Source organism: Schistocerca gregaria, chromosome 5, assembly GCF_023897955.1.
Source record: "Schistocerca gregaria isolate iqSchGreg1 chromosome 5, iqSchGreg1.2, whole genome shotgun sequence".
Lineage (NCBI taxonomy): Eukaryota > Metazoa > Arthropoda > Insecta > Orthoptera > Acrididae > Schistocerca > Schistocerca gregaria.
The window spans coordinates 47442099-47730456 of NC_064924.1; the positions used below are offsets into that span (position 1 = coordinate 47442099).

The window sequence follows — 288358 nt, forward strand, 5'->3', positions numbered from 1 at the left end:
ATCTTCAAATCATCTCGAAGAAATTGTTCAACTTCAAGCGCCTTGAACGTGCAGCCGCGCTGTATTTGCCGATCGGCCTAAGGCACTGCAGTAATGGACTGTGCGGCTGGTCCCAGCAGAGGTTCGAGTCCTCCCTCGGGCATGGGTGTGTGTGTTTGTCCTTAGGATAATTTAGGTTAAGTAGTGTGTAAGCTAAAGGGACTGATGACCTTAGCAGTTAAGTCCCATAAGATTTCACACACATTTGAACATTTGAACGTGCATATTCAGTCGAACAACTGAATTTTCGATAGGAATTGGTCATTTACTTCAAAAGACATTCACCTACGCGAAGGATGCTGAAGCACATAAACAAGTTGAAAGCATGTGTTACAGTGATGGTGTAAGAAACTCCATCCACACTGCTTTGCAGACCCTCCAAACCTGCATAAGTCACACAGTCACAATCCAGATGCTCGCACATTAGTGAAACTAAGCATAGGAAGACTATTGTTATTTTCTCTATCGTTATTTTAACCACATCAGGCGTGATTATATCATTAATGGCAACTTTGTCTGTGTTGATGCATTAACTACATTTCACACACTAGAATGTTATTCACACACCCAGCAGACACTGTCTTTAACGATTTGCAGCTGTGGGCATCTTGAAATGGATTCACATATAGTGAATACAGTTTAGCGTCAGCTACTTAGGACCAATGACAATTTGTGCTAGACTAGAACTCGAACCCAGATTTTCCACTTGTCATGAGTGGTCACTTGAACCAGTCAGCTATCCGAGCATGCTCCCAGTGCTAGTCCAAACCTCCAGTCACAATCCAAACGCTCAAAAGCTCATGAAATTTAGCCTGAAGACTATTGTTATTTTTGTATTGTCATTTTAATCCTGCCACTCGTAATCATGTCATTAATGGCGACAGTATCTGTGTTGATGCAGTAATTGCGTTTATTACAGTACACATGCATGCCTGTCTGAAGGACATCGTATTGTAACAAATGCAACTACTGCATCAACACAGATACTGTCGCCATTAATGATATAACCACGCGTGACCTGGCTAAAATGACTATATGAAAAATAATAAGACTGTTCCTATGCTTAGTTTCACGTATGTGAATCATTTGGATTGTGACTTTGTGACATGCAGAGGTTTGAACCAGCACTGGGAGAGTGATCGGATAGCCAAAGTGGTTAATGTGACTGATCATGACAAACAGGATATCCCAGTTCGACGCCAGGACCAGCACAAATTTTCATTTGTAATTAGTAGCTGATGCTTATACGTGTTCACCTTATGTGAATTCATTTCATGGGTTCCACAGCTGCAAATCGTCAAAGACAGTGTCCATTCCTTCCGACAAGCATGCATGCCCAGTCTGCCTTTGGCAGTGAAGCTTCATTTTAGTCCTGTTTATATCCCTGTTGTGATAGCTCGTGGGCATGTTTTTGAGTTTTATACTTGTCTTCATGCAACTTCCTTCCTTAAATGCACCATGACAATTTCACAACTAAAATCGACACAGAAATTCAGTTTTAAGACCGTGTATGCATGACAAAAAGTGTTGGAAGTTGAACAATTTGTATGAGATGACGTTCAGTTTGCTTATCATGAGCTGGTAGGGATTCAGAATTTCATCGTGAACAATGTGGTCTATGTGAAACTCGTGGACTACGCAGCTTATGAAAGGATCCTCAATAAGACGATGACATTTGGATGGAAGTGGAAGATGTGGGTCTTGGCCAGAGGTCGATCTGTGTGTCTGAGCTGCCATTTGAGGTGCAAGCAGATGATGATAGCATGGTTGTGACCCTGTGGAACTGTGATAAGGCATACGGGAGAAACGTGAGTACACTGTAAGGTGTATACAATTCTATACAGGGTGCACCAGATGCACATAGACCTTACTAAACATATCCTGTCCTACTTGAACAAAGGTGCCATGTCATCGTAATGAATAACAGACAGCTGAAGATGTGCACAGGTTGTAGGCAAAAGGGACATCAGACCAAGCTGTATGCAATGTTGTATCATGCAACTTCTGTCAGGGGAGGACACAATATTGTCTTATGTGATGGTGCTTGCATTGACGTACATGTGGGCATTTGGTCTCTACCGACTGATCATCGACTGTCGACAAAAGTATTTCCTCCATTGGACCCTGACTAGCCCTCGACACAGCGGAAGTGCACTAAGGATGGACTGTCCACGCTGCACAAGAACCTGCCCCAGCACCAGCCTTGCAATGTGATGGGATAACAGTCCCAGACGAGAAGTTGGCCACCATAGACTTGGTGGCGAGGACCAACGCTTTTGTCCCCCAATGCCAACGACCCCCAGTAGTTGTCAGGTAAAAATGCTCTTGTCTGAAAACAAATGCCAGTGAATACTGGTGAGGACCTGTTGTTGAGAGTGGAGCCCTCTTCGGTTCTCCCACTTCCGCCTCTCCTAACGTTCGCCAACAACACAGCCTCCCTGTGCCAGGCCTAAAGGATTGGCACTATCAGTCTCAGCACTAATAGTTCAAGGATCAAGCTGCGTATATTTCAGGACATGGTGCAGGTAGATCTCGGCATCGCAATCCTGCAGGACGTGCACCTCAACCAGTTTCTATTTATCAATACGACTTTCTCCAGGCGCTGTGCATGGACAGTTGCAGCGATATTGCTCTCCTCATGAAAGAAGGTGTTGCGATGGATGGTGTGACCTACCTCCTATTACCACGAGGACTTGCTCTCATATATTGGTGCATCAGGATCGTGAATGTGTTTGCCTCCTCTGGTATGGACAAGAGGAGAGAGGCTGCTCGCAGTTTCATGTAGAGGAGATCGCGCGCTTACTCGAAGGATACTGTGATCATATCATCCTAAGCTGTGACTTGTGTCCTGTCACCAAAGGAAAAAAATGCCGCATTTTAGCACATGCTGGGAACGGCAATGGCTGATGCAAGACCTTTGGGTCATCAAGACATAATGGAGTAGTCATGGCGCCAGACAGGAGTACACATACGTTACTTGACATCTGGCGAGTCGACTTGACCAGGTCTACGTCTCCCAGGGACTTACAGCAGATGCACTTGATGCTGAGATATGGCCGAAACCCTTACCAATTATGAGATATAGCCTAGAGCCTTACCAATCATGATGCCTACCTCTGCAACATCTCCCTCTCAAGACAGAGGTTGTTGTGGTTTCGGAGCTTGCGGAATATGAATGCTGTACTCCTTGAGAATCTAGCGTCAACAAAAAACAGTGGAACGTGGAGCAACCGTGAGCGATGGCACCCAATGTTTCCTTCTGTGGTCCGGTGGTGGCTCAATGAGAAAAACCTACCTTGCGACGTGCTGTGATGCAGTATGGTCGAGAGGCAAAGTGGTAGCAATGGCACACCATAGAATACAATTTTATACTGCTACAGGAGATATACATCTAGCCATAATTGCCAGGATGTCAGGCTGAGGTCTGGCGACTGCAAACAAAGATCACTACAGTTACACAACCCTGTCTCGAGGGCGCACTTGTTCGCATGTGTAGTCACTGCTGGACCAGGGGTGAACTGCTGGGCATCCATCACATTATCTGTGAACGACGCAGATGTCGAAGAGCATAGATCCGCATGCAGGAAGGCCGGCGCCTGACGGGTCAAAAGTACGGAGTGTATCAAAAACAACCATCTGATTTAAAATAAAATCATAACTATTCTGTTATTTGAGATATGTGCGTGAACATCATACTGTTGGAAAGAGCAAACTCTGGAGTTTTAAATAGTTCCCGCTAGGTAACAGCAGTGAACACACACTTCACTTCTAGTAAAAATGGTGTAAAGACAACAGAAAGTGTTTTGTGTTATATACTACTGGCCATTAAAATTGCTACACCAAGAAGAAATGCAGATGATAAACGGGTATTCGTTGGACAAATATATTATACTAGAACTGACATGTGATGACATTTTCACGCAATTTGAGTGTTTAGATACTGAGAAATCAGTACCCAGAACAACCAGTTCTGCGGGTAATAACGGCCTTGATACGCCTGGGCATTGATTCAAACAAAGCTTGGATGGTGTGTACAGGTACAGGTGCCCATGCAGCTTCAACACAATACCACAGTTCATCAAGAGTAGTGACTGGCGTATTGCGACGAGCCAGTTGCTCGGCCACCATTGACCAGACGTTTTCAATTGGTGAGAGATCTGGAGAATGTGCTGGCTAGGGCAGCAGTCGAACATTTTCTGTATCCAGAAAGGCCCGTACAGGACCTGCAACAGGCGGTCGTGGATTATCCTGGTGAAATGTAGGGTTCCGCAGGGATCAAATAAAGGGTAGAGCCACGGGTCATAACACAACTGAATATAACGTCCACTGTTCAAAGTGCCGTCATTGCTAACAAGAGGTGACCCCGTACCATCCTTCCAGTGTGTGTTCCCCGCGATGTCGCCAAACACGGATTCGACTATCATGATGCTGTAAACTGAACCTGGATTCATCCGAAAAAATGACGTTTTGCCATTCGTGCACCCAGGTTCGTCGTTGAGTACACCATCGCAGTCGCTCCTGTCTGTGATGCAGCTTCAAGGGTAACCGCAATCATGATCTCCGAGCTGATAGTCCATACTCCTGCAAACGTCGTCGAACTGTTCGTGCAGATGGTTGTTGTCTTGCTAACGTCCCCATCTGTTGACTCAGGGATCGAAACTTGGCTGCACGATCCGTTACAGCCATGCGGATAAGATGCCTGTCATCTCGACCGCTAGTGATACGAGGCCGCTGGGATCCAGCACGGCGTTCCGTATTACCCTCCTGAACCCACCGATTCCATATCCTGCTAACAGTCATTGGATCTCGACCAACGCGAGTAGCTGTTCGCGATACGATAAACCGCAATCGCGATAGGCTACAATCCGACCTTTCTCAAAGCCGGAAACGTGATGGTACGTATTTCTCCTCCTTACACGAGTCATCACAACAACGTTTCACCAGGCAACGCAGATCAACTGCTGTTTGTGTATGAGAAATCGGTTGGAAACGTTCCTCATGTCAGAACGTTGTAGCTGTCGCCACAGGCGCCAACCTTGTGTGAATGCTCTGAAAAGCTAATCATTTGCGTATCACAGCATCTTCTCCCTGTCGGTTAAATTTCGCGTCTGTAGCACGTCGTCTTCGTGGTAAAGCAATTTTAATGGCCAGTAGTGTACATTTTGCGCAGTGCGGGTCACTAGTAACAGCTCAGCTTGACTTTTGTGCTAGGTATGGTGCCGAACTTCCTACAGGAAGAGCATTAGACGATGCCATGAAAGATTACGAGAAATCCTGTCCCTGAGTGTCTGACACAGGCGTCTAACACATCCGCCACAGTTTCATAAGGACTCCACAGAAATCTGTTCGCCATGCAGCTCGACAGCTCAGCATACCCGTTATGTCCGTCTGGCGTATGTTGCATCGACGTTTACATACAAAATGAAGCTACTACAAGCTCTTTGTGAAGGTGGCCAATAATAACGTGTGGAGTACTGTAATTTCGTTCTTGGCAAGGAGCAGGATGACAGTTTTCTTCCTCGCTTAGTGTTTAGTGATGAGGCAATGTTCAATTTAAATGAAAAAGTGAACTGTCATAATGTGAGAATATGGGGCACGGAACAACCACATGGGTTTGTACAGCATGAGAGGGGCTCTCCAAAATTTAACGTGTTTTGTAGAGTTTCACAGGAAAAGATGTATGGTCCATTTTTCTTTGCTGAGAACATTGTTACAGGAAGCACATATCTCGAGATGCTTGATAACTTTTTTATCCCACGGTTGGAGACTGATTCGAACGACTTAATATAGCAACAGTATGGGACACCGCCAGACTGGCTTCTGGAAGTTCAGGAATATTTAAATCAAAGAATTACTGAACGAGGGTTCGGTCGCTCTGGACCAAATGATTCAGCCTTACATTACTGGCCTCCAAGGTTACTGGACGTGACTGTGTGGTTATTTCTTGTGGGGGTTTATAGAAGACTCTGTTTATGGACCCCCATTACCAACAACAGTGAATGAACTGAGACATCGAGTAACTGCAGCTGCGGAAGCGGTAACTCAAGACATTCTCGCTGCAGTGTGGGAACAATTTGAATACCGCATTGACACATGCCGTTCATCTCAAGGGGTTGTATTGAACACCTACGAAAAGGGATGAAAAAAATTTTGAGTTTCCCGTTCATTAAAAAACAAAGTTCATTTTATATGTTTGTAAGTCTAACACTCTGCGTGGTGTCTTTCTGTTGTAAGTCGTGTCTCCCTACAACTTTCGCGCAACGACGCTCTGAGCGTGTTTTTTTAGGGAATTGACTAGTGTGAACCTGGGACCTGTTGTAGGTAAGGAGATGCCAAACCACACATGACATGTAGAGTTCAGAAGAGTTCAGTGAGACTAGCGATGATATAATCAAATACTCAATGATTTCAGCGTCAGCTCCACTGCATTCCCTGTAGAAGAATCTTACTAACTAAATTTAGCGGAAGGGGTTCAAGACTTTCCTATTTTTAGTTAGCTGGTAAAATAACGTCGAAAAAGCACTTAAGTTTATCATTGGAATTTTTATTCTACTCACAAAACATTGTTTATAAATTGTACTATTGATAAAGGGAAATATTTTAATACAGGATGATAAAAACCAACTGCGTTCAACAAAAATGTGAACGAATATTCCCTGAATTGGTTTCCAAGTTCTATAATGGATCTAAGGATGACCTATGCCATATCACATCTATAATCTAGGTTTTAGTTAAGTTTCATAAAAGAGAAAACTATCAAAAATGGTCTACAGTGACTCTTAATTATTTTTAATCACTTATTTAACTTGTCGTAAATTACAGTGGCTGATGTGGCTTCTCAATAATTATATAACAGAAAAATCATCGCGTTCCCGATTTTAACTTCAAGTAGAAAATGTGAATACCACGAAGTTTAATTGACGATCGACACTAGTATTATGTAAAAAGGGGGTGTAACAGATGAGACTTCTGCAGTTCTGAGTGAAGCCTTATCCGCTCTTATGCAGTATCGCGTGCGTTCATTATCTTGTCGGTGGTCAGGCAGAGTCAGGGGCTGCTGGCAGTGCAGCTCCACACACCTCACCGTCTCGGTAGCAACTCTCCCGAACTTATCCTTAGGCCACTACTGTTTACCGAAATTGGTTTAAGAAAAAGGTATCTGGCTGTGTTTCCAACTGACCAATCAGCGTCTCAATGTTAACCTTAAGCTCTGCCTACAAAAATTCTGTCCATCCAATGAGAAACGTTGTACTTCTCGTGGTGGGGCAATGTTTTTAATGTTTGCTAAGTAACAGAGACGCGTATAGCCTCACGCTAAAACTTGCAGCTGGTATGGCCCTTTTAGTGTTATTATAAGATCTATACTTTTATTCTGGAGGGCTCTATCTTTTAACAGATGGGCTGGGGGATGGACCACCCGGCAGTTGGCCGGCGATGTGGGTGTCCCATTGTCCCGCTCTTATTGTAGGGCCTTCTAGCCTACACGGCTCTGCTCTCGGCTTCTGTTCTCGTTTCTCGCCTAGGAACTGCGTCTGTTTCACGGTGGGAAGGTATGACATACATTTAGACATTCTTGTGTTAATCTGTGGTATTCCATTTGCTCACTCACTGATCATATTACTTTGGTTAATTTAATGTCAGGATTTATTCGGAGCTATGTGATATATTGCCGGATTTGCTATCATGTCCGGGTTTTCATCTAAGGTGTTGGATTTGCCTGACACCTGACATAAGTTTCAAAAATATAGACGTGCCAAATCAGATGATTCTTTTTGATACACGTTGCATATCGCCAACGACTACTTACAAACATTTGTCTACTGAAGCATCCACATCAAATACGCAAAGAAATTAGGATCGCCAGCCAAAACATACACGATGTATGTGGATTCCAGTATCTAGTGAACAAATTATAACAGAATTAACAAAGTGATGGAACCTGTACACTTCGTTCAAACGAAATTTCCTCAACTAATAAATGGTCAGAACTGGAGGATGAGACATCCCCTGAAATGGAGTGGAAACGGATGGAATAGACGAAATGATAAAGGATGGTGGGAACCTCAGTATCGATAAGATGATCAGAGCAATAACTGGAGACGTGACGACCGACCAGATAACTGGAAATTGGAAATTTGTCGTAAGGTCGTATGGGACCAAACTGCTGAGGTCATCGGTCCCTAAGCTTACGCACTATTTAATCTAACTTACACTAAGGATAACACAAACATCCATGCCCGAAGGAGAACCCGAACTTCCGACGGAGGAAGCCGCGCGGACTGTGACAAGGCACCAAGGACCGCGCGGTTACCACGCGCGGCAGCCCAGATAACTGGGAATGAAATGATAGGCAAGAGGGAAGAACAGAAATTGTCGACAGTTGCATCCCACGACTGTCTGGGACATCTCCAGAAACATCTGTTTTGTTGCCCTAGGCAATAGCCCTGGTCGATGTCCGACATCTGATGTTTACTGCTCTACTTACTAGCTCCATCACCGAATCTGTAGTGAAGGGTTGGAAATACACTTAGCATGATGCAGCTACGAAATCATTTCATTTCTTACCAGTGCTTCGAATTTGTTGAGTAAGTGACTTACTTTTCGACAAATAAGCTTCCATATTTTGCTTGGAAGCCAGTGGTCCATTCATCAAACATCGTAGTAGTCCAATATAATTAAATAAACTCTATCTTCTAATGCAGATTGTAGTGCTAAATTTTGCCATGCTTCTTTAGCAGTCTTTGCTCCACGAAGTTTTGGATGTGCAAATGAATTTGCAGTTAAACATAATGCTACTTATACCTTCTTCGGATTTTCATTAGTGCCAGCAATTGTTTCCCATAGTACCTCATGTTTTAGGTACCAGTACCACACATTTCAAAAGTAAATTTCCAATCTTTGTAGTTAGCCATACAAGTCAACTTTTCAAAATCAAACAATGGCTGTCCATCCAAAGTTATCTTAAATACGTCCAGTAGGTCTACCAAATCACGCAAATAAATCTTCAGTTTATGCTAACAAAAATACGATATCAACATGTAGAACACGCGAGAAATACGATAGGGCCTAACCCACGACTAAAAATGATATTTGCAACAGTTGACGTCACGCAGATACTTGCGACCTTCATTTATCACTTTCTGAGCAGAAGGTAATTTATCGACGTGGAAATTTCTCTAATCCCTTACTGGACCTACAACCTACTGGATAATGACTCCAGTTAGTCCACTGAGAGATTAAAGTATAAAACTGACTTAGTAATGAATGCAGTTTAAGTACCGTAGGTACAGCATATTGTCAGGACCACAGATTATTGTAACTGTTCATTCAGAAGTATCTACAAAACAGATCAAAGATGAAACACAACAAACTACAACTACACATGGTGTCAGCAAAGAAAAATGGAATGGTTCCTACCAGTGGAGGATACAGTAGAACGTCAAGGAGGGGGCGCTAAAGATATCTTGAACTACCTTACTTTTGCCATAATAAAAAATAAAGTCACATGCGAAGCTTAAAGAAGTTTTATTGAAACTGATTATATACATGTTCAAGACAATGGCATCTTTAAAATCACCAAATAAGCAGCAACCAGTCGCAAAATCATGTTTTCTTTATTTACTTTTGCAAATCGATTTCAACTGATTAACAACCATCATCGGTGCTTTCAACGAATATGCGCCCTCAGTAGTAACACTATCTTAAGCAGAGGCCAAACATAAAATCAAATGACCTCTGCTTGAGACAGTGTTACTACTCAGGGCACATATTCGTTGAAAGCACCGATGATTGCTGTTAATCAGTTGAAATCGATTTGCAAAAGTCAATAAAGAAAACATGATTTTGGGAATGGTTGCTGCTTATTTGGTAATTTTATGGTTTACGGTCGTTGCACAACTTGGGAACCACATGGAGCCCACCATTCAGAATGCCATCTTTGTTGTTGTTGTTGTTGTTGTTGTTGTGGTCTTCAGTCCTGAGGCTGGTTTGATGCAGCTCTCCATACTACTGTATCCTGTGCAAGCTTCATCTCCCAGTACATACTGCAACCTACATCCTTCTAAATCTGCTAAATGTATTCATCTCATGGTCTCCCTATTCGATTTTTACCCTCCGCACTGCCCTCCAATACAAAATTGGTGATCCCTTGATGCCTCAGAACATGTCCTACCAACCGATCCCTTCTTCTAGTCAAGTTGTACCCTTCTCCCCAATTCTATTCAATACCTCCTCATTAGTTATGTGATCTACCAATCTAATCTTCAGCATTTTTCTGTAGCACTACATTTCGAAAGCTTCTATTCTCTTCATGTCCAAACTATTTATCGTCCATGTTTCACTTCCATACATGACTACACTCCATACAAATACTTCCAGAAACGACTTCCTGACTCTTAAATCTATACTCGATGTTAACAAATTTCTCTTCTTCAGAAACTGTTTCCTTGCCATTGCCAGTCTACATTTCATATCCTCTCTACTTCTATCACCATCAGTTATTTTGCTCCCCAAAAAGCTAAACTCCTTTACTACTTTAAGTGTCTTATATCCTAATCTAATAGTTTTTATTTCTTCTCCAAGGATTTTAATACCTACTCCTTTACTGCTTACTCTTCGTACAGATTGAATAACACTGGGGAGAGGCTACAACCCTGTCTCACTCCCTTCCCAACCACTGCTTCCCTTTCGTGCCCCTCGACCCTTATGACTGCCATCTGGTTTCTGTACAAATTGTAAATCGCATTTCGCTCCCTGTATTTTACCGCTACCACCTTCAGAATTTGAAAGAAAGTATTCCAGTCAACATTACCAAAACCTTTCTCTTAATCTACAAATGCTAGAAACGTAGGTTTGCCTTTCCTTAATCTATTTTCTAAGATAAGTCATAGGGTCAGTATTGCCTCACATGTTCCAATATTTCTACGGAACCAAACTGATCTTCCCCGAGGTCGGCTTCTACCAGTTTATCCATTTGCGTTACTATGTTGCAGCTGTGTGTTCGGTAATTTTCACATCTGTCAACGCCTGCTTTCTTTGGGATTGGAATTATTACATTCTTCTTGAAGTTTGAGGGTATTTTGCCTGTCTCATACATCTTGCTCACCAGATGGTAGAGTTTTGTCAGGACTGACTCTCCCAAGGCCGTCATTAGTTCCAATGGAATGTCGTCTACTTCCGGGGCCTTGTTTCGACTCAGGTCTTTCAGTGATCTGTCAAACTCTTCACACAGTATCATATCTCTCATTTCACCTTCATCTACATCCTCTTCCATTTCCATAATATTGTCCTAAAGTACATCGCCCTTGTATAGATCCTCTATATACTCCTTCCACCTTTCTGCTTTCCCCTTTTTGCTTAGAACTGGGTTTCCATCTGAGCTCTTGATATTCATACAAGTGGCTCTCTTTTCTCAAAATGTCTCTTTAATTTTCCTGTAGGCAGTATCTATCTTACCCCTAGTGAGATAAGCCTCTACATCCTTACATTTGTCCTCTAGCCATCCCTGCTTAGCCATTTTGCATTTCCTGTCGATCTCATTTTTGAGACGCTTGTATTCCTTTTTGCCTGCTTCATTTATTGCATTTTTATATTTTCTCCTTTCATCAATTAAATTCAATATTTCTTCTGTTACCCAAGGATTTCTACTAGCCCTCGTCTTTTTATTTACATGATCCTTTGCTGCCTTCACTACTTCATCCCTCAAAGCTATCCATTCTTCTTCTACTGTATTTCTTTCCCCCATTCCTGTCAACTGTTCCCTTATGCTCTCCCTGAAACACACTACAACCTCTGGTTCTTTCAGTTTATCCAGGTTCCATCTCCTTAAATTCCCTCCTTTTTGCAGTTTCTTCACTTTTAATCTACAGGTCATAACCAACAGATTGTGGTCAGAGTCCACATCTGCCCCTGGAAATGCCTTACAATTTAAAATCTGGTTCCTAAATCTCTGTCTTACCATAACTTAATCTAGCTGAGACCTTCTAGTATCTCCAGGCTTCTTCCATGATTCTTGAACCAAGTGTTAGCTATGATTAAGTTATGCTCTGTGCAAAATTCTACCAGGCGGGTTCCTCTTTCATTTCTTAGCCCCAATCCATATTCACCTACTACGTTTCCTTCTCTCCCTTTTCCTACTATCGATTTCCAGTCACCCATGACTATTAAATTTTCGTATTCCTTCACTATCTGAATAATTTCTTTTATATCATCATACATTTTATCCATTTCTTCGTCATCTGCAGAGCTAGTTGGCATATAAACTTGTACTACTGTAGTAGGTGTGGGCTTCGTGTCTATCTTGGTCACAATAATGCGTTCACAATGCTGTTTGTACTAGCTTACCCGCATTCCTATTTTTTATTCATTATTGAACCTACTCCTGCATTACCCCTATTTGATTTTGTATTTATAACCCTGTATTTACCTGACCAAAAGTCTTGTTCCTCCTGCCACCGAACTTCACTAATTCCCACTATATCTACTTTAACATATCCATTTCCCTTTTTAAATTTTCTAACCTATCTGACATTCCATTCTTCGATCCGTAAAACCCCAGTTTTATTTCTCCTGACGACGACGTCCTCTTGAGTAGTCTCCACCCGGAAATCCAAATGGGGGACTATTTTACCTCCGGAATATTTTACCCGATAGAACGCCATCGTCATTTAACCATACAGTAAAGCTGCATGCCCTCGGGAAAAATTACGGCTGTAGTTTCCCCTTGCTTTCAGCCGTTCGCAGTACCAGCACAGCAAGGCCATTTTGGTTAGTGTTGCAAGGCCAGATCAGTCAAATCATCCAGACTGTTGCCCCTGCAACTACTGAAAAGGCTGCTGCCCCTATTCAGGAACCACACGTTTGTCTGGCATCTCAACAGATACGCCTCCGTTGTGGTTGCACCTACGGTACGGCCATCTGTATCGCTGAGGCACGCAAGCCTCCTCACCAACGGCAAGGTCCATGGTTCATGGGGGGAGGAATGCCATCTTATGTTATAATGATATGATCTTATGATAATAATGCCATCTTATGATATAAAAAAGTTGCAATTGGTGTTCTCTTCCTTAAATGATGAATTTTATGCGCCTATTCTTCCTGGCAAATTGGTTAATTACATCGTCAATAGGACAATCAATTTCAAGAGAGTGTTCAACAGAGCTAAGCCATTAAATCGATCCTCCTTTATTGTCCACCTCAGCTATGTCTTTTTACGCCGCAGTGCTGAAAAACTTCTTTCCACTGTAGGAACAGATGCAGGTAGACAAGCAAATATTTTGTACAGCGTGTGCAAAGCAGGATATTCAGATCTAGGACAAACAGACAATGCTTGCATAACAGAATCACAATCATTAACAGCGTTTATGCTCGTTTGCTGGTGTTGAAGAATCTCTCCCATTAGCCTCTTTTTAATCGCAAAGAGTGATTCTTCTTCAGAGAACGGTAGTTCAGTTAAGCACTGATTCAATTTATGTGCCAGACTGGATATGTTATGCTCATAATGTCACTCAGTGTGAACAGAGTGATAATAGACTCGCAATTAGAGAGAGTTTGAAGGAGAATATTAGTTTTGGCAGATGTTGTTCTAACCCACCAACACTGTATTTTTTTAACAACTTTACAAAACTGTTCCGAGATCAGCTACGAATAAAATAATAGCATAATGTCGCTCAACCCATCTCGTTTGACAATGAGACTACAGCGCATGTTCTAGGTGACTCTTCAATGTTACGAACTGCTTCCTAGACACTGTAAAGAACGATACTACTTCTTAAAGAATATCAAATGAGTTTCTCACACTTGTAACTTTGCAACTGAGAGAGACAGAAGGGATGAGCTGATGACTTCGACACAGTGGTACTTGCATAGTGATAGCTTTCTTTTTTATTGATTGATTTTTTATTGTAGCCACAGCTCCTTTCAATTCTGACTTATTAACTGTCCCCTAAGTAGGAGACAGAAAATCTCCTGCCCCAAAGTACCGTTATCCAAGATGGCGGCTGTGACGTCAGCTGATGATGCACGTACTGTTATCCAAGATGGAGGTTTTTGGCGGGAAGATAGGTCAATTGGGCTACCTCCACTAGCCTAGCCCCCTCCCCACCCACCAGAAAATATTGGGAGGTTCAGATTCCGTCGGGACAATGCAACACACCACAGCTACCTCCATTAACCTAACAAAATGGCGGGAAAAAGGGCGCTTGGACTACCTCCATTAACCTACGTCACCGAAGTACTACATCTTCCTAGGAATAGGTGGAAAAAAAACTCCGCCTGTGCTGAATGTAAGTCTTTATTTCACATGCAGTCTTTATTTGAACAAATAGAGGCAGTACCACCATCAAGTGTGTTTGCCATAGGGTCTGGAGTACAACTGACTTAGTACACAGTACCACTACCAAAGGGCACTGTCATCCCTTCTGAGACGTAACCCAAGATGGCAGTCTCGGGTGGGGGAAAATGGCAGGAAAAGGACTCTGCCTGTGTTTGATGTATGTCTTTATTTAAACAATTTGAGGCAGTATCTCCATCCAGTATGTCCACCATGTCCACCATGAGGTCTGGAGCCCAACTGAACTAGTACACAGTACTGCCACCAGAGGGCACTGTTGTCCCTGCGAGAAAGACAGGAAAATGACAGCCTGTGCTGGGCAGCTGGAGAGAGGAAGGAGTGTACTTTATTTTCGAGCAATTTATTTGGTGGCGGATTTCACATAGTTTGTTTATTACACTGGCATAAAACACACACTATGACATGCTTGGGGTCACGCCACACAGCCTACAGACCTGCAAACTACTCGTAAATTACCGAAATAATGCATATCGAACGCAAGCAACTCCTAAACTACTTAAATAATGCACTACACAGCAAATAGATATGAAAACTACCCGTAAATAATGCAGTACACTGATGTGCAAACACGAAATCTACTCGTAAATTGTCAAAATAATGCAGTACGCAGCATACAGGCCTGCAAACTACTTGTAAATCACCTAAATAATGCGGTACACTGATGTGCAGACCTGAAAACTACTCGTAAATCACAGAAACAATGCATATATAATGTTGTGGCAACATGCTCACAACGCTTAAACAGCCGTAAATAATGTAGTGCACAAACACTCATTGCACATAAAAACACTTTCGAACTATCGTCAACATATCAGAGGCTCCAAGGGCACCATGGGCGCGCACGTGCAGGTGCCGTGAGCCACTGCCAGATGCAAGCCAGCACAAGCCATCAGTCTCACGCCGCTGCCGCCTACAGCAAGCAGGTGAAAGTCGTATATATTTTTGGGTTCTTCAAATATTATACTGATGACACAGAACTCCAAGGCGCGCTCACACCGGTACCATACACGAAACGTCTCTGGATATTTGTGTTTACCATTGCTAACGTGACACCTGTGGACACTGATGTCACATATCACGCACGCTACAGAAATCTCTTCCACAATAGCACAGGCTGCATTCTCCCTTGCGATCCTAACAGGACATACAAGCTGCGTCTAACCATGCACAAGTGCTTACCTCCCCAGCGAGGTTGACGCATCTCTGCAAAAAGTCCGCGTAGACACTCACCATCTAAATGCTACTCAACTGTACACTGATGTCACACGGCTATCAAAAATATCAGCCAAGTCGTCTTTTGGACATTGTATACTGTTCCAGAAATAGTTAACGGTCGCTTTTGTAGCAGCTTTTATGATGTCTCAGTTTGTCTTCATGGAAATTCTTTTCCTAACACAACCTGTCTACGAAAATAGTGCAGAATAACGCCGAATGCATTCCTCCTGATGGTCCTAACGTGGCACCCCGACCATCACGTGTTACTCTTCCTGGAAATCGTTAAGTCGTGCTTTCAACAAACATCTCTGAAACGCAAACGTTCTCACCGCTTTGCAGAGGCTCCTACATCCCGGCACAAAGGATGTCTTGTGAAATGAATGGAGCATTATGATTGGTTCTTATTGCATTTACATGCCAAATTACTGATGTTCTGTTGTTTCTTTCTGTTGTGGTTGGCAGGAGAGCCAACCGTGTTCCTAAAGGAGGCCGAAATGCACGCGTCTCAGCTCACGCAGGCTGGCGTGAGGTCTGGAACATGACAAGGGAATTAGAATTGAGAAAAACAGACGTAGCTCGTGGAATACTTAACTTTAATCCATTAATGGAGAACGTCGCTCTTTATGGTACATGATTCACAATATCAATAGTACGGATACTGGCGCCTTGCTAGGTCGTAGCAAATAACGTAGCTGAAGGCTATGCTACCTACCGTCTCGGCAAATGAGAGCGTAGAAGTCAGTGAACCATCGCTAGCAAAGTCGGCTGTACAACTGGGGCGAGTGCTAGGAAGTCTCTCTAAACCTGCCGTGTGGCGGCGCTCGGTCTGCAATCACTGATAGTGACGACAAGCGGGTCCGACGTATACTACCGGACCGCGGCCGATTTAAAGGCTACCACCTAGCAAGTGTGGTGTCTGGCGGCGACACCACACTTTCTGCAGACGAGACTTTCAGTAGCAAAAAACTATTTTGCACAGATCGCCATATTGCACCGACAATTGGACCTTGCAAAGTGGCCTACAGATCGTCAAATACGGAAAGACTCTTACTCAATTACACTGCTCTGCCACTAAGGACAGGAACTTGAATATTAGAGCGTGATAAGGTCACAATTTTTACTAGTAATTTTGGCAAACTTCGTTAGTGTTTCAGTAACAAGTTTCTTGGCGATAAAGGATTTCTTTCCTCCAAACATTTTATTATTCACGAAAATTGAGCAGTTAATGCAAAGAAGTTCCTTTCTAACTTGTGAGAACACCAGCCATGGATACTGTTTGAAGTGATTATCGTGCACTTGTCTGCATCCAGCACGTCTCCTCTTGTGCTAAAAGTAGGAAAGGTATAACTTTTTCAGGTTTCCTTGGAGCTGTGAGAAGCTTGTGTTTTATATCATCACTAATATTTCCCAACGCTAATATATTCAAATGATTGCCAATATCCGTGGAATTAAAGGAATCAGTCGATGAACCTTGTTGTGGAAGTTACGATGAAGTGCTGGGCTCTGCCTGTACATCTCGTGATGTTTTTGCAGGTGAATGATGACCGGTATCTACAGATGTTTCTACTTTTCTTTTTCTTATTACATAACGATCCATTTTATTATACTGTTACGACGTAGGAATTAGATACCAATTGTTCTCGAATAAACACTTTATTCACACTGAAAAATGCAATACTAGTATACTTAGCACTAAAACACACAAGGGCACACTCTGCGCATTTATAATATAACTAAGCATAACATTGACTGAAGTCTGTGGTAATAGCCGATAATCGCAGTTGTTCACTTTTTATCACTTCCAAGTTATCGCGACGATTGTAGCTTTGAAACTGGCTACCTATCAACGACTCTGCTTCCCGTATAGATGTGGCTCGGTTGTTTCGAGAACATTCGCTGCCAGAATGTTCGTTTCCAGACTTTTATGGAGTGTGAACAAATACCTACTTTGAAAGCGACAAGCCAATATGTACCTTACGACGTATAAGTGCGAGTTTCCAATGATGATGTCCTTCAGCAGTTAATGTGTGTGTGTAACTTTTATTGTCGATTCCGTTCCTTTATGGTGCATTTGATGGAGCGCCTATATAGTAACAATTTTTAGGTACCTCCTCGAAAGTCACTATTACCCGAGATACACGCATCAATAGTTTCCCAGGCATGGGAAACAATTGTTACGTTATTATTACGAGTCTCGTAACAATATTTTTACTGTGAAATCACTATGAATTACTATTCTTAATAGTTCACAATCAACTGATCTCTCTCACTCTTGACTATCTTCGCACCTGCACTTGCTACAATTAGAACTTTTTACTTATTCATTCTTCAGTCTTAATATTTCTGCTTCTAAATATAAACTAGCTTCCTATTTGGCGAATAGTCCGTATTTATATGGCTACGCATCGAAGGTTCTCTGTACAAGAAAACAGCAGAATATTGGCGATTTTACTCGAACAAATGCCAGACAGAATGACGTAACGAGATCACTAGACTTTTCTCGTAGCTATGTGTTAGCTGTCTATGTGCCAGGCAGAAACGTATAAAATATGACGACGCAGAGACGCGTGTTTTATAGGAAAGTACAACTACTCGATTCAGTCGAGTCGACTGACGAAAGAAACGAACGAATAGCGTGCGGGCTGACTGGACGGGGTGACAATGCGGGTGGCCACACAAGGAGGAATATACCAATAGTGGCTACCATATTTAGTTATCTTATATCTCCGTGGTAGTATGATAGTCATAATTAGCAGTACACTTGATACATCTCGCTAGATTTTAGCAGTATTTTCTGTGTGTGCTATCAAGCACGGGGTCCCACAGGGTTCGGTCTTAGGTCCTTTACTGTTCTTGATATACATTAATGACTTACCATTCCACATTGATGAAGATGCAAAGTTAGTTCTTTTTGCTGATGATACAAGTATAGTAATAACATCCAAAAACCAAGAACTAAGTGATGTAATTGTAAATGATGTTTTTCTTAAAATTATTAAGTGGTTCTCAGCAAACGGACTCTCTTTAAATTTTGATAAAACACAGTATATACAGTTCCGTACAGTAAATGGCACAACTCCAGTAATAAATATAGAATTTGAACAGAAGTCTGTAGCTAAGGTAGAATTTTCAAAATTTTTAGGTGTGTCCATTGATGAGAGGTTAAACTGGAAGCAACACATTGATGGTCTGCTGAAACGTCTGAGTTCAGCTACGTATGCTATTAGGGTTATTGCAAATTTTGGTGATAAGAATCTCAGTAAATTAGCTTACTATGCCTACTTTCATTCACTGCTTTCGTATGGCATCATATTCTGGGGTAATTCATCGTTGAGTAGAAAAGTATTCATTGCACAAAAACGTGTAATCAGAATAATTGCTGGAGCCCACCCACGGTCATCCTGCAGACATCTATTTAAGGATCTAGGGATCCTCACAGTATATATATTCCCTTATGAAATTTGTTGATAATAATCCAACCCAATTCAAAAGTAATAGCAGTGTGCATACCTATAACACCAGGAGAAAGGATGATCTTCACTATGCAGGGTTAAATCTGACTTTGGCACAGAAAGGGGTAAATTATGCTGCCACAAAAGTCTTTGGGCACCTACCAAACAGCATCAAAAGCCTGACAGATAGCCAACTAACATTTAAAAATAAATTAAAAGAATTTCTAGATGACAACTCCTTCTACTCATTGGCTGAATTTTTAGATATAAAGTAAGTAAAAAAAAAAAAAAAAAAAAAAAAAAAAAAAAAAAAAAAAAAAAAAAAACTTAATCATTAGTGTCATGCAATATTTTGTGTAATGTAATTTCTTGTACAGACATCTTTTATTAACCTGACACGTTCCACATCATTACGAAGTGTCGTATTCATGATCTATGGAACAAGTATTAATCTAATCTAATCTAATCTAATCTAATCATGTCTCGTTGGAAGAGGCTTCACCATGATGTGGAAGCTCAATAACTTATTCAGTTCACAGGCTTTGTCTCATCTGTTCTCAGCACAGATCTTTCGTATTGCTCCAGCTTCTCAGCTTGACTACCCTTCGCCAAATCTGTCATAAGGTAACCATTTCTTCAACACATGGACATGGAAACCCCTGCAGGAGTATTCTGACTACTGAAAACTTTTTTTTCCTGCTATGTCTTGGCAGGTACTGAGACAATGTATTTGCGTACCAGGAACTCGATGGCCTTTTAACTGTACGGGTTCTTTCTATGTTATTTCTAGGAGAGTGTTATTGTCCAGATAATTGGCACTGAGCTCAAATGATGCGCAATCCTGGAGAGAGCTCCTTGTCAGGCTCTCTCTAGCCCTGCATTGAATGTGCAGAGGAGGAGCAATGTCCTTCAATCATTTGTCACATACACCCCATTGTCTGTGTGGACAAGAGCAAGCATCTTCATATTATACTGGTGTGCATGTCAGAATATTTAGCATAGATTTACATGTTATTTCAGCTATAGTGAAGGTACTAAGCCTTTGTAGTGACCACTGTGGTGGTATAAAGTAAACATGAGACATATTACGTTGAAAAGTGAAAGCAATAATTTTCATATCATACAATTTTTTCTAAGGACCAGAAGCAAAAAGAAAGAGGGATTCAGTGTGACACTCATCCCAATATTTCCTGTTAGCAAGATAGACAAACGGTCTATATTAGGAAACTTAACCTAAAATGTACCTCAGCTGTATTTGCATGGCTATGGTAGTTATATGTGGTATTTTTTTCAGTAATTTCAGTACCAGTAGCAAGGAGAAGAATAACTTCACCTGTACATATGATTTTATTTTATATTGCCGGCTTTTGACTTACAAATATGGATAAGGAATATCTTTCTGTGAAAAGGATTGGGACTTGATTATGGACACAATTGAAAATAAAATAGTGACGTTTCTGACATTAGTCAGAGTGGAGATGAGGGTGACAGTGTACCATTTATCGAAAGGCAAGTTCCACAAATAGTGAAAAGTTTTTGAGCAGATAAATTGGGCGTGACAAAGCCATTCGAAAACGCTGCAGTGAACTTCCTATAGAAGAGAATGTTTGTGTGGATGAAGGAATAATTCCTTTCACTGACAAGTTTTCTGCAAAGCAGTATGTCAAGGGGAAACCAAGTCCATGGGGAATTCAAGTCTTTATGTTGTGTGGAAGTTCTGAAATCTCAAGGCATCAATACAGCAGGCACTGTCTGTCAAAACAGATTTGGAAAGAACTTGCCTTTTTCAGATGATAAAATAATAATGAAACAAACCAGACGTTACTGTGAAGAAATCACTAGCGTTGATGACATTACCATGTGTAAGTGGTTAGACAACAGGTCAGTTGTATTGTGATCAAACTTTGTTGGTAAAGGCTCAGTGGATAATGTTGAGTGTTGGGACAAAAAGCACCATAAATATGTGAAAGTAGAAATACCTGAAATAGTGAGAAGATATAATCATGCAATGAGTGGTGTGGATCTATTTGATCAGTTGATAAGCTACTACAGAGTTATCATCATATCTCGAAAATGGCATTTGCATTTGATTTTTGATGCTGTTTACCTTGCCATCATGCAAAGTTGGTTGGAATACAGATGAGATGCTGGCAATCGGTCTATCCCAGAGAAGAAGCAAATGGAACTTCTTTCCTTTCATATCAGGGTAGCAGATGGATTGATACTGTGCCAGAAGAAAGTGACTGAAAAGAAGAGGGGGTGTCCGTCTGATGAAGGACTGGCTTCAGACATGAGAGTCATACTAAGAAAAAGGGGAGAATTATGACCAGCTACAGAGATACAGTTTGCATGATGTAGGAACTCCAAGTCGGTGCAAATTTCCAAAATGTACAGGGCGTTCTAGAATTCAGTGCAGAAAATGTAAAGTACATTTGTGTCTCCAAAAGGACAGAAATTGTTTTTTTTTTGCAGTTTCATACTAAACCTTAAAATCAGTGTGTTGACCACTGTTGTTTAAATAAAGTATGTAATTTGGAATTATTTTTATTGTTTCTTCCATTTTAAAGTGAAATAAAGAGTGGCATACTTGATCCATACTGTTAACCTCCTTAATGTATGACATGAAGCTCGTGACCTGATGAACATAATTGTGTACATTAAATATCTAGAAGACTGGAGATCATATGAAATTTTTTCTTAGAAAAATGTTGTCAGGAGACTCACCTGAATGTAAAAATCATATTAGATATTTTTTTTTTTTTTACAAGTGAATAAAAAATCAAGTCTGAAAGGGTTAAACCAGTGGACCAGAAATTGCAAAATGAGTTTGTTGCTCAGTCAGCTCAGTAAACAGAACTACCAAGAGTCCCATCACTTCAATTGGTGTCACACCTGTTCTTGCCTATGCTGCACACCAGTATTGACATTTTAACTGAATTTCTGCAGCACAAATCCGTATGTCTTCTCTTCCTTGTGAAAGAGACCATTTTACAGAAAGTATAACCTTGTAAGTTAACCTTACTCACAGTTTAAGTCAGCAAGCCTAGGAGATAACTGCCTGCCACAGTCAACAAGCAGTGCTAACCCCAAACTTAAAGTGAGAGTCTCTGAGTACCACATGTAGCCTTTCCTTTGTCTCCTAAGTTACTTCATCCAAAGCTCCATGCTTATTCTGCAAGTCACTACCAAGTCCGAGGCATAGTTATGCGATGTTATACCAATATTATTAAACTTACAATTCCACTTTCAACCATCTGGCTTTTGTCTGTTCAAACTAATGGTTTCTAAACTGACTGAACATGGTAGTAACCAGAAAAGTCATGATACTTTTCACACTTAGATGGTACTGTTGTGTATTAACATCCAACATGTTTCAATCAAAATTTCTGTGTACAGCAGTGAGGAGTTTATTACACCCTCTATTTAGAATTGCCACAAGTGGTGTTCCATGCAGGCTATGCACCTTGCTAAGCATGTTCCATCTACTACAAACGATGATATCTATGGCTAATTTAGAGTAAAATGGTAGCACAGACATAAAAATAAATTAGCACGTATTGACAGTGAATACACACTCCTTTTTTCCAAATAGAATGTATTAAAAATGGTCCAAAAGAAAATGTTCTCTCATGCAGTGCATTGTAAATGAAATGCAAAGAAATAAACAGAACTGTACAAACTGTAAGTATCCTCTGAAAAATTTCTGTGTTGTCATGAAGTTGTCCATAAACTGCAATCCCGAGATAATAGTAATTCTTATCAAATCATTGAATATTTTGCTTTATTTGATCCCTTAATGAATTAACATGGGACAGCTTTGTAGAATTAAAACTGAGGATACAAGGCAGGTGCATTATGTTGGAAATATTACTTGACACCAGTTGATTTAATTCATAGCCAACACTATTACAAATAAAATTATTTCTGAAACTTCCTGGCATATTAAAACTGTATGCTGGACCAGGACTCCAACTTTGGATCTTTTATTTCTGTAACTCAAAGACTGAAAAAAATATTTGACCAATGCTGGTTACATGCTTAGCATCAGTTATAAGAGCAAATGACTATTAGAATTATATTTGTTGATATTGTTAAATCTATAAAATAATTAATTCTTTATTTATCAGCAAGGGGCATGGTTGTTTTGCTATCCTTGACTTATTTCCCAAGACACTACCTACTGCTATTTGTCAGTATAGTTTTGTTAATTATCTATTGATGATATGTACACTAAGTGACGTCTCCTAGTTGTATATATATGTGAAGGCTCCCTAATATTTGCACATTAAAGCAGTTTTCACTTCACAAAAAATATAAAACAAATTAGAAATGTCTTCTATGATGCTCTTAAAAATAATATTAAATGCAAAATATTGGCAAAATGAATTACTATTACGAAAATCAGTAGTGAGCCTTTCAAATGGCACACACTTGCTGATGATGTCACAGTAGATAGGGTATAATCATTATTATACTATGGGCTGTATAAAGACAAATCATCTCTCTGGAATCAATTATTGTTGTTGGTTTAACATTTACTGTTGCACATGGAGCTATGGAGCTTCTGGTATCTAAATCAATCCATGTGGTTGCATTTTGTTTCCTCCTCCCCTTCTGGGAGTATTATACAATACTCTTTGGAGAGATTTATCCTTCTGTCCTCATTAGTGGCCATTTCCTAAAATAAACTAAGAAAACCAACTACTACAATCATATCATCAATGAAATTTATATCAAATTACTAGTTTCAGCACATTACCGTACTTGTACCATCTTCAACTCCGTACTTGCACCACTTCAGCTCCGCTATAAACCAAGGAGTGCTTTCATTCCTTGGGCCATGTATCACAGAAACCATATAGTACTAGTTGCCATGGACTGCATACATCAGAAGTGTATACTCACCACAGTGAAGGTATTGGGCAAATGATCAAAACTTTTTGTCACTAATTATTCTGAGCCTCTGATAGTCTTACTCTCTAGTGTTGTAGATATAGATATCACTGTTCTTGTCAAATTGTGACGATGAATTTCATTAGCGAATATATGTATTGTGATGGTGCAGTTAAAATGCTCAATACCTTGAAGAGGAACTTATGTGGCAAAGATGGATGAACATAATGTATTATTCTTACTCCTCACTTTTGTGCAATCAGTACTGTCTAAGTGATGAGTAACTCCAAAAAATTAATTCATAAGACCATACTGAGTGGAAGTATGCAAAATATGTCATGAGGCTGATTTGTTTGCGTCCCAGAATAGCAATTGCATGAAGAGCGAAGGTAGCTGGACTTAACTGTTTGAGAAGCTTAGTAATATGCTTCTTTTAGTTCAAGTTTTCATCAGTATGTACACCCAAAAATTTGGAGCACTCTGTCCAGTTTACTGACTCCTGTTCATATGTTACATCAGTTTTTAGTATGACTATTTATTTTACAGGATTGCAAGGGGTGTGTTTTCTCAAATTTTACAGAGAGCCCGTTTTCGAAGAAGTACTTCAGAATTCTTCGCACATAATCATTGACAGTTTCTTGTATTGGTTTCTCTCTAATGGAATTTATTATAACACTAGTATCATCTGCAAAAAGTACCAATTCTGCTTGTTGAATGTTTTATATTGATATCGTTCAGCTACATAAAAATTGAAGTCTGTGGGTTCACTTTGTAATTTCTCCCCAGACACTAAAATTTTCTATATGTCCAGCATTGTTTGAATTTTTCAGCTAAACATTTTGCATTCTGATTCATATCAGTTATGTGTAAAGCCATCAATTCCATAAAATTTAAGATTTATAATCATATAGCAAAAACTACACGATCTAATTCTTTGGAAAGATCACGAAAAATAGCAACTGGTAACTTATTATTTAAAGCTTGTAATATTTGGTGGGAAAATGTGTAAATATCATTGTCAATTGAGTAACTCTTCCATAATCCAAAGTGTGATATGCTAAGTAAATTGTTCTCACTTAAATGTGAGCCTACTCTAGAGTACTTTACTTTTTTGTACATTTTGGTAAAAAATATCACTAAGGCAAATGGATGAAAATTATGAGTCTTTCTTGTCACCTTTCTTACAATGAGCCTTAACAACTGTGTATTGTAACCTGTCTGGAAAAATTCCCTGTGAGAAATAAGGACACTATTTATTAAGTTAGAACAACTTCTCAGAATTCTCTCTGAAGTTCCACCAACACAACATGAGCCTTTGTTTTTTTTACAATTATTATAACTCTATTAATTTCAGCGTAGGATGCTGATGCTACTTCTAGTTGTTTAAAGTTTTGTAGAATACATTTTTAATATATTCTCTTGATACTTCAACTGAACCACTTAATTCTAATTTTGATACTACATTTAGAAAACAATTGTTGAAAGTACTTACAACTTCTGAACTAACAGCCAAAACACTATCATTTAGTTTAATTGTTATGGTATCACATTCACAGATTAGCTGATCAGTCGCCCATTTGACAATAGGCCATAAAGTTTTAATCTTATTACCTGCTTTATTGATTTCTGCCAGGACACGCATACTTCTGAGCATTTTACGATTTTCCTTAAAATATAACACAATTTTTTTGTTGTATGCAAGTAATGCGAAATCTTGACTTGGAAAAAAATTCTAGGTGGTGTGATTAATGGCATTTTGCTGTAAATGTAGAAAAATATGAGTAAATTCAAATGAGTAGGAAAGGCAGTTCTGTAACATTCGAACACAACATCATTAGGGTGTAGCTTAACCAGTCACTTGGATTAAATATCTAAGTCTAACAAAGCAAAGTGATATGAAATGAAATGAGCACATCAGACTGGTAAGTAGGGAAGTAAAATGCTTGACTCCATTGTATTGGGAGAATTTTGGGAAAGAGTAGCTCATCCAGAAAAAAGACAGTGTATAGAATGCTAGTGTAACCCATTCTTCAGCACTGTTTTTCGACAAGTGTTTTTCACTCACTCTATTTGTGAGTGGAACATGAGAGAAAATGACTAGTACTGGTCTAGAGTACCCTCTGCCATGCACCATATGGTGGTTTGCAGTTGAATGCAATTTCTGAGTAACCTTAGGAAACCTGCTTTCAAATATTGACTCATATATACTAGGGAATAAATTTAATTTGATGTTAGCATCTCTTTCTATACATACTTCATCCCATATCACAAAGAATACATCCTGTTCTCATTAATGTGCCTCACTGCTTTGCATGAATCTGCCACATGAGTGTAAGGTGTAGTGTTTATTTATGTTAATTGTGCATCATGATCAGATAGTGCATTAACAACTGGGTACACATTAACTGTTTCAACTTGAACACTGTCTACAAAAATTTTATTTATATGGGTCTTTTTATCTTGCTGCACACTGAGTTGGAAAATTAACCTTTGAAATCAGATTGAATAACTCAAATAATGATGCCAGTTAATTTTTCCTGTCTGTATATCTTCAGTAAACTACATCAGAATCTCCACAGTTTTAAGTGTTTCTTCTTGTCTGACAGGTAGCTCAACAATCCATCTATATTTCTCATGAATATTGAAGTATCCTAGAAGGGATCTGTAAACTATTACAATTACAAGAGAAGCATTCTGCAATAACTACTCATAAGCACGTCTCTAGGTACTGATCAACATACAAACTGTTACTGTCAATATTTTTGACTAGCATCCAACTTTTACATATGTTGCATTTCCTCCTTTTTCCATATTCATTCCATACAAAAATGATGCTAATTTACAATTCCTTATATTTTACTTTTCTACATGATTTTCAGACAGGCAGACATCATTCAATTAGGATTTTCCACATCTTCTAGGCATAAAAGAAGATCATCTATCTTGTTTTTCAGCCCACTAGTGTTCTGATGAAGCAAACTAATTTCACTTTTCTGGAAACTGTTACATACAGTATGGCCCTCCTTTGTTCTAACTTCTTTCAAGAAAGTCAGTCTGTAACCTGACTCTGATATAAAAGATGAGTCCTCTGATTCCATTAACCACAGGGAATCCCCATCTACCAATTGCAGTAACAGCTACAGCGCCAATATGAGGCTATTGCAGTCTGAAGCAGTTCACTCAGCTTTTTGTTAAAATGGCTTACAGACTAACGTCTGGACATGGCACATCCACAAAACCCAACGACTGTGCACTTTTTCTGCGCCTATTTCCTCCAGATCACCTTAAATACTCTTTAAGTTGCTAGCCAGGTTATTTCCAGCTCTTCCTACCATAAGTACCTGATCCTCTCCATCAAAATCTTTGCACAAGCTCCTACGTTCTCTGTCATCTGGCTACAGTTAGCACTAGGTTTCATGAGGCTTGTGAACTAGTACTCTATTCCTAGCTATTCCTGTAGCATTTCAGCAACATTGATCCCATGATTGCTTCCTAGCAGCAGGAGTCTTTCCTTTATACTTCACTTTTCTACTGACATAGTCCTCAAGTTGTTTCACGAGTCTTCTGCACTCCACTCTGCTCAAAATTTGGTTGAGGCTCTTCCCTATTTCGAGTAACAACTTGAATTGATTGCTAACCAGGAAATGAAATGCGATTCCTGAGGTTTTCTCCTTTTGTTTATTACATATATCTTTTTCCCAGGTCTTTCTTTCCATCTTCAAATTATCAAGTTCAGATTAGGTCATTTCTAATTCTGCCTAGTGGGCACAAATCTTTTTTTCCCATTCCACAATTCTCATCTCTCATGTAGATAGTCCCCTACTCCATGGAAGAGCCTCATCTGACACTTCAATGGCTTCCCCACTACAGTCATCCCAGTGAAACAGCAACCTACAGTTCTGACGAGCATCTCCCATACTAATTAACCTATGGCAACACTCACAATGTCTCATATGACACTACTTTTATCGAAAACCTGTAAAGCACTAACACACAATTAAACAGTAAAATTTAGTTAAAACTTAACCTTACAATGCACTGCGCAGCTAACTTCAAGATGTCAGACTAAAATGAAAACACATGAAGGGGGGACCAGAGAAGGCAAAAGGATTACACATGTGTACTGGCAGAGTAGACGGTGTGTGTAGGGCTGGCATGGGTGCAGGTAAGGAAATAGGCAGGTGGAGGACAGGGACTAGTGAAGTTTGAGGTCAGGGGTTATTGGAACGAAGGATTGTTGTAAGAAGAGTTGCCACACATGCAATTCAGAAAAGCTGATGTTGGTGGGAAGAAACAATATGACACACTGACATTGTGCACATCATGTTGAGGTGCATGCTCAGCAACTAGATGGTCCACCTCTGTCTTGGCAACAGTTTGGTCGTGGCTCATATCTTTGCAAAAGACATAGATGCAAGACCTATCCGATACATCTTCCAACTACCACTTACTCCAGTTGTCACAGACATCTCCTACCCAATGAAAAACAAGGGCAACTGTGAAAGCAGCCATGAGATCTACAAACTTAGTGCAATTACTGTGCAGCTTTCTAAGAGGACATGACCACTAGAAGGCTATCAGTTCACTTGAATGGCCACTGCCAATTTGTGGCCAAGAGACGGTTAAGACTACCCAGTTGCTGAGGATGCCGCCTAATGAAATGTGTCTGACTTTGGCGATTGCTTCACACCTTGTGCTGTTGGAATTCTTCCCAACAACATCACCTTTTCTAAATTGTGTAGGTGGGATCTTTCCCTGCAACAATCCTTCATTCCCACAGTCCCCGGGTCTCAATCTTCGCCAGTCCCTGTCCTCCACTGACCTACCTTTCATTGCTCCCATATTAGCTATGCAAACACCTTCTATTCCACATGCACACCTTCATAGTCCTGTCCTATTACCTACTTCTCTCTTCTGCTCTTGTCCATCCACCTGATGCTGCACATAGCAACCCAGCCTACTACACTGTCCCATCATGTCCCTGGGTGCTCTCATAGGCAACACTATAGTCCAATCCACGAATGATGGCAGTTTGCGCATGTTGAGGCACAGGCGGGGATGGTGTTGTTGATGATTCCAAGGAACAGTTGCTATACGCGCATGCGCGTGCTTTCCACTCGAAGGAAGCATATATCCTGGAAATTATGCCCCTCACTTGCTTATGCAGAATTTACACTAACAACCACCATCAGTGGTAACAATATGCAAAAGATTAAATAGAAATTCACTGAACAACTCACTACAATCACATTTAATGCTCACATTAGCTATGGCATTCAGAGCGGAGCACTCAGACCACTACTGAACACTCACTGGCTGTTGGAGTGTGCCTGACGTAGGTGTGAAGAACATGACTCCAACTATAGCGTCTTCCCCTTCCCCTACTCTACGATCCCTTCCCTATCCTCCCCACCCCACCCAAATGCCTCTTCTGTATCCCACCCAACTGAAGATTGCTGTACCCCATCAACTGTTGGGCATTAGTGGTCGGAGATGGCATCGACCATGTGTGTGCTAGTTGTAAATGTATGTGTGTTTTGTTTTGCCTACATCCGATGAAGGACTTAGTCCAATAGCTAAATGTGCCTGCCTACCACCCAACACCTTTATGTGGTAAATAGCACTGTAACCTTTCCACAACATTACTATCACTCCTGGATTTTCCATTATTTCATTTGTATGAAATTGTTTTATCATGCAGATATAGAAGAATCCATGAAACAAACACCATTGTAATAAGACAAAAAAATTGGAATTCATGTTTTGATTTGTACATAATAAAAGTAATATATTTTACATCAATTATATAAAGTAGTGCTTCTGTAATAAACACTTGAATCCATTTCACATAACTCCTCCAGACATGATAATATAAAATGTACAATTCATTTAAATCTGGACTAAGTGAGCTATGATTTAATCTACTCTTAAACAAGAAGTCATGGTTAAGATTTAGAAAAACCACCACATAATAAGCAAACAATTAATACCAAAAGTATATAAAAAATTGACTATGCTTATACAAGTTTAAGTCTATCACAGCCTGCATATTATGAAACACATGTTTATAAATTCTGGCCCACGTTTGTTTCATCATCAGAAGAAGCCTGTTCAAAGACTGGGCTGCAACAAAGAAGTAATATACATCAGTCTGTTCATAAAAGTTACATGTATGATTAATTTTGGCAGTGCTCGACAACTCATTCCTCTAAAAGTTCAGGTCTTTAATGTCATTACCTGGAGATTATTGTTCCACTATGTGAGTGAAGTGCCAGATAGTTCTCTTTAGTTTTAACTTTATGTTTTTAACACAAAACTGTAAATTTCATTTTGCGTGTTGGCTTTTGTCTCAGACCTTTGGCGGACATTTATTTACTGACTTTTCTGTTGCTTCACCAGCATGAGTGGCTGACATTGTCAAAAGGTCACCTCCATGCTGATGGCAGATTGGAGTCAAGCCCACAGCCAGAAATTGTGTGTTCCTGTTGTGCCAACGTCTGAAGCCCTTTCGTTGGTCATTACTGTTGTGGTTCTGCACTTGTTTGTTACAACAGTCATTTACTGCAGCACAGGAATCCAAGGTCAACTTACCTTGGGATTTCTTCTTTATTATTACAACTATTGTCGTGTTTATGAATTTCAAGTGCTTCCCTGGAAAAAAAAAGTGTAGCAGCTCTCCTCCACAGTGAAAAAAAAACAAAAAAAACTGTGCATTGGTTCATGAATTTTATTTCATGGTCAGAGTGCTTACTTCACCATGGCCAATTTCTCCACCTGCAGTACTGTTTATATTCAATGACCCTGGTGTTAACAAATCATCTGGTTATTACAACACAGACTACTCCACATGTCCATGATATACTGTACCAATATACTCCCTGACACTGCAAGTGGCTGTCTTTTGTCCTATACGCTTCTGACATAGTCTCCAATCTTCTTTGTCAGTTTAAAAACAGACTTTACTATATGTTTATGCAACATATGACCAATTCTGTCTGTCAACTTAAGAGACAGATGGCCATATCTGATATTTCATCTCTCAATATGTCACTTTGCTGAGTGCTAACTTTCATATAATAATATGAGTGGTGGAGTACGCATAGTTCCACACAGCACAATCCAAGATGTCCTTGAAAATCATTAACATGGGGTAAAAAGGGGAGTGCCACAGCAGCAATGACCTGGGAAAGGCCCTCAGACACTTACGTGACAGGTAATTTAAATTACACCTTGACTCAAGTCCACCATTTATGCTGGCAAAACATCAGAAAAATCTGTATATATTTTGAGATGAAAGCCAACAGGCAAATCATCAATAATTGACCACAAAGTTTCTACAATTTTATTCACGTCACTGTTGGGAACAAATAATGGTTCTCCACTCTTTAATAGCAAAAAGTTCTATTAATAAAATTTAATATTTGCAATCCATTCAACTACCAGAGTCTGTCAAGCATTCAAAGACTTTGGAGGAAGAATTTAGAATCAAATACACATTGTATAAAAAAGACTGGTAGATAGCACACGTCTTTCTCAGATGAATCACCTGAATTTTTACATAAAAATCACAGAGTTTTGTAAAATCATAGAGATTTCATAAAATCGTCATGAACAAGAACATTCAGAAATAAACAGGGTGAACATTAATAAAACTGATAAACTGCAGGGATGGATTCCTAGCTGAAAATGGTAGGAAAAATGTCCTATGAACACGGCTCCAGAAATGGACGGTGTGCATGTAGTGACAACAAATCAGAACACAGTACAGAGATGTATCACACCCACGTCACGGCAGATGCTCAAAGTGGCCTCCGTGGCATGCTGTGTCAAGCAGGATACACATGATCATCATACTTTGGCCCACCATGTTGGTGGGCTGCTTGCCTGGAGCTTGTACTAAGGTTCTTCTCAATATCCTGTACAAGCTGGTCCTCCAGTTCTGGTGTAAGCACAGTCTGCCACCTCCCTACATGTCCATCTGTCTGAAAGGACCTATGGTCACACAAATGTCCAAAAAGGGCTTGAAATGTTATGTGATGTGGTTGGTGTCTTTGAGGGTACTTGTAGACATGTTGCCTCTCTACCGTTTCCATCTGTTTGGTCGTAGACGAACACCATCACGGCTTATTCCCGGTATGAAAACCGGACCATTCTGCTGCTTACAGAATGTTGTGCCAATTACAAAGCCTGCAACATGCAAAGAACACATAGCACATGGTCAGAGGAACCCTCATTCATCAGCCCCATGTACCCTGGCAATGATGCATTTCCGGACTTGTGTTCATAAGAGCTTTTTTCCTTCATTGCCAGTGAGGAATCCATACCTGCAGTTTGTCGGTTTTATTAATGTTCACCCTGTACGTTAAACAAGAGAAGTCAAAAATGTTCCTGTATGTCATATTAACAATTGAGAAGTGGGAAAATATTTCTGCATTTCATATTAATAATTGACTGTTTTTAAGTACTTTCATTATGTTGGTATATTCTACTGGCAACCCACCAGTATTTCTGAGTACGTTAAAGTGACAGCGTCTGGACCAACAGGAGGCCCACCGACTCCAGTTTGAATTCACCCAGCGGATTAACTATGAGGGATGGTGTGTTGCCCATCCTGCATGTAGTTTTTAGGTAGTTTTCCACATCTATCTAGGTAAAAACTGGGCTGATATCCTTGTCCTCCCTCAGTTACACACTACGAAAACATTTCAAACATGTTCTCACACCTGAACATGAGATTACTCCAGATGCAGGCATGTGGGGTAAAGAAATTATCGTCCCAGGGGGATGCTGTGGTGTCAGCAAGGGCATGCGTCCAACTAACACTAACAATGTTAAAACTGATCTAACATGCAGACCACAGACACACAGCACATGATAAAGAATGTATTTTGTTGGAGTTTATAAAGCCTATAAATGAACATTGCATTACTGCTTCCTCGGGTATTTTCACACTGTTTGCTAAGATGAAACTAACATCAAAAATTGAATTTATGTTTTCCATTTATTTCATCAGACCAGATAAAGACCTTGTGCCTCCCTCTTCTAACAGAACAGGAGTTACAGCATCAAACTTTCACAAAATACTGTACTGACAATAATTATATTTAACAATATGAATAACACAGACGGAAATGGGAAGTGTAACACCCAGAAACACCAGTCACACTTCGTGGATATGGTCACAACAAAATGGGTATTCACGTATTAAATATTTATTCCATTCAGAACTGATGACCACCATCAACATCAGTGTTAGGTGTGATCCCAGAAGGGCACAAATGCACTCTTGTATTCATTGTGATGTGGAAGCAAACCACCTCAAAATGTCACCTTGAGAAATTTCTTACAATTCCAGAAACATAATCTGTAAGGTTCATTAAGATTGACTGGAGGCTGGTGTGAAAGTATACACCTACTTATCACAAGACATGCACCACGAGTGACAAACAAAGGAACCAGTCAGGCAAGTCAAGCATCTGAACATTCTTCAATATCTTTGTAGCATGAAATGCAATGTGGGGTCATGCATTGTCCTGTTAAAATAATGCATTTGGTACCCTGGTCATGAAGGGTATGAAAACAGTGTTTACTATTGTTGTTATGAGTACATACTTGCAGGCATACAGCCTCCCTTCATAAATTATGAAGTCACAGCTGTTGCCACATGAAATTGCTCTCCACACTATGTTTCCAGGAGTGGGAGAGATAAGGCCATTGAGAATTGCTGCTTTCTGTGACCTTTCAACACATCATCTATGGACAAGTTGGCATCGATAAAAGCAAGACTCATCACAAAACACCACTCGAAGTGCCAGTTGACTGGCTCTAGACTATTCAAGAGTCTGTTGTTTGTCGTATAATGTCATCTGTAAATGATTAATGGAAGCTCAATCTAGCTTCCAGTCATAGTTCATGGTGACACTACACTGTTTTCCTTGTTCCAAAGCTATTACACTATAACAATTGTCGGCAGTATGATTATGCCAAGGCCCCCCTACCACCCGTGTACATGACTTGATTTTTTCAAAGTCCAAAAGATGGAGATAAGCTACGCATACACATCCTCTGGGCACACTGCATTGTGATTTCAACCTGGAAAGTTCCAATAAAGTTGGACACGACCAATAGCAATCTTTTACTCACAGCATTCTCTGTATACTGACTCATACGCTACAGTGGTAGGGTTAAAATGTTTGACAAACTGATAGAGACCTGGCCAATGATACCTGTTTCTGACACTATTAAAGGTCTTTGCAAGTCGCATATGACCCAATGTTGGGAGTTTTGAAAAAAATACTTTATTATGGATGGCCATAAATGACCTGGGATGATGAGCAACCATTAGGTTTAATTCCTTCTATACAATTCTTATGTGACAGCTTCTTCCTTCTCTGAGGCCCTATGTCTTCAATGATACTTTATCTCCCTTCATTCAGCTGCCATGTTTGTCAGTAATGATTGATATACCACCAGGACTGTAACAACCCTCCAATCGATTCCACAAAAGGCAGACTTTATCTTTGTGTCTGAGTTCATTTTTGAACACTGTAGTAATGTATTCCCACAGACAGTGCCCATCTTTCCAACTGTTCTGATTCATCCTTCAGGATTATCAGTCAGCATAATGAATGGTGGTCATTACAACAGTGAATTGTTTGCCATGTAAATGAGATCAGAGCTTGCTGATTGCCTAAACAACTGCCAAGGCACTTTTTCCTAAGCCACAGCGATTCTCATCAGATTTTGGGAGTACAGTACTCTGTAGGCATAAGCAATTGTTGTGCCCTCCTGGATTCACACTAGAACTATTTTTATTCCACTACCACTCACAACAGTGTGCATTTCTGTATCATCATTACCCATCATCAAAAAATGTCAGGGCTGTTGAAGAAGTCGGCACCTGGGTAAGTATATGGGAAGATTACGCCTTGCCCCAAGGTTATCTGGCATCTTCCTGCAGCAGTTCTTCCAGTGGTTGTGCCTTGCAACCGAAAGCCTTTATGAAGCATCTGCAGTAGGAGCACATTTCGAGGGAGCCTTTCAAGTAACAAATGTGCTGAGGTGTAAATGTGCTGAGGTGTTGGGAAATTTGCTATTTTTTTTTCTTTTTCTTTTTCTGGATCAGGATGGAATCCGTTTTTGTTAACTAACTGCTCTAAGATTTTGTTTCAGGTGAAGACCTATGTCTTGGATAAACTTCAACATAATTGAAAAGCAGTTTACATGCTCTTCAAATATCTCTAAGAAAATAACAATGCATCCAGATAGCAAAGGCAGGTAGTTTATTTAATCTTTCAAAGCAGGTTGTCTTTCATACATTCTTAGGTGGCTAGAGCTTTGCACAACCAAATGATGTAACTTTGAACTCATAGAGATCATCAGATGTTATGAAAGCAATGTTTTCCTGGTTAGCCTCATTAAAATCGGTCTGCCTACAGGCTGCGAGCATATTCATAGTGGAGAAACATATTGTTCCCTACCGACAATCTAAGTTGCCACGAATTAATGGCAGTGGGGTACATCCTCTCTGGTGACACTGTTCTGCCACCAGTAATTGATGAAGAAACACCACTTGCCACTGTTTCTCATCATGAGAAAAACATAGGAGAACCAATGACTCCCTGACTGGTGAATGGTGTTATGTTGCAGTCTTCTCTACTTCCTTCTGAATTAGCAGTCATTCAACTGGATCTCCAATGTTGATAACATGTTTCACAATGCGTTGTCTGATCTGTCTTGAATGCTACCAAAAACTGGCACAAAACAGCCAACACTTATTGACATTGTTTATTGGATAAGCTGTGGGATACTGGTGAGTGGACAATAGATTCCTCCAGTGGGTGAGGTGGTAAGGGTAGTGTAATATGAATCACTATTTATGCCACTGGGTTGACCTTCCTGGACTGATTTAGCTCTGCCTACAGCTATTACTCTGAAGGATGAGTTGCAACAATTCATAAAAACTGGTGATCCCAAGCTTTCTCTGTCCACTTGTAATGGTTATTATAATCTCTGGCATATACACTGATGGAAAAAAAATCACAACACCAAAAAATAATTAATTTAGCGTAATGAAATTTTGGGAATACATTTGTCTAGATAACAAAGGTAAGTCCTTAACATAGCAAGGACACAGGTTAATGTAGGTGCAAGGTAAGGCATTGCAAATGTGAAATGCTGGTGTATTAGTAACTGGTGTGCCCACCAGAATGTTGAGCACAAGCATGCAAAAATGCATGCATTGCATTGTACAGGTGTCAGATGTCAGTGTGTGGGATGGAGTTCCTTCCTGTTTGCACTTGGTCAGTAAATACAGACACTTAATAGTGGTTGTGGATGATGCTGGATTTGTCATCTGATGACGTCCCATACGCAGGGCCACTGACAGCCAGGACCGGGCCTGAGGCAAGATGTGTGACTGGACCTGATTTCCAAATGTTGCAATCCAATTTTAATGTTATTTTAAAGAACATTTGACAGGATTTAAACATAGCACAATTCAGGGAATATAGGAGATATATCAAAATTGCTCATTGGGGTGAAATATGGAATATAATTTCTTATTAAACACTAAACAAATTTTCACAACTACCAACATGTTCTAAAAAGATACGCATGAAAATGCCATTTTTCAGGTGGTCATACCTCAATTTCCATTCATCACAGAGATATGGGATCAAGTGCTTTGGATAAGCCTTGACCTGGCAATAATTTGTATACCTAATGGAAGAACAGGTATATTATAGCTATCCTTCAGTAGAAGGTCAAAATTTAAACACTACACACTTTCTCCACGCCAGCAAATTAAGCAAATCAGTTGGTTATTTTGCATTAGGTGTGGTCTAGGGTGGGCCTTGATTTTATAAAAGCATCATTTGTTCACCAGTAATTCCTGAGAAAAGCCTGATCTTTGGGTATGACAAATACCAATTGTGGGGATAGCAACTTCTATAATTTCTACTGATGGCAGATTGTAGAAAACTATACCATTTCTTCTTAACATGTCATTCCTGGGGAATCTTGAAACTTGCTTTGAAATCATTATCAGTCACTGATGAACAGAGGTTCAGTTTTGGGTTCGGGATGGGCGGGATGTCGTGGGAGGGGGGGATACACTAGATCGCGTGTTGGTCACAAGAATCTAAGTAACTAACCATAGCAAGAGGCTCAAATTTTTACTGTACATTCTTAATTCTTAGGAAGTTCAACCATAGAGATGATGTGACTTACCAAACGAAAGTGCTGGCAGGTTGAGGGAGAGGGTAAGGAGTCATTCCAATCCCGGGAGTGGAAAGACTTACCTTAGGGGGAAAGGAGGGCAGGTATACACTCGCGTACACACACATATCCATCTGCACATACACAGACACAAGCAGACATTTGTAAAGGCAAAGAGTTTGGGCAGAGATGTCAGTCGAGGCGGAAGTACAAAGGCAAAGATGTTGTTGAATGACAGGTGAGGTATGAGCATCGGCAACTTGAAATTAGCGGAGGTTGAGGCCTGGCAGGTAATGAGAAGAAAGGATATACTGAAGGGCAAGTTCCCATCTCCTGAGTTCTGACAGGTTGGTGTTAGTGGGGAGTATCCAGATAACCTGGACGGTGTAACACTGTGCCAAGATGTGCTGGCCGTTCACCAAGGCATGTTTAGCCACAGGGTGATCCTCATTACCAACAAACACTGTCTGCCTGTGTCCATTCGTGCAAATGGACAGTTTGTTGCTGATTATTCCCACATAGAGAGCTTCACAGTGTAGGCAGGTCAGTTGGTAAATTACGTGATTTACGTGGGTGCTTTCACACGTTGCTCTGCCTTTGATCATGTTACAGGACTGGAGTAGGTGGTGGTGGGAGGGTGCATGGGACAGGTTTTACACCGGGGGCAGTTACAAGGGTAGGAACCAGAGGGTAGGGAAAGTGGTTAGGGGAATTCATAGGGATGAACTAAGAGGTTACGAAGGTTAGGTGGATGGCGGAAAGACACTCTTGGTGGAGTGGGGAGGATTTCATGAAGGATGGATCTTATTTCAGGGCAGGATTTGAGTTAGTTGTATACCTGCTGGAGAGCCACATTCAGAGTCTGATCCAGTCATGGAAAGTATCCTGTCACAAGTGGGCACTTTTGGGGTTCTTCTGTGGGTTATATGCTTCTGTACCAGGTCGGGAGGGTAGTTGCGGGATGTGAAAGCTGTTTTTAGTTTGTTGGTGTAATGGTTCAGGGATTCCGGACTGGAGCAGATTCGTTTGCCACGAAGGCCTAGGCTGTAGGGAAGGGACCGTTTGATATGGAATGGGTGGCAGCTGTCATAATGGAGGTACTGTTGCTTGTTGGTGGGTTTGATGTGTGATGTGTGAAGCTGGCCATTGGACAGATGGAGGTCAACGTCAAGGAAAGTGGCATGGCATTTGGAGTAGGACCAGGTGAATCTGATGGAACCAAAGGTGTTGAGGTTGGAGAGGAAATTCTGAAGTTCTTTATCACTGTGAGTCCAGATCATGAAGACGTCATCAATAAATCTGTACCAAACTTTGGGTTGGCAGGCCTGGGTAACCAAGAAGGCTTCCTCTAAGCGACCCATAAATAGGTTGGCGTACGAGGGGGCCATCCTGGTACCCATGGCTGTTCCCTTTAATTGTTGGTATGTCTGGCCTTCAAAAGTGAAGAAGTTGTGGGTCAGGATGAAGCTGGCTAAGGTAATGAGGAAAGAGGTTTTAGGTTGGGTGGCAGGTGATCGGTGTGAAAGGAAGTGCGCCATCGCAGTGAGACCCTGGACGTGCGGAATATTTGTGTATAAGGAACTGGCATCAATGGTTACAAGGATGGTTTCCGGGGGTAACAGTTTGGGTAAGGATGCCAGGCGTTCGAGAAAGTGGTTGGTGTCTTTGATGAAGGATGGGAGACTGCATGTAATGGGTTGAAGGTGTTGATCTACATAGGCAGAGATACATTCTGTGTGGGCTTGGTAACCAGCTACAATGGGCAATAGCGTGGCCGGGATGATTGGGTTTGTAAATTTTAGGAAGAAGGTAGAAGGTAGGGGTATGGGGTGTCGGTGGGGTCAGGAGGTTGATGGAGTCAGGTGAAAGGTTTTGTAGGGGGCCTAAGGTTCTGAGGATTCCTTGAAGCTCCACCTGGACATCAGGAATGGGATTACCTTGGCAAACTTTGTATGTAGTGTTGTCTGAAAGCTGACGCAGTCCCTCAGCCACATACTCCCGACGATCAAGTACCACGGTCGTGGAACCCTTGTCCGCCGGAAGAATGACGATTCATCGATCAGCCTTCAGATCACGGATAGCCTGGGCTTCAGGAGTGGTGATGTTGTGAGTAGAATTAAGGTTTTTTTTAAGAAGGATTGAGAGGCAAGGCTGGAAGTCAGAAATTCCAGGCAGGGTTCAATTTGGATAGTGTATTGGGGAGATGGATCATTAGGAGTAGGATTAGGATCATTTTTCTTCGTGGCAAAGTGATATTTCCAGTAGAGAGTAAGAGTGTAGGACAGTAAATCTTTGACGAGGGCTGTTTGGTTGAATCTGGGAGTGGGGCTGAAGGTGAGGCCTTTCGAAAGGACAGAGGTTTTGGATTGGGAGAGAGGTTTGGAGGAAAGGTTACCTACTGAATTAGGGTGATGTGATTCCAGATTGTGTTGATTGGAATTTTGAGGTTTTGGAGGGAGTGGAGCTGGAAGTGGGAGATTGAGTAGATGGGAGAGACTGGGTTTGTGTGCAATGAGAGGAGGTTGAAGTTTGCTGGAAAGGTTTTGAAGGGTAAGTGAGTTGCCTTTCCGGAGGTGGGAAACCAGGAGATTGGATAGTTTTTTTGAGGTGGAGGGTGGCATGCTGATCTAATCTGCGATTGGCCTGTAGGAGGATGCTCTGAACAGCTGGTGTGGATGTGGGAGAGAAAAGATTGAGGACTTTTATTAAGGATAGGAGTTGACGGGTGTGTTCATTGGCTGAGTTGATGTGTAGGTGAAGCATTAGGTGGGTGAGGGCAATGGATTGTTCAGTTTGGAACTGGTATAGGGACTGATGGAAAGAAGGGTTGCACCCAGAGATGGGAGCTTTAAGTGTGAGGCCTTTGGGGGTAATGCCAAATGTCAGACAAGCCTGAGAAAATAAAATATGGGACCGTAATCTGGCTACGCCGAAGGCATGTTTGCGGAGGGAATGTAAATAAAACTTAATGGGGTCGTTGTAGGGGTGTTGTGAGGGTGATATGGTATTAGAAGGTGGGAAGTGTAACATGAGGCTGAAAATATATATATATATATATATATATATATATATATATATATATATATATATATATATATATATATATATATATATATTAAAAACAAAGATTCCAAGACTTACCAAGCTGGAAAGCGCCGGTAGATAGGCACAATGAATAAAACACACACACAGAATTTCGAGCTTTCGCAACCGGCAGCTGCTTCGTCAGGAAAGAGGGAAGGAAAAGGAAAGATGAAAGGATGTGGGTTTTAAGGGAGAGGGTAAGGAGACATTCCAATCCCGGGAGCGGAAAGACTTACCTTAGGGGAAAAAAGGATAGGTATATACTCGCGCACGCGCACGCCCACGACCGCGCGCGGCGCGCACACACACACACACACACACACACACACACACACACACACACACACACACACACAGCTGTGTATGTATGTATGGATGTGTGTGTGTGCGTGTGTGTGTGTGTGTGTGTGTGTGTGTGTGCGCGAGTATATACCTATTCTTTTTTCCCCCTAAGGTAAGTCTTTCCGCTCCCGGGATTGGAATGATTCCTTACCCTCTCCCTTAAAACCCACATCCTTTCATCTTTCCTTTTCCTTCCCTCTTTCCTGACGAAGCAGCCGCCGGTTGCGAAAGCTCGAAATTCGGTGTGTGTGTTTGTGTGTTTTATTCATTGTGCCTATCTACCGGTGCTTTCCCGCTTGGTAAGTCTTGGAATCTTTGTTATATATATATATATATATATATATATATATATATATGATGTAAATAAAATAGAAAGAAACTTCCACATGGGAAAAATATATTAAAAACAAAGATTCCAAGACTTACCAAGCGGGAAAGCGCCGGCAGACAGGCACATGAACAAAACACACAAACACACACACAGAATTACGAGCTTTCGCAACTGGCAGTTGCTTCGTCAGGAAAGAGGGAAGGAGAGGGAAAAATGAAAGGATGTGGGTTTTAAGGGAGAGGGTAAGGAGTCATTCCAATCCCGGGAGCGGAAAGACTTCCCTTAGGGGAAAAAAAGGAGAAAAAAAGGACAGGTGTACACTCGCACACACACACATATCCATCCGCACATACACAGACACAAGCAGACATATTTAAAGGCAAAGAGTAAGGGCAGAGATGTCAGTCGAGGTGGAAGTACAGAGGCAAAGAAGTTGTTGAAAGACAGGTGCGGTATGAGCGGCGGCAACTTGAAATTAGCGGAGGTTGAGGCCTGGCGGATATCGAGAAGAGAGGATATACTGAAGGGCGAGTTCCCATCTCCGGAGTTCGGATAGGTTGGTGTTGGTGGGAAGTATCCAGATAACTCGGACGGTGTAACACTGTGCCAAGATGTGCTGGCCGTGCATCAAGGCATGTTTAGCCACAGGGTGATCCTCATTACCAACAAACACTGTCTGCCTGTGTCCATTCATGTGAATGGACAGTTTGTTGCTGGTCATTCCCACATAGAAAGCGTCACAGTGCAAGCAGGTCAGTTGGTAAATCACATGGGTGCTTTCACACGTGGCTCTCCCTTTGATCGTGTACACCTTCCGGGTTACAGGACTGGAGTAGGTGGTGGTGGGAGGGTGCATAGGACAGGTTTTACACCGGGGGCGGTTGCAAGGGTAGGAGCCAGAGGGTAGGGAAGTAGTGTTGAAAGTGGAAAAATATTTTTGGTTATGGTTTGGAAGTGGGTTACGTATTATTGAGTATAAATAGGCGGGACAAAATTGTATAGTAGATTACGGTAAAAAGGAGAAGGTGAATTCAAAGTGAAACTACTGGCAAAAACAGAAAGAGAAAATAAGATGACAGAAAAGATTTCGTAATGCAGCAGTGACAATAACAAGTGTAATTGTTGGGTTCAAATTAATCATATGAATATAATAGAGGGAAACATTCCACGTGGGAAAAATATGTCTAAAAACAAAGATGATGTGACTTACCAAACAGAAGCGCTGGCAGGTCGATAGACACACAAACAAACACCAACATACACACAAAATTCAAGCTTTTGCAACCAATGGTTGCTTCTTCAGGAAAGAGGGAAGGAGAGGGAAAGACGAAAGGATGTGGGTTTTAAGGGAGAGGGTAAGGAGTCATTCCAATCCCGGGAGCGGAAAGACTTACCTTAAGGGGAAAAAAGGGCAGGTATACACAAGCACACGCACATGCGCACACACACACACACACACACACACACACACACACACACACACACACACACACACACACATATCCATCCGCACATACACAGTCACAAGCAGAAATTTGTAAAGGCAAAGAGTTTGGGCAGAGATGTCAGTCGAGGCGGAAGTACAAAGGCAAAGATGTTGTTGAAAGACAGGTGAGGTATGAGCGGTGGCAACTTGAAATTAGGGGAGGTTGAGGCCTGGCGGATAATGAGAAGAGAGGATATACTGAAGGGCAAGTTCCCATCTCCGGAGTTCTGACAGGTTGGTGTTAGTGGGAAGTATCCAGATAACCCGGGCGGTGTAACACTGTGCCAAGATGTGCTGGCCGTGCACCAAGGCATGTTTGGCCACAGGGTGATCCTCATTACCAACAAACACTGTCTGCCTGTGTCCATGCAGTTGTGTAGGCAGGTCAGTTGGTAAATCACGTGGGTGCTTTCACACGTGGCTTCATGAAATCCTCCCCACTCCACCAAGAGTGTCTTTCCGCCGTCTACCTAACCTTCAAACCTCTTGGTTCATCCCTATGAAATCCCCAAACCACCTTCCCTACCCTCTGGCTCCTACCATTGTAACCGCCCCCAGTGCAAAACCTGTCCCATGCACCCTCCCACCACCACCTACTCCAGTACTGTAACCCAGAAGGTGCACACGATCAAAGGCAGAGCAACGTGTGAAAGCACCCACGTGATTTACCAGCTAACCTGCCTACACTGTGAAGCTCTCTATGTGGGAATGACCAGCAACAAACTGTCCATTCGCATGAATGGACACAGGCAGACAGTGTTTGTTGGTAATGAGGATCACCCTGTGGCTAAACATGCCTTGGTGCACGGCCAGCACATCTTGGCACAGTGTTACACCGTCTGGGTTATCTGGATACTTCTCACTAACACCAACCTATCCGAACTCCAGAGATGGGAACTTGCCCTTCAATATATTCTCTCTTCCCGTTATCCACCAGCCCTCAATCTCGGCTAATTTCAATTTGCCGCCACTCATACCTCACCTGTCATTCATCATCATCATCATCATCATCATCATCATCTTTGCCTCTGCACTTCCACCTCGACTGACATCTCTGCCCAAACTCTTCGCCTTTAAATATGTCTGCTTGTGTCTGTATAAGTGTGGATGGATGTTGTGTGTGTGTGTGTGTGTGTGTGTGTGTGTGTGTGTGTGTGTGTGTGTGTGTATACCGGTTCTTTTTTCTCCCTAAAGTAAGTCTTTCCGCTCCTGCGATTGGAATAACTCCTTACCCTCTCCCCTTAAAACCCATGTCCTTTCATCTTTCCCTCTCCTTCTATCTTTCCTGACGAAGCAACTGTGAGTTGTGAAAGCTCGAAATTTTGTGTGTGTGTTTTTTTTATTGTACCTATCTACCAGCACTTTCCCACGGATGGGGGATCACCCTAGGGAACATGTGGGCTACAAATGGGCAAGTTAATAGAGATAAGTGGCTTTGACAAAGGGCATATTATTATTATTATTATTATTATTATTATTCTTTCTTTTCTCAGACCTTATGTCTGGTCAAAAATGGAAAGTGATGCAGACCTTGATCAAGCGTGACTTCCTTTTAACTGTATGGTATATGTTACATTGCATTTAGGAACTTTCGGGTAATTGAACATGTAACAATAATTACAGATTTCTGTAGTTGTATATATAAGTTTGGATGCAGCTGTATTGCGTTGATGTACTGGTGGATATTGTGTGGTATGACTCCTATAGTTGATAATATAATTGGTATAATGTCAACTTTATCCTGATGCCACATTCCTTGACTTCCTCAGCCAGTTGGATGTATTTTTCAATTTTTTCTCTTGTTTTCTTCTGTGTATTTGTTGTATTGGGTATGGATATTTCTATTAGTTGTGTCAATTTCTTCTTTTTATTGGTGAGTATGATGTCAGGTTTGTTATGTGGTGGTGTTTTATCTATTATAATGGTTCAGTTCCAGTATAATTTGTATTCATCATTCTCCAGTACACTTTGTGGTGCATACTTGTATGTGGGAACGTGTTGTTTTATAAGTTTATGATGTAAGGCAAGCTGTTGATGTATTATTTTTGCTACATTGTCATGTATTCTGGGGTAGTCTGTATTTGCTAGTATTGTACATCTGCTTGTGATGTGATCTACTGTTTCTATTTGTTGTTTGCAAAGTCTGCATTTATCTGTTGTGGTATTGGTATCTTTAACAATATGCTTGCTGTAATATCTGGTGTTTATTGTTTGATCCTGTATTGCAATCATGAATCCTTCCATCTCACTGTATATATTGCCCTTTCTTAGCCATGTGTTGGACGCGTCTTGATGAGTGTGTGGCTGTGTTAGATGATATGGGTGCTTGCCATGTAGTGTTTTCTTTTTCCAATTTACTTTCTTTGTATCTGTTGATGTTACGTGATCTAAAGGGTTGTAGAAGTGGTTATGAAATTGCAGTGGTGTAGCCGATGTATTTATATGAGTGATTGCTTTGTGTATTTTGCTAGTTTCTGCTCGTTCTAGAAAGAATTTTCTTAAATTGTCTACCTGTCCATAATGTAGTATATTAGAAACAAAGATTCCAAGACATACCAAGTGGGAAAGCGCCGGTAGACAGGCACAATAAAATAACACACAAACACACACACAAAATTTCTAGCTTTCGCAACCAACGGTTGCTTCTTCAGGAAAGAGGGAAGGAGAGGGAAAGACGAAAGGATGTGGGTTTTAAGGGAGAGGGTAAGGAGTCATTCCAATCTCGGGAGCGGAAAGACTTACCTTAGGGGGGAAAAAAAGGGTAGGTATATACTCGCGTGCGTGCGCGTGCACACACACACACATACATATCATAATGTAGGTTTTTTATGTCGATAAATCCCCTTCCTCCTTCCTTTCTACTTAATGTGAACCTTTCTGTTGCTGAATGTATGTGATGTATTCTATATTTGTGGCATTGTGATCATGTAAGTGTATTGAGTGCTTCTAGGTCTGTTACTCCATTTCACTACTCCAAATGAGTAGGTCAATATTGGTATAGCATACATATTTATAGCTTTTATCTTGTTTCTTGCTGTCAATTCTGTTTTCAGTATTTTTGTTAGTATTTGTCTATATTTTTCTTTTAGTTCTTCTTTAATATTTGTATTATCTATTCCTATTTTTTGTCTGTATCCTAGATATTTATAGGCATCTGTTTTTTCCATCGCTTCTATGCAGTCGCTGTTGTTATCCAATACATAATCTTCTTGTTTAGTGTGTTTTCCCTTGACTATGCTATTTTTCTTACATTTATCTGTTCCAAAGACCATATTTATATCATTGCTGAATACTTCTGTTATCTTTAGTAATTGGTTGAGTTGTTGATTTGCTGCTGCCAGTAGTTTTAGATCATCCATGTATAGCAAATGTGTGATTTTGTGTTGGTATGATCCAGTAATATTGTATCCATTATTATTATTATTATTATTATTATTATTATTATTGTTATTATTATGTAGGGCCTGTGAACAAGAATTTCAAAAATGGTGAAGATAGTCGAATGTTCATGTACTATTGTCATGAACATCTATGGAAAGAGGTAGAAGGGCAGTGGTGCTCAATGATTGATGTCCATGACTCTTCACAGAATGTGGGGTTCAGAGGCTTGTCTGCTCTGTGAAGTAGGATAGATGGTGATATGTGGCATCTCTACTGAAAGAACATAATGCTGGTGCATACACAAGTGTTTTAGAGCACACCTTCCATTGTACATTGTTGATCACAGAGCTACACAGTAGACCACCCCTACTTGTTCACATGTTGACCCAACAACATCAACAATTATAACTGGAGTGGGCAGGGGACCATCGAGAATCATCTGTTGATCCATGAAAACATATCATCTTTTCAGGTGAATCTTATTTTTGGTACACTGTGTCAATGGTCGTCTCCATAAATGGCATCAAGGTGAACGGCAACTCAAAATGTGCCGCGTCCGATGGACACAGGCTGGTGAAGCAGTATTATGCCTTGGGAGCAGCACTTACATGGGACCCGTCGTAGTCACCGAAGACACACTGACAGCTGCAAACCACCTGCACCCCTTCATTGTTAATGTCGTCTCCAACTTTGATGTCATATATCAGTGATATAATTCCCATGTCTTGGAGCCAGAACTGTGCTACAGTGGTTTGAGAATCATTATAGTGAACTCATATCAATGTCTTGTACACAAATCAGCAGCTTGTTATTTACACAAATTACATGACCTATCCGTAGACATAATGCCACATACCTTCACTAACCTACTAATAATCTCTCATATTTAATTCCAAACACAGAAAAACAAGTTACTAAGTGGGTAGCCATAATGTTTTGGCTCATCAGTATATGTGTCAAGGTATATAAATGTGTTTAAGTATACACATAAGCTTTCAAAACTTTTCTGACTTACTGACCATCTTGAAGACATTCTAACAGAAAAGTGGAGAACCAGCTGCCCAATCCTCATTCTGTCTTCCTCACAACAAATTTTGGCATGCAAACATATCTGCACTTTTTGTGCTGACAGAGAGTAGTAGACAGATAGTGATGGCATAAGGCAGAGGAGACAGTGACTGAGGGAGAGACAAAGTGTCAGTGAAAGAGAGAGAATCCGGTGAAGACAATTGCTGTGGGAGCCAAAGAGAAAGGAGATATTGATGGTCACTGAGAGAGAATGGCATTAAAATAATGGGGGAGGGTTGGGGGACTGGAGGGGGAGAGGGATAAAGAGAGAGGGATAGGGAGGGGGAGAGGGATAAAGAGAGAGGGATAGGGAGGGGGAGGGAGGGAGGGTGGAGGAGGCAGGGGGAGGGGGAGGGGGGGAGTGGGGAGTGAGGGAGAGCGAGAGAGAGAGAGAGAGAGAGAGAGAGAGAGAGAGAGAGAGAGAGAGAGAGAGAGAGAGAGATGCATGCACATAGAGACAATGGGAGGAAAAGAGAGAGGAGAAACTGGAAATTAAAATGAAGGATGAGTAGTGGAAAAATTAAGTTGTGACCTCCCCACAAGGAAGGACAAAAGAAGATAGTGTAAATGAGGGGTGGGGGCCAGTGGTTGTGGGACATACTATACTGTAAATCAGTGGAAGAAAAACAAGGCAGTGAAAGTGAGAGACAGACAGTGGTAGTGAGAGGGAGATGTTGAGTATGATGGTTTCACTACACAGAGAGACTAGATAAAAGAATGTATAATGCACTATGTTAAAACAGCACAAATATGTTCAAATGCCAAAATTTTTGGTGAGGAAGGTGGAATGAGGTTTCAGGCAACTGGTTTCTCACTATTCTGTCAGGGGCTTTTCAAGAGGAACATATTCACCTTTTCTGACAGGAGCATTTGTCCGCTGGTTATACTACGGTAACATATGTTGCACAAGACATTGCCATTGCAATTCAAGTGAATTAACAGTTGCAATAAGTTAAATCAGAGGACGTGGTAGTATACAGACCTGTATCACTGAGCCACTACTATCAGTACTAACTTCAGTTGCAAGTTGTACACAGTGTAATGCTATATTACAGAATGTGTGAACATTTGAGGAAGTTATACAGATTTGTCACTGCATTGTATTTTGAAAGCTGTGCCCACAAAGCAAAAGTGCAAAGTGTTCCAACATAGAGCAGAAAGTTTATGTACAGGAGTATCAGAGTGTTCCTAATTTTCTGATGATGCAGAGGACAGAAATGCACAGATTACTGGTACTTATCAGTAGTACAGTGTTTGCAAATGCTTAATTTCTATACAAAAGCCAGAGCTCACCACTCAGGTCTTAGATGCTTTTCTTTCAGTTGTAATTCTTACCATGGAAGCAACTACTGGGGTTAACTTCTTGTTATAAGTTACAGTATATCTTCTGAGAAATTTATTTACTTAGTTGCAGGTATTATAATATGTAACATTGTTTCCTACAAAAGCATGGTAAGACAGGCTCCTTAGTTACAGAACTGACACTGAAAGTTCAATTTCCTGCCTCCAATTCATTATTTTTTTCCGAGCACATTTTCTGCACTCACATGTCTTGCTTTCCATCCACATTTTCAATCAGAATTAGACTGTGGCAACTGCAAATTTCAGTAACATTTATAAATACATTTTTAATTTTATTTGTATTTAATTATAATAATTTCACAGAAAGAAAATAATTAGTAGTGCACATGTGTGTGCTCTTGCTAAGATCAAGCACTCATTTTGCAATGAAATCTTTCCAGCACTTTTTATTATAATATTTAACATTTCTTCATCCCAGTATAAGTTCAAAACGATGCATAACTGGGTATTGTTTTATTGAGAAAAATGTTTAATTTCATGCCTTCTATTATTTCAGAAAAAGTAATGACAAAGACTTATCAGGAGCCCAAGAGCATCACAAATAGGGTACTGGACAATAGCTCAACCATGACGTACAATGCAAGGTAGAAAGCTGATACGACTGATTAAACTTACATGTTCAGCTTCAGATAATACTCAACAATGAATTACTGTAAAATACAGGTATGCTCCATTTATTTTTATTTTTAAATTGCTTTATTTTATTTTCACTCCACTTTAAAACAAAAGACTAAGTATATGTGCCAGTAACAATGCGATATGAGTGTTCTGATCTGACTCATTCCCTGGTGCGCCCACAAACTTCAGTAAACAGACATCAGCATATTCACACGTAAATCCCAATTAGTAAAGCAATGGGTAGCACAGTAGAACCAACTTGACAATAACTCTGTCAATGGCACTTTGCAAGACTTGCTCAGGAAATGTATGAATCACAGCATCAGAGTCTAGTTGCCTTGCCTATTATATTCAGTTGCCTAGGTCCCCAAACCAGTGAGACATCAATGATGCATAGTTGATCTGAGACAACTTTACAGTCACTGGAAGAGTGTAAAATTTGCACAAAGCTGTGGAAACAAGCTTAAAATTTTAAGCTTGTGTCTCTTGTTCAAGGGTTCCAATGGTTCCAAAGTAATGCATTCTAAGTTGAAGAATGAGTTGTTTTCAAATATTTAATATCATCCTCAAAATCTGTTATGACATCATTACAATATTACTTGATAAATAATGGGTATAACTCAGTAATGTGTTCACTGGTCATCTTTGAGTATTTCCATAATACCCAAATGTTTCCTCTAAAATCTGAAGTGTTTGATATGGGATTTTTGAGTTAGACACTAGAGTGCCAATAATGGCATAAAATAGACTTATCTTGACTACATTTCCTGAATTCACACCTGTCACTTCATTACTGGTTTTATCATGAAATGATTTCCCCTTTTTAAGGTGCGCCTCCTGAAATTCAGGACTGATATTAATTACACTGGCAACACATTTCAATCAGGGAGAATGGTGTTCCAATATTCATGAAGATATGTTAATTCATTTAATAAGCTGTCAGAGTGTTCTACCTCAACATCAATGGTAGTGCTTCGAGCTTGTAGTAACTGCTTCTGTAGTCAATTGGCACAAACAGCTTTAGCTGAACTGATGCCATGATTAAACACTTGAATGATCACACATACTCCAAAACACCCTGTACCACAGAACATGTTACAGCTGAAAAAATTTAAGTTACTAAGAGTCTGAACAACTTTATCAAAGTAAGCTGCTGTTGATATTGCAGCACCAGCCTGAGCACTGCAGCAGGTATCAGACATGGAGTATAAATAACTATTAATACACTGTTTACTACCATTGTGGACTGATACTGAACAAGTTGAAAAGAAGTTGAAGCATTCTGAAAAAAGTATCTGCTTCACAACAGCTCTCAGTTGCATAAACTCCGCATAAAACCATGACAAGCACATACAGAAACTTTTGCAACAGGATTTCACTGAAGAAATGTGTCTGAGCTCCTTTGTAATATCACTCAATCTAAGAGTGGGCATGTGATCTCTCCCAGGCCTTCACCCTACCCACATTTTAACTCCTCCTCACTCTTCCTTGTGCTGTCTGACTTTGTGTTCACCCTTTTACCATCTGTGTTTCTCTTTCCTTGTGCTTTTAGGCTGGAGATTTTAGTGTGTGGCGGAGTGGCTGGCTCATCCTTTCTAATCCTTGCGATCAGCCAGACCAGGCTATCTGCTATAATGTTTTACCACCTCCTACCACTTTTCCCTTTTCGGTTAATTTTTTTCAATTTTCTTCTTCTGTGTGGTTACACAGTTCATTTTACACCTTTTCTTCATTTCCCCAATTTCAAGTGATAGGATTCATTTTCTTCCATGACCTGACAATCCAGCAGTTTAGTCTCTCTACTCCCCAAACCAACAAACCAATCCTTCGTAAGATTCTTTAATTTTACTTTCATTATCATAACCTTGTCTGCAGCACTCACTGATAAGAACTGAGTGTTTCACAAGTGTTGATCGAATTAAATGTGCCTTCGCAATTCTCATTTTCTGATTACAATCTATGAATTCCAAACACTGTACATTTATTTCATATTCATCAATTTCTTTCTTGAAGTAAATACAATGCACGATGCATCAATGCACGATGAATGCTGTCTGCTCAATACGATTTGAATCAGGAGTTGCATTAACAATAACATTTCTCTTTCTCTCTCTGTTCTAAGATGGCACCTATGACACGATGGGCACAACTAAAACTAAATTTGTTCTAAGCTTCGCTTGACACATAAAGCACTTTTAACCACTTCCCACATTCTTGTGAGGCTCTGACATTGCTAATGTGCTTTACAAGAAATGGATCATAGTAACTTACGATTTAATATTCAAGGAAATTTCATTGTTTGGAGTGCCAATTTTCTGAACTGAATCTCTGAAGGCCAAGCCCCTTTGACCAAGAAATAATATCACATCAAGTAACATGAGAGTTCCCACATAAGTTGGCTGTTCTATGGACAACAGAAAGGAGGACATTACCTCTTCACATCAAGAGTACCAGCACGTCCTCTGTACCTCTTTCATGTTAATTCATTTCTTCACTTTTATTATTCTTCCAGGACCGCTATATACATATAGAAATATTTTATTGTGTGTTCACTGATCAAAGCAAAATATTTTTGTATACTTCTTTTCCGTGTAAAATTACCTTTTGATGGAATAATAAGTGCCTTATCTTTGATGCTATTGACAAACTTACCAAATTATAACATTTCACAGCTGTTGCTCTGCACATTTCTTGAGAAAATTTTTTTGGCAGGATTTTCAAGAATAAAGTGGATTTTCGACTCCATACAAAGTGGTTTTAGTGCACAATATCTAAAGAAAATATTGTGCAGTCACGGTTAAACACAAAATAGAATTGTACAAGATAGTTATAGTGCATGCTATCTAAGGAAAATGTAATGCATTCAAGATTACACACAAACAGCATTATACGCAACTGACCTATATGAATCATAATACTGAACTGTAAAGAGAAAGCTAGATTGGTTTTGCTGGTGCTGGAGTAATGTTCTTTTATTTATTGTATAATGCAAAGTTTATTTTACAATAGCAGTCTGCTATTTGCCAAATTTGCATGCTGGGTGATACGAGATGTTGAAAGACTTGGGCCCTTCTCCCCCTCGTTGCGTCTGCCTATTTGTGCTCAATTGGAGATAGATCTAGGAATCAAGCAGGCTAAGGCAATGTGTCGACACTGCGACACATGTTGGGTTACGACTACAGTATGTGGGCGAGCACTGTTCTGTTGGAAAACACCCTCTGGAATGCTGCTCATGAATGGCAGCACAACAGTTTAAATCACTAGACTGACACACAAATTTTTAGTTAGGATGATGAGAGTGCTCCTGTGGTCATACGAAATTGCACCCCACACCATAACTCCAGGTATAGCTCCAGTGTGTCTAGCATGCAGACAGGTTGGTTGCAGGCTCTCAACTGGCTTCCTTCTGATCAATGCACAGCTATCACTGGCATGCTGCAGTTGCAGTATGATGCACCATTGTCAAATGTCCCTCTTGGTAATGCCACGTGGCCATTGGGAAGCCAGTCTTCTTGAGACTGTACATTCTTGTGATCACTGCTGCCAGCAATGATTATTGGCTACGTATCAGCAAAGTCTTTCTGCCATATTGCACAAGGCACATCCAGCTTCTCATAGCCTTGTTAAACGTCAGTGATGTGTTGATAATGTTGTCTTTGCCACCTTAAGGGTATTCTTGGCTAACACCAACTCACCATTCACCATGTCGAATTTCAATGATAATTAATGCTGACAACTGTTACAGCACGTTTTCAAAGCAAACCTGATTTACATCCTCATATTGCTGCTACTAGCACCACTTTTATGCAACTGGCACGAAATATGAACAGACATCATCTTTCAGATTTAGAAACATGCCCACCAACTTTCATTGAAGTTGCACAACACATTCTTGGCAATGCAATTTTTTTTTTTTTTTTTTTTTTTTTTTTTTTTTTTTTTTTTTTTTTTTTTCAGTGTAGATTTAGTTTGTAAGGATGAGTATCTTCTTGTACTGAACTACAGCTTCACTTTTTAACCAAGAATCAAGACTGTTCACTAAAAGTCATCTCATCTCATCTCAATGATATTTGTGAGACAAATGTGTATTCAATGGCAGCCATCATCAAGTGCTATTGTTGCAGCTTGAACTTACTATACTAACTTCATCAATCTAAAATTTCAATCTCCCACAGTCAATGACTCTTTGTGATGCTTGCAAGAAGTCCCACTCAAAAGTAACACTATGGCTACTTTCCGGTAAAATGACAAATCTGAAGGACTTCATTCTTTTGCTGATAGATATTCTCATAAAATAGGTTGTCACCAGCTGGATACATTTTCTGTTTGCAACTATCTGCACAATAATATTTGAATCTCTGAACCTAATCTTCTTAAGCTGACAACAATAAGTATCTGTTATCACAGAAAGCATGCCCCAGAATCACTGGTGCTGGGATTGGTTGGTGATGCCATCAGTTTGATTTTCCAATATCTCAACATTTCACCAGCTGTCATCCTTTGAAGATTTTCATTTGCTGTGGCCTGACCTCCGTAGGGAATGGCTATCTCATTTTGTTTTCCTGAGTAAGTAGATTGAATGGAGAATGGCTAAGGCACATTGAGGCTGATGGGCTGATAGCTATCCGCATCAAGCAGGTTTTTACCGGTTTTGAGCACCGGAAAGATGGTGCTCTCCCGCCATTGCGAGGGAAAGATGCCATCGCACCAGAGCCGGTTGAAGATGACGAGAAGATGTCTCTTGTAGTCTGATGAGAGCTGTTTAATCATCTGGCTGTGGATGCGATAATGCCCAGGAGCTGTGTTAGGGCAATGTGCAAGGGCACTGAGGAGCTCCCACTCTGTTAATGGAACGTTATAGGATTCATTTCAGCATGTAGTGAATGAGAGGACGTTCCTTTCCAGCTGCTGTTTGAGTGTGCGAAAGGCTGGGGGGTAATTCCTCGATGCAGAGGCTCGAGCAAAGTGCTCAGCAATTGTGTTTGCCACTTATGGTAACACTGGGGACAGCTGTTGGGACCTGGTACCTGAAAAGACGTTTGAACTTTGTCCAGACTTGGGAAGGTGATGAGTGGCACCCAATGGTGGAGACATCTCTCTCCCAACACTCCTCCTTCCATTGTTTGATAAGGTAGCGAACACAGGCATGGAACCTTTTAAAGGCTATGAGGTGCTCCAGGGAAGGGTGCCACTTATGCTGCTGTAGAGCTCGCTGATGCTCCTTAATTGCTTCAATGACTTCCGGCAACCCAAGGGATTGCCTTATGCCTTGGGCACCCTAAAGAGTGAGGGATCACATTTTCTGCTACAGGAACATCTGCGCTACTTTCCTGCTCAACCATCACATCAATGTTAACTTGTGGGGGAGATTCAGTGGTGATAGCAGAGGTGAAAGTTCCCCAACCTGCCTTGTTCAAAACCCATCTGGGCAGGCATCTGTCTCGGCGAGTAAGCATGGTACCACCCCACAAAGGGTTATGGGCATTAAAATCTCCCTGTAGTAGGATAGGTTTAGGGAGTTGAACAATCAGTGCAGCTAATACATTCAGGGGTACTGCAGCATCTGGAGGAAGATATACATTGCAGACAGGTATTTCCTGTGTCGTCCTTATTCTGACAGCCACAGCTTCAAGAGGGGTTTGAAGGGGGACAAGTTCACTACAGACTGAGTTTAGGACATAAACGCAAACTCCACCTGACACTCGATTATAGTCACTACGATCCCTGTAATATCCCTTATAGCCATGGGGGGCAGAGGTCTGCATTGCTGGGAACCAGGTTTCCTGGAGGGCAATGCAGATAGCAGGTGTAAAGCTTAACAGTAGCCGTAGCTCAGCTAGGCGGTGGGAAAAACTGCCGCAATTCCACTTGAGGATGACACCATGAGACTGGGAAGGCATGGAACATTCAATGAGGCAGTTTATGCCTCAGAGTTACCTGCTGCCACTGATTTATTGCCTGAGCAATCTCTATCCATCGTGTCTGAGGGTCTGGCGGGTCTAGATCCTCAGCGGACCTCAAAATCTCCACCCCCATCCTCAGCCACAGAGCTTGTAGGTAGCAGTTGTGTGGGTGCCACCACAATTTCCTTGGTCTTAGGGGTTTTCTTTGTGGATCTCTCTCACTGCTCCTTGGGTTTCCCTGGCTGGGAGGACTTCACTCGCTCAGTCTCCAGGACTGAGGATGAGCGTGAAGCCCCACGACCAGCTGCTTTTGGGCTGTTCAGCCATTGGCGGGTGTCGTCTTTCCCCCCTTGGGGGGGAGGGGGGGGTGTTGCTAATGAAGTAGGTGGTGCAGGAGCAACAGGGAGGGACATGCCCCCACCATCAGGAGGGCAGGTGTAGCCTACCAGCTCTGAGAGGTGACCTCGGTTGGCAGAACTGATACTGCCAGAACTATTGTAGCGGTGGCACAAGACGATGTCATATGCACAGGATACAGGCATTCAAATTTTCTCCTAGCTTCCTTTCTTTCTGGAGAATCCTGCACTCAGGCGAGCAAGGCGAATAGTGCTCTCTGCAGTTGACACAGATGGGAGGCAGGGCACATGGAGTACTGGTATGTGATGTGATGTGGATCTGCAGTCTTGGCATGTGATGCTGGAAGTACAGAGGGAAGACATATGGCCCAACTTCCAGCACTTGAAGCACCACATTGGGGGAGGGATATAGGGCTTTATATCACGTCGGTAGACCATCAGCTTGACCTTCTCAAGCAATGTATCACCCCCAAAGGCCAAGATGACGGCACCGGATGCAACCTGATTATCCTTCGGACCCCGGTGGACATGCCAGGCGAAATCTACACCTCGCCGCTCTAAATTGTTGCGCAGCTCATTGTCGGACTGCAAAAGAAGGTATCTGTGAAATATGATACGCTAGACCACATTTAAGCTCTTATGGGGCGTGATGATTACAGAAACATTCCCCAGCTTGTCACAAGTGAGTAACTCCCATGACTGGGCAGAGGATGCTGTTTTTATCAAGACTGACCCAGATCTCATCTTGGACAAGCCCTCCACCTCCCCGAACATGTCCTCTACATGCTCAACAAAAAACTGAGCTTCATCATCATGAAAGATCCCTCATCAGCTCTCAAACATACAAGGTACCGAGGTGAATAAGATCCGCTGCCATCCTAAGCCTGACGTTCCTCCCACGGTGTGGATAGGGTGGGGAACGATTTGGGGTCATACTTCTGTGCACTGAATTGAGCTCGTGATCGCTTAGAGACTGCTGGTGTTTCACCACCAGCAAGAGATAATTGACTACGCTTCATTGCGTGTCATCCACCTTGATGCCACCAACTCCGACCAGGAGCCCTCCCCATGGGCACCACCCAGCCACAGCAAAGGTCACCAGCAGGATGGCCATTGCCAGGAGTCCCGATGCCCCAGGGAGTTGGCTACCCCTTGGAATATGTGGGGAGTTAACAGTGCAGGCATCAGCAGAGCAATCCCTGTGTGGTCAGGGAGCTACAACCAATGGCGTACATGGCGGCCCCAGCACAACGGACTGGCTACCATGCTGGATATCAGGTGCAAAGAAGTCCATGGTCATCGTCGACATAGAAATCGACAGTGCATAGTGCACAGTGGAAAACGCACCCAGGAAGGTGTAGTCGCCCAAGAGATGGAGAATGGGCAGGACTGCAATGCGATGACGAGAAAGCGGGCTAACAATCTCAATGCACTATTGACATGATGCACCTTGTAAGGCGCCCTACCCCAGTTGGCTCGCTCTTTGGGAAAATTTTGAAGAATGGAGGCCAAACCCTGTAGGGGACCATCACATAAAGGCCGAAATGTGTGAAACTCCTTTTAGTTGCCTCGTACGACAGGCAGGAATGCCTCAGGCCTATTCTAACCACTGGACCCGCATGGGGGCATGGCTCATTGAACAGACACACACACAGCTATAGGTGCGTAGCTCTGATGATGGCCAGATGTAGAATTTCAGGACACATTTTATGACCTTCCTGTGTGGGAAAGATCTCCTCTGCATATATTGAGATACGACTCCACAAAAAATGATTGTGTGAAACCCAGCTTACTCTGTATTTCCACAAGACCTATAAGTCAGCAGATACCGACACCCATGTTGAAGTGGCATTTCAGAAGGCATCTGATACAGTTCCACACATTCACCTAATGAACAAAATACAAATATCCTGCCAGCTTTGTGATTAGATTGAAGATTTCTTAGAAAGCAGAACACAACATGTCATTTTTAATGGGGAGAGATCTTCAGGAGTAAAAGTAATGTTAGGCGTACTCCAGGGGAGTATAATAAGAGAGACTGTGTACAGAGAAGTCGCAACAGTAGAAATGCAGGAAGACGTTCAGAAGGTTGATATTTGATGTGGGGATTGGCAGATGACCCTCAATATGAACAAACATAACATATTGCATATAAATAGGTGGGAAGATCCATTATTGTAAGGCTACATAATTGACAAACAATTTCTGGAAGCAGTTACATTTATTAAATATTTGGGAATCTGCATACAAAGTGATTTAAAGGAAATAACAACATAAAGCAAAACCACAGTTAATGCAGGTGCTAGAATGAGATTCATTGGAAGAATCATCAGGAAGTGCACTCCATCCAGCACTAAACATCCTCAATTGACCAATATTTTCAATATTACTAGTCAGTCTGGGACTCTAATCAGATAGGATTGGTGGAAAAATAGAGAAGATCCAAAGGCAAACAGCATGTTTCATCACAGCTTTACTCAGTAGGTATAAAAGTGTCACAGGGGTGCTCAATGAACTCCAGTGGCAGGTGCTACAAGAGAAGAGTTATGCATCATGGTGTGCTTTACTGTTATAATTCCAAGACCATTATTGCTTCCTCCTGCATACATCTCAAGACAATCCTTCTTCCTGCACACCATTTGCAACTGTGCAGGAAAATGAGAAAGTGACAGTGGAACTCAAAGTGTCTTTCACCACCCTCTATAAGATGCTTGCAAAGTATATATGTAGATGAAAGCTCCACATCATAAACCATGGACATTCGCAAATTAGGATGATTTGTGTACCTCAATAATACATATAGCAAAACCATTGGTGCAACCACAAGGGTACCTGTGGAGAAGCCAGTCTAACTTCTGGTTCCGGAAGATGAACAGCAGCTTTTACAGTAGTTACACAGGCAAAAGTCCGGATGACTGGCTCATCTGGAATTGTAACATTAGCTAACATGGCATTGACATGCTGCTACTGCAAATGGCTGAAAACAAGTGGGAAATGACAGCTGTTATTTTTCCCAAGGGCATGCACTACTGTATGATTAAATGATGATGGCATCCTATTGTGGAAAATAGTCCAGAGGTGAAGTAGCTGGGAAGGAACAACTCTACAGGATGTCATCACACAAAAAAACAAAACTATCATTTTAAGGATCAGAGCGTGGGATGTTAGCTCTTTTAATCATGCAAGTAGGCTAGATAAATTAAATAGGGAAATTGATAAGTTGAGGTTATATATGGCGGCAACACATGAAGTCAGAAAAGAACAGGGTGAGTACAGGGTTACAAATACAATATCAAATATGTGTAATGAAGGAGTGGGTCTAATTATAAACAAGAAAATAGGAATGGGAGTAAACTTCTATGAACCATTTAGTGAATGCATTATCATAGCCAAGACAGACACAAAGCGCATACCCACCACGACAGTATTAGCTTATAAGCCAACTAGCTCCACAGATGATGAAGAAATTGAAAGAATATATTTTTACATAAAAGAATTTTTTCAGATAGTTAAAGAAGACGAAAATTTAAATGTGGTGCGAAACTTAACTCAATAATTGAAAAGGAAGAGAAGGAAAAATAACAGAGAACACTGACTGAAAGAAAGAAATGAAAGAGGAAGCTGCCTGCTAGAATTTTCTACACAGGATAATTTAATCATCATTAATACTTTAAGTATCAGAAAAAAGGTTGTGTATGTGGAGGAGACCTAAAGACAAAAGGAGAGTTCAAATAGATTATATAATGGTAAGCCAGAGATTTACAAACTGGATTTTAAACTGCATAACATTTCCAGTGACAGATAGAGGACTCTGACTACAGTGTAGTGACTATGAACTGCAAATTAAAACCGAATAAATCGGTAAAAGTTAGGAAATTAAGTAGATGAGACCTGAATAAATTAAAAGAACCATGTGTTGTTGAAAGATTCAGAGGAAGGATTAGGCAATGATTGACTGAAATAAAGGTAAGGAACACAACAGAGGGTGAATGGGTAGCCTTGATATACGAAATAGTGAATGCAGCAGGGGATCAAATAGGCAAAACGACAAAGCCACGTAAAAATACTTGGATAATGCATGAGATATCAAACATAACTGATGAAAAGAGAAAATACAAGAATGTGGAAAATGAAGCACGCAAAAGAGAATACAGGCACCTAAAACTGAGAATGACAGGGAGTGCAAAATGGCAAAGGAGGAATGGCTACAGAATAAATACATGAATATACGAGGGTTGGATCTTTGATAGTGGCAACTATTTATTTTCAGCTCGTACGATATAGATATGTACAGTTTTAGGTTGTGTTCAAAAAATGAACAGCATAGTGACAGAAGTGATGACATTTTCTGCATGACCTGACCATCATTTTGCAGGACAGTGCTCAAGCACGTACAGTGCAAGCTGTTACTGATTTGTTTGAGTTATGAGGCTGCTAAGTGCTATACTTCCTACTGCACTCCCCTTACTTAAGCCCTCGTGAGTTCAACTCGATGTCTAAACTGAAGGAAACACTTCACAGCATTCGCTTCAGAACTGCTACAAATTTGTTGAGCAATAGACCGCGCCACTCAAACTGTGAACACAACTGGAACTGCTGAGAGTATCCTATGACTTCCACATCACTGGCAATGGGCTATACACAATGGTGGTGACTACTTTGATTGTCAGTAAAACTTTGAAACACGTATCTATTTTGTACGAGCTGTAAATAAACAGAAGCCATTATTAAAGTTCCAACCCGCGTAGCAGCATGCATAACTAGGCAAGAGACAGGAAAATTAAAGAGACTTATGCAGAAATGAGAAGCAGCAGTTTGAATGACAAAGAAAGAAGATGAAAGATAGATGGAATACACAGAAGCATTTGATATAGCACTGAAAAACTTGAGTGGAAACAAGGCCCCTGGAATAGACAGCCATGAAAAAACTGTTCCACCTTGTGTGCAAGTTAAGGCAAAAGATCCTCATAGTTCAAGAAGAATGTAATAATTTCAATTCCAAAGAAGGCAGGTGCTAGGTGTGAATACTACCTGACTACCAGTTTAATAAATCATACTTGCAAAACATTCACATGAATTATTTACAGAAGAAAGAAAAATCTGACAGAAACTAGACTCAGGGAAGATCAATTTGGGTTCTGGAGAAATGTAGCGACACGCAAGGCAATACTAATCCTACAACTTATCTTAGAAGATAGGTTAAAGAAACATAGGCCAGCATTTATAGCATTTGTAGATTTAGAGAAAGCTTTTGACCATGTTGACTTAAATGTCCTCTTTGAAATTCTGAAGGTAGCAGGCATAAAACAAAGGGAGCGAAAAGTTATCTCCAAATTGGGCAGAAACCAGATTGTAGTTCTCTTCATTTATAGATGATGAGCAGTGCAAACAAGAATAGAATAGCAACTTTTGAGATGTGGTCCTACAGAAGAATGTGAGGTGGGTAGACTGAGTAACTAATAAGGAGTTACTCAACTGAATTGGGGAAAAACTAAATTTATGGCACAACTTGACTAAACGAAGGGATAGGACACATCCAGGAGAAAGAACAAATCATCAGTTTTGTAATGGACACAAATTTGGGGATAAAAATTGTGGATGGAGACCAAGGAATGAACACAGTAAGCAGTTTCAAATGGATTTCGGTTGCAGTAACTGTTCAGAGATGATGAGGCTTACACATAAAGAGAGGTGCATCAAATCAGTCTGTGGACTGAAGACAATGGCGATGAGGGCAAGAACAACAACAACAACAACAACAACAACAACAACAACAAATTACTACTACTACTTTTTTTGGGGGGGGGGGGGGGGGGGGACTAGGGCATTATTCTTGTTCGAGATTCTTGTCACAACAACTATCATTGTTGGAACTACAGTTTCCTGAATCATCAAAATATTTCCTATTGCTTTTAATGTTTTTACACCTTTTATTTCAATGTCAACAAGATTTGAATGAATGTCCAAGAAATTAAAAGCAAATCATGCATATCTAGGCCTTGATTTCGACTGCGTACCACATGATTCACATTTCACCTTTGAAAGATTGAGAATATTGAATGAGTTCTACACTGCTGTGACATCCAGGAACCTGCACAGATGCACTTAGAAGGCATGGGTGAAGGAAATTCAATGAATATTAATCCAGTTTGAAAGCCACTCCTACTCTGGGTTAAAGGAGTGTTTTTCCTATCCAAACTACCACTATTTCTGTTCATAGCTTCATACTGAAATAATAAAATATTTTGGAATGATGTTAAAACCATTTCAATGAACACCCAATTTCTTGTTCTTTACACACAAGCAACATCCGTTTTTGTGTCTTAATCACACTTACTGTACAGCCACACTTAGTCACTTTACACAATTCAATTTCTATTGCTATTCGATTCTTTGTAGTCACCTTTAAATTCAAATGCTTTTGCCAATCACCAAATTAAACCCATTCTTCAAATTATGCAATTTTATATGCAATATCATGCACCACTCACCCTGCAATCCACTTGGCATGGTGACTAAAGCTACACTGATATATGTGCCAAAGATTGGTAGGTGCCAAACTGCACCCTGTAGTGTGGGGCTTCCCCACATCACTTATGTCACTTTACCAGAGCAAAGATGAGTAAGAGTGGATTCAACCTGTCAGGTACAGAATTGATATCTGCATGCGTATGAGCTTTCTCCTCCACTGTTAACACATACCAATACTGTAGGTAACTATTGTTGTTTATGGATATTAAACGGGTTACAAATTCATGTGTGTCGTAAATGTGGACAGTTGCGCTGGAGAAATTATCAAGGAAATGGAAGTTTATTTGATGAACTATGACTAGGGAGTGTCTTGTTATCTGTATACTGATGCACTCTCAGCCAGGGATGTGTGCCAGCCGTGCTAGACTTGCACAGTGTGTTCGAGCTCTGTTAACACTACACATTTCTCCAGCTGCCTGATGGCCAACAGTGGTGTCAATTGTCAACAGCTGCTTTCTTAAATGTTTGTAGATTGTCTTCATCAGATAAACTTTAAACAGCACATTCATTTTTTGTATTTTGCAAAACATTTCACAGCAGGTATCAACAAGTCTGATGAGATCTATCTCTCATTAGACTAAGAAAACACAAATAGTTTAAAACTACAGAATAATTACTTATTAATGCAGTTTTTAAGAGCTACTTCACTCTGCTAGTTAACTCTTGAGTTATTTCACATCCTGCAGGTTTTACTTCAGGATGGGAACTACAGAATACTACAGATGTATGAATGAATAGCAGGGTGTGTTTACTTTTGCAGGACATAGCATAAAATTCTGAAAGAGTAGCAATGTGTGTGTGTGTGTGTGTGTGTGTGTGTGTGTGTGTGTGTGTGTGTGTGTTTGAATGCACATGTGTGTGCGTGCATGACAGAGGGTGTGAATCTGTCCTGCTTGTAGATGATACAAGAATAAGAATAAAAAATAACACCAAACTTCCTAGTGAAAGGGCAGCTAATGAAATCTCTGCAGCATAGTGTGCACCGATTTGAAACTTCCTGGCAGATTAAAACTGTGTACCAGTTGATGACTTGAAGATGGGGCCTACGGCATTCACAGGCAAGTGCTCCACCTATTGAGCATCCATGCACAACTCATGATCTGACGAGGTACTGGTGGTAGTAAAGTGGTGAGGACAGGTTGAGTCTCATGCTTGGACGGCTCAGTCCGTAGAGCACCTGACTGCAAAAAGCAAGGTCCTAGGTTTGATTCCTCATCCGGCACACAGTTTTAATATCCCAGGAAGTTAAATATCAACAAATGGTTAAAGTCAATGGATTATCATTAAATGTCAACAAGACTCTGTACATACAAGTCAGAAATTCTCATAGTCATAAGCTATAAAAATAGAATTTTCAAACAATGAAGTACAAGAAGTAGAAAGGGATGCATTTTTGGGACTGTAGATAGATCACAGTCTCAACTGGATAAACACATACTAGGATTAATGAAGCATGTTAGTTCAGCTACATTTGCAGTTCACATGATACTGCCATAGGTGATCTAAAAATGAAGAATCTTCTTTATTCTCAATATTTCCTTTGATTAATGAGTTAGACAATCATTTTTTGGGGAGAACTATACTTACAGGGATAGATTTTGAGCATACAGAAGCATGTTAAATCAATTATATTTTATCTTTGTTCTACAGCAACGTCTAGATCTGTCATTCAACTCATGGAAATAATAGATTGCGAATGCATGTGTGGTGTGTTAAGTAGTCAATATGCACATGAAAATACTGTTGAGCTTCTGGATGATATCTTCCTCCACAGCTCACCGGCATAGAATTAACATAAATACACACTCATACCTATTGTTGCCCTAAGTAACTACTTTGTGCTGACTGTAGCTTGACTGGGAGGAGAGGTTGACTAGTTGGAGTACAAAGTTTGCTCTGCTGCAGTCAGTGGGGCACGGACAAGGAGATCAGATGGTTTAGCCCAGCAGGACTGCAGGATATGTTGTAAAAACAAACCTCATCTATGTAGGTCAGAGAAGTTGGTTTTTGGATGGGAGGGATACATATAGCACAGGTTGTGAAGCAGCCACTGATATCAAGCATACTGTACTCAACATGTTCCACTTCTGGGTTGTCAACTCTGTTCTGGGCCACAGTTTGGTAGTAGCCACTCTCATCTGATGAAGGACTTTATCTGAAAGCTAATGTTCCAACAATCTACTTTTAAATGAGTCTGTCTATCACTCAATGTCTCCTCTATGTGGTGAATGATTGTCACTCAAACTGATATTGTTATTCCATTCCAGATTTCCCATTGACTTAAACATGCTATTGACTATAAGGAGCAATACAAACCTCTTACGCATTGGTAGAATCATTGCAGACCTTCCCATTGTGTCTCCCACCATTTTCATGGAAATTCGCCATAGTTCTTGAGCCAAATCGTAATCTTGAGCAGCTTCACTGGGTTCACACCGACAACAGTTGTTAAAGTACATTCCTGAGACTGAATCTAGATCTGGAGCTGTTGCACAGTACACAGTTGTTGCTGCTGCTTGTTGCTGTATTCAAAATTAAACAAATAATGAATTAATTTCTCTGTAATTTAGTGTGTTGTCTTAAATTATTTCGAGACAGCAAAAATGCAAATTACCTGAAGCTGTCGCTCTGATCTAACTGCAATGTCACTTAAGGTTCCAGAACTATTACTTCCTTCCTCAGTGGGGAAAGAGGGACAGACTGTGAAAAGTTGGAAAGGAGGGCAGGTCACTCAGATCCCGGGATGAGAGGGAGGCACTTGTGGACAGGTAGGCATTCACTACCCAAAGATAAGTTGTGACCAACCCAGGGCCACTTCAGGAACATTTTCTCACACAACTGACTTATCATTTAGTGCCACCCTTTTCCCTTGTACAATTTCACATACTCCAGTTTTAGGTACGATCTGTGATACAAACTGTACACAAATCTTGTACTTGGGTGCCCCTCTCAGCACGTTGACCCAAGTGACTGCTACTAATTATGGTATGTCCTACATAGAAATAACACAGTTATGGTGACTTATGTCCCTCTCAGCTTGGTGCCCCAAGTGGCAGTTTACATAGCTTGGGCCTTAAACCATCCCTGGGCCAACCATTCTGTCTCATTATGATTTTACTGTTTTCTCAGTTTCTTTTCCTTACATTTTCATACATAATACAGCCATAAACAAACAGCTTTCCATATCACTATATATATATGTTTGTTGCGTCTCTATCAACATACCAATGATTTTGTTTGGTAAGTTACATCATCTTTATATATCTGAAAACAAAGATGATGTAGCTTACCAAACAAAAGTGTTGGTATGTTGATAGACACACAAACAAACTCAAACACACACACAAAATTCAAGCTTTTGCAACCCACAGTTGCTTCATCAGGAAAGAGGGAAGGAGAGGGAAAGATGAAAGGATGTGGGTTTTAAGGGGAGGGGGTAAGGAGTCATTCCAAACCCGGGAGCGGAAAGACTTACCTTAGGGGGGAAAAAGGACAGGTATACACTTGCGCGCACAGACACACACACACACACACACACACACACACACACACACACACGCACATGCATCCGCACCTATACACACACACAGGCAGACATTTGTAAAGGCAAAGAGGTTGGGCAGAGATGTCAGTCGAGGCGGAAGTACAGAGGTAAAGATGTTGTTGAATGACAAGTGATGTACAAGGGGTGGCAACTTGAAATTAGCGGAGGCTGAGGCCTGGTGGGTAACGGGAAGAGAGAATATATTGAAGGGCAAGTTCCCATCTCCAGAGTTCTGATAGGTTGGTGTCAGTGGGAAGTATCCAGATAACCCGGACAGTGTAACACTGTGCCAAGATGTGCTGACCATGCATCAAGGCATGTTTAGCCACAGGGTGATCCTCATTACCAACAAACACAGTCTGCCTGTGTCCGTTCATGCAAATGGACAGTTTGTTGCTGGTCATGCCCACATAGAAGGCTTCACAGTGCAGGCACGTCAGTTGGTAAATCACGTGGGTGCTTTCACACGTGGCTTCATGAAATCCTCCCCACTCCACCAAGAGTGTCTTTCCACCGTCCACCTAACCTTCGTAACCTCTTGGTTAACCTCCGGGTTACAGGACTGGAGTAGGTGGTGGTGGGAGAGTGCATGGGTTAGGTTTTGCACCGGGGGTTGTTACAAGGGTAGGAGCCAGAGGGTATGGAAGGTGGTTTGGGGATTTCATAAGGATGAATGATTTGAGTAATACTCACCAATGATTTTGTAAATGGTCTGACTAAGGTAAACAGAAGTCGATAAAACCACCAGTTTCGAGGTAAATCTGAGCTCACTAAGTTTCCAGGATGCAAAGAATTCACACATACTCCCTTATCTAAGCATCTGCGGGCCAGTTCATTGGCAAACAGAATGTTACAGAGTTTTGAATGATTATAAGCCATCAAAGACCAATAATGACTCCCTGAACTGGGAGATAATTTACTTTGTGAAATATTGTTGAGACACAAATCCGAAGACCTGCAAAAGAAACTTCATATCAGTTTCTGTCTTAAAGTGGATTAAGACAAATGAGTACTTTACACAATGAAAAATTCATGCAACTGGACATAGCCAAAACTACAAAGCTTTAAAATAATGGAATGAGGAGATGAAACTAACTAAAGATGGTACTTATCACACAAAAATAAAAATATGTTGTACTTCATTTTTAATCACTAGATAGACATTTTGTGACCATTACATATACATAAAATAATTCTCTGGGAAAATGCACCATCAGCACGTTAGGTTTTTGGAAATACTGTTACTGCTACTGGTAACTTGGAGAAATTAGAACTTCACAGACCATAAATCATTCCATTAAAAATAATGAGTTTTGTCCGCAGCTTTTAACACTCTGTGCTGTTGCAATGACCACCTTTTGAACAGCATGGGGAAACTGCAAAGAATGAAACAAGGTCACAGCAACAACAAAAGAACCAACGCATGACTCAGTCCTGAACAGAATTTTATCAGAAAAATGTTTCACACATCACATTATTCAGTAACCTTTCTAATCATATAAAATAAAAAATATAGTTTTCTTTAAAGTTGTTTCTCAGTGACAACAGCTTTTAGTCACTTAAAACATTTCTTCAGCTCTGAACCTTAGCATCTGAAATTTTTGCTATATATGCTCTTTCTGGCCATTGCTCTCTCTTAACAAAATGTTAAAATGACATATCAGATATACTTATGTCTGACTATTTCAATAGAATGTCAGAGTATGTAGTGTTTCGGGATATTTGTAAACATACCAACACACCACTGGGAAGACATCGACAAGAGACGCTTTTGAGTAAGTTGAATAAGGATAAATGTAGTGGGAAAGAGAAACTGTGTTTTCCTTTCTTATATGCAGTGAATGTAGAGCAGTGATGGAGCCGGCGAGAGGGGGATCAGTAAAATTGGTATTTGCAACCCCTGGTCGACTGGGACTCATTTGGGCCATGGTGCAGCAAGTGCCTGAATACGGGAGCCATGGAGTAAATGATGCACCAACAAGGGCATAATGAACATTTGAGCAGCAGTAGTTTTTTATCTGTGTTTTGTTTGCTCTCTCAGGTCATAAAGTATGCATGTACAAATGTATTTGATTGGATTCAAGAAGGTGGTATTACCGTGGCAATTGTTTGTCGTGTTGTTAAAAGAAATAATGAAAATGTTGGGAAAAATATACCCCTGTTTGTGGGAAGTGTAGCTATTTATTTAGTAGTGCAGTAGAGAGAACTTGTGGAAGCAGTCCATGAATCTTCACTGCAGCTGGTTCGACTGCGAGGTGGCACGGAAGGATTCGGACCACCAAACAACTGCTTTGAGAAGAGAAGATAAAGGTAATATTACTTTCATCTGGTGGTGTATTAAGGTCGGCAAAATATTGCCTAGTTATATCGGCAGGGGATGTAACTTCCCGCTAGTGCTGGTATAAGACCCACCACAAACCCTACAAAATATACATCAGCAGAAGAAGAGAGAAAAATACACCCCAAATAGGATGGTGCAAAATGGGAATGACATATTGTTGAATAGTTAACATACCTGCAGTTGGCAAGAACTGAATGGATATGGCAATGAAAAATACAGGAATACCTTCTGTTAGTGAAGACATACAACCATCATAGTGGAATATTATATACGAATAAGGGTACAGTACAGCGTTTCTCAACATGGGGGTAATTACTCCCTATGGGATAAAATGAAATTTTCTGAGGGGTAGAAACAGAGGGGTTCAATTATGTTTCGCTCAAGAACTTTGATTATTTTTAAATTATCTGTACTATTATCAAAAATGGCTCAGAGCACTATGGGACTTAACATCTGAGGTCATCAGTCTCCTAGAACTTAGAACTACTTAAACCTCACTAACCTAAGGACATCACACACATCCATGCCCAAGGCACAATTCGAACCTGCAACAACAGCAGCAGCAGCAGCAGCAGCAGCAGCAGCAGCAGCAGCGCGGTTCCGAACTGAAGTGCCCAGAACTGCTCGGCCACCACGGCCGGCTGTACTATTATCACTATTTCATAAGTGTGTAATACTGATTACATAAGTTGCCAATAATTAACTTTTTTTCCAAAACCTAATGTAATATATGACACAATGTATTGAAGGTTGCAGCTTGTGAAACAGATGTATGAATACCTGGTTCCTCATATAGTCCATACAGGACAGACATACTTTACAGTACTTTGCACCGTGCATCTATGACAGTAAAATTAGAATATATACATCTCACAAGTTTACACATCTTAACAAAATTATCTTCTCCGAGTTGTAGGTAGTTCCCACAGTGGACCAGAAATTGCTTCATTATGCACTTTGCAACAGATTCACAAACTAATGGACAGCATAACACAAGAGTAACTATGTAATTGTTACTGTACTGTTGTAGAGCATACCTATTATTATTATTATTATTATTATTATTATTATTATTATTATTACTATCATCATCATCAGCAGCAGCAGCAGCAGCAGCAGCAGCAGCAGCAAATTCTTTCAATAAATGGAAGACATTACGCAAATAAATCTGTCAACTTTTCTTTAGGTTCTTGTTCTTCCAACACAATTTCATTCTTTCCGAGAAGGCTTGTTTACATTCTACTGACCACTTTGGTCTGTACTGCTTTTGTTGTGTGTATCTAAAATGCCAGTTGGTGTCATATTTGCATTTTTGAGGTTCTTTCAAATTTCGTTCAGCCAAGTTGTTGCATTTTTAAGTGATGGTACCTAGTGTATTATCCTTTTTGTCAATAACTTTTCTGGTAGCTGTTGGGATGTCCAAAGAGTTTCATTTGCATTTTTTAAATATCAATTTTGATGTTTGAAAATTTTTCTGTTAATTCGACTGATTGTAGCCTGTAACCATCTTGGGTATGTCACGCTCCTAACATTTTCCCAATGATCTTTTTCTCTCCTTTTTTGACTTCTTCATGTTCAAGTTTTCTATTAAGCGTCAGTGATTCGCTTGTATAGAGAACTGTGGGTTTCATAACTGTCTTGTAGTGCCGAATGTCTTGAGATGGATATTTTGATGCAGACGTTTTAGATTAACTCTAATCTTTCTCCTTTTTGGAGGTGATTTTGCTTTGAGATTTATTCAAGGCCTGTCAGTTTCATGAATTCTCTGAGGTATTTAGAGTACACGACCCTGTTGACTTTAAGAATTCAGTTTTCCTGAATGTGATTTGAAATCTCATTTTTTCTGCCAAGTATCTCTAGATGATACACGGCAAGCGCTTCGTTCTCTGTAATTATTGCCAAGTTGTCTACAAATATGTGGTATAGTATGTAGAGGTTGTGTCTGGAGGAAGTCCAGTAGAATTGGCTTCCAAAACCCATATTTGAGTTCTTTCTTCCATTCTTCAATAACCTTGTCTAGGACATTGCTGAACAGAACAGGAGAGAGTTTATCTCCTTGTCTCGCACCTGTACAAATGTCAAAGGTTTATGACATCTCCTTCATAAATTTTACTTTGGATTTTGTGTCATTCAGTGTTTATTTTATGAGACCTTGTGTTTTAGTATCTAGTCCCCCACGTTCTAAAATTTGGAATAGTGAGGCCCTGGCTATCAAGCAGAATACATTTTTGTAATGTACATATGTGTATACTAGAGGTTTTTGTCCAAGAGCTCGTATTTTGAGTATGGTTGTGTGATTAAAAATTTGTTCTGGGCATGATCTCTGTCGTCTGGATCCAGCTTGATATTCTGCTAATATGGGCTCTAATCACTGTATGCTCCATTGAAGAGACAAGCTAATACAATTTTGTACGTGATTGGTAAGAGGAGAGATCACTCTATAGTTGCTTATATAAGATTCGTTGCCTTTTTTTGTTGTTGTAGTGGATGGATTAGAACAATCTTCCAGTCAAGAGGGATTTTTTTCCCATTTGCCAAATGTTTCAGATTATTTGAATTAGTCTGCACCTAGCTTTTTCAAGAGTTCAGCTACAATTCCACCACCCCGTGATGCTCTGTTGTTTTCTAGTTTCTTGACTTGTAAACAACTACTTCTTGTGTTAGTGGTGACGAACTTTCCATTAGGACTCCTGGCTGTATTTTCAGGAACCTCTCTTTGGGTTTTAGGCAATTTAAAATCTGTGAAAAATATATGGTTAGTTCTTGGCAACTTTATTTTTTTGTCAAGGTTAATTTACCATCTCGTTTTTGAAAGGAAAGACAAAAGTCTTGTCGAAGTTGTGTGTTGTAACTTTTTAAGTTGTCTTTCGTTGACTACAGATGGTCTTTGACATATTTCTGTTTATTTTGTCTTAAAATCTTGGATGTTTGTTTGTGAACTCTGAGGAATTTCTTCTGTATTTCTTCTGCATTTGCAATTTTGAAATGTCTTTTTCTTTCTTCTAAAGGGTTCTCACATTTTTGATCCCACCAAGGATATTTTGGTTTTTTGTGAAGAGGAATCAGATCTTTTGCTGTTTTTATGATTTCAGTTGCAAATTTCTCCCAGTCTTCTGCAAGTTGTTCTTTCCATTTTTCTTTTATTTTAGAGCCTTAGTGGAACAAATTTTGGGATCACCAGTGTTTTCATGTTGAATTTTCTTTTAGATGTGAATTTAATTTTGATTTTGGTTAAATAATGGTCCGAATTGATGTTTTTACCTCTGCATACTTGCACGTCATGGATTTCTTTTTGATAGTCACACCATATAGCCACATGATCAATCTAAAATTCTTGTAAATGATGGATGGGTGATCGCCATGTCTTTTGCTTTTTTTTTTTGGGCTTTTTGCGAAGTGAAGTTGACATAATTTTTAGGCTATTTTGTTGGCATTTCTCACCGAGCCATGTGCCATTCTTACTGGTGAACTTGAGTTGAGGATAGTCTCCCACTGTTCTCTAAAATTTGCGCTCCCTGTCAATTTTGGCGTTAAAATCACCGAGTAGATTTTCGCACCCTCTTTTGGAATTTTGGCCAACTCTGTTTCAAGTTCTTCCCAGAATCTTTCTGGTTTTTTGAGTCCTCTTTTATTGTTACCATTTGCTGGTACATGCACGTGAATAAAGATGTAGTTTTTGTTTGTGTGTTTGATTCTTAAGGTCATAAGTCACTTATTAATGGGTTTCACTTCCTTAACTGAATCCATAACTTTTTTTGTCTATAATGAAGGCAATGCCAAACAGTGCAGGTCCTTTGCAAATTTTCCTGTTTGTTCCACTTTTTAAGATTCTGTAATAATGGTAGTCAATCTTTTCTCAATCTTTGAAGTTTGTTTCTTGAAGGGCAAGAATTTGGATTTTCTGTTTTGTGAGTTCTGTAGCGAGAATGTGTAGTTTTCCTGCTCAAATGAGTGAATTTAGGAACTGCAAATCTAAGTACATGTTTTTTGTGGAAGTTTACGAGAACACACCAGCTTGCTCTGTCATGTAAGTCTAAGCTCCCCAGAATCCAAATGCTTGGTTGCCACTTTGGAGTGTGTGGTTTGCCCACCTGGCGTAATTCTGTCTTCACTTGTATGGGTCATGTTTGCTTGTCATGAATTTTCTACCTTCTGGTAGTGGTGTAGAACCACAGATTGTGAGTTCCTGGAGCATGTTTACATCCATACCTCCTGGTGAACAGACACTGATTATACTGCTCTGAATGACAAGCAGCATGGACTTTGGTTATCGTTTTGGTCTGTGGGTAGTATTTGATTTCCGACCTACCCTGCATATCTGCCAAATATTTCCCTATCCTCTTCCTGGGGACACGCCAGATGGGGCTGATAAACCCCACCCTGGACCCATTATTATTATTATTATTATTATTAGTTACAGTGATTAGACACAAAGCATTAGCATCTTTAAGTCTTCAGTTTCTGTCAGTTTAGGAGTAAGAGGTCCAGCAGTCAAATCATTATAAGTATGGTGCGCACAATTTAATTGGTTGATTTTAAATTAGGGTGCATGGTGTGGGTGAAGCTAGGGAGAGAAGAGATGCATAGGAAGCACATTTTGTAACAAGTGTCTATTCATGTCTACCCTCAACGTGGATCGTTGGCTTTCTTTTCTGCGACCGAATTGTAGGTAGCAATCCCGATGTGTTGATCATAGCTAAGCAGTATCAACTGTTTGTTGACAAGGTGGTGAGGTTTAGCTAATATGTGGTTTGACTCAAGAGTAATGCTCTCAGAAAGCTTGGGAACTACTGTCCCCTATTTCTGTCAGCATGTGTTGACTCACAAAGGTAGAGGTGTGACACTTGCCACTGGTGAAAAAAATTCTGTTACGTGGGGTGTGTTTCATGAGGCATAGTGCACTACTGTTGATGTATGTAACTTAGTAGTCCACTGACTCTATACTCAATAGTTTTGTCGAGTTCACTAATATTCCCTGTGGGTCATTAATATGATGTATTGCAACGAAATGGAATGATTTGATTTACAAATTATTTAATACAATTTGTATTTAAGCGTGGCTGAATTTATATTATTTATAGAACTACTTCCTGGCCATATCCCTTGTCTTCATGGGGCCAGCATGTTATTCTGGATTTGGCATTGTTAGTGGCAGAGAATGGCTACACATTCCCCTCCAGCAGTCAACCCCCCCCCCCCCCCCCCCCCCAAAAAAAAAAAAAAAAAAAAGGAGATGAAATTCGTGTCTCCCATCTGTCTTCATCTAGTATTATCCCATGTGAAAGTGCAACAATGTTTTTCAATTTGAAATGTTTGCAAATTGCTTAACAGAGGTGGGATACAGGTACCAGCCTGATGTTCATCTAGTCAGATGTGGGGAAACTCTCATAAAATCACATCTAGGCTCACAGGCAGACTGGCCCTCATTAATCCATGGGACAGATTCTATCTCAGGTTGTGCCTCTCTGAATACCACAAGGAGTATGGTAATGCCTACAGCTAACTGTCTGTGTCTATATGTATTTATAGAACAGTAACAAATACTTAATTTAATAACACCTGTAAGCAAGCTCATGAGACAAATATTAGTTAGCACCTTAAAAAGGAATTGGTAATTTTGGAGCACTGTAGATGGCTTAGAACTGGTGCCTGAAAGTGATGAGACCCTACACTGCTAATGTATGTCATGACACTGAAGTGGCATGCACGTGACAGTTGGCTGCATGGAACCAGTGCTACAAGAAGTGATAATGTGGGGACGTGACATAATTACAGAAATGAGCTACCATGTATAGATGTGCCCATGACTATACAGTAAATAAAGTCACCTGATTTAGTAGTGCACCAATTTCTTCTTCTTTCATATCCGGATGCACCAATTATATCTTCCCTTCCCAGTAATTAGCAACGTAGTTTGCTTTGTCATTGACTTTCAAAATATCATCTTTAGTGCATGTTATAGACATATCTGGGCAAATCAGTAGGTGGTCCAAGCCCTGTATTGCTCCACATTCACACCTATCGCTATCACTGTAATCTCATTTAAATCAGTTTGATTTGCACCCAGTTACTCCAGTACGCAGCCGGTTTAATGACCTCCAAGTTGTAAAAGGTAGTTGAAATCCTGCAGATCCCTCCTCAAGTAGTTCCATTGTGGAGTGTGGCACCATTTCTTCCCAAAGAGATAGCCACCTTGCGGTGGGCTTGGTGGCGAGCTCTTCAGTAGTTTCAATGAAACTCCTGCGGGATTTCAGCCGGACATGTTGTTTTCGGTGCATATGCATCGGGTGTCGAGGATCATTCATTTGTTTTGATCTTTCGATCTCGGCTGCTACTTGTCTGCAGATAGTGGGTGGTGCTATGCCTATGATGGGATATGCCTATGATGGGATAAATGATGTCTGTGGTAGTCGGTTTGAGGCATCCTGTGGCAATACGTTTACGGCGACGTCAACTTGCTTAGTGTGAGCAGAGTTCCTCCAAACTGGCGCCGCAAATTCCGCTGCTGAGATACTCAGCACCAGACCTGTGGTGCACAAAACATGTGGTTGAGCTCCCCACAATGAACCTGTTAGCTTCCGCAGTATGTTGTTCCCGGCACAGACCTTTTTTTTAGTGTTGTGACAGTGCTGCTTAAAAGTAAGTGCTCTGTCCAATGTTACTCCCAGGTATTTTGGGCTGTTTGTATGTTTCAGCTCTTCCCCTTGCCACATGACTCAGAGTTTCCGTTTGGCTTGTTTGTTCCTAAGATGGAAGGCGGATATTTGAGATTTACTAGGGTTTGGTTTGAGATTATTGCCGTCGTAATAGGTAGCAAGTTCTGTTAAGGCTCCTGTGAGATTCTCCTCCACTTGTTCAAAGGTTTTATCCTGTGTGGCCACTGCTGCATCATCAGCATATATGAATATTCGTGTCTGGTGGCTGACGGGAAGATCATTGGTATAGATGTTAAATAATATTGGAGCCAAGACACTACCCTGTTTTTAGATTGTAAGGTTACATAGTAGCATCTGTTCTGTAGCATGCATTTCACGAACATAGAAAGGGTGTAGTCCTTAGTGACATTATACACTTTCTGGGTAAGCAACTTATGGTTAACTGTGTCATATGCAGGACTGAGATCCAGGAATGTGACCCCAGTTACTTCTCCTCTCTGATAGCTGTCTTCGATGTACTGTGTGAGATTAAGGATTTGGCCACAGCATGATTTTCCTGGTCGAAATCCAGCTTGTTTGTTAATGAGGGCTTTGTTCACATAATCAGCTATGCGTTTGAGGATCATTCGCTCCAGCACTTTAAATAAATGACAAAGCAGTGAGACAGGCCAAAATTTTTTAGCTTCAGTTGGGTGTTTCCCTGATTTTAGTAACGCAATAACCCGAGCTGTCCTCCACATTTTAGGAATTTGCATTGTTGTAATATAGTTATTCATTAGCTCTAGGATCCATGCTTGTACTCCCGGTCCAAAATGTTTAATTTGCTCAGATCTCAGATCATCGAGGCCAGCGGCCTTATTGTTTTTCAAATCATTGATGGCATCTTGTAGCTCCTGAATGAAGAACGGGCGAGCTAGGAAGCTAATCTCCTCGTTCAGTTTTCTTTTAATTTTGCCATTCCTGATCTTCCTTTTAGTTTTTCTGTTCATGAGTAGTTGGTGAGCTATCTGATCAGGTGTAATTTCACTGTAATTTGGTTGTGGTTATGTTGGGTCGTTGTTGAGACTTTTGACCAGTTTCCATGCCTTCCTGCTGCTGTGTCCATCTCTTGTAGGAGGTTACACCACTTTTCCTTTCTCGCTTCGGAGATACCAGACATCAGTACTTCACCTGCCTGGATAGTTTCCTCTGAGAAGGGGTCCTTATTGTACAGTTCTTCATAATTTTTCAGAGCTTCCTTGCTTCTACCATTGAGTCCAGCGATATACTGGGTGCAGCACCCTCTAGGTATGCACTGTCGAGAGATTTTCTTGACAAGGTCTATAAAAGTTTCATATAATTGTATCTCTGGTTTAATTTCCAAGATCTCCTTATCAAGGTCCTCTGTGAAAAGTTCCCAATGAGCTTTTTTGAAATTGAAGCATCACTTGAAGGGCATTACATCTGATTTGATTACTGCAGTAATGCAGCAAGTTATTGTTCTGTGTTGCAATCTTGGAATTGGGTCCTCGATTTGCTTTACAGTTTGCAGCGATACCTTTTCAGAGACAAAGATGTTATCTGGATTATATCCTCGTTTCCATCTTTCGCTGTTAAATGATGCAGGCAACTTTGGGTCATGTATCAATTTCAGTTTAGCCTGGTCTGCCCAGATCTCCAGCATTTCGCCATCGTCATTTGTCTCTTTATAACCCCATGCGAGACCATGACAGTTAAAATCTCCTAGTACAACTTTAATGTTTTTTGAATGGAAATTTCCAGGCTCCGTAAATTTGAACCTCGCACTGGGTGGTTTGTACAAGGATGATACAGTACATGAATGTAGCTCAATAGTTAAAATTTCTATATTTTCTTCACAGGTCAGAGCACAGGAGCATATGTCTAAGTTCGGTTTCACAAATATAGCACTACCGTACCTTTCGTGTGGTCTCTCAAGAACTAATTTCATGCCCTGTATTTTTGGTCTATGGCTAGTTGGTGCCCTGTGTGTTTCTTGTAACACTAAAACATCACAGTTGTTTCGTTTGCTCATGTCAGATAATAAAATTTCTTTATTTACAGATAAGCCTTCAATATAGCAGGAAGTTGTCACTAGTGATGGTCTTGATAAACACCTTTTTTGAGTCTCTTCGGAGAGTTGTTTTGTCATCTTTGGTTTTGGTGCTCCGGTGTTTGCAGGATTAGCCAACTAGGTCGTTTCCAGGGGACGCCCGATTGCTTGTTGTTCGAGTGATGAACGCAATTTTCGTGGAGGCTCCTGCACCAATGTTGGCAGTTGATTCTGTCTACAAGGAATGGAGTACCACTTGCAGCCATGTAATACAGTGTAAGAATAGTGGTAGTACAGAGATCCTAACTGACATAGGGACTGGAGACAAGTGTCATGTCTTCTCAATGACATTTTTCTTTGTTCCTGTCAGTGAGTAAGGTTCCACCTTGAAAAGTTTCTGCACACACATTGTGAAGGGAACACAAGAGGTGTTACTCAGAGTGGCACATAGAGCTGCATGTCTTCAATTCAGAGGTGAATAAATCCTATTCCATTCTAATATATTCTAAATTTGAAAGCAAACAAGAGAATGATTCTTCTGGAAAATTACTGTTCAATAGAAGAATAATTATTTATAAACTTTCCTCAATAGTGGCCTCATTCAGGCATGGAAGATTGTCCACAAGTTTCTTCAACATGAAAACTGAACAGCAGCTAATTGGAGGAGTGTAGTGTGGCACGACAAATCGCAATAATATTGCCTCTTTTCAAATTATGCAAAGTGTCAAGTGCACCAGTGGTCAATAAGCTATTTAACTCGCGGTGTGTGGAGTGTATAATGCATACAAGAGGAATAGTATGTGATACTTTGGGGATGTTTTTCATACCACAAATTGAGCTCACTGGTTCAGGTTACAGCGAACATCAACCGGGATGTTTTCTTTGACAGCCCCAGTGACTAAGAGTTGCCCTTTATTTTACAGCTTCATGATAAGTATACTGTGTGTACTTCCTCTCCTAAGATTACAAGAGCTGCGTTCAATGGCTGCACAGAAATGGTCTCAGTTTCATGAACACTTGAGCACTCTATCACACCTCGACTGGGTTGATAAATCACCTGATGTTAATCCCACAGAAAGTGCCTGGAAGCATTTAGAATGATGGGTGAAAGATAGCAGCCAAAATTCCTCCAATATGGCACCTGTACTGGATCTAACTATCAGAGGATGGCTTCAGCCAGAAATAGCATACCTAAAGAAACTTGTAAACACTCTTCCTTGCCTAAACAAGGCCACTATCAAGCACAGTAGCTCTCTAGAATAATCTTCCTCGGTTTGCTTTCAAACTTAGAATAAAATACAACAGAATAGGATTTATTCACATTTGAACATGTTTGAATGTAATTGGTGCCATGAAGTGGATTTGATCCAGAAACTGTGTCAATATAGTGTGCTTGAACAGGTCTTATTAAATAAAGTTAGTATGAAAACTTAAAAAATTGTAATTCTACACTACATTTGTATGCCACAACAACTAATTATTCATATCACATTAAATGATGATTCATGCTGTTACAGCCTATTGTTAAATGCCACTCATCATTAAAATTCCAGGTCAACTACGAGGGTCATTCCACAATCAAAGTCTCCTATTTTCATTAACGGAAACTATAGGACATACATAAATCACAACAGCACAGCTAAGTAGAGCAGCATTTCAGTTACAGGCTGTCATTTTTTTCACAGTCACCATCATTTGTTATGAACTTTTGCCAATGATGAGCCTGAGCCTGTACTTAAAAAATCATCAGAACCAGCTGATGCTAACCAATTCCTTAAAGCTTTGACAACAGCATCTGAGTCTTGAAAACTGTCGCCATCTAGTCCGTCTTTCAGAGGCCCAAAGGGATGGAAGTCTGAAAGCCCTAAATTGGGACTGTATAGTAGATGTGGTAAGACAGTCCTGCCAAATTTTGCAATGAGTTGTGTGGCAGGAAGACTGGTGCAGGGCCCGGCTTATTGTGTTGCAGGTGAAAGTTAGTCTTTTTCTCTGGCCTTACCCTGGAAATTCAGACTTTCAGCTTGGTCAGGGTTGTCTTTTAGCATGCTGAATTAACAGTTCTCCAGGCTCCAGGACATCTGAAACAACCACACCCTGGCTATCCCGAAGACTGTGCACATCATTTTGCCTGCAGACAAGTGTCTTGAATCTCTTCTTTGATGGAGAATTCACATGTTGCAATTCCATGGACTGTCTTCTCTGGTCATTATCCACTGATCGGCACAGATGAGTTGATCAAGATGAAATTCATTGTAAGGGATGAAAACTGTGCAGGGTCAACTGGGCTACAGCTAGTCATGCACATCCTATTCACCACCTTGAAAATGCTGTACCTATTGCCTCACATTGGTCATGTCTACTGTATCATCTCCATACACCTTTAACAAGTGTTGATGGATTTCAATTGGCACAACTCTTCAACAGTGAGGAATTAAATCACACATCGCTGTTTTATACGTGTGTCCATATCAGACTCCATTTTGGAATACTCCTCTGCTGATGCCAACTACTGCAGAATAATGGAACCACCTACAAATGAAAGGGGAGTGTTCAAGCATTAGCACTACACCAACAACATATAACGCAAACATCCTGAGTGACCACAAAAAAATAGGAGGCATTACCTTCATAATGACCTTCATATTACACTCCTGGAAATGGAAAAAAGAACACATTGACACCGGTGTGTCAGACCCACCATACTTGCTCCGGACACTGCGAGAGGGCTGTACAAGCAATGATCACACGCACGGCACAGCGGACACACCAGGAACCGCGGTGTTGGCCGTCGAATGGCGCTAGCTGCGCAGCATTTGTGCACCGCCGCCGTCAGTGTCAGCCAGTTTGCCGTGGCATACGGAGCTCCATCGCAGTCTTTAACACTGGTAGCATGCCGCGTCAGCGTGGATGTGAACCGTATGTGCAGTTGACGGACTTTGAGCGAGGGTGTATAGTGGGCATGTGGGAGGCCAGGTGGACGTACCGCCGAATTGCTCAACATGTGGGGCGTGAGGTCTCCACAGTACATCGATGTTGTCGCCAGTGGTCGGCGGAAGGTGCACGTGCCCGTCGACCTGGGACCGGACCTCAGCGACGCACGGATGCACGCCAAGACCATAGGATCCTAGGCAGTGCCGTAGGGGACCGCACCGCCACTTCCCAGCAAATTAGGGACACTGTTGCTCCTGGGGTATCGGCAAGGACCATTCGCAACCATCTCCATGAAGCTGGGCTACGGTCCTGCACACCATTAGGCCGTCTTCCGTTCATGCCCCATCGTGCAGCCCGCCTCCAGTGGTGTTGCGACAGGTGTGAATGGAAGGACGAATGGAGACGTGTCGTCTTCAGCGATGAGAGTCGCTTCTGCCTTGGTGCCAATGATGGTCGTATGCGTGTTTGGCGCCGTGCAGGTGAGCGCCACAATCAGGACTGCATACGACTGAGGCACACAGGGCCAACACCCGGCATCATGGTGTGGGGAGCGATCTCCTACACTGGCCGTACACCTCTGGTGACCGTCGAGGGGACACTGAATAGTGCACGGTACATCCAAAGCGTCATCGAACCCATCGTTATACCATTCCTAGACCGGCAAGGGAACTTGCTGTTCCAACAGGACAATGCACGTCCGCATGTATGCCGTGCCACCCAATGTGCTCTAGAAGGTGTAAGTCAACTACCCTGGCCAGCAAGATCTCTGGATCTGTCCCCCATCGAGCATGTTTGGGACTGGATGAAGCGTCGTCTCACGTGGTCTGCACGTCCAGCACGAACGCTGGTCCAACTGAGGCGCCAGGTGGAAATGGCATGGCAAGCTGTTCCACAGGACTACATCCAGCATCTCTACGATCGTCTCCATGGGCGAATAGCAGCCTGCATTGCTGCGAAAGGTGGATATACACTGTACTAGTGCCGACATTGTGCATGCTCTGTTGCCTGTGTCTATGTGCCTGTGGTTCTGTCAGTGTGATCATGTGATGTATCTGACCCCAGGAATGTTTTAATAAAGTTTCCCCTTCCTGGGACAATGAATTCACGGTGTTCTTATTTCAATTTCCAGGCGTGTATATGGTCCTTTAATACTAAAACTGAAAAAAGTGCCTTGCTTTAAAACCATTTTGCTCCTCTTGTTTTGAATTCACTCACAGACACTGAAAAGGTTCTTCTAAATAGTTTGTTAAAGAAGGCAGAGTCAACTACTGTGAACTTTTGCCAACTTAACATGTAACACATCAATCATATGTGTATTCTGCATGTTGTACTGATGTCTGTAGAGTACTTCCGGAGCACTTCATTAACGTTATAAGAAACTGTGTCAGAAACTGTATGCATACCTCTTCTCCATAACACTGTCACATATGGTAACCACTACTTCATTTGCTTAACCTGTTACCTACAAATAGAAAAAAACTGCCATATTTTGTGAAAGGTCATTCATATCAGGAAAAAAATCTTTTTAAGTAAATTGGAATATTACAGTGTAACAGGAAATGCTGCAAAATGATTCAAATCCTGTATCTCTGACAGAAAACAAAGAGTGTCAATAGGAAAGATATGTGTATTAAGCTATCAGGCACCACCCAGCTTGAAACACGTGGTGTCCCCAAAGGTTCCATTTTAGGACACTTACTTTTTCTTGTGTATATCTATGACCTTTCATCAGTAACATTACCAGATGCTAAGTTTGCTTTATTTGCAGATGATACAAATGTTCCAATAAACAGTAAACCAAGTATAGCCTTAAAAAGGTCGGCTAATGAAATTTTCATGAACATTAATAAATGGTTCCTAGCCAATTCTCTGACATTAAACTTTGAAAAACGTACTACATGCAGTTCAGAACCTGTAAAAGGTTTCCTGACAGTATACACCTAAAATATGACAACAAGCAGATATAAGAAGCTGACAATGTTACATTTTTGGGATTACAGCTTGATAGTAAATTTAACTGGGAGAAGCATACCACAGAACTGCTGAAGTGCCTAAACAAATCTCTGTTTTCTATGTGAATGTTGTCAGACATAGGTTATATAAAAATAAGAAAACTATCATAGTATAATTATTTTCATTCCATACTGCCAGATGGGATTATTTTCTGGGGTAACTGATAAAGCCAAGCTAAAGTTGTCTGAAACCAATAGAAATTATTTCTGATGTGAACTCAAGAGTATCCTCCAGAGGGCTGTTTAAGGAACTGGGGATATTAACTACTGATTCCCAACATATTTATTCCTTAATGAAATTTGCCATTAAAAATGTATCTTTTTCTTCAAACCAACAGTTCAGTTCATGGAATAAATACTAGAAATAAGAATAACTTTCACAAATATTTAAAGTAACTTATTTGGTTCAGAAAGATGTTGACTATTCAGCAATACACATTATCAATAACATGTTAGCAGCCATAAAAAGTTTAACTAATAATAAAGTTCAGTTTGAGAATAGTCAGACCTGACTTGTGTGCAAGTTGTTAACAATATTCAGGGCTGCAACAAGTTTCCCCAAGTGAAATTCCCTGATCTTTCCTTGATTTCCAGACAATTTTTAGCATTCTACCCTGACAAATTTTGAGATCTCAAGGGTAAGCAAAGACCTAAATTGACAAAAAGAGTAGGGTCTTCTGTATTTCTAAACATGTGAGCAAAAATCTTAAGTACTAACATCAACATCTTTTGTAATGAACTGTTTTTAGATGGAGAAAGCAAGCCAAATGGTATACAGGTTTTGTTAAGACCACTGATGTTATTTTATTTCAAATAAGGGAAACACATTTGGTGAAAAAAACACACATTTTGTTGGAGTCAGAAGAAGATTTAAAATACTTTTACTGCTTTCACAAATAACCTCAAAAAAAAGTAGGTGCCTCAAAAGAAATGTCTAAGGTGGGGAAGAGTTGTGTAAACCAACAATATAGGTGACCACTAATAAAATGTAGGTTCTACTATGTATGAGGGTTGTCCATAAAATGAGGTTCCCATGGCGCTACATTCCTGAAAAGTGCTATTACAGTGGATCCCACAATTCTGTAATGTACCTTGGTTCCCCCCACTCCAAATCCCCTCCCTAGCCAGCTGCATGTGGAGCTCAGTTTTGGCTTGGCAGCTGTACGTGATGGATCTCCCCCTCGCTTCACCTACCAGGTGTGAGCTGCGCTCAGTGATTCGTTTCCTGTCTGCAATAAAACATTGCCCCAGCACAAATCAATTGCCAGCTATGTGAAATCTGGAGACAAGTGTATGAGCATACAACACATGTGCAAATAGTGCAGAAAGTTCAAGAACGGGGATACTGACGTCCACGATGAGGAGCATCTCATTTCGGACAACCATCTGTTTCTGACAAAACAATTGCAAAAGTGGAGGCAGCGGAGCTCTCAGATCGAAGAGTGATGGTTTGTGAGCTCTCCGAAATGATCCCTGATGTCAGCAAAACCTCCATTGACAAGATTTTGATGGAACACCTAGGGTATGCTAAGGTTTGCACGAGGTGGGTGCCAAGAATGTTGACCGAAGGCCACAAACAGCAATGTGTTGAAGCGGCCCAAGAACTTCTTCAAGATCATGGAACTCATGGCGAGGGATACCCTGACTCCATCATCACTAGAGATGAGACTTGGGTGCACTACCGCACACTCAAAACCAAAGAACAATCCAAACAAAGAAAGCAACCAGAGTCGCCGAGACTACAAAAATTCAAACAAATGCAAAGTGTCGGCAAAGTGAGGGCAACAGTGTTTTGGGACAGGAAGGGGGTATTGTTGTGCGAGTTCTTGCCCACTGGTACAACAATCAACGCTGCCGGGTACTGCAACACACTGCAAAAATTGCGTCGCGCAAGAGGAGGGGTATGCTGTCTGAGGGGGGTGCATTTGCATCAGGATACCGCTCGACCACACACCGCTAAAGCCACCAATCAGCTCATCACAGAATTTGGATGGGGTATTGTCAAACACCCGCCCTTCAGCCCAGACTTAGCCCCAAGTGACTACCATCTCTTCCCTGACATGAAGAAACACCTGTGTGGATCGCATTTCGGTGACAGAGAAGAGCTGGAAGAAGTGGTTCTAAGGTATCTATGCAGCTTGGTGGCAGATTTTTTTGACTTGGGCATTGAAAAGCTCATACACTGCATGCAAAAATGTATTGACCTCAGTGGCGACTATGTAGAAAAATAGGTTAAAGTCTGAACTTTCGAAAAACGTACGCATTCATGAAATAAACATGTTTTACACTGTGAAAAAAAAAATTGGGCTTATTTTACGGACACCCCTCGTACGTCATTCTTGGTTATTATTAGAGGTCTGCGCGGATGCGGATATCTGTGGTATTTGTTACATGGCGGATAAAATTGCAACCGGCACGGATATCTGGGAGTCATCTGCGGATAATGAGCGAGGCATCTGACCAGTACGTATGTTGCAATGTTAGTTGAAAACTTCAAGTCTGTTGACATTCTTGGAATCTTGCAGGGCCCGGGTAGAGCAGGTGTCTGTTGTCATCAGCCCTGGCTACGACCGACGTAGCTGTACCCAAGAGACCTACGCGTAATCCGTTTGTGTGGCCTGTGAAGTGCTCTCTGGGTGGAAAAGCAGCCCACTGTCTACCAGACAGGTGCCCGTTGCAATTTTCCGCTGCCTTCAGTTAGCACTTTGTAGTGACCGAGTGACAACGTGCATCTCAGCAAATATCAGTGAGAGTTCTTTCTTAAAATTAACACCATATCTATGGATACAATTTCGTGTAAAATGGTGATTTTACATTAGTGAAGGAAAACAAACTGAAATCGCGAATTTGGAAAAAATCAGATACGTATTTGATGGCAACAAAAAGATAAAAGATATAGTGGCTTGTTTTGTATGTAAAAAAGTATATTCCTACACTGGACACAAAAGTGGAACTTCAAAGTTGCTAAAACATTCATGTGAGGCTGGACAAAGTAGCATAAATATGTATTTAAATACCAAGAGAGACGTGAAAGTTCCTGAAGTTCCGCCAAATTTGAAGACAATCGTGACAGAAAAACTTATCAATATTGTCAGCAAAGACATTTTACCATTCGAAGTTGCGTGTGGATCTGGGTTTCTCAAGACGGCACAGCTTCTTATTGATGTGGGGGCCAAGTATGGTGCAGTGAGTGCTAAGGAACTGCTACCTCATCCAATCACCATATCCAGAACTTTGAAGGAAACGGCCAATCGTCTGCACGAAACTGTCTCCACAGAAGTGAAGAATATATTCAGAGATATAGGTGGAGCACTAACTGTCGATTTATGGACTGATTCGTACTGTAAAATAAACTATATGGGAGTGACTGCACATTACATTAATTATGAAGAAGTGAAACTTTAGGATCAAGTGTTGTGCACCAGAAATTTTGAGAGTGAGATTAAAAAAAAAAAAAGAGGAGAAAACATTAAACTTGAATTAACTAAGATACTACGGTCATTCGATTTATTCAGTGCTGTGAATAACATCGTGTTCATTACGGATAGAGGTCCAAATATTGTGGCAGCACTTCACCAATACAAGAGGCTCTCGTGCTCAGCACACATTCTTAATACTGTGCTGGAGCACACACGACTTGAGGAGATGCAAATGATCAGAAGAGTGACGTGCAGCGACTAAAATTCCTGTCGAGCTATCGCAACTTACTTTAAAAGATCTGGTCTTCAGAATCGCCTTCAGAAGTCATTGAAAGCAGATATAGACACACACTGGAACAGTAAATTGGATATGTTTGAGTCTATTAATTCACAATGGTCTGAAGTTCTGTCAATTTTGTCAGAGAAAAATCAAGATAATTTGATTGATTCCATAGACAAGAGGATGTTGGACGATATAACAACCTTTCTGACACAATTTAAAATAGCCTCTTGTGATCTCGAAGCCTCCAAAACCCCTAATGCTTTATTTACGTGTGTTGTGGAAGTTAAAACTTCTCTCCTTCCTTGGAAAAAAAAAAAAGGATGGTGACAGCCCATTTCTGATAGATTTAAAGAGTACAGCCAGATCTATTTTAATCAGCAAATGGGACATAACAATAACCCATAAACTTGCAACGTTTTTTAATCCAAAATATAAAACCCTAAAATTTCTTAGCAGTGCCAAAAAAGATGAAGTTGTAAAGGAAGCGAAAAATTATGTTGCGAGAAATTGTCCACAGTTAAAAGATAAGGAGGAAACAACATCTGGAATTCCTGCAAAAAAAATAGAATTCCGTCGTACTTTTTAATGAATTTGAAGATTCCTCAGAAGATGAATCGACGAGAGATTTTGACTTTGCGGCAGATGAAATTCTCAGATATACGAACGATAAAGTCCAATTTTCGGAAGGCATCGAACTGATAGCTTGGTGGCATGGACGTAAAAACGTCTATCCACGTCTTTCCAAACTCGCATACTTCATGCACTGCATTCCAGCATCCAGCTGAGAGAAGCTTCTCTACTGTGGGACAAATAATGCAGGACCGACACACGTCTTTGAAGCCACAGACGATTGATGACATCATGTTCCTGAATAGTAAACTTCCAAAGTAAAAAGGTACTTGTACAGCTTCTCTTAGTTCACTGTATTTTTTGGGCTTATCTGAATTAGTTACAATTTTTTTTCATCTGATTCTTTCTTTTACAGAATTTGAATCAGAAGCAAGCAGATAATAAAAATATTTAATCCCAACAAGAACATTTAAGTAGCATTACATAAAAGAAGGAAATATTTAACAAGCAAATTTGTTTTGTTGTAATTTTCATATTAAAGAGCTCAATTTTAAGTTTTTACTCTTTGCAACAAGAACATTCAACAGCTAAGACGCCAATATTATTAAACTAGGTAATGACGATCTCATAAGTGCCTACCTAAATATTAGCGTGCACTACTGTAACATTTGTAGCCGCCGAGCATTGTCGCTCTTTGTGAACAGTGAAACAGCTTGGCCGGAGCGGTGGCATGGCTGGCCTTGTAATTAATTACAAGTGTGACTTCAAACTATGGCTCACGACCACCAACAAGCTGTGACTGTGATAGCCCGTGAAAGATTATTCTGATCACATTGAAAACTTACAAAATATTCAAATCATCCAAAATAATAATGTTTTTTTTTTAATTTACGAGACAATTAGTAAAGATAAGAGCTGAAATTTATAACAAAGTTGAACATTTTAACTGTAATTCGCTATTGCTTAACAGGGAAAAGTGCCTAACATTTGAAGTTATAGGACAGTGGTTTTTATATAGACATCTTGAAATCGTTTACAGATCCATTAAAATCGGGAAAAAAATTAACTGCAAAATCAACTGCAAATTTTGTCTTAGTAATTTAGACCAATATTGAGGATGTTTTAAAGTGTGAAAAACTTTGTTTAGTTCAGAATGAAACAGACATTTCATTTATCGCTAGGTCTCAATTCGATAAATCAGCCAAAAAGTGAGGTTCGAGATTTCAATCGTATTTTTACTGATTTTGTTGTCACTCTTCGGAAGAAGAGTTATTTCTTCCATACAATAAGAATAACAGAATACGGAAGCAGAGCACATACTCAGATGTGCCCAACCAGTGATGAAGCATGATGTCTTAGTAAACAAACAATTTCATGCTACAGAGACAAATCGAGATTTTTCCAGTGTTTTTTTCAAATTTCCGTGACACGTTTGAAATTCCCTGATTTCCAGAACCTGTGGCATCCCTGATATCAAATAATGTGAATATTATCTACAATCTGACTTCCGTACAAATTTTGCGCAGTAATGTAATCATTGTAAATAAGTGCTGTGAAACATTTTTTTAAATTTTATTCTTTTATTTGATGATGTGTAGCTACAATAACCAAAGAATTATCAAATACACCACAGTGTATTGAACATGTAATTACTAGTTTTATATCCTTTTGAATGTAAATGTGCTCAAGATTTTCCTTGACTGATTCCTCATCACAAGGGAAATTTCATTTGGCTTCTGTGGAAGGTACATTAACATACCTGTTATATTTTGTAAATATTTATTGTGTATTCTTGTTTTATGACATGTTTCACACCCCAGAGGATCTCCCCACTATGGACCAATTGGAATGAAATGTACGTCTAATCTACTTCAATTCAAGAAAGGTAATCCTACAGCAGCCTCACTACTGGAATCAAATTTGACCCTTATTTGTTGATGCCTGAGGATAACCTTCTGCTTCCTGCATTCTTGATAATAATGGAATCATTTATGATTACTTCCCTAATTTCATTATGTACTGACTCATGCAACGTGTACCATACCATTTAGACCTGTTAATGCCTTACACACAAAAGATTAAACTATCTTTCCTTTCAATGCTACTTTCCCGAATCCCAGTCTGACAACAAATTGCATGTATTGTGATTGTGAACTTCTATTTACAGAAAATCTTCTCAAAGATCTTCAAAAACTTCAGTAGTAAGACAACCATCATGTAATTTTCCCTATTATCTCTTGTTCTCTTTTAATAATATGGTTTTTCTAATTAACGTTTTAATATGTTTGGAAACTGACTGTATCTGAAAGACACATTGCGCAGATGGCTGGGTGCACTAAGTCATAGTCTATTTGATATTTCTTTGTGGCTATGAAAGTCATTTCCCATCAGTGATTTAATAATGGAGTCACAATCTTGATTGTTTCCTGCTATTTCTCATGATCTAAACTGCATCTGCAGGCTGCTGTTTGGAACCTCATTTCTGCATAAATGTCTCCTAACACTAGCATGAAATCTCTAGAGTATCTTAATCATTTAAATTTGCCTCTGAAGTAGCATGCTCAAGATAATGTGATCAGACGAGAATTCTCGATTCTGTGAAACATTGAGCCTACTGTAGACTCAATGTATGCATGCAGTCAATGTATGAGCAGCAGGAAGACAGAAGAACAGAATAGAAGGATGGAGTTGAAATATATGATATGACTACGTGATTATGAAGAAATTTGAAGGAAGAAAAAAAGAGACAGGATGAGAATTCAAATAACTGGACATGAAAAACAGGATTGGAACATATTACAAACCCCTCCAATGGATAATTTGCAGCAACTTACCTGTGGGATTCTGAAGACACAACAACAATCCTAGATGATGAATGCAGCGATGACAGAAGCAGCAGTGTGAGATAAAAGTGACTCAAGTGGTTTACTTGGAACAATGTTTCATATCCATCCCCCGTCAATGAGAATGGTAACCCAAAAATCGCTGCATTAAGAATGAGATAGTCCAATGACCTGCGAATACAGTAACAGATTAGTATCAAGTAGCACATGCAATCATTTCAAAACAATAGAAAAATACCAAAATCTGAAAACATAGGACAATGGCAACACCAAGAATGGTCAAATATTTCATTTTATACTGCAAACACACTAGGTAATAAACTGCAGATAAACTCTGTTTGTTAATGACATTATGAATAACTTCTTTCAGTGTGTGCCAATTATAACTCATTGGGTGGTATGAGCTAAGACAGGAGATACACCCTGTGCTTAACAATGCCTGCCATCAATGACACCCTTCTGCTATTTCTCATGATCTGAACTGCATCTGCAGGCTGCTGTTTGGAATCTCATTTCCAAACTATGTTGTCAACTTTACCCTTTGGCATCTGGCAACTCAGAAGTATACATCTTCAACAGCAGCATTCATCTGCAAATTCAGTTCATTGATCATTGATCATTCAATATGGTCAGATTTGGAGATAAGCGATATGCTGTGTTAAAACTGTGGATGCAGAAAAACCCCTAACAGTCAAGATTGCAAATGTAGTTTTATCAGTTACTACTTTTGGCTTATCTACAAGCTATCTTTAGATCTGTAATATGCAAAATAATTGGCTAAGGTTCTGTCTTCCAATTTCGTCTTTTCACATACAACACACATTACATTGTATATGCAGATCTGAGGCTACAAGCTTCGCAACTTTTCAGTTTCTTGTATAAACCAACATCAGATGACTAACTGTCAGTCAATATCACTGTACTGTATTACTCTCTTAACTTTATGAGAAGGAAAGTTGCTACTCACCCGGAGATACTGAGTCCCAGATAGGCAGAACGAAAAGATTTTTACGCTTAAAGCTTACAGCCAATGGCCTTTGTCAACAATACACACACACACACACACACACACACACACACACACACACACACACACACCTGAAACCACACTGTGAGCAGCAGTACCAGTGCATGATGGGAGCAGCGACTGGGTGGGGGAAAGTAAGAGGCTAGGGCAGGGAGGGAGAGGGAGAGTATGGTGGAGTGGTGGACAGTGAAGTGCTGAAGGTTAGGTGGTGGCCAGGGGAGAGGTGGGCAGGGAGGGGGGGGGGGGAAGTAGCGGAAAAGGAGAGAAAGAAAGAGAAATAAATAAATAACAAAATAAAATAAGTACAAAATTAAAAAAAAGACTGGGTGTGGTGGCAGAATGGGAGCAGGGAAGGGGCTGGATGGGTGAGGACACCGACTAACGAAGTTTGAGGCCAGGAGGGCTACGCGAACGTAGGATGTATTGCAGGAAAAATTCTCACCTGTGCAATTCAGAAAAGCTGGTGTTGGTGGGAAGGGTCCATATGCCACATGCTGTGAAGCAGTCATTGAAATGAAGGATATCATGTTTGACAGTGTGTTCAGCAACAGGGTGGTCCACTTGTTTCTTGGTCACAGTTTGTCGGTGGCCACTCATGGGGACAGACAGCTTGTTGGTTGTCATGCTAATGTAGAATGCAGCATAGTGGTTGCAGCTTAGCTTTTAGACCACATGACTGGTTTCACAGGTAGCCCTGCCTTTGACAGGATAGGTGATGATAATGACCGGACCGGAGTAGGTGGTGGTGGGAGGATGTAAGGTACAGGTCTTGCATCCAGGTATATTACAATGGTATGTGCCATGAGGTAAGGGATTGGGAGCAGGAGTTGTGTAAGAATGGACGAGTACATTGTGTAGGTTCAGTGGATGGCGGAATACCACTGTGGGAGGGGTGGGAAGATAGTGGGCAGGAAATTTCCCATTTCAGGGCACGACTAGAGGTAACTGAAACTCTGGCAGAGAATGTAATTCAGTTGCTCCAGTCCTGAGTGGTACTGAGTTATGTGGCGGGATGGTGGGGCTTTAGAAGGTGGTGGGAGACTGGGAGGATAAGGTACAGGAGATTTGTTCTTGTACAAGGTTGGGAGGATAATTATGGTTAGTGAAGGATTCAGTGAGACCCTCAGCATATTTTGAGATGGACTGCTCATCACTGCAGATGTGCAACCATGGGTGGCTTGGCTGTATGGAAGGGACTTCTTGGTATGGAATGGGTGGCAGCTGTTGAAGTGGGTCTATTGCTGGTGGTTAGTAGGTTTGATATGGATGGAGGTCAACATCTAGGAAGATGGCTTGTTGGTTTGAGTAGGGCCAGGTGAAGCAAACTGGGGAGAAGTTGCTGAGGTTCTGGAGGAATGTGGATAGGGCATCCTCACCTTCAATCCAGATAGTAAAGATGTTATCAATGAATCTGAACCAGGTATGGGGTTTAGGATTCTGGGGGTTTAGGATTCTGGGTGTTTAGGAAGGCTTCCTCTAGAGGGACCATGAATAGGTTAGTATAAGATGGTGCCATGCAGGTGCCCATAGCTGTACCCAAGATTTGTTTGTACGTAGTGCCTTCAGTGGAGAAGTAACTGTGGGTGAGGACATACTTTGTCATGGCGACTAGGAAGGGGGTTTGATATCCGTCAGGCATTGGGAAAGGTAGTGTTCAGTAGTGGTGGTGGTTTTGGGGAAGGAGACCAGACTCATCGGTCTCATTGGATTAGGGAAGGACGGGGAAGGAAATAGGCCGTGTCCTTTGAAAGTAACCATCCCAGCATTTGCCTGGAGCGATTTAGGGAAATCACGAAAACCTAAATCAGAATGGCCGGACGCGGGATTGAACCGTCGTCCTCCCGAATGCGAGTCCCGTGTCTAACCACTGTGCCACCTCGCTCGGTGTGTTCAGTAGTGGTAAGGCCATGGGCATTAGGAGTGTTAGTGTGGTGGCATAAATAGTGATGAGCAGTGCACTGTGTGGTAAAGGGACAGGAACTGTGGAGAGTCCGTGGAGGAAATGGTTGGTATCTTTTATATGGGAGGGTAGTGTCCGGGTAATAGCTTGTAGGTCTATGAGAGCAGAGATTCTGTCAGTGGGGCCACAGTAACCGGCCACAATGGGGAATCCTGGGTGGTTAGGTTTATGGACATTAGGAAGCATATAGAAGGTAGGAATGCAGGGAGTGATAGGGGTGAGTAGAGAGAGGGACTCCGGGACAGGTTCTGAAATGTGCCTAAGGATTTGAGTAGTGACTGGAGGTCCTAATGGATAACTGGAATGGGGTTACTGTAGCAAGGTTCGTCGGTGGAAGTATCTGACAGCTGGCTGAGTCCTTCCGCTAGGCAACCCTTGCAGTTTAGAACAATATTGGTGAAGACTTTATCCACAGGTAGGCTTATAATGTTGGGATCAGTTTTTAGATGGCGGACTGCAGTTCTTTCTGCAGATGTAAGGTTAGTCTACATGTTGAGGGATTTGGGGAATGATGATAAGGCAAGGTTTGAGGTTAAGAAACTCTGGAAAGCTAACAGGGGGTGGTTTGGGAGTAGTGGGGGTCGATCACAGTTGGATGGAAGGGTGAACTGCGTTAGACAATGTTCAATATTGGTCTTTGGTTGAGTCTAATTGGTAGGGTTGGTGGCAAAAAAGTGTTTCCACTGCAGGGATTGGGAGAAGGAAAAAAGGTCTTTAACAAGTCCTGCGTCACTGAATTTGGAAGTGGGGCAAAGGTGAGTACAGTCACTAACATCACCTATGTCATAGGAGGTAGGGCTACCTGTAAAACTAGTCATGTGGTCTACAAGCTAAGCTGAAACCACTATGCTGCATTCTATGTAGGAATGACAACCAACAAGCTGTCTGTCCGCATGAATGGCCACCGACAAACTGCGACCAAGAAACAAGTGGACCACCCTGTTGCTGAACACGCTGCCAAACATGATATCCTTCATTTCAATGACTGCTTCACAGCCTGTGCCATATGGGTCCTTCCCACCGACACCAACATTTCTGAAAGGTGCACGTGGGAACTTTCCCTGCAATACATCCCACATTCCTGTAACCCTCCTGGCCTCAACCTTTGTTAGTCACTGTCCTCGCCCATCTAGTCCCTTCCCTGCTCCCATCCCAGTACTAAACAGCCGTAATTCCACCACCACACCCAGTCATTTTACATTTTTTACTTTATTTTGTGATATCTTTTTATTTATTTCTCTCCTTTTCCACTACCTCCCCCCCCCCCTCCCCACCTCTCCTCTGCCTGCCACCCTACCTGCAGCACTTCACTGTTCGCCATCCCCACCATACTATCCCTCTCCCTCCCTGCCCCAGCCTCCTCCTTTCCCCCACCCAGTTACCACTCCCATCATGCAAGGTGCTGCTGGTCACAGTGTGGTTTCAGTTGCCTGAGACTGTAGGCGTTCGTGTGAGTTGCATTTGCTTGAGTGTGTGTGTGCGTATGTGTGTCTATTCTTGTCAAAGGCCATTGGCCAAAAGCTTTAAGTGTGAAATTCTCTCTCTCTCTCTCTCTCTCTCTCTCTCTCTCTCTCTCTCTCTCTCTCTCTTTGTGCCTATCTGAAACTCAGCAGCTCCACTATATGGTAAGTAGTAACTTTCCTTCTCATAATATTGTTACATTCCACCCTGGATTTTCCACTGTTTGATTTCTTAACTTTCTCCTATTTACAAAAACTGATATTATTGTTTCGATAAAATGTTTTATGTACATACACTTTTATCACTTTATATCTGAAAACTAAAATGTACCCAACCAATGTGGACTGTTAATGAAAGTAATAGTATTGGCTTACTGATTGTTATCATTCAGCCTACTTCCAGACACTAATATAATTGACAAATACCTGTTCTTTGAATACTGATGTCAAAATTATGGCACAGTGCCAAACACTTTATTGGCAACAGTTACCTATCATGTTGCTTGATAGTCTCTTGGGCATGTAGCTGGGTTCAGTGATCACTGTAGAATGAATTTTTGATGGTGTAATGTGGCGTCGTCAACACGTTACTCCTGCTGACTGACATTCTGAACCAGTAAGTGCGATATACAGAGAGGAGAAAAATTGTGTCACGAAATTTTAACCCTGGATAGCTGGTGCCAGTACGAAGTAAAATTATTAATGTTTTGTAGGTCAACAACGCACAATTTTTAAACTACTGAAACTTGGCACCATGCGCTCCGACTGGCAGCGGGATTGCCCTGTTGCCAAATGCTCTGGACAGTGCATGACCATTAATGATTTGCCTGCCGGAGATTGCGACGTACCCAAGCCTTCTGCTTTGGGAGCCAATTGCCGGGGTCCCCGACACATCCATTGTAGTTTCATGGTAAGACGTACCAGGAACAAACCCATTAACAGCTGTTAGTTCACGTACCAAAAGTCTTTTACAAATTATGTCAGCCTTGAAATGGGCCTTTTTTGTAGCTAGGACATTGTTTACTTAAAGCAGGTGCTCGAACTGGCACTCTCTGAACCCCCCTCCCCCCCCCCCTCACACACACACACACACACACACACACACACACACACACACAGACAGACAGACAGAGAGAGAGAGAGAGAGAGAGAGAGAGAGAGAGAGAGAGAGAGAGAGACAGAGAGAGAGAGAGAGAGAGAGAGAAGTCTAGTGGCGTGATGTCAGGTGATTGCGGAGGCCATGTCCTACGAGCACCTCTGCCAATTACCTGGCTGTCAAAGAGATCATTTAAATATCTGCGCACAGCACAACAGTTGTGTGTGGGTGCTTCATTGTGCTACAACCACATGCATAGCTGTAGGTCCAGGGAAACATCTTCGAGCAGGCTGGGTAGAGTTTCTTGCAAAAACTGAAGGTAATTTGCCCTGGTAAGTCAAGGAGGTAGACAGACCAGTCCACTCAATGGTCACCCACAAGGCCTGCCCAAATGTTACGCGAAAATTGTTCCCGGTGTCCATGGACATACGTAACGTGAGGATTTACCCTTGTCCAGTAATGAAAATTTTGAGTGTTTTAAAGGCGATCCTAATGGAAGGTGCACTCGTCGGTAAACAACACAGTGGCGAGGAAGTCAGGATCTTGCGCAACACATTGCTGAAACCATCGGCAAAATCATAGCCTGTGTTCATAGTCCGCCACAGGATTTAGGTCTTGGACAGGGTATAAACTAAATGGATGCTCACTGTCATCTCTCAAAACCTCCCAGATTAACCGGTGAGTGACCCCCATGTCGTGTCCAACCGCTCGAGTACTCGTCATAGGTGCTCCCTCAAAGCACTTGAGAACAGTCTCTTCAAATGCAGCATCCCGTCATGTCTGAGGTCTTCCAGTATCACCATGATACCGCTAACGAGCCTGTTTCACCAAGTTACTGCTGAATTGCTGTAAATGTTTGTGGGCGTGGGAGGCATCTTGCTGGGTACCATTCCTCTTACAACGGTCCGGCTTCATGTGCATTATTGCCAGCTAATTCATAAACAAAAACCATATCTCATTGTTTTTCAAACAAATACTCTGCAGCCATACTTACTGTATTACTAAATCGCAGGTGACGTGTGTGTGCTTCAAAGGGAAGCTTACGTATGAATGCCTCCGACATGAGGTGAAGACAAATAGAAAGACCTATTTGACACGTGCGTGTATCACGTTGGGACAGTGATGGGGCAAGGGGCGTTTGTATGTGTGAACCGACAACCATAGTGCTGCCTGTCAACTGACAAACAGCAACAGGGCAATCCCACGGCCAAACAGAGTGCGTGGCACCAAGTTTCCATAGTTAAAAAATAGTGCATTGTCAACCTACACAACATTATTAAGTTTGGTTCCTGCTGGCATGAGCTATCCAGGGTTAAAATTTCATGACAATTTTTCTCCACCCTGTATGTACTGGTCATCTCCCCCAACATTGACCGTATGCACAGACTGCACGGTGTATTGGCCGTGGTGGTGGGGGTAGCTCACACTCTGGAATCAAGTGGCAGTCCTCAGTCTATGCTCTACCTTTGCTTGGTCAGTGTTCTGTCGTGCTCAGTGTTTCGTTTCCACTGCATTTGCAGAATTTTCAGTGCTGGAGCCCACATTTGATGAAGTTGATCCACGTCCTTTTTGATGAGGTTCTCATGTAGCTGGATTTTGATAGCTTCCTTGTATACACTATCTCAATAGTAGGATGTGTATTGCGGTATTTTTGTATCTTTGTATTTCATTTTGTGGTTAATTTCAAGGCAATGTAAAGCAAATGATGATTTTGTGGGCTGCTGGAAGCTGGTGTGCTATTTGTGTGGGTTTTCTGCTGATAGATGCTATCTGGTTTTCTGCGTAACAGAACATCCAAGAAGGGCAGCAGCCTGTACTAAAATGTTATCACACACACACAAATGAAAAAAATCTCGTACATTGAAAATGTACAGTAAAAAGGAAAATGCAAAGGAACAAAGTAAAAGAATATAGCTGATAGTGATCTTCAACAGATTCATCTCTTCATCAGCTAAAATAGAGGGCAGGTCCCCATTGAAAGTTGCTTAGGTCCTCTCATCATAATACAAAATGCACTCATTTATAATGTGACATACGGTGATCTGCACACCACAGTCATCAGAGACTGGGGGATTCACTCACTGGAATAGGAATGCATGTGTTATAGGACAGTGCCCAATGCAGAGACAGGTCAGGGCTACTTCAACCTGCAGACTGACCAGCATGAGGTACACCATACCATGTCTTCACCAACTGCAGCTTATTGTAACTCACTGCAGCCACTCCACCCTCTACAGTTGCATGGATCTCTGACACAACAGTGAAACCTGCAGGGGACTGTGTTATGTCACTCTGCTGCAGAGTGAAAATCTCATTCTGGAAACGTACTCCTGGCTGTGGCTAAGACATGTCTCCACAATATCCTTTTTCCAGGGCTGCTAGTTCTGCAAGGTTTGCGGAAGAGTTTCTGTGCAGTTTGGATGATAGGAGACGAGGTGCTGGCAGACTTGAATCTGTGAGGACAGGCTGTGAGTCATGCTTAGGTAGCTCAGGCAGTGGAGAACTTGTCCGCAAAAGCAAAGGTCCCGTTCTCGAGTCTCAGTCCAACACAGGGTTTTAATCTGTCAGGAAGTTTCACGTTATGTTATGTTTCCTGGAGGCTTTCTTGGTGGCTCAGTCTATTTCTGCATTTCCCCATTTCCCACATCCCCTTGTACTCAGCAGAATGATACCCGCTTCCTTCACCACTGCTGTGCGGGGGTAGCCATGCAGTTTGAGGCGCCTTGCAACGGTTCATGTGAAATGGGATGGGTCATTAGTGAAAAATTTCATAAGCGAGTATATATACCTGAAGCTACTGTGAATATCCCTAGTTCCTTAAATAAATGTCAGCAAGATGATCTTGGCTGGGCTCCATCTATTATTCTGATTACATGAACTGATGAATTGCACCAAAAAATGATGCCACACAAAAGCAGTGAATGAAAATAGGAATAGTAAGCTAATTTACTTCTAAGTTTATCGCCAACATTTGCAATAACCTTAATAGCACAAATAGCTGTACTCAAACATGTCAGCAGATCATCAATGTGTTTCTTCTACTTTAATCTCTCATTTGGAATATTCTGCCTTAGCTACAAACTTCTGCTGAGGCTCTATATCTATTAATGATGTTGTGTCTTTACTGTACAGAACTGTATATATTGTGTTTTACTAAAATTTAATGAGAGTTCATTTGCAGAAAAACACATAATAATTTTCTGAAAGATGTTATTTACAGTTTCCTCAGCTAATTCTTGTGTGTTGGGTATTAATATACTTGTATCATCAGCAAAAATAACAAGCTTCGCATCTTTGTGAATACAGCATGGCAAGCCATTAATATATATTAAGAACAATAACCCAAGAATGAGCCATGTGCAACTCCATTCTTGATGTCTCCCCAGTTTGAGGAATTTGCTGAGTTTTGTACATTACGTGAACTGTTTATTTCAACCTCCTGTACTCTTCCAGTTAAATATGAATTGAACCATTTGCACAATGTCTCACTCATACCACAATACTTATGCTTGTCTAGAAGAATCCTGTGATTTACACAATCAAAAGCCTTTGAGGAATCACAGAAAATCCCAATTGGTGATGTTTGGTTATTCAGAGCATTTAATATTTGATCAGAAGTAGTATATATGGTATTTACTGTTTAAAAGCCTTTTGTGAAAAACAAATTAGCATTTTGTTAAAATTTATTTTCACAAATATGTGAAGCTCCTCTTGAATACATTACTTTTTCAAGAATTCTGGACAAAGCTGTCAGAAGTGAGATTGGGTGGCAGTTGTTGGTATCAGACCATCCCCCCCTTTTTAAACAATGGTTTAACAATAGCATGTTTCAAACTTCCAGGAAAACTGCCCTGTTTCATTGACTACTACATATGTGGCTGAGAATCCTATTTATCTGTTTGGAATAAGATTTTAGTTCTTTGTTGGAGCTGTCATTAATTCCATGTAAGCTTTTACTTGTGATGAGTTTATTGTTTCCAAACTTCAGAAGGAGAGGCGGGTAGAATTTCAGTTTTACCCAATTGCATAGGTATTGCCTCTCCCGTATACTGCTTTGCGTTTTCTAATGAACATTGGTTCCTATTTTCTCCACAACATTTAAAAAATGATTATAAAAATATTTTCAACCTCTGACTTTTTGTTAGTAAACTTTTCATTCAGTCTGATGGTAACACAGTCTTACTGGTTTCCCTTTCAACAATATTCCAAATTGTTTTAATTTTTTGTCACAGTTGCTAATCTCAGTCAGAATCCACATACTTCAGGCCTTTTTAATAACTTTCCTTAATACAGTACAGTAGTTTTTATAATATTTGACTGTTTCTGGACCGTTTCTCTTTCTCGCTATTAGATACATTTATCTTTTCTATTTACAAGATATTTTTATCCCTTTAGTAAGCCATGGTTTTTGACATGGCCTTGTAGAAGGGACTAGCTTCTTGGAAGGGGGAGAATGTGTAAGAATTTTCCTTAAGAACAGTTGATTTCCTTGAAAAGTTTCCAGTACTTGTCAAGAGCTAAGAAGCTGTAGAGACCAATTACAGTTGGCCCAAAGTTTCAGCATGTGTTGCTGAGCTATCATTGCTCCTACAATATGATTGCTGACAAAGGGAAATTTTTCAGGTGGACCTTGTTCATGATTCTTAACCAAAAGGGGTGCGTAGAAGGGTCATGTGGTGCCCGAGATGCAGTCACGCCATGGAGCAGAGCCGGTGGCTTCCCTCTCTTGTTTGGACCAGATAGTACATACCTTTTCCCCTCTTGTATGCCTCTTCTGGACTGTCTGCCAGAATGGCTACCTTCCTGGGCAGGGGATTAACCCCCAACGTCACATGCAGCACTAGTCATAGTGCCGGTTGAATAAACCATAATGGGTAGATCTGAGCGAAAATGCTATACTTATTTTAAGCAACTGGAAGCCCACAACAGCCTCCATTCTAGTCTTCCTGACAAACACCACCATGCACAATCTGGTGGCAAAATAGTGACTGAACTCGCCTCTCATCCAGAACAGTGGTCACTTTGAAGTTAGATGCCGCCAGTAACTCATCCTAGCTTGTTCGAGTGCCAAGCACAACTTCTAATGTGGCCTTTAGCTGCTTCCAGCTTATGCCAGCCAGAGCGCTGTGCATCCTCACTGCACCACAGAGTACGCAGTGCAGCATGCATGTTGTAAACATGTGAGAGGGAAGCATCTTGGCTGAGATGCAATGCGTCCAACTGAGCAGCATTGTCGGTATCCACAACTGCTACCCATAACTGGGTGGCTCCTGCCTGATACACTGACAATGCTGTCATGCTGGCTGATGCCAGATCGCGTTCACTGTTCCTGTTTTTGCCATTCCTATTGTCACCATGAAGGTTCAAGATGTCGACACCAGGTTCGTCGCACCTCACCAATGCTGCTGCTCCCATGTTCCTTGACCTCAGAGGCTGCCTCTATTGACACCACCATCTTTACTGCTGCCTCTGTCTGTAAGTGCCTCTGTCATGTGTCCTTACTTTTCTTCACCACCTGCACTGAGCTTTTGCTGTGGGAACATGTCACTGCTAAATCTAGTATAGGTTACTGATGAGGTCACCCTTTTGTAACATTGTTGGTCTACAGAAATCTTGGACTTAATATTGTAACCATGTCTCACAAAACGAGAACAAAAAGTGAAGTGCAAAGCTCATCTGAGAGTGCAGTTAAGCCCTGCTGAAGCTTTCCAAAGGCAACTAGAGACACTGTTAGCAAAAAACTGTAGATTAGATAGAGTTACATACCTAGTGATGGAGCAGAGAGAAACAAAACAGGAATCAACACTGCATGCCCCACATTTAACTAGTACTCTTCCGGCAGTTGCTTTTATCCCCTCTTTCACGGGAAAAACCTGATGAAAACATCCACTTATTTTTGCAGGATATCTACAACATGTGTCGTCGCCGTGATTGGAAAGATGACTGCTTACTGTTTGTAACAAAAATTAAATTAGTGGGAGATGCTCACATATATATGGAGTTTGTTGGCACACTCCGAAATACAAGGAGACTTGAAGTATTAGCAAAAGGATTGGCAGAGAGATTCTCTGATAAACGTGGGACCAGTTGCTACCACGATAGGTTGTCCACTTTGAGGCATAAGTTAGGGGAAGAACTCGAAGTGTTTGTAGACTGCATTCGTATACTATCCTGCAAAATCTACATTCTTAGCACTGACATGATCCGAAAAGAGGTGTTACAAGAGGAAGATGGAAAAAGGGCTATAGATGCATTTGTACGTGGAATTGATCCACACATGGGTGTTCATGTCAAGGTGGCCTCCTCCACTTCTCTAGATGAAGCAGTGCGAGTAGCCTTTCTGTGGGAAGACACATACTGGTTCATTTCCACCCCAGTGTGAAATAATGAACCAAAGTGCTGTGTATTTACACAAGTGGCAAAATGCTGCTGATGTGGTCAATCTAGCCACATCACCGACCTGTGTCAGGAATTGCCCATATTGCCAACAGATAGGACACCTTTGGATGCATTATCAGTGGCCACAAAACTGACAAAGTCACAGCATGGTGTCCCATCCAGCAACAGAGGAAACCAAGGGAACAGAAGATGTAATCACAGCAGCAACTGAGTGTCATGCACAGCAAAACCCACAGTAACATCAGATAAGCCGCACCAGAATATGAATGGTTCCAGTAAAAAGCAACAGTGGAATAGCTAGGCATCTACTGCCCAGCAAAGGCAGAAGGTCAATAAAAAGATAACACTACCTTCCCACTGGCAAAACAACAAATTAAAATCCTACATGAAGAATGCAACAACACAACCATCTGTTGGGCCAACTGGTCCACAAAACAGCAAAATCCACATTTTCTCAGATGCAGGCAATCCACCATGTCCCCACCCACTATGCAAGCAGAAACTGCCAGTTGACAAGCAGGATGAGATCATTAGTACTAGTGAAGAAACATTCCAGGGAAACAGGATTTTGGAAGAACAGGAAATCATACAGATTATAGTGTAAAATGAGATTTTCACAAAAAGAAGGGTAAAAGGAAATGCAATTAGGTCTAATTAAGAGGATCCTATGGATCTGAACAAAACAGCAGAGTGGACAGTTGGGAAAAAACACAATGAAAGCCATTGTCATGACCCTGACATGCTTCTTATAATGCGTTGTGGTTATGTGTACCTGGGTCAGTGGACTGCTCTGAATTGCCATTTTGCATAGAAGCAGTTCTTTATGCATGGCCCTTCACACTGCTGCCCGAGAAAGAGTTTATGGCAAAACAAGTGCTGTATCATTTGAGAGATATAGAGGCAAGCGTGTGTGCTGTGACTTGCCCCAGATCACTGTTACTAGCAATACAGAGGCAAGCAAGAGTGCTGGGACTTACCCCAGTTCACTGCTACTGGTCACCATAACACATCTGTACATAGCACACTAGTATTGCACCATAATTCAAGAATGAAATTAAAAATTAAAGTTGCTTTTCCAAACTTTGTCAACATATGCTTCAAGGTATTAACGTTTGAACTGCCAAATCTCAGACTGACATTATCTTTCCCTAAATATATTGTTTGAGTGGTGATAAATAATAAAGCTAGGAAACCAAAAATTGGCCATAATGTGCAGATGTATGTCAAAATTAACTGGTACAAGTCTCAATGTGATTAAAGCAATATTTTGGTCAGAATCCACATTCTTAAGAAAAATTGAAGGTGCTAAATATTAGACTTAAAAATATGAAAATTTGTTTGAAGATTCATTTCAACATAAAAATAGTAACTATGTGACCCCATTAAGCTACCTCTAATAGTTTTGGAGTAATTTACTGAAATTTAAATTTGCAGCAAAAATATCCTTATTTGTAGTGGATTAAGTATCTGTTATATTAGTGCTAGAAAGTTTTGATTACAGCACGTGATAACTAGCTTCAGGACCTGGATGTAAATACTAACAAGGTAAATCTTTTTCTGTGACTATAGCCATCTTAACTGCATTCACACAAAAATTAGGAAGATTCTAGATTAATACACAATAGTGTTTTAAAATATTATGTGTCTGAGAAAGCGGCCATTTAGATGCTGCAACTTGGGTATAGAGTGGATGACGGCAGGTGTTTCCGTCAGCCGCCTGCTGCACCCTTATATAAATATGGCCCGAGAGGAAAGACTTCACTTCACTTCACTTCGCACCTAGCTACTGTACGGTCCACATTGGTCAAACATTGGAGTATGCAATTCCTTGAATGATGTCACAGCCAGTTCATAACTAAAGTCATATTTTCGGTACAAATAGGAAGTGAAATCGCGAGGACAGTGCACCATCCTGAATTACTTAGATTTTGTGGAAGTAACTGTTAGTGTGCCACCCGTAATGTTAACAAATCTGCGTGGTGACAGTTATTTTCCACTTTTGTGATGAGCAATTATTTTGATTATCAGAAGTTAGAGCGAAAGACCATTTAATGGGAGTTTACTGCAGAGATCGCCTCTGAACTGCTCATAGTGCCGTTTAGGATAGAGAGATTTATTATTAATATTAACATAATAAATATTATGATGATGTGTGTGTGAAAATTTACCAAATATATCTATCAATTAGAACTCAAAATCTTCATTTATAATTAGAGCCCTGATCCTGCTGAGTAAATAGAGAGTAGAAACATTTATTTCAGTGGGCTCGACAAGAATGTGGACTTGCAAACTGGAAACTATGGTCAATACGTTCTCCATCGCTTTCTGGCTGACCACAGAAATAGTTTCCAGGCTCTTGTAAAAAGACGACACTGCCGCCCCACAAGTTGTTCACATTCCCTAGTCATATGGCTTATTTGGCTTTCATGAACCACTGCCAATTGCTGTAGCATCATTTTTTCAGTTCCTCCCTTTGCTACCTCCTGTGTACATGTTTTGCCGCCTGTTGCTCTGCACTGCTGCACAGGCCATGATTCTCATTTGAGTTCACTTATTGTGATTCATGCTTATACTATATCATTATTTCCTACTATACTTGTGGTTGAAATAAGGATTATCTCCACTACAGAGGTGGAGTGAGCAGGGTATCCTCCTCTCCCTTACCTTAAATATTGTTTTGCATTGCCACAAGTTACCACAACCTGCATGTTGGCTGTGTCCAGTATTATTTACAGTATTCTATGCTGTGCTGTTGACTAATGACAGACTGTCCTCGGACAATGAAGTCCATAGAATCTAACACTGAACCATTACCACCTGGAAACACCTCACTGTGTGAAGCTTTTGAGAATGAACACCTGTGAAATGAAATTTTGCCACACTCTGAGTATTCAGGAAGTCATTCTTAGACTCCCTAAGACACTTGCACCCAATTCTAATTACTACATTACACAGTCAATAAGAATCACATAACGATTTTATCCATCTGTCAGACACACTTACTTAAGGAACATATTACTATAATCAACGTTTTTATGATTGCTACAGAGATCTTTGTCATACATGGTTACAGCAGTTATATGTTATCCTTCAATTCTACTGTTATGGCCAAGAGAGTTTAACTGTTTTCTTGAATTACTGTTAGTGCACTTCCACATATTCTACTGGCACTCTATCCAAGTGGCTTAATTCAAATTGTTCTTCCCTTAGGAATTAAACTGATTAAAGTGTGATTGTTCTTGAACTGCCAGCGGTGTAGGTTCCTGACCACCCTTTACACGTTTTTATGTAGTAAGACATGCTAAACTTTGCAAAGATGAACATGAAAGTGAAATTAGTAGACATGGGAAGTGCAGACTGAGTACATATCTTTGCTTCAGCAACAAACACCTGCTTAATGCCAAAACTTCTGGACAGTTAAAGCCACTTAGAAAGCAGTAATTAGTGAAAGCAACTGGAAACATTTGTCAAGCTTTTGTGATTTTGTAATTGTTTATGAAATGGCTATTAATTTCATCCAACTAGATGACTGTAAAGTTGACACTTCACAGCTATTCATTGCTAGCTGTTCACGCACATGAGAGGCTATTTTGGAGAGGCGAAGTTTACTGCTTCCCCTTACCTCACTCTTGTCCCTCAAGTGCTCGGCCGTTTGGACATTGCTGAGACCTCTCTGAACTCTCTTCTCCCCCCTCACATGACTACTACCACTGGTACTTCACTTACGCCAATGAATGTGTACCCCCTTCCCTTCCGACCCTCACCAGCCACTCTATGCGACAGCTGCTGTGACATCAGGCCATCACAGCCGACCTTGTGAGACACTGCACTATCCAGAGCAACTAGCCGATAGTGTGTTTAACCAAAAGGAGTACACCAACATCTCAAGTAGACCTCTCGCTCTCAAAAATCACCTCCTCAATTGGTAGATTCATTAATGTAATAAAGTTACACTTAATTGGCTTTCACAATGAAGTCTGTTGATATCCTAGATGCCTCTACTATGGGTACTAACAAAATCAAGTGTAAGGTAGTGTGTTGACCACTAAGCCACGATTGACATATGCACAGCCCATTGACATGCTGAAAGATAGAGCCGACAGACCTCTGACTGGAATGACAGATTGTGGAACAATTCAGTTCGCACTTGTGTGGTGCTGTCATGTCAGAATTCCTTCCAGAAATTTAGACAATGAATATTGCTCTCTTGTACACATTTTCCTTAAGAATTACCACAAATATTGATGTCCTGTCCATTAAGATTTACCAAACATATATCCTGGAAGCTTATCACAAGTATTATTAATTGATTTCAAATTGTAGCTGTGACCACAGTCTGTGTGCTATTACGTATTAGACATCATGGTTATGAAAGCAACCTTCGAGACATTGCTACTTTCATTACACACTCCTTTCTATAATATGCAAGCAATTCATACGAGACCACCATCGACATAACAGATACACAGATCAGCTATGAGTTGTGACAATGCGAGATCCCCATTTTACCTTCTGACATGCACCAGGCTTACTAATTCACTGATTTACATTATATGCAGTTACCATCACAGAACAGTTAATTTTCTAACTACAATGCAGCTCTTACTCTATGGAATCAATTGCGAAAACAAATTTTCGGCAGGTAAGTAGATCCAGTATGAAACCAGTGACACAGATAAGCACCAAAAAAGGCACAACTGAACCAGTCCACGACATCATCAACAGCTGCCATAATTCATGCCAATAGATACACCATTATTAATCCACAACACCTGATACACTTATTGGCTGATATGTAGGTTATGCCAAGTGATAGGCAGAGACACGATTCAATAGTAATAAAAAATCCCATTCTCAATGCATTAAGACCATATTTGCCTTAAAATCCTATGCCACGATGTGACAGGAAGCTGCAGTCTTGGACGAGACTGCACCTTGTTCCTCATGTGCATCAGAATACACTTTATCAGCAAGTGTGCTACAGGCCGCGCTACCTGTTGCACTGCTTGGCTGTTACATTTATGATGTGCTGAAAACAACTGACTGGGATAAAACTCTGTTCATTAAATCCATATCAGAATTAGCCCAGAAAGTACAGATTCCCTTAATGAATGACTGCAAGAATTCATCCTGAAGCTTATCGCTGACTATAGGGACATTGCAAATTATGTCACCCTATGTCTTGTCCCAAAAGCATATCAAACAATAGCTTCAATTTTGGACACAGGCAGGTGCAAGCTCACTCCCATATGGGACTTTCATGAAACAACCTCTGCTTCCACTATATCTGACTCCAATCACTTTCATTATTTGTTGATGTTTGAATTACAAATGATTGATTGATACTTATATTATTTTACTACAGTACCCATTTTGAAGCTAATCTTCAGTTACCCATTTAGTTTGATGAATATTTACACGTGTGCTATGATTATTTGTGCAATTAGATCATTTAAATTGTCCATACTTGAGCCTCAATGAAGTTCCAAGCTACTGCATGAATTTATACTGAACCATCAACACGTTCCCCTAGCTACGGAGCTGTTCTCCATTACCATATTTGCACAATGACCTATCTGTTCATCGTGTTCCCGAAGTGTACTCAGTTTCTGTTGCTAATGATTTGCTGTTGTTTACAGATTTGCCAGGATGTTTCCTCACTATGTTGTTTGCCTCAAATAGCTATGCAGCATTCACTCATTTCTTCTGTTACTTGGAAACGTATGACTGTTCTCTGTGCTCCACTGAAACAAATCCTGCAAGTATCATCTGAGCACTGGTCTATTTGCTTGCAGGAAGACATCTCCTGAGTCATTTGGATTCAGGTGTTTTTGAACATGTATTTCAAGATGTTCTGCTTAAAAGGTTATTACCAGTTCTGACTTTGTCAGTGTTCTTAAAAATTATTGACCATTCATACCCTTCAGCAACGTAGTGGTCTGTGTTTGCAATTGGTCCTCTGACTTTACATTTTGGGCATTAATTTACACAATTTATCACTAGACAGTCTCAAGTCTTTACCAGTGGCTAAATTGGAGTTTTTATGCAATGACCATGAATGATATGGTTTCACCCAACCAACTGCTCACATTGCATGAGAACTATGAAAGAGATGTATGTCAATGCCCAGACATGGCCTCCACCTTTGTACAGCCACATATTTCAGACATAAAACTCAGCAATGTGCATACTATGCAAGATTATCAAACTGCCAGCTTGTTTATTGTGAGATTGAGAACATTGAGTGTTGAGAACCCAAACTGTTTAAGGTTGGTGTCATGTGATGCTACACATCTGTGTATCTACTTCCTGCATTGCCAATACCTCATTCATCTAATGAAATCACGGTGGGTGTATTATATTATAACAACCACTGGTACAATACCTCTGTACCTTCAGCATTCCGCTCCAGCAAGTAATTTAGCTGTCAATTTCCAGCCCTTATAGTAACTTTCAGTATCTCATTCTGTGTCACGCAGACAACTTATGTAAGGTGCTACATGTGGATTGTCTTGAGATTCTATGGATTAGAAGTGGAGTTACACGTTTACATCTTTACTTAAAATTAAAAAAAAAAAAGACAATTTATGTAAACCATAATGCTGAATATCCTTAAATCTACCCATATTTTTGAAACACTGTTTCAATTGCTTCTCCACGTTTTCCTTTCACTAGAGATTGATGCGCGGTGGCTTCCTGCCTCTTATTGGTCAAACGTCCTGCCTCTTATTGGTCAAACGCCTTTACCTTCTAAAGAGATTGGTAAGCAGTTCTGTGAACCACTGGAAGATGTGACTATAAGAACCTCAGCCAGTACACCTAGATTGTACATATAATTGAGGCATGGACCCTCCCTCAGATTAGTACATAGCTACAAGTAAAAAGCGTTGAATCTTTCTGGAAGATATGTATCACAGCACCTTTATTAATATATTAAGGTTGAACTGTCTTGTGAATTTTATCAATAATAAGAGTATGTTAGTATAATTTAATATCTAACTGCTTGTTCTATGGACACTCTTTATAAAATGTTGGTAACTGATTGAGCCCTGCATGGATTTTTCACTTTTGCATAACACTTTCTGTAAATATTTTTCGCTATAGAAGGAACCAGTATGTAGATTTTTGGGATATAAAATTGATTAAATGCTTATACAGAACCTAATGGAATGAAGAGGTAATTTTATTTCTACATCTACATCTACATCAATACTCCACAAGCCACCTGATGGTGTGTGGCGGAGGGTACCCTGAGTACCTCTATCGGTTCTCCCTTCTATTCCAGTCTCGTATTGTTCGTGGAAAGAAGGATTGTTGGTATGCTTCTGCGTGGGCTCTAATCTCTCCGATTTCATCCTCATGGTCTCTTCGCGAGATAAACGTAGGAGGGAGCAATATACTGCTTGACTCTTCGGTGAAGGTATGTTCTCGTAACTTTAACAAATGCCCGTACTGAGCTACTGAGTGTCTCTCCTGCAGAGTCTTCCACTGGAGTTTATCTATCATCTCTGTAATGCTTTCGCGATTACTAAAGCATCCTATAACAAAGCGCACTGCTGTCCATTGGATCTTCTCTATCTCTTCTATCAACCCTATCTGGTACGGATCACACACTGCTGAGCAGTACTCAAGCAGTGGGCGAACAAGCGTACTGTAACCTACTTCCTTTGTTTTCGGATTGCATTTCCTTAGGATTCTTCCAACGAATCTCAGTCTGGCATCTGCTTTACCGATGATCAACTTCATATGATCATTCCATTTTAAATCACTCCTAATGCGTACTCCCAGATAATTTATGGAATTAACTGCTTCCAGTTGCTGACCTGCTATTTTGTAGCTAAATGATAAGGGATCTACCTTTCTATGTATTCGCAGCACATTACACTTGTCTACATTGAGATTCAATTGCCATTCCCTGCACCATGCGCCAATTCACTGCAGATCCTCCTTTAATGTTTAATTGTACACAATGGCATAGATACTTGTAATTTGGGTAATTTATTTCTGCTTCTAAATAATTTATAGAAAGAATTTTAATATTTAAGAGAGAACCATACTTACTTCGTAGGCAATGCTGCTGTCTCAAGAGTGGAGAAAACTAAGCAGAAAATATCTGTAGTCACTCACTAGAATTTTAGAATAGAGGCCTTCAGCCTCAGCTGTTAGCATTATGGAATGCAAACATTCCTCTGAACACAAGAGACTGGACAAATACAAGAACTATCACTTTATTATTGATTATTACTATGCACACAACTTTGTTCATTTTGCTCTAAGAGTACTTCCACTGAGCCCTCCTCTAAGACACACCGGACGGGATATTACAGTACTGAGGACCTTGCACAGGGTGGCACTTCTGCGCCCTGCAGCTACTCGCAGAGGCCTACTGCTTCCTGCAAGCCACCACAGCTACGCCGCCTTTGTTTTGCCCGTAGCATTCCGCCGTCACCACTACATGCCCTATCTCTTCGCACCAACCATGTCACTCCTCTCTGCGCAAAGCAAGACATGGTGATGCCATGATGTGACGAATATATTTTGATCCTTGACACAAGGGACTTAAACCAAGATCAGAAAAATGAACATTTTAACTCAATGTAAACTTGTTGATCTACACATTGTAAAGCTTTATCAATTCTTCACTTATTTTTTATAATAACAATTGTTATCAAATTTAACCATGTGTAAATCACCCTAGTTATTGACAAATTCACAAGACAAGTAAACTGCCCCTCCCTTCACCCTTTGTTCATAAGGCTTCTCAGCATGCCTGTCCAAGGAAGTCCTAATGTTCCATCGCTCTTAGTACACAGTCCTATCATTATAAACTTACTCCTGCAGAAGGAGAATGAGTGTAGAGGAGACCACCTGCTTGCATGGAGTAGAAAGCATAACTTTAAAAAAAAAATTATAGAGAACAGTTTATTTCCTTGAAAGGTCTCCAGTACTTGTCGAGAGCCAAGCAGCTGTAGAAACTGGTCGCAGCTGTTCCACAATTTTAGCATGTGTTGCTGAGCTATCATTGCTCCCACAGTAGGACTGCTGAAGAAGGGATGCCTTAAGGTGGACCTTGTTCATGATTCTTGGCCAATAGGGGTGCATAGTAGAAGGGTTACATGATGCCTGAGACGTGGTCATGCCACGGAGCAGAGCCGGCGGCTTTCCTCTCTTGCTTGGTAACCCTTGACTAGCCAGCATGTACCTTTTCCACTCTCCTATGCCTATTCTGGATTCTCAGTCAGAATGACTACCCTTGTGAGCAGGGGGTTGAGCCCTCAGCGCAATATGCACCCCTAGTTGCAGTCTTGATTGAATAAACCGTAATGTGTAGATCTGAGCTAAACTACCTGTACCTATTTCAACCACGTGGAGCCCACAACAACAATTTTTTTTAGTTTCTATATTTTTCTTGCTATGGCGAATGTTAACATATATGTCAACTCCTCCTCTTCCCATATTGTCTCTGCTTATATGTGCTGAAAGATTACATCCACTTACATTTATATTTTTCATATCTATGGCAATATGACGTTCCGATGGGCACAGTACATCCACTGCTTTCTCTGCTTCTAAATCTTATAAACAAACAAGAATACTCACACTTGTTTCATGAACTAAGCTGTATTTTAAATTAGCATCAGGTTCCCAGTACACCTCATCCCAGTGTACCTGCTGCAATCGTTAAATCATTAATTGAACGCACCATTTTGGAGGACTGTTTTGCATTACTGTTTGGAGCTACGTCATATATTGTAACCAGCTGTGCATCATGATCTACTGTTTTTTAATACCCTAATATTCTGATGCAATACACTAACATAATTTCTCACTGAATTTTTATAAGAATCTTGTGACATTTTAACATCTACGATGCCTGCCTGTCGAAGCTTCTCATTATGCTTGATACCTTTCAATGTTGTATCACTGATGACTGATCTTGCCCTAAAAAAAGAGATACTCTCATGAGTTTCAATGTCACCCCCCCCCCCCCCCCCCCAGCATAAATAGCAGAGCTCAGCGCGTACTCGCCAGAACTACTACAGTGGCACTCACCTGAAGATGGCCAGAAGACTCTGCGCCGAAATATCGCGGCAGGAAGTTACTGATATCGCGGCAGTTCTCCCGTCTTTAACGGATCCCACCAGGTTGACTGTTTATCTACCATTTGTTGGGAATATTTCTTCACAGATAGGCAGAATATTGAGAAAGTATCAAATGAGAGTCATCTTTCGCCCTCCTTCCAAAATTTCATCACTGGTGGGATCCGTTAAAGATGATCTGGGCCTGCGTAAACCAGGTGTTTACAAAATTCCATGTGAATGTGGCAAATCGTATATAGGGCAAACAACACGAACTGTGCAGGAACGCATTGTGGAACACCAACGGCATACTCGCCTTCTCCAACCCACCAAGTCCACAATCGCCGAACATTGTATTTCCACAGACCATTCCATGAATTACAACACAAAAATTTTGGCCCATACATCAAACTTTTGGAGCTCGATTATCAATGAATCTGTGTAAATAAGATTGTCTGACAACGAGACTCTCATCAATTGAGATAGTGGTTATCAGCTGAACTCTGCTTGGAATCCTGTTATAGAGAAACTTCGTAGTCGACGTAGTTATCTGCATAAAGATGAACATCGACCTGACACCGATACGCCAGGCTTTCACACTGGACGGCGCGAGGCGCAGCGCACGCAGCCGTTATGAACACGCACGCTGAGTCACACATGCGCAATGTCACCTCAGAAGACTATAAATAGTGGAGCTCAGCGCGTACTCGCCAGTACTACTACAGTGGCACTCACCCGAAGATGGCCAGAAGACTCTGCGCCGAAATATCATGGCAGGAAGTTACTGATATCTGGAGTTCTCCCGTGTTTTTATAGAACAATCAGTATGCCGGGAAACCTTTAAACACCACATCAAGCAACTCTACGGGGAGGAAGTGATGGAATGTATTTGAAGATTCGACAAGTTACATGAAAGAAGAGCGAGGCTGCTGAGCCTGTTGATATTCGTATTAAGTTGCAGAGACAAGGGCATTATTCCAATATTTGCCAAAATTGTGTACTTCATAAATACCACTGCTGCAAACAACATCAAACGTAAAGCAAGCATGGCTTTGGTGAGAGAAAGGATTCGTTTTACTCGGCGTGAATTGGATTCTGTATCAAAGGACATGTTCCACATTCATTTGGAATTGGCAGCAAGACTATCTTCTCTGTCGTGGGACTGGGTGGATGGTGTGACATGGGCTAAAGCAAACTGGAGCCATTATATAGCTGTGATGAGGCAAACTGCCAAGATTGAGAGACTTTCTTAACAGATGCAGCAGGAAGTTCCAACTCGACAATCTGTTGTTAATTTGACAGAGAAAGCTTTAGATGACGCGACTGTGTCTGTGCTAGCAAAAGGACTGAATTTTGCTCCTACACCTGTTGCACCGCCGCTAGCGGATTTCACCAGTGCCATCGAAGAAGCTGTACGCTGTTTTGATACAGATGAAGCAGAGGAAGTTTGTCGAGAGTCTTGCCGTATTGACCAGGGGTGCACCAATGAAGAATAACATCTTGCCCATGGAGAGGATAGCCCTCCGTAACTTACAAGCGGAGGTGGATACTGTAGTCTTAAAATCTGACAAAGGAAATGCTACTGTCCTCATACCAAGGGACGAATATATTAATATCAATGTTTTATTATGTGATTCAACATATTGCAAAATTGATAAGGATCCCACGACCCCAGTAGTGCAAAAAACAGCAGAACTTTTATCAAATAGTTCTCTACCCAAGGTGGTCATCAAGAGACTGAAACCAAACAGTTCAGTTCCACCTAGGCTATATGGATTACCCAAGATCCACAAGGAAAATGTGCCATTACGTCCAATTGTGAGTAACATTGGAGCAGCCACCTACGACCTAGCAAAATTCTTGGCATCTTTGCTCAAACCAATGATAGGCAAGTGTGCACATCACATAAAGAATTCTGGTGATTTTATCAGTCGACTTCAGTCACTACAAGTGCAAAGTAGTGATTTATTGGTCAGTTTTGATGTGGTTTCACCGTTCACAAAGGTGCCTCTGGTGGACTCACTACACTTCATTGGCAATATGTTTGGTGCAGACATTACATCTACATCTACATGACTACTCTGCAATTCACATTTAAGTGCTTGGCAGAGGGTTCATCGAACCACAATCATACTATCTCTCTACTATTCCACTCCCGAACAGCGAGCGGGAAAAACGAACACCTAAACCTTTCTGTTCGAGCTCTGATTTCTCTTATTTTATTTTGATGATCATTCCTACCTATGTAGGTTGGGCTCAACAAAATATTTTCGCATTCGGAAGAGAAAGTTGGTGACTGAAATTTCGTAAAAAGGTCTCGCCGCGACGAAAAACGTCTATGCTGTAATGACTTCCATCCCAACTCGTGTATCATATCTGCCACACTCTCTCCCCTATAACGCGATAATACAAAACGAGCTGCCCTTCTTTGCACCCTCTCGATGTCCTCCGTCAATCCCACCTGGTAAGGATCCCACACCGCGCATCAATATTCTAACAGAGGACGAACGAGTGTAGTGTAAGCTGTCTCTTTAGTGGACTTGTTGCATCTTCTAAGTGTCCTGCCAATGAAACGCAACCTTTGGCTCGCCTTCCCGACAATATTATCTATGTGGTCCTTCCAACTGAAGTTGTTTGTAATTTTAACACCGAGGTACTTAGTTGAATTGACAGCCTTGAGAATTGTACTATTTATCGAGTAATCGAATTCCAACAGATTTCTTTTGGAACTCATGTGGATCATCTCACACTTTTCGTTATTTAGCGTCAACTGCCACCTGACATACCATACAGCAATCTTTTCTAAATCGCTTTGCAGCTGATACTGGTCTTCGGATGACCTTACTAGACGGTAAATTACAGCATCATCTGCGAACAACCTAAGAGAACTGCTCAGATTGTCACCCAGGTCATTTATATAGATCAGGAACAGTAGAGGTCCCAGGACGCTTCCCTGGGGAACACCTGATATCACTTCAGTTTTACTCGATGATTTGCCGTCTATTACTACGAACTGCGACCTTCCTGACAGGAAATCACGAATCCAGTCGCACAACTGAGACGATACCCCATAGCTCCGCAGCTTGATTAGAAGTCGCTTGTGAGGAACGTTGTTTAAGCCCACTCTCTCCTCTACATATTTTATATTTAACAACGAATTTTACGAACAATCTGATGGTGTCGCCATGGGGAGTCCTTTGTCTTCCCTGGTAGCCAATCTTTTTATGGAGGATTTTGAGGAGAGAGCACTCGACTCTGCCACTTTTAAACCGACAGTATTTTGGCGGTATGTTGACGACACTTTTATAGTGTGGCCTCATGGTCTGGACCGTCTCCAAGAATTTTTACGTCACATGAACTCCATATAAGGAAACAAAGTTTACCATGGAGATAGAGAGAGATGGTTGTCTGCCATTTTTAGACGTCTTAGTGCGATGTAAGAGTGACGGCACACTTGGTCACTCAGTGTACAGAAAGCCCACTCATACAGACCTGTATCTACAAGATACTAGTTGCCACCATCCAGCACAAGCAATGGGCGTTCTCAAAACCTTGGTCCACCGTGCCCATACTATCTCTGACGGCGACAGTCTTCAAGCGAACTGGAACTCCTGCAAAAAGTATTTTTGAAGAATAGCTTTTCACCTAAGCAAGTGAACAGAGTGATGAAGACCTACAAACGACCGACCAAGGAAGAGAAAGAGGCTTTCAGGTTGACTGTTTATCTACCATTTATTGGGAATATTTCTTCACAGATAGGCAGAATATTGAGAAAGTATCAAGTGAGAGTTATCTTTCACCCTTCTTCCAAGATTTCATCACTGGTGGGATCCTGCGTAAACCAGGTGTTTACAAAATTCCATGTGAATGCGGCAAATCATATATAGGGCAAACAACAAGAACTGTGCAGGAATGCATTGTGGAACACCAACGGCATACTCGCCTTCTCCAACCCACCAAGTCCGCAATTGCCGAACATTGTATTTCCACAGACCATTCCATGAATTACAACGACACAAAAACTTTAGCCCATACATCAAACTTTTTGATCTCGATTAGCAATGAATCTGTGGAAATAAGATTGTCTGACAACGAGACTCATCAATCGAGATAGCGGTAATCAGCTGAACTCTGCTTAGAATTCTGTTATAGAGAAACTTCATAGTCGATGTAGTTATCTGCATAAAGATGAACATCGACCTGACACCGATATGCCAGGCTTTCACACTGGACGGCGCGAGGCACAGCGCACGAAGCCATTATGAACCTGCACGCTGAGCAGCGCATGCGCAATGTCACCTCAGAAGGCTATAAATAGCGGAGCTCAGCGCGTACTCGCCAGTACTACTACAGTGGCACTCACCTGAAGATGGCCAGAAGACTCTGCGCCGAAATATCGTGGCAGGAAGTTACTGATATCCGGCAGTTCTCCCGTGTTTTTATATGGAACAACACATCCCTCTATTCCACCAACAAACCCATGGTCTTTTTACTTCTCTCCTTTTCCACCACTGCCTCCTCCCCCCCCTGCCTACCATCTACTCTTCTGACTGCCCTAGCTGCTCTACCCTCTCCCAACCTCGTTCCAGTATGCTTGCACAAGTAGAACTTTGCTGTCCTCCACCCCAACCTTGCATTCTTCCCTCTCCCCGCCTCAGCCTCCTCCTTACCCCCACCACTCAGTTTGCATCTCCAATCATGTGCTGCTGCTTGCTGTCCGACCTTGGCAGCCAGAGATTGTGGTCGCGCGCGCACTGCGAAGAGCATTTTATTCCTTTATGATGCTCTCAAAGACTCTGAAGATTTGTGCACATAGTATGCGGAACATAATTGAATATGTGTGTGTGTGTGTGTGTGTGTGTGTGTGTGTGTGTGTGTGTGTGTGTTTGTGTGTTTGTGTGTGTGTGTTTGTGTGTTGGTGTGTTGTCTAATTCTGATGGAGGCCTATTTGGACAAAAGCTTTGCTCGCCTTTCTGCGACTCAGCAGCATCTCCGCTATACGGTGAGAGCAATTATCCTTTTCTTGTATTCTAACTAATATTGTCATTTTTTAAAGTTATTAATAAACAGAAACTTGATTTTCTGGAACTTTGTAACCATGTGTGGGGGCACGAGCGCATCTGGTTTTGTTTTTGTGTTTCGTGCAATGGCGAAAATTTTCGTAGTTTAATATAAAGTAAAAACTACATATTGTGAGTATATTTGAACAGTTTGAAACAATGCATAAATTTAATGAAAGATAAAATTCTTATTGTTGATTTTTTTCTTTCTGTGATGACTGCACATACGTTAATCTGTGAGATCAGCTGGCAGCAAACAGCTACATGAGGACAGTCAGTAACAACTTCCAAAACTAACTGCTCGATGAGATAGGTATTGTAACAGCAATGATAGATACATTTTGAGCAATGCAGAGCTATAGAAAACACAATATACTTTCTGCACAACTTCACTTTTTTAAGCAGTTACTATACTAATACAATGAAACAAGTAAATATGGTGTGGGTTTTTTCTTGGAGGCTATCATAAACTGCTACTGCAGAATACTGCTCTTGAGATTGCTTTTCTGAAGCAGTGTGCTTTCCACAAATGCAAATCTTCCTATTAGATGCAGATATTGAGAGCATTACAAAAAAACTATTACCACCATATTCACCCTTACTGCAAATACATGGAATGGCATTTCGAGGGTGTTGTCAGCTCCTTGTGCTCTATGTTATGAGCTCCACAGCAGTGTTCAATTTGTTGCAGACTACTTGACCCACCTTCTGGTACATGTGTAAATTCTGCCAACTTATGGAAGATTTTGGATTCAGTTTTTTTGTACATATATATAGCAGAAACTTTACCATTACAAGCAGTCAGCTGTTTAAACTCCTAGATACAATGAGCTTTCGAAAGACGTCGCTGCGAAGGATTACAACTCAATTGACACAATTTGAAAGCATAGCATTTTATTCCTTTATGATGCTCTCAAAGACTCTGAAGATCTGTGCACATAGTATATGGAACAGAATTGAATGTGAGCTGCAAGTTAAGATGCCACATCAGTGGTAGTGACTTACGTATTGGCTTAAATAACTATCATGAGGAGGGGGTTGCTACTAATCTCGAAACTAAAATGATTTAGATGAAGATGGACAACGCTGATGGTTGCTTTAATAGGCCACCTGCTTCAAGTGTTACAGTAACAGAATACTTCACTATAACTTAAAATTTCCCTTTATGATTTCAACTTATTAGCTACAGAGCAGAAGGTTCACAAGGAACAGGCAGCAGGGGAATAGGCATTTGTGAACCAGTTTCATGCTACAGGTACCAACTTGCTGAAGCAGCGAGACATTTCTTATGGCCAAATTTGAATCATAGCTTTCAGTCTCTAGGTACTAAAAATGATTAAACATAAAAGTATAGAATTAAACTTACTGGTATATGTGTCTAAAATTGACGACAAACATCTTCACACTTGCCAGTGAACAAAGATCTAACTCAATGAAATTACATCGAGCATTTGGTCTTTCAGCTTGAATTTTTGCTATAGCTGCCTCAGCCCTCGACTGACTGCGACAAGCAAATACTACGATGCATCCATGGAATGCTAATGATCTTGCTGTTTCATAGCCTACAAAAACAAAAAGTGCAGATTAGTATTTAAATACATGCCATAGACACTAATACAGTGTGCCTCAAACCTTTTGGATGAAATTTAAATGGGTGACAGTGGATGAAAAAATTGATTTTATTGAGACAGGGAACCAACAGCTGGAAATGCATACTTGTTGTGTTATGGACATACATAGCATACACCGCATGACAACAACATAGCTCATAATAATTGTTCAATGTGATGACTGCCAGTCTCAAAGCATGCATGCCAACGGTGTATGAAGTTCTGCCGCACTCTTTCAATGATCACTGGTGTCTGTTGGGCCACAAGACACAAAGCTTGGACTCTAGCAGCAGGTCTTCATCCACTTCTAAGGAGTTTTCACACACCAATGTTTGACGTAACCCCAGACAAGAAAGTCCAGAGATGTGACATCCAGCAATCGTGCAGCCCATGGAACATGACATCTCCTTACAAACCAACGATGAGAGTATGTATTGCTCAGGTACTCATTGAAAATAACATCGAAGTGAACTGGTGCACCTTTGTCTTGAAACCATATAATTATGTGGACAGTAAGGGGTACAATATCCAAGACCTGTGGCAGCACATCTCGCAGGAACACCCGGTAACATGGACTAGTGAAACAGGGAAGCTGCAAATAAGATCCTATTAGGTGATCTGGGACAATACCCACCTATATTTCCTCACTCCAGAAATGGCTGCTGTTACTGTTAAAAACACAATCAATGGTGAATGAAGCCTTCTCTGTAAACAATACAAACTGTACGAAGTTATGCTCTACAGCACTGTGGTGGATAAACCATTGACAGAAGTGAATGCAGGGCTCACTGTCTGTTGACCCCAGTGCTTGCACATGTTCTACGATAGGGATGCAATAGTTGTTCCACCAGTACTCTACACACTTACTTCCAAGTGTGCATTTCATGGGCACACATATGGGTGCTTGTTGCTGGATGGTTGGCCACACAATCCAACACTGTGTTCTCAAAGTCTGGTGTCTGGACATGTCTTCGGTGGAAATCTTGGACAACTCTCTGACCTGTGAATGATCCCATCTCTTGTAAGTTGGTATCCATGGAGATAGACTTGTTCCAATTAGTACCCCTGTTGGGAAAACATTCTCTGCACATTTGTGCTGATTTACAGACACCACATCCTGCCTCACTGTTGTGTACATAGTTCTGCGTAGTCAGCATGTACACAACTTTCCCACTAGAGCACGCCCCGCTAAGCACAACAGTGGAGGCGCAGCGCTGGTCTGTCTCCGCACTATGAGATGGCGTTGCCTTAGAGATGGACCAAATTCTGCTTCCGCCGATCCATGTATTAATATGTAACACAGCCAATGAGATTGCTGCTAACGTAGAACCTTTTCTCCTCGCGGATCACACTCGCGCAGTGATACACGAACGTGCGAGGTATTGTAACGAGTGGACAGACCTCGGATTAGTCCGTCTGCATTTGTCTGCACCTGTCTGTACCAGTCTATAGTCAAGTTTCAATCTGCGCCGAATAAGATTATCATATTCCTGTACATAGCCATGAAGAGAAATGTATAGACACTTTGTCAAGTATCAGAGATATGTGAGAATAAGATTAACGTACCAAGACCAAAGGAACTTCAGATTGTCAATTGTAAACAGCATCCAGAATTAAGTTACGTAATGTCTATGCTTTTTATTATTTTAATAAATGTGTGTGAAAATTAATCAAGTTCTGTTTGAAGCTGGTCATCGTCAATCTGCTACTCTAAGCGTGCAAGTGACATTTCTATTGTCTGACCTAATGGCAGAAGATAAACACGCCACGATAAGACCACGAGACATATTGCTGACGTCTACTTCGTTAGAGCGACAAGTCAAATAATCTGATGGTGTGTGTACGGAACGTCTTACAGTATGCACACCACACTCACTGTACATTAAATGCATATCTGCCAACTTCATAATGAGTAACGTTCCATCTTCAACTGTATGCAGTAACACAACTCACTATAGTCACGTCACAAACTGTCTGATGCAATGGGCAACTGAAACCAGGGATACTTGTGTGCATGTGGCCAGGTTAATGCACTGATGTGATGCTTATGGTCATTACATGACACATGGTATTAGCTAAGTTGTATACAGTATGTTTATGATGCACACTGTTTATCACCAACTGCCTGCTCCAGTGTTCAACAGTCACCTGGGGCCTTCGCGAGATTGTGGGAGAACGGTATGTGCTGTTGCAATACATGCACCAACTCGTGGTTGTCTCTTTGAACGATTACTATGAGCTACACGGTTATTATGCGGTGTATATCCATAACACAATAAATACAAATTTTTGACCATTCGTTCCCAATCTCAATATAATCAGTTGTGACCCATAGAAACCTGTTTCAGTTTGACTCAAAAGGTTCAGGACACTCTGTATTTTACTCTTGTCAGCACTGTTTTGTTACACTGTGACAAGTTAAACAGGGTGCTAGATTATAAACTGACTGAGACAACTGATTTTCATAGGCTGTAACAACTGATCCACCTACCAGAGCAGATTGAGTGGAAAAAAAAGAAAAAGAAAGGCTATTGGTCCGGCACCTTGCAGAAGTATATCAACTTAAGGATGCTCTCCTGTAATGCTGCAGCACTACTTCTCCCTCATAGCCTATATTGCCTGTTTATTATCTGAAAACACAATGTTTTCAGAAGGATCTTGCACTCATATGAGGGTGGCTTGAAAAGTTCTTGGAATCATCATGAGAGGTCAGTGGTAGCGTGAGTTGTTCACATGATATTCATTGGACTGTTACCTGTAAACACATGCCACGTCAGTGTTCTTGGAAGAGAGCTGTGGCGGTGATGTGGTTCTATTGTTGTTTTCATGTAGTGATTTGCAAAGATGGAAAAAAAATTGAGATTCGAACAGTGACTGAATACTTTGTAAAGAAAGGTATGAAAGCAAAGGACATTCGTGCTGATTTCCAGAATACACTGGGGGACTTTGCTCCTTCATATTCAACTGTTGCCAAGTGGACAAATGAATTTAAATTTGGTCGCCTGCATATAGTATTGCACCACATTTAACATAAAAGTAAAAATTAAGATTTGTGTGTAAAACTTTGTTAAAGTATAGTTCTATGTAATAATGTTTCAGGTAACAAATCTTAATGTTATAAAATTAGTAGTTTACGTAAAATTCACGTTTTGAAAGAAAAATAGGAGGCGCTAAATAATGACGCTAGGAAGCCAAAATTTGGTGAGAAGGTGCAGTAAGAAGTCATTAATGAGTGGTGCTGGTTTCCAAAACCATAAAACTAAAATTGACTCCAGAATCCGCGTTTTTCGGAAAAATCAGAGGCGCGAAATAATAGAGCTACAATATTGAAAATTGGTAGGATGCTTCAGTTCACCCTAATAATAATAATGGAAATACCACAATCAGTTACCTCTTCTAGTTTTTTAGTAATTTAGTAAAAACTACTTTTGTGAGTAAAATGTACATAAGCATTATAGATTAAGTACTTTAAATTTTAATGATAAAACAAATTCTTTAAGACCAATGATCAGATAGGACAATTAACAAAGCTACACCAAGTTTTAGTCTTGTAGCATAATTAACAGCTGATACAAGTCTTGATAAAGCTATAGTTCAGAGGTAACAATCTACCGTTAGTTCCATTGTAAAAATTCTAGAGAGTAAAGTTTTAATTTTAGCGGGCTGAGATTTTCTACGTGCTTCTGTACTGCTCAGATGTATGTATACAAAAATTGAGAAGTTTGTAAAGCTATTATTAAATGTGATATTTAAGATTACGTGCCTGAGATAGCGATCATTTGGAGGCTGCAGGCATCTGCATAGGAACGGAAAGAACAGATGCTCTCTTGGCGGTACGCGCCGGAGCTATATAAAAAGAGCGGCAGAGGCAGTAGGAAGCTCACTCCGCATTAGACCAACGCCTAGTCCACGCGAGCTTAACGTCCGATCGCGCCCCGCCTCGGGTGACGTCATAGCGGGCTGTGACATGCGCGTACTTAGCAATGTAAACGGACATTGAAAATCGCGAGGACTGTACACCGTCCTGGATCGTTTAGACTTCGGTAACAAACTGTTATTGTGCCGTCCGTGTGAAGTATAATTCCGCGTGGCAAGTGGTGACTAACTCCACTTTTAAGGCGAGCATTAATCTTTTTTTTTAACATTATTGCGAACTATTAATAGAGCATCGTTAGTTAGAGTAATGAACTATTCGGGACGAACTTGCTGTAGAAGTCGCCTCTGAACTATTAAACGATTGGCTGAATTAACAATATTTAATGTCTTTAGCATTTTCAGAAGCTTCGAGTAATTTGTGTGAGCCTTTAAGATAATAAAATCTTGTTTGGAACTTTAAATTTTATTGAAGCAGCCCTAATCTCGTGAAGAACTATGGATATTTTTCCTTTAGCTGGGCTGTACAGGAATGTGGCCGTGCAGACTGGGAACTAAGGTCAGTAAGTTTCCCTTCGCTTTCTGACTGGCCACCAAATTAGTTGCCAGGCTCGCGTGATTTAAGGTGGCAATGTTCAACTTTCATTCAACATTAAACAACGACTTCTTCGCCGTCCCGCATATGTTGCATCGGCAATAGTCTGTTACGTGAAATGAACATTCAAACAACTCATTCGACAACTTCTTCGCCGCCCCACATATGGTGCTTATCGGCCGGGAAAACTGAATTAAAAGCAAATAAAAGTGCTCGATGTGTGAAAGCGATTGGTATAAATTAACGAACTCGGTAGGCAATAACAGGACACTGAATTGAACTAGTGTGGGAACAGTGTTACCAGTAAAGGCGGGTGTAGTGTATAAACAATAAGTGTCTACCGCTGTACGTTGGTTAGTGACGATGGTGAGGAAGGCGACGATGCTGGATCGCGGCTGCCGACGGCGCTGAGACTAAAGGAAGACGGTGCGTCATCGCGGAGCTGCGCTGATCTGCGAGACAGCTGCCGGCTGCGCCGAGCGGTCAACGGTGCCTTGCTGCCCCCCCCTGGAGCTATTGCAGTAGGCGATTCCTGTGGCGGTACTCGACGCTACAGCTGCTGCTGCTGCCTTCAATACGTCGCGACGCGTCGCATCACGATTGCTGGTACACCGCGACGACAACATTCGTCGAAATCAAGCATTTAAGTTAAGTCAAAGACTTTTAAAATATTTATTAACTGCTGCTAACAAACTAAAAGATATGGAAAGTAGTGTACATTTCAGAAGGGAACCGGTCTCTGACCAAGAATCCTCAGGATCAGGAATTGAGTTTAATGAGGATGGTTCCATTAATCCCTCAAATATTGAACTAGAACGTAATTTGTCACCAGTAAATTATGACTTTAATTTAAATGAGAGTGCAGGGATGCAATCAATAAGTGAAATAGAAGTCAAAAGGGAGCCAGTAGAGTTGCTAACTTTGTCAGGTAGTGAAACTGAGCTCAATATATCTCCAGCTCAGTCAAGTCAAGAGATACAAAGTATCAAGGTAGAAGCTCCGGATTGGATGCAAATACTGTTTGCCAAACTCGAATCAAACCAAAATAAAATTGAGGCTAAAATTGAAAATAGTAATAAAGAACTAAAAGAAGAACTGCAATCAAAATGGAATAGTTTGAATTATAAGATAGATGCTATTCATCATGACATTCAAGTAAAAGTAGGGCAACAGTTAACTAAAATGCATAGTACTTTCAAATGTGAAATAGATCAAATTCAAAAAAATTATCAAGAGGCAGATGAACTTTTGGAAGAGAGGTTGTCCGAAAGATTGAGCAACGAGTCCAAACTTTGCTCTGACAAAGTTAAAGAGGTACAAATTAAAGTAGATACTTGTCAGAAAAACATTGAGAAAGTAAAAGAAACCTGTACCGAAATTCGTGGTGCAGTGGAACAAAGATGTTCTGCCAGGATAGAAGCAGTAGAGTCACAAGTAGAGGAATTAAATACTAACATTGCTAACCTAGAAAATAGAGTAACCTCTGTTAATTCTAGTCATTCTACTGTACAGCATGTGACTTCAGTTGACGCCGCTTTTATAGGGTGTCGACAGTTTTTGCGCTTTGATCCTGATAAGTACATTCACCCTCTTGAATTTTGGAATGACTTTGAGGATGTTCTCCCCAACACTTGGTCAGAAAGAGAAAAAATTTCATTTATAAGAAGTCATTTGTCAGGTGATGCTGTGCGATGGTCAGCGGATGTAATGATCAAATGTAAAACTTTATCTGAATTTAAGTCTGCATTTCTCAACGAATACTGGTCACATAACAAACAAAATGATGTGTTAAGGGAATTCTGGAGTGGTAAGAAGTTTTTCCCAGGGCGTGAATCAGTAAAGGATTTCACTAGGAAGTGGGTGTCAAGACTGTCACATTTGACAGAAAAGATGAAGCCAGATATGATCATTATGGGTTTAGAAGGTAAGCTGCCGTGGTACTGGCAGAAGAGGATCATTTCCGCCCCTAGAGATAATATAGACAAATTTATTGAGTATCTGGAAAGAGTGGAAAGAGTAGCTGCTGCTGAGGAGCAGGTGCAGCAGAATAACAAATCTTCTAGCAATCACGTACAAAATAATGGAAACGTGAACGTTAGAAATATGGAAGTTAGGCACACCAAAACAAACTATCGAAACCAAAGCCGTGGCAGAGGAAGAGGGGGTAGATACTCACCACGCTTTCGTAACAACTACTATGACGAAAGTGGAGAAGTAAATACTATGCCATTAAGACAAGAAGGGAGTCATGATGCTACTATATCTAGTGGTGTCACAGATGAACACAACAGGCCGCGTGTGGGAAACTAAATCCCGTCTATGAGGAAACTGGCGCTCACCAGGCGGTAACAGTAACACAGCCAGTAACGGAAACACAGACAATCAGCCAACATACACAGACAGACAACATGGATGACGAAATAAATACAGATAATACCAGTGATGTGTTAAGCCACTCTCACAAAATAGTGGATAGTATTTTGGATACACTAGAAAAATGGGTCAAGGAAGAACAGGAACTCAAGGTAGATAATGGGGAAGAGATAGATAATGGGTTTGAGTCTGATGGGAATAATGATGAAGTAAAAGCTTACATCTTCGATGAAAATGGCAATCTAAAAGCTGAAGTAGAAGTAGCAGAAGTAGAATCAGTACTGCAAAACTTTAGAGAGGAGGAAATGATGAATGAAGGGGGTAGAAATAGTAACGAGGTGAAAGAATCTAGTAGCTGTGTAAACGTGCCACAAATGGTTGAAGGTGACGACATTCTTATGAACAGCAATATTGCGCAGGGACGCAGTTGCTCAGAGGTAGAGGATAGTTTGGCTGATGTGCAGCAAACAAAAGTAGAAAAAGTCGTCAGATGCTTCGATTTAAAGTTAGTGGACAGATTAGAGAAAGCAGCTAAGATTATAGAGCATGATGAGCCCCAGGATGTAAATGTAAATGTAATTGCAACTGATCAGAATTACTTTAGCTGGAAGAACATAGAACGAGATTTATTAGACGAGGTGTGTGAGCAACCTGTTCAAGGTAAAATAACTCACCCTGTTATCAAAGTAAACATATCAGGAGTCACTGTGCGTTGTCTGCTTGACAGTGGCAGTGAAGCAAGTGCTTTATCACAAACATTTTTTGACACCATACCCAATAAAGAGAAGTTAACAGTTATGAAAGTAAGTGGCTTAAAGATTATAGGTGCTACTGGAAAAGTCTCTAGACCAGTTCAACACGAAGCTTTGATACCCATTGGTATAAATGACGTAGTAATAGATCATCCTTGTTTGATTGTGCTAGGCTTAAGTGTTGATATGTTGATTGGTACTGATTTCTTATCAAAGTACCAGGGAAAGATCAATTTTGATCAGAACAACTTAATTTTAACTTTACCTGACTCTAAAGTGATAAGAGAGTCTTTTATAGGAAGTCATATAGGCGGTAGTAATGAAACTTGGGAACTGACTATTAGAGTAATAAAGAATAAAGGATACTTGCAGGAAAATTTGGTTTTCAGTGAGAATGAGGAAAGTGCTAAGGTTGAAGAGAGACACATCCTAAAGGAAATAGAGGAAAAGGTACAATCAACAAAGCAAATTGCTGACGAACAAAGATCAGAGTTAAAGAGTGTGTTAACTAAGCATAGTAATGTATTCTCAAACGCACCTGGTGAAGTTAAAGGTTATGAATGCCATTTGAATATCAAGCCTGGGAAGGTATTTTTTAAGAAGCCTTATCCAATACATGTTGCAAGGAAACAAGCAGTGCGAAATGAAATTAAACGTATGTTGGCATGGGGTGTCATAGAGCAAGCAATTAGTGAATACAATAGTCCTCTTGTTGTAGTGCCTAAGCGTGATGGAAGTGTTAGATTAGTATTGGATGCACGCTGGTTAAATGAAATTGTCATCAGAGAAAGTGATCGTCCTCAAAATATGGATGAGTTAATTCAAAAGTTCCGAGGGGTTAAGTACTTTACTTCCATGGACATAACATGTGGTTACTGGAATTTACCGCTGGCTAAGGAATCACGTAAGTATACAGCATTTTTGTATGAAGGAGTATGCTACCAGTATAAAGTAGTTCCGTTCGGATTGAATATTTCAGTGTGTGCCTTTGTAAGAGTTATGGCTCATGTATTAGGACAGGAATTATTAGATCAAGTAACCATTTACATAGACGATATTCTGTTGGCAACTCCCACATGGGAAGAACATATCAGTCTGTTGGACAGGGTACTAGAAGCTCTTGAAAATGGAGGTATGAAATTAAAGTTAGAAAAGACTGAATGTGTAAAGGACAGAATAAAATTCCTGGGCCATGAAATTAGCAGAGAGGGTATATTACCTGATCCATCCAAATTATCATGTATTGAAAAGTTTGAAGCGCCCCGAAATAAAAAGCAACTCAGGTCAATGTTCGGTTTGTTTGGATTCTACCGACGTTTTGTTAAAGATCATTTATTTAATGATCCATGTTTACTCAACCTGCTAAAAAAGAATACCCCATGGGTTTGGACTCCAGAATGCCAGTCTGCTTTTGAGGGATTAAAAGATTGTTTGATTAATAGTCCGCTCTTGCACCATCCCGATTTTACAAGACCCTTTTGCATGTCAGTGGATGCAAGTGGTTATGGGATTGCTGTAGAATTGTTTCAGCTAGAAACAGAAGGCGACCAGGAGGTTCATAAAACTATTGCTTTTGCAAGTCGTTCATTACAATCTGCTGAGCGAAATTATGCTATCTCAGAATTAGAGGCACTAGCCATAGTATTTGGTATGCAGAAGTTTGAGCACTATTTGTTAGGACAGAAGGTAATTATCTATAGTGATCACAAAGCACTTACATTTTTGAAGACTTGTAAACTAAGGCATCCAAGGTTGACAAGATGGGCCATGTACCTTCAGCAGTTTGATCTTGAAATTAATTATATACAGGGAAAGAGCAATTTGGTAGCAGATGGGCTATCAAGAAGTGCTGAATTATGGAATGAATCAGAACTTCCTTTGGCAGAAAGGAATGAGGTAAGTATGTTGACAGTACATGAGCTCAGAGAGGAGAGTGCCTTAAAGAAAGTATTTAAGAATTTAAGACGAGAACAGAATGAGGATGATCAATTGAAGCTAGTTAAAAGCTATTTAGGGGACCCTAATTATCCAAAGGTAGCACAATATTACTGTCTACACAAAGGAATTTTGTTCCGTAGGAGGAAGGTAACTTTAGCAGAATGGAAAGTGTGTTTTCCTTCACAGCACGTAGATCTGCTAATAGATTATGTACATCTAAGGTATGGTCATTATGGTACAAAAAAGTGCATTGCTAAACTAAATGAGAAAGTCATCTTTGATAACATGCATCGTAGAGTTGCAGAAAGGTTAGCATCGTGTGTTATTTGTCAAAAGGTAAGAGCAGTAAATAAAATAGTGCAAGGGGATATGCATCACGTAGACCCAAGTGAACCCTTAGAGTTATGTGCAGTTGATCTTTTTGGACCTCTCCCGACATCTAAAGGAGGATGTACGCATGTTTTTGTGGTGATTGATGGGTTTAGTAAATATGTTAAACTGTATCCGATTAAGAGAGCCAATGCCAAAACACTTCTAGATAAATTGGAGAAAGATTATTTTGTGAAAATTGGCAAGCCAAAGAACCTATTGTCAGATAATGGTCCTCAATTTGTATCAGAAAAATTTAAGTTGTGTCTTGAAAGGAGCGGAACTCGGCATATAAGGATTTCAGCATACTTTCCGCAAGGAAATATGAGTGAAAGGGTTATGCGAGAACTGAATAGACTATGTAGAACCTACTGTGCTAGGAAGCATTCAACATGGGCTGATCATATTAAGTATTTTGAAGAGATAATTAATAATCTGAAACACGATGCCACAGGTTTTGCTCCATGTGAGCTGATGTTCAATCAGGAACCACATAATATCATTCCGAGTATGATTGACTTTCCAGTTCTAAGTCAGAGTACATTGGATGAGAAGAAAGCACAGGCCAGGGCAAATATACGCAAAAGAGCTTTAGATAGGAAAAAGAGGCATGATGCAAGGGCTTCCCCCACTAGTTTTAAAATTGGTGAGCTAGTGCTGGTCAAAACAAAAGAAAAATCAAAGAAAATTTCTGCAGAAACTAAAAAGTTTATGCATGTATATCATGGACCATTTAGAATAGTAAGTAAACCTCATGCAAATGCCTATCGTTTGGAATATCCAAAGAGTAAGAGAGAACTAGGTCTAAGAAATATTGTGGATCTAAAGGAATTTAAAATTAACAGTAATTAATTACTGTAGGGAGTCTGCCACTCTTTGGCGGATACACAGTTTGGCGTACCGTGCAGTCCCAGCTGGGTGAAACTTTATTTCCTTTTCAAGTTTCATTCCCTTCTTCTGGTCTATCATAACAGGTAAGAATCACATATGTCTTCATGTTGTATATATGCTATTAGGTTTTAAGTATTCTTAGTAAGGATCTACCTAGTGAATGGCAAAACAAAAGTCTGAGTACCAATAAGAGGCAAACATGGCTAAAATAAATAAATTAAAATATTTCATGTAATTGTAAAGGGTTAGAAACTACAACTAAGAGAGACACTTTGCAGTATACGAAGTACGGTATGAATATGAATAATCCATGAGATTATGCAGAAGGTAGTATGTTGCTAGAAATAAGGTTGTCTGAAGGAAAACAGCGTAAGAAGGTAATGCTCATAGAGGCAAGCAATGGCGTTTTAGAATTAAATAAATGGAGATGTGTGGAAGTGGTGTGAGGATCGCACCAAATATATAGAAACAGGACGTCAATAGGCTGACAAAAGGAAAAGGGAGAAAGAAGTGGAGAAATGAAGTATTTTGAATCTGGAAGAAAAGGGAGAAAATGAATAAGGTGAAGAAGTGAAGTAAGTAAATTGAAGTAAATGATGTAGGATTAAAGAATAATTCCCTCACGTCTCGTGAAATGGTGAGAAACGCTAAATCTTGCTTGAGGCAAATAAATAGTTAAACAGACAACAGAAACACACAAATATTGGAAAATGCAGAAATTTGGAATCGGTATACTGAAAATAACTAATTTCTTTAGTAATTCATACAATAAAGCAAAGTGCTGGTCAGCAAATGACTTCTTTGATGAACTAATCCATACGATAATTAAGCCAGAATACATTAAAACTAAAAGGTTACTCAATTTTCTAAGTTGAAGCAAGATCTTAATATATTAATTTGCTAAAAGAATTTTCACTATTTAGGAACCTAAAAGATTATTTATGAAAGAAGAAAGTAGGAGCTATTGTATCAGATACGACTTAGTGCTAAATGTCTTTCTGACAACTTCACAATTAGTAAAATAGTGCCAGAATATAAACTATAAAATGTACTTTGTCCTACCTTAGATATAAGTTGAAAACAGAAACTTAGATTGTATTGTCTGTTTCTCAGGGACATGCAGGCTGCATGAATGACTGACAACAAGCGGTAGGGAGATTGGAAGTAGAGACGCAAACCACAGTGAATACAATTTCCTCCCACAATTTTGTCAATCAGTGAAATTAAATGAGTGTTACAATAGGACACCCACCACAGTGCCGAGTATTATAGTAAAAGAAAAATGTGAGTGCGTTGCAGTGATAAAAGTCGTGTGTATTTTCTTTTTCAGGAAGAGACTGATTTTAAAGAAAAAAAATAACTATTTTGTAACCATTGAAAAATTTATATTTCCATGTAAATGTATGTAAATAATTTGTGAATGTCTTCTGTACTAGGTTTTCTATGTGTATATGAGTATGGTTATTTTGTGTATGTAGTAATAAGGAATTTCCTAAGAAGAAGCAACTTAAGTTGAAAGAGGTATACTAAAGTAATCCATCGCTTGTTTGTTCTTTTAGAAATTTAATTTTGTTCAAAAATAGATTTTCACGAAAATTAAAAAGGGGGTGATGAAGCAAAGCAAGCGCTGTATCATGTATAAGATACAGAGGCGAGCGAGTGCACGGGACTTACTCTAGTTCACTGCTAGTAGCGTCACGTCATCGTAACGCGCCTGCATATAGTATTGCACCACATTTAACATAAAAGTAAAAATTAAGATTTGTGTGTAAAACTTTGTTAAAGTATAGTTCTATGTAATAATGTTTCAGGTAACAAATCTTAATGTTATAAAATTAGTAGTTTACGTAAAATTCACGTTTTGAAAGAAAAATAGGAGGCGCTAAATAATGACGCTAGGAAGCCAAAATTTGGTGAGAAGGTGCAGTAAGAAGTCATTAATGAGTGGTGCTGGTTTCCAAAACCATAAAACTAAAATTGACTCCAGAATCCGCGTTTTTCGGAAAAATCAGAGGCGCGAAATAATAGAGCTACAATATTGAAAATTGGTAGGATGCTTCAGTTCACCCTAATAATAATAATGGAAATACCACAATCAGTTGCCTCTTCTAGTTTTTTAGTAATTTAGTAAAAACTACTTTTGTGAGTAAAATGTACATAAGCATTATAGATTAAGTACTTTAAATTTTAATGATAAAACAAATTCTTTAAGACCAATGATCAGATAGGACAATTAACAAAGCTACACCAAGTTTTAGTCTTGTAGCATAATTAACAGCTGATACAAGTCTTGATAAAGCTATAGTTCAGAGGTAACAATCTACCGTTAGTTCCATTGTAAAATTTCTAGAGAGTAAAGTTTTAATTTTAGCGGGCTGAGATTTTCTACGTGCTTCTGTACTGCTCAGATGTATGTATACAAAAATTGAGAAGTTTGTAAAGCTATTATTAAATGTGATATTTAAGATTACGTGCCTGAGATAGCGATCATTTGGAGGCTGCAGGCATCTGCATAGGAACGGAAAGAACAGATGCTCTCTTGGCGGTACGCGCCGGAGCTATATAAAAAGAGCGGCAGAGGCAGTAGGAAGCTCACTCCGCATTAGACCAACGCCTAGTCCACGCGAGCTTAACGTCCGATCGCGCCCCGCCTCGGGTGACGTCATAGCGGGCTGTGACATGCGCGTACTTAGCAATGTAAACGGACATTGAAAATCGCGAGGACTGTACACCGTCCTGGATCGTTTAGACTTCGGTAACAAACTGTTATTGTGCCGTCCGTGTGAAGTATAATTCCGCGTGGCAAGTGGTGACTAACTCCACTTTTAAGGCGAGCATTAATCTTTTTTTTTAACATTATTGCGAACTATTAATAGAGCATCGTTAGTTAGAGTAATGAACTATTCGGGAGGAACTTGCTGTAGAAGTCGCCTCTGAACTATTAAACGATTGGCTGAATTAACAATATTTAATGTCTTTAGCATTTTCAGAAGTTTCGAGTAATTTGTGTGAGCCTTTAAGATAATAAAATCTTGTTTGGAACTTTAAATTTTATTGAAGCAGCCCTAATCTCGTGAAGAACTATGGATATTTTTCCTTTAGCTGGGCTGTACAGGAATGTGGCCGTGCAGACTGGGAACTAAGGTCAGTAAGTTTCCCTTCGCTTTCTGACTGGCCACCAAATTAGTTGCCAGGCTCGCGTGATTTAAGGTGGCAATGTTCAACTTTCATTCAACATTAAACAACGACTTCTTCGCCGTCCCGCATATGTTGCATCGGCAATAGTCTGTTAAGGGAAATGAACATTCAAACAACTCATTCGACAACTTCTTCGCCGCCCCACAAGTGGTCTGCCAAGATGTGTCACTACTCCAGAAATCATTGCTGAAGTGCACAAAATGGTCATGGAGGATCGCCGATTGAAAGTGCATGAAATTGCTCACACTTGCCAGGTGTCATCTGAAAGGATATATCACATTTTAACTGAAGAATTAGAAATGAAAAAATTATCTGCATGATGGGTGCCACAACTCTTGACACACACACACACACACACACACACACACACACACACACACACACACACACACACACACACACACACGTGCCATTGCCATGGCAAAATTACACGAACTAAGGTATGAATTGTTGCCACACCTGCCTTGTTCACCTGCTATGGCTTCATCAGACTTCCATCTGTTCCCAAAACCGAAAATTTTTCTTGGTGGCTGAAGATTCACTTCAAACAAAGAACTGATAGCCGGAGTTTACAACTATTTTGCAGGCTCTCATTTCAAAGATGGGATCAAGACACTGGAACATCATTGGACCAACTGCATTAACTTACAAGGAGAAAACATTTAAAAATAATAAAAAGTTTCAGTGATGTAACTACTTTTTTTCTATTTGGTTCTGAGAACTTTTCAAACCACCCTCATACTTCTTAGCTTCTCCAAGTCCAGCCTTTCCTGTTAGTTATGTATTTTGTTCACTCAAAAGAAATGTGGGGGCTAACTTTTTCTGCCTGTTCCTCCAGCATGTTTATCTATTCTACGGTAGCCTCTCTCTCTTTCTTGACAGGGTCATTAGGTCACTGTTGAATGCAAGACAGTTTATTCTAACACTGTTTTCTGAACCTTCAGTTTTAACTTTGTTCAGTAACCCTTCCCCAGCTAATTCCTTTTCCCTTCTTGGACAACGTTCCCTAAAACACAACTGAATAGAACTGGAGAGAGTCCATCACTCTGTCAGACACCAGTTTTAATTAAATTAGTTCTCACATGAAAATTTACTTTTAAAAATATCTGTGTCAAAGCTTAAGACATCAAACAGTACTTCCCAATCATTCAAATCACAGGCTTTTTGGTTGTCAACAAAGACACTACCTGATCCTTCGATATCTAATTTTCCAATACTCTTTTCAAACTACAGATATGCTCAAAGCAGGATCTGCCTTTCCTGGCTCCAGCTTGATCAAGATTACTGAACACAGCACGCAAGTCATACTTCTGCCGGAAGAATGTTTGTGAGCAGCATTCTGGTGGTGGTGGTGGTGGTGGTTAGTGTTTAACGTCTCATCGACAACGAGGTCATTAGAGACGGAGTGCAAGCTCGGGTTAGGGAAGGATTGGGAAGGAAATCAGCCGTGCCCTTTCAAAGGAACCATCCCGGCATTTGCCTGAAACAATTTAGGGAAATCACGGAAAACCTAAATCAGGATGGCCGGAGACGGGATTGAACCTTCGTCCTCCCGAATGCGAGTCCAGTGTGCTAACCACTGCGCCACCTTGCTCGGTAGCAGCATTTTGGATTTGTTCTGTAACATCACCTTTAATGTCATGACCTAAGCACAATTCAGCAACCTGAAGGTGTTCAAAAAATTAAACCATCATAACACAATATATGTGTAATCATACAGCTGAGGTAGTTTCTGTTAATCATTAACAGCTTGATAGTCATCTATTTAATGATCTAGTGTTTCCACCAGCGTCACCTGCAGTTCTTTGGATAATACCTTGTAAGTTTGGGGTACAACAGAAATGTCATGGTAATTGTAGTTGTCAGTTTGCTTCAACATAGTCAAACAATGTTAGCTAAATAAAATGTTTCTTAGCTTTCTCAAGTTCACAGTTTACTTGTTTTGTGTTTTTTCTCTCTCATCTGTTACTTCTACATCAAGCCATATTTTCATAATTCCTTAGAATTGACTTTTCTTACCTCACAGCATGTGAAGAGCCCTTTCTCATCATCACGGATAACTGCCTAACATTTTGGGCCTAAAAATATAGTCTTCCATTGCCAGGACAGGAACATTTCATCTTACTAACAGGCTGACCACATGTACAGTGAATTTTGAGCACATAGTACCAGAAACTGATATGAAATGAGTTGATCTGAAATTCTGTGTTTGTGTGGCAGTTGACCTGGTGCCGTAAGAATTATTACTTTTCTGTTTGGTCAATGATATGGTGGCAGTGAACTCAAACAGAACTGATTTTTGCACACGCACAATTTTTTAAATAGACTGGGAGATGGATGGTAGCCAGTCTGCAAAAGAGTGAAAACTAGGTTCCCTAGTAATGGATTGCCATAAGCATTCTACATATCACAGTGTCTGTATTAGGTATTATACTGTTCATGTATATGACATGCCCAAGTGTAGACATAATATTCACAAGACTGGTAATAAAGCTTGGTACACACTGTTAGACATAAAAAAAAAAGCTAGCATTTAGAGTTTCCATCATTTGTTGAAAGAGAGGGAAGTGATGCAACAGTACCAAAAATAGATACTAAACAGAAAAATTCAGGATCTCAGATAACTAGGCAATAGGGCAGAATGAGCAGACGATGCAAGTACCTTGCCTTCACTTCAAATAATTATCTTAACAGTTACAATCTCAAATGGTTTCCCACGTCTCATCAGCCAGTCTCACTATGACTTAATTCCCTTGAAAAGCATGGAGATCATCTGTTGTCACTAAATATTTCCACATTGTAACTACAATGAAGTCCAAACCTGAACACAAGGTCATCACTGAAGTACAACACTTAACACTGAAAGCACGTTTATTACTGTAGTTTGTTCATGGCAGGACCCCAGCATAGTTGGCCATTCCATTTCTGCACATCTGCATCCTGTGGGTTGTCAGCTCTTGGCCTGCAGGAATTCCTTCTTCAAAGACTGATGTGCCTTGCTAGCACATCACTTGTTTGGATTTGGTGCCGATAATGTATATTCTGTTAACAGGCATAATGCCTGCAGACATTACCAGGAACGATTATCATCACTCGTAGGCAGCGCCTGCAGCAACAACACAGGTGCTGCTGCTGCAAACTAGCTTCCATCTGTGGGTCAAACGATTATCAAGGACCTGCTGCTATTACTACACTGCAGTGTATTGAAGCCTTGGTCCAACCACCAGCAGCAGCTGTAGTCACAGCCATGCTTCAGGCCACTTGTGTTGATCACCAATGGCCTCCCATATATTGGGACTCAAGCGAATCTGCAGCACACAGCATCACTCCACTGTGCCAGCCAGCTGCCATCTTTCTGGGGACTTGGCGCTACTGTGTAGTTGTCCTATGGCAATTACCGTATTTACTCAAAACTAAGCCGCACTCAAATCTAAGCCGCACCAGAAAAATGAGACATGAAATCAAGGAAAAAAAAAAAATCCCAAATCTAAGCCGAACCTGAAATTTGAGAGCCAAAATTCAAGGGGAGAGAAAAGTTTTAGGCCACTCCTGCAAATCGAAACAAAGTTGGTCCATTGTAATATGAGATACAATTTAGGTCGAATGAATGACGATACAGCTACAGGAGTTTAGTTTGAGTCGTAAGCTTACCAGTTAAGCTTTACCAGGTAGCCACTGCTATGCGTCAGGCGCCCTGTCCATATTTATATAGGTACCCTTCCTTTTTCACGTGCTTCGTCTGGTTTGAATTGATTGCTTATTTTCTTTGACGTGATAAGTGCCATTGTCTTTGTTATGGGTGTTTACGTCACTCTAGGCTGAAAATACATTATTGTACTGTGCCATGCATCGTTTGTCACATTCTGATAATGAGTGTTTACGACCTGCCCACTCACGGCATGGCTTGCTTTTGTGCACCCTGCCGCCGCTTTTAATTAAAAAAGAGAGAGAGAGAGAGAGAGAGAGAGAGAGAGAGAGTCATCTTAGATTTAAAAATCTAGTCAGTTGCCGTGCTTCATTTCTGACGGTATCACTATTGAGCATAAGAATAATACAAATATAGACATGACATGACATGTATATTCTTCCGCATTTGCTGTTGTCTCACTCTAGTTTCATAGTTTATTAGGCAGACAGGATTTAAATGAGACAGCAGCAAACATGAAAGAATACATGGCAAAATGTTTATATTTGTATTACTCTTGTGGTGAAGAGAATACTGCATGTGATTCACAATTCATAAAATTTCCTGCTAGCAACCATCTCTTCCGACAGCTAGGAAAAAATTCAGAACGTAGAGTTGGGCATATTGACAAACATCCCAAACAATCTTTCCAGTCGGATTTTCATGCTACATTCGAAGATGAACAATATGGAATTTGTATTTACTTCGTTGGGTAATGTATGAAAATGCAGTGGTCGAAACTCGGGGCGGAGAAAAAAGCTCGTCTTCCATCTTTTTTTTTTAAATTTATTTACTGAGGCAGAGGTTTTGGTGCCAGTATTTATCTTTGTGCCTGAAAGCATGTCTGTGTAGCGGTACATATATTCGGCGGCAGAAGTGACTTGTGGCGGCACCTATCAATATTTTTCAGAGCTTCCGCTTACTTTGCACTCGAATCTAAGCCATAGGCGGTTATTTGGATTACAAATACCTAAAAAAAAAAAAATGTGGCTTAAATTCGAGTAAATACGGTACTGCACACGATTCTTTGGACTGCGAGTTACTTATGTCTCACCTAGGGCAATCATTTCTGTTATGTCTGCCTTATGAGAGATTTTACTTTTCTGTGATGATGCTTCAATAACTGCATACTGTCAGACTATTGGCGAATCCTCCTCCTTTGTTGTACTGTTCACTATCATCATATTGGGCTGCATCAGAGATTTGGATACGCTATGCTATTTGGATTTCCCTGTTGTATTCTGTGCCATCTTATGCTTGGCTTAGTATACAAGTTAACTGTTCAGCCTTCTTTTGTATTGTGTGCTGCACTACAATTAATGATGAGGATTAGTGGTTTTGCATTGTTTTCTGCAGTCCGATTTAGTGCTTCTCAGAGTCACCTATCTTTCTGCATTTATGTGCTCTATCACTCAGACTGTGACAATTTTTGTGCAGTTTTCAGAACTGTGAACTTTTCTTGTGTACCTATAACTGTGAATTCTTTGACAGGTCAGTACCTGGACTGTGAACTTTTCTGTGATCTGTAGACCTTGGTCCTCTGTGCTTTGAACAGCAAATAGTGCTTGTTATTTCTTCCTTTCAGTCACCATGGACAAACCATCTTTGGCAGCCACTCTGCAGCAGCTGATGAAGGGGAAGTCAGCTCTTGGCTGGGGAACTAATTCCAAAACAGGCAGCCAATCCTTTGGCAAGGCCCACTGCCATTCTTCTGTTTGAGCAGCTTAGTGTTCTGGCTGTTGCCCCTTCCCCATTATGAATGCCACAACTTCTGATGCTTCAGGTTCACAAAGACACTTTGCAGCCAGGGTCTGCCATCCTTGATCAGCTTTTGTGGTCTCTGTCATTAACAAGAGCTGTCACAAAAAAGTTCTTCTTCACATCTGGCCGGGCACTTTGGCTTATTGTCTTCTTCCGTCCCTTAATCCTGGAGTCCACGTTTTTTCCTCTCATACACTAAATTTCGGGAACAGCTCGTGGCTCATTATGCTGCCCCCACTGTCTCTCATGCTTCTGCATCCCCTTCCTCTTCCAATGCATCTTCTCTGTCCTCTCTGGGCTCCCAAGCACCTTTGTTACAGGCTCCATTGCCTGTTGCCACTGGCTCTTTCACGGCCGGCTCTGCTACTACCCAGGTGTCATGTCAGACTCCTGGGGAGTTGCCTTTCCCCCCCCCCCCCCCCTCTTTCCCTGGCACCTCTGGCGAGTTTTGATGAGCCCTGCACTGCCAACATGGCCCTCTGTCCAGTCAACATGCATGGCCTCCAGCACCGCTGCCCCAACACAGCCTGTCCTTCCGTACATGTTTTCCTTCTTCTGACTTCCATTTCTCCTTCTGTTCTGACCTTGTTTTTGGATTCTTGCTTCCTTGTCCCCTTTATTCCCTCTGTACCCACATGCCTCCACAATCCAAAGTGCACATCCACATGCCTCAAAACACTGTCGGAACATGCCACAGCCAAATGCGCCCTTCGTCATTTTCTCTTCCTGCTTCTCGCAGTTTATGTTTTCTACACCTTTCTGCGTGTCTCTTGACCTGTTCCTCATCCTGCTTCCATACCTGATTTTCTGTGCTTCCTTATACATTGCACAATCTTCATCTTCCTCCACCACCTCTCCTGCCACACACCCCCATGGTGGTCACTGCCGATTCCACGAGGACAGCCCCTGTTGTGACTGGCTCTCCTGTTGTTGCTGGTCCAGACAATGCTGGCTCTGTCACTGCTGAAGCCAGCCCTGTAACCAATGACGTAGCCTCTCTCATTACTGACCCATTTGTGGTCAGCCTGGTCCTTCCTGCCACCACTGCAGTCAGACCTGTAGCCCATCTCAAAGTCCCATCAGGCCCTGATGTGTACTCCTGCGTGAAATTCCACATTTACCATGATACAGTCCCAAGCACACGTGCAAATGGTGTTTTCCTCATGCTCCCACACTATGCCTCATATTCGGCTTTTCTTATTCTGCATGTGGTGCTGTCCCCACAATCCCACAATCGCCCGGTTCTTCTGCCACAGCTGCCCTTGTACTGCCTGTAACCTAGCTGGTAAGGCAGAGAGGGAAGGTGTGCAGTATATGCAGGGTTGGGCCCCTGCTTAGTTGGCCATTCTGTTTCCAGTACGAGGCCTATGTCGTGCAGGCTGCCTGCTCTTGACCTATTACTACTCTTCCTCCTTTGGACACTGTTATGTTCCTCAACATTACATTGTGTGTTTGGATTTGGTGCTAATTCCAAATATTCTCTTTACAGGCCTAATGCTTGCAGGTACCACCGGGAACCACCATTATCGCCCACAGGCAGTGCGCGCAGCAACAACAGAGGCTAGTTTGTATTCACAGGAGATGTGGTCATCAAGAGCCCATGGATAGTCCTTAACTGGAGTGTACTTAGGCCACAGTGCAACTACCAGCAGCAGGCCACTTGCGTCATTTGGCTACGGCATCCAATTTGTTGGAGCTCAACTAAATCTGCAATACTCCGCATTACTCTGCCATGCCACTCAGCAGTTACCAGCCTACTTCCGGGGACTTAAGTGTTACTGTGTAGTTTTGTTACAGTGATAACTGAACCGAAGTTTCTTAGGACTTAAGGTATGTTTACGCCTGGTCAAGGATGATCATTTCTGTTATGACTGTCTGTACAATAACTGTATACTGTCTGATAATTCTCATTCTTTCTTTGTGCTCTTCATTGTCATCACATTGGGCCACGCCCTATGTTTGGATAAACTATGCTGTTTGGACTTCCCTGTTATTGTATTCTGTATCATCTTATGTTTAGCTTAATAAGCAAGTTAACTGTTCAACTGTTCAACCTTCCTTTATGTTGTGTTCTACAATAATGATGAACACCAGCATACATCCCGAACAGGACTGACTTCCTGGACGGACAGTGCAGCTATTTGTAAAACACTGAATATTTCAGACTGCTGGTATTCATAAAAACATCTATAATTCCAGAAAACAGTAACATTATGAACACAAAATATTTCAAGAACCTTCCAGAAATGATAAATACTAAATTAAAAATAATGGCTCATGGTCAGTTTTGAACTGGCAACATGTAGCAGAGCAGCCAGTGACATTAATCACTACATCACACTACTGCACCACAGCTCACAGCAGACCCTTCGATGAAAGTTAGCATACTCTTCTTCACTCAGTGTTAGAAGAGCACGTCAAACGAAAAATATAAATTTCCAGTAAAAAAAAGTGAAGATGGCATCAGCACCCTGTAAGTTTGCAATCATATTCTAGATAGTGTGCTCAATGTTTGTTAGGTGGCAGTGTTATCAAGCTGTGTAAACAGCAGCACAAGAACAGTAGGAATTTGCTTCAGGTGTAACAACATTGATTCCTCATTTATAATTTATAAAATGATTTTAAATGAGAATCACAGTATCTGTTATTCTTCCCACATCCAACATTGGCAACCCATTCCCTTACTGCACAGATCATATCCTTGTTACAGCTCTCTTTCTGATACTGGTTTTGTGCACCCTTCTCTACTGTGGTGGACTTTGGTTCATTGGTAGGATGCTGGGAAAATGTAATTAATTTACAAAGAAGATTGCTTGTAAAAAGCTGAATGGAAAACGAAAACTGTATGTCATCTCTCATTTAGAGACATCTCAATGGCATGAAGCACTCTAGATGCTGCAACCAGAGCCTTTAAATATCATTCCATGGATTTGAAGAAAGCTTTGATATGTTTCTAGGATATGTTTCTTCTCATGATTTGCATGCTATCAATAAGGCATCAATAGAGACTGCTGTGGGGCTTGGGCAAGCTGGTTTCTGACCAACCATCTTCCGGACACGCAAGATGAGAAGTCAGAGAAACATGTACACCAGAGAACAGTGGCACTAGCCATTATCTGAACGAGGATTGCAATTCTTCATCACGTGAGGCCCAGTGTTATTTCACTGACGTGTGTTACATCTGTTCAATACGACAGTCAATAGTGCTGACTGCCGGTCATAGTCACAATGGTAGTGCCAACACTCAGCACAGTAATAGTGGCTATCACGTGCTCATTTCTTTACGAGATGCTTTTGGTCCTGAACAATGCAAGTGGATGCAATGGCATGTATAGCACCAGTCTAGTTCCTATACAAAAGCACCAAACCATCAATGCAGATTGGTTCACTTTTTTGAAGTGGTCCAGCTTTGAGCCAACACTGGACAAATCTGCACATTTCACTGCAACCATGGAGGCATGATGATAATCCTCCCCGGGTGCCAAATTGTGAAGTACAGCAGACAATCATCACAGCCATCATAGTACAACAAATCTATTTCCTAAAGACCTATCTTTCTTGCCAGTTGAAACTTGCTCAGTCTAGTATTGCATCCTTTGACACTGCCTAGGCACCCAGGCACTTGCTATCACATTCCTACTCTGGTGGTTCTTCATAAACCAGACTCAGTGTTACTAATGTTTCTGATACACAGGAGAGAGAACTGCCTTGATATATATGTATATTATTTTCTTGCAGTCTTCATTAGTCACAAATGGTACAACATTCCATATAACCTTCAAGTTTGAATTTGTTTACGCCATTATTTCTGAATTTTATAATCTGCACAAATGTTGGGGAACATCTTACTGAAGTTCCATTTTTGTGATAATTTTCCTTGGAGATACTTACCTAAGAGTATTTCATCAATTTGTGTCTGCAGTTTTGTAGAATTATAATCACTTCACCTAGCTGCCAAGAAATGCAAATCAGTTTTCTGCAGAACTGTAAGACATCCTTTCAAATGCATTGCAAACAAAGATGATCTTCATACATTAGAGACAGCACCTGGGTCTCATTTATGCACTGGCATAGCCAGTGCTTTAGTGAGACTCTGGTGCCATCTCAGAAAAAGTTAACATTTTAACAAACCGAGTCATTCACAAAAATGGATTCAACTTCATTATTATTGTGTCGGAATCAGTAGAAAACACTGCCACTTTACACTTCTTTATAGGTCTGATGATGTCACTGTCACTCAAATCATATTCCGAACAATAAAAACATTCATTCACACTGTCATCCGGATCTTCAGTTCTCACTAGAAATCATTGTCAAAAATAACTGAATGTACTTCAGAATCATTAATTTCCATTTGTTTTCTGAATAGGGCAATTTCTAAAAGCAGAAGGAACTTCAAGATGGAAATAATAAATAATTGAAATTTCAAAGGATAACAACAATTCTTAATAAGCAAAAATTACATGAACACAATCAAGTCTGATACACTGACTGATGTATATACACTTAAATAAACAAAGTATTTAAAAGTATATCAGTGCAGATGGCATCTCCAGGCAGTGTGCAGAAAACACAAGTTGTCTACAGATCCATAAATAATGCACGGTGTGTGAAACACACACAAATCAACACATATTGTAAAATTACAGAAAGTAGCGTTCAGGAGCAAAAATTCTAGTACAGTGGAGACTTGATTATCCGGACCTCAGTTGCACGGATTCACGATTATTCAGATAGTCAACCATGAGCAATTACCTTCATAGTCTAGTCCATGCATGCATGAACATTTTGACTGTCACCACCCCATCTGCAGCCCACACCATCTTTGCCCTGTGTGTTTAATTATTGTTTGATATATTAAAAACAAAGATTCCAAGACTTACTAAGCGGGAAAGCGCCGGTAGACAGGCACAATAAAAAAAAAAACACACACACACAAAATTTCGAGCTTTCGCAACTGGTGGTTGCTTCGTCAGGAAAGAGGGAAGGAGAAGGAAAGATGAAAGGATGTGGGTTTTAAGGGAGAGGGTAAGGAGTCATTCCAATCCCGGGAGGGCAAAGACTTGCCTTAGGGGGAAAAAGGATAGGTATATACTCGCGCGCGCACACACACACACACACACACACACACACGCACGCACGCACGCACGCATACATATACAGGCACAAGCAGACATATTTAAAGGCAAAGAGCAACCGCCAGTCGTGAAAGCTCAAAATTTTGTGTGTGTGTTTGGGTGTTTTTTTATTGTGCCTGTCTACCGGCGCTTTCCCGCTTGGTAAGTCTTGGAATCTTTGTTTTTAATATATTTTCCCATGTGGAAGTTTCTTTCTATTTTATTTAGATCATTAATTATTGTTTGAGTTAGGAAGTTGCCAATTGCTACACCACTGCACCACGTCGCATCTTTGCTTTGAAGTGGAAGGGAGTACTATTATCCCTTAAAGACAAAGTAAACATAATTGATTCATTAAAAAAGGAGAACTGGTTGTAAGTTAGCTGATAAGTGTGGTGTAGATACCTCTATGATAAGCGATATTAAGAAGAATACTGATTCAGTTTTGACGTACATCTGCAAACTTGATAGTGAAGACGGCAGTAAACGTTGAAAAGTGATGAAGATCTGGAAAAGCTATGTATTGTTGGTTTTCACAAAAATGATCAACTAATCAATCAATATCTGGTTCCTTGCTCTGTGTAAGGCATTACAGTTCAATAGGTTATGCTGGTTCATCGAGGTGGCACTTATCTTGGAAGCTCCTTGCTCTTTGTGCCTGTAGTTAAAAATCATTCACGTGAGAGAGGTGCATTACCTTCTGTCTGCTTGCTGTTCCATGTATTGTCTGTATGGCTGCTGTGTTTTCTTCTGTTGTTGCTTCTTCTTCTGCAGGATGATATGTACATACAAAATCTTTGGTGTGCTGGTTGTATGTTGCTTCTACTTCCTGGCAGCTATCAATAGGTGAGTTTATTTCTGGAGCTTGCAAAAGTTGTGCTTCATTCGCCTTTGTCCTTTTTGGTTTAAACCAAATCGTAACTTACATCAGACTTGCAACTTGACTGTTTGCTTCTGCCCTTTTCAGTTTAAACCACTTGGTTATTTGCATCTGACTGATGACTATATTGTCTGCAACTCGCCTGAAACACGTCATTTGCATTTGTTTGTCACTTTTTCCATTTCCCACACTGTTCCTCAAAATATGAGTCGATATTTTGTCAACAAGTAACTCCTTTCTTGATGAATTTAAATGAATACTGTGAACCCCATGGAACATTCACTCCAAGCTGCTTATGTCTATAGTATTGACATTCTTGAAGCGAGTACATATTGCGACAATACACTTATTTGCAATAATAATTTTGCACTTCACACATGAGCAGGATGCTAAATAATGATGATGCATGATATTCACAATGAGTACATTTGTATGGATTAAATTATTTAAACATTTCCTCAATTTTGTGTTGATGATTTCTTTGAAGCCAAAACCAATTTTCTGTTCAAATAAAATATAATTAACTAATATAATGAAGTCTATGATCTATTAACAAACCTATGACTTTGTTTATCTTTAAAGGTAGAAGTGGCCTTGTTTCATGAATACAAATCTTCAATCTTACCTATTCCTGTATTAGCACCCGTTATTACAGCAACTTTTCCTGTCAAATCTCTGCCATGTAAAATCTGTAAAGCAGTAGTTGAACCATCATATCGTTGACGAAAGTCATGTGGATGTTCCTTCTCTTCTGTTGCAAATGCCAGTCTTGGGTCAGTATATGTTGTACGACGATTTACGTGATCAACATAAAATATTTTTCCGTCTTCAGACACACATTTTTCCCATCCAAATGGAAGATCTGCAATAAATTCATCTTAGTATTAGATACCTCAATAATAATTCAATGAAACTGATAAGCGGAAATTCTTAGTTAAGTCATATATACAATACCAATAAACATTCTTTTTGCTAAGATCAGCTTTCACTAAATAGGTATGTAAAACAAACCATGAAAAAATAATAGAGCACTAAAGATTTGAGTATAAATTTAGATGTCTTCCCTATTCTTTTCTCCCACTCGTTATATCTTTCATGGCCCACTACCCACCCCAACAGGGAACTTTACTTATCCAAGTTGGACCACTGTGTGTGTGTGTGTGTGTGTGTGTGTGTGTGTGTGTGTGTGTGTGTGGGGGGGGGGGTAGGGATGGGTTGGGAAGGAGGAGAGTGATAAACGGGAGTGGGGTCACACGTATTTGCTAGTTGTATAAAGGAGGACTGTGAAAGTTCAGGTTGCAGTTATCCTGTTATACAAGCTTGTTTGAGGCTCATGTGAAATGCGATCCACCCTCACATAGACATTTATTTTATTGTGTTGTGGTTATGTACATCACATTTTATTCAAACTGACTTACCACACTGTAAGTAGTGAAGTGACTGAATATCCAACACTGTTTCCTACTTAGGCCCATTAGTGTACACAATGATACAATATGGAGTAAAAGGTTTGTTTGGAATCATATCTGGAGCACCTGCCTTCTTTTACTTTATAAAATTCAAGGACAGCCTGTGCTTCACAATTTATCCAAGTCTGTGAGTACGTAAGCATTTAACTTCGCCACTTCTATGTTACTGAGGTGTTCCATCCCTCAGGTAACAAGTGGCCTGTTGGTTACTAAATAAGTAACCATTTCACTGTATCTAGCACCAGTGCCGGTGATGAAAGTTGTAAACTTGTTGCACCATGAGTAGTTGCCTTTTGACACAAGGAGGCAGCTAACCAGGGAAAGGATTAAGAGCTCCATCTGTAGCCATCAATCACCAGCCTTTGCCATCCACAGTGTACAATGCTTAGTATTTACAGTTACATCAATCATAAATAACAGAGACACAGCCAGGTGGGACAAAATAAATGTTTCATACCACTGCAACATCTGGCACCTGCCTGCCTGCTAAGTTCTATGCTGATACATACAAGGATGTTTAGTCACCTTCCTTTAAAAATCTTACAGATGTGACAAAATGAGTTTCTCACCAAATTTGTGACTCCAGATCTTTGTCAACATGTTTCTGCAGACAATGGTGTCCCTCAAGTGCAAGTATAATAACTTGTAAGATTTTAACAGTAAATTAGATTTGTGGACCATCTCTTTTAGAATCTAAGTTGGAACTGGTCCTTTCTGACCAGTCCTCTGTTATCTGAAGAGTCAACGATAACTGATGTGCTTGGTTAGCAGTTTGGAGGACATGGTGCAGAAATGGAAAATTACCCAGATATTTGCACTTAAAATATTTCTCAGATGAAGAACACTTCTTATTTGGGAAAATTTGTATGAGTTGGATCTTCAGAGTTCATGACAGACAGAAGAATAATCCAGCCAAGAAAGAGCACAGAAAGCTGGCACATATCCACACAAACTCTCATAAGCTTTGTCGCTGTTGTCAAAAAATTATGTGAGGTAACATTCGTGTAAGAAAGTTTCTCATATTAGTACCTTTAACACTTAGGTTATCAAGAGTTGAATGAAACTTCCTGAATCCCAACACTTGAAGCAGTTGATGGCTCTCCTTGTCTCAAGAACACAGGATTGATAATAATGCATCATCTTGTTCACAAGTCATCTTCACACAGCTCAATACAATATCTTACTGTAGAAAATTGGTGTTGAATGTCTTCTGAATGTACAATAACATATTTTAGTGTCCTAAAATTAATGGGGTCTTTCTCTTGCACTGTATCACCAGCCACAGACAAATGGAATTCTCGTTTTCACATGCAGAAAGGGCAATTGTGTGGTTCTTTATTGGTGGAAATGAATATATGGTTCATATAAATAAACGCAATTCAACCTATTCAAGACATCAACCACTCTGTAGCATCCTTTTGTTTTGGACAGGAAATATTAGGTATTAAACAGTTGTTTCCATAGTTATAAAAGTGGTGATAAGAATTCATGAAATTTGCGGGTGAAAGTTGTTCTGTTCCTATACCTTATAATAAGAGACTTGACGGTTACAAATGATAAGCCAATGGAATTATAGTCTAATTGGTTTCTTGGTTATCTACATAATGAGGTGAGTGTAATATAACACAGATACATTCCTGTGTAGGTTGGGGCCACAAATACACTTACCATGTTGCCCTCTCATATGACCTTTTAGTTTGCTTGTTTTCTTAAAATTTAATTAAGGAATTATTATTTTGTAATATTTTTTGACACTTTGTATATTTGTGCACTGTAATGGGTTTATATTTATAGTGTGATGTGTGTTGTGTATAGCACATCTGGAGATGAGAGTGTTTACTTTTGCAATCAATCAAGTGAATTAAATAGCATACGTAAAACAGCACACCTGTTTACCCAATACAGAAAATTTATTAAATGATAAACATAACTTCAGCACACCTTAAACTAACAGAGATACTGTAATGAACTACACCAATGACAAATGACACAGCAATAGGAGCATCGCAAACAACAAGAATACCACATAGAGCTGTCCATTCTAGTAAGCAATTTGCAACTAATGTAACAAGTTTAGCCACTCTGCTCTTGTCTATGAAAGCAAAAGTAAAACCAAAGGCTCATCCTAAAGAGCAAGTTGATTCAATATCAATATTCAGACTCACAAACACAATTTGAAATTTGTATTCATGGATCTGGGATCAGGAAAGTACATTTTGAACAAATACAGGAGCAGCTAGTACTTAACAAACATACATAAGTTAGGAGTTCCACAACTGTCTCTCACAAAACATGGTTTATTCTAAAGCTGTCCAACATACTGCCTGCAGGCCACAACCTGACTCCCAGCCACAAAGAATATGGCCTGCTATAGCATGATGAAGTAGTTGTTTTTTCAGACATGGTAGGGAGGTCAGTTTTTAAAAATTAACTTGCATTGTTGATTGAGCATGGGCACAAACAAACATGTATATGGGGTGAGGGGGTGGTTGCCTACTGTCATCTTCCTTACTTGCTACCTACTGCACATTTCCCAACTAGTGACTCATTCATGTGCTACGTGGGCCACATGTGCAATGAGTGAAAGCGTCTTCGCCTGCCCTCACTTGCTTTCTTTGTTTCAGTTCAGTCAGTCGATCAGTCAGTCAGATACACTCTATGCTGTTGCAGTGGCTGTGTGCTGCTTAATAGTCAGCACCCAAGGAGATTAAAGGTACATAATAAATATATGTAATCTGTCACACACAAGCATGATTTTTCTGGCAATGTGTGGTCAGAAGTAGTGCCATAGGACCATAGAGCTGAGTTGCCTGGCTTCTGTGTGCATGTTTCTGGAATTGCTGTCAGCTGTTAAGATGATGCCTAATATGGGAGCCATGTTGGTGGTGATATTGCTTGTTCAGTAAACACGTGTGGTAACTATTGTTTATTAGGCACTCTTTTGCATATGTTTGTCTCTGTCGCACATTTCATCGTGGCATCCATGATTTAGTATGAAACTGATGGCAGAAACATTGCCCGAAAACGATGCTCATGTACAAGCTCCAAAGCCTCTGAAGCTGATAGTGCATTGTATCCTTGTCAACTGGTGTCAAACTATACATATATACATCCCTGTTTGATGTGAACAGGTTTAGGAAAGAAGATTTCAATTTATTGTAATTCAAGTTTCTTAGAGACTGGCTTTGCCTCTCAACTGCTTGTTGACCTATATTTTATTCAGATTTTTGACTGACCAATGAGACTTATGAGAATGTTCATAATTTTGTTCCAGAAGACACATTTGATTATGAAGATTGTTATATTTGTTGGCTCGTCAGCAGGCCATTTTTAAAATACCAAAAGAAAACTCAGAAACTGTAACAAAAATAAGCTTTAAGGCAACAGAAGTTATTGCCAAAAGAGGAAAACCTTTATCTGATGGAGAATTCATCAAAGAATGTTTGGAAATCTTTGCATCAGCATTGCATCCAGAATGGACATTATTAGTGAAAAATACAAGCTTGTCACATCAAACTATAGCACGCTGAGTTGATGACATAGCAAAAGATATTAAAATTTCACTCAAAACACAATTAAAGTAATGTGTGCTTTACAGCTTAGCGCTTGATGAAGCGCTGATGTTTCAGATGACAGTCTTTGTAAAAAGAGTGACAGAGAACTACACCGTAATCAAGGAATTATTTGACTTGCATTCAATGAAATGAAAGACAATGGGACACAACACATATGAAGAAATAAGAAGTTGTTTGGAAAAGTTTGACCTTCAAGATGAAAATCTTTCTGGGTTAACAGATGGTGAGCCACTGATGATAGGGAGAACAAACAGATTTGTGGCTTTGATGAGTAATCACATGACACATACAATTGTAAAACACTGCTACATTATTCACAAAGAACAGCTGTGTACCAAAGATCTTGATTTGAAGAATGTGATGAAAAAGGTATATTGTCTGTCAATTTCGTATACACAACAGGATTAAATCATAGACAATTTCAGACCTTTCTGTCAGAAGCAGGCCCAAGTCATGATATCATATGGCTCAGCAGATCAGAAATGCTCACACAATTTTATTCTCTGTTGGGTGATTAAAAAAAAAAAAAACACTTTAATGAGACCGACAAAGGACAAAAATCCAGGTTTTGGGAGATTGAACAATGGTTGAATGATTTAGCTTTTTTAGTTGACATGACTACATACCCCACCAATCTAAATATAAAGCTCCAAGGTAATATGTGTAGAAATGTATGGACAATTTCAAGGATTTGTTGAAATACTTATCTTGTTCAAGAGAAAAGGAAAAGACAGTTGGGTCACTGGGAGATCTTGTCTACGTGAAATCAAGAGATACTGGATTTCAACATGTATGTATCTTTGTTGCAAATAATGAGGAATGAGTCTGACAGTAAATTCATAGATTTTAAAAATAAAGAGCCCTATATAAAAATGTTCCAAAATCCTTTTGAGGTTAAGAATGAAGACATCATGTTACACATATAGACGAAGTTGACTGAACTTAAAAGTAACGAAACCCTTAAGGCAACCTACCAGAGTTGCCTGCAGAACGAACTGATATAATTTTATATAAAAATATATGAGACCTGATAATCATCCCAACCTATCCGAGTTAGCACTTCAACAGGTGCCTGTACTTGAAAGTACATATATCTGGAAGCAATTTTTTTTTGAATGTAAATGTAAAATCTAAAACAAGATCTTCACTGACACATGACGATCTGAGCAGAATTCTCAGAATTGTGGTATCAAACATAACTCCAAATATCAAAGAGCTGTGGGAAAAAAAGCTTTTTGCTCATTGAGTATTCATTTTTTTTATTTGGGCAGGCAAGAGACTTTTTTTACTTGGAGATTCTTCAACATGCATCCAGTTTTACATGATAGTGTGCCAGTGTGCAGTATAAAAGCAGAAGCTGCCTCTTCCTCTGTGACTTCTTCTGTTTCCACAGTGTGTACTGTTGTGGTGGGATGAAGAGCATGCTTAATCTACCATTCTAAGTACCCTGGTAACACCTCATAACTGTATTATTGGAAAAAAAAACAGATACCCAGAATGGTAGATTAGGTGCGCTCTCTGCCCCATCATAACAGTAAAAGCTATGGAAGCAGAAGGAGTCATGCAAGAAGAGGCAGCCACTGACTTTGTACCACACACTGGTGCACTATTTGGAAAAATTGGACACATATTGAAGAAGCACTGAGTAAAAACTGTCTTTTGCCCACCCTATAAAACACCAGCATTCTTGGGAAGAGTCAAAGATAATCTCGGTTTGCAGAAGGCCGCTGTATACCAGACTCTGTGATAATGTTGAACGCTATATTGGACAGACATTGTGCACCATCAAAGATCATTGCCAAGAACATCAGAGGCACACTCGACTGATGTAACACAACAAGTCATCAAAGATCATTGCCAAGAACATCAGAGGCACACTCGACTGATGTAACACAACAAGTCATTGGTCGCAGAGCACACGATGGAGTATGAAAGCACCACGATCTTGGTAGAGACTTCCAAATACTGGGACAGTGTTGTTAAAGAGGCCACAGAAATTCCCACCAGAGATGATCTCATTCACTGAGATTGCAGCTACAATCTTAGCAAGGCTTTGGAACAAGTACTGAGTTTAATTAAGAAGACTCTCAGGAAACAAAATGATCTGGTGACTGGGATAGCGTCTCAGCAGTCGCAGGTGTAGACCATGGAGGGAATGGTTCGTGTGGGGGATGGGATGCAGCTCAGCTGCATGTCCACAGAAGCTAGCTCAGTTTTTCTCAGTCACATTATCAGACAAGTCCTCCCACTCCTAGAGCCTTCAATGTACTCCTTCCACCTATCTGCACTTTCCTCTGCATTTGATAGTAGAATTCCGCTTGCACACTTAATACTGATGCCTTGCCTTTCATTGTTACTGCAAGTTGTTTTGAATCAGTCCTGAATATAAAGTAACAGGGATATTGTTGGGTTTGATGTGGAAAGCATGAAAAATTATTTGTGAATAATGAAAAACATCTGTCCACATAACGATGAAACAACTTATTGGCTTTTGCCATTTATATTAAAATGAAACATTTACTTACATAAACCTTGCAGTGCCTCACAAGTAACTATCATTTTCATATTGGGTGGGCTGGGTGTGTGTTTCTTTATCTGCTTTTGAAACAACTGCTACACATCTGATCTTCATTTTCAAATAAAAATATACAACTTTTCTCAGTCTAAAAGTTGGTACGAACACCACAGTGTTTTACAAGCCATCATCCTGTAGGAAGTGGAAAGCCCTTTGCCTTCTTTCAACCTTAGAAATCACTCACCCAGCCAGTTATGGCAGGGAGGGACCTAAATTTTAACAGTGCAATGTGGATTTGGTGACAATGTTCATCTTTTCATTTTTCACATTAACAAATCATTGCCACTGCTGAAAGTAGCAATAAGTGACGGGGAAAAGTATCAGCAACAATTGGAAATTGAACCCCAGACCTTTGGATTTGGACTGTGGCAGGTATTCACTGGGCCACTTCGTCTGAGTTTATATTTTGTTATTAAATATGCAATAGTATTCTCAGAATAAATGCTGCTTTATCTAACATACATAGCAACATGATGTGTGAATGCCAATTTCCATTTTTTCATCAGCGGAGTGCCTCTTCCATTTTCTCACAGCCTCCTTTGACAGAACTGGAAATACTCACTGAGAGTTTGTGAGTCAGTAAGGTCACTTCTGCTCCACTCAAACGGCCACCAACTCTGTTTGCACTGACTGGTCCCAGCTGTTGCCTCCTAAGGCAGTATTGGAGACAACCAGAAGGAGTGCACAAGTTGGAAACTCTGAGTTACCTGCTGCTTATCCAGATCCGATGGCAAGTTCTAGCCAGCAGCCATAGACACTTCTACTGCTGCTCCTCACATGAGCACCACATCAGTGTCATAACTGCACGCTGAGGTTCCATCCTGGGTGGCTGTATGGACAAGAACATTTCTAAGACATTCCAGGTGACAGGAGATAGAGTGATTTCTTTCTGTCTTTGTAATCTAATGTGTACTATGGCCACCAAAGGGTAGTATACTAGACCATTCAAACCTTTGGTAGTCACAACAGCTTCTGTTAATTGCACTGTCCTCATAAACATGAAGCAAAATTTATACTCCAGGTGCATACTATCTCTAGAAATTCCAAAATCTTGGTCATCTTAATGAAATTACACTCATAGTACTGACACCTTGGGAAATGCACAAGATGCAACTGCTATCACTGAAAGGCCATCAGCTGAGCTGCCTGCCTAAATTATGACAACAATGAGATACCACCAGCTGGTGGAAGCCCAGGAAACTGCACTCACCAGGAAAAGAACACTGCCAAGGATATCATAAAATTCAAGGACACAGCTGACAGAGTCAGAGTGTTAAACCAACGCAGTGGAGTGATGCAGTGGCTCTGGCAACTTTACTTCATCTGTCTTGATGCTAGCTGGGACACTTCAGATCCTATTGCCACTTTCAAATGGGAGTACTGTTAAGTATCAGGAAATCTATGTTGTAATGACAGAGGAAACAGTCCATCTAAGGAGAACACTGTTGTGGAATTTAATCAGTACCAAAAGCTCCAATTGTGGCACATCACAATAAGCCACAACTTGCACAACACACTGTCATTTAAATATGGGGCACAAACTGGTCTGTTCATGTATTGGTATTTGTTTATTCTGTACTCATAGCTTTGCTTGTAAGAACATTTCATGGTAGACTGTGTGATTCTAAAAGGTTATTTATAGATACTGTACACCAAGGATTATAACAAGTTGTGCTGTAGATACTTATTAGTAATACTGCCAGACAGTACCTTGGTGAAATTCATATTTGTGACTGTAATCCAAAGTGATCATGACAACAGATTGGACATTACACACAAGAATAGATATTATCTTTGGTTCCTGTTAGAAATGCTTCCCTGAAGTACAATCTTTGCCTTATAACACACTAGTATAGCAATTGGGAGTAGTGTTCATGATGTATCTGTATCAACTATCATTAAAAAAGCTACACAGAGCTACAGAAACAAACATAAAAGTCTACATGCATAGCAAAATAGACATGCATGTATTTTTATCATTTCTCATACAGTATTCAGAATCAATAAATTCAGGTAAGGGGACATAACTATGACTCATGTTCAGGCAAACAGCTGACCAAGGTGTAGAAAAATATGCACGTAGCAGAACAGTTGAAGATGCAGAATCCTCCAATGTTTGTCAATAAGGATAGGCATAATACTCTCTCTGTTGGTTGATCTGTATCAAGAATGCCGTTCTATGGCTTAAGAATCGCCCACAAGAATTTGGCATTTCATTGGTCTCAGTAAAATTGACAATAAAATATGCAACTGAAGGTTCTTCTTATACAGAAGTATGTTCATATTGTAACCACTGAAGCACTGACTTAACAATTATCCATTACGAAGTATACTATCTCTCAATATGCAGCAAAGTAATCTCTGGTTGACACACACACACACACACACACACACACACACACACACACACACACACACACACGAATGGTTAGAGCTTCAGAAGAAAATGACCAAATTATGGTTCAAGAGGGAAAAATAAAATAAAATAAAAAACAATACAGACTGAACTAAAATGAGAATTGCTGTAGACAACATTAAATAAATAAATGGCACACAGTTGCCAATCTGGTGCACGTCTTAATATCTTTCACATGTTTCTGGCAACACAGCTTCGATCAAATTCCATAGTTCACTGATACTTCTGATACAGAAGTCCGCCATCAGCCTCTGCTGTTGAAGCACCAAGACACTAGCAAGTTTCATATTTAGCTTTTCTGTTGTGTTCACAGTTTACTTCTTAAATACTTTGTGTGCTTATATGTGCCTGCATAATTTAATTCATAGAATTGAGAGGTGTTGTATTGTGTTTCAGTAATGGTAATACATATATCAGTGCAGTCTGCAGCACAGTAGCCATTTGTTTGTTCCTTCTGGATGGCCAATAACTATTTGCACAACATAGTCAGCTGCCAGCCTCCATTGGTGAAGCATCAGGAGACTCGCAAGCCAGATACTTAGCTTTCTCTGTTTGTTTCACAGTTTAAATCTTATGTTAGTATGATGGGCAGTGTGTGTGAATGCTGTGGGCGGGTGCAGGAGGAGCTGGGCGCAGTATGTGAGCGCAGCTGGGGACGCTCATGGCAATGGTCAGCCACCTGCAGGCTTCTGCCTCTGGGTATAGTGGTAGCAGAGCATCTGGCGCATTGCATGGGACAACTCGGGTGTCACTTGTTTCGCTCACGGGCTCTGCTACCAAGGCACCTTGCAGTGTACCCGTTACAAGGGATTCACGCTCACCACAGGATGAGTTACAGGTTGTAACATTTTCGTGCTGATTATTGTGGATAGCCAATGTGGAGGCTGGCCTGTCTGGCCTCACCTATTCACTTAGCGAGCAGACAAGTGGCCATTCCTTCAGCAGGCTCTGGCTCTGAGTAGGCACAAGATGGAGGGCTCACTAGTTATCTGAAGCTCCAATGTAATGAGCACTAAGAAACCCCTAAGGAAAATAGGGTCCCGGGCTGGCACTCAGTATGTCTGCCGGGGGCCTCATCGGAGATTTGGAGGGGCCCTGCCTGCAGCAATCGAGCCTGCAGGGTGCAATTATATCCAAGTTGCAATTCGTGTTGGCACCAATGACATCTGTCACTTGCACTCCAAAGTCATCCTCAGTTCGTATAGTCATCTAGCAGAAATGGCGCAGACTGGTGGCTTCACATGTGGGGCACAATTAGAGCTCGCAGCATCATTCCTAAAGCTGATCGGGGTCCTTTGGCTTGGAGCCAAGTGACAGGTCTCAACCAAAGCCTCTGGTGATTCCATGATGGTCTTTGCTGCAGATTTGTTAACTCATATTATGTGGTGAGAGATTATAGTATACCCCTGATAGATGAGGGGTACACTACACAAAGGAAGCAGCTACTTGGTTAGTAGAGTACTTGTGGAGTGGACATGGTTTTTGTTTTTTAGGCTAGGTGGTAGTTTGAGAGCCTCTGGTGAAAGCTCACCAGTCAGTTTACAGAGAGTGAAATCAGACTGCTTACAAAGAAGGTACACTTCAACTGTCAAAATTTTAACAGTAAATTGTTAAAGCATTCATAATAACGTTCTTGAACTTACTGCTCAAATTATTCTAGGGACCCTAAGTGGAAAGCTCCAAAATATTTAGTAAGGCATAGAGTGTACATCAAAAAGACAGATTAGATGCCATAGGAGGGGGAGCATTCATTGTTGTTGAAATAATATTCTCTCTATCAAGGTCGAAATTGACTCTGATTGTGAAGTCATGTGGACACAAGTAGCAGGCTTAGGTAAACTCACATTAATCAATTGGTTTCACCACCCACCTGATTCCTATGTGACACTTGTAGAATCATTCAAGGGAAGTCCACACTCAATAGTGCGGAAATACCCAGATCACGCAGTACTAGCTGGAGGTGACTTTTAATCTACCTAGTATAAGCTGGCACATCCCTGGATTCACTGCAGGTGTACAGACAGACACAATGTTGTGAAGTACTTTTCAACATGTTTCCTGAAAACTACCTTGAACAACTATTTTGACAATCCACACACAATGGAAATACACACATTAAAAAAAGTTTTGCATCACCCCAGTTCCCAGAACTCCTGAAGATAGACGTTAACTGTGGAGATTGTATCACAGACACAGTCCCTTTGACTGTTCAGAGGTGTCACTAAACCCACCCAAAGATTTGAACAACCATGCATGAGCAGCACCTCTTAGATGGAGGGGGTCCGACGGCCGATCAGTTCCAGTCATTCCACCAGGAAGGAGGTGCATGCCTCGTGTTGTCTGTAGTTCAATCATGCCTAGACAGTCAGTACCTCGGTTTGATCACATCCACATTGTTATTTTGTGCCAAGAAGGGCTCTCAACAAGGGAGGTGTCCAGGCGTCTTGGGGTGAACCAAAGCAATGTTGTTTGGACACGGAGGAGATAGAGAGAGACAGAAACTGTTGAGGACATACCTCACACAGGCCGCCAAAGAGCTGCTATTGCAGTGGATGACTGCTGCCTACAGATTATGGCTCAGAGGAACCCTGACAGTAACACCACCATGTTGAATCATGCTTTTCAAGCAGCCACAGGACGTCATGTTACAACTCAAACTGTGCGCAATTTGCCATTCGATCCCCAGAAGCCCCTATTGTTGATGGTGGATGCATCGGATTTCGGGATCGGTGCTGTGCTTCGGCACAAAGATGGATCGCATGATCGCCCTATTGCATTTGCGTCCAAATTGCTCTCGTCTACGCAAAGAAATTATTCACAGATCGAGAAAGAAGCATTGGCTCTCGTATTTGGTGTTACAAAGTTTCTTGATTTCTTGTATGGTCGTCACTTTACCATAATCACAGACCACAAACCTTTGACATCGCTTTTTCATCCGACCAAGCCTGTACCTCCACATACAGCGCAGAAATTCATTCGCTGGTCTATTTTCCTCTCACAGTATCGCTACGATATCTTGCATCGGTCCACTACTAAGCACGGAAACGACAATGTGTTGTCCCGCTTGCCTGTTGCTGAGGATAGGGCATTCGATTCCTCTTAACTTGCTTGCATGCCCATTGATGCGAAAACCGATGACGTGGTCGAATCGTTTCCGATTGATTTTCGTCGTGTAGCTACAGCCACAGCTGCCGACCCTGTCCTTGCTCCCGTTCTGCATTTTGTTGCTACGCAATGGCCCTTGTCAAAGTCATGGATCGGGGACCTGTTGGTTCACCGATTTTTTGCTCACAAGGATAGACTTTTTGTACGACGTGGTGTTTTGCTGATGCGTTCTGATAATGATCAGTCCAGGGTCGTGATCCCACGTTCGTTACAGTCCTCTGTCTTACAGCTTCTCCACCAAGGACATTGGGGCATAGTGAGAACGAAACAACTTACTTGTCAGCACTGTACTTGGTTCGGAATCGATCCCACGATTAAGAATATGTGCTCTTCTTGCATGATGTGTGCCGAACAACAATCAGCACCACCGCGGAAATTCTTTGCATGGCCAAAAGCCACTTTCCCTTGGCAACGCTTACACATCGATTTTGCTGGTCCATTCTGGAGTGCTCAATGGTTGGTTGTGGTAGATTCATTCAGTAAATTTCCTTTTGTGGTCCGGATGTCTTCCACGACGTAATCTGAAACCATCCATGAGACTATTGTTTCCGACAATGGCCCACAATTCATGTCAGCAGAATTTCAGTCATTCTGCAAGGCCAATGGTATTCAACATCTGACGTCCACGCCGTTTTCGCCACGGTCAAATGGTGCCGCTGAATGATTGGTTAGGACTTTCAAGTCACAGATGTTGAAGTTGAAAGAGTCGCATTCTCGGGAGGACGCATTATTGCTCTTTTTGTCCTCGTATCGCTCTCAGCCCCGAGATGGTCGCTCGCCAGCTGAGTTGCTCCACGGTCGTCATCATCGAACGATGTCTTTGCTACATCCGCTGCAACAGGTTCCTATGCCGCGGCAGACACCTGCTTTTGCTCCAGGCGACGTTGTCTACTATCGCCACTATCGAGGTTCATGGCGCTGGCTCGAAGGGCGCATACTTCGCTGCCTCGGCCGCGCTATGTATCTGGTTTTGGGGGCCTCTGGTGAAGTGCGTCGGCATCTCAATCAGCTGCGCCTCTGTCGTCGCACGGGATCTACCGCTTGCTGTCTGCTTTCAGCGACGGTGCCGTCTGGTCAGCGCCCCGGGAACCCATCTACTGGCTCGCTTCAGCCCCTAGTGTTACCGACTCCGCCTTCCATTTTGCCCCATGGCAACGCGCTGCCACTGGCGACACTGCAGCCGCCGGGCGCCTCCCTGGGTCAAGCACCGCCGATTGCTTCCCGTGATCAGTTGTCCTCCGACATGGAACTCTTGCCCGCTCCGGACCATATGTCGTCTTCGCCTGTCGGGTGCCCCGGCCCGATGGAGGTCGACCCTTCGGCCCCTCCTATCTCTCTACGGGCGCGTACACCGCATGTTGACGTGCACCCTGGAGCAGATTTTCAGGCATTTCCTAGCTCCGAATGGCAGGGTGTGGGTGGCACAGCCTCGCCTGTTGTTAGGCTCCCCACCTCGTTGCATACGTCAACATACGGTCCTCCCCACGGCGAGCAGAAGCCTTATGCCACAACCGTATGCCAATTTGTGGGGGAGGAATGTGGTGTCACCGGCAGACACCACACTTGCTAGGTGGTAGCCTTTAAATCAGCTGCGATCCGTTAGTATATGTCGGACTCGCGTGTCGCCACTATCAGTGATTGCAGACCGAGCGCCGCCACACGGCAGGTCTAGAGAGACTCCCTAGCACTCGTCCCAGTTGTACAGCCGACTTTGCTAGCGATGGTTCACTGACTTCTACGCTCTCATTTGCCAAGACGATAGTTAGCATAGCCTTCAGCTACGTTATTTGCTACGACCTAGCAAGGCGCCAGTATCCGTACTATTGATATTGTGAATCATGTACCATAAAGAGCGACGTTTTCCATTAATGGATTATAGTTAAGTATTCCACCAGCTACATCCGTTTTTCTCAATTCTAATTCCATTGTCATGTTCCAGACCTCATGCCAGCCTGCGTGAGCTGAGACGCGTGCATTTCGGCCTCCTTTACAAAAACATGGTTGGCTCTCCTGCCAACCACAACAGTATAGACCCTCTATAGTTTAATGATCGAACTCAGAAAATGCTAAGGAAACAGAAACTATTGCACTCTTTGTTCAAGAAAAAATGTGCAAATGTTGACAGGCAAAAGATTGTAGTAATTCCTGTGTCCAAAAGACAATGTATATGGGAATTATACAACAGCTTCCACTATCACACCTTAGCAAACATCTTGCTGAGAAAATTCTGGTCATACATAAAATCACTAAGCAGACTGAAGGCTTACATCCAGTCACTTGTTGACCACTCTGAAGACAGAAGACAGCAAAAGGAAAGCTGACATTTTAAATTTCGTGCTTAATCATTCACACAGGAGATTCATACCAATAAACCATCGTTTGATTGTCACACAGGCTTCTGCATGGAGGTCATAGAAATAGGCATCCCTGGCACAGGGAAGTAACTGAAAGACCTCAAAACACATAAGTTTCCAGTTTCAGATGAAATCCCAATTAGCTTTTATAAAGAGTACTCTGTGACACTGACTCCCTTACTTATCATTCATTTATTGCAAATCTTTCATACCTTAAGAGCTGTCAGAACTCGTTTAGTAGTGAAGATGAACAAGTGCTCAAAGCTCTTAAGGCATTTTAAAGCCCATGTTTACTAAAGCTTTTTGCTTTGGATGATTGTGCCTGTTATACTTCTGAATACTGACTATTCCTCCTGAGGTACCCTGTAAGCCATGAAATGATATGTTGCACTGGGTACTTGGTATACCTAAATAATTTTCCCAGCTTATAATTATGTTCAAATGTTGTGTGTGTTGAGGGAGCAGAAAGTATTTGTTTTCCTTTTGCATGTACCTAAATTTCTCTACTTTCACCATAATGGTCATTACAAGAGAAAGCAATGTTCTGTGTCTCATACAGGAAAGTGGAAAGTGTTTTCCAAGGGAGTTCATTGAATGTTATTGAGACTCTTGTATTGACTAAACAAACTCATTACAAAACATGTAATTCATCCTTGAAAAGTCTATTTCTTCCATTACTCCAGCTTATTAAGCATCCCAGACCAGTACAGAACACTTGAACACTCACAGACTGCAACATCCATCATATGTGAATTACATTTCCTTCGGGTTCTTCCAATAAATCCTAATTCGGCATCTGCCCCTCCCCATGGCTACATTTGTGTAGATATTCCCCTTCAAAAGACTCAGGACAGATACTACCCAATACTTGACAAATGTCACTGATTTCAGAGACTATATGTCAATTGCATAAACTAAAAATGTTGGGCTTTAGGTTTGTTTACATGTAATACATTACACTTATTTGTTGAGGGTCGGCAACTAACCTTTTGTGCCAAGCACTGATGAAATTGGGATCTTCCTGCATCTTGTAACACATTTCTAATGATATATTGTGATACAGAACTGCATCATCTATAAACAGCCTGAGATATATAGGTATCTACTTGCTACATCCTTTATATAAATGGTGAACTAATCACACTGAGGTACAAGGTACACAAACAACGTAATCAGAACTGTTAATCAATTTATTGTCACATGTTTACACTTGATTATTGTTAATTGTAGATTACGGAAAACAAGTCTTATCACAGTATTTCAATCATACACACCATGTAAACAAAATGAACTATTTTGTATAAAGATGTTCATTTAATACAACACATTACTTCACAAGAGCAATAAATAGTTAAGAGTTTCAGAAGCTGCAACAACATGACAACATATAGCATGATGAAAACATTGTGCATTTCTGAAACATTGTAATGATTCGCTTTTGGCAGTGGTGAAGTAGGTAAGTAAGATGTATAATTCCGAAGAGTTGAGAAACACTTTAAACCATGCAAACACTTAAGGAATACCAGAAGTAATAACTGAAGTAAAACTCAGAACGAAATCCGTCCTTGGGACCTACGAAAAAGAAATATCTCCAATTTCTGATTCCAAGCAATAAAGTACTGTCAAGAATGTGCAGAGAAATCAATACAACAATTTCAGGCTATTATGATTAAAAGGATAAGCATAAAGAATATTACATAAGCAGAAGGCGACGGATCATAATGGAATACCTGTATGTCTTAACACAAAAATGTGGAAGAGTAAAAACTGAAAAAAAAACCTGCAGTAAGCATAGTGTAAGTGAAGAGAGCAATAAAGAAAATGACATTCTTTCTTGACTAGCACAATACAAGACAACTGTAACACATTTTTCCACAACATGATGAAAACAGAGACACTAACCTCCTGACACAACTTTCTTCTTTCCTGTCCTTGGGTGTGTCCATTGTGTTCCTTTTGTTGCATGGCTGCATGAAAAAAATATATTTCAAAACCAATCCAAACACAGTAAAACAACAATATCTTAAGTGCACAATATTTATCATGTACGTAAGAATGAAGATGGAAGATTTATTTTGTTTTCAACCAGACATGTTCCACCTATTTGTGATAAGCATTATCAGGAAAGTAGATTGCTAATAAAATGAGTTAATACAATATTCTGCATGTCAGGCATGCTGTATTTGCATTCTTTCTCAGAAATGATGTCTCTGAGATTATTCCTGGAAATTACATTCAAAGCTGTTGGTGGATTCTACCAGAGAATTTGAAGTCAGCCACAGAATTTCAAATGGGAAGTTACAATAACCTTACATTCATTAAACTGAGCTCTCAAAACTGAACACTTCTTTGTAACTCTTTATGATATGTCACACCAATTTGATAATGTCACCAAAGTAGTTCTTCAGTTTGAAAAGTTTAAAAACATACAGGGGAAGAAACAGGATTTTGCAAGGTAAAGGACATTAGACAGACCTTTACATTGCCAATATCAGAGAGAGAGAGAGGGGGGTCAAAGATCTCCCATATTGAGAACAAGAACTGAATTTCCATTTTTCAATATTTTATTTAACTAATTAATTTAATTAATTATTGTGGAGAGAATATGGGAGGAATACCTTATATACAGAACAAAGACACAAACTGTCAACAGTGTTGTTCTGTGAGATAAGAATGAACCACCAAACATTTGGGTAGCATGCTGGTTTTAACAGCTACAGAGACAATACTGTTCTATTAGTTTCAGACTTCACAGAAGCTGCCATGCATATCTTACTGGACAAGTAACCCGGAAAAAAGGATAACACAAAGAAATGGCTTAGCACAGCCTAGAGATTGTTTCCAGAATTAATCTTTTGAATGATACCTCAGCACAGTTTTAATTTGCAGAAAGTTTGAAAATGCCATGTAGTTTGCTATCAAGTAAAAAGTTTATTAAAAAAAATCACTAACCAGGGGGTAATTCTTTTATTACCGATAATATTAAACCAGAAAAGTATGCTGGAGAGCATCTAAGAAGCCTAGAAAGTAAAAGAGAGGTACTTGCAGGACAAGCTGTAAAAGCAGGTCACAACTCATTCCTGGATAGTTCAGTCAGTAAGTCATGAAAGGCATGGTTCTGGGTTCAAGTACCAATCTGACACACAATTTTAATCTGTCAGGAAGTTTCAATACATTGCACACACTGCTGCAGAGGAAATACTTTGGTGTATGTGAAGGGGTCAAATAATTAGGAGCTCAACTATTTAGAAAAAGTGAAGAACACTTCAAAACACTTATTAAACAATACTTAAAAGTTATAATGTTTGTAGTGTGAAGTGGCCTTATATCACACATAATTTCATTTTACATCTTCAAACATTGATTACTTCATTCCATAAAGCTGTTTTGATCATCCAGCAATGGGACTAAGAGTCCAAATTTTTTCAGTTTTGATAATTCTATTCAATGGTGACAATTTACTAGTATTTTCCCAGTTACAGCTGATTAAATTACAAAAAGAGCACTTTCCTTTTCTTTTTATTAGCACAATATTTAGCTTTTAGCAAGGATGAGAATATACATAGAAAGAAATGGAAATATTTATTTATTCATCCGTGTATCATCTGATAATGATATAGAATTTGTCATCATAAAACAACGAAAATAACTAGCTGAAATGTACACATACATAGAATATATCTAGACGAGGACATGACAGTTGGATGGCCATAGCGCTTCTGAATGGACCATCTTGGCATTTGGCTGAAATTATTTAAAAAACCACAGAAAACCTACATCAGAATGACTAAACTGAGTAAATTCCATTCTCTTAAACATGAGGTCAGAGTTTTATTGAATCCACTGCCTCAAGTTGGTCTGTTACACAGCGTTCTTTTGTTTATACACAATTTGAACAAGATAACTCAAAACACACACACACACACACACACACACAGAGCCAGGAAGGTATTTTAGGATTGTGTCAAGAGCAATGGGTAGAAGGAGAAAAACGTGGGAAGCAGGAAGAGGGGTTGGGGATGGGTAGCTAGCAGCCCTGAGAGAGGCAGGAGATGTGCTGGCAAGAAATGTGGAAGAGAGGGGCGACAGGTGCATGAGCTAGACATTTGATACACAGTATCAGAACTGGTGTGGTGAATCATACACTGAACATGATTTGGAGGTGTGGATACGGAGGAGGAGACAGTACAGAGAAACGGGAAAGTGTTGAATAGCAGGTGTGGGGCCAGTGGGCTTATGGAGACTAAGGTCAGGAGGATTATGGCAGCTGCAAAAATTCTCTCTCTCTCTCTCTCTCTCTCTCGCTCTCAGCATAATATCAGGTCCCATTTCAGTATGGCCTCGCCGTCTTTAATTATATCGGTGCAGTTGCTGCTATTACAGGATGCGACTGCTGCCACTTCAAGCTAAGCCCATCAACAACCTGCTGACATCCCACCAGTGCATCAACAGCTAGCGAGCACCACCAGTCCGTCACTTTCAGTAGAGCCTATCAGCTTCTGCCAGCACCCTGCCCGCCTGTTGTGTGAAGCAACCAGCTCCTCCGCAGCCATCCTTGTTGCTGCACAGGTGTCGTGTAGGGACCTGAAGCGATGCTTTCTCCTCTGGTGTCCCTGATGCTGTTTGCAGGTTCAAATGAGTCTCTAGCCACTGTCACTACCACCATGTTTCCACCTGCAACCAGCCTTCCTGCTCCAGGCTTCTTCGTAGCCATCCCTGTCGCTGCATCGGTGTCAAGTTGGGCACCTGTGGAAATGCCTTTTTGTCCATTGCTCCTAGACACCACTGGCAGGTTACGAGTTGTTGGCCACTACTGCCACTGCCAGCCTTCTCGACATTAATGTCACTTTTTCTACGTCACTTCCTTCTCCCTTCCCTATGTTGTCACCTCTGCCATATCACTCTTGGTCGAGTCATTTTCCAGTGGCATTTGGTGGGATATTCTTGGAAGCTGCAATGTAAAACCTTGGGCTACTCCTGGTTGTGACTCCGTCACAGCCTCCAGACAGCCGGTTTCCCTCCCTCAACGATGAGCACCCTGCCTGCCTGTTATTTCCAGATCCCCAAACATGACAGCCTTTTGAGCTGTCCACACCAATGCCATACTGAATGTCTTGGGTTCCATCATTGATTAAGCACTGTCCCCTCATTGGTCACTAAAGCATGCTGATGGTGCTTCTGCCCCACTGATCACATGGCATCTTCTCTGATCACATGGCATCTTCTCCCACTGGTAGCCCCTTCACCTTCGAGATGGCTTTTCCACCTCTTTTTAAGGCAAAAGGGGTATTATATCCCCTGGGATCCACCAGTATGCAACACAGGTCTGTACTACTGGCTGCTGCCCCTCCAGACTGCTAGCAATGCCTACTATGGAGATGCAGGATAAACAGTACAACCATAACGTAAGTACATCACTTCTGTTGTCAACTGCACCTCCCGCACCCACCACAGTAACACATATCAACACTTTCACTGCCAGAGGCCCTACAATTAGCGCTGTCATCGTGGGCATCAATTCTTCTCCCACAGATCACGTGCCTCCCAATCACGACAGTGGAATTTTTCCACTGGGCAGCTGAAACGGACGCCACTTAGCTGACCAGGTCCAGTTCACATTGGGAGTTGCTCTGGGAATGTGCTGATCACATTTTGCCTGTGTGAATCGGAGCTCCCTTTGTCCAGAACAGCCTTTGCTCTGAGTCGCATCCAAAGCCTTCACTCCATGTCTAGCCAAGTTCTATACATCTCGCCTGAGTTCTCCACACCAGCTACTCAGGTCTTTGCTACAAGCTGTGCTTAAATCTTCACTCCACTTGTCATTCGAGTTCAGCATACTGGCCACTGGTGCCTCCATTCCAAGGTACATTCCTAGTCTGTCTCTTCTCTAAGATTTCCATTTTGGGCCCGACATCAGCTGCACCCATAGCTTGCTAGTGCACAATTCAGTCACACTCCCGGATTACGACAGACACGTCCTCGGCCCAGCCGATAGAGCCCATCTCTCTGCAGTAGCCACGCTACCTCCGACGAGCTATGAGCTTCTGCTTCATTGGGACCTATCTTCTGGACTGTCCTCAAGCCCTACCATTTTCCACTGATATGGTTGCACTGACATCACCCTTGTCATGATGTCTTCAGAGGTACATCAGTGACTATCAGTGGGTAGGAAATAAGCAGTGTTGATTTGAGTCCAAATGACTGTTTTGTTGTGTTCCATTTATGAGTGTAAATAAAGTTCATTTATTATTGCTATCTGGGGCATGTTAAGTGGCATAGCTCTCTAGGCCACAACACAAAACACAGCTTTTGATGCAGCCAGTGAAGTTGAACATGTTTTCCTTTGTGTCTCTCTACACTATCACTGCTCACACGCTATGAACATGCGCTGGTAACTTCATGACCACAAACATGTAGCTAAGCCATGATTATTTTGTAGTAAAAAAAAATGCATTGTGATCAAGTATTGTAAGATGAAAGGGTGCCATAACTGTCCTCTTCTTGGTCCTTTTTAAACAGATGTCTATAACAAATCTTATAGGGAAAATTATCATATAATTTTATTCCATGATACAAAACATTATTTCAAGTTTTTTGCTCAGTTTTCCTTGGTATATGTGGGTCCAAATGGGATCCTGTTCTGATTAGGTACAGAACTATTAGTGGAATCACTTACTTATTTATGTCTTCCTTCATATGCACAACAGATTAGTAGATGCACACTAATACTCAGATTCTTAAATAATTCTTTACGACAAGCCTGCCTGCTAACTTCAGTTATTATTATTATTATTATTATTATGGTCTTTTCTGCAGTTTGAAAAATCCTTCCATGTTTTGTGACATTGACCCTCAAAAAAGAATCCCACACCTACATAAATAACAATTGGCTGTTACACACTGATGACATTCTCAGAGAATTACATTCTGATGACATTATTTTTGCTAGTAACTTTGTTTGTTCATTCCATATTAACTGACAGTGAAATTCATTCTTAAAAATGTTATGTTTGTTTTTTTATTTTTTATTTTTTTGGCAGGGGGGGTTATAAAAAACAACTAAGGTGATATGCGTCCATATCAGAACCTTGAAACACCAAGATGAAAAAGGAGTAAAAAGCGATTACATGTTAAGCCCAATTGACAGAAGGAAAGACAGCTAAAAACAAGGACTTCCTCTTCGATAAAGGTCCATAAAATACACCATTGAGACAGCGGAGGTCCTGAACTAATGATTAAATGTCCTTTACCATATAGCTATGATGGATAAAAAGTAATACACAGTTGACAGCCAGTATGTCATTCACTAAAACGGCCGATAACTCAGACGGCAAACATAGAATAGTGGTTAAAAAAAAAAGAGCATTCAGTCAGGAACAAGAAAAACATCAAAGGGTGATGATAATGAGCACACAGTATTGGGGATTACCACTTAACAAATGGCAATGGCTAAAACAACAGTGCCCAATATGCAACCTAGCTAAAATGATCTCTTCATTGCAAGAGGACAGAAAGGGGGTCAGCCAAGCAGTTGGGAGAGGTTTAATTCCCAGGAGCTTCTTCCCATTAAGGGATGCCAAATGGACACCACCTGCACACAGTCAACAACACTGAGATTGTGGGAAGAAATGGAAGAACTAGTGGGCTGACATAGGAGGGCTGCAGCCTTGGCAGCAGTGTCAGCAGCTTTGTTTCCTGCCAGACAGACATGACCAGGGACCCACATAAACATCACAGTAGCTCCATCAGGAGGAAACAAGTGGAAGTTTTGTTGAACCTGCTGCACTAAGGGATGGACTGAGTACAGCACATAGAAGCTCTGAATGGCACTAAGAGAGTTGCTGGATGTATTGCGTGGCGTGATACAGGGCAAAGAGTTCTGCTGTAAATACAAAGCTGTGTTAAGGAAGCTGATACCGAAAACAGTCGGGGGCCATGATGAAGGCACAGTCAGTCAGTTTCAGAGCTATCAGTGTACACAAAGGTACTATCGCTAAGTTCCATGTGATGGACAAGAAACTTATGGCAATAGATATAATTTGGAGTAGTGTCCTTAGGGAGCGAATGAAGTCCAAGACGAACATGAGCCGCTGCACAAAGCCAAGGTGGTGAAGGGCTCACATCCATCAGGAAAGTGGTGGTGTGAATTTGAGCTGCTGGGGCAGTAGTTGGAAGTGAACTCCAGGAAGTAACAGAGCTCCCCCCCCCCCCCCCCCTACTGGCAGTCAAAGGAGTCATCGAAGGAGGTGGTGTAGAATGGATGGCCAGGCATCGCAGACAAAAGGCATGCATATTTGCTGAGGAGAACATGAGAACATCACATCGGTATGACAGCGGTAGTTTAGCAGCTTCTGCTTACAGACTCTCAACAACCGCATTAGTGTAAAAGGTGCCAGTGGCCAAACAGATGCCATGATGGTGGACTATATTTAGATGGCGTAGGATCGATGGATGTGCAGGCGCATAAATGAAACCTCCATAGTCTATTTTTGAAAGGACAAGGCATCAGTACAAAAGGAAGAGGGTGGTCCGATCTGCTCCCCAGGAAATATCGCTGAGGACACGTAGGACACTGAGGGACAGTGTACAGCTGGCGGTCGGATAACACACATGGGAGAACCAAGAAAGTTTCCTATCATGCACGAGCCCCAGGAATTTTGTAGTTTCAGTGAATGGAAGAGCAACAGGCCCAAGAAGTAAAAACCGTGAGAGAAACCCATTGTGCCACCACAAATTCATATAAATGGTTTTGTCAGGGGAAAAGGAAAAGCCATTGCCAATGCTCAACGAGCAAAGATCATCGAGACACCACAGAAGACACTGCCCACGGAGAAAGCCATGGAGAACTGCAAGAGATCACAAGATCGTCAATGAAGAGGGAACTGGAGATGCGTAGCAGGAGATGGACCATAACAGGGTTAGCAGCAATAGCAAAGAGAACAGTGCTCAAAACATAATCTTGAGGGGCACACACTTTTCCTGGGTGAAGGTGTTCGACAAGGCAGAACTCATACGTACCTTGAAAACTCAGTCTTTTAACAATTCCTGAAGGAAATGGGGTAGGTGGCTTCGGAAGCCCCACCTGTAGACTATGGAGGGTGCCAGCCCTTTGACAGAGGTCTTAGGTTTCCTCCAAATCAAAAAACATTGCCACAATCCGGTATTTCCACAGAAAACTGTTCATGACATGGGTTAATAAAGTGATGAGATGGCCAACAGCGGAATGGCACACTCAAAATCCACACTGTGCAGTGGTTAGTAGATTAAGAGACTCAAGTCACCATACCAGCCAGGCATTAATCATATGATCCATCACCTTGCAAACACAGCTCATGAGAGAAAGGAGGGACTAGCTAGAATGAAGGTGTTTGTCCTTACCAGGCTTAGGTATGGGTATGACAGTGGCTTCATGCGAGCATTTGGGAAACGTGCCATCTGCCCAGATATGATTGTACGTATGAAGGAGAAAGTGCTTACCCATGAAAGAAAGGTGATGCAACAATTGAATGTAAACGCCATCCGGCTCTGGGGTGGAAGTTTGGGAGGAAGTGAGAGCATGATCTAACTCCCGCATAGTAAATGCAGCGTTGCTTAACATTCACAATTCTGAGAGGTGAGAGTTATCATCCAAGCTTCCTCCACACATTTCCAATAGAGGAAGGCAGGATGACAGTGCGTGGAGCTCGAAACCTCCGCAAAAAAGTGGCCCAAGGTGTTGGAGATAGCAATAGAGTCCACTATGACATCATCTGCTACGGTCAGGCAGGATACTGGGAAATGGACCTTGGCCCCAGAGAGCTGTTGGAGGTTGGTCCACATGACTGAAGAGGGAGTGGAACTGTTAAAAGAAATAGTTAATGAAACCCAGCAAGCTTTCTCACTATCTTGAGGAAAGCAACGACATTGGGCTTGCAACTGTTTATAACAAATGCTGTTTGTCACTATAGGATGCTGGTTAAAAACATGAAGAGCACATCTCCACACTTGATTGCATTGCAGCACACCTCAGTCCACCGAGGGACCGGGACATGGCACGGTAAAGGTGAAGTGCATGGAATGGAAGGTTCTACAGTGATAACACCAATTTTTGTAAGGTATTTTACTTGGGGATCACAACTGGGGAAATGTTCGTCGAAGGTGCCAGCGAAGAGTAAAGCCTCCAGTTGATCTTAGAAAGCTGCCGACTGGGTCTGCTCATAGGTGGGGTAGGAGTCAGCAAACGGATAGCACACAGGAAATGATTGCTTGAGTATGTGTTAGAGAGAAAGGACCACTTGAGATGATGGGCAAGCTGGGCAGTGCAGAACGAGAGGTCCAAATGGAAATAGGTGTGGGTGGATTCTGAAAGGAATGTGCATGCTCAAGTGTTAAGGCAGATGAGGTAGAAAGTCAGCCAAGAGGGCACCTCTCTGACAGGTCCTGGGAGAGACCCAAACGGGACGGTGTGCATTAAAGTCACCGAGCAGCAGAAAGGAGTGAGGGAGTTGTGCAATAAGCTGGAGGAAGTCCAGCCTCGTGACACCAGATGATGGAGAGATGTAGATGGTACAAAGAGAAAAGGTAAAGTGAGGAAGGTAAATGTGGACTGCAACAGCTTGTAGGCAGATGGTCAGTGAAATGGTTCGACTATGATCATCATCCCAGATGAGCAATTTTATTCCCTGCAGGCATAAAACAAGTGGACGCTGTGATTCCAAGACCAGCAGTAATTCATCCTTGTTGGATCAAAAATTGTGAACACTCGAGGGGGGACAGCAATAAAATGAAGAGTTGTCACCTCAGCAGCTGCCGAGTGGCAGACTTCAAAGACTCAGTGCTACAGGGTGCAGAGGCTAAAGGATCCTTCTCCATGAGCTCTACAGAGGTGTCAGCTCTCTCACAGGGTTGGGCAGCAGATTCCAGGGCATAGAAACAGTTGGCAGTGTGCACTGCCCAAACGCAGATAGGCCAGGTGAGGGTATAACAGGAGGACATTGTCAAAGAGGATCTACGATTTGGCGAAGGAGAAGACCGTTTGTTTTGTTTTTGCAGTTGGCAGCTGAAGACTCAGATGTCTGTTGGCTGTAGGTCGGATGTGTAGCAGGTGATTTCACTGCCGGAAGTGAAAATTTGGTGAGTTGGTGCACAGTCAGAGGAGAATATGGGGATGCTACAGTGACAATGGGTGATTTTACAACCATGGTGCTGAATTTGAGGTCGCAAGTCTGTGTGACCGTGTCCTTCGTGGAGCTAGGTGTAACAAGAACAGTACTGTAAGTACGGTAAAATGCATGGCTTCTGAGTAACCAGCACCTTGTGAGCAACAGGATAAGGCACTTTTCCATTCATGGGAAATTCTTGGAATGAGGCTGCATGGTCGTCATTGTAATTGGTGGAGCGGGAAGGAGAAGGTGGTCGATTGCCCTCGTGGGCATCCCCTACCACAAGTAGCACATTTGGCCGGGTTTCAACAGGACATTTGAATGTGGTTCTAATGTTGACATTGGTACCAGAGAATTGGGTTCGGAATGTACAGTTTGGTCTTGATGACTCCATAGCCTGCTTTGATCTCTGATGGAAGCACAACTCTGTCAAATGCCAGAAAAAGAATGCATGTAGGCACGAAGGATGCATCAACCTTTTTTACTACCCAAAGAACTGCAGTCATGGCCTGGTCAAAGGCATGAATCTGGATTGCTTCCTCATTCAGACCAGCAAGCAGCCTAGTGTAAATAACACCACATGAAGAATTCAGTGTTCGATGGGCCTCGACACGAACAGGATAGCTGTGGAGGAGTGGAACTGCACCCAGTTGTTGTGTGTGATAATCACAATTAGTTTCCAAAAGTAAAGTGCTACTGCATAAATGAGAGCAGTATTTCACACAGCTGGCAACTGAATAATAAATGGATTAACCATAGCAAAGACTGACCTTCAGTTCGCAATACCACAAGGAGTCAAGTTGCAAGTGGGAGTCTTGGAATCTTTAGCCTCATTCCACTTGTGTTTAGTAAACGTAGACTGAGTTGGTGATTGGCTCATATTGAGAAAATTCCCCATGATTGTTAGTGTCTCCGATGGCACACTCCTTCCAACTTGGGGGAGGGGGGGGCTCACCTGCTTTAGGTGATTGTTCACACCTCCTGAACTCCTGACAGAGGGATCAACTGGCAATTTTGGAAGGTAACAGCTCAGGCTGTCACCCCTTCCTGGACCTGGCCTGCACCAGGGGTTACATGAAAATGCTACCTGTCGACCTGGTCCCGGGAATTATGCATTACCCAGTCACCTTTTACGCATTAGATGTGTGAGCAAGCCTTCAGGAGCACACAGGGAGGTAGAAGAAACAAACAGGGACCTCAAATGATATGGCAGAGGAAGGATAGGAGGAGGAAATGAGGGAAAAAAGAAAGAAAGAAAAAAAAAAACATTGGAGAGATTATTCTGATGTAAGGCTACTGAAAATTAAGAACACATTCCCAAAAATACCCCAGACATGTTCCCCAAATGAGGGGAAAAAGAATAACAGGAGGATAGACATGCAACACACAAGGGAAAAGGCGCAGCAATGGCTGGGGCATCGTGGCAGCCAAGCATGGACTCGCCAAAGAGTGGTGAGCCCCCCGAGGGATTAAAATTTTGTTTTTATGTTTGTTACACAATCTCTATATGTTTGTCATCTATGCTTTATGTGTCAAGTTGTTTTCCTTCTTTATGCTGAAGTCCATGCCAATGTTTTCTTTATGTTGAATGTTAGCCTATTACGTATAGCCCAATTTGTAAACATTCTCTAGGGTTTCATTTTCCTTCCCTATTATGAGCTCTTGCATTTTATCAGTGACTATGATAATGCTGTCAACAGATACTAGAATTCTCCCCCCGTCTATTATAATAAGAATGGAATTGGATCCAGTGTACTACTCTCAGGAAGATTTATGTTTCTTGACCGACAATTGTTTACTAAAAAAATATCACAAAGAGAAGTGTGAACTATCTCGACTTTTTGCCAATTATTACCATCCAGATAATTTGCTAATCTTCTTGCACCTAGTGGTTTTGGTGTGTTGAGCAGTATTTTATTGTCAGTAGTGTCAAGTCTAAGAAAGTCTGTGACACAGTCAGCTTTGTTAAGAGCTTCAAGTACCACGTTTGAAAGCTCTAATTGCAGGTATTGCACTTCTCTTAATTCAGAAACCAAACTATGCTTAATTACAAAGTTTGTATTTATTCAGGTATCTCATTAGCCCATCTTTCATGACTGATTCAATTATCTTTCAGAGCACTGAGAATAGTGAAACTAGTCTATAGCTTTCTATACTCTCTGCATTATCTTGGTTTAGTAAGGACTAATTCATGAGCTTTAGGTACCTGAAAAAATAACTGAACTAAAGGACTCACGTGATGTTCGTTAACACTGTATATGCACATGTTTAGAACAGTGACTGGAACCTTGTATATGACCGCTGACCGCCCCTCCCCCCCTTTTTGTACTGTCTTCCTGACTTGAAGCTCTGTTGTGGGAAACATCAATATTGTGGTTGTTGTGCAGTTCATTATGGGTGCTAGATGTGTTTTTAGAATATTTTGTTGCAAGTTCCCTGTAAAAGCAGTACAACAGTCATTTATTTAAAAAATTTGTTAGTTTCTGTGGATTTTGTATTACTCTACTCCAATCTTTGATCTGTAAGGTATTACACATATGTCTGCCTTTTCTTGTTTCATGTTTTATGACATCCTATATAATTTTATTGCAGCATCTAGTACCCTGCTGTATACCAGTTTGTACCTGTGCAGCATAAGTGCAATTTGGCATAAATCTGACGCGGGTATATAAGCACTGACATGCAGGCAAGGGATTAAGGTGGCATTTGTTGTGTCTTTCCGACGTACATGCGGTAAATGCAGAAACATGAGCTACAGTGACATTATCACCAAATGCGTCCGATCAGGACCAATACTGATACATATGTGTCACAGAATGAAGAATGTATATGGAGCAGCACAGTGGTCTAAAATCATTGTTGCAGAATGGTGTACCGAGGGGTGCTGCTACTTTGTGGTAATGCGTGTCCCCATATCGCACATGCCATAACGCATAAGTTACGCCAGCGCAAGTGGGAGACGCACTAGCATCTGCCCTATAGTCCCGATTTCTCCCTTTGTGATTATCTTGCCTTGACCAATTCAAAAAGGGCTCGAAAGGTCGAGGACTCGTGTTGGATGAAGATGTACAGCAAGTGGCTGCAGACTTCTCCATGCAGCAGGACATGGTGTTTTACGAAACAGTTACCTTCAAATGAGTTCTTCAGTGGGATGATTACCTCAATGCTCATGTTGATTTTGCCTGATTGGCATACCAATTCTGGTTTGTACGGCATTTGAACAGAAATTTGGTTGCCCCTTATGTTTTTCTTAGCTGTTGCTATTGAAATGGCTTCTTTTGGAAAAGAGAACATGGGATCTATATTGCTTTCCGTACACACTTTATCCCAAGTTTGATTTGCCAATTCCCTACAAAAAGTGTGAATTGTATGTTCAGAGGAAGTCCTTTTGTAGGCCTCAAGTTAGGAGAGTTTTACCAAGCCTGTCTTTAGATTTGTATCTGACAGTAATGATCAGGGGCGGGCAAAATCTTTGGTAAATACTTTACAATTTGCTCTGTTGATATTTGTAAGAGCCTGGTGTCTGCTGAAATTTAGTGATACCGTAGAATTCGTATTTACCATTTGTGCCATGGCAGAAGGATTCAACATGTTTAGGAAGTTATCACTAATTTCATCCTCAACACCTATATATTTATCACATAAAACTTTTCATTACCTTGTATCTAATGAGCTGATGGTTCCAATGTAAAATCTTTACCGAGTCATTCTACTGTATATAAGGACTTACTGTTTTTGGAGGACAAAAGTACAGGTGTGTGAAAAACAGACTATGAATTTATAACAGCATAAATGTGTTGTTTGTTCTGGTCTTCAGCCCAGAGACTGGTTTGATGCAGCTCTCCATGCTACTCTATCCTGTGCAAGCTTCTTCATCTCCCAGTACCTACTGCAACCTACATCCTTCTGAATCTGCTTAGTGTATTCATCTTTCGGTCTCTCTCTACGTTTTTTACCCTCCACGCTGTCCTCCAATACTAAATTGGTGATCCCTTGATGCCTTCTGTTGGTCAAGTTGTGCCACAAACTTCTCTACTCCCCAATCCTATTCAATACTTCCTCATTAGTTATGTGATCTACCCATCTAATCTTCAGCATTCTTCTGTAGCACCACATTTCGAAAGCTTCTATTCTCTTTTTGTCTAAATTATTCATTGTCCACATTTTACTTCCATACATGGCTACACTCCATACAAATACTTTCAGAAACGACTTCCTGACACTAAAAAATTTACACTCCATGTTAACAAATTTCTCTTCTTCAGAATCACATTCCTTGCCATTGACAGTCTACATTTTATATCCTCTCTGCTTCGACCATCATCAGTTATTTTGCTCCCCAAATAGCAAAACTCCTTTACTGCTTTGAGTGTCTCATTTCCTAATCTAATTCCCTCAGCACCACTCGATTTAATTCAACTACATTCCATTATCCTCGTTTTGCTTTTGTTGATGTTCATCTTATATCCTCCTTTCAAGACACTGTCCATTCCATTCACCTGTCCTTCCAGGTCCTTTGCTGTCTCTGACAGAATTACAATGTCATTGCAAACCTCAAAGTTTTTAATTCTTCTCCATGGATTTGAATTCCTACTCCGAATTTTGGTTTTGTTTCCTTTACTGCTTGCTCAATATACAGATTGAATAACATTGGGGATAGGCTACAACCCTGTCTCCCTCCCTTCCCAACCACTGCTTCCCTTTCATGCCAATCAACTCTTATAACTGCAATCTGGTTTCCGTACAAATTGTAAATAGCCTTTTGCTCCCTGTATGTTACCACTGCCACCTTCAGAATTTGAAAGACAGTAGGCCCTATTCCAGTCAACATCGTCAAAAGTTTTCTAAGTCATAGGGAAGAAGTTACGCTCTGTGCAAAATTCTACAACGCGGCTTCCTCTTTCATTCCTTACTCCCATTCCATATTCACCTACTACATTTCCTTCTCTTCCTCTTCCTACTATTGAGTTCCAGTCACCTATGACTATTAAATTTTCGTCTTCCTTCACTATCTGAATAATTTATTTTATCTCATCATACATTTCATCAATCTCTTCGTCATCTGCTGAGCTAGTTGGCATATAAACTTGTACTACTGTGGTAAGTGTGGGCTTCGTATCTATCTTGGCTACAATTATGCGTTCACTATGCTGTTTGTATTAGCTTACCCACATTCCAATTTTCCTATTCATTATTAAACCTACTCCTGCATTACCCCTATTTAATTTTGTATTTATAACCCTGTAATCACCTGACCAGAAGTCTTATTCCTCCTGCCACTGAACTTCACTAAATCCCATTATATCTAAATTAAACCTATCCATTTCCCTTTTTAAATTTTCTAACCTACCTGCCCGATTAAGGGATCCGTAGAACACCAGTTTTCTTTCTCCTGATAACAACGTCCTCCTGAGTAGTCCCCGCCCGGAAATCAAATGGGGGACTATTTTACCTCCGGAATATTTTACCCAAGAGGACGACATCATCATTTAACCATGCAATAAAACTGCATGCCATCGGGAAAAATTATGGCTGTAGTTTCCCCTTGCTTTCAGCCATCTGCAGTACCAGCACAGCAAGGCCATTTTGGTTAGTGTTACAAGGCCAGATCAGTCATTCATCCAGACTGTTGCCCCTGCAACTACTGAAAAGGCTGCTGCCCCTCTTCAGGAACAACACATTTGTCTGGCCTCTCAACAGATACCCATCTGTTGTGGTTGCACCTGCAGTATGGCTATCTGTATCACTGACGCAAGGTCCATGGTTGATGTGGGAAGGAACATAAACATAAATGTATACAGAGTTGTATTACTGTGTATTGTATGAGACTGACTTATTTGGTTCACACTACTTTACATATATGTTTATTTTCCTTTTGAATAGTTTCACTTGAATTCTCACATACTTTTACATTTGGACAACATCCATACAGTATTTATTGTCTAGGGTAGATAAATGAAATAAATACGTATTATTATATTTTTATGAGGTCAGACTCTTTCCAGAACTTCATCTAATAAGAAAGGAAGGAAGGAAGAAAGAAAGAGAGTGTTCACAACATCACAAGTATAGTGGCACGTGCACAGGATGCCTAAATTTTTATCGATGTGTAGCTATGACAGTTCAGTGCTGCCAATTCGAAATGTTTATCTATCCTCATTGTGATCAGATCTTACCAGTACAAATATAATGTCTTGAGAGTAGCACAATTCAGTTTCCAAAGTAGTAGTTACTATGATCATTAATATTAAGATTAATTTGCTACAATTTCCCATTCTTCTCATGTGCCATCAATTCTCTTCATTTTAGCACGACTTCTGCTGGTCTCGTAATTTACAATCTGCCTTATATTTGGTGACTTCTAACAAGATTTTTTTCACTTCAACAGTCTACAATAACACAGTATTTACCACAGCTTGCAATTGTTAAATTTCTGTCTTCTGCACTGTCCATGTTTCCCACCAATACAGGACTGTGTCCCAAAATATACCCTACCATGAATCTTTTCCTGCCTATTAACCAATGTTTCTATAGAAGCAAAGCCCTTTTCTCTTGCGCATTTTCTTCTATGTCTTTCTTGCATCTTTCTTCCTTATCTGTTCAACTTCAGATGCAGAAAAATTCACATGATTAGCTAAGTTTTCTGATTGTTTATGTGCATTTTATAGCTATCAGAGCTAGCACATGGTAAAATTTTAATGGGGTAAGTGCTGTATTTACATTTTTTGCACATCAATGTATTCAGCACTTACTGTGAGATATGACAGGCACAGCACAGGACGTGCCAGCTGCTGCTTCTATATAGCTAATGAGAAAGCAGCAGCCAGATGACTTGCTTTGTAGCAAGAGGTGAAGGAATATCAGTCTCATGTCAATATAAATGCACAATCTGCTATGAATTCATGAAAAATGGCAAGAATTGTACATGCAAAAGTTAGCAAAATATTTGCTGTAGTAAACAAAGTGAATGGGCAGTGCTTAAGATATAGCTGAATTAAAAACCTATAGGGGTGTGAGATGTACATAATTTGTTGTGACTGTCTTCTTTTCATAAGTCATCTTTCAGTTCCATCGAAATAATAATAGAGTTAAATAAAAAACTGTATTGTTAACATAATTCATATAATTTTCACATAGTGACATCGAATTTTGGAGACACTTATTCATTAGAAAGGTAATTACACTAATCAATATTTTAATTTTCTTGGGGAGAGGAAGCCCAAAGAAAAAAGAAATAAATTACGACACACATGTAAAGCTTGGTAATTTTGTGAAAATCAAGGGGGGGGGGGGGGGGAGTGGGGGTTGATAAAAAAAATCATCATCCTAATTGTGTTAGTCTAAACTGTCAAGCAAATTTTAACATGAATCTGGTAGTGAAATCATTTGTTATAAAACTGATAATATAGTAACTTTAATAAAGAAATGAACACTAATCTCATTTACTAATTTCCAGGATTCCAAGAGGCATGATGTCAACAACTGTATGATTTACCAAATTATGCTATAAGTTGCTGAGAACAGTCAAAGTTGCAATACTAATTTCCTTTATTACTTCATGATTTGTTTCAAGCCTAAGCTCATTATCAAATCATCCCCTAACCTATGCAATAACATGCAGCATGCAGTTAGGTGAATGAACTTCAACCCTGTACTAATTTACAAGATACATTTAACTGGAATGAATAGTTGTGTGGCTTAGGCTCAGTACTAATCATCAAGTAACAAAGACAATTCACATTGCAACTTTGATGTTCCTCTCCAATTTATTGCATAATTTAGTACTAATTGCATTGTTAAAAGGTTATACAAGTGACTGCAGCTCCCATGACAGGATCAGCATTTGCTAAGATTTTACTCAATCCTGGCTTAATGATAGCACAATTTGTTTGACTCAGTTTTTTGTGAATAAATGTGAAAAATTAAAGTACTATGTGTGCTGGACTTTTCGAAATAAAAGTTAAAAGATTTACATAGGAAAGCAATGTGGGAGACCAAGAAACACTGGGATTGATGTACATCCCAATCTATAGGTAGCAAATACAACAAATGCCTCATAAATTTTGCTAACTTTGTAATTCTTAATTTTACTAAAACATGAGTCTACAAATGTACATACTTTTAGATGTCAACTTAATGTTATTCTACATAAAACTGATTTTGTAGATCATTCTGGAAAGTTTACACAAATTGGTTCCATTTTCAAACTGTACATTTCGTGTACAACTGTTAAATTATTGACCATCTAAACAAAAACCTGTGAAAATGTTAGTATTAAAAGACTAAATTTAATTAATATGTAAATTAGAAATTTTCTCCCTTAATTGTTCCAGAAAGATATCATTAAAATTTGCACTAAAATGTATTTTTTTTCCATGATTTTGTTTGTATAAAACATACCAATATATTTCGAAAAGTAGTACCACTCAGAGTGTGTCAGAATTGACATATTGTCAAAAGTTATATTCAACAGTGTAAGAAAGATTGCGGTTATTTATTACAATGCATGAAAGAATACTTCCCTCATGAATGCCTAGTGTGTATTATTTGCAATGAAACAATTATGACAACCACACTGATGACAGAAGATTCAGAAGTTATGTAAGAACATTGTCACCATTTGCTACAATTTTTATCAACAATTGTAAAAAGCTTCACAAATTATTTTGAAGCAAATTACAAGTTAAAAGTAACACCAGCTTCTTGTACAATTTGTAATGGGCTGTTACAACACATCAAACTGAACAAGATACATGCAAATTCTTCAACAAAATATTTGCTGCTCCAGAAAACATCTCACTAATTGCTCAAACTACATGAGAGTAGGAACACTTCAATATCTATAAGAGATCTTCACTCATGAAGATCATATCTGTGTCACACCATGCTCATTTGCTTTGCCAGCAGCCATCTGAAGTGCCACTTGCCAATGTAGACCTTGGGTCACATTACAGACCAAACTATCACCACAACATCCATCTGAGGGAAAGCTGCTTTTTATGTGACAAATTCATTGTCTTCATCAACTTGCAATTAAATTACAATTTCGGTACTATGAATACATTTCTTTTTTTCTTGCCACTCATTAGTTATGTAAAACTATCATTCCATTGGCTTTGAGAAAATGAAACTTTGGCAACCTAGAAGCAGTACAGAAACAGGTCCAGATCTAGTTTTGAGCCCTAGCACACATTCAACTTCATTAAGCACTTAAATCAATTCCTGCTTGCTTTTGGTGATGACTGACATTTCACTGATGACCCATATTGTGCTGATTTTCCGCCCACAATAAACAGCACTCATCTCAAAACAATCCTCTACTTCTCTCACTGAATCTGCAATATATAAATTATAAATCAGTTATGAAAATGAGTAACCTAACCTTACACATTTCCTGATTTTAATATCTTCTACCATTTCACCAGTGCCAATTTCTCCACTCGACTTCACATAAAGAAAATGATTAACCTCTTATCCATATAGGCCTAGTTGACACCACACAGCCTAAGAGTAAAAAGATTTTATTCCATTGCATTTTAACAAAAGCCTTCTTCAAAGCTACAAATGCAATGTAAGTTTCCTTATTTACACTCAATTTGTTCTTTTACAATCACAGTGCTACAATTGCTTCTCAAGTGTCCCTCGTTCTCTTGAGATGAAATTGGTTCTCTTTGATGACATATTTTGTGAATATTTATGATGTCTTTGACACCAGACTTCCAGCACCAGTAATTCTTACATCTAAAAATTATATCTTCTGTACCATCTTCCTGCCCATTGCTCCTATACTAATCGGCCAAATTACTTCTTAGCAGCTACAAAATGTTTGTTTGAGCAGTTGCCAGACAATGGGCTGTACTGTGCATGCGCAGCTACGATGACGTAGGCAGCCCCTTCTTGGTGCTTGCTCTGGTAGTACCCTTTTCGTTGTATTTCTGTGTGGAATTTCGTGCATGGCGGGGCATCACGTGGCCATGTGCAGCTCTGCGGCATGTTGTTGAGAGGACCTAGGGAGTTGTACCTGGAGCAATTGTTTTATCAGTTCTACCCAGATAAGGAATGCGAATAAGGAAGCAGTTCTAGTGTATTATTCATTTCAAAACTATACTCAACACCTCAAAGTACCATAACATTTTGCTATGTAGTGACTTTGACAGATTTTGTTTTAATTCGTACTTTGCAATATTGTTATGTAGCATTTCCAATCAGGTTTACATCTATACAGCACTGCAAAAAGCTAGTATGACAGAATACAAATTTCTTCCAAAAAATTAAAAAAGAAATGTTTCTTGTGTAGCTTACATCAGAATAAAGGACAATAAATTTCATGACTATTTTAAAATGTGTAAAAAATTAACAAGGTTGTCTGTGAGGCAAAGAAACTGTAAAACTGACAGTTTATATTCTACTCTAGGAATATATATAAAGCCATGTGGCTGGAAGTCAACAATTTAGCATAGAATGGCATTCTATAAATTTAAGATGTGAACACAAATTAAGAAATAACTTCAGGTCTAGACGAAGTACAAAAGGAGTGCCTGTGATCGAAAAACACTGTTTCACAGAAGGCAGATTTGTAAAATTCTGCTGCAGCTGTCAATATATTTGAAACAAAATGTCTAGTTCAAAACCACTGACCAAATTTGCCTACTTGAAGTCAATGTTTACATATGTTTATACATATATAGCATTAAGACATCTTACTGTGTCATAAAAGGAATAGGGCCTCAGAGACTTCTCCAAGAGTATCGGGATTTCGTAAACCATACTAAAATGCTTAATTCAGGTTACAGTGCACATTTGTATATCCAGATTCTCTGTGAAGTACCTGACATTCAGCTTTTATGTATGGTTTTCGTGATACCAATTTTCTTGGAAGTCCAGTACTGTATTCTCAGGTTTGGTCTTTATTATGGTATAATGTCATTCAACCCAGAAAATGGAAATTTGCATTTGAAATTGAACAAAGTTGAAAGTAACCAATAGTGCGAAATGAAACACTTTGTTTCAGATAAACTAACTGCCTCAGTGGAAAAAAAATTAATAGAAGCAAATTTCTCTACAAAACTGACAGAAATAGACATTAACGGTTGATTTCTAATAACGTGGAAATAATATAAAATCAGAAAATTGAAACTACTAACTTATTTTGGTCTTTTATGTATATGAGAATGTATATTAATTCTCTTGATGGCTCCTAGCCACAGAAATCTGTTTTGTTTTCATTTGACGTGGGAGCTGTAAGCGAAGAGACCAGCAATATCACGAAACATATACATAGATCACATGGAGAAGGACCCTCCCCCCACTATAGCTCAGCTCGCTCTGCACATGCTGAATCTGGCAGCTTGGATGCGCCAGAAAAAATTTTCCAGGTAGCATCTGGTTACTTGCTGCTACTGCTCATACGGCAACGCTTCAAGTAGCCAGAAGCAGGAGAAGGCATTGCTCATACACAAATTCAGCTCTGTGCATGCGCACGAGCCTGCTGGCAACTGCTCAAATGAACCTAAAGTCTCTCCCATTGTGTATTTTGGGCTTCCATTCCCCAATTCTCTTTTTCATCCCTTACCTTTGTGCTTTTAACATGATTGTTCATTGTTTTGCGTGCAGCATCTACATTTTCCTGTTTTTATTTTGTAAGTATCCCATATTATGATACACTTCAGTTTTCCTATCATCTGCATCTGTGGTTGACATGTATTATTACAATGTCAGTTACATATCCAGTCAACTTCATCACTGACATTCTTTTTGTTTGCTGCAAATAATCCTTTACTCTATTGCCCGATTACATTATTATACTTACCATTGATTTATTGTTATCAAATTCTGTTTCATCCTAGAGGAATGCAGCAGTTCCTCTATCAGTCACAGCTGGCAACTGTTTGTTTTCTGCAGTCTTCTGCCAAGATGAATTAATTTTTGCAGTACTGCAACGTGTAGGATAACCGAACACTATCACATCTTTCCTAAGACAATGCAATTTCCTACCAAAAATATCATGACAGCTTCCTTCTCGATAAAATATTATGTAGGTTAGATAGTCATCCATTTGAATGTCCAGCCATAGGAAACTTGAGAGAAAAGTGAATTTTATTCCATCATTAATGACTTCATTGCCAACTGCTTTAAGCTTCCTTCCTTCTAGCATCTTATAATGCTGTGGTGGCGTCAGAACAGACTAAATCTAAAAGTAGAAAAGGAGGGGATGTAGCCACACATTTGAGAAACTGGTGAATAAGACAGGCACATTTGAGGAGTGACTACCAAGATGCAAAAATGATACAAGCCCAACAAAGGGAATATTTTACTTTAAAAACATTTTTCATATCCAAAATATAACAATATACGAATTTTTACAGGGCAGCACTTTAGAACCAATATTATTCATGTACAATAATGACTTTCTGCAGAATATCACATACAAAGAAAAAAGTCTGTGCTGATGACAGGAACATTGTAACCACAGATAAAATACCAGATCTGCTGGCACAGAAAAAAAGAATGGCGTTTTTAATGAGTTGGAAATTTTAGCTGGCCTATGTGGATAAATCTATCAGTTTATTATGTAGATTAACTGCTACACCATCAGCTTTACCTGTGATTGTGGGACAAGAGCCAAACTGAACTACACTTAAGAAATAAGTTATCATTGTAAGAAGAAACTGCGTGAATAACAGCTACAGCTGCTACTACTACTGCTACCAAACAATACAGCAGGACAGTGTGTTACACATAAATATTGGAATGGGAGATCTCACCCATACATAAAAATTAATTATCTCTCTCTGTTGACAGTAATATAACACGAGATAGCGCACTTACCCAGGTGGGCCTAAATAGCTCACAGCATTTATCTGAATTAATTTTAGGGAAAGAAAGATCACCAAGATAATATCCGAATACAGGAATTTGAAGTGAACGCAAGGGCATAACGGAAATTAGACGGCATCATTGATTAATATGCTTCTCTTTCCTTTAATATTGAAATAGTTTTGTGATAGATAACTCTCATTGTCACCAGAAAGCCAATTTTATAGTACGTATAGGATCTACACAAATTTGTTACCGACGCGTGGAATCGGACGCTTCTGTCGACCTGGTACTGATAATGGAACTAATACTTTTACTTCGCTAAAACATCTATTTCCACTCTTTCTGCTACTTATCATCGGAGTTGATCTTCTACGACGTGTATAAAACATATTCCTATGGGGCTTCACGGATTATTTTAAAGTGTTATTTGAGAAAGAGAGTAACAGCTTATGAATCGTATCAGAAGATGCAGTTGATACATGCTTTGCGTGCCAAAGTTACGAATGATGCGATAATCGTACACATTACATCAGAAGTCACATTACAAACTAGTTTGTCAAAATTTTCGACACGTCAAACTCTTTAAAGTATTTTGCTGCAAGTGGATCGTAGTTCGACATACTTCACATAGTAAACACTGCCGTCAACCGTGGTTCTTTCTTCCCATCCCGGCGGTAATTCGTCTTCGCTATCAGAATCTGGCAGAACAGCAGCCATACTCGTAACATAAACTTCGGAACATGTGACAAGTAGCGGTATTTATCGATATGAACACTCGTTTCCTAGGCAACGGAACGAGTTGTAAACATGGATGAAACGCTACTTCATGAAGTTGCTATTCTCCTGCCATCTATCGTCCCGTCATATAAGACTAAACTTATCCCGATTGACCACTAGGTGGCAGCGGATAACACTAGGCTTACACAGACGATCTCTACTTGGCTGTGGCGCATTGTACGAAAGCTCGTGTATTGGTCGCTTCAGAAATACTCTTAGTTTTAGTTCAAACACTGTGTGAAGCACATGAAGTTAGCATCCAAAATATCTTTTGGTATTGAATGACAATACTATTGATAAACAGTCTATATGACTAAACGGATAAGGCGGTTCATGGCCCCATCCCAGTCGCTGGTTGCCTATCAAACGGTTTCCCAGAGCAACTAAAATTTTTACAATCAGTATTATATAGAGTTAATGACCAAATTTAAAAATTTTGAATGCTTTTATAATCTACCCACTAAGAATTATGTTACAGGTTGAACACAGTAAGACTAATAACGCTGTTAGAAACTCGGAAATTACTCAAACTGTATTCTTCTAGTATATGAGAATCAGAGCCCTTAGTGACTTGCAACAAAGTTTACACATAACTTCAAACTTCCATGAAATTTTTTTCTCGTTGACACTTCTAACAAAATGATGAAAGGAAAAAAAGTTTATCGCTTACTACATTTTCGGTGTTCGTACAACAATGCTTCTGCATCAGGCATTACGTTTTAATTTATCACTCAATTTATATTCTGTATCCACAGATACTACTGAATGTAGCTGCAAAATTATACCACTTTAACCCGAACGACTCCTGGTAAATGCAATGCGACTCCATAAACATTTAAATGCGTGAAAAACTCTTAAATCGGAGAGCAAATTAGCCAGACTACGGAAATTCAGTGTTTCATCTCTTCGCGGTTGCCAACAAACTTTAAAAATAATTTGTTTTTCTAAACTTTTCCTCGCTTACAGACTTAACGTCAAGTATTTAACACTTTAACTCATTTGTAATGTGTGATTCTGTTTTTTAGTCCGGAGTTCGATTCATTAAGGAACGAGGTCAATAGTATTCGCCTACAGAAATACGGGGTTATAATAAAATAACGAATAATTAATTTTCTGAAAGTTCGTAAGCACTGAAGTCTAAAAGTATAAAGCGTGCATCCGCGACATAAAAGAGAGGATAGGCCTGCTAACTCTGAAGGAGGCGGCTTTAAATATGCGCCTAAAAATCGAAAAAAAGTCCAGGCTGATACACAAGTAGGTATCACATCTTTCATTTAAATCTTTTTATGCATTTCCGATGCAACGGCTAAAATGTTTATTACCTGGGACCCATCCAATACGATAAGTGAATCAGTGTAGTTTTTATAATAAAGGAGAACGTGGTTACGAAAGGCTTGAGAAAATTACTCATAAGGCATAATTAAGCGAATTAAAGCCATCACCTTTTTAATGAAAAGGTCAGCAGCCCTGTGTCTATTGTCATTTAATTTATAATGGTGATTGGAGCAGCAGTTTTCATTTTATTTTTGTTCTCTCTCTCTTTGTAAAGGGACTGGCCTGGACGGATATAAAGACTTCGACACAATCTCTGAACGTCTCTGGATAGTCTGTGTTACAAATCGGATAGAACTGCAATCATTAAGGTATTCAACGTGATTTATTAACGTCGCTATGAACAACTATAGCGTACTAAAAAAAGGAATGTTAGGTTGAGATTCAAATCAATCCAAAATTCGCATTTCAATAAAAAAAAGGGTTGTTTGCTAGGTAAATACGAGATGATAAAAGAAATATTTCAGACAGGAAAATTTTGCCTATATTTAATACAAATACATTACTTTTACACAAAATTAACGTTGTCTCTGTCCTTTACAAGTATAGTCAGTTACAATCAAATAGAGGTCGAAGAACAAGAATATGACAGCATAAATGTTTTGTTAGCTCTTGGTTCAAAGATACTTATACAAATACAGGAATATATAGAAATTCTCTCTTTGGTCTCTTACATATTTGTTCACTTGAGTATTTCTGTTCTTTTTTACTTTCGGTTGGAGCTTCTCTCATGACATTCCAACAAAAGTCTGCAAGCACACATGAGTTACACTTGCCCTGGTATCTCTTTACAATCGCTGAAACGTCTTTATGGAAGTCTCTTTGAGCTCATCACTCATAGTGCCACTATTGCTTGGAAAGAAGATGAGGAGGAGGTCCAAAAAGCTGATCTTGAGTGCCATATTACAACCCAGGTCTTGATATGTCCGTAGAAGTTCATTAACAGCTTCATTGTAATTTGCCTCTTTTTCATTTCCCAAGAAATATTCTGGAGGTATGGATGGGATCAAGCAAACCTTCTCCATGTGGTACTGGTCGTGTAGGTGATGTCAAAGATATCCATGATGGTCCACCTTTTCTTTCTCCTCATTTCATGTTTAACAGGAGGGACCATACAAAAATAACAATCACTGACATGCTTTGAAGTTTCTCGCCATGTCATGGGAACTACAAATGCCACTGACTTTACTGTCTTGCTTAACGAACAGAGATTTACTGGACATGAATTATAGCAAATATTTGATGCCCAAGGTTTAATGTCATCTGCTTTGGAGTTGAAGTAAAGGTAATATGCTGTCTTTATATTGGACCCAGTTCACATTTCTGAGAAGCAAAAGTCACTTTACCACACACATGGCAAAAGCTATTCACTCTTTTAACACATTTATGTGGCATCTCAGAGCTGAATTAATGTGAAATGCAAACAATATAAATTTGCACAAGAAAATTTAAATTATGAGTATATCTTTTACACCCATGAAGATAAATGAAGGTTTGCACTTGATTTATTATTTATCTGTGAAAATTTAACTTCAAACACAGAAAATTACTTAAACAGTTGGGGTGTGGATGATGGTTGCAGTAGCGGCTGAAAATTCTGAGTCCACCTCGGTCATGTATTCTTCTCCAATCAGAGACATCTCTCTCCCACCAGTAAATTGTCCGTGTCCGGTAGCTGAGTGGTCAGCGCGACAGAATGTCAATCCTAAGGGCCCGGGTTCGATTCCCGGCTGGGTCGGAGATTTTCTCCGCTCAGGGACTAAGTGTTGGCCGGCCAAAGTGGCCGTGCGGTTCTCGGCGCTGCAGTCTGGAACCGCGAGACCGCAACGGTCGGAGGTTTGAATCCTGCCTCAGGCATGGATGTGTGTTATGTCCTTAGGTTAGTTAGGTTTAACTAGTTCTAAGTTCTAGGGGACTAATGACATCAGAAGTTGAGTCCCTTAGTGCTCAGAACCATTTGAACCATTTTTTGACTAAGTGTTGTGTTTGCCATTTCATCCCCATCGACACGCAAGTCGCCGAAGTGGCGTCAAATCGAAAGATTTACACCCTTAGAACGGTCTATCCGACGGGAGGCCCTAGTCACACAACATTTACATTTACCAGTTTACAGAGTGGTCAAAACAAACGTATCCACTGTTTAGAAGTCCATAACTGGCAAACTAATTGACGGAGTTCTCTCACCTTTGGTAGTGTAACAGTTGGTAGTTCCGGCAATCGCCACACAAGGGTTAGGTCGCGTTGTTTTGTTTTGTCAGACGACAGTCGCCAAAGTGTCGTCAGTGTTTTGTTCTTAGTTGCACGTAGTTACTCGAGTAAACATGGCTGGCGCAAGGCTTACATTCGATGAAAGGAAGTCAGTTTTGAAGTGTTATTTTGAGTATGAAAACATTAATGAGGTTCAACGGCAATGGCGAAATGAATATCAAACAGAGCCTCCGACACGTTTCACGATTCGTCGCATTCGAGACAAATTTGAAGCCGAAGGCTGTGTTAAAGATGTACACAAACAACTATCTGGACGACCTGTAACAGTAACAAGTCCAGCTAACTCCCGTCGTGTGTTGCAACAATTCACTCGCTCACCACAGAAGTCCGTGAGACAGTGTGCCCGTGAAACTGGAGTGAGTCGCTCAAGTGTTCGGCGAATTTTGAAGGCAGCAGAGTGGAAGTGCTACATCCCACGATTGCTACACGCAATGAACGAGGACGACCCAGATCGTAGAGTGCAGTACTGCGAGTGGTTTACTGACATGGTGTGCAACGATTAAGAGTTTGCAGAGATGATTGTGTGGTCTGATGAGGCACAGTTCAAACTCAATGGTACAGTAAATCACCACAATTTCATCTACTGGGCCGCCGAAAATCCGAACGTTCATGTAGACAAAGCCGTGAATTTGCCAGGAGTAAATGTGTGGTGTGGGATGTCTTACCGGGCCTTGATTGGGCCATTCTTCTTTGACGGCACTATTACCGGTGAGGTGTACCTTCAGAAGCTTCAGACATCCATTTTACCTGCCATCCGATGCTTTTATGGAGACGGAAGAGTTTACTTTCAGCAAGATGGTGCCCCAGCCCACTAGCAAAACCGTGTTAGAGCGTATCTCGACGAAACTCTACCAGGAAGATGGACAGGCGGTAGAGGTGCTGTGGAGTATCCACCACGTTCCCGAGACCTAACTCCTGTGGACTTTTACCTGTGGGGAACGCTAAAGGAAGTCGTTTATCGACAAAAGCCACGCACATTGGATGAACATCGAGAATCCGTCGTACATTCATGTGCAAATATCCAACTGAACACGTTGCGGTCAGTAGTTCGTGCTGCAGTTCGGCGGCATCGTTTGTGTGTGGATGTTAATGGTGACCATTTCGAACACCTGCAGTGATATCTTTAAGTTGGACTTTAAGCTACACTTCCACCATAAATGAGACAACTCCGTCTATTTGTTTGCATGTTGTGGACTTTTAAACAGTGGATACATTTTTTCCGACCCCTCTGTATTCTTCACTGTCCTTGAAGCAAGCGTACTCTCCGACGTTTATGCATTAAGTATATTCTGACTACAAAACTTACCTGGTTCTGCCAACGTCAGAATATTACCAGCGAGTTGCAGAAGACCTCTCTGGTTCTGAACAAAAATAGTGTTTTGTAATGGTTACTCAACATTGGTCAGGCGCGGGAAGGACGGCAGAAACTGTATCCCACTATAAGACAGATTTCCAAACCCGGCCAGTCAAAAGCGTTGAACATAAGCATGTGTGTGAAATAGTATCTTCTACTGAAATAAGTACTGTGAGCCAGTTACACACTATTTACTTAATTTCAAATGAACGTTGCCACGTTGCATGCTAGCATTCAGTGTCCAGCCTCACGGTCAGAAGCTCCATGTTTTACACCTCTTATCTAGCCAAAATGATTCCTTTTCGCGTCTGGCACAATGTAGTTTTAATGGGACATAGCCTGCCCTCTCCTACGCTCCTGTGTGGGGACACAGAAGGCTGCTACTTCCCTGTCCTATACCTGTGCAGGGATGGCTTTCAGTGTGAAACAAGTTTATGATCCTCCGGTCCTTCTAATTTCACTTTTCTGCCATGTGCCAGCTAAAAAAGAGCCCAAGGTTGCAGAAAATAACAGGTCTCCCTCATTGTAATAAAAGAAAAGAAGAAGTAATTAGCAGTGAGTTATTGGCAGTAGCGAATATTGTCTGTAGCTTTCATGCAGCGCAAAGGAACTAACTATGCTGTCTATTGGAATGTGCATATTACATTATAAAATGTGTTGGGTGATAGTTTGGGAATAAACTGCCAAGTAACACAATGAACAAATATTTGCGCAAACATTAACAGAGACATAAAAGCCGTTATTTTACAAATTTGAAGTGACATGTGTTGGCTTCAGATAAGAATGCTGAAACAAAATTAATTTCTCCCTTTTACAACTCCTGTAAAAAATAATGAAATAGAGACATAATAATATCAGTGAATAAATGCATACTGAAAAAAGTTTTGAATACTATCAAATGTGTTTACAAAAAAATTTAAAGGCTTGCTGGAGACTGCAACTTCAAATTATTACAGAAGCAACTGTATATAAATTTGTGGTGCCACACTTAGGACTAAATATGTTAAGCAACAGAAAGACTGAATAATAGTTTAAAAAATGATACATTAAAAACAGATTTAGTTTTGAATTGAATGCATTATTAATGAAAATAAACTAATTGCCTTTGGCGGGAACTTTCAAGTGTCGAGACAGTCCGTTAGCAGCAGTTACAATGCTGCTTTATTACCTCGTGCCATCTTGAAGGTGATGTCGTCGTTCTACGTCGACGAAAAGGGATAAACAGCAACGAGCGAAGCGGCGCAGTGGTTAGCACATTCGGGAGGACGACGGTTCGAATCCGTGTCCGGCCATCCAGATTTATGTTTTCCGTGATTTCCCTAAATCGCTCCAGGCAAATGCCGCGATGGTTCCTTTGAAAGGGCAGGGCTGATTTGCTTCCACATCCTTGACACAATCCGAGCTTGTGCTCCGTCTCTAATGACCTCGGTGTCGACAGGACGTTAAGCCTAATCTTCTTTCCTTTGGTAAAACTGCGCTCATTCTTGGTGAAGAGATTCGACAGCTCTTTTTATTTCAACAGCGGCAGGAGATATACAACTAGACAACCCCCTTTTGAATGTACACCTATATCGCCAGCAGCGTTTAACAAGCCCAGTGATGTCGTGAAAATGACCCTTCGAAGCGATACTTTACCTTAACGAAGAATTAATAAAATAGAGGAACAGAGAAGTGCTCTGCCAACTAGACGAAGTCTTTGGTTCTCCTTACCTGGAACATTTTCTGTGTGTTCGTTCCATCACCATTTGTTCGTAATTGTAATCCCTAGGTATTTAGCTGAACTGACAGCATGTAGATTTGTGTGATTTATCGTGTAACAGAAATGTAAAATTCCTTTTAGTACTCATGTGGCTGAGCACACAGTTTTCATTATTTACACTCAAGTGCCGCTTTTCACACCAGACGGTAAACGACAGCATCGTCCACAAAGAGTCTAAGAGGTACTGCTCAGATTAACTCCTAAATCGTTTACACAGACAAGAACAGCAGAGGGCCTGTAACACTTTCTTCGTGTCGCTCGAGATGGAGCGTCATTGTAGAGGCTGGCCTTTCGACCTCGCCCATTCACCCTGTGAATGGAAAGATGGTCACTCCTTCAGCAGGTCTGAGCTGGCACACGAGAGGAACGGTTTACTTGTTATCGGGAGCTCCAATTTTAGGCACCTTATGGAACCCCTTCGGGAAACAGCGTCCATGGTTGGAAAGAAGTCCAATGTCCATTCGGTATATCTTGCGGGGGACCTCATTTGAGACGTGGAGGAGGCCCTGCCTGCGGCTATTAAGGGTGCAGGGTGCAGCAGTCTGGAAGCTGTGGCTCATGTCGGCAACAACGACGCCTGTCGCTTGGGTTCTGTGGCCATCCTCAGATCACACGAGTTTCCGTTGGTAGTTGTTGAAATGGCTCTGAGCACTATGCGACTTAACATCTGTGGTCATGAGTCCCCTAGAACTTAGAACAACTTAAACCTAACCAACCTAAGGTCATCACACTTATCCATGCCCGAGGCAGGATTCGAACCTATGACCGTAGCGGTCACGAGGTTCCAGACTGAAGTGCCTAGAACCGCTCGGACACAACCCGCTCGTGGGGTGCAAGAAGAGCAGCATCGTATCGAGAATTGACCGGGGTCGTTTGATTTTGAGCCGAATGGACGGTATCAACCAAAGATACCGTGGATTCTGTGACGGTCTTAGATGCAGATTACTGGACCTGCGTTATGGGGTAGAGAATAGCAGGGCTCCTCTTGATAGATCAGAGAATTATAACAGAAAGAAACCAGTTATTTGGGTAGCAGACACTTTGAAGAAGTAAAGAAACTTCGATTGTCAAAATTTTAACGGTAAATTGTCGAAGTATTCGTAACAAATTTCCTGTATTTGTTTCCATCCAGCAAAGTAATCGCACTCAAAAAATTATAGGAGAGCTGGCTGAAATTCACAGTAGAAAGCTCTCAAATGTTTAGCGAGATAGGGAACGTATATTGTTCTGCCAAAACATTGTGACCACTGTCCACCGCGAAGTTGGGTGCCACCTGGTGGCATTGTGGGCACGTGACGCCGTAACAAAAGTATGTATGCGGAGCAGACACGGACGGGTGATCTTCATAGCGAAGATATGGGGGCGGCCGCTGTAGACGAGCGGTTCTAGAGCTGCAGTCCGGAACCGCGCGACTGCTACGGTCACAGGTTCGAATCGTGCCTCGGCCATTGATGTGTGTGATGTCCTTAGGTTAGTTAGGTTTTATTAGTTCTAAGTGCTAGGCGACTGAAGCCCTCAGAAGTTGAGTCGCATAGTGCTCAGAGCCATTTGAAAAATTACGAAGAACGAAACTAGTCTAGCTCGCAGGGGGAAACCAGATGGCGCTGCCATAGGTCAAACGGATATCAATTGGTTTTTTTTAAAAAATAGGAACCCCATTTTTTATTACGTATTCGTGTAGTACGTAAAGAAATATGAATATTTTAGTTGGACCACTTTTTTCGCTTCGTGATAGATGGCGCTGTAATAGTCGCAAGCGTATAAGTACGTGGTATCACGTAACATTTCGCCAGTGCGGACGGTATTTGCTTCGTGATACATTACCCGTGTTAAAATGGACCGTTTACCAATTGCGGAAAAGGGCGATATCGTGTTGATGTATGGCTATTGTGATCAAAATGCCCAACGGTTGTGTGCTATGTATGCTGCTCGTCATCCTGGACGACATCATCCAAGTGTCCAGACCGTTCGCCGGATAGTTACGATATTTAAGGAAACAGGAAGTGTTCAGCCACATGTGAAACGTCAACCACGACCTGCAACAAATGATGATGCCCAAGTAGGTGTTTTAGCTGCTGTCACAGCTAACCCGCACATCAGTAGCAGACAAATTGCGCGAGGATCGGGAATCTCAAAAACGTCGGTGTTGACAATGCTACATCAACATCGATTGCACCCGTACCATATTTCTATGCACCAGGAATTGAATGGCGACGACTTTGAACGTCGTGTACAGTTCTGCCACTGGGCACAAGAGAAATTACGGGACGATGACAAGAGTTTTTGTACGCGTACTATTTAGCGACGAAGCGTCATTCACCAACAGCGGTAACGTAAACCGGCATAATGTGCACTATTGGGCAACGGAAAATCCACGATGGCTGCGACAAGTGGAACATCAGCGACCTTGGCGGGTTAATGTATGGTGTGGCATTATGGGAGGAAGGATAATTGGCCTCCATTTTATCGATGGGAATCTAAATGGCGCAATGTATGCTGATTTCCTACGTAATCTTCTACCGACGTTACTACAAGATGTTTCACTGCACGACATAATAGCGATGTACTTCCAACACGATGGATGTCCGGCACATAGCTTGCGTGAGGTTGAGGCGGTATTGAATAGCATATTTCATCACAGGTGGATTGGTCGTCGAAGCACGTTCACCGGATCTGACGTCCCAGGATTTCTTTCTGTGGTGAAAGTTGAAGGATATTTGCTATCGAGATCCACCGACAACGCCTGACAACATGCGTCAGCGCATTGTTAATGCATGTGCGAACATTACGGAAGGCGAACTACTCGCTCTTGAGAGGAATGTAGTTACACGTATTGCCAAAAGCATTGAGGTTGACGGACATCATTTTGAGCACTTATTGCATTAATGTGGTGTTTATAGGTAATCACACTGTAACAGCATGCGTTCTCAGAAATGGTAAGTTTACAAAGGTACATGTATCACATTGGAACAACCGAAATAAAATGTTCAAACGTACCTATGATCTGTATTTTAATTTCAAAAACCTACCTTTTAGCAACTGGTCGTCTAAAATTGTGAGCCCTATATTTGTGACTATTACAGCACCATCTATCACGAAGCGAAAAAAGTGGTCCAACTAAAATATTCATATTTTTTTACGTACTACACGAATAGGTAATAAAAATGTGGGTTCTTATTTAAAAAAAAAAACGCAATTGATATCCGTTTGACCTATGGCAGCCCCATCTAGTGGGCCAACCATATCGCCATCTGGTTTCACCCTTCAAGCTAGACAAGGTTCGTTCTTTGTAGTTTTTTCGTTTGACGCTTATTTCGTGAGCTATTTGCCCCGGTTACGATCAATGGACCATCCTGTAGACTGGGATGCCTGTGGATTCTGTACAGGCTGTACTGACAGATAGTCTTGTGAAGTAGTTTTGAACGAGTTTTCCGAAAACTGTCTTGAGCAATGGAAATACTTTAGACCCGGTAGCTACGAACAAGCCTGACTTATCGACAGTGTCAGTACAGATACAGGGATTAGTGATCATGATGTTATCATAGGGCCGATAAGTTGATAAACCTATCAAAAAGGCAAGGGGAAAATTTTTGCTAGAAAGAGCAGATAAGCAGTTGTTCGCATTCCGCTGACACAACGAATGGGCGTCTTTAGTTCTAATATGATGGACGTAGAGGAATTCTGGGATAAGTATAAACTGATTGTAGATTCTCGCTCTCGAGAACTATGTGACGAGAAAGTGGATTTAGGGCGGACAAGGTCCGCCGTAGTTTAACCAAAAAATTTGGAAAGTGGCGGGAATGTAGAGACCTTTACACTCTCTTTTCATAATAGGAAGCGCAAATGACAACAGACAAAAGTTAGTAGAAATTCATGTGTCTATAAGAAGATCGATACGCGACGCATACAACTTCCACAGTCATACATAAGCAAAATGTCTGACCGAGAACCCGAGAAAATTACGGTCCTATGTGAAATCGCCTAGCAAGCCGAAGGCTTCTTTCCAGTCATGTCTTATGAGGCAATGGAGTACATCAAAAGGACAGCTGAACCTCTAATTTCGAGTTTAACAAGTCATTCGTGCAGGAGGATGGTGCAAACATGCCATCGTTTGACCGTCGCACAGACTCCCGTATGGAGTTCATAGTGGTAACAGGCATCGGCGACGTAGAGAAGCAACTGAATGAGTTGAAAAGAAGAAAGTCGCAGGTCGGGATGGAATCCCGATTCGGTTTGAGATAGAATACCCGACGGCATTCGCCCTTTATTTTCGCTGAAGCGCAAAGTTTCAAGAAACTGGAAAAATGCACAGGTGACTCCTTTGTATAAGAAGGGTTAAAGACTGGACCTGCAAAATTATAGGCCAATATCCTTAACATCGGTTTGCTATAGAATTCCTAAACGTGTTCTGAGTTCGAATATAATAAATGTCATTGAGCTTCTGTCCACATATCAGCACGGCCTTAGAAAGCTTTGCTCGGGCCAAACTCAGCTTGGCATTTCTCACATGATATACTGCGAACTATGGATGAAAGGCAACATGCAGATTCCATATTGCTAGATTTCAGAAAGCGTTTGACACGGTGCCCCACTGTAGACTGTTAACAAAGGTCCGGACATACGGATTGGATTCCCAGATATGTGAATTACTCGAAGGTCTGTTAAGTAATAGAATCCGGTACGTTGGCCCCGTCGGCGGGTGTTCATCAGACACAAGGCTCTGAGCACTATGGGACTTAACATCTGAGGTCATCAGTCCCCTAGAACTTAGAACTACTGAAACCTAACTAACCTAAGGACATCACACGCATCCATGCCGGAGGCAGGATTCGAACCTGCGACCGTAGCGGCCGCGCGGCTCCAGAATTAAGCGCCTAGAACCGCTCGGTCACAGCAGCCGGCTGAGACACAAGGGTATCGTCAGAAGTGCCGTAGGGAAGTGTGGACAATACCGCTTTCATTCTCTATATACAGAAATGATTTGACGCAGAGGGTTGGTGGCAGTCTGTTCGGTGATGATGCTGTGGTGTATGGGAAGGTATCGTGATTCAGAGACTGTGTAGGAGGATACAAGATGGCTTAGATGTAACTGATGTGATGAATGGCAACTTGCTCTAATTGTAGAAAAAAGTAAGTTAATGTAGATGAGTATCAAAAACAATCCGGTGATGTTCAAATAAAGCTTTAGTACTCGCTGCTTGAAACAATGCCGATGATTAAATATCGAGATGTAACATTGCAGGGCGATATGAAATGGAATGAGCACGCCAGGTTGGTCAGGTGAATACTTGAATTCGTTTTATTGGGAGACTGTTACGGAAGTGTATCTCATCTACAAAGGAGGCGGCGTATAGAACACTAGTGCGAAGCGTTCCTGAGTTCTGCTCGAGAGTGTGGGAGCCCCACCAGGTCGGATTAGAGGAAGGCATCGAAGCAATTCAAAGGCGTAAAGGCGTGGCGCTGCACGCGTTACCGGTAGGTTCGACCGGCACGCATATATTACTTAGATGCTTCATGAACTCAAATGGGAACCCCTGGAGACAAAACGACGTTCTTTTCGCGAGGCAACGCTGAGAAAATTTAGAGGACCGGCATTTTAGGCTAACTGCAGAACGATTCTACTGTTGCTAGGGTACACTACGCGCAAGGACCACAAAGAAAAGATAAGAGAACTTAGGCACCATACGGTGGCTTGCGGAGTCTGCATATTGATGTAGATGGGGAACGTCAGATATGACTTACGTTTTACTCGATGAGTTTCAGTCAGTTACTACGAACTGTGACCTTCCTGGCAGGAAATCACGAATCCAGTCGCAGGAGTGAGACGATATTCCGTAGCCAGGCACTTTGATTGGAAGCTTGGGAAGAACGGTGTCAAAAGGCTTCTGGAATTCCATAAATATGGAATCAATTTGGCATCCGCTGTTGAAAGCACTCATTACTTCGTGAGAATAAAGAGCTAGTTGTGTTTCACAAGACCGATATTTTCTGAATTCATGCTGGCTGTTTGTCAGTAAATAATTTTCTTCGGCGTAATTCATGATGTTCAAATGAACAATATGTTACAAAATCCTCTTGCAAATCGACGTTAGCGATATGTGTCTGTAATTCAACGGATTACTCCTATTTCTTTTCTTGAGTATTTGTGTGGCCTGTGCAATTTTCCAGTATTTAGATAAGCATCTTTGGTCGAGCGAGTGGTTCTACATCTACATCCATACTCCGCAAGCCACCTGACGGTGTGTGGCGGAGGGTACCCTGAGTACCTCTATCGGTTCTCCCTTCTATTCCAGTCTCGTATTGTTCGTGGAAAGAAGGATTGTCAGTATGCTTCTGTGTGAGCTCTAATCTCTCTGATTTTATCCTCATGGTCTCTTCACGAGATATACGTAGGAGGGAGCAATATACTGCTTGACTGTTCGGTGAAGGTATGTTCTCGAAACTTTAACAAAATCCCGTACCGAGCTACTGAGCGTCTCTCCTGCAGAGTCTTCCACTGGAGTTTATCTATCATCTCGATAACGCTTTCGCGATTATTAAATGATCCTGTAACGAAGCACGCTGCTCTCCATTGGATCTTCTCTATCTCTTCTATCAACCCTATCTGGTACGGATCCCACACTGCTGAGCAGTATTCAAGCAATGGGCGAACAAGCGTACTGTATCCTACTTCCTTTGTTTTCGGATTGCATTGAATGACTCTCAGTCTGGCATCTGCTTTACCGACGATCAACTTTATATGATCATTCCATTTTAAATCACTCCTAATGCGTACTCCCAGACAATTTATGGAATTAACTGCTTCCAGTTGCTGACCTGCTATTTTGTAGCTAAATGATAAGGGATCTATCTTTCTATGTATTCGCAGGACATTACACTTGTCTACATCGAGATTCAATTGCCATTCCCTGCACCATGTGTCAATTCGCTGTAGATCCTCCTGCATTTCAGTATAGTTTTCCACTGTTACAACCTCTCGATACACCACAGCATCATCTGCAAAAAGCCTCAGTGAACTTCCGATGTCATCCACAAGGTCATTTATGTATATTGTGAATAGCAACGGTCCTATGACACTCCCCTGCGGCACACCTGAAATCACTCTTACTTCGGAAGACTTCTCTCCATTGAGAATGACATACCGCGTTCTGTTATCTAGGAACTCCTCAATCCAGTCACACAATTGGTCTGATAGTCCATATGCTCTTACTTTGTTCATTAAATGACTATGGGGAACTGTATCGAACGCCTTGCGGAAGTCAAGAAACACGGCATCTACCTGTGAACGCGTGTCTATGGCCCTCTGAGTCTCGTGGACGAATAGCGCGAGCTGGGTTTCACACGACGGTCTTTTTCGAAACCCATGCTGATTCCTACAGAGTAGATTTCTAGTCTCCAGAAAAGTCATTATACTCAAACATAATACGTGTTCCAAAATTCTACAACTGATCGACGTTAGAGATATAGGTCTATAGTTCTGCACATCTGTTCGACGTCCCTTCTTGAAAACGGGGATGACCTGTGCCCTTTTCCAATCCTTTGGAACGCTACGCTCTTCTAGAGACCTACAGTTCACCGCTGCAAGAAGGGGAGCAAGTTCCTTCGTGTACTCTGTGTAAAATCGAACTGGTATCTCATCAGGTCCAGCGGCCTTTGCTCTTTTGAGCGATTTTAATTATTTCTCTATTCCTCTGTCATCTATTTCGGTATCTACCATTTTGTCATCTCTGCGACAATCTAGAGAAGGAACTACAGTGCAGTCTTCCTCTGTGAAACAGCTTAGGAAAAAGACATTTAGTATTTGGGCCTTTTGTCTGTCATCCTCTGTTTCAGTAACATTTTGGTCACGGAGTGTCTGGACATTTTGTTTTGATCCACCTACCGCTTTGACATAAGACCAAAATTTCTTGTGATTTTCTGCCAAGTCAGTACATATAACTTTACTTTCGAATTCATTGAACGCCTCTCGCATAGCCCTCTTCACACAACATTTAGCTTCGCGGAAATTTTGTTTGTCTGCAAGTCTTTGGCTATGTTTATGTTTGCTTTGAAGTTCCCTTTGCTTCCGCAGCAGTTTTCTAACTCGGTTGTTGTACCACGGTGGCTCTTTTCCATCTCTTACGATCTTGCTTGGCACATACTCATCTAACGCATATTGTACGATGGTTTTGAACTTTTCCCAGTGATCTTCAACACTATCTGCACTTGAGTCAAAACTTTTGTGTTGAGCTGTCAGGTACTCCGTAATCTGCTTTTTGTCACTTTTACTAAAGAGAAAAATCTTCCTACCTTTTTTAATATTCCTATTTACGGCTGAAATCATCGATGCCGTAACTGCTTTATGATCGCTGATTCCCTGTTCTGCGTCAACTGTTTCAAATAGTTCTGGTCTGTTTGTCACCAGAAGGTCTAATATGTTATCGCCACGAGTCGGTTCTCTGTTGAACTGCTCAAGGTAGTTTTGAGATAAAGCACTTAAAAAATTTCACTGAATTCTTTGTCCCTGCCACCCGTTATGAACGTTTGAGTCTCCCAGTCTATATCCGGCAAATTAAAATCTCCACCAAGAAATATAACGTGGTGGGGAAATGTACTCGAAATATTTTCCAAATTATCCTTCAGGTGCTCAGCCACAACAGCTGCTGAGACCCGAGGCCTATAGGGACATCCAATTACCATGTCTGAGCCTGCTTTAACTGTGACCTTCACCCAAATCATTTCTCATTTCGGATCTCTGTCAATTTCCTTCGATACTATTGCACTTCTTATCGCTATAAACACGCCTCCCCCTTCACTGTCCAGCCTGTCTCTGCGGTATAATTCCAATCTGAGTTTAGGATTTCATTACTGTTTACGTCTGGTTTCAGCCAACTTTCTGTCCATAGTACTATATGGGCGTTGTGACCGTTTATTAAGGAGAGTAATTCTGGGACCTTGCTATAGACGCTCCTGCAGTTTACGATTAGCACATTAATATTGTTTTTTCCTGTTGCATTTTGCCTACTCCTACCTTGCCGCGTCTAAGGAGGCGTCTTGTCGGGCCTAGGGAGAGAATTCTCTAACCGAAGAAACCCCCATGTGCACTCCACACGTACTCCGCTACCTCTGTAGCCGCTTCCGGCGTGTAGTGCACGCCTGACCTATTCAGGTGGACCCTACATTTGTGGTTCAATGTGACTGCTAAGCATGGCGCTGTCATGTCAACATACTCTGGAAAGAGCCTAACTGGTATACCGTCTGAACCGGAAGACTTGCTTTTATTAAGTGACCTACACTGAGGTAACAAAGGTGATGGGGCACCTCTTAGTATCGTGTCGGACTTCATTTTGCCCAGCGTAGTGCCACACCTCGACGTGCCATGGTCTCGCAGAATTATTGAGCTACGTCGCCTCTATAGCTGTCCATTATTGCGAAAGTGTTGCCGGTGGAGCATTTTGTGCACGAACTGACCTCACGATTGTGTCCCACAAATTTTCAATAGGATTCATGCACGACGATGTGGGTGGCCAAGTCATTTGCTCGACTCGTCCAGGATGTTCTTCAAACCAGTTGTGGGCCATCAGATGGTGCATTGATATCCATGAGAACGAAATCCGAGAATGGCTGCAAAAGGTCTCCAGGTAGCCAAACATAATCATTTCCAGCCAGTGATCCAAATAAACCCAGCCTAGACCATTATGGAGCCACTTCCAGCTTGCGCAGTGCCTTGTTGATAATTTGGGTTCATGGTTTTGTGGGTCGCGCCGTGAATGTAGTGATTGTGTCTTGCCGCTGGTGTACTTTACATATGGCCAGAATTTGTTGGGACTTTCTGACAGATTTCGATACAGAGTTTCGATGCGTAAACTATTACAAGCATCTCACATTAAAGTCAGCGCGAATTTTCGAGTTTCTGTAGTACGTCGCCAATCCTGGGGGTTTTGCATTGTTTTAAACTCACTTTCCTTCATGCGGTTCTAAAATTCATCACTAGATGGAAACAGACAAGGGAACGTCATGTGTCCGTAGGTACACTATCCTCAAAGTACAACACTCTTCCCTACTAAACGCATGATTTTTTTGTTTAATTACACCGTGCTTCATTAAAATATTCGTAATACTACTTGTGCGTGTTGTGTGTGTGTGTGTTTGCGTATGATATACAGTCCAATGTTTGTGTTGTATGATGACGATCACGATGAGAGGAGGAGAGAGTGGAAGCCGGTGTCTGCTCATAGCCTGTTCCTCGTGCATAGCACCCAAGTGAATCGCCATGCTAAAAGTCCATATACGATGGACGTCTCACCGTCAACAGCGTCAGATGTCCTCACTTTGTGAGACACTGCGCAGACGTTTGGTATTTCAAGTGGTGCAAATGGCTCTGAGCACTACGGGACTTGACATCTGAGGTCATCAGTGCCCTAGACTTAGAAACCACTTAAACCTAACTAACCTAAGGACATCACACACATCCATGCCCGAGGCAGGATTCGAACCTGCGACTGTAGCGGTCGCGCGGTTCCAGACTGAAGCTCCTAGAACCGCTCGGTCAGTTTGGTATTTAAACCAGGACATTGTCGCAAAGTCTGCTGACCAGCAACTTTAAGCCACACATCTCCTGCCTTTAGCGGCCAAATACTGGCGGAGAAAAAGTTTTACACCACAAATGCGTGGTGTCGAATTCAGACAGATTTCTTTATTATCAGTTCAAAAAGTTTCTTACCTCTCCAACAGATGGTTATTACTTTAGTATATCATACACTCACGCACACCTCATCACAAACACACACACGCATACACATACACGAAGATACACAGGCAGGCAAACATATGCACACAAACTTTTGATTTCTGTCAGGGACAGTGGACAGGGTAGGCTTTAAGGACCAAGCGGCACAGGCTGTCGCTTGAGGCGCCAAGGAGAGGAGGGTGCCAGAAGCTCCACAGCTGAAGATTTCTGTACGAAATGCGTCACAATTAGTAGCGCCCGTTTGTGGCACCAAGCTGAGAGGGTCGCCGAGCGGTGCCTAAGTTGTACAGTGCGTATCACAATATTAGTAGCAAAAACTGACTCGCGTGAATGTGTACGAGGGGGAAAGGGGATAGGGGCGTGCCAAAATAATATGTCGCTTGAGTGGGGAAATGTTCTTGAACTGACCATGTGTATGCCCCAAACATTTAAATTTGAATATGTGTCCTATATTTGTATTCCTTCTTAATATTAGTGGCAATTCTGGCTTCAACTTTACTTTCGACAGTGGCTCGTGTTTCTGCATCTACATCTACATCTGTACTCTGCAAACCACCGTGAGGTGCATGGCAGAGGGTACGTCCGACTGTACCAGTTATTATGGTTTCTTCTCTTTCCATTCACGTGTGGAGCGCGGGAAGAATGACTGTTTGTATGCCTCTGCGGGTGCAGTAATTATTCTAATCTCATCCTGACGATGCGTATGTGAGCGATACGTATGGGATTCTAGTATATTCCTAGACTCATCATTCGAAGCTGGTTCTTGAAACAAAATTGTTAAGTCTTTCGTGGCCACTTGTTGACAAACTGCCTATTGGCTCATGTCTCGGGTTCTTCGGCCGACGTTCATCTAATGATTTTACTGACGTTTCGCCAGCACGAGTTGCTGGTATTGTCAAAGCTTCACCCTCCATTGCCGGTGGTGAACTGGAGCCGAGCTCGCGGCCGCAGACTATATGTACCTGGCGCGACAACGTCCGAGGGCTTCTCCGAGGTCATTTCCGGTGCGGTTCTCCTCTTGCTTCCTGCAACGGTCGTTCGCTGCAGTACGGGAAGCCAGGATCCGTTTACCTTAAGGCTTTCCTCTTTCTTGTTGAGACTGTTCGCGTGTTTTTGTATGTCTCCAGCTTCTCTGAACAAGCGCGTGTGATAGTACTTCTCTACAGCCAGAACTTCCGTGTCGGCGAATTTTATTACGTGGTCGGTCTCATTCAGTGCGTGCTCTGCCACGACCGATTTCTCTACCTGCCCCAACCTGCAATGTCGCTTATACTCTTTGATCCTGGTGTTAATTGATCTTCAAGTCATTACGACATAAACTTTTTCGCATGTGCATGGTATACGTTATATTCTCGACACTGCAAGTGGGTCTCTTTTCTCCTTCGCCGATCTAAGACACTCTTTGATCTTCTTTGTCGGTTTGAAAATCAAAGAAAACTGGCGAAACGTCAGTAAAATCATTAGATGAACGTCGGCCGAAGAACCCGAGACAGGAGGCAATAGGCAGTTCGGTTTTTGAAACTTTGTATTAGAGTTTTTTTAAATAGTCTTCAAGAGTCTGCCACTTCTGTTACTTCAGTATCTCTGTGACACTCTCCCACGGATTAAACACACCTGACCTTCTCTGTATTCGTTCGATATCCCCTGTTAGTCCTATTTGGTACGGGTCCCACATTTGAGCAATATTCTAGAATGGGTCGTACGAGTGACTTGTAAGCAATCTCCCTTGTAGACTGGCTACACTTACCCAGCATTCTAACAATAAACCGAAGCATACTACCTGCTTTACACACGACTCAGCCAATGTGATCTTTCCATTTCATATCCCTACAGTTAGACCCAGGTATTTGTACGAGTTGGCTGATTCCAACAATAGCCCATTGCTGTTATGGTCACAGGATGCTACGATTTTTTCGTTTTGTGAAATGCAAAATTTTACATTTCTGAAGATAAGTTGCCAATCTTTGCACCTCTTTGAAATCTTTTCAAGATCTGACTGAATATTTATGCAGCTTCTTTCAGACAGTACTTCATTATAGGTAACTGCAGCAGCTGCAAAAAACCTGACGTTACTATTAATATTGTCTGTAAGGTCATTAACGCACAACGTGAACAGCAAGGATCCCAACAAACTTCCCTGGAGCACACTCGAAGTTACTTCTACATCTGACGATGACTCTGCATCCAAGATAACATGCTACACCCTTCCTACCAAAACGTCTTCAATGCAGTCACAAACTTCACTTGATACCCCATATGATCGTACTTTTGACAAGAAGCGTAGGTGTGGCACTGAGTCAAATGCTTTTCACAAATCAAGAAATACAACATCTTCTTGACTGTCTTGATTCAAATCTTTCAGTATGATATGTATGAGAAATGCGAGTTGGGTTTTGTACTGTCTGCCATCGGGTTCCCCTAAATGGCAGGCAGCAGCGCATAACAGCTATGAGGGAAACAAACCAATAGCCAAACAGGCGAAGACATCAGGTAAACACGCAGAAGATTGCAGTCTTTCCTTGCAGAGGTCGCCGCGACATATCCGGCCACGGATACCCACGCCGGGTTGCTATTGGCTCCAACTCACTATATAGGCCCGGCCGGTCGAAGGCAGACCAGTCTTCATCCGCTGCTAATGGCAACTGCTATGGCAGAGTCTCCGAGAAGATATCACCGAAGCCGCTGTACTGCACCGTCGATCGAAGTACAAGCCGACCGAGAGGTACTACATCTCCGGCTAGATCGACGGACGTCTACATCTATTGTACAGCCAGCTATTGTATTGTAGAAGAAGTTACGTTCAATAAACTGTTGGATAACACAATAAGTTTCACATGATCGATGTTTTCGAAATCCATGCTGGTTGGCATTGAGGAGGCCATTCTGTTTAAGATACCTCGTTACGTTTTAGCTTAGAACATGTTGTAAGATTCTACAGCAAACTGATGTCAAGGATATTGGACGGTAGTTTAGTAGATCAGTTCTACTACTCTTCTTGTAGATGCGTGCGACCTGTGCTTTTCTCCAAGAATTGGACACGGATTTTTGTTCGAGGAATCTACGATAGATATAGTATAGTTTCTTGTGTTAATATAAAATCTTATGTAAAGTCCTTACTCTGTATGCGCGTAGGAAACGAAACAAAACTATATCATCACGCTTATCACAGCGAGGCAGCGGTACTAAATGTGGCATATTGCGACGCATGACCAATCGATAGCATGTGATTCCTCAGATTGTTTGAGAATTACTAGCGATTAGCGATCGACTGCTACGATCTGCCCACATAGGAGCAATCTACGGATAAATCCCGCGACCTGGCGACTGATTGCTTGTGAGTGGAGCCATTGAGATGATTAAATTAAATGCTTCGCGCTATATGCTGTCTAGTATTGACATTAAAAGAGAATAGAAGCTTCACTGAGATTGACTTAGTAATATGTTGCACGGTGGTCGGTAGAATGTTGATCTGTGCTGTGATGCGTGTACCGCCGCTGCGCTGGGCGATCGCAGCGCCGCCCGGCCGCTGCGGCCGTTCCATTAACGTACTGGGTCAGACGGAGGCGCCGCGGCGGCAGCCCCCACTTAGCGGAACCGTTGGGGTGGGGTGTGCCTGATAAGCGCGCAGGCAGCGCGCAGAATGAGGTCGTAAAAACGCAGGGGGCGGCGGCGGCGGCGAAGGCGGCCGGGGCGCCCGCACGATGTGCGAATGAGTTACTGCGCGAATTTGTAGCTTTTAATAATCATTATCCTATAAAGTGTAGATTACTTTTCCGCCGAGATCACGGCCACAGCAGGAATGAATATTGCGTATTAGGCTGCGAGAGGACTTGCTATCTAACCCTCACAATTCATTTCTAGACGCAAAGAAACTTCGTCCCGGCGGAGGAAAGAGTGCTGGAATGAACCTCCGTGATAGGAAACTGACCGCTGCAACCAGATTGTTGGAGATGACAAGGACTAATCCCTTTATAGTTGTCTTATGTGCGAATAGTAAATTTAAACCTAATGTAAACAAACGGCTGCGTCGGACGCAGTGCTTCTATACCACACGTTATTTCGTTTCTATTCTAGCATTAATGACACAATGAGGCATGGCAAGGCACTGAAAGTCTTCACTGTTTTTGATATACAGGACATAAAATCCCGTCTGAGGCCCGCGATCATTTTTGTATTAATAATTGGCAACCAATCCTGTACAATCGCAATAAAGTCATGAGATCTTCAATTGACTTTTTTATTAGAACATGATACGCATTTCGGAATTACACCCATCTTCAGACATCTGTTACAAAAAAGTACAAAAAATAAGTGAACAGTACACTCAACACGTCTCTACGTTAGGGAAATGAGATCTGGTCATATGAGTTACATACCACGAACTTCAACTACTTCCTCACCAACCAGCCTTGACAACTCAAAGAAAGTGTCGAATAACATATGGCTGCGACACAAGCAGTCTGAAGCAGAGCGTATACTGACGCTAAACAAGTCAACTGGCAGCGAATAGCCCTCTGTAGGGAGCGCTGCATGGCCATGTGCTCCATGCGTTCACATGTAATTTAATAATAATATAGTCGGCATGTAACATCTAACAGGGTGTAATTACGACTAGCAGTCGGAATGGTACTTCCATATACGTTAACACTAAAGATTTAATTTTTTTTAAACTCCAAAATTTTTTACTTTGCCATACTATGCCTATAGCCAGTAGTGGCACTAAGCAAAAATCAAACCATAGGTCAATATAAAATAAATAATAAAGGGGGGGGGGGAGTTTCTTCATGAATAAACCTTTCAACCTCTCAAATGTCTAAAAGAATACCATCAAATTAAATATAGCAAGCATTATACGTCATAAACTAAAACCCCTGTGATCAGCTCGCGTACGCAAACGTCTTAGGCACCATCTGTTATAGTCAACGGCCACCACATCGGCGGCAGCCATCCGCCTATCGAATTACAGCCAAGTGATACTCATGGTCCATGACTGCCCAATTAGAAGCCTTCAGACAACAACTTACACCCCTCTACCACATGGAAAAAGTTTAATGGTTAGGGGAAGAGCATTTTCACAAAATCCCAAAACACACGTGGGTTATACGTCATACATTCCTCACATAAACTAATGGCACGACAATTGCCCGAGTCATACCTATGCTATCAGGATACCGGAGAGCACCAGATTTTTAAAAAACAAAGACAAAACATTAAAAGTATTAAAACTTTAAAGTCTAAAATAAACCATTGCGTCACCAAGGACCACCCAAAGGATACGGTGGTGAACAAGTCCATATATACCATCTATCTGCCCATCTAACTTCCCCGTACGAGGTTAAACTAGCCAACTAAAAATGGCTCTGAGCACCATGAGACTTAACATCTGAGGTCATCAGTCCCCTAGAACTCAGAACTACTTAAACCTAACTAACCTAAGGACATCACACACATCCATGCCCGAGGCAGGATTCGAACCTGCTACCGTAGCGGTCGCGGGGCATCTTGACTGGATCGACTGGGAGTGTGATCACCTGCTCTGCACGGGTGACACTGCACTGAGTCTGCGTAGTGTTTCTAGATGTGCCCTTAGACAGCGAGAGGTAGGAAAACGTAATGCACCCAGGACCGTTGTCGAACATAATCGTCTTCGCAGTGCAGCTGTTACGGTGCTGTGTTGTATGATTGTACTGACCTCCGAATCTTTGAACACGGTACACTTCAGACAACAATGCAAACCAGCCACAGACTGCACAAGGCACAGCCAGTGATTTTTCATACAGAGCGCTACGTGGCGTTACCAATAAGAAAACCTAAACAGCCTACTTACACATTCACCGTTATTGTGACATTTTACTCCTTCCCCATGTTCGTCTTTTCACTGGTGCGTTCGGCACTGACTTCATTTTTATAGATGACATTGCACAATCGCATCGAACTGCGCATGTGTAGGACCTGTTGGAACGAGAGGATATTCGACGAATGGGCTGACCTGCCAGTTGCCCGCACTTAAATCCAACCGAGGGCGTGTGGTATGCATTGCGCAGACGTTCTGCAGCATGGCCACATGCACCAACGATCATTCAGCAGATGTCAACTGAGGAATGGAGCGCTCTTCCACAAGAACTCCTTACCAACCTTGCGGGCAGCATGAGAGTACATCGCAGAGCACACGCTGCCATCTGTGGTGATCACATACCCGATTAAGAACTATCACAAACTTCATTGTAAAGAAATTCTCAACTGAATGAAAGTCTCAGTTGTGTTCGTCTCATTGCGTATTTCTTTCAGTTATCTTCAGTACTACGCTGCAGCAGTTCTTTGCATGTGTGGCCCAAATTTTGTCGAGCTGTGTTACTTGGCACTGACACATAAAGTGGACGTTCCTTTCGTCCTAAAGTTTTACATACCAGAGTACTGAGAAAATAACAGTGTTGCGAAAAACGTCTGTCGCACTGTAGGAAATGAATCCAAACACGTAACTGAGGTGCTCAAAATGTTGACCTCGATCACTGATCTGGAACCGTGTTATAAGGCGTTTCGTGTCGTTGGCCAGATATAAATGATAAACATTAAGTAAATACGCCGAAAATTTGGCGTTTATGTAACTTTGGTCAAAACACTGTCATCTGTCCATATTCTAGGAAAGGCAAAACCTGTTTATTAAGGTTGATCGAAACTGATATCCCTGAACCCCAATATTCTGGTAAAATATAGATGGAGTGGCAAATAAGGAACTAACACATCCTCATCTGAAGAAATAAAAAAAAAACTGACGAGCCAAATGTCCTGATATCATTTTATTCCGAGTTACCAAACAGAACTGTACAAGCACATTTTAGTGTCGAAGCTTCATCTGATTCACAGTATAAAATTTACGCAGATAAAGATGCAGGCTCTTGTCGATAATATTCTGACGCAGCAGTCTTTTATTTCATACCTGTATCGCTAAGCGGCAGTGGGATTTTGTCAGAATCTTCATTTGAGGTATGGACTCGTTTCCCATGGTTTCGTAATAAGCACTTTGCTTTCAAACTTTATTGTCATGGAAATACTAAAACGCCTTTCGGGCCAGTGTTGGATCACGTAGCTAGTTGCATGCAGACCACTGACGCTTCTGGGGCAAGGACGTTCTAACATTGCGAGGCCAGATCTGTATTTTCGGCACCGTATTGAAAGCGCCAGCTGAACTATAGAAGAAACAGAGCATCCTGATCATCAAATATAAACGACAACCCACTCATCTCGGTCGTAAATATAGTTGCTGGGGCAGAGTTGGTTGGACTCCACCAACGAGGGACTTAGCAAACGGAGCATTTAATGGTCTTCGTCTCCAAAAAAAAAAAAAAAAAAAAAAAAAAAAAAAAAAAAAAAAAAAAAAAAAAAAAAATCGCTCGCAGTTTGCCGTTCCGATAAGTTCTTTTCTTAAAAAAAAATGTTTATTTTGGTGCATTGTTCCCTATGTGTGTTTCCCCAAAAGCCATCGTCGAAAAGCTAAAGGGTTCGAACAAAGGAGTCTGATTTTAAAATTAAATGATTTTATAATGAGGTCTCATACTCCGAGGAGCGTAGGGAACGATGCAGGAGTCCCGCACCGCCGACTAGGCAAGGCCCTAGCGGAAGTGGTTTGCTATTGCCTTCCTCCGACCGTAATGGGGATGAATGATAATGATGAACACGACACAACAACACGCAGTCATCACGAGTCAGGGAAAATCCCCGACCCCGGCAGGAATCGAACCCGGGCCCCCGTGTGCGAGAAGCGAGAACACTACCGCAAGACCACGAGCTGTGGACTTAAAATTAAATGGCAAGAAAATGAAGATCGATTGATGATTACAATAAACTGTATGTTGCAAGCAGTCTTCGCAATCACATAACAATCTTCTGAAACTCATCGCTTGCAATACAGAGGTGGGGCAAACGAATAATGAAATTAATTAAATGTATTCGCAACCGTGAATGTGGGCAATCATCAGCTGTAGAATGAAATGATGACAATGAAAATGTGTGCCGGGCCGGGACTTATCGCTAGCCGTCAAATTACCTTTTTTTTTTTTTTTTTTTTTTTTTAGATATCATTTTGTTCTATAGCGTTCGTTGGGTTTGTTAGGGGCGGAAGACCGAGATCAACCTTCTTCAGGTTCTTCGTTGATCCATTCACCCAGCTTCTTTATTGCTCAGGGTGACTAACCCTCTGATGAATACGCTGAGCTACTGTGCCGGCAGGCCAGTTGGCTCTTCATACACGACTCACAACCAGATCCACACTTCCAAATGTCGTCAGCCATACGTCTACAACCTGTACTCGTATATCCATTATGTGTACTCCCGTACAGACGAGACCTTTTTTACTTGAAAGTCGCTTGCCCGGTATCGAAGGATAAATTTGATATTGCCGTGCCTGTGTCACTATATATACGATGCAAAGTTCAAATGTGTGTGAATTCCTAAGGGACCAAACTGCTGAGGTCATCGGTCTCTAGACTTACACACTACTTAAACTAACTTCTGCTAAGAACAACACACACAACCCTGCCCGAGGGAAGAATCGAACCTCCGGCGGGAGGGGCCGCACAATCCGTGACACGGCGCCTAAAACCGTGCGGCCACTCCGCGCGGATGATACAAAGTTCCTTCTGATATGCATGCGTGTATAAAGGAACTTTGCATCGTATTCAGAATAACTCTGGGACTGCAATATCGTAATAATGAAATTTGCAAATGCACCTTGTACCGCCATAACGTAAATGGATTTATTTGTCACACAGACTGACGAATCAAGCACGTCCATCGTTGTGGGTAGGCAGAGTCTTTGAATGTGCCGCCAAAAAAATAATCATAGTGAATCACATCGGGTAAATATGAAGGCAAAACCTTCCCTGCATCAGTAAACCCGGGATAATTCAACGCAATGATTCTATTCCCGGAGTACCACCAAGAAACCGAAACTCGTGTTCGATACGATGTCGGACTCCATCTTGTTGTCAAATAAACCAAGACCATTAAAAAGAAGCGAAGCGTACTGCGACTGACTGGAGCAGCGACCTCACTATTGTAGCACAACGACGCAGCGGCTGGCAAAAAAGCAAGCGGCTCTTAGGTACAAATAGCTGCTTATAATTGCAATAAGTTTTCAAAAAAATGTTTAAAACAGTTGATTTACCTGATTAGATGTTAGTAGTGGATGAAGAGCTCCACTGCTTCTTGCTTTCATACTGTTGTCGCCTTTTGTAGTTTCATCTCCATATTGAGGAAGTGCTTGCGAATGCAAAGAATTTTTCTGACTAATCGTTGGACGACTTCCGGTGAAAAACTCCGTACATCTCTTTTGGACAATAGAGTAGATTGTTTTTACTATATTTATGTCCTTAGAAATACTTTTCAAACTGTTAAATTCATTCAAAATGAATTCAAAGTACGACACTTTGTGTAGCTAGTCATCTGTCGGAACTGTAAGCCCATCGCGAGATAGGATTTCAGTCCAGTCCAGATGTTCCACATCTGTAGCAGAAGGACTTAAAACATCACTAGATGGTATTCCCAGGGTGTTGTCATACTTCTTTGCACGATACGCGGTGTAGCCAGCCCGGTATCGGAATCCTTCTGCAGAGCAGTCAGGTTACTCTCTTGACAGATGCTTCTTCTGGTGCAGGTTGAAGAGGAAAGTCAATATCTTGCAGTTCTCTTTCACTATTTACCATTTACAGTCCTTCTCTTCTGCCTTCGAAATCCTTTTGAAGAGGTGCGACATCAAAAGTCGGGTGATTTTCTGCTGAGCAGATGTGACGTCGAAAGTCCATCTGCCTCTACGAATTCACATTTGACAGAGGAATATCACGAGCATTGTGCCCCTGGATTGGCAGCCGTAATCTATGCTTCAGTACTGTTGGAGAGGGATTCCAGTGGAAGTGATCAACTCCTCTTATCTGCGAGAAAAAATTTCCAGTGCGCCTTGGTTCAATCGTGCAGTTAGAATATTTTTCATCTGCCGTGGTCTAACAACAGACGAAATGACGAGCGAATAGTTGTCATTATGCTAACATTCTTTCATGAACATGCTTGTGAATCCCATAACAACATAACGTGTTCTTGTCTTCGAATCTTCGGGCATTCAGGATGGCTCAAAATGGTTCAAATGGCTCTGAGCACTATGGAACTTACCATCTGTGGTCATCAGTCGCCTAGAACTTAGAACTACTTAAACCTAACTAACCTAAGGACATCACACATATCCATGGCCGAGGCAGGATTCGAACCTGCGACCGTAGCGGTCACGCTGTTCCAGACTGAAGCGCCTAGAACCGCACGGCCACACCGGCCGGCCATTCAGGATGTCCAATGCATCGTTTCTAACCTGAAAAAAATTTGCTGTTTCTTCTTCTTCCAGCGTGAGGTACCTTATGGCTTTAGCCGTGGTACTAGAAAACAGTTGGATTGCTGAATAAACCGTTTGACGTTCTGTGCTCTTGACACTGAGGTGAATATGTGACAGTTTAGGGCACGACTACATTTCAATCCTATCTAATGCGAGCAGTCTTTCTAAAACGGATTTATTAACAGTTTTCCCACCTGGAAGTGGTATTCCATCACCCAGAAAGTGGTTCCTCATTAATTTAAATAAATGTTGTTCGTCTCAAAACACCCAGATTACTTTATTTTCGTGTTGCGGATTTGGGATGCAGGAATTTGTCTCTGTTGCATTCAGATCGTTCTACACAGACAGATTTTTTGTGGAGAGGTCATACACTACTGCAACAACATTGCAGCCAGCATCTTGTATTAAGCAGATGATAGAGTTTAACAGATCAGCTGTTATATATGTGTGAAAGTCATAGACGACTAGTTGCTTCCATCCTGGAAACAAACAAACAACAAATAACTCGCTAATGTGCGACACCACAACATGATCTTCAACAGAATCGTGTGTGACTCCATTGTCTACATTCATTACGTCAAATGAGACACACTTTCAACTTTTGGCGGTACAGATGCCTGGACTTCCGTTAACTGCAAATCATTTGTAAATACACCTGGAATGCATCTAGAAGTTCGTGATGTACAGGTTTTCAGTTTTGATAGCCTTGGAAATGGGAGACCTACCTGATTTTTTAAAAAAACAGACAACACTTCCTAAATACAGCTCGAAGAGTAGCTGCATTACAAATGCCTTCTCTTTGCCACTTTGCTAATTCCTTTCCACTCACCAAGCAGTTTATCTGCGTTCTTGAAAACTGTTTGCGTAATATTTTACTCACATTCTCCTGCAGTCCCTTCTTTTGATATTTTGGTTGATGTTTTATTTGCTCAACACAAGCTTACACTTTTAGTTGTACCTCATTTTTGCACACATAGCTGTCATCCTATTGTTCCTATATTGTAATTCTTCTATGCATTCAAGAAGCCCATTGATTTTATTGCTGTCAGTCTCCCAGTCATCTGTAGCTGTTGTCTGCTCCATTTTTCTTTTTCTCTGAAACACGTTAGCTTGGAGCTCAAGTGCACTTTGCATTGTCTCCCTTGTCTGCAGCCTGTCTGCCCTATTTGGAGATCCTGCATCATCTGCACTCCAGATACCACTGACACTCGCAGCACTGCCTGGTATATTTACACTCGGTACTGCATCTTATCTTGTTTAAGTACCTTCCTAGATTGGTAGATTCAGAAGTTCTGCTCGCAAGTCACGGACATAATCAGCAGGCCCGAAATGTAAAGAACCCACTGTTATGTCGTAACACTGAAACAGTCTTTTAGGTGGCACTTCATAATCCAGACATTCTTTAATTGAGTGTCTTTTGGAAACGAATGATAGATTATATCCGAGCCTTTTGTCTTCATTCTGTACAACACGCATCTCGTTACAGCACGGCCGGGAATTTTAGACAAAACTTCTATCAAACACCGCAAAGCACCACAAACAAAAGAAAGCAACACAATTCTGTTATGTGCTTCGGTACACAACCGAGCTGCGCGCTCTTATCATGACGACATGCGCAGAACGACAATACGTTAAGCGACCTGAACATGCCATCTGGCGCCCTTGAAATAAACTGTTCAAATGTGTGTGAAATCTTATGGGTCTTTACTGCTAAGGTCATCAGTCCCTAAGCTTACTCACTACTCAACCTAAATTATCCTAAGGACAAACGCAAACACCCATGCCCAAGGGGGGACTCGAACCCCCGCCGGGAATAGCCGCACAATCCATGACTGCAGCGCCTAAGACCGCTCGGCTAATCCCGCGCGGCTGAAATAAACAGATCGCTCGGGTCTTCGGAGTACTATTATAAGCACTACGTGTTGCGATTAAAGCGCCAGCTATTAGCATCTTTTGTAATTACTATTTCGAAACTTCTGGATAAAATTGTTACAGCATTCACAATAAAAGTACAGTTTGTTGCGTTCCTCTATAGTTCTTTGTTTCCATTTTATTTAATTTTGAAATCAGGGAGTCTTTGTTGGACAGCCTGCATGCACCGGACGCAAGATTCAGTCCAGCTGTAATGGCGGCAGTCGAACTATGCACCATGCTTTCAGTGGGATGTGTCATGACGTGTCCGCAAACCGACAATCTTGTCGCCACCGTAAGTTGACTCTCAGCAGTTGAGCAAGCAAATTGTGCATTTCGTGGTAAAATGAGTACGGAATTTAACACTCATTCTGAAACTTCAGACAACAAACCGCGACGTGCTGCAGTTCTCAACAATGTAGGGATCGCTAAAGCAGTATGCGCCGTTGCGTAGCATCAGTTTGAGACGACACAAATGGCGAGCAACACAGACGAAAGCGTTCCCAGTCAGCAAATCTGAAGAACACCATGAATTTCAGTATGTGCACGGTGCAGCGACAACAATCACAGGGTAAGTCATCAACAAACACATAAGTTGTGCAAACACGTGAAATCCGAAACAGCAGCATCAAATTGGATGCATTTTTCTGTGGATGCACAAGTTAATAGGCTTACACGATGAACATGGAGATCTTTAATACGGCATTTGCATTCAGGGGAACTTGCTATTTTTCAAACCAGTCACCCAGATTCTTTACCATGGCATGTCTGAAAGTGTGTGTGCTCGAAAATCCTGAAATTTATAGCTTCTAATTACAGGAAAATCGGAATACTACAAGTTATTCATTCTCCTATGATGTACACTTCTAAATTCGCTCGTACAGAAAATTATCGAGAGCTCGAGTGCGTCACAATATCGTCTTGAAACATGCATTTTGCATGGAGCTGTCGTAATAATTAATATAGTTTAATAATAATTTCTAAATCATTATAGACTGAATTCATGCATTAAGCTAAAATTTTGTCCAGAAACTAAGTTGCAGTATATTCAGTACACCTACGTCCGTAGGCCTGTTGAAGTCCATACACTTCACTCTGTAAGAACAGATCCTACAGTCGATGAAAAGCAGCGTTGAAGAAACACGTACTACTACCTACCTAACAGAGGCCACGTAACTCCAGCTAGGTGACAGTCTCTGCCCGTCCGTAAGAAAATATCGGGCGTTCGGGATTCCATCTATTTGAATATAAAGGTTTAAAGTTCAGTTAATTTTGATTTATTTAATCACTATCAAATCCTCTAGTAAAACACTGTTCAGATGTTTTAAATGGTTCTGAGCACTATGGGACTTAACATCTGAAGTCATCAGTCCCCCAGAACTTAGTACTACTTAAACCTAACTAACTGAAAAGGAGATCACACACGTCCATGCCCGCAGCAGGATTCGAACCTGCGACCGTAGCGGTCGCGCGGTTCCAGACTGAAGCGCCTAGAACCGCTCGGCCACTGTAACCGGCCGGAACTACTGTTGCGTTACAAATATTCACATGTAAAGCAGCCAGAATTACACATTCGGCCACAATATTTTCCACGATCTGAACAGTTACTGACCCACAGTCTGACAGCTGTTAGCGAGTAATTTCATGCAGTTGTTCAGTGATGATCTTGAAAAGAAATGCTCGCCATAAAATTTACGTAACATGACACGTCGAGTTGTTAAGCGACCAGAAATTTCTCACACAAGTAACTTCCAAGTAATTTCACTTAGAAAATCAAAAATTACAAAAAAGATTTCAACCTTCATTACCTCCATCTTTTACGGTAAAATGACCGAAAGAATGGATACATTTCTACATGTTAGCCGAAATTTGTATAGAGCAGCCACACATGCAGAGTGAGCGCAGAATGCCGTGGCCGGTAGATAAGCAGCCTGCATGCACCGTGAGAGTGATGGTGGCGAGAGTAGCAGGTAGGCGCTGTAGGGGAAATGCCGAGAACTGGAGGGTTGGTTGGCTGGGTTGAGAGAGGGGACCAAACGGCGAGGTCATCGGTCCCATTGCATTAGCCAAGGATGGGGACGGAAGTTGGCTGTGTCCCTTCAACGGAACCATCCTGACATTTGCCTGAAGTGATTTAGGGAACTCACAGAAAACATAAATCGGAATGGTCGGGAACGGGTTTGAACCGTCGTCCTCCTGAACGCGAGTCCAGTGTGCTAACCACTGCACCACCTCGCTCGGTGAGCTCGAGGGGGAAGTGATGTTCTGAAGTGAAGCTTACACTCACATTGCTTGTAAATATTAAGTGGAGTCTCTCTACACTGACATTTGTGTGGCGCCCGTGCAGAAAGATTTGTCACCTCTTGATTTGGTTACTATTTAAGAAAAATTTGGCTGAAAATGCAACAAAAGCATGCCATGTTACGATTTGTAACTTTCAGAAAAGCGTCATGAGTGGCGAATTTTTAGCAAAACCTATACATTTCTCTTGTAGCCTTGTTAAAAATTTGCTTCTTTTTCCAAAACATAGCGGAGTTTACATACTGTGATTCCACTAACATGTTGAGCAGATACAATTGGGAGGGAATTCTGAAACAATGGTGAGGAACTGAGGAAACATAAGGTCAGTAGCTTATGAAAAAGCACATCCTCGGTACGAAAATGAACGTTTAATGTCTTCACTTATGTTGTTCAAAACAGCATTTTTCGTTTCAACTGCTATCGGTGGCCCTTAAAAATTACATTCTTTCATAAAAATGTAAGTAATTGGTAGAGTCACACAGTAGATAGTGAAGTTTAGCATAATAACAATATGGAAAAATACTCTCCTCTTTACGTGCTATTGTTTGTCTTATTTCATTTCGATATCTCAAACCGTTTATGAAATATAAAGGATCTTGTGGATATTTCACTCTGGGTTTATCACTGACGATCGAAAATGAGTGTGCTACATCAGATCAATTTCCTCATAATTGGTAACAGGTACAGACCTTTATCCAAGTCCAAAGAAAAATTTAATATTTTAACTAAATTTCGTGTCCAGCAGCATTTTTGTAATATCCACCAAATGTAAAATCATATCGATCCCATTTTTTATTGCAAATCTTTTAGAGCTTCGCGCAGTGTTTTACTTCCATGCAAATATCACAGTAACTATGACCATAAACGAAATGATGGCCATATCGACTTAAGGCTGACACATAAAGCTATAAGTGAAGCGAAATGAATTTTTTTAGCGAATTGTTTCTGTAAAATCTTTTGAGAAATAGGTCAGAGCGTGCGGTTCGATTTTATCATCGCTGACCGGCCGAAAGGGCGCAATGTCGGCGTCCCCTTCCGAGCAAGCAAATAAACTCACTCAGCACTTTGGACGAAACCTGGCCACTGCACATCGCCCACCGTCCTGCGCCGACCCTACTGGACTAATAAGATGACTCCTTCACTTACGACAACCACACAGCTGCGCACGTGGAATGCTTTATTCTCATTGACGGCTGACCTTAACGACCAATAGAATACATGTCTGCTCTCAAATACCAATGGTAATCTCCAACCCACCCATTAGGATTTCAGAGAGTGCAGACGAAAGAAAATATGAATTTGCAACATCGAATTTACGCAAAATATAATTAAATTAAATAAAACAAAGAATTATCTCCAGAAATAAAATATTAAATTATTTAACTCTTAACTTTTATTCTGCCTGCTTTCATACAAAAGCATTCACGCCGGGCATATACAGGGTGGTCCATTGATCGTGACCGGGCCAAATATCTCACGAAATAAGCATCAAACGAAAAAACTACAAAGAATGAACCTTGTCTAGCTTGAAGGATGAAACGAGATGGCGATATGGTTGCCCCGCTAGATGGGGCTGCCATAGGTCAAACGGATATCAACTGCGTCTTTTAAAAAATAAGAACCCCCATTTTTTATTACATATTCGTAATATGTAAAGAAATATGAATGTTTTAGTTGGACCACTTTTTTCGCTATGTTGACAGATGGCGGTGTAATAGTCACAAACATATGGCTCACAATTTCAGACGAACAGTTGGTAAAAGGTAGGTTTTTGAAATTAAAATACAAAACGTAGGTACGTTTGAATATTTTATTTCGGGCGTTCCAATGCGATACATGTAACTTTGTGAACTTATCATTTCTGAGAACAGCGTAGTTACCTGTAAATACCACATTAATGCAATAAATGCTCAAAACGATGTCCATCAACGTCAATGCATCTGACAAGACGAGTAACGACATTCCTATCAACAGCGAGTAGTTCGCCTTCCGTAATGTTCGCACATGCATTGACAATGCGCTGACGCATGTTGTCAGGCGTTGTCCGTGGATCACTATAGCAAATACCTTCAACTTTCCCCACAGAAAGAAATCCGGGGACGTCAGATCCGGTGAACGTGCGGGCCATGGTATGGTGCTTCGATGGGCAATCCATCTGTCATGAAATATGCTATTAAATACCGCTTCAAACGCACGCGAGCTATGTGCCGGACATCCATCATGTTGGAAGCACATCGCCATTCTGTCATGCAGTGAAACATCTTGTAGTAACATCGGTAGAACATTAAGTAGGAAATCAGCATACATTGCGCCATTTAGATTGCCATCGATAAAATGGGGGCTAATTACCCTTCCTCACATAATGCCGCACCATACATGCCCTCCAAGGTCGCTGATGTCCCACTTGTCGGAGCCATCGTGGATTTTCCGTTGCCCAATAGTGCACATTATGCCGGTTTACGTTACCGCTGTTGGTGAATGACGCTTCGTCACTAAATAGAACGCGTACAAAAACTCATGTCATCGTCCTGTAATTTCTCTTGTGCCCAGTGGCAGAACTGTACACGACGTTCAAAGTCATCGCCATGCAATTCCTCGTGCACAGAAATATGGTACGGGTGCAATTGATGTTGATGTACCATTGTCAACACCGACGTTTTTGAGATTCCCGATCCTCGCGCAATTTGTCTGCTACTGATGTGCGGGTTAGCTGTGACAGCAGCTAAAACACCTACTTGGCCATCATCATTTGTTGCAGGTTGTGGTTGGCGTTGCACATGTGGCTGTGCACTTCCTGTTTCCTTAAATATCGTAACTATCCGGCGAATGGTCGGGACACTTGGATGATGTCGTCTAGGATACCAATCAGCATACATAGCACATGCCCGTTGGGCATTTTGATCACAATAGCCATACATCAACACGACATCGACATTTTCCGCAATTAGTAAACGATCCATTTTAACACGGGTAATGTATCACGAAGCAAATATCGTCCGCACTGGCGGAATATTACGTTTGTGACTATTACAGCGCCATCTACCACAAAGCGAAAAAAGTGGTCACGACTTCCATCCTGAGACTTCCCTAATCCGACGGGTCTGATGACCTCGCTGTTTGGTCCCCTCCCCCAATTCAACCAACCAACCAGCTACGCTGTTTCGGTTTATTGTATTTATTGGCTCAGTATTTTGCATAGTTTTAATCTGCAAATGTATAGGAGTAAAAAGTATCGGACAATTTAATTCCCATAGTAGTATTCCAATCATAAACCAATAAATGGCTCTATGGGACTTAACTGGTGTGTCATCAGTCCCCTAGAACTTATAACTACTTAAACCTAACTAATCTAAGGACATCACACATAGCTATGTCAGAGGCAGGATTCGAACCTGCGACCGTAGCGGCCACGCGGTTCCAGACTGTAACGCCTAGAACCACACAGCCACTTCGCCCGGCCCATGAATCAATAGATCATAAATATAACTTCCCTATTTACTGATATTCCCGTCTGCGAGACAGAAACAAAATAGCAAGATGCTTACGTACTACAGGAATATGTAATAAAAAATGGGAGTTCCTGTTTAAAAAAACGCAGTTGATATCCGTTTGACCTATGGCAGCGCCATCTATCGGGCCAACCAGAGCACCATCTGGTTTCCCCCTTTCAAGCTAGATGAGTTTCGTTCTTTGTAGTTTTTTCGTTTGATGCTTATTTCGTGAGTTATTTGGCCTCGTTCACTATCAATGGCCGGCCGCGGTGGTCTCGCGGTTCTAGGCGCGCAGTCCGGAACCGTTCGAATCCTGCCTAGGGCATGGATGTGTGTGATGTCCTTAGGTTAGTTAGGTTTAAGTAGTTCTAAGTTCTAGGGGACTGATGACCACAGCAGTTGAGTCCCATAGTGCTCAGAGCCATTTGAACTGTCAATGGACCACCCTGTATAAACACGATTAACGACTGCACAAGAGTGTCCCATGCATACTTTTGCGTGATTTTGAATAAAATTAACGTCCACACTTTACGTCTGTCCTCTCTCACTCTTCCCAGAACACTCACATGACAAAATTTAATTAAATAATAATTTTAAATAATTACTTTAACGTCAGCAAGTTACTGTAGTCCAAACTAAAAACATTCTAGATAGAAATTTCTGTAAACTGATATTTTATTGATAGCTGCAGATGACGTTATAAGTTAATCTGTACTACCACATAACGTTGTTACAAAAATCTCGAAAAGTTCATGAGCGATTAACTTAAATTCTAATAAACATTTGGACGGACATAGACTACATAACCGAGTTACTTCAGACTTTTACACGTTGGTCTAATAAATATTAACAACGACAGAAAGAAAAAATTACAGTGATATCGTGTAAGAATATGCATTTTTGTTTGTCTTTCTCGCAGTCTGTTTTAACGATCACGTCAATATATTTACACCACTGGCGAGGTATCAGTCGTGTGCTGATTTGCATTCGTAGCGCTATGTGCATTTTCTACCCTGCTTCTGTCTTTCTGATGAGTGTACCATCAAATATGGAATTTATGTTTATGATCGATTAGTTCATTATAGGAATGCTACTACCGGAATTAAGTTGTCCGATACTCTTTACTTCTCATGAGCATTTTGCTGTCCTCCTTGTGTCTCTCAGATGGGTGTACCAGCAAATATGGAATTTATGTTTATGATTGATTGGTTTATTATAGGAGTACTACTACCAAAATTAAATTGTCCGATACTCTTTACTTCTCTACATTTTCAGATTAAAACTACGCAAAATACTGTACCAATAAATCGAGAAAGCGTCGTTGGTTGGTTGGTTGAATTGGAGGCGGGGACCAAACAGCGAGGTCATCAGTCCCGTCGGATTAGGGAAGTCTGAGGATGGAAGTCGTGCCGTTTTACAGGAACCATCCCGGTATTTGCCCGAAACGATTTAGGGAAATCATGGGAAACCTAAATCAGGATGGCCGGACGCGGGTTTGAGCCGTCGTCCTCCCGAATGCGAGACAGCGGGCAAGAGGAGATGGTCAGAGAGAGGGGAACGTGGAGGAGATGGACCAAGAAAGAGGTGAGGAGGAGGTGGACAGTGAGGAGGTTGGGAGGGGGGGGGGGGGGGAGGCGGAGAAGAGTAGGACGTACAGGTAAATCTAGCTATAAGCGACAGTAATGTTCCGTGGAATCGCTGCGCATGGTGAATTCACGTTAATCGAGTCATTTTGTATAAAATTTCGTGGCCTATCTTGGTACGGTGCAGTCAGAGCATTGTGCTTTGTTGTCTCCTTGTCTCTTTTAATTGTGTTTTATATTTTGTAATGAATTGGGACCAATGCCCTCTTTGTATCTTTATGTGCCGTAATTATATATGGTGAAATGGGCTCAGTCTGAAACCAAATGAGATAAACTAATAAAATTAAAAAAGAAGCAAGGTATAACATTTCAACAATAAGTGCCGGCCGCGGTGGTCTCGCGGCTCTAGGCGCGCAGTCCGGAACCGTGCGACTGCTACGGTCTCAGGTTCGAATCCTGCCTCGGGCATGGATGTGTGTGATGTCCTTAGGTTAGTTATGTTTAAGTAGTTCTAAGTTCTAGGGGACTAATGACCACAGCAGTTGAGTCCCATAGTGCTCAGAGCCATTTGAACCATCAATAATAAGTGAAAAGTAGAAGTTCCTCAAAGCTTAACACTGTCGACGAATCTCTGAGTAAAAATTTGAAACTCTGTTGCAATCCCGACTGATCCTTTATGCCAATGTATTAAAGTAATGAAGAACTGAAAAGAAAAAATTACCAGCAGATTTTCTCTCTCTACTTGAATGCTTTGCGAAATCAAGAACTAATACAAAACAGATGTCATGTCATGACGTATCTTTCTTGTTTCTATCCTTGTATTCATCGACCCTTATATTACAAATATGACCCCACTTGTCTATCTCCATTGTTGAAATATCTGTGCCAGTTGTCTCCACAGCCAGAGGCCACATTGTACAGACACTTTGCAGACGTAGTCATAGACGCAGATACGGACACAGGCACAAAACGGAGAGCGCGACACTGCCTGTTGCCTGTCAGCAGGCCACTACGTTCCGCACCAAGCAATGGCTGCCTGTTAACGGTTTGTCCCCCTTTGCGGACTTGCAGCACGGCCCGTGTCATGTGCCCAAGTGATTCTTATGGCCAGAGCACCGCGACTTGCCCCGCGCGACTTCCTCTCGCTATGGGCAGGAGGCGAAATTCCACATCGGCAGACATTCCACCCCGTGTGGATTGCAGCGTCTGTCCCGTGCGCCATAGCGGTGCGTCTGTTTACCGCGGAACTGACGTTCCGCATATATTGCGCTCGCAGCCCCGGATCCACGATATTTCCGAACTGAGGAAAAACTTGATACTGGCACCCCCTTCCTCTAGAGCGAAAGTCAATTTTTCAAATTCTTCTTTTTGTAGCGCACATCTTTCTGAAGAGTTTGATATGCAAAACATATATGTTAGAGGAAATGTAAGACATGTTGTTTGGTCTTAAGTGTGACACAGGGTAGTGCCACGCCTCTTCACGCGGCATTCTTCTGTTGTTCGTCACTGTATTTCGCTCTGTGGAATTCAAACATGTGTATTTTGTAATAGAAGCTATCAAACCTAGATTCAGGACAGTGTAAGTTGAAATGTGCTGTGGCGCCTCTCCTGCTCCCAGTCGGTCGGTTTGACATCCTACCTCTCTTTAAAAAAAAAAGCAATTAATACTGGGTGGGATTACTTGTGACCGGGAGAATAAGAAATCTTCAGAAAATTTGCACTCTTTATTGTCCATTAGCTAATAACTTCCTCTGCTCTGTGACATAAAATTAAATATGGGAAACAAAACCAGTAAAAACAAGAGACAAGCAAGGCAGTACACACTTCTTCAATCCTTAGGTCCGAGCATTTTTGTCTCTCTGATCTTGCCACAGTTTTCCACGGTGTGCTTATCTTTCTGTCGAAAGAATTTATTACCTCATCAAAGTTCCTGAAACGTTTTGCTACACGAAAACTCAAAAAGTCGTTGTCTAATACTGAAAAAGCTCTTAATGTGAATGGTACCAAACAATGGTATGATTTCTCGATCTGGTTACGGTTAATTTGTCACTGTCTGCTAGATAAAACGAGGTACGCTTTTCTAATATTGTAGCAATTGTAACACACGCCAAATAAGCGAGACTCTTTTGGCATAAATGATCATTTTTATCTATCTCATTTACATAAATAACACGACAGAATATAATTCACGTAACAGGAATACCAAATGCCTTGTAAGACTACTACAAACAGAAAGTTTTATGTTAGGAAATAGTTCCACATTCTATCGTAAGGTCCATTCCTCAAGCATGAGATCGAAAAGTAGTAGTAGTACGAAATTTTCATATAAATTTGAAATCATATTCTTCCATATAATTAGTGCGATGTCCCCATTTCTTCTCCTTTCTCGTTCTAACAAACAATCTTGTCATCACTAATTCTGTAAGCCGGCCGCGGTGGACGAGCGGTTCTAGGCGCTACAGTCTGGAGCCCCGCGACCGCGGCGGTCGCAGGTTCGAATCCTGCCTCGGGCATGGATGTGTGTGATGTCCTCAGGTTAGTTAGGTTTAAGTAGTTCTAAGTTCTAGGGGACTGATGACCTCAGATGCTAAGTCCCATAGTGCTCAGAGCCATTTGAACCATTTGGACTAATTCTGTAACTATTCCTGCCATTGTCAAAACTTATTCTCTGGATAACTTCATTCACCCTTTAAGAATCACCGCTTTAGTTATCCCGCAGCTATTCTCCTGTTAGGCGTTATTATGTGTTCGTACAACGCGTATTCCGAGCTATTGCGAGAACAGAGCTAAAGCAGCTGCTAACTAGGGACTGTACAATTGGCTCTTAGTAATGTAGCGATCCGGCAAAAATTTTCTGTCGAAATTCCATTTTCTTGGATACAACGAGAAGATAATAAGTAATCTTTCTTACCAGTTGTTCCTGTTAGTCTTTTATTGTCACTCTGGTAGTCTGAATCTACGGATCTCGTTAGTAATTGTAACAAAGCTTATCATTTGCGCATCCAATCAACCACATAAACAAACATCGATTATAATTCGCCCGTTCAGATTCACTTGGCTCAGCTCCTATAGTCCCGGCCCCTTTTGTCTGCGGAAAAGTCTTTTTTTTAATTTCTAGATGCGACGGGGATTCCCCTGGAAGAGACAGCACGTACATTACGCACGCATTCAAAAACCATCATACCATCGTGCGCTTGATGCTAGGCGCTTTGCGAAACAAGATTTTTTCTTCAAGAATATGAATTTGGTGCCCCTTGAAATTGCTGCCCTGGGTAGATACCCTGGTTTGCCCCCCCCCCCCTCCCCCTCCCCAGCCTTAGATCCGGGCCTGCCTGTTCGTGAGCCCAGCTTAAGATCGCGTGCATCACTACAGGTAATAATTCGGAATAATCTGCTACGCTACACGTAATGTGAGCCAGCAGAGGCTGCTAGAATTACTGGAGCTGCCTATACCCTGAGAGACCAAACTCATGGGTGGCCACCCTGACACAAGTCGTCGCCGGCTGCTGAAACCTTTGCGGTGCGTCTGTGTTAGTACAGCCCCGGTAGAAATGGGTTCCTGACGCCGCACACTCAAATCCGTGGTGACGATCCGAGGAGGCGGCAAGACGTCGATCCATCAGACACTTGTCGTTGTGCTGTGCGGAGGTTCACGCACGTGGAACCGTTGTATCTGCGTTACTGAAGATCCACTCTAGACAGTGTTGACCCCAGCAACATAGGTTCTCGTATAATCTCCCAAATAAGCTGTAACCCAATAGTCTTTCACCCGTTGTCATCCCACGTTCGTGGTCGGTTAACTCGTTGCGTACTGCGATGCTCAACTATACACCAGTCTGTACCAGACTAGTCAGATATCGACTCCACATTGGCTTCTTACGCAACATATAGTCGCAGGATTTTCGTGTCATATGCGGCACATCTTCAAATTAGAGAGCCCTTTCGGGCACTTTTGACCACACAGCTCTGAGACCTCTCGATTAAACAAGACAGCACAACAGGCCTGACATTGTAGTGATTATTACATAACCCTACGTTTCGGTGATAAATAAATGCAGTATCATGCATGACTCTCTGACGTAACAAGTAGTTCCGTTGACGAGTCCATTAAACGTAGATACACGAGCGATTAACAACCTGCAGTTGATCTTTCTTATAATTGACCCCGCCACATACGAGCGATTATAACCAGTATTCCGAACGCCAATGCGCCGAGAAGTTCTGTTACGAAAAATGAACTAGTGTACTTAGCAGTAATGGCAGTTGATCTGCTATCTGTCGACATTTACTCGTTAAAAAAAGGAGTTACAATTTATTAAAATGTCTTTCTAGGGAGCTGTAGTTCTTCTACTAAAGAAGTCTTCGAGCGTAACTTATTCACTACTAAATTAAAAAAAAAACCTTACAGAAAGCGTCTACTAATCTGGGACTATTTATAATCAGCCCTCCCTTGTAGGAATTAACATGAGTTCGGAAAACAACGATCGTGTGGAGCCCAGCTGAGTCTATTTGTACACGAGACTCAGAAAACAGTAGACACAAGCGCACAGGCAGACGTCTTGTTCCTTCCCTTCCGGAAGGCGTTCGGAACAGTTTTGCACTGCCATATAATGAACAAAATACGAGTGTACGGAATATGAGAGCAATTGTGTGGCTGGATGGAAGAGTTGCTAGCAAACATAAGACAGCATGGCATTCTCAAGAGACAGAAGTCTTCAGAGCAAAAGTAACTTCTGGCGTACCCATATTTATATAAAATTACCGGGAGTTCATGGACTTTTCGCAGATAACACTATTGTATACAGAGAAGTTGCAACCCTACAAAATTGTACCGAATTGCAGGAAGACCTTCCGACGTTTCATGTCATCCTCAACATAACAAATGTAACGTATTGCGTCTACATAGACAGAAAGACCGCCGGCCGCTGTGGACGAGCGCTCCTAGGCGCTTCAGTCCGGAACCGCGCTGTTGCTACGGTCGCAGGTTCGAATCCTGCCTCGGGCATGGATGTCCTTAGGTTAGTTAGGTTTAAGTAGTTCTAAATCTAGGGGACTGATGACCTCGGATGTTAAGTCCCATAGTGCTTAGAGCCATTTGAACCATTTTGAGCAGAAATACTCGTTATTGTATGATTACACGATCCAGAACAATCACTGCAAAAAGTTGTTTCCATAAAAATCTATGACAGTGGTCGTCAGACAGCGGTCTGAATGAAGGATTCATTCAACACGCGGTTTCAGCTGTATTTTATGATATGCGTCTAGCAGCTAACAGCCAAATCCAAAAACGTCAACGAAGTAACGTTAAGATCTTCTTAAGAGTGCAGCTTTCGTGATCAGTAAAACAAAAAAATACTTACTGGGATCGTGATATTTTAAGATGTGCTTCACCCTCAGACGGAGTGGTGATTTCTCCATATCATAAATGGTATTGTGGGGTCCAAAAGGATACCACTGGTGCATGTTTGAAGCAGCTGTTTCGCTGGATACAGACGTATCCTACCACGGCCATCGACCTAGTGCAACATGAAATGTGATTCACGCGACCACGCGACACGGTAATATTGTGCCACTGTCCAAACGCGACGGCTCATGTCCATTATAGCCGCAACAGACGGCGTCGTTGGAACACGTGGAAATACGCGGGGGCCATGACCCATGTTCAGCAATGTGAGATGAACGGTGTGCTCCAAAACATATCTGCACCGGCATTATACTCTGTCGTCAGATATGCTACAGATCGTCGCCTATTGCGCTTTACAGAGCGACCAACCCTCCAACGTGCACTTTCTGTGACGAGGCGTGGATGGTTCAAATGGCTCTGAGCGCTATGGGACTGAACTGCTGAGGTCATCAGTCCCCTAGAACTTAGAACGACTTAAACCTAACTAACCATCGCAGCGATCCGTCTCATACGATATCGCCTGCAGTCGCTCGTTCGCCACGATACCCCACAAACGAGCGATTTGCCAAGCAACTGTAGTGTCTAGTTCTGCTAAGGGGAATGAACTGCTATGTTTAGCAGCAGTTGCAGTTGATTTCCATATACCCACGAAAACTTGCACTGACGCCAAATGGCTTGTGCTAATCTTTTTCGGTGTACAAAAACAATTTGTTTCACGTTTATTAGTCGTCAATTCACGCTTTATTCATTAGTCTTATTGTTTAATTGCAAGACTTTAGGCCGACACAATTTACTCAATGTTTGTATAGAGATGATGTTAATAGCAGCACTGCTGATTAAAAAAATGGTTCAAATGGCTCTGAGCACAATGGGACTTAACATCTGAGGTCATCAGTCCCCTAGAACTTAGAACTACTTAAACCTAACTAACCTAAGCACATCACACACATCCATGCTCGAGGCAGGATTCGAACCTGCGACCGTAGCGGATATTAACTGGGTTTTTTAAAATAGGAACCACCATTTTTATTACATATTCGTGTAGTACGTAAAGAAATATGAATGTTTTATTTGGACCACTTTTTCGCTTTGTGATGGATGGCGCTGTAATAGTCACAAACATATGACTCACAATTTTAGACGAGCAGTTGGTAACAGGTAGGTTTTTTAAATTAAAGTACATAACGTAGGCACGTTTGAACATTTTATTTCGGTCGTTCCAATGTGCTACATGTACCTTTGTGAACTTATCATTTACGAGAACGGATGTTGTCACAGCGTGATTACCTGTAAATACCACATTAATGCAATAAATGCTCAAAATGATGTAGGTCAAGCTCAGTGCATTTGGCAATACGTGTAACGACATTCCTCTCAACAGCGAGTAGTTCGCCTTGCGTGATTATGTTCACACATGAATTGACAATGCGCTGACGCATGTTGTCAGGCGTGTCGGTTGGATCACGATAGCAAATATTCTTCAACTTTCTTCACAAAAAGAAATCCGGGGACGTCAGATCCGGTGAACGTTCGGGCCATGGTATGGTGCTTCGACGACCAATCCACCAGTCATGAAATATGCTGTTCAATATCGCTTAAACGGCACGCGAGCTATGTGTCGGACATCTATCATGTTGGAAGTACATCGCCATTCTGTCATGCAGTGAAACATCTTGTAGTAACATCGATAGAAGATTACGTAGAAAATCAGAACACATTGCACCATTTAGATTGCCAGCGATAAAATGGGGGCTAATTATTCTTCCTCCCATAATGGCGCACCATACATTAACTCGCCAAGGTCGCTGATGTTCCACTTGTCGCAGCCATCGTGGATTTTCCGTTGCCCAATAGTGCATATTATGCAGGTTTACGTTCCCGCTGTTAGTGAATGACGCTTCGTCGCTAAATAGAACGTGTGCATAAATTCTGTTATCGTCCCGTAGTTTCTCTTGTGCCCAGTGGCAGAGCTGTACACGACGTTCAAAGTCGTCTCCATGCAATTCCTGGTGCATAGAAATATGTTACGGGTGCAATCGATGTTGATGTAGCATTGTCAACACTGACGTTTTTGAGATTCCCGATTCTCGCGCAATTTGTCTGCTACTAATATGCGGATTAGCCGCGACAGCACCTAAAACACCTAATTGGGCATCATCATTCGTTGAAGGTCGTGGTTGACGTTTCAAATGTGGCTGAACGCTTCCTGTTTCCTTAATTAACGTAACTATCCGGCGAACGGCCCGGACACTTGTATGATGTCGTCGAGGATAACGAGCAGCATACATAGCACACAACCGTTGGGCATTTTGATCACAATAGCCATACATCAACACGATACCGACTTTTTCCGGAACTGATAAACGGTCCATCTTAACACGGGCAATGCATCACGAAGCAAATACCGTCCGGACTGAAGGAATGTTACTTGATACCACGTACTTTTACGTTTGTGACTATTACAGCGTGATCTATCTCAAAGCGAAAAATGTGGTCCAACTAAAACATTCATATTTCATTACGTACTACACGAATATGTAATAAAAATGGGGGTTCCTATTTAAAAAAAAAAAAAACGCAGTTGGTATCCGTTTGACCTATGGCAGCGCCATCTAGCGAGGCAACCATAGCGCCATCTGGTTTCCCCCTTCAAGCTGGACACGTTTCGTTCTTGGTAGTTTTTTCGTTTGACGCTTATTTCGTGAGATATTTGGCTCGGTCACCATCAATCGACCACCCTGTATATAACTGCAGTTTACTTTAATATTAGTAGAATGTCAGTTCAAAACCCGTTTGCTTTGCTGTGGTTTCTGTTTCACTTACTTCGCGATTACGAAACTACAGTACGATTTCTTGTCATTAGGTACAGTCACTGTCGGGCTAAAACCTTCATAGAAGGTTAACATTATCGGCGACTGCAGGTTTGGTAAGGGCTAGCAGTGTTACACACTAGTGACAAAATATTTAGCGACGCAATAGTTGCATAGTGCAAGAGCTGCAAGCAGTGATTGCCAATTCTGCACACACACTACTGGCCATAAAGGTGCTACAGCAAGAGGAAATGCAGATGATAAACAGGTATTTATTGGACAAATATATTATACTAGAATTGGCATGTAAGATTATGTCTTCACGCAATTCGTGTGCATAGATCCTGAGAAATCAGTACCCAGAACAACCACCTCTGGCTGTAATAACGGACTTGATGCGCTTGGGCATTGAGTCAAGCAGAGCTTGGATGGCGTGTACAGGTACAGCTGCCCATGCAGCTTCAACACAATATCACAGTTCATCGAGAGTAGCGAGTGGCGTATTGTGACGAGCCAGTTGCTCGGTCACCATTGACCAGACGTTTTCAATTGGTGAGAGATCTGGAGAATGCGCTGGCCAGGGCAGCAGTCAAACATTTTCTGCATCCAGAAAGGCCCGTATTGGACTTGCAACGCGGCGTGCATTATCCTACTGAAATGTAGGGATTCGCAAGGGATCGAATGAAGTGTAAAGCAACGGGTCGTAACACATCTGAAATGTAACGTCCACTGTTCAAAGTGCCGTCAATGCGAACAAGAGGCATGTAACCAATGGCACTCAATACCATCACGCAGGGTGATACGTCGGTATGGCGATGACAAATACACGCTTCCAATGTGCTTTCATCGCGATGTCGCCAAACACGGATGCGACCATCATGATGCTGTAAACAGAACCTGGATTCATCCGAAAAAATGACGTTTTGCCATTCGTGCACCCAGGTTTGTCGTTGAGTACATCATCGCAGGCGCCCCTGTCTGTGATGCAGGGTCAAGGGCAATTGCAGCCATGGGCTCCGAGCTGATAGTCCATGCTGCTGCAGCAGTCGTTGAACTGTTGGTGCAGATGATTGTTGTCTTGCAAACGTCCGCATCTGTTGACTCAGGGATCGAGAAGTGGCTACACGATCGGTTACAGCCATGCGGGTAAGATGCCTGTCATCTCAAGTGCTAGTGATACGAGGCCGTTGGGATCCAGCACGGCGTTCCGTATTATCCGCCTGAACCCACCGATTCCACATTCTGTTACCAGTCATTGGATCTCGACCAACGCGAGCAGCAATGTCGCGATACGATAAGCCGCAGTCGCGATTGGCTTCAATCCGACCTTATCATGTTCATGAGACCCAGGAAATATTAGATACAGGCTCCCAGGTAGATGCTATTTTCCTTGACTTCCGGAAGGCGCTCGATACAGTTCCGCACTGTCGCCTGATAAAGAAAGTAAGAGCCTACGGAATATCAGACCACATCATGTTGTTGTCAATGGGGAGACGTCTACAGACGTTAAAGTAACCTCTGGCGTGCCACAGGGGAGTTTTATGGGACCATTGTTTTTCACAACGACCTAGTAGATAGTGTCGGAAGTTCAGTGCGGCTTTTCGCGGATGATGCTGTAGTATACAGAGAAGTTGCAGCGTTAGAAAATTGCAGCGAAATGTAGGAAGATCTGCAGCGGATAGGCACTTGGTGCAGGGAGTGGCAACTGACCCTTAACATAGACAAATGTAATGTATTGCGAATACATAGAAAGAAGGATCCTATATTGTATGATTATATGATAGCGGAACAAACACTGGTAGCAGTTACTTCTGTTAAATATCTGGGAGTATGCGTGCGGAACGATTTGAAGTGGAATGATCATATAAAATTAATTGTTGGTAAGGCGGGTACCAGGTTGAGATTCATTGGGAGAGTCCTTAGAAAATGTAGTCCATCAACAAAGGAGGTGGCTTACAAAACACTCGTTCGACCTATACGTGAGTATTGCTCATCAGTATGGGATCCGTATCAGATCGGGTTGACGGAGGAGATAGAAAAGATCCAAAGAAGAGCGGCGCGTTTCGTCACAGGGTTATTTGGTAACCGTGATAGCGTTACGGAGATGTTTAGCAAACTCAAGTGGCAGACTGTGCAAGAGAGGCGCTCTGCATCGCGGTGTAGCTTGCTCGCCAGGTTTCGAGAGGGTGCGTTTCTGGATGAGTTATGGAATATATTGCTTCCCCCTACTTATACCTCCCGAGAAGATCACGAATCTAAAATTAGAGAGATTCGAGCGCGCACGGAGGCTTTCAGACAGTCGTTCTTCCCGCGAACGATACGCGACTGGAATAGAAAAAAGGAGGTAATGACAGTGGCACGTAAAGTGCCCTCCGCCACACACCGTTGGGTGACTTGCGGAGTATAAATGTAGATGCAGAAACTCGGAAACGTGATGGTACGCATTTTTCCTCCTTACACGAGGCATCACAACAACGTTTCACCAGGCAACGCCGGTCAACTGCTGTTTGTGTATGAGAAATCGGTTGGAAACTTTCCTCATGTCAGTAGGTTGTAGGTGTGGTCATCGGTGCCAACCTTGTGTGAATGCTCTGAAAAGCTAATCATTTGCATATCACAGCGACTTCTTCCTGTCTGTCAAATTTCGCGTCTGTAGCACGTTATCCTCGTGGTGTAGCAATTTTAATGTCCAGTAGTGCAGTATTAACCTATGATGGGAGTAGAATTAGTACACAAACAATAAATGTGAGTGAAACTTTCCGTTTTGGCCATTAGAACAACATAGTGGGAAAGTTATCATTTCAGATGCGTACATTAAAGTGCGGGGGATGGTATAATTTCTTGACAGCGTGTAAGGAATAGTCGTGAGGGCGGCTCGCGGCAGTGGGGCCTGCCCCGCCAGGGGAGAGGCCGGAGCTCGTGACGTAATTGAGCCGTCGCTCTGGCGGAGGGGCTGCTCCTTGGAGGCGGGCAGACGCTGCCGCCCGACACTTAAGTCAATTTGCCTGCCGCGGCATCCTTTGCGGCCGCAGACGGCGGTCTAATTCCGCGTGCAGGGCCGCCGCCGCCGGAGTCGCCTCTCGCATATAATCTGGCGCTTTGTCCGTGCGTCGTCCAATCTGTCCGGCCCGCCCTGCCCCGCTTTATCTCCCAATCGTCTTACGGCCGCCGCGCCGCGCCGCGCGGATCTTCCCGGCAGATAGTCTATATATTCGACGAAAGCGCAATGACTCGAAAAATATACTCTCCCCGCGCCTTGCCGGACTGCAATTTATTGAAAATAAATCGCTTTTTAGGATTTAAAGAGATATCCTCCTAATGCCTGCGGGGGGCGGCCTTAGGGGCGAAGGGCAAAGGCGCCGGGGGGACGCCAGCCAGCGAAGCCCTCGGAGCTCTCCCCATTCCGTATCTCAGTCCCTCCTGCCCCCCGCCCCCTGCCGCCCCCGCCAGCTGAGTGATGGCCACGGGCGGTAACCCGGGGACGCGCAAAAACAGGTAACAGGCGCTGGACTCTACACGGTAAGTCCGACCTGCGCACTATTTCTTCCCGAAGCCAACACAACGTCAATAAACTCTACTAACCACTGTGAAGTGCATGGCAATAGGTATTTACCATTGTACTACGTATCAGAGTTTCTTCCTTTTTTTGTTATGGTTTTAGGGCAAAAAACTGCTACGGTCATTAGCGCCCAGTCTATGACTTAGGAAAAGGCAGAAATGAGAACGAAACACAGAAAATTGGAGAAACTAAAAATTGAAGGAAATCTTTAAAAAAAACACTATAGAAGGGGGTTGGTTGTCCCCAAAAAGAGCTTCAAATGACTGAAGTCATCTCACTGGCACTAATAAACTCGAGAACGCGATCGGCTGAGCGCGTGTCATCTGCTAAAATGGAAGATATATCAGGCGACAGCTGTAGACGGGCGCGTAACGGAGTAAAATAGGGGCAGTCAAGTAAAAGGTGTCTTACCGTCCAAAGCTGAGAGCAGTGGGGACAGAGTGGGGCAGGATCACCACTTAAAAGATGTCGATGGCTAAAAAGACAGTGCCCTATCCGGAGTCTGTTCCATTCGCATGTTGATCATTGGAAGGATGGCTGCTTGTACCTCTCTGTTATTATTATTACTATTATGTAGTATTCTGCCTAGTGGCAGGACCATGTCCTCGTACGGAGAATTTCTGATTCCACTGTTCCCTGTCTTCAGCTTCTTCCTTCAGTCTGTTGTGTCTCCTTCCATCTTTCATGTCGTCCAGATGTTGAATTCTCCTTCTTCTTCGTCCTGTGTTTCCTCTGACTTTCCCTTCGATGACATCATCTATGAATCGCTCATGTCTAAGTACATGTCCAATCCAGTTGGCCTTCCTCTGAAGAATTGTACGCACAATACTTCTCTTCTCTCCTACTCTTCACAGTAGATCGTCATTTTTTATGACATCTATCCACTTGATCTTTTCCATTCTCCTGCACCACCACATTTCAAAGCTCTCTAAGTACTTTTTCTCCTTCTTTCTCATGGTCCATGTCTCTGCCCCATGCAGTGCAATGCTCCAAATGTATCACTTTATCAGTTTTTTCCTCAATGCCAAACTCAACTTGCTGGTCAGCAGACTCCTCTTCTTGTTGAAAGCAGCTTTGGCCATAGCGATTCTTGCTCGGACTTCGTCGGTGCAGTGGGCATCCCTTCCCAGGTACTTGAACTGATCCACATTTCCCAGTTCACGATTGTCAACAGTTATCTTCAAGTGTTTCTCACGTTTTGATATGCGCGTTACTTTTGATTTTTCGATGTTGATTTCCATGCCGTATTTTCTTCCCGTTTCCACTAAATTGTTTATCATGTGCTCCAGCCGTCTCTGATTTTTGGCGACCACTACCACGACGTCTGCATACTTGCTGGTGTTGATGAGGCGTCCTCCTACTTTGAAGTTTCCGCGTCCTTTCAGCGCTTCTCTCGCCAGCATTTCTCCATACAGTTTGAAGAGACTTCGCGACAGACAACATCCTTGTCTCACTCTCCTTCCTATTTCCACACTGTTCGTTTCTACATATTTCAGTCGTACCTTTACCCTTTGTCCCAGGTACAAGTTCTTTATAAGTCTCCCATCTCTCCAGTTGATTCCTTATTTCATTAAGGATGTTCATCAATATATTCGAATTGACTCTGTCGAAGGCCTTCTGTCAGACTATAAAACAAGCGCAAACTTCTTCGTTAACGGCCCAAACTCTGTTTGAAAATATCCTCATCATGCCAATGGCGTCTCTGGTCCCTTTTCCTTTCCTGAAGCCAAACTGGTCTTCTCTCTGTGCACCCTGTTATTCGTCTCGTCTTCACGGTGACCTCGGGAGAGGTACGGTAGGGATTGTACTATAAGGAGCGTTCGAATGAAAAGGTACGAAAAGTAGTAACAACAAACCCGGATTGAAATTTGCATATGCCGCTTTGGGATAACGTAGTGCGACATCTAAGGATGGAAATGTACAGGATGAGTCAAAAAGAACTTTGCAGCTTTGGACTGATATAGAAATTTATTTAGATAATTTACAGAATCGGTAGTTGTATTATTTTATAGCAAACAATCTCAAGTTTGATTCACGTAGTGCATCAGTACCCCATTCCGCCACCAGGAGCGCCACCGTAGTGCATAGTTAAAATGGCTACTACCACTGGTGCCGAGCCTGCTCACTGTCTCTTTTGGTTTCATGAAATGAATTCTGCAAAAACTGTTCGGCGTAAATTTCGTACCGAATACGCTAAAGAAACGCCAACCAGGACTGTAATTTACTCTTGGCACAACAATTTTGTTGAGACGGCTTGTTCACTGCGACATGATAAAGCACTTGGACGCCCGAATGTTGATGATTATGTCGAACGGGTTAGGGAGAGCTTTTGCTCCAGTCCACAAAAATCAACGCGGCGTGCGTCTCACGAGACTGGCATTCCATGAAAGACTATTTGGCGAGTACTGCGTAAACGTTTACCCTGGGAAACATGCAGATTCACAATGGGACAAGATATTAGTGATGCACATAAGGTCGCTCGTGGAGAACGCTGTGCAAAAGGTTCTCCGATAGAGGACGACGAAACATTCCTGAACACAATAATCATATGCTATGAGTCGTCCGCAGCTCGTGGTCGTGCGGTAGCGTTCTCGCTTCCCACGCCCGGGTTCTCGGGGGGTGGGGGGGTCAGGGATTTTTTCTGCCTCGTGATGACTGGGTGTTGTGTGATGTCCTTAGGTTAGTTAGGTTTAAGTAGTTCTAAGTTGTAGGGGACTGATGACCATAGATGTTAAGTCCCATAGTGCTCAGACCCATTTGAACCATTGTTTGCTATGAGTCAACATTTCATACCAATGGCATGGCGAACACTCAAAACTGAAAATATCGAGAAATTCCTGAACACAGTAATCATCTGCTATCAGTCAACATTTCATATCAGTGGCATGGTGAACGCCCAAAAACTACAAAATATAGGACAGCGAAAATCCACATGCAACCCTAGAACACGTTCGTGACAGCCTCAAAGTTAAAGTGTTTTGTACCCTTAGCAAATTGAAAGTAAATGTCCCTTTCTCCTTCATGGAGATAACTGTCACTGGTATCGCGTTGCTGGATAAGCTTGAAACCTTTTAATTTCACCGAGCGATGAAGATGACCGAGATGGGGTGGTGTACTAACAGCAAATCCATGCACCACCTCATTTCCTCACGGAAGTTTGAGATTTCCTCAATAATCGCTTCCCAGGTCGGTGGATTGGTCCTGAAGGGCCAGTTGCACGGCCTCCTCCCTACCCAGACTTGACACCACTGGATTTCTTTCTCTGGGATTTTATTAAAGACCTCATCTATGTAGAACCCCTACCAAACAGTTCAGCCGACCTGAAAAATCGAATCTACACTGCCGTTGAACAAGTTACGCCCGATTTGCTGCAACGAGTGTGGGAAGAAATTGATTACCGGTGGGATGTTTGCCGCAACACAAATGGTAGTCACACCGAACCAAAATGACACTTGATACCTTTTTATGAAGCTTGAAGTTGTTTGTTACAAAGTGACACATCAACCGATTCTGTAAGTAATCTCAATAAAGTTCCATATCATTTCGAAGTTGAAAAGTTCTTTTTGACTCCCCCTGTTCAACATGAGCAGCATGGCTCCCAACACTCATCGGCGGGGCGCGCCTGGGACTACTTATACGACCCTCGATGGAGCTCCATCCAAGATAAAGCGCTGCGTCCTCCATACCAGAACATCCTTCGTCTAGTGACAAATTTCGTTGTATAAACCAAAATTATGATCGTAAGCGTTCACGCGGCACTGAATCAAAAGTCTTTCGGAAGTCAAGAAATGCTGAATTTCTTGACTGTTGTTTTTAGAATCTCATGCGAGAAATTCACTAGTTGAGTTACGTACTTACATTTTACGGTGTGTGGCTGAAGGTATTTTTGTACTACTTTCCCTTCCCGCTCTTCTTCTGCCAGTCGCGAATGTTTCGAGAGAAGAACGATTGTTGGTAATCCTCCGCGTATGCTCGACGCTCTGTAACTTTACCTTCATGGCGTTTTCGCAAGCAACATATTGTTTGTGCAGTCCATGTTGGCTGGCTAGACAAGGCTAATCTGTTCGGGATACCTCATTACATTGAGTTCTGAATATGATCTGTGCTTCTGTAACAAATGGGTATCAAATATATTAGACGATAGCTACGTGGATCAGTTTTGGTAATCCTATAGACGGCTGTAGTCTGGACTCTTACTGGTAGATTCCTTTTGGACCTCCTGGTAGAATCCTTTTGTCCTTCAACCGAGAAGGCTTTTTAAGACTGTGGCTCCCAGAACATACACTGACGGAAATGGAAAGTGTTGTTTCATGAAGCACTAGTTCGATATTAATGGAAATTAAGTGGTTAAGCTTTCATTCTATTCGGAAATGATGTACAGTCGTGGACAAAACAAGCGAGACCCCTCGTCTTTTCGTTATGCTGATCCACACAGCTTTAAAGTCTGCTACACAGCATAACCGGCAAGGCGACGAAGTGTTACCAACATACTGTGCAAGATCACTCAGCTGATGTACTGAGATAGCTAGCACTGGCGAAACTCGCGCTACGAAGACGCCACAGCATCGTCTGCCACCACTTCGTGGGAAACTAAATACCTTAAGTATAAGCCAATATGTTGTATTCGCATATCTGTGACTATGACTTGGATATAAAGTGTGGTTATGGGTAGTTAGTATGCTCAGATTGCGAATCTACCATCATGAATAAAGACAAGGGGAAATGAATGAGGCGTCCTTCCTCTTCCGTAACATCAAATCTATTTCAGCTATTCTTTCTTAAATGAGCTGCGCAGAAAATCATTCACTAGAAGTGAATAAATTTTTAGTAGCACCAGATGATATTAACAGCTGGCCGGCGAGGGTTAGATGTGCGTTTAACGGCGTCATATCGCGGACCGCGAGGCTTCTTACGCCGTCAGTTTAAATCTTTCCGCGGACATGGATGTATGTAGGTTAGGTAGGTTGAAGTAGTTCTAGATCTAGGGGACTGATGACCTAAGCAGTTTGGTGGCACAGTTCTTAGAGCCATTTTTTGACCTTTCGCGAAAATTTTCTTTACATAACCGGCCGTATCTTTAGATTGCGTTGACACAGACACTCACTTTTTTACACCACCAAGGGACCGTATACCTCAGGAAGTGCGACACATTTCCGCTTATTATGTCTACCCGTACTCGAGGTAAACGGGTTTTAAGTGTTGGGTAGACAGACAGACGGTCAAGAAAGTGAGACTAATAGGGTTCCATTTTTACCGATTTACGTGACTAAATCCTAACAACGAAAATAGTTACTGAAGATGAGAGCCGCACAATAATTTCCCCTACTCTTCATTCGAAATGTTACAGTTGCAATCGATAGATCAGCATATTAATCGTAGCTACACTTTCGATCCAAATCAAGTTTACAGGAATGCAAATAAATTCCATTTGCCTATACACGTGGTAATTCAGATCCCACTATTAATGCCACCGCGCTTTAGATGTGCGAGCATTCCCATTGCTAGCTACCTTAAGGAACACTTCGGCTAATGAACGTTTTCTGGATGTGGCACTTCTAATGGAGAATTCGAAAGATCGTAGAATACGTTTGGCAACTACGTCGCCGTTTATTTCCTTGGGTGGTGCAGAATTATCCTACTAAATTTACTCGCTAATAACAGTTTTTTGTTATTTCGATAAACATCCCGAATGATTGTCGCATAAGCGGTGACATAAAGGTAGACAATTCATGTTTTTGAGTCCAGTAAGCTCTAAGCAACAGAAACTGGAGATCATTTTGCCATTTTCATTGCGAAATTGCCAGCTTATTCATGTCTGGGATAACAATAGAGGGCTGTTTGCCCGGGTTGTCTGCTAGCGTAGTTAAAGGTGTTTGCTACTGCAAGGGAGGTCTGGTTTGTTTTCGGTTCTAATCTCTATGGAGGCAGGTAGACTATCAGTAAAGGAATTTTAAGAAATTCTCGCGCCCCCAATACGTTTTATTGCTACCTTTATTCTGTACCGGCGCCCTGTGGATGTCGATATGAAACTCTTCTCGAATTTCCTACTTGTTACTGTCTACTTTTCCCGCTTCTGTCAATAACTGAATTGGCTTAAGTGTGGCACTGACTGATTTTTAACTGAATTTCGTTATGAATCTTCGCTCATTGCTAAATTGGCTCACTTTCATGGAAGGTCAGCAACGGTAATCCAGTATGACTGGTCTGAACGTTGACACAGACCGTTTCGCGGCCGAAGGCGCATAATATTTTGCTAATTCGTAACGATCTGCGGTACTTTGTCTTACTAAAACAGTTATGTTATCTCGATAAGCTGAAATTCATTTTTATTAGTGTAGTTCACACTAATTAGCGTTTCTTCTTTCATTTAAATCTTATATTTAGGTGTTGTGGTTAACACACTAATCAGCATTAATATAGTCTTACACATGATTGAAAACAGTCTGACAAATTTCTGAATTTTTTTTCAATTCCACGCCTGTGCATAGTATGTTGGTAGCACTTCGTCGCCTTGCTTGTTATGCTGTGTAGCAGACTTTAAAGCTGTGCGGATCAGCATAACGAAAAGGCGAGGGGTCTCGCTCGTTTTGTCCACGACTGTACATCATCGGCTTCATTGTGAGGTCTAGCCCCCATGTTATTCGTCGTGGCACAGACGCAAACAGTGTCCTAAAGTCATGCTTGAAACGCATGCCGTGTTATTTCATGAAGAACGATGGCTGGAAGTTGGCGTTCTTCCCATTGCATATCGCAGGTTCGAATCCTGCCTCGGACATGGATGTGTGTGCTGTCCTTAGGTTGGTTAGGTTTAAGTAGTTCTAAGTTCTAGGGGACTGATGACCATAGATGTTAAGTCCCATAGTGCTCAGAGCCATTTGAACCATTTGAACCCATTGCATAAAGACATGTTCTTTGGGTGACAAACCTTTACAGCGGGCAGATCACTCAAGGATGTTGTGATATGAACTTCAGTGTGGTGTCTTGCATATCCTGCTGGAGTGTACCATTTGGTGCCCTGTCATGAAGGGCATGGAAATAGGGTTTACCATTCTTTCTACATGCTGGTGAGCGTTTAATCTGCCTTAACCAATTACTAATCAATCATAAACCATATAATTATATGGAATATAGTTGATAGAATTCAGTTATATACAATAGCTCCCGATGGCATGATTCCAGCAGTTGCAGAGACATGAGTTTCTAGAACTGCTGCTTCATGTTACCTGTCACTTCGACGTCTACAGATGCAATGGCATCGGAATGAAAGCCGCAGACATAATTGAGACTCGTCGCTGAGCATCACAAAATGCCACTCAATGTCACAGTTGACCCTTGTTTTTCGCCGTCCGAAGTCTCTGTTGTCTTTGATATGATGTAAACGGTAGATAATTCAAGGCGACTCTAGATCCCAACCCAGCTTCCAGTAGGTCGTTGGCGATGGTTCGTAGTTCCACTTTGCCTGCAACCTCCATGCAGATTACAGAGCCAATCGATCAGTTCTACGACCTTCTCGTGATGCAGTTTTTCTGTAAGCGCCCGTGCATACTGTTTTTGCCACCAAGCTGTCCTGACCCCATCTTATCACCACTCATTCTGCAGTCACAGCACTACAGCCAACTCTACACCAGGGGTGGCCAGGAATTCATGTGCCATGGCTCGAGTGCTACAGCGATCGGCCTGGCTGGTACTTTTCCAAAACTCTTGTAGAAGCAACTAGACTCCTGACAAGCTGAACTTACTGTTGCTTGTAAGGACACACATCAAACATTACACACTGATCGGACAGAAAATTATGAACACGCATCCAGGCGATAACAGCGTTATCTGGCGAGAAATTACTGCTAGTCAGACACACGTGCTGTCCTTTCGTAGGATGGGAAAAGCGCGCGATCTGTCTAGAGTTTAATGACGACACGAGCATTTCGAGAACTTCACGACTTGTCGGGTGTTCGAGAAGTGCTCGTAGTGAAACCAAGATGAAACCACGTCCAGACGCTATGGGGCTGGGTGGCCATCCTCATTGCACGCGATGGACATCGTAGGCTCAGCAGACTGGTAAAACAGGACAGGCGGCAAACTGTGGCGGAAATAACATCAGACTTTAATGCTGGGCAGAGTACAAGTGTGTCTGAACGCACAGTGCACCGATCACGCCCAACGATGGCCCTGAGGAGCGGACGACCCATGAATGTACCTATGGCATCGGCAAGTAGTAGTGAAATGGACACGTGATCATCGGCACAGGAAGTTGGCACATTGGCAGAACGTTGCATGATCTGATGAATCCCGATACCTTTTTCATCAAGCCGACGGGAGGGTGCGAATCCGTTGTCTTTCAGGGGAACAGCTTCTTGACAAATCTACAGCGGGACGGAGACAAACTGGCGGCGGCTCCATTATCCTCTGGGGAACATTTACGTGGGCATCCATGGGTCCAATGCAGCTCTTGCAAGCAACCATGACGGCCAAGGAGTATCGTACGCTGGTAGCAGACCATATAGAAGCCTTCACGAATATCATGACAGCAGTGGCCTTTCTCAGCAAGATAATGCGCCAGTACACAAGACCAGGTGTGTGACAGAGTGCTTCGAGGAACACAGTGGCGAGTTCCAATTGATGTGCTGGCCCCCCAACTCGCCTGATCTGAACCGGATCGAACACACCTGGGGTGTGATTGAACGTCATCGCCGCCCTCCCCGGAATTTCCGGTAATTAGATGACTTCTGTATGCGGATGTGGTGCCAAATCCCTCCAGAGGCCTGTCAAGGCCTCACTGCTTCCATGCCGCAACGCGTCGCTGCCGTCATCCATGCCGAAGGTGGACATACCAGCTGTTAGATAGACTTCTGTATGCGGATGTGGTGCCAAATCCCTCCAGAGGACTGTCAAGGCCTCACTGCTTCCATGCCGCAACGCGTCGCTGCCGTCATCCATGCCAAAGGTGGACATACCAGCTGTTAGATAGACTTCTGTATGCGGATGTGGTGCCAAATCCCTCCAGAGGCCTATCGAGGCCTCACTGCTTCCATGCCGCGACGCGTCGCTGCCGTCATCCGTGCCAAAGGTGGACATACCAGCTGTTAGATAGATGGTCACAATCTTCTGGCTGATCAGTGTATATTTATCGGTGTATACATTCAGTGTTTCTTAGTCGTTACTGTACTGTCTACACATTCCACTGAACGTGAAGAAAAATGGTGAGGATTTGTGTAACGTTTTGTAAAATTGGGTAAAGAAAGTAATATTGCTTTTCACAGATATGTGGATGTGTTCAAATGTTGTATGTAGAGAATTTCAGCCACAGCGCTTACACTTTCAGAAGGGACCGAGCGAGAGAACACATTGGACTCGCATTTGGGAGGACGACGGTTCAAACCACCATCCAGATTTAGGTTTTCCCATATTTACCTAAATAACTTCAGGCAAGGATGGTTCCTTTCAAAGCGTACTGCCCATTTCCTTCTCCATCCTTTCCTAATCCGAGCTTGTACTCTGTCTCTAATGACCTCCTTGTTGACGGCACGTTAAACACTGATCTCCTCCTCCTCCTTCAGAATGGATACTTAACTGCCGCCGGTTGGAGTAGCCGAGCGATTCTAGGCGCTACAGTCTGGAACCGCGCGACCGTTACGGTCGCAGGTTCGAATCCCGTCTCGGGCATGGATGTGTGTGATATCCTTAGGTTAATTAGGTTTAAGTTGTTCTAAGTTCTAGGGGACTGATGACCTCGGAAGTTAAGTCCCATAGCGCTCAGAGCCATTTGAACCATTTTGCAGTCAGGTTGTCACGTAATAGCGACTTATTTAGTTTAATAATCGAAAAAATTGTCTTTTATACGTATAGGCTGATAGAAATACTGTAGCGCTTTTGCAAACTCGCTGTGGAGACGTGGAAATTCTACGTGAGAAAAGCAATGTACACGTCCTGGATTGTTTTAAAGTTAAAGCTATTTGTTTTTTAAACGGGAATTTTCTTGTAGATCAGTCAGTTACATCTCCATATGCACTGGGGCCCTTGCAACTGAAACGACAAATGGTCTCGAAAACAGATGCAAATTTGGCGGTGTCCTCAAAATGTTTTGCAAACATTCAATGCTACAATGAAGTCTTCAATCCTGACGTTTCCCTTAAAGCCAGTGAGCTTCGGGAACTGGACCATGTTTGTCTTAATGTGTTCCTTTTATAATGGGAGTTTCTTCTTAAATGCATCCCCGTCAGATCAAAAAGTTGTTGTTTCTCAACCTTCCAGTGTTGTACTGTGGGCGAAGAGAGTCAAGTCCACTTAAAATGGAGGTCTGCAGTCTATTCTGGGTGTCCTAATTTTAGTTCTTGCACTCCATTTTCCTTCATAAATTCGACGATAGCAAGTTGTAAATCGAAAAATCGTTCCAGGCATGTCCCCTGATTTAACCAATGTACTTTGCAGTAATTGCGGTAATTTATGAAGTCTCCCTATTCTTGACCAACGTCCTTTTATAGTAATATATCAATTCCCTATACTCTTCGTTCAGTTCCATCGAAAAGAGTTGTGACAGTGGAATAATAAGTGCGACTCCAGAACTGTTACTGCTCGTACCACTAGTTTCTCCACGTGCTCCATGCCTACAGATTTAGCACAAAGTGCTTCTTAATGTACAGAACAATGAATCGCGTCTGTCGATCGCTGTAAGTTCTTGCTCTTTCACTGTCAGCTAAATCTTTAAATTCTTGCTGCATGATTTTGTAATGTTGTTTCATTACGAATCTGTACTACCGGTCGCTTATGCTACTGCCTAACGTATATTGAGAATTCTCGTTCCTCTCTTCCATTAACCCGATCCATTTTTAAAGGCTTGTGACGATAGATCGCTGCACTGCCTCTTTTTGGGCAAATAGCTACTGGACCTTTGAACGTCCTTCGTACCGTGAACAAATAGCGAATCGTAAACAGGGCAAGCCGCCCACTGTGGTCGAGCGGTTCTAGGCGCTTCAGCCCGCAACCACGCCGCTGCTACGGTCGCAGGTTCGAATCTTGCCTCGGGTACGGCTGTGTGTGATGTCCTTAGGTTAGTTAGGTTTAAGTAGTTGTAAGTCTAGGGGACTGATGACCTCAGATGTTAAGTCCAATAGTGCTTAGAGCCATTTGTACCATTTTAAACAGGGCAGACACCAAGACTCTGTCGAACTGAAGAGAGCTGTGACGACCAAAAAAAGGGACACTGCAATATTCAATGAAGTGTCGCGCTATTCCGGCTACTTCCGAGAAAGAGCGAGCAAAGCCGATACAGATCGCGGCTCGCACACCCTACACGCGTGAAGTTTGGCACGCCCTTGCCGGTGCTGGAATATACAGTCTGCTTAAATGACGCTCCCTTGTCGCTCATTCCAATGATTCGAACTTTCTCAAAGTACAAAAGATGGCGATAAGCTACAAGTGCATGTCTTCTGGGCATACTGAGTTGCTATGTCCTCCAGAAAAGCCATCATGTACTCAAATCATTCTTCAGCTACAGGACTGGATTTTTTACTGTACTGGAAATTAGGGTGCACAACGCTGACATTTTGATCAACACACCTCTCAGACATAAAAATACTGGGGTATCCGTTTGGTAGCTTTTGGTCGTGGAGTTCAAGGTGTAGCACTGTGCTTTTCCGCCAGTTTATCTTGACTGGTAGGTTTTGTTTTCTTTTGATCCTGGGAATCACCACATAACGTATGATCCGAATGTTTGGAAATACCCTCTATAATGGAACGAGAGCGACTTTACTGTTGCCAGTGCAGCGGCGCGGCGGCGCCGCATGTTCTGGCGCGGATATCTGGTGAGACCTCTGCCGTGGTTATCACGCCGCATGACGTACCCTGCGCCCCTGGTGTCAAACTCGGCAAAAATGCGCCAGATGATTGTAATGCGCCTGTTTCGTCAGACGAGATAGCGAGGCAGCAGGCTGCCACGTACCGGGGGTGAACGACCGAGTGCACTACAAGGTCGCCATCACAGTACGGAGTTAGCAGCGTACCTGCGACCAGCAGGCCGGCGCCCCGGGCCCTGCCGAGGCAGATGAATGCATCAGCCACCAGGAGGACATTGAACAGCAGTGGCTGCTGTTTTCCGGGACCTGTCCGAGATGTCTGACTATGTGAACCACAGTGTGCTCCTAGAACATTAAAAGTGAAGTTTATGGGAGTGATCTCGGAGACATTCGAAATCGAGACAGGAGTGCGTTCTATTTAACTCGGTTTTGGAGAAAATAATGAGGACTTGGGACAAATGAGTCAATCGGAGAAAGATGGGGAGAGTCAGACATACAACCGTCAACGAAAAATGTTTGGCCTTCGCTGATGGGCTGATGGCATAGCCAGCATAACAGATAACAGAAAAGAAGACGAAGAAGCTCTAGAGACACTATAGGAAATCTCAGGACTACAAATCTCATACGAAAAATCGCAGTACATGGGCACTCACTAGTAACGAAGTGTGGGAAGATAACACAACCAGGAAGTTTCAAATACCTGGGAGATATTATACACAAAACAGGACTGAACTCGACATCCAAAGAAGAAAGGATCACAAAACTACAAAACGCGTACAGACTTACATGGAACCATTACAACGAAAGAAGTATTTCCATTTACCAAATTAAGACACTATAGTACAGCAGTCGTATCAGTTGCCTTGTATGCCTCAGAAACAACAGTAATCAAGGGACTAAAGAAAATTGAAGAGATGAAATAACAAGAGGAAACTATTGAGAAAAAAAAAAATCTACGAGCCGGTTCAGAAGGAGGGCATCTGGATAAAGTGGCTGTCAAAAGAACTGTGCAAACAGACAGAGGCGATTACAAACAATTTCAGGAAAAGAAGGGCAAAGTTCTTCGGATACATACATAGGATGAACGAAAACAGATTGACAAGGAAGAAGATTTTTAACATAGTGACAACTAATAAGTTGAAAACCAACTGTGTAAAGGAAAGTATGGAAGACCTTAAGAAACTGAACGTCTCCACAGAAGACAAGACAGGAAGGGAAAAATACAGAGAAAAAAGTCAGAAAACAGAAATTCCAGCAAACGCCCAAAGAGGAGAAAACAGGAAAGAAGTGAATAGAAGAGTGGAAGAAAAAACACAGTGAATGTATGAGAGGTTTTAGGAAAGAAAAAAGAAATAATCAGAAAAATTGCATGGAAATTGATTGTGTTTTAGCGCACTCCTTAAGGGAGAATTAACAATAATAATAACGATAAATATTCTAGATAAACTGAGGTTTCACTGAATTGATGGTACAGATAACAATTCATAACGTCATATCTAACCCAAAGAATGTACAAAGGTATACATGATAATTCAACTAATGTAAGCAAGGGAGCTCTTTCTAACTGGGAATATATCACTTATGGAATCCCACAACGCTCAATCTTAGTTCCACTATTGTTTCTCTTCTATGTTAACGACCTTCCATCTAATGTAGCTGATTCTTTTTGCAGATGATACTTTCGGAAACTATTTACGACAACAGAAGAAATGGTAAATAATGTCCTTAAAATTATTACTGAGCCGTTTTCTGCCTAAGGCCTCAATTCCAATTTAAAAAAGACACAGCATATTCAATTCTGCAGATCCATAGGTACTACACCGATAGTAAATATAATAGATGGCGAGGAAACAATAATTGAGGTGGAAATTTCGAAATTTATAGATGTCCATATCGACGATGATTTTACTCTCCGGAAAATGAAAGCCATCTGTCGGGAAGAAAGGTGAAAGATCAACAGAAAGTGAATTGCAAGCAAATCAGAAGGAGAATAAGCGTAAGTTTGGAAATAAATTGTCAGTATTTGGCGAGTTATACCTAAATGATGTGCTGGAATTTCAAATGCTATGTTTGGCACGATTTGTAATTCAAAAATGGTTCAAATGGCTCTGAGCACTATGGGACTCAACTGCTGTGGTCATTAGTCCCCTAGAACTTAGAACTACTTAAACCTAACTAACCTAAGGACATCACACACATCCATGCCCGAGGCAGGATTCGAACCTGCGACCGTAGCAGTCGCACGGTTCCGGACTGCGCGCCTAGAACCGCGAGACCAGATTTGTAATTACAGTAAATAGTAGCATCCGGTAGAAACATGTGAATTATGCGCTCTTATCTTGTTACGGTTATCTGTGTAGTCTCTGGTCCATATTAACCCGGGTAATCTGGAGTTTGCTGTAATTTTTATTTATGCTTTTGTTGCCTGGGGCTGCCTGAGGCTACCCTGCCGTGAAATTCAAAAAATGGTTCAAATGGCTCTGAGCACTATGGGACTCAACTGCTGTGGTCATTGTCCCCTAGAACTCAGAACTACTTAAACCTAACTAACCTAAGGACATCACACACATCCATGCCCGAGGCAGGATTCGAACCTGCGACCGTAGCAGCAGCGCGGCTCCGGACTGCGCGCCTAGAACCGCTCGGCCACCGCGGCCGGCGTCCTGAAACTGAACTAGTCATCACACACAGTGGTTTTTTTAGAATGAGTATAAACCCGCCACCCACCCACACCATATCCAAAAGCTCTGATTTCAAATACGTACATCTACAGAAAAATAGAGGTGTGGATTTATATTGCAATGCTGCGCAAAACTTAAGGGGAAACTGACTTTAGCATAATGTGTTACTGCCACGTAACATACACTGAAAAGCCCAAGAAACTGGTAAATCTGCCTAATATCGTGTAGGGGTCTCGCGAGCACGCAGAAGTGCCGAAACGCGAGGTGGCATGGGCTAGCATCTAATGTCAGAAGTAGTGCTGGAGGGAACTGACACTATGAATCCTGCAGGACTGTCTTCAAATCCGTAATAGTACGATGAGGTGGAATCTCTTCTGAACACCAAGTTGCAAGGCATCCTAGATACACTGAATAATGTTCATGTCTGGGGAGTTTGGTGGCCAGAGCAAGTGTTTAAAAAAAAGAAGTGTGTTCCTGAAGCCAGTCTCTAGCAATTCTGGAAGTGTGGAGTGTCGCAGTGTCCTGCTGGAATTGACCAAGTCTGTCGGAATGCACAATGCTCATAAATGGACACAGGTGAACAGACAGGATGCTTATTTACGTCTTACTTGTCAGAGTCGTATCTAGACGTATCAGGGGTCTCACATCACTCCAACTGTATTACAGAGCCTACACCATTTTTAGCAGTCCCCAGCTGACATGCATGTTCCATGGATTCATGAGTTTGTCTCCATACCCGTACACGTCCATCCGCTCGATTCAATTTGGAACGAGACTCGTTCGACCAGGCAACATGTTTCAAGTCATCAACAGTCCAGTGTCGGTGTTGATGGGCCAATGCGAGGCGCAAGGCTTTGTGTCGTGCAGTCATCAAGGGTACACGAGTGGGCCTTCGGCTGCGAAATCCCATATCGATGATGTTTCAAAAAAATGGTTCTGAGCGGTATGCGACTTAACTTCTGAGGTCATCAGTCGCCTAGAACTTAGAACTAATTGAACCTAAGGACATCACACACATCCATGCCCGAGGCAGGATTCTAACCTGCGACCGTAGCGGTCGCTCGGTTCCAGACTGTAGCGCCTAGAATCGCACAGCGGTGATGTTTCATTGAATGGTTCACACGCTGACACTTGTTCATGGCTGAGTATTGAAATCTGGAGCAATCTGCGGAACGGCTGCACTTCTGTTACGTTAAACGCTTTTCTTCAGTCGTCGTTTGTCCCGTCCTTGCAGGATCTGTTTCCGGCCTCAGCGATGTCGGGGATTCGGAGTTTTACCGGATTCCTGATATTCGCGGTAGACTCGGTACACTCGTGAAATGCTTGTCCGGCAAAATCCCCACTTCATCTCTGCCTCCAATCGCTCGCACGCTGACTACAACACCACGTTCAAACTCAATTAAATCTTGATAACATGCTACTGCAGCAGTAGCCGATCTAACAACCGCGCCAGACCCTGGTCTTCATTAGGCGTTGCCGACCTCAGCACCTTATTCTGCCTGTTTGCATATCTCTATATTTGAATACGCATGCCTTAACCAGTTTCTTTGACGCTTCAGTGTAGCTATATAAAACTTGTTCCATACACAGAAAGAACAGCGCCAGTACAGTGCTGTATCGTACAGTACAGTACAGAAGGTAACTGAATGAAATACGCAATGAGGCGAACAGAAATGATATTTTTATTCAAGGACAGAAACGACACTGAAGTCACCGCGGTTCATGATTGTCCTCAGGACATGAGAAATGATGGAAAATGGCTGTTAATAGGCCGTGTGATCACCTCGAACGGCGATGCGTTCTCTGCAACGTGCTGCCATGCTGGCGAAAAGGAAGGTGAGGGAGTCTTGTGGTAGGGTGTTCTGTCCTTCCATCAGGACGGCTGACAACTGCTGCGTGGTGCATGGGGACGTGCAGCATTATGCCCTCCGCACGTATCCCGCGCTTGATCGGTCGGATTTAAGTCTGGGGAACGAGCGGAACAGTCCATTCGCCGAATATCATCTTGTTCCAAGAGCTGCTCCACCTGCGTTGTTCGATGCGGCCACGAATTGTCATCCATAAAAATGAAGTCAGGTTTGAATGCAACCCTGAAAAGACGCACACAGGGAGAAGTACAGTACCGTAATATAGCTGATTGGCGAGTGTGCCGTGTTGAAACATTTGGAGATCAGTATGCCCATGTAACATTATGCCTTTCCACACCATAACATCTGGACCACCAGTAAGACCATGTTGGACAATGTTGCTGGGTGCATGAAGTCTTCCTACCATCTCCATTTAAGAGTATGTCCAGTCACGCATCTTGATTCAGGAAGTGAGCTTGTTTGGAGCAAGTCAAGTACCCACGAGAATAATGTGACGACGACTGCAGCATCACAGAATGGAAGATTGCTAGCTCATTTTTATATCCAGTGGAAGTGATATGAGGTCTATTTTTATTCGATATATCACACATCATATGTCCACACTGTATGCTTTTCAATCAAGTCTTCAGTAGTTGATATGTTACGGCACAGATGTTCTGAGCACAAGCAATGAGATCTTTGGTTGTCAGTAGCATTGTCGTTGCCAGCAGCATTGATGGCCAAGTAAGTGAGAGTGCCGTTTGTTGGTCACGCTACTAAACAGTCCGGAAATAGCTAGCAGAGCACAGAGATGCAAATGCAGTGCGTGATGAATTCTGGATGGATGACTTTCTAAAGATTGATTTAAGAACTGTGAAGATATTCTGGGAATGTTGTTGCTGCATTGCTTGCTTGCACGTAATTTATGATGTGTTTGAAAATGTGTTAGTTAGCTCGATTATTTAGACGTAATAAAACAAATTCATCGGTTCAAATAGCTTGCACAGAGAATCGTAAATACGCCACTGCTTTACCAGAATGGCAAAATAATGTATTTATTTATAAGTGATTTTTGTAATTGTTAAAAGAATCAGTGTTTCAGTATAGTTTTTGAATGATAGTCTCTTCTACATCATTCAGTACATGCAATGTCTTCCACCGTCTCCTCACAGTTTCGTTTTCTGGTAGTGTGTCGCCGCACTGCACCGAACACAGTCATTCGAAAGTAAAGCACGATATGCTTAACACAGCTGTTACATGTCCTTGCACTGCATTTTCCTACAAGTCCCTATTCTGAATACAAGATCATCATGGTTATACCCTTGTTTAGAGTCTTCAAGGACAACGAACGTTGCCAGCGCTTTCTTTTTGTCAGCTGATTTGCTGCTGTGATGCATTTTTCTTCTCATCATCTTCGAGTTTCTGTTGCCACAGGTAAGCCATAAATTCTGTCGGGACCAGTTTAACATCACAGACAGGAGACAATACGATCATTCACAGTTACGTTTTGCGTTTCAACATTGTTAGGAGGTCGAGATTAGGAGAAGTTCAATTCAGGTTTAATTTCTTACACAGACCGTGTTATTCTTACAGTACAGTGTTATATTCTCGTGTGCATCATTTAAATGTTTGCAATTTTATTTAGTCAGTTTTGGTACGTAAATATACAAGGAATTTTAATAGAAGCGTTTTGGACATTTCTTCTTTCAAAATTCGATCTGTATTTTGTGTTGAATTTTTACTGTGTCAGTTTCATGTTGCGGAACTGCAAGTCACGTTCTGTGACGTCACGTATTGCGGCGCTGTTCACTGCGCTATGAAATGCAGAATATCGCCGGCAAACTTATTTAGTATACAGTTTTTACGTTTTATAATATTACTGTTTTTGATAAAAGTTAAATTGTGACATAGTTACGCAGTTTCAGACATTTGGCGACTCATTTCAACAGACATCTTTTTCGTAACCACACTGCTTGCATTGTGGAGGATTACCACAGAAAACACGCGAAGTTAATGAAAAGAAACCAGTTCAGTTTACAACAACAACCAACTTATATATACAACTGTCGGCACGGCGCACGTTATTGTGGCTTCCCCTAAGGCGGCAACAAAGAGGCCTGCCGACACATGCAACACTGGACATAACACTGGCGCCACGTCATCTTTTCCTACGAGTCCCTAATCTGCATACAGGATCAACATAGCCTTGTTTAGAAGCTTCAAGGAGAACGAACGTTGCCAGACTGCTTTGTCAGCGTCACACTGGTCCAGCGCCTGTTGTGATAGTATGGGTTGTCATTGGGTACGCAATAAGACAACCTTTGTTTTGCATAGAAGGTAATTTATACCGGAAGCCATTACATGTCAGCCCCCGTGTACACCCAAATAACCTACAAATTTAATCATGCATTCTTCCTCTTGTACTGTATCCGCACAGTAAGTAAGATTCCCGCATTTCGTGGTCGTGCGGTAGCGTTATCGCTTCCCGCGCCCGGGTTCCCGGGTTCGATTCCTGGCGAGGTCAGGGATTTTCTCTGCCTCGTGATGGCTGGGTGTTGTGTGTTGTCCTTAGGTTAGTTAGGTTTAAGTAGTTCTAAGTTCTAGGGGACTGATGACCATAGATGTTAAGTCCCATAGTGGTCAGAGCCATTTGAACCATTTTAGTAAGTAAGACTTCGTCATTTGTTGTCGTTCCTGGTGCAGGTATTTTAACGGTCAATCTATTTACAAGATAAGATAGTGAGCAGCAGCATGTCGTACTTTACAGGGAACAGTCTGTCGCTTAACTGCAAGAAAACTCTTCGCATACAACTTTAACAGGGAAAATTCATCATCACAGTGCGATTTAATAATCATTATAGTCGTACATTTTAAATCGTTGGGCTGAACACAGATGACAACCCCACCAGGTCCATGAACAGGAAGCGAGTGTTGCTGTCCTCAGCACAAGAACAACTTCCAGCGTCAGTGACGCTTAAACGCAAAATATGATTTACTTTTTTGTTTTCATACAGGTAAGTTCTATGACCCTGTTGTAACGTATTTTGGGAGCTTTGCAAAAGAATATTTTTGTCGCAGATAAAAAATATAAGTTATTAAATTTTTCGATTCGCTTTGTAACACTCACTCAACCCCAATTAAAATGTCTGACACAGTTTCGTTACGACATGTTTAAAGGATTTTGTACACAACATGTTCGCATGTCTTGTAAGTGTATACGTTGATGACCGTGCCAGTACGCTGTACAGTCAGCAGTAGGTGTTCTCGCAAAGTTCCTTGGATCACGGCCGAAACGCTGTGCAGAGCCTGCCCCACCGTCACCCAGAGTTCAATGTGGTGGAAGTAACGGTGGGTGTGGAGACCCCTGCCTCGGTGCGAGGTGAGCACTAAAGGATTACGAATGAAGAGTTATGTGCAAGAAGTGTCACTGTGGGAGCAGCAACGAGCTATTACTTGTTATGGCAAGTAGATTGTAACAAAATTAAAGTCTGTACTGGTGCAGCCTGACATTGTCAGGGAGGAGACGGCGATCTTAACGTGGTTTGTTAAATAAAGTTGTTTAAAGTAAAAAGCGTTTAATGAGTAGACTGCAGTTTTCCTATTAAAGTACGATAGCTAGTTTCGGTTGCTAGCTGCAACCATCTTCAGATCGTTCAGACGGTAAAAAAGGGGTGAGTGTGCTTTGGGAAGCAATGGCATACCTTTGTAAATACCAAGACGATGACAGTACGTCGTTTAAAAACGTCATCGTGAGCAATCCAAGTTGTACACCGAATGTCCCGGGATGACGCTAATAATGAAAGAAAATGCTACTGGCCATTTTTCTTTATTACCGTCATCCTGCGGGATTATGGTCTCCAACCTAGTTTGCTCGCAGTGATCTGACGTAATTATTCTTTCAGCGTAAGTTTTATTTCCATAAACACCCGTTACTGACAATATTCGGAAATACATATAGCTACAAAAATAGTTTTAAACTCACTAAATCAAGTAAGTAAAAAAATTAGGTTCTGGAATGTGGTGTTCCCAGCCAACATTGGGAAGGGAACTGCAAGAAATGGACATTTTCAGTACGGTAGATCGCAGAAGGCCAATACCTGCACTGACAAATAAAGCTGAAACCTTCAGTGGGCCAAACAACACAGACATTGGACAGTAGCTGATTGGAGAAGTGCAGTATGCTCCTGCGACTCGCGATTTTACCCATTTTCGAACGATACGAGGCATCGATTACGCCACAGTCCAATGACCTAAACCGCCACGTGTGGATGTTGTAGTTAAGCTCGGAGCTGGTTTGGCGATGTTTACACTGTTTCCCGTACCAGTAATTAGGCCCATTCATTTCCTTTACCGTAAACGTGAAGCAGAATGATCTGATTCTTGAGTTTCTCCCGGCGTATTTGATAATCAAATTATGCACGGTTGTACATCCGGACTACAGTGTCCAACGGGCACTGGTGAAGCAGAATGATTATTTCAACATTTTTGGTGATGAAGCGTTGCCCTTTCTTCTGCATCTTGATAATGGGTACGCTGCGGACACTCTCAAGAGGAGGCCAATCTGTTGGCAGGGCTACACTCATACATTACTCGTTTTAGTACCTCTCGCCCTTCGAGTGGTCCACTAAATCACTCGATCTTAATCTCACGGAAAAGTACCTGCGATGTTTGGGAACAGTGGATAAAACGCTGCAGTCAGCATTCCGCAATTTGGTAGCTTTAGAGGATCTAACCACAAATGAGAAGCATCAAAAGTATATTGCATTGAGGCCGTTATCAAGGCTAGATCCGGCGTTACATGATGTCTCTGGGCGGAGATTAATTTTTTGGCCGATATACTTAATTACTACAGCCCTGTGGACCACTCTTCGTTATGCAATATCGTCGTGCCATCAGCGTCCATGGACTCTGAAAAATTTCATTAAGATACTGTGACAGAAAAGTCACAAATTGTCCGTCGGCCTCTGCTCGGGTTCTTGGGCCGACGTTTGGTTCACGATTTTTCCGATGTTTCGCTAGGAGGAGTGGCTGGCATTGTCAAAGTTTCACCCTCCATTGCTGGTGATGGCCTGGAATCGATCTCGTGGCCGCAGATTATATATACCTGGCGCGCCAACGTCCAACGTCTTTTCTGTGGTCATAACCGCTGCGGTTGTGCGCCTGCTACTTGCAACGGTCGTTCGCTGCAGAGCGAGAATCCAGGATCCGTTCACTTTGTTTGTGTGTGTGTGTGGTTTGAGGTTTTCGGGCGTTAAACAGCGTGGTCATCAGCGCCCAAACGCATAGAAACAGGAACACATGCGGTGAAGGGACGAAGACGGACAGTGAACAAGGAGAACTGCTAAAAGACACAGACCTAATGCAGTTCCAAATCCTCACATACAGAGGCAAAACAAGAGGAGAAGAAACGCACTAAGAAAGGAACGGAAACACAAGGAAAAGAGAACAGAAATCGAAGTGAAACAAGTAGTTACTCGTGACTGGCGGACCTCTTACCTAAAACCTTGGTGAGCCAGTCATCCAGCAGCACATTAAAATCCTCTCCCTAAAATCCGGGGCAACAGATTGGACAGGACACAAAACCGTAAGACCTTAACCACAGTCGTTGCGTCGTCTTGCAAAATAGAGGGCAAATCCGGTGGCAAGGAAACCACCGCCCTCTGGTCAGAGAATAAAGGACAGTCAAGTAAAATGTGGCGGACAGTAATCTGGACGCCACAAGCACTGCAGATTGGGGGGTCCTCCCACCGGAGTAAACAACCATGCGTTAGGGGAATGTTCCCGATGCGGAGGCGAGTGAGGAGAACCTCATGCCGCCTGCATGACTGGTAGGACGTACGCCATGGCCGCGTGGTGGCCTTGACCAAACGCAGCTTATTTTCACCGACTGACAGCCACTCCTCTTGCCATTGACGCATAGCACGAAAACGCAAAAGGGAGGTAACAGCATGGAGGGAGACGGGACATTCAACAACTTGAGGGAGGGAACATGCATCTTTGGCAGCCACATCCGCCAATTCGTTTCCCCTAATACCCACGTGCCCCGGCACCCAGCAGAAGGAAACCTCCTTCCCCTGCCGTTGCAGGTGGAGTAGGGCATCGTGGATGTTCTGGACGACCGTATCCGCTGGGTACAAGTGTTGCATGGTCTGAAGGGCACTCAGGGAGTCGGAACAGATGAGGAACTTAAGACTGGGAACACATCTCATCTGCTCCAATGCCCGCAAGATCGCAAACAATTCGGCATCAAAGATGGTAAACGCCGCAGGAAGCCGTAACTTGACGACTCGATCAGGGAAAACAACAGCACAACCAACAGAGTCCCCCTGTTTAGAGCCATCTGTGAATACAGGTACATGGTCCGGATGCTGGTTTAAAATATCGTAAAATAAGGAGGTAAAAACAAACGCAGGAGTGCAGTTCCTCCGGTTCTCCGACAAGTCTAGAAGGATGCTGGGCCTCTGGAGCAACCAGGGAGGCAGGCGAGTAAAATCTTGTCGTTGGGGGGCCACACGCTCCACACCAAGGGACTCAAGCAAATGCTTGGCACGAATCCCAAATGGTCTCGTTGCCCTGGGACGACTGGAAAAGAGACGTTCCATAGGCGGCCGGGCAACGGTAGGGTACGCAGGGGAGGTAGGACAGGCAAGGGATGGGACTGCTACGGAAGGCACCAGTGGCCAGCCTGATACCCTCATGGTGTACTGCGTCAAGGATCTTCAGATACGAAGGCCTCGCTGACCCATACACGGTGCATCCATAGTCAAGACGCGACCGGACGAAAGCCCTATAAAACTGCAGCAGACGCACCCGATCTGCTCTCCAGGACCGATGGCTCAGACACTTCAAAATATTCAGCGCCTTCAGGGCCCGCATCTTGAGGTCTTTGAATCAAAAGTGAGGCCTAGGAACCTCACAGTGTCTCTAAAAGGAAGAACGGTGTCCCTCAGACGCAATTCAGGGGAGGTAAAAGGACGCCGAGAACGATTAAAATGAACACACACACATTTGTCTGCAGAAAAGGTGAAACCCGTCTTAGCAGTCCATGCCTCTAATCGCTTTATCGTAAGCTGCAGCTGCCGACTAGCAGTAACAAGACTGGAGGAAGAACAGAAAACAGCAAAATCGTCCACAAACAAGGAGCACTGGCCCGGACTAAGGATAGTGGACGTGATACTGTTAATGGCGATGGCAAAGAGGGTGACACTTAAAACGCTTCGCTGAGGAACACCATTCTCCTGCATGTACAAATCAGATAGCACATTACCAACCCGACATCGAAAGAGGCGGCGGGAAAGAAAGGACCGAATGAAGATGGGGAGACGGCCACGAAAGCCCCACTGATGGAGTTGATTGAGGATAAGGTGGCGCCAGGTTGTGTCGTACGCCATATTAATGTCAAAGAATACACCTAGACAATGCTGGTTACGTAGGAAGGCCTGCTGGATGGCCGCCTCAAGCAGGGTCAAGTTGTCTATAGCGGAACGACAACTCCGAAAGCCACACTGAGAGTGGCTAAGGAGCTGCCTGGTCTCGAGCAGCCAAACCAGACGACGGTTGACCATGCGTTCCAACGTCTTCCCGATACAGCTCGTCAAGGCAATACTCCGATAACTACTGGGATGCATTCGGTCCTTCCCCGGTTTGAGGAGGGGAATCAAAATCGCCTCCCTCCACGAGTCAGGGAACGTGCCGGATGACCATATCATATTAAAACAATTCAGGAGAACTTCCTTGGATGGCAGCAACAAGTGCTGCAGCATGCTGTACAGGGTTTGATCATCACCTCGCGCAGTATCATGAGCCACAGACAGCGCCGAATCCAGTTCCCACATTGTGAAGGGACAGTTGTAGGGTTCAGAATTTGGAGACCGGAAGTCCAAGTGATCCCTCTCGATGGCAGTGCGGTAGCGGCAGAAATCTGGATCACAGCTAATAGTGGCAGTAGAATCCGCAAAATGCATGGCCAGTGTCTGGGCAATGTCTCTCGGCGCCGTGAGTAGACAACCGTGATGCAGCAATGCCGTGACAGGTAGTTGGCTGCGTTTCCAGAAAATGCTCCTGATGGCTTCCCATGCTTTCGTAGAACTAGTGGAGCGGGAGATAGAGTTCTAGAACGATTGCCATGACCGTCGTTTGCTCTCTTACATCACTCGCCGCGCCTTGGCCCTTGCCACCCGAAAGGACGCAAGATTGTCAGCCGAGGGACGGCACTTGAAGCGGTGCAGAGCTGCATGGCGGGCTCGCATGGCTGAGCGGCACTCAGTGGTCCACCAAGGGACAGGACGCCTCTTGGGATGACCTGAGGACCGTGGGATCGAGAATTCAGCAGCATGGGAGATCACGGCTGTAACATGGTCTACCCATTCGTGGACACTGGCACAGTGTTCCAAAACAGCCAGTTGGCTGAAAAGTGTCCAGTCAGCTCTGCAGAGGTTCCACCTGGGCGGCACTGGTAATGCCACAGCCTCATCCAGGAGGCGAATCCAAAGGGGGAAGTGGTCACTATAATGGAGGTCAGCGGCAACCTCCCACAGTGCAGAATCCGCGAGTGCTGGAGAGCAAAAGGAAAGGTCGATAGCTGACGGCGACCCAGAAGCAGTACAGAAATGAGTGGCAGCACCAGAGTTGAGGATGCACAGTTCTTCGGATGCCATGAGGCTTTCCAGAATGCGACCTCTGGGGTAAGTAGTTGTAGAGCCCCATAAGACATTATGAGCATTGAAGTCCCCCAGAAGGAGAAATGGGCGGGGGAGTTGGCTAATAAGGTCTGTGAGAGCCTCAGAGTCTATTGCATCCTGAGGCGGTAAGTAAACGGAACAGATTGTGAGCTTCTGCCCCACAAGAAGGTCAACTGCAACTGCTTGCAAGTCCGTAACGAGAGGGAGCTCAGTGAGTGGTGCATGTCACGGGCAAAAACCGCAACACCACCCTTTGCCCTTTCCCCCATCAGATCATCTTTTCGATACACGGTGTAGCCCCGTAAAGAAGGAGCATCAGTGGCCCGAAAATGTGTCTCTTGGAGACATAAGCACAAGGGGCGCTCTCGTACAAGGAGTTGTAATTCGGCCACATGCGTCCTGACCCCATTCAGGTTCCACTGTAATATGGGAGCCAGTGATCAGGGTGGCTGAATTTTCACCCTGCCTCTATTCTTTGGAGAGAGCCCGTACTGGCCAGAGATTTATTCCTGGGGCGAGAAGATCGCCCTCAGTCGACAGCAATGTCCATCAGCTCCGATGGCGACCCAAGGGAGATGCCAGACAGTACGATGACATCGTCATCGGATTGACCCTGACTACTCTCCTCAGGTGGCAAAACCTTCACCTTCGGCGTCTTCGTCTTGGGGGGCTTAGAATGCAGAACCTTGTCAACAGTTGGAGCTTTACTCGTCTGGGCAGTCTGTGCTATATGGGTAGGGGCAGGAAGTACCCCAATGTCAGCAACCACGGCCTTGCCCGACGTTGTGGGCAGACCTACAGGTTGCAAAACAACCGCAGCAGCACAAGTGCAGTGGCAAACGCAGGTATTAGTGCTGACACTAGCAACATCCGTTTGTGTAGCAACAGTGGCCATCTGTACCGGTTTCTGCAGAGCGGAAGCGAAAGATGGTGTAAACACAGGCCGTACTGGCAAACGTAAGAAACCCGCTTTAACATGCTCTGGGAGTCTTGGATAATTGAACGTGAGAATAAACGAGTCGGATTTGACTAGGTCCCCATCGACTCGTTTCATAATATGCTGTACGTCGACAATACCTTCGTCAGCCCACTCAGATTTCAACTCGTCCTTGGGGATATCCACCAAATCCCTACATGTCACAACACCCTTACTATAGTTCAAAGTGGAGTGGAGCTCGGTCTGGATAGCGTACTCTCCGAGACAGGTTGCTTTCCGAAGAGAAGTGACTTGACGGGAACTGGAAGTTTCAACTAACAGAGTCCCATTGCGTAGTCGCTTCACAGATTTCAGTGTTCCTGCAATTCCCTCAAGACTCTTGTGGGTGTAAAAGGGAGAAACTCTCTCAAAGCTACCTTCCTCCCGTTTGACAATCAAAAACACATTCTGGTTATCAGCATGTGCTCTGTTACGACAGTCTGATAAATCTCTAGTAACACCAGGCGCTGGAGGACTCGCAGCACGAAGTCGCTTTTTCGATGGGGTGTGTTTTCTTACCAGTGGCCCACCCAAGCCACTGGTAGGGGGAAATGTAGATGTCGAAGGGTCCATTGCGGTCCCACGAGCATCTAGGGAACTAAAGGTCCGCTCAGACAGAGCCCCGCGTGCCTGGGTAAGCCTTATACAACTGGGGTGCGGAAGGTGCCCCAGAGGTTGCCCGCTTGCGACTGTTCCACCCCAACAGCCATGTTTCTTATAGGCGCGCAGCACACCGTAAGATTGAGGGTTTGTGAAGGTGAGTGAAGATTTATAAAAAATGCAGGATATGTTTGTTGTTCCTGCTCCCCCATTGCTAGTTCTATCGTCATTGTAGTAACTGAAAATGCCGACTACGGTGCTGCGCCTGCCGTGATGGTTTCGAGTCGTAGTGTAACGTCAGCTGTGTCTCATGTGTCGGACACAAGTCCCGAGGAAACTGACGCTGCTCTACTGGTGCGGGCAGCTTTCATCGCAAGGTCGTTTGTTATCAAGGACTAGGTTGTACAAGAAGGCACGATAAAAAGAGTGCAGGAACAGCATAAGGCATGTATTTACTGCATGTATTCCGATCCCGGAACTTGCAACAGTCAGTTCAAAATTAGCAAAGCGGGTTATTCAGTGTAAATGTGCTGACTGCAGAGTTTCTGTTCTACTCAGTTACAGGGGATCGGGCTTGGTACCTATTTCTTCCTCTAAAGATGATATGATTAAGAACTCTGGCGACTTATAGGCTTGGAAACCAATTACTGAAACCGCATTGCTCTTCCATTACTCAATATAAACAGGGACTATATTGTCTCATTTAAGGGGACACAGTCGCGAACAGGCTCAAAAAAATCGAATTCTTGTTTAGTCTTAATCTATGCTCCGATTACTTGGTTACAAAATGCCGTTTGTTTCATACAAATCTGATTATTAGATTCGGAGTTATTAATTTGTTCGTAAAGCATGGTAACCAGCGCCACGTCCATTTTTGCTGTCTTGCACAGTAGTCAGCATTGACTATAGTACAACAATCATTTATGTTCCACGGATATAAAAACTCTTTATTTGGGTTGCAAGAGAGAATTGTTATTCTGATGTTTGCCAGCCTGTCTGCATTGTCGACTATCGTTTGCCAGTTTCTTCATCCTAGTTGTTTACGTTTAGGTGATACAAATGTAATGATTCTGTGAAACGTTATAACACAATGGATAGAATAAGGAAGTTTGGATATAAGCCTAAGTTTCGTGGAAATAAATATGTAAAAATAAACCGCGAAACTGCTAGTTTTGAACAGAGGGCAGAAAATAATACTGAAAGTGAAGTCAGTGCGAGTGCCAGTGCTTCAAGCAAGAAGCTTCTAGGTGCTGCCAGTTTTCCAAGTGCCTCTCAAATGCGTGACAATGCAATAAATATGTGGTGTGTAAAGTGTTTCTGTTGTTACTGACACAAACATTCTGATCTCCATTAGGTTATTACGTAAACTTATCGAAAAACACACAAATTGTAAAAACTGTGATGGAAACGTTACTGCCGGCCGCGGTGGTCTCGCGGTTCTAGGCGCGCAGTCCGCAACCGTGCGACTGCTACGGTCGCAGGTTCGAATCCTGCCTCGGGCGTGGATGTGTGTGATGTCCTTAGGTTAGTTAGGTTTAAGTAGTTCTAAGTTCTGATGACCACAGCAGTTGAGTCCCATAGTGCTCAGAGCCATTTGAACCATTTTTTTGAAACGTTACTTTGCACGAAGATGTGGTGAAAACCAAGGGAATTGTTTGTAATTTAGTTTTGACATGTTTGGGGTGTAGCTGTACTGCCAATACAATGTCATCCCACGTAACAAGAAGCAGATTGTATGAAAACAATATAAGATTAGTGTATGCACTTAGATCTATTGGAAAAGGGTGAAGTGCAGGTGCTGTTCTTTGTGCAATGATGAACATTTCTCCACCTCCAAGAAAGTTTGATGTTTACAACAAGACTATTGGTGCAGCTGTATCTGAGGTAAGTGAGTCTACAATGTTGAAAGCAGCCAAAGAAGCAGTTCAGTTGAATAATACGAAATCTGACCCAAGGCAAATTTCTGCTGGTTTTGATGGCAGTTGGCAGAAACGTGACCATACGTCCCTAAATGGCATTGTGTCAGCAACTTCTTTTGATACTGGGAAGGTTCTGGATATTTAAATTGTTACTAAGCTCTGTGACATCTGTAAAAAAATCCCACTATACAACATGTGTGCCAAAAGGACTATGATGGTTCTAGTGGAGGCATGGAAGTGGCTGGTGTTGCTAGCATTTTCAAAAGGTCTGTGCAGTCAAGAGGTGTCCTCTATACAGACTCTCTTGGGGACGGGGACAGTAAGGCTTATCAGAAAGTGGTAGAAGATAAACCTTATGGGCCTAGAGTCAAAATTAATAAACTTGAATGTATAGGACATGTACAGAAAAGAATGGGATCACGACTTCTAAAGATATGTGAGGAAAAAAAGTTAGGTGGTAAAGGGGGCCTGACAAAGGCGGAAATAAACAGGATCCAGACTTATTATGGTATGGCCATTAGAAATAAGTGCAACAATGTAGAAGCAATGAGGAGAGCCATCTGGGCTATATTCTTTCATAAAATTTCAACAGATGAGGAACCGCAACATAATCTTTGCCCACGGCCACCTGACAGCTGGTGCAAATCCAACAACCCAGCTACATCTTCCAGCTATAAGCACAAACATGCAATTCCAGAAAAAACCCTGCTAGCTGTGAAACCCATTTTCAGAGACCTTAGCCAACAAGAGCTCTTGAAAAAGTGTCTCCATGGAAAAACTCAAAACCCAAATGAAAGTTTGAATTCTGTCATTTGGACAAGGCTACCAAAAACTGTTTCGTTAGAAAAGAAACACTAAAATTTGGTGTTCGTGATGCAGCGATGTGCTTCAATGCTGGTGTGTCAAAGAAGACTGATGTATTAAGACTCTTGGGAACAAAGGATGGTATCAATACTGAAAGGGGACTGAAAAAGATTGACGTGGACCGTATCCGTTATGCTGCTATTTCTGCAGGAAATGCTACCAAGGAGGCCAGGATAGCCAGAAGATCAAAGAAAAGAAGAAAAGAAGATAAAGATCAAGAAGCTGAGCCACAGTATAGCCCTGCAATGTTTTAAAAGTGTGTCTTTATGACATTGTACATTACTTTCTTGCATGTAAAACTTTAATACCATTTTTCTCAAAACTACATTTTTTGACTTTGTGGTACGCTTTTCTCAAAAACTATGACTACTACAGACATCAGACTTACAGTATCTCTTGTTAATACAACGATGATTAATTAGATAAAAAATAGACCAGTAGCGATAAAAAGAGCAGATTTACAAGCTCCAAGGTGTTCAGAAAGGTTTTAATTTTTTGTCTTATAGAACAAAAAAATTATTACTCATGAAATATATAAAATACATTAACCATTTTTATGTGATTTGGGAATGATGTTTCAGCTGTACACTGGAAAAGTTTCAGGTCTTTATCTCCATTAGTTACTTCAGAAAGTGTACCTGACGTTTGCTCGTTTTAGCACTGATTCCTTATGGGAGTTCCCTCGCGACTGTGTCCCCTTAACAACCATATTATCTAGACAACGACAGACTGTCAACATGGCGACCATGGTTGAGCTACCTCGATGCGGCAGCAGAAGTAAGAATACTTACTTTACTTTCCGTGTCCGGAAATAGACTTCAGACTTCCAAAGATTAGCAGCCAATATGGCCTTGTCATTTGCCTCCCATAGGTCATTCATTGTGCAGGGCTGCTCTAAATATGGACAGATGAGTAGGTGTTGAGGATCTTGGACAGAACCACACAGGCAGAGAGTGTTCTCATTCTCTTTTAGGAAACCCGATTGCTGCAGGTTTGTCTTGTACTTTGGCACTGCTACCCTCATATGGTTTAGGGTTCTCCAGACTGTGTATGGTATGTCTCCACCAGGCGCCAGTTCTTCTTTTACGTATTTATGGGAGTTTCTCAGGTCGATTTCCCACCTTTCCAAACGATTCTCTGCAGCCGACCCCTCCAGGGCTCGGGCACGTGTCAGGAAACTCGTCCTGGAACAAAGCCGTCGGTCAGCAGGCTGGTGTCCATATAAAGGGTGGCGCATGTCCCTCTCTTGCTTGGTGTTTTCGGCTTCGGCAGCGATGACACGTCGTATGCTGGGCGGTGCGATCCCGATGATTAAGAACATCTTGTGCACTGGGGTTGGCCTCAAGCATCCGGTAACAATCCGTGCCCTTTCATTCACCGCGACATCAACTTTTCTCGCGTGTGTTGATGCAGATCATACTGGAGCAGCGTATTCCGCGGCTGACACACTGAGCGCAAGGGCTGAAGTTCTCACGAATTTTGGGTTTGCACCCCAGGATCCGCTGCTTAGTTTCCTGATGATGTTGTTTGTAGTCGAGACTACTTCCCTTGTGGCATTACAATGATGTTTATAGGTCAGTGTGCGATCCAATGTGACACCAAGATATTTCGGCGTTTTACAATGCTAGAGACGTTCACCTCTCCATATTACATTTAATTCGCGATTTGCCTTCCTGTTCTATAAATGGAATGCACAGACCTGCGTCTTGGAAGGTCACTGGTTAATTTCTCCTCTACATCCATAAAATTGTGACCTTGGGCTGCAACTGCAGTGTCATCGCCATACATAAATTGACGTGTGATGTTTGGCACTGGTTGGTCATTTGTATATATATTATTCAGAGCTGGGGCGAGGACGCTTCCCTGAGGTAGCCCATTCCTCTGATTTCTCCACCTGCTCTTCTTTCCCTGGAGACAGACGAAAAATCTCCTATTATGCCGGAAAGTACCTATCAGTGACGTTAAATGGTAATCTCTTGTCACATCACATACTTTCCTAAGGAGCCTCCGATGGTTTACAGTATCATATGCAGCTGAAAGGTCTATGAATGGCACTCCCGTGATCTCTTTCCTCTCAAACCCATCCCCGATATGTTGGGTCATGTTCAGGACTTGACCGCAGCACGATTTTGCCTGGTCGGAAACCTGCCTGCTGTGGGATGATCTGTTGTTCCAAGATGCTTTCTATGCGACTTAGCGTCAGGCGTTCCAAGATCTTAAAACAGTGACATAAAAGAGACACAGGTCGGAAGTTTTTGGGATCATCAGAGTCCTTTCCTGGTTTCAGAAGTGCAACCACATGGGCTCTGCTCCACATCTTTGGTATATGGAGCCTTTCTACACATAACTTTTTAAATTTTTTTTTATCAAATCTAGCAGCCACTGTAGGGTATTACTGCCAAAGTTTTTAATTTACTCGACTCTAAGTTCATCGATACGAGCAGATCTGTTAATCTTCAAGCTGGAAATGTCTGCAGTAAGTTCTGACATTGTAAATGGTGCCTTGAGGTGATCATTTTCCTCTGCCGCATCAGGAGCTAATGGTTCCTGGTACTTTCTGCCGTGGGTTTTGCCATTCATAAGGAGTGTAGTGGCGACTTGGTCTTCCGTGACGTTAGTAAATTCATCAGTTGGCTTTGTGTCCTCCCACGGTAGCTGAGTGGTCAGCACGACAGACTGTCAATTCTAAGGGCCCGGGTTCGATTCCCGGCTGTATCGGAGATTTTCTCCGCTCAAGGGCTGGGTGTTGTGTTGTCCTAATCATCATCATTTCATCCCCATCAATGCGCAAGTCGCTGCACTGGTGTCACATCGAAAGACTTGCACCAGGCGAACGGTCTACCCGACGGAAGGCCCTCGTCACACGACATTATTATTATTTGACTTTGTGGTGTCACCGTTAAGGTTCTTTAACAGTTTCCAAGCCCGCATACTGTTCACTTTTATGTCCAGGTTTTCCACGAGGTCACACCATTTGGCTCTGCGGTTCTTAGCTATGACTGACATGAGTTCATCGCTTGCTAGAAGTGTCTCATCATCAAATGGGTCGTTACCGAAGAGCTTCTGGTATCTTTCCAGTAGTAGCTTTGCGTCCTCAGACAGTCCCGCATTATACTGTGTTCTACATACTCGCGGTATTGTTTTTCTAGGCACCTTCTGAACGACTTTGACAAAAGAGTCATACATCTCAGGTAGAACGGTAGCTGTGGTTCGCCCAGCGAAAATGCTGGGGACACAGTTGAAACCACGGTGTCTCTTCAGATGGGACACATGTCTAAGTAAAGCATCACGATGGGCTTATCCATGTGCTGAGGCTCCCAGGAAAACTAACATTGGCAGACTGCATTCGTCATTCTCGTGCAGGCCTAGCACCTAACATGATGGTACGGGTCGTCAATGGGGATAAAGTACGATCAGCTCTGTGGCACAGCAGGTAATTTAGACAAGAGCCCTTACATTTCTGATGTGTTAAGGCTGTTGGATGTGCCATGTCTTTGAGGTCCGCGTGAAGTTAATTTTAAAGAAGATAACGCAAGACCGCGTGTTGTTCGTTATACCATGGCCTACTTCGAGAAAGTTCGTGTTCGATTGTTGTTCTGGCCAACACTTTCACTAGGTCTCTCACGCGCATACAAACATCTGATCTCGGCAGCTACTGTGACTGAAGTACTCTGAGACATCTCGAAATCATCTATAAATGCAGTCATGTAAATGCACAATAAGAAAACCTTCGGTATTTTCTATCCTTCCCACTGTTACAATTTCAGTGATCAGTAGTGTGCACTGCCAGGTGCTAGGAGACTATAGAAGAAATCATTCACTCAGTAGAAGAACGTGAATTACAATTCATTTTACATTAATGAATAATATTATTCGAGATACTTCTTGTGACCAACAGTCGGCGTGGAGATTGTGCTGATTAATGCTAGCTTGTCTGATAAAGAGATTTTTTTATCAATAAAAATTTTATATCCACATGGTCATATGTCTAGAAGTAATATCAGGGAGCTCCTGTTCCGTTACAAATTCTGTGGCGGTTACAAATAAGTGGAAACCACGGCTTACGTTTCTAAAAAATTGTTTCAAATGGCTCTGAGCACTATGGGACTTAACTTCTGAGGTCATCAGTCCCCTAGAACTTAGAACTAAACTTAACTAAGCTAAGGACATCACACACATCCATGCCCGAGGCAGGATTCGAAAATGCGACCGTAGCGGTCGCGTGCTTCCAGACTGAAGCGCCTAGAACCGCTCGGCCACTCCGTCCGGATACGTTTCTCAATTCTTGTGGTAATACACTGAGACGTGGTTCAAATGTTACTGTATCTATTCTCATATATACTGAGGTGACAAACGTCATGGGATACCTCCTAATGTGGTGTCGGAGCTCCTTTTCCCCGGAATAGTGCAGCAACACGACGTGGCGTGGACTCAACAAGTCGTTGAAAGTCCTCTGGTGGAATACTGTGTCAATCTGCCTCTACAGCCACCCACAACTGCGAATGTGTTGCCGGTACAGGGCACTGGGCACGAAGTGACCACCCGATTATATCCCATAGATCTTCGATGGGTTTCCTGTCGGGCGATCTGGGTGGCAAAACCATTCACTCGAACTGTCTAGAATCTCTTTCAAACCAAACACAAACAATTGCGGTCCAGTCAGATAATAGCTTTACTTAGTAACATGAAGTCCACGAATGGCTGCAAATGGTCTCCAAGTAGCCGCACATAACCATTTTCAGTCAATGGGGGGTTCAGTTGGACCAGAGGACCCACTCTAGTCCCTACACACACAGTCCACTCCATAATGGAGCCACCAGCAGCTGGTACTGCGCCTTAGTGACAACTTGAATGCATGGCTTCGTGCAGTCTGCGCCACACTCGAACCGTACCATCATCTCTTATTAACTAGAATCTGGACTCATCTGACCAGGTCATGGTCTTCCAGTCGTTTATGGTCCAACCTATATGGTTACGAGCCCAGGAGAGGCACTGCAGGCGATGTCGTGCTGTTAGCAAAGGCGCTCGTGTCGGTCGTCTGCTGTCATAGACCATTAACGCCACATGGATGGGTTCGCCGTGCGTCCCACATACGCAATGTGATAAAAAGTATCCGGGCACCTGGCTGAAAATGATTTACAAGTTCGTGCTGCCCTCCATCGGTAATGCTGGAATTCAGTATGGTGTCAAAAGCACTCCGTCTTCAGGCCACGCGTGGCCTACCGGGACCATCCGACCGCCATGTCATCCTCCGTGGAGGATGCGGATAGGAGGGCATAGGGTCAGCACACCGGTGTCAGCGGATAGTATTTTTTACTGGCAACTAGTTCTGTGCTCTTCAGTGGTGTTTTGCAAGTCTTTAAATGGAACACTACTTCGGCGATTTGCGTGTCCTTAATCTAATCAAATTATCCAAATGGGGAAAGGGGACCTACAGTTTAACGTGGAATCCGAAGTGCGTGACCCCTCACATCGCTGGGAGGTGATAGCTAGATTTAAAGGAAGGCTGAAAATTTCAAAGATCGAACCAGGATTCGATTCCGCGGTTTCCCGAATTCCAGGCACGCACGGGGTGCAATTGAAATCCACGTCCGTCCATCCAGATTTAATTTTTTCGTGGTTTTCCCAAATCATTTAGGTGATTCCTGGGATTTTCCGTGGAAAGAGCGCAGCCGAATTTCTTCCCCATCATTATTCATTCTAACCTTGTTTTCCGCCCTTAGTGAGGTTTCAGACTTGTCATTCTTCATTTCTTGCCGAACAAGCTAAGCCTTTACACTTAACGTCGCTTTTTTTTTGGTTTCGAAGCTTCGGCATCATGGCAGTTGACTAAACAGAAATATTTCTGACATGCGTGGTCAATGCTAAACCCTTGTTACCGGCATGTGCGTGCTCCTGATTATATGCGACGCAGAAATTCTCACTAACTGGCAAAACACTCAATGAACGCTTTTAACTAACGAACCCCGATCATCTTCCCCCGCTGTTATATCTTTATAAATCACTGAGTCATACTGGCCAGTAGGACAGGGTTAATCAGTCTGTGTTCTGCCCTACTTCTCGCGATACTGCATCGTCTGTTGTAATGTCCTCTATTCTCTGTCGATTTTCATGCTGGGTCTCTACCTCAATTCGGTCAAGGTCTCGATTCGCCATTGCTAATCTTTCCGAATCCCTTATTTTCTCTTTTAAAAGCAATTCACGCGCCCTACTTCGTGTCAAAATGCGCTCATACGATCTCACGCGTTTCATAAATTTTTTGTTCACAAGACTTGACACTACCAAGATTGACAATCCATTCACTTACCTGTTGGGTCAGAACCAACTTGTCAACGATGTATCCGCCACCTGTGCGCTTGCATTGGAGAGAAAACTTAATTCTAACAATTTTCAAAATTCATAACTTAATTATGCTATTGTCTCTGCTAGAATTCTCCCTTTTTTGAATACTTTTACTATCTATCGCTGTAGCTAGTTTTCGATTATGTATAACTTTAGAAAAAATTTTTTTTTACTACGAATTTGTTTTTAGCAGGATATTTTTCTGACCTAGTTAGGCATGTGGTCGACCTTCAATCATGGTATTTACCATCCTGGCAGGGTCGCCATTTTCTAAACATTCATGGTGGTGTCTATTTGTACTATATCGTGTCTCCCTACCACTTTCACGCAACGACGCTCTGAGCGTGTTTTTTAGGGAATTAACTAGTTTGAACCTGGGACCTGTTGCTGGTAAGGAGGCGCCAGACCACACATGACATGTAGAATTCAGAAGAGTTCAGTGAGACTAGCGATGATATAACCAAATACTAAATGATCTCAGCGTCAGCTCCACTGCACTCCCTGTAAAAGAATCTTAATACTAACTAAATATAGTGGAAAGGGTTCAAGGATTTCCTATTTTTAGTTAGCTGCTAAAATAACGAAGAAAAAGCAGTTAAGTTTACCATTGATAATTTTATTCTACTCACAAAACATCGTTTATAAATTGCAATATAGATAAAAGGAAATGTTTCAATACATGATGGTAAAAACCAACTGCGTTCAACAAAAATGTGAACGAATATTCCCTGAGTGGTTTTCCAAGTTCTACAATGGATCGAAGGATGACCTATGCCATATCACATCTATAATCTATGTTTAAATTAAGTTTCACAAAAGAGAAAACTATCAAAATGGTCTACAGTTACCCTCAATTATCTTTAATTACTAATCTAACCTGTCGTAAATTACAGTGGCTGATGTGGCTTCTCAGTAACTATATAAAAGAAAAATCATCGCGTTTCAGATCTGTTCTTCAAGTGGCAAATGTGAACACCATGAGTTTTAATTAACGATCGACACTAGTATTACGCAAAAAAAGGCGGTGTAACAGATGAGACTTCTGCAGTTCTGAGTGAAGCCTTATGCGCTCAAAAATGCGGCATCGCGTGCGTTCATTACCTTGTCGGTGTTTAGGCAGCGTCAGGGCGACAGCGGCCGGCGCACCAGCCATCCAGCTCGCCGTCTCGGAACTAACTCATAACTTCTCGTTACTACAATTTACCGAAGTTGGTTTTAAAAAAAAACTATCTGGTTGTGTTTTAATCTGACCAATCAAGGTCTCAATGTTAACCTTAAGCTCCGCCTACAAAAATTCTGTCTATCCAATGAGAAACGTTATACTTTTCGTGGTGGGGCAATGTTTTTAAAGTTTGCAACGTAACAGAGACGCTAAAAAGTCTCACGCTAAAACGTGCGGGTGGTGTGATCCTTTTAGCGTTATCGTAAGATCTATACTGTTCTTCTGGAGGGCTCTATCTTTTAACATGGGCTGGGGAGTGGTCCTTGACGTACCTGAGACGCGAAAATGTCTCACGCTAAAACTTGCGGGTGGTAGTGGCCCTTTTTGTGTTATCGTAAGATCTATACTGTTTTTCTGGAGGGCTCTAGCTTTTAACGTGGGCTGGGGGGTGGTCCTTGACATAACAGGGACGCGAAAAAGTCTCACGCTAAAACGTGCGGGTGGTAGACTTAGATGAAGGCTGGCGACGTGGGTGTCGTCCGTCCCTTATCGTAGGGCCTTCTAGCTTAACACAGTTCTGCACTCGGCTTCTGTCCTCGTTTCTCCCCTCGGAACTGCGTCTGCCTCACGGTGGAAAGGTACGACATGCATTTAGGCATTCTTGTGTTAGTCTGTGGCATTCCATTTGCTCACTCGCTACTTGTATTACTTTGGTTAATTTAATGTCACGATTTATTCGGAGCTATGTGACATACTAGTAGATTTGCTTATTATGTCAGGGTTTCATGGAAGGTGTTGGATTTACCTGACACCTTACATATCACCACCCTTCGAACTTAATTTTTGCGCTGAATTTAGGCTATGATTGAATCGTTGTCTAAGTCAGTCAAAAATTTTCTAATTTATCTAAATTTTGTTGCGTACTGTTCAGCCACATTATTCTGTTCTATGCTAGTTTGTATTACTAATTTATATTTTTATTTTCTTCCACAATATAATTAAAAATGACAAGAGAAGAATATTTTTATACTATTAGTAATTTTTAATTATTTTCTTTCTTCATTTAAGTGTGATGTTAGTTTTATTAAGAAGTTTGTTATTGAAAGTGAGGAGTCTTTCACATCGATTTTCTTAGAAATATTGTTTTTATAAATATAGTAATTAAGTAAAATCTATTCCTAAGACATTTTCTAAATATCATGTACAAGTAAAATGTTTTTGTTTCTAGACACTCATTTCCACATTGTTACCCTAACAAATAAGAATTATTTCCAAGAATTGCTTTTACATACAAATATACATACACAAGTATTGAGATATTATCCTACTAAATGTTACAAATGTTTAAAAAAGGGGAAAACATCCAACAAGATAATTTTTTATTCCTTGTTTTTATAATGAGAAAATAAGTAAAATATAGTTATTCTTTTATTTTTATGAGGAGAAAATAAGTGGCATATTGTTTCTCTATATACTGTCCATTTCAGAACTAATGACTTATTTTTATCGATAGTCTACTTTTTTACTTAAGTCCATAGTCAATGACTGTTATTTTGTAGTTTATTAGCTGTCTGGTGTGCTTTACTTATTTGGTTTTTCACACGTTTCTTTTGCACAATTCCTACATCACATAATTTGATTTCACTCATTCACACAATCCTATGAATGTTTAAGTATGAGGTTGGCGAATGTTTTTGCACGAAGATGATGGACTTGAGCGAGATGGATGTGGGCAAGTATTTGATGTACAGCTTCGTTCGTCGTTCCTTGTTGGCTTTGCAAGTGTGTGTTGCTGTTGTGGAGGTCCCATAATGGAATGGAGCTGTGAGTGCAGAATCTCGTGGTTTACTGGCTTTGTATGCGTGAAAGTCATCGTTATGTGTCGCTGAATGCGGTCGTTTTTCGTTCTAATACTTCGCAGACGACTAGTTTACAATAGGATAGGGATTTGGGAAGGTATGTCGTCTATTCTTCACCAATCTTCTTTCTTGGTCTCAATCTTGCGAATCAAAAACTTCTGTTCTTCCTGCTTTTTCTCTGCTTCTTACTTGCTTCTTGGTTCTTCTCTGGGCAGGATATGGAAATATTTATTGATAACTAGTCGCTTTGAAGCTCTCCTTCTAGTAACAGTTTGATAAATTGTTTGGGCGCGTCATTTTTACTTTGTGGAAGTTCTTCTTCAGTTTCGTGCATCAGCATGCTGTTTAATAGCAGTAGTGTGACTTTTACGCATATTTTTTGCCAGCGGTGGCTTGCCCAAGCGGTCTTCTCGTCGGGCCGTTTTTTTGCTCGCTCCGCTGAGTGGAGGGCGCCCCAGGGTTTACGAGCGGTGAAAATCCGGTGTCCCTCCAAGGGTCTCTTCTGGCGTCCGGGGTCTCTTATGGCGTTCCGTGGCGCTTCTGCACGGCTGTCACTGTGCGGCTCCCTGTTCCATCCCAGCAAGGTTCCACCTAGCGGGCAAATTTATTGCCCACTTTCGCTACAAGGGCTTTCTGTTAGTTTCGCTGTCCTTTCCCTTCTCTCGACGCTCCTGCTATGTAGGAATCATGTCTTGCTAATTACGTCCTTTTCTTTCTTGATACATCTCGCGTTGCAACTTGGGGGGGCGTTGCATCTCTTCCTTGCTGGAGTTTTTACAATGGTTCTTACAAAAAGTTTTACTTATAATCATCTAACATATATCTAGTACCTAATTGTTATACGCCTTCTTAAAAAGCTTTACAAATTTCGGCGCCCTTTTCATGTTACAGTTCTAAGATATTTGGAGTCTTAACGTCTACTCAAGAATCCTCAAATTCGTTTTTTTAATTTTTGTGTAGTATCGTGGTGTATAGCGTTTTAGTATTTCATGCTGTTAGACTATCTACACTTTATCCCTCACCTTAATCTATCGTACTATTGGTGTTCTTATTGAAACTACTTTCTTTTCCCACCTTCCTTGCTCTTCATTCTTCTTTCTCCTGACGATCTTATCTGCAACATAATCTTGAAATATTGTGCTTATTATTTACCAGTAATAAAATTAATCTTCAAACTTTTTTATATGGCTGACATGGTGAAGTCCTAAGGTTTTGCCTGTTTTTGGGTTCATTAGTTCCACAGCATTATCATGAGCAATTCGGCTAATTATGACAGGTCCTTTGTATGCAGCGTAAAACTTATGTACACTCCTGGAAATTGAAATAAGAACACCGTGAATTCATTGTCCCAGGAAGGGGAAACGTTATTGACACATTCCTGGGGTCAGATACATCACATGATCACACTGACAGAACCACAGGCACATAGAAACAGGCAACAGAGCATGCACAATGTCGGCACTAGTACAGTGTATATCCACCTTTCGCAGAAATGCAGGCTGCTATTCTCCCATGGAGACGATCGTAGAGATGCTGGATGTAGTCCTGTGGAACGGCTTGCCATGCCATTTCCACCTGGCGCCTCAGTTGGACCAGCGTTCGTGCTGGACGTGCACACCGCGTGAGACGACACTTCATCCAGTCCCAAACATGCTCAATGGGGGACAGATCCGGAGATCTTGCTGGCCAGGGTAGTTGACTTACACCTTCTAGAGCACGTTGGGTGGCACGGGATACATGAGGACGTGCATTGTCCTGTTGGAACAGCAAGTTCCCTTGCCGGTCTAGGAATGGTAGAACGATGGGTTCGATGACGGTTTGAATGTACCGTGCACTATTCAGTGTCCCCTCGACGATCACCAGAGGTGTACGGCCAGTGTAGGAGATCGCTCCCCACACCATGATGCCGGGTGTTGGCCCTGTGTGCCTCGGGCGTATGCAGTTCTGATTGTGGCACTCACCTGCACAGCGCCAAACACGCATACGACCATCATTGGCACCAAGGCAGAAGCGACTCTCATCGCTGAAGACGACACGTCTCCATTCGTCCCTCCATTCACGCCTGTCGCGACACCACTGGAGGCGGGCTGCACGATGTTGGGGCGTGAGCGGAAGACGGCGTAACGGTGTGCGGGACCGTAGCCCAGCTTCATGGAGACGGTTGCGAATGGTCCTCGCCGATACCCCAGGAGCAGCAGTGTCCCTAATTTGCTGGGAAGTGGCTGTGCAGTCCCCTATGGCAATGCGTAGCATCCTACGGTCTTGGCGTGCATCCGTGCGTCGCTGTGGTCCGGTCCCAGATCGACCGGCACGTGCACCTTCCGCCGACCACTGGCGACAACTTCGATGTACTGTGGAGACCTCACGCCCCACGTGTTGAGCAATTTGGCGGTACGTCCACCCGGCCTCCCGCATGCCCACTATACGCCCTCTTTCAAAGTCCGTCAACTGCACATACGGTTCACGTCCACGCTGTCGCGGCATGCTACCAGTGTTAAAGACTGCGATGGAGCTCCGTATGCCACGGCAAACTGGCTGACACTGACGGCGGCGGTGCACAAATGCTGCGAAGCTAGCGCCATTCGACGGCCAACACCGTGGTTCCTGGTGTGTCCGCTGTGCCGTGCGTGTGATCATTGCTTGTACAGCCCTCTCGCAGTGTCTGGAGCAAGTATGGTGGGTCTGACACACCGGTGTTAATGTGTTCTTTTTTCCATTTCCAGGAGTGTATTTTGTGTTTCTGTTTGCTGGAGAAATGGTGTGTTTTTACAAATACTTTCTGGCCTACTGAGAATGTTCTTTAATTTCTGTTCTATCTCCTCTTTCTTTTCTTTTAATGGCTGCCTTTCTGATGTTGGAGAGTGCTGTTGCTATGATTTGTTTGTGCTGTCTACGTGGTACAATAGGAAATCTAACATTTTCTCTGGTTATGTTTGGGGGTTCAATATTTTTAAGTACAGTAACTGGAGGTAATAGTGTAGTGCTATGTGGCATTTCATTTATTACTTCTTGAAAATCTTTAAGGTATATATCCCAAGTGTTGTGTCTTTTGCCTGCATATAATCGACATAAAGTGCCTATGTCCTTCATAGATCATTCTGCTGGATTTACGCTAAGTTTGTTCTTAGATATGTAGACGGGTTTTATTTTGTGTTGTTTTAACTTTTTCTGCCATTGCACTGATTTGTATTGTGGGCCATTATCGGAAATTATTCGTTCCACTCGAACTACTTGTCTGAGAAAATCTTGTCTAAATGCTTTACTTATAGCAAGTCCTGTTGCTCGTTTTAATGGTGTCAAGGTAACACATTTAGAAGTAAGTTCCAAAACGACAAATATGAAAATGTATCCATTTTTTGTGCGTGGGAGAGGCCCCATCAAATCTGTTGCAGCTATTTGTTTTAATCTTTTAGGAATTATTGGAAACATAGGTGGTTTGGTTTGGAAAGTGACGTGTTTAGCCCTCATACATTTTTTGCATTTGACTAATAGTGTTCTAATTCGTCTTTCCACATTAGGAAAATGGCTTGTTTGTTTTATTTTAAAAAAACATTTCTTTGGTCCAAAGTGGCCATTACTTAAATGTGTATACCATATGTACTTATTAATTAGTTCATCTGGAATATAAATTAACCATTCATTCGTTGCAACATTTCGTCTAAAAAATAAAACATTGTTTTTTACGAGATAGTGCTGTCGAATGTCTGGAAAATCCTTACTTTTCCACTTGTGTTTGATTCCTAGTATTTCGGGATCCTTGTCCTGTTCTTTGCCTATGTTTTTCAATGCTGTCGTAATGTAGTTTTCGAAAGGTACTTGTTTCATATAGTACATGGTAAACTGGTCTTCCGCTGCTTCCAAACCTATGTTATTGGATGCACCCTGTGGATATCGTGATAAAGCATCTGCTAATACATTCGCTGGTCCTGGTATGTGTGTAATAGTGAAGTCAAATTCTTGTAGTATTAACATCCATCTGGCTAACTTCCCATGAGTTAGTTTGGCGGATAACAGAAATTCTAATGCTTTGTGGTCAGTATATACTTTTGTTTTTCTTCCGAATAGGAAGTATCGAAAACGTTGGAAGCCCCATACAATGGCCAATGCTTCCAGCTCTGTGACTGAATAGTTTTTCTCACTTTTAGTGAGTATCCGACTGGCAAAGGCAATTGTCCTATATGATCTTAGCTCTGCCTGTTCGTATTCTTGGAATAAAACAACTCCTAAACCTGTTTTTGCGCTATCAGTGATCATACAAAAATTTTGTGTTAGATCAGGATGTGCTAAAATCGGTGCTGTTGTTAGTGCGTTTTTCACTTTTAAAAATTCTTCATTGGCTTGTTGATCCCATACCCATAGCGTGTTTTTTCCAGTCAATGCACATAGGCGTGGTGTTGCGAGAGATTCGATCCAAATAAATTTTTTATAGAATCCGGTGAGACCTAGAAATCCTCTGGGAATTTTATTATTATATGGAGTACAGAATTCTTTGATTGCCGTTAGTTTTTCTGGGTCGGCCATTACCCCTTTCTCGGAAATTATGTGTCCTAGAAATTTGACCTCTCGCCTTCCAAATTTGGATTTTGATATATTTACTGTGACCCCATGCTCTTTCATGATCTGTAAAAACTGATTTAATGTGTCGTTGTGATGTTCCCAAGAGGGTTTTGCTATAATCACATCATCAACATAACAAGCAATTTTTTGTAAAATTTCAGGACTGAGTATAGTATTAAATGCCCTAATAAACGCTGCTGATGATATGTTTAAACCAAATGGCAATCGTTTAAACTGGTAACATCTACCGAACACTATAAATGCTGTAAATGTTCTACATTCTGGGGCAAATTCTATTTGCCAGAAACTACTCCGTAAATCAATTGATGAAAATGTCTTAGCACCATGGAAGTTTTGTATCAATTCCTCTAATTTTTCTGAGCGATCTGTCTCAGTGATTATGATTGTGTTGATCTGTCTTGAATCAAGCACTAACCTGATGCTCCCATCTCGTTTTTGCACAATATGGAGCGGGCTGTTATATGTGGAGATAGCTGGTTCAATAATATCGTCATCTAACATTTTAGATATCTCTTGGAATACTTTATTCCTGTAGCTTAATGGGATTGTATAGCGTTGCACTCTAAATGGTTTGTGCTGTTTTACTTCAAATTTGTACTGAAAGTGTTTAATACTGCCAGTTTTAGGTAAAAATACCTCTGCTTTATCTCGTAAAATACCCTCTAATTCTCTTTTACTGTGTTCCGAAATACCTTGAACTTCTTGTAATTTTTCGTCGATTTCTTTATGTACTTCTGACATGAGTTGAGGCTATTCCCCCTTTTGTGCATAGTATTCTAATTCTTCATCCTCTTTATCTCGCATCATTCTTAATTGTTTGTTTATAACTGGTATTTCTTCTAATTTTAGCTTTTGCTCAAAGAGAAGTGTGACATTCCCGAATGTTACGCTACCTTTCCCCGTATCTATTAACGCTCGTCTCTCATTTAAAAAATCTGCACCTATAATCAAATCTACAGTTAGTTTAGGTATAATCACGAAGTTGGCTTCGATCTTTTGACCTTGGCACGAAAGAGTTAACCTTGTTTGTCTCGTAACTTCCGCAGCATTGTTTCTAATAGGACCTCTTACTTTAATCTTACGTGTTTTCAGAACTGGCAATTCCTCATTGGCATCACTGCATGAATAAATTTTCTGAGATCGCAGTCAGTTCACTTCGGCTATCAATTACATTATTGACTGGGATATTCTTTACCATGGCCTTCACAATTGGTTGAATTTGAAAGGGTTGGTTCTGTTCTTCTTCTTCTTGCATCAACGAATCCTCCACTGAATCATACATGGGTCTTTTTAGGAATTTCCCTTGTGAATTCGAACTTTCTGTAGGATAAGCTTCGACTGCTACTTCTCTCTCTTTTATTTCCTCTTCTCTATTTCTTCCTTCATTTACGCTTTCTTCTATATCCTCTACTTTTTCCTCATCCTCGTCTATCTTCTTCTTCGTCGCTACTTCCACATAATCGCATCTAAATGCTCTAATTATCGCTTCATAACTTCCTTAATCATATACGTTGGGTTGTGTGCCCACTCGTAACTTATTTTTAACTCCTGTCGACTGCGCATTATCCTCATTGAATTCGCTTTCCCTGGTTTCCATCTCAGATAGCTCTGAAATACTCATTACTTCGTTCTTTCTTCCTACATTCGTTGTGCATGCCTCTGGTAATTCATCTTCCTCGTCAGTATTCTCCCAATTAATTTCGTCCCAAAACGATATTGTGATTTTCTTGTCTTCGTTTTCATCTGGTCCCTGCGGATTTGTTTCTTCCTTCTTCTCTTCTCGTGATAAGATTTTTACTTCTCTGTTCAAGATGCTGCAATTGTCCTGGGTCGGTGCGTCATTCTCTTTGGCATGGGCGCTTAGCTGTCAAATCGAACTTTTATTGGGGTTTGGTGGTCTTACCTCCACATCTTCTATCTGTATTCGCTTTTCTTGTTCAGCTTGTTGATAGTGGTTTCTTGGTTGATAATTTGTCGGTCTATTGGTTCTTCAGTACCCATTCCGGTTGTCGTTATTACCTCTGTAATAGTTGTTGCCGTTCCTGGATGAATTATAATTATTGCCATATTCTCTTCTAAATCCATAACCGGTTCTTTGTTGAAATCTATTGTCGTTTCTTGGTGCGAAGTTATCACGTGGTTCGTAATTATTGTTTCTTCGTACTGTGTCTTGTGGATTCCACTGCTTTTTGCTTTCGTTTTCATGTGCGCTTCGTCTTTTTCTTGCGTCATCTTCCGAAAATATGAACTTTAGTTCCTTTAGAATACCTTTAAATGCTTCGACGTCATCGCCTCCGCGACCTACTAATGACTGCTGGTATTTCAATGGTAGCTTCATCGCACATAATTTAATCAACTCTCCGTCACTGTATGGTACATCTAAGCATTGATTTTTATTTGCCATTACTTCGAAAAATTTCACGGGACTCTTCTCTCCTGAATTTTCAAAATATGGGTTCTGTAATAATCCGTACTTCATTCTGTTCTGTGCTTCGCTGGACCAATATCGTGAGAGACACTTCTCTCTGAAATCTTCGTACGATCGGCATGTCACTGCAACATTCTGCATGGTTTCTGCGACTGTTCCTGACATGTGTGCACATATAAAGTCTAATTTGTGTGCTAGCGTCCACTGTTCTGGTAATCCTACTCGGAATTGATCAATAAAAGTTTGTGGATGTAATGAGTTTCCATCGCGAAAGTGTTGAAATTTTCTGACTGTGAGGAAATGATCTTTGTCGCACTTAGCCATAGTTCCATATGAAATTCGCGATTGTTCGCCACTTTTGTTTCTGATCATTTCTCTCGTCGTTCTTTCCTGTCGTGGTAGATCCATTGGATATTGTCCACTGTAACTTTCGCGTACCCGCGGTGCAGGCTGTCTGATTTCACATATGCTACTTTCCGCCTGTGATTGGAATCGCAAATACATAATACCTTCGTTAATTGCTTGTTTTTCCGGTGCTGTTACAAATAGGGATGTGGTTGCAGACTCTGTGCTTGTTAGATCCTGTTCACTACGCTCTTCAATGGTTTGCAACAACTCCGTTCTCAATTTCTGAAATTGTCGCTTCGTTTGCGCTTCTATTTTGACTATGCGGTTATCATATCTTTTCAGCGCTGCTTTGGTGATACGTTTGTGTAACACACTGTTTTCAACAATTTCACGCGCTCTACCTGCTACTTGTCTAGTAATTACGTTTGTCTGTTTCTTTAGTTTCTTGACTTCTGCCTGGGTGTTGTTACGTAATGTTTTGATCTGGTCCTGAATGTCATTACGCAATGTTTGTACGTCCACTTGTACCTTGTCAATGTCTGTTCTCAATTCATTGTGACCTGTTATTAAGTTTCCTATCACTTCTCGAGATTCTTTTTCCTCGTCTTCAATATGACTTAGGTGTAACTGAATTTTTTTGTTTTGTTCTTTAATCTCACGCATTTGTCTTGTGGTTTCCGCATTCTGAATTTTAATTTGGTTCGCAATTTCTTTATTTTGCCTTGTCATGGTTTCCGTAATTTGTTGTAACAATTCTGCCAGATTGGTGGGTCCTATTGCGTTTTGTTCCGACGTCCTACGCTCTGTGTTTTCGCCCAAGTGTTGGTTCGCAACCGATTGCATTGAACTGTGCTGTGACACATTTCTGCTCGCATTCCTTGTACTCAGTGGTGAGGGAGCTCTGATTACTTGTACTATGGGTTCTACGTATTCAAGACGCAAGTTAAAATCCTCATCGACTGTCTCACTACTTTCTTGCTCCTCTGTCGTATGCTGACCTAGATTTTCTGTGCCTTGGCGTACATTATCCTCGTTATGGTTTGTTATCTGTCCTACTTCTCGCGATACTGCATCGTCTGTTGTACTGTCCTCTATTCTCTGTCGATTTTCATGCTGGGTCTCTACCTCATTTCGGTCAAGGTCTCGATTCGCCATTGCTAATCTTTCCGAATCCCTTATTTTCTCTTTTAAAAGCAATTCACGCGCCCTACTTCGTGTCAAAATGCGCTCATACGATCTCACGCGTTTCATAAATTTTTTGTTCACAAGACTTGACACTACCAAGACTGACAATCCATTCACTTACCTGTTGGGTCAGAACCAACGTGTCAACGATGTATCCGCCACCTGTGCGCTTGCATTGGAGAGAAAACTTAATTCTAACAATTTTCAAAATTCATAACTTAATTATGCTATTGTCTCTGCTAGAATTCTCCCTTTTTTGAATACTTTTACTATCTATCGCTGTAGCTAGTTTTCGACTATGTATAACTTTAGAAAAAAATTTGTTTTTTACTACGAATTTGTTTTTAGCAGAATATTTTTCTGACCTAGTTAGGCATGTGGTCGACCTTCAATCATGGTATTTACCATCCTGGCAGGGTCGCCATTTTCTAAACATTCATGGTGGTGTCTATTTGTACTATATCGTGTCTCCCTACCACTTTCACGCAACGACGCTCTGAGCGTGTTTTTTAGGGAATTAACTAGTTTGAACCTGGGACCTGTTGCTGGTAAGGAGACGCCAGACCACACATGACACGTAGAATTCAGAAGAGTTCAGTGAGACTAGCGATGATATAACCAAATACTAAATGATCTCAGCGTCAGCTCCACTGCACTCCCTGTAAAAGAATCTTAATACTAACTAAATATAGTGGAAAGGGTTCAAGGATTTCCTATTTTTAGTTAGCTGCTAAAATAACGAAGAAAAAGCAGTTAAGTTTACCATTGATAATTTTATTCTACTCACAAAACATCGTTTATAAATTGCAATATAGATAAAAGGAAATGTTTCAATACATGATGGTAAAAACCAACTGCGTTCAACAAAAATGTGAACGAATATTCCCTGAGTGGTTTTCCAAGTTCTACAATGGATCGAAGGATGACCTATGCCATATCACATCTATAATCTATGTTTAAATTAAGTTTCACAAAAGAGAAAACTATCAAAATGGTCTACAGTTACCCTCAATTATCTTTAATTACTAATCTAACCTGTCGTAAATTACAGTGGCTGATGTGGCTTCTCAGTAACTATATAAAAGAAAAATCATCGCGTTTCAGATCTGTTCTTCAAGTGGCAAATGTGAACACCATGAGTTTTAATTAACGATCGACACTAGTATTACGCAAAAAAAGGCGGTGTAACAGATGAGACTTCTGCAGTTCTGAGTGAAGCCTTATGCGCTCAAAAATGCGGCATCGCGTGCGTTCATTACCTTGTCGGTGTTTAGGCAGCGTCAGGGCGACAGCGGCCGGCGCACCAGCCATCCAGCTCGCCGTCTCGGAACTCAAAAATGGCTCTGAGCGCTATGGGACTCAACTTCTGTGGTCATCAGTCCCCTAGAACTTAGAACTACTTAAACCTAACTAACCTAAGGACATCACACACATCCATGCCCGAGGCAGGATTCGAACCTGCGACCGTAGCAGTCGCACGGCTCCGGACTGCGCGCCTAGAACCGCGAGGCCACTGCGGCCGGCCTGTCTCGGAACTAACTCATAACTTCTCGTTACTACAATTTACCGAAGTTGGTTTTAAAAAAAAAACCTATCTGGTTGTGTTTTAATCTGACCAATCAAGGTCTCAATGTTAACCTTAAGCTCCGCCTACAAAAATTCTGTCTATCCAATGAGAAACGTTATACTTTTCGTGGTGGGGCAATGTTTTTAAAGTTTGCAACGTAACAGAGACGCTAAAAAGTCTCACGCTAAAACGTGCGGGTGGTGTGATCCTTTTAGCGTTATCGTAAGATCTATACTGTTCTTCTGGAGGGCTCTATCTTTTAACATGGGCTGAGGAGTGGTCCTTGACATACCTGAGACGCGAAAATGTCTCACGCTAAAACTTGCGGGTGGTAGTGGCCCTTTTTGTGTTATCGTAAGATCTATACTGTTTTTCTGGAGGGCTCTAGCTTTTAACGTGGGCTGGGGGGTGGTCCTTGACATAACAGGGACGCGAAAAAGTCTCACGCTAAAACGTGCGGGTGGTAGACTTAGATGAAGGCTGGCGACGTGGGTGTCGTCCGTCCCTTATCGTAGGGCCTTCTAGCTTAACACGGTTCTGCTCTCGGCCTCTGTTCTCGTTTCTCCCCTCGGATTTGCGTCTGCCTCACAGTGGAAAGGTACGACATGCATTTAGGCATTCTTGTGTTAGTCTGTGGCATTCCATTTGCTCACTCGCTACTTGTATTACTTTGGTTAATTTAATGTCACGATTTATTCGGAGCTATGTGACATACTAGTAGATTTGCTTATTATGTCAGGGTTTTCATGGAAGGTGTTGGATTTACCTGACACCTTACAACCACACACACAATCTGATCACAAGTAGCCGCATACTCATTTGTAACGTGAAGTTGGCCGCTAGATGTCTCGAGAGGTGGACCCCCGCTATACAAGGAGGCGAGGAGTGTTGTGTAGTCTTTCGAGAAGCGGGAACACAGAATGGGCCGGCTAGCAGAGCTCCGTCACTTCATCACTTCACTACTCATTGGATGACACCTAAGTAAGAAATCGATCAGAAACATCAACAAGTAGACTGTTGGTCATATAATGAAGTGGAAATGCGAAGGAACAATTACAGAAAAACCAAGACGAGGCAAGCCTCATATGTTATGGAAACTGGCTGTCGAGCATTCTGGATGATGGCTGTAAGAAATAGCATGAAATCTGCGGAAGGAATCAGTCGTGAGTTCCAAAGTAATACGAGGTCGTGCGTCACAAATTAAAAAGACTGAGGTAGAATGGTTGTGCAGCTCCTCACGAGGCACACATGTCTGTGGTCGATGATAAGTGCGGCTGGAGATGGTGTGAAGAGAGGTTCGGAGTGATGAAACTCTCTGTACACTTTGTCAGTCCGATGCGTGGGGCTTGGGTTTGGCGAATGCCTATAGCACTAGCAGTGAAGTACAGAGGACGGGATGTTACAATATGGAGGTATTTTTCGCTGCTAGGGTGTCGTTCCTTTAAACTGCTGGACAAAATTCAAAATGCGCAATGTTGTAAACTAATTTTACAGCGTTGTGTACTGTGTACAGTTCAGAGACGATGACTGTTTGGGCCGGCCGCTGTGGTCGAGCGGTTGTAGGCGCTTCAGTCCGGAACGACGCGGCTGCTATGGTCGCAGGTTCGACCCCTGCCTCGGGCATGGATGTGTGTGATGTCGTTAGGTTAGTTCGGTTTAAGTAGTTCTCAGTATAGGGGACTGATGACCTCAGAGGTTAAGTCCTATAGTGCTTAGAGCCATTTGAACCATTTGATGACTGTTTGTTAGAGCTCTACAAAGCACGGAGTCATAAAGCAACTTCTGTGAGGTAATGTTTTGTGGACAATAAGATTCGTGAAATGGGCTGGCCTGAAACCAATGGAACACCTCTGGGATGAGGTAGACCGTTGAATTCGACCCGGTCCCAGCTCCATACATCAATAGCTGGTCTGGTTTCGAGCTGTGGCGAAGAAAGGGCTGCCATTCCTCCAGACATTCAGACAGCTCACTGAAAGTATCCCCAGTAGTTTTCAAGCCGTCATAAGGGCGAATGGTGGACACATCCCATATTAGTACCCACTAACAGGTGTCCAGATACCTTCGATCAGACACGTGCTAAGGCACAGCTGAGTGTTCCCAGTGACTCTCCCACATCAATTACACACAAGAATAGTACTAAGTGCGAGTTTCTGCTATCTTTACCCACTTGAGATCTAACTTCACTTCAGACTACATATCAGATTCTCAAAAAGCAGAACTGCCGAAATACAAGTGTCACTTCTCTGCGGAGGATACCCATAAAAATTTCCAGCTTTTCTTTGTGGAGCACCGTGCTGCAGTAGTTTGGGTATGAATGCAGCTATCTGCCAACAATTACGAATAACAAGTGGATTGAATGTAAATGGTCGATATTTTTGATTACTTCAATGTACACAAAAGTATGTGATGCTGTGTGTAAAGTAAACATGACAGGATGAGAAGTCTGTCACCCCAGCAGACAGTGCCACCGGTTACTCAAAAGTCGAGCGGTCTAAGGCGCTGCAGTCATGGACTGTGCGTCTGATCCCGGCGGAGGTTCGAGTCCTCCCTCGGGCATAGGTGTGTGTGTTTGTCCTTACGATAATGTAGGTTAAGTAGTGTGTAAGCTTAGGGACTGATGACCTTAGCAGTTAAGTCCCATAAGATTTCACACACATTTGCACATTTACTCAAAAGTCGTACGCACCGTACAAAATATTTCTCATCAACTGATATTTATACACTGAAGCGCCAAATAAATCGGTATAGACATGGGTCTTCAAAGACAGAGATGTGTGAACAGGCGTAATACGGCACTGGGGTCGACAATGCCTATATTGTTATATGTTATAGTCAGCGCACGAGCGATTGGACACTCCATTTCACGGGTTTACCGTGAATATCAGGAATTCGGTAAAACATCAAATCTCCGACATCGCTGCGGCCAGAAAAAGATCCTACAAAAACAGGACCAAGGACGACTGAAGATAATCGTTCAACGTGACAGAACTTGAACCCTTCCGCAAATTGCTGCAGATGTCAACGCTGGGCTATCAAAAAGTGTCAGCGTGCGAACCATTCAACGAAACATCGATAAGGGCTTTCGGAGCCGACGACCCACTCGTGTTCCCTTGATGACTGCACGACACGCAAAGTTTTACGCCTCGCTTGGGCCCGTCAACAGCGACATTGGAGTGTTGATGACTGGAAACATATGGCCGAGTCGGATGTCTATCATTTCAAATTTTATCCAGCGGATGGACGTGTACGGATATGGAGACAACCTCATGAATCCATGGACCTTGCATGTCAGCAGGGGACTATTCAAGCTCATGGAGACTCTGTAATGATGTGGTGCGTGTGCAGTTGGAGTGATATGGGAGCCATGAAACGTCTAGATACGATTCTGTATGTATGTAAGTATCCTGTATGGTCACCTCCATCCATTTATGTCCATTGTCCATTCCGACGGACTGGGCCAATTCCAACTAGATAATGCGACACCCCACACGTCCAGAATTGCTACAGAGTGGCTCCAGGAACACTCTTCTGAGTTTAAACACTTTCGTTGGCCACCAGACTCCCCAGACATGAACATTATTGAGCGTATCTGGGATGCCTTGCAACGTGCTGGTCAGAAGAGACCTCCACCTCCTCGTACTCTCACGGATTTGTGGACAGGCCTGCAGAATACATGATGTCAATTCCTTCCAGCACTGCTTCAGACAGTAGTCGAGTCCATGCAACGTCGTGTTACGGCACTTCTGTGTGATCGCGGGGGCCCTACATGATATTAGACAGGTGTACCAGTTTCTTTGGCTCTTCAGTGTAAACCCAAGTGATGATGGAGGTCCAGTCAACGAACACCAAAAAATGTAGACAGGGGGAAAATCCGCGGCATATAACGTTTGCTTTTCCCGGTGAAAATTAAAATACATTAAATTTCGTAGAAAAATGTACTCATGTTCTCTAGCACTAACAGTTTCCACGCTGTAGAAGTTGCAACAATTGCAGATGATTAAAAACAGCGTTTTAACATTATAAAAGTGATGTTTATTGCTAAATGATGTGAGTTAAGGACAAATATTAAACGTGTGTACTACATATAAGTGGCGTAGGACCGTACTAAGGAATAAATTGTTTTCTGGGGGTACAACAGGATGGAAAGGTAGTGGTGGAGGTTAGCAGTGTGAGGGAAGGCAGGTCTCCTGATTGGGTTGGTGCTCTTCCCTCATTCACAAGCCTGCAAAAGAGCAGCGAAAAGGCAATTCACTTGTTTCTACCGCATTACGTCACAAAATTCAACTACATGCTATTTCGCAAAGTTACACCGATGCTTTCGCACCGCACCTTATGAATCGCTGGCAATGCAGAGCGCAGACATTGCTGATAATACGAATACAAGAAAAGCATATGGATAGGTTCTACGTAAGTCTCTGCAACACTCTTCTACGCTGCTACAGGGAAAACTGATTGCTACTCATCCTGTACGGCAGCTGTAGCGTTCTTCCCGGAGAAACGACCTCCTCCATCGCGTGGTTTTCGAGATGAGCAAGAAAAACCCAAAATAGCGACATTTAAAAGCTTCCCCCCCCCTCCCACCACGAACACGCCCCACCATCAAAGATTTATAGTATGCTATTCATTACATCTCCTCCTTTCACTGTACAGAATTTGCGACTGCACGAGTTTTTTTCCCCCAATTTTCCTTTGTTGACTGGACATTAAACCTCTATAACACGTAGTGCAAATAAAAGAAATGACTGGTTGTAGCAGACATTTAGTTTAGTTGAACGAGCCCGTGTCTAGGACACTTCTCCGAACAAAGCAGCTTTCTGAACCGGACGATTGCAGTTAGTGGGGTGCCGTGAGCGGTATATCCAACCCTGATCGAGAAGATGTGACATGTCGTGGACCACGGGCGCGACTCGGTACCACGGTAGCATCTCAGATCTGAGCCATCAAGGGCTATAACTCTGCTCAACCATCGGCTTAGTTGTCTTTGATGTCGCAGCAGAATGTGAAATTGAGACTCGATGTAAAAGACGTATGTATCACATCGGCGATGATACGATTCAGAGAAGAAAAATTAATTCGAAAGGGTAAAATCATAGACACGTCTTGTTGTTGTTGTTGTTGTTGTTGTGGTCTTCAGTCCTGAGACTGGTTTGATGCAGCTCTCCATGCTACTCTATCCTGTGCAAGACTCTCCATCTTCCAGTTCTTACCGCAACCTACATCCTTCTGAATCTGCTTAGTGTGTTCATCTCTTGGTCTCCCTCTACGATTTTTACCCTCCACGCTGCCCTCCAGTACTAAATTGGTGATCCCTTGATGCCTCAGAACATGTCCTCCGAACCGATCCCTTCTTCTAGTCAAGTTGTGCCACAAACTTCTCCCCAATCGTGTTCAATACTTCCTCATTAGTTATGTGATCTACCCATCTAATCTTCAGCATTCTTCTGTAGCACCACATTTCAAAAGCTTCTATTCTCTTCTTGTCCAAACTATTTATCGTCCATGTTTCACTTCCATGTCTTACGATCTTAATAATACACTACTGGCCATAAAAATGCTACACCAAGAAAAAATGCCGATGATAAATGGGTATTCATAGGACAAACATATTATAGTAGAACTGACATGTGATTACATTTTCACGTAAGTTGGGTGCATAGATCCTGAGAAATCAGTACCCAGAACAACCACCTCTGGCCGTAATAACGGCCTTGATACGCCTGGGTATTGAGTCAAACAGAGCTTGGACGGCGCGTACGGGTACACCTGCCCATGCAGCTTCAACCCGATACCATAGTTCACAAGAGTAGTGACTGGCGTATTGTGACGAGGCAGTTGCTCGGCCACCATTGACCAGACGTTTTCAACTGGTGAGAGATCTGGAGAATGTGCTGGCTAGGGCAGCAGTCGAATATTTTCTGTATCCAGAAAGGCCCGTATAGGACCTGCAACATGGGGTCGTGCATTATCCTGCTGAACTGTAAGGTTTCGCAGGGATCGAATAAGAGGTGACCGAGACGTGTAACCAATGGCACTTCATACGATCACGCCGAGTGATACGCCAGTATGGCGATGTCGAATACACGCTTCCAACGTGCGTTCACTGCGATGTCGGCAAACACAGATGCGACCAACTTGATGCTGGATGCTGGATTCACCGAAAAATTGAAGTTTTGCCGTCCATGCACTCAGGTTTGTCGTTGAGTACACCATCGCAGGCGCTCCTGTCTGTGATACAGCGTCAAAGGTAACCGCAGCCATGGTCTCCGAGCTGATAGTCCATGATCCTGCAAACGTCGTCGAACTGTTCGTGCAGATTGTTGTTGTCTTGAAAACGTCCCCTTCTGTTGACTCAGGGATCGAGACGCGGCTGCATGTTCCGTTATAGCCATGCGGATAAGACGCCTGTCATCTCGATTGCTAGTGATACGAGGCCGTTGATATCCAGCACGGCGTTCCATATTACCCTCCTGAACCCACTGATTCCATATTCTGCTAACAGTCATTGGATCTCGACCAACGCGAGCAGCAATATTACGATACGATAAACCGCAATCGCGATAGGCTACAATCCGATCTTTATCAAAGTCGGAGATGTGATGGTATGCATTTCTCCTCGTTACACGAGGCATCATAACAACGTGTCAACTGGCAACGCCGGCCAATTGCTGTTTGTGTATGAGAAATCGGTTGGAAACTTTTCTCATGTCAGCACGTTGTAGGTGTCGGCACCGGCCCCAACGTTGTGTGAATGCTGTGGAAAGCTAATCATTTTCATATCACAACATCTTCTTCCTGTCGGTTAAATGTCGCGTCTGTAGCACATCTTCGTGGTGTATCAATTTTAATGGCTAAGAGTGTACATAAAATTGCATTAACGAAAAACACTGTTTTAGTTACGTGTTATGTCCCGTTTGTGCCTGTTGTCAAGATCATCTTCAGATCCTATAAAAAAAAATGTGGAAAAGATATAAAGGGGTGATAATACAAATATAACTAATATGGTTTTAAAACAGTTACAAGCAGTTGTACTATCTGTACTAATGTTACATCACTGTTTCTGAGTTACAGCCTCCGTTATTATATTCTTGATCAGTTGTTTTAGACCTGACAGTGATGTTTGAAGCAGATAAACACTGGCTATATAAATAAAAAAGTAGGGAGTGGCATAGGAGGTGGTTTTTCAATGGTTCCTCAATTATCTCATGTCATCATTTATAAAAAAAATTTCCTACCTCAACAAGATTTTTCTCATTTGCACTGATTAGTTTTTGCATTGCTAATAACGGTAAAAGAAAAGAGAGAGAAAGAATGAAGATCGTGCTAATCCTCAGGCTCAGCACGAATAAAGATGCCGAGCTTAACAGTGGTTCAGGCCCTCACTCTGCGAGATATCTCGGAGATATTTGTCAGCACCCCGTGGTACTAGCGTGAAATCAGGTTATTTTTTATTCCTTATCGACCAGATACTACTGGTGTTAATTTCACGCAACATCAGGATTCGAACCATATACTCCGACTACAGCACCAATGTCCAACCTTCGGCTGTGTGGGCAAATAATCATACTGATGTCTTCCAACACGATAACATTCATCCACATACCGCTGTATGCTCTACAGAGCGTCGAGACGTTGCCTCGGCCTGCTCGATTCACAAATCTGTCTCCAGTCGAGCACATACGGGACATCGTCGGCCGAAGCTCCACGTTTGCGTGCTTGCATTCAACGTTCTGCCGGTTATGCCGGTTATTTCACATTTTCAGTGGCTTACCTGTCGCTTAATTAACCTGTGATCTTGCACTGTTAATCACCTAAATGTGTTACCTACACAAATGTATTACCAAAGTTTCATTACCGTATATTAATTACTTTTTGGTGTTGCCAAATTTTTCTCCGTTACTGTTTACCCTTGCCACTTAGAGCTACTTTTAGAAAAAACTAAAATGTAATGCTGACAACTATCACTA

The 288358-nt window shown here is 41.9% G+C and overlaps 1 protein-coding gene across 2 annotated transcripts; it reads right to left on the reverse strand.

Moving 5' to 3' along the window:
* Window positions 1–29710: 29710 nt before the first annotated feature.
* Window positions 29711–182725, reverse strand: LOC126273464 (WW domain-containing oxidoreductase). 2 transcript variants are annotated; one of them, XM_049977024.1, is made up of 8 exons: window positions 182538–182719; window positions 159858–159922; window positions 143027–143263; window positions 116726–116921; window positions 88270–88449; window positions 65867–66128; window positions 63946–64151; window positions 29711–30072 (listed from the first exon to the last, which is right to left on the reverse strand). In XM_049977024.1, the coding sequence occupies exons 1-8, from the start codon at window positions 182630–182632 to the stop codon at window positions 30015–30017; spliced, it is 1299 nt and encodes a 432-aa protein (XP_049832981.1). In that variant the 5' UTR covers window positions 182633–182719; the 3' UTR covers window positions 29711–30014. The 2 variants fall into 2 exon arrangements, 1 of the variants encoding a protein (XP_049832981.1); XR_007549325.1 differs by lacking the exons at window positions 29711–30072; window positions 63946–64151 and adding an exon at window positions 64158–65645 and having other exon boundaries at window positions 65700–66128; window positions 182538–182725.
* Between the last annotated feature and the right edge of the window lie 105633 nt (window positions 182726–288358).

Bases quoted from the DNA above. Each gene is read 5' to 3' on its own strand.
- LOC126273464 (XM_049977024.1), bottom strand. From the start codon at position 182,632: ATGGCTGCTGTTCTGCCAGATTCTGATAGCGAAGACGAATTACCGCCG. The intron at 159,923-182,537 runs GTATGTCGAACT...TTTTTCATGCAG, and splicing joins GGCAGTGTTTACTATGTGAA to CCATGCAACAAAAGGAACAC. The intron at 143,264-159,857 runs GTTAGTGTCTCT...AATTTATTGCAG, and splicing joins GAAGAAAGTTGTGTCAGGAG to ATCTTCCATTTGGATGGGAA.